General features: G+C 37.8%; 1 protein-coding gene and 1 long non-coding RNA gene across 3 annotated transcripts; one reads left to right on the top strand and one right to left on the bottom strand.

Annotated features, from left to right (window-relative positions):
- Positions 1–88,570: 88,570 nt before the first annotated feature.
- On the bottom strand, positions 88,571–206,892 carry clmpb (CXADR like membrane protein b). Its single transcript, XM_059330818.1, has 7 exons — positions 206,507–206,892; positions 113,880–114,031; positions 104,249–104,450; positions 99,129–99,296; positions 95,778–95,900; positions 93,948–94,089; positions 88,571–88,910 (listed from the first exon to the last, which is right to left on the bottom strand). Exons 1-7 carry the CDS (start codon positions 206,598–206,600, stop codon positions 88,577–88,579), a joined length of 1,215 nt encoding a protein of 404 aa, XP_059186801.1. The 5' UTR covers positions 206,601–206,892; the 3' UTR covers positions 88,571–88,576.
- A 41,948-nt stretch (positions 206,893–248,840) lies between these two features.
- LOC131970497 (uncharacterized) lies at positions 248,841–287,913 on the top strand. 2 transcript variants are annotated; one of them, XR_009394186.1, is made up of 5 exons: positions 248,841–248,937; positions 249,623–249,700; positions 270,640–270,745; positions 271,344–271,741; positions 287,855–287,913. It is a non-coding gene; the product is annotated as an uncharacterized LOC131970497 (long non-coding RNA). The 2 variants fall into 2 exon arrangements; XR_009394185.1 differs by lacking the exon at positions 287,855–287,913 and adding an exon at positions 272,785–273,832.
- Positions 287,914–288,358: the final 445 nt, after the last annotated feature.

Here is a 288,358-nt window from a genome sequence, read left to right as displayed (position 1 = left end):
TTATGGACTGAGAGTTAATTATAATAGATTAACTCTATCCAGAGTATAATTAACTCTACTAGTGTATGTCTAGTTTAACACCGAGAATTCAACTCTTCTCAGTTTGCTGTTTACAAAAATCAAGACCGATGTAAGAATATCATGAAGGAACAGGCTAGCAGAAAGAAAGAGTCACTCACTGCACAATAATAATCTGGACACTCATCTTCTTCCTTTTCTTCTGTAATAACCGTGCAATATTTTATTTAACTGCTAATTTAAGACTTCTTCTTATTTGGTCATTCATCCACTGTACAAAACACAACGCCATACATTCCTCTATATTTATTTATCTATATCCATCCTCCATATAGTTCTCTAGGCTACATTTATTTAGGCCTATCTGATCTTTTTTCACTTATTTACTTTAATAGTGTATCGTTTTTTGTTTGTATGCTACTGGAACTTGAATTTCCTTGAAGGAATTATCCCAAAGGATTAATAAAGAAAATAGCATTTCTATTAAATATATTAATATCAATATTGATTTTGGGGTGAACTGTCCTTTTAAGATACAACAAGTTAGAAGGGATCCCTGGTCCACAGAGCAGATAGGACCCCCTTAAATGGATACTTTATTTATCTTAACACTTACTAAAGTTATGTGATGCGCGCGCGCGCACACACACACACACTCACACACACACACGCGCACACACACCAGTAACAGTGTAAAACACAGCAGGAACTGGACAACAAGTGCACAGAGCGCTTTGCTCACATCGATGCATGATCCTGGTTATTATGAGACATATTTAGAGAACATGATGTCCTCAGCAGCAGATTTAATATCCATGCATTAAATCTGTGTCGACGTATAAACTGTGAACATAAAGTATGACGTACGGTTTTCATGATTTATCCGCTTTTTAAACTGTTTCACCGGAGAAGCTGAGGTCGGTTCAACTTCAGAGCAGAAACAATCAGCAAAGAAACTCGTGTAAACTGGTGTAAAGCTGAGATAAAGTCCGCTAAACTCTGTGTCTGGTCTCAAGTTTGTTTTTTACCTTTTACGCATCGACCTCCACTCCTCCTCCAGCTGGTCCTCCTGCAGGAGCAGCCTGTCTGTCTGTCTATCTGTCAGACGGAGAGAGGAGCAGCGGACTGATCCATGCCGACAGTCTCTACTGGTCCATGTAGTCCGCTTAGTGAGGCGGACTGAATCACAGTGAGCCTGTTGGAGGCGGAGACCAGCAGCGGTCCAGCTGCAGGATAAAGACCCGCAGAGAGCAGACCACCAGGCGGAGACCTATCAGGGTGTGAAGAGGGTCTGACCCAGAACCAGACCTCCTCCTCCTTTTAACCTCTTACTGGCCTCACTGTTGCTCCACATCCACCTGCACTCATTAAAAGGTCTAAAAACCAGATAAAACAGTAAATCTTGGGGAAATGATCTTGCTGCATGGACAGATAATTTACCTTGACAAGATTTCTTAAATTAAGATTATTAAATCTAGAAATAAGCATGTTGAACACTTAGAATAAGGAATTAACTCTTAAAACCAGATAAATTATGTTTTGTTGGGGTTTTTTTTTATCTTGGTAAGAACCAAATAATCATCAGGTCACTCTGCTCGGGCCAGTTCATCACTGCTGGCAGCTTTAATTTATCTCTTTTGTATATTTTTTGTCTTTTTTGGTCATTTTGTGACCAAAAGAAGAAAAAAAGACTCAAAAAAGACAAAAGACAAAAAAAGGCACAAAAAAAGAACCAAAAGACGTAAAAATGACCACAAAAAGACAACAACAACAAAAAAAGGACACAAAATGGGTAAAATTACCCAAAAAAGGCACAAAAAGACAAAACCTTTTTTTTTTTTTTATCTTGGTAAGAACCAAATAATCACTCTGCTCGGGCCAGTTCATCACTGCTGGCAGCTTTAATTTATCTGGTTTTAAGAGTTAATTTCTCATTTTAAGTGTTCAACATGCTTATTTCTAGATTTAGTAATTTTAATTTAAGAAATCTTGTCAAGGTAAATTATCTGTCCATGCAGCAAGATCATTTCCCTCAGATTTACTGTTTGATCTGGTTTTTAGACTAAACACCTTTTCTGCAGTTTGCTTTTTTATTTATACTACCCAGGATTTATATTTTTATTATTTATGAGTTGTACAGTAGCGTCTGTGGATGTGTAACATATTAAATATCTCTTCAGGGATCCTCCTCACTGATTAATTCACCGGATAGAAAAGAAGCTCTGACAGTGTCGATCAATAACTTTTATCAGATGTTTGTTATTCAATCAACAGGTCAGTCAAAGCAGATATGAGGTCTAAAGTCTCTCTGGGATCAGACACTGAAACATTTCTGATTCACAGAAATAAGACTTTAGATTTATTTTTACGTGGTAATGAACAGTATTAATACTTTATTGGTTTGGCCAAATAAGATTGAATTTACGGTGCCTATAAAAAGTATGACAGTATTTTTGTTTTCCCAACACTGAATCAAAGAAAAATCTGGCTTTTAATCATTTAAAAACATAAAGAGTAGGCTAAAGTTCTGACCTGCAAGTGTCAAGATGATTTCTGTTATAATTCAGCACTATAAATAACGTTTAATACATTTAACTGAATTTAAAAAAGGCTCAACAGATCTCAAGAAAGTGATCATCATGAATTACAAATGTTAAAATACAAAATGCATGTTTGCATTAGTATTCCCCGTTTAATAAGACAAACGTAAACCATTACTGCTGCAGCAAACTCATAGAAGACACATAATAATTACAGTATAAATACTGCCGGCCTGTCTGGAAGGTAGAGAAGCATAATTAATTCAGTTTGGGGAAGAAAAACAGTTTTTCTGAATTAATGAGAGAATTATCTCATTAATCCAGAAAAACCAGAGCAGATTGTTTTCCCTCATTAAAACTTTTGTGAGAATTCTGAGATAATTATCTCATTAATTCAGAAAAAAGGGCAAATATTTTTTTTCTCATGTGAATGAATTATACTTCCAAATGAAGGTTCAATTATTTAGGAGTAAGTGTTGTTGCAAAACGTTCACCGAGGAGACAAACAAACAGTCCAAATCGCTCTGCAAAAAAACAATAATGACAGCAATAAAGGATATAGGATAATACGCTGAGAATGCAAGTCCACCTTATTAAAGCCTGAAAATACAGGACAATAATCAGTAAAAAACTAAAGGAAGCACATTGTGTATGTCCATCCAATAAATAAATAAAAATAAACAAACAAATTTGTTTGTAAAGTAAAACAATAACATATGAAAACTTCCTAGAGCGGTAAATACTTTTAAAGGGTTGCTCCTAGAAACAAAATGATCATTACAATAAAAGCTCAATGTTCCTCAGACAAATACTGAATCTGGAAAAACTGCTTTCAGTTTTTCTGCTGCATCGACCTGCAACATCAACAACTGTTTTGATGTTTTTTCATGTGTTTTGCCTGTGCAGTTTTGTGTTTTTCTCTGAACTCTCGACATCATTGTTAATGAGGGGATGCCCTCAATGATTCCTCGAGAAATAAATAAAGGAGAAATGAAGGAGAAATGAAATGAAATAGATGGAAAAGAAAGAAATACATCAATACAATAGTGAAGTATGATGTGCTGTAGTGTCTGCAGAGAGAGGAAACTCAGGGTGAACACTTACTCTGATTTAAACCTGAAAACAACAACAACAGACTTTCTAACAATCCGTCTCAGAGCGTGTAAATGTTGTGCTGACATGTTCTGTAATGTAAATAATATAGGACCTTCTAATGAAGCTGCTCATCACCAGTCAGTGAGATAACCAGCCTGTTCATGAGGAGCTCTGAAAGCAGCAGGATGTTTCCTTTACCTCTCCATGTTGTTCATGTTGTCCATGTTGTTCATGTTGTTCATGTTGTTAGTGTTGTTCATGTTGTTCATGTCCCTTTCTAGTCGTGTGATGACTTCAGAACCAGAAACTGACCCCAGCTCCATTTGATCCTAATTATCACAGCTGGCTGACCTTCTAACACATTTAGATTATCTCCTGCTGCAGCGACTTGTTATGTCACAGATCACACAGGCTGACCTGCTCCCTCTCTGGGAACAAAGGGTCAAAGGTCACAGACAGACAGAGTGGGCCGTCTGTCTGTCTCTGGCTGCTTAAATGTGTGTGTGTTTGTGTGTTTCTCAGTGGGACTTCTGCCTGTTGTTGGCAGAAACAACTCACTTCTTGGATTCTACAGAGAGACAGAACAAAGTGTCTATTGATGAGAAAGTGACAGCAAGAAAGAGAGAGAGAGAGAGAGAGAGAGAGAGAGAGAGAGAGAGAGAGAGAGAGAGACAGAGAGACAGAGAGAGAGAGCCAGTAGAAGAGAAGAGACAGAGACAGATCTGCAGTTATTATCTCATCACAATCACCATCATTCAGCGTCACTAAAAGACTTCTAGTGGAGGAAGAAGTTGGCCGTCTGAAGCCTGAATCTGTCACTGAACCTCTGAGATACATCTCCTTATATTAGAGGTGGATTTAGGGCTGCACCATTATTTTGATCAATATTATAATCACGATTAATAATCACGTTTATTCATCATGTTAGGGAAAACATCTGTATTTTTATTGCACTAGTTTTAAACAAACAATAGGAACAGTTTTTAGTTAGGACTAATGTCAGATACGACAGCTTGGAGTTTTAAAGGGGACCTATCAGGTTCATTTTCAGGTTTAAATGGTTTTGGGTTTCTACTAGAACATGTTTTTTACATTCTTTAACCCTAAATAGGACACTCACAAAATTCCAAATTTCAACCCTAGAGAATATTGGAGGATATTACATACTGCCAGAATGTGTAAAAAAACATACGGACCCGGGGGAGGGGGGTCATATTTAGAGAAAAAAGTTACATATTCATGAGAAAAAAATCTCAAATTAATGGTAAAAAAAAAAAGTTACAAATTTGTGAGAAAAAAATCTCAAATGAATGGTAAAAAAGGTTTACGAGATTAAAATGGCAAATCTACAAGAAAAAAATGTGCAGATTTATGAGATTTAAAGTGGTAAATCTGCGAGAAAAAAAGTTGTTTTTTTCACTTTTTTCTCATAAATCTGCAACTTTTTTCACGCAGATTTGCTACTTTAAATCTCTTAAATCTGTGTCACTGTCTCTTTAAAGGTACATTTGTAAGATATGGTAGATGTTTGTGAGTTTTTGTAAGATATTGGCCCTGGACTGCTCAGTCATGCACAGGTTAAAATAATACCCCCTATTTATTTGGAGCATGTGGCCAGTAATTGGAAATTTCATCCTTATGCTGATCACCCTGCCTATAACACCAAATACCATCTCTATATATTAGAGGTGGATTCACTGAACAGAGATAAATCAAATCATAAACAGCCTGGGATTTTAATTACAATGCTATTTTACGTAGTGTAGTGTTTCTCTTCCCCTCTGGCTTTAATTTAAACTCCCATATCACCAGAAACACACTGTAAAAAACCAACAGTTGTTTTTATGGTAAAAACCAGCAGCTGTGGTTGCCAGAACTTTACCGTAATAAATACGGTGCAACTTTTTTTAATATTACGGTAAAATTATATTAGCACTGTTGATTTCACATTTAAGATTTCCATTTTATTCCATATTTTACTGTATAAATAAAAAGTTTTTCCATCAAAAGAAACGCTCTTCTGCCATATAATTGACAAGAAAATACTTTATAAATGCTGCATGAATTAAAGATTTTACCATTAAATATTACAGTATATTTCTGTTAGAGATATGGTGTTTAGTACATTTAACAGTGAGGAAAAGTATTTTTACAAGAAATAAATGCAAAAATTATGTCTTGTATATATATTACAGTATATTTTTGTAACAAACACGGTGCCAGAGTATTTTACAGTGGAGTTATGTATTTAAAAAAAACTAAAAACTAAAAAATACTGTTTTGTCTGATATAAACATTTACAGTGTTTCATTGTTACTGAAACTGAATTAACTCATTTATCATTTTACGTCTTTTACTGTCATGGTTTAGCAGTTTTTCACTCTAAAATCTACAGACATTTTTTACAGTGTGTGTCTCCTGACAACACTAAACGCTATAACAGCATTTTCCTGAATCATATTTTGTCCTTTTAAATCTTTTATCCCTGAAACTTCAAAGATCAAACCTGCCTCTCCAGACTCTAAAACCCAGGGGAAAACATGCTCAATATTCATGTACAACACATTTATGAATCAGCCAAACTCTATTTTATGCTCTGATGAACTCAGATAAACATGCGTCACAGACACACAAATACTAAAGATAGATATCTTCACTGTACGGTTAATGGGTTTCCACAGTTCTGACCCCAGAGGGAAATGAGATTTATTTGATATTAACACCAAAAGACTTAAATATTTAACTTCACTGTAAATAATTTACTGTGACTTTTTACAGTAACTTATTGGCAGGAATTAATAAGTAGCTTACTGTAATTATTATTTACAGTAGAACTACTGTACTTTTATTCACTTTAATCTTGTAAATATGTGACTTTTTTCTTTCTAGATTTGCTACTTTAATCTTGTATATTTGCTACTTTAATCTCGTAAATTTGCGATTTTTTCCCCCGTAGATTTGCCACTTTAATCTCGTAAATTTTCTACTTTAATCTCGTAAATTTTTGACTTTTTTTATTGCAGATTTGCCACTTTAATCTCGTAAATTTGAGACTTTAATCTCGTAAATTTGAGACTTTAATCTCGTAAAGTTGTGATTTTTTTTTCCCGTAGATTTGCCACTTTAATCTCATAAATCTACAATTTTTTTTATCATAGATTTGCAACTTTAATCTAGTAAATCTGCAACTTTTTTTTATCGTAGATTTGCTACTTTAATCTCGTAAATTTGCAACTTTTTTTTATTGCAGATTTGCCACTTAAATCTCGTAAATTTGCTACTTTTTTTCCCGAAATATTACCCCATATTTTTATTTTTTAATAAACTCACATATTGCATACCAATTTAGTCACATGCAGTTTGTAATGTGGCATTAAGTGATCATTGTTAGTGCTAAGAAGAAAGATGTTTGGGTGCTAACATATTAGACCTTTAACATGGAAATAAATCAAATAGTGTTTCCTGATTCTTCTAAATCATCCAAACATATTCAGTGTTTCAGAGTGTTTGTGTGTGTGACAGAGAAGTGAACACACACCTTCCTGAGTCGGTTCTCAGCCTGAAATAGAAAGTGTTTGATAAGACTCCAGCCATCCTGTGACTCAGTGAGTCTGTTGTTGTAATGTTCAGTCACTGAGAGTAATTAATTCACTGACAACACATTACTGCCAACTGGGCACACAGTAAAATATCAGTTATCCATTAGAAGCACACAGAGGCTGCCCCGCCACAATAAGAGAAACACTAACAGAGTGTAAGACAACAGCTCTGACATCACTCCTTATTTACAGCGCTGCTTCATTTACCCTCCACTGTTTTAACTGAGTGTCTGGTATCTGAATGTGAAATGTCCCGGTGTCGGAATAATCAGAAAAATGAGTGATGGACCAGGAAAATTCATGTCAACGCCTCAGAAATACAACGGTGTGTTAGGGCCAAGTATAAAAAAAAATACTTGACACAGGGGAGGGGGGGATATTTTGTTAAAAAAGTCACAGATTTACAAGATTAAAGTGACAAATCTGCAAGAAAAAAAGTCACAGATTAAGGAGATTTAAAGTGGCAAATTTGATAGAAAAAAGTTGTAGATTTGAGAAAAAAAGTCGGAAAAATTGTGTTTTGTATTCGTCAAGGAATCTCAAATCTCGCAAATTTGCCTCTTTAATCTCGTAAATTTGCAACTTTTTTATCGTAGATTTACTTTAAGTGACAGGACAGGAGGTAAGAGAGAGAAGATCACATGCAGCAAAGGGTCACAAGATTGAATCGATCCAGGAAAAACTGGAATAAAAAGAGAAATAGTGTGTATGGCATGTACTCTACTCCACTTTCTGCAATATCTCACATTTACAGGACACATAAAACCCTTCATGACTTTAAATTATTCAGTGATGACGCAAAATGATGCGATGAGTCAGAGTGTGTGGCTCTTTCTTCTTTACTGCTCAGTTAGTGCATCATGCAGGAAGTGGTAAATTAATGCATGACGTCGTGATTTCTAACAACCACCAGCTCTGTCATAAACTATGGCTTCTAAAACTGTGTTGAAAACACATTTTATTACCTTTCAGGGTGAATTTAAGATCACTTTGCTTATTACCTGTCCTGTAACACTCTGTAAAAAATTTTTTTTTAGAAAGTACAGTAAAACACTGTCAAACTGCATCAGAAATAGGCTGTAAAATTAAAAACTGAATATAGACGCTGTTAATTACCGTAAATCAAGGAATTGTTCAAAACTTTTAAACTATATAAAACACACGCAATTAAAGGAGAAATACCATAATGTCACAAGGACACAATTACCCTAAAATAAAGGACTACTCAGACTAAATTACAGTTTTTGCTGATATTTACATTCAAATTGACAGCAGAAAACCCACTCACTGTCATTTCTACAGCTGTCGGTATTTCACTGTAAATTAAACAGATTATTTTTACAGTGCAGAGGTGTGGGAGTTGAGTTGTCTCCATGAGATTAATGTGAATGGGTTCATATAAAAATAAATGGTTTAATGCCACAGGAGAGATGGAGAGTTTCAGCTGAGTTGAGAAGGTAAACCTCTACAGATGACCTATAAATATTACTAATGGTGCTATGACTCATCATGTTGGTACAAAACGATGCTCATCATGCCATTTTCTCCAATTTAGGACAAATGTCAAATACGACAGCTTGGAGTTTTAAAGGGGACCTATTGGGTTCATCTCTAGGTTAATACGTAGTTTGCGTTTCTACTAGAACTTGTTTTTTACATTCTTTAATATTTAAAAACATTGTATTTTCTCATTCAGTTTGTGCCGGAACACCTGGATTCACTTCCCTTTAAAGGTACAATTGTAAGATATGGACAGTTTTTTGTAAGATATGGTCAGATGTTTGTAAGTTTTTGTAAGATCTTGGCCCTGGACTGCCCAAACCAATGTTTCTGTTATTCCTTTTTGTTTTAGGGCTTATGTGTTGAAGTATCGCTTACGTGGCTCATGTCACCCTCATAACCACTTCACTTCCAGCATTTATTTATACACTGTTTAAACTGTCTTTTAGAACGCCTAACCAGGAAGTTTTGTGCCCTAAACCTAAGTCAGTGGCTTTGTGGCCTAAATTCAACAAAACTGCAGCCTTTTATACAGCTGTGAATGCGTATGTACACTGACATGCGTGCTATTTTTGGAACGCTCCACGGTACCGTGAGCCGTGAAACGCTCATTTTGACAAACGCTCATATGTGTAGTTATGGGTGGTTTTGACAAACGGTCTATTCTAGTGGTGTGAGGACAACCATCTTCAGATCAACGTCAGTAAAACTCAAGAAATTATCATCCCCCCACAACACAACACCCCATTACCATCAACAGCCAACAGATTGCAACTGTCGACAGTTTAAATACCTGGGAGGAACACTGGACAATAAACTTGTCCAGTGTTTAAAAAGGCGGCTGTGGCTCAGTTGGTAGAGCGGGTCGCCCACTGAAGAATGAATTCCCAATGGTGGCAGGTGGCACTGTTTAGCGTAGCCTCTGCCACCAGTATGAATGTGTGGGTGAACGGGTGAATGAGTCAGTCTGTAGTGTAAAGAGCTTTGAGTGGTCGCAAAGACACTAGAAAAGAGATATATAAGTGCAGGTCCATCTACCAACTTCTAGAGGAGCCAACAAAGACTGTCTGCAATTAGTAAACACGAAGGACTGAATGTTTCCCCTCATCTGCTCCTTCTGCTATGCCGAAGCATCATCCTCATCCTCACTACTGCTCCTCCTGCTCCTCCAGCTTCTTCAACATGCTAACTCACCAACCAGACCAAACTCACATGCATCACCAACACTGCTGCCAAAATAATCAGACTCCCAACACCCAGTCTCACAGAACTGAATAATAGGGTCATCTCACACATTGCAACCACAATAGAACAGGACATTACACATCCACTCCACCAGGACTCCACCCCACATTACACATCCACTCCACCAGGACTCCACCCCACATTATACACCCACTCCACCAGGACTCCACCCCACATTACACACCCACTCCACCAGGAGCTCACTGCCTTCTGGTCGGGGGTTCAGAACATTAAGGTGTAAAAGGGCTCGCCCTGGTAAAACCCTGATCCCTGCAGCCATCACTGCTCTAAACAAAAGAGCGTGATGAATGTTTATTTGCCATGTAATGTTTCTATGTCATGTGTTGTTTGATGTTAATGTTGAGCGTCTGTCGTATTTGATGAATGTACAGTGATGTGAAAATGAATTTCCCCTTGTGGACAACAAATCTAATCTAATCTATTCTGTCGTTTCAGTTGGAGATCCTGTTGGAGTAGAAGAAAAACTGTTGTAAATGGAGCGTTCAGAATGGCTGGAAACAGGAGCTTTATGCTCAGAGAAATTATTTTTTATAGCACATCTACAGCTTATTTGAAACTTTGGCCATTCTTATTATGAACATCAGTTATTGCAACATTATAAACATGACATAAACTAAGGAAAAGAACACATAAATGACCATAAAGTATCTGGTAGCTGTAGAACTGTCTCTGATTGACAGCACTGATAACAACAGTGATTGACGAGGTAAAGAAGCAAGGTTACAGACTTCACTGTACCATTAAACACTTTTAGGGCTCTGTGAGTGGGAGAAAAGGGAGAAAAGTGAAGAAATGGAGGGAAAAACAACAAGAGAAAGATGGAGGAGGAGAGTGAAAGAGACAACAGAGGCAGATGGAGGAGGATCTGCAGGCGTTGCACCAGTCTTGGTGAAGTAATTGCAGCATGCGCTGATATTACATTCATCTCCAGCCGCCTATCTGGCAGCTCCAGAAGAATGGAGGGAGAGGAATGTGTAGTTATTATTATCTACTCCCCCTCATCCTGCTACGATTCATGAAAAGCCTCTTTCACATACAGTTTGTGTACAAGATATGAGGGAATAAATATACAGAACAGGCATGAGGTTCAGCACTAACTTTGCTTGGTTTCCACGGAAACAGCAGCAAGATGGAAAGTTGAATGATTACAGAAGAGGATTATAGAAGTTTTGTTTATAGATTCCTCTTGTTTGTGTTGTCTATTGTCTGCCATAAAGAATACTCGTTTATTGGTTTTACTTTAAACACCATATTGGAGGAAAAAGGTTGTCGACTTTTACTTCATGAATCAGGTTGATTTCATCCTCCAAGATGTCAAAGCAGCTTTTCACCAAACACACATATCTATATTAACCTGCACAAACACACACACACACACACACACACACACACACACACACACACACACACACACACACACACACACAAAAACATGAGGAGTAAATGTGCATAATTATCACTAATGTGCTGCTGCAGGGAGGAAATCACAGCCTGTCAGGATAAAATTGCAAACTGTCTTTATTTGCAGAACCTGAGGAGTCTCTAATGTGGCGGTCTGTGAATGTGAGTTGGCCGAGAGGAAGTTTATCATTAACGGGTGTCAAGTTAAAAATGACTCGAATTTATTCTTATTTGTCATAAGAAGTAAAGTGGAATCTTTCCTGCCGACTGAACGTCTCTTTTTGTGGGAAAGTTTCTGTCTTATAATGCACGAATGTGTAAAAAAGCCTGAAGGTTTCACATGACTTAAAGAGCTTGTATTCAAATTCAAGCAAAATATGCATAAAGAAATGACAGTATATTTAGCTAAAAGATAATAAATATAATCTTGAAACATTGCCAGTAAAGTTAATTGATGCGTCTCAGTCGCTAAAGTTATTAAAGTTAATTCATATATATGCATCAGATGATGTACTATGTGCAAAGTTAATACGTGGCTAAGCCATTCAGAAAGTTATACATTTCTTTATTGTGTTAACAGGGACAGACAATCCGCTATTATCTGTTATTGTTATTTAACTGTTATTGTTCTGTGCTGTAAAATAACATAAAATAAATCACAGAACACATCTCCATGGTGAGTTATGTGTCACTGCTTTTATGAAACTAAGTAGCGGCCAAATTCATCCAGAATCAGTGAAATATTCGGGTTTAATCACTTTGTGACTTTTTTTTTGCTAAATCTAAGCGATTCAACCTTAAAGCATGTTCTTCCATTTTCACTAATATAATAATAATTATATAATATGTGTCAGAGTGCTGATGCCAAAGACACATTTTATGTATTTTTTTTATTCCTGTCCCTGCTTTTTATTTTTATTTATGTTTTTTACTTATGTAGAGTATATGCATGTTTAGGTACATATATATAGGTTTAATCTTTTTTTTAAATGTATTTATTTTATCTCCTACAACTCTCTTTTCATTTTGAGATACATCAGTTAATACCACTTCAATGAGCTTTTTGTGTAAACGTGTACTTGTAAATGTGTCTGTAGTGACTGATATGTTTTATGTTCAAAATGAGGAAAATCAATAAAAAGAGTTGAAAAAACAACAACTATTTCTTGGCAACATATGTCTGCTAAACAGTGTTGCCACAGTTACCTTGAAAAAGTAATCCGATTACTGATTACTCCTTTAAAAAGTAACTTAGTTACTTTACTGATTACTTGATTTTAAAAGTAACTAAGTTAGATTACAAGTTACTTTATTAGTTACATTCAGCAGCTGCCGACAACAACCCCTCGCCGCCTCAACATATAAATGACAACCAGTTTTAAATTGCCAATACTCATTTTATTGGAAGTGTATTTTTAACAGTAACGTACAAACTTAAAAACAATTTCCTGAAAAAAATACATGTTTTTATAAAAAATAAAATAAAGACAGTCTTTCTTGACTTCACTTAAAAACAAATACTCTTTTTTAAATAAAAAATAAAATAAAGACAGTCTTTCTTGACTTTACTTAAAAATAAATACTCTCTTTTTTTTAAAAATAAAAAATAAAATAAAGACAGTCTTTCTTGACTTTACTTAAAAATAAATACTCTCTTTTTTTTTTTAAATAAAAAATAAAATAAAGACAGTCTTTCTTGACTTCACTTAAAAATAAATACTCTTTTTTAAATAAAAAATAAAACTAGGACTGCGCGCAGTACTGAACGGGCCCTCGCAGAGTGGAGCCGTCGGGGAAGGCACCATCAGGGGAGGGCACATCGGACGCGGCGCTGTTGGCTCAGTCCCTATGCGTACCAAATTGCGTGTCTCCTACCACTGTGCTTGTGGTAGGTGTAAAACAAGTTACAAGTTAGCCAGCAGGGGGCGCTATGACTGTGTGGCACATGTGTACCAAATTTCGTATCTCTACGTGAAACCTCCTGCTGGGGCTAGGCGTTAAAGTTGTTACTTCCTGTTGCCAGCAGGGGGCGCTATTACTATGTGTCAATATTTACATGTGGGTGTGTTCAGGGCTGGACCCTCATCACCTGTGAGAAAATTGGGACAGATTGGACAATGTACGGGCAAGCTATACTGTCTGGTGTGTTATGGCGAGACGCCATATTTTGCCGCCATGCCACGCCCACATTGTGTGACAGGCGGTAAAGATTTATACAACTTTTGATTCCAAAGCCCTTGTGATGGTACTGACCAAGTTTGGAGTAAATCGGATGAAATCTGTCAGAGGAGTTTGTTAAAGTATGCAACGTGGTCATTTTATGAAAGGGGGCGTGGATAAAGCATAAGGGGCGGGGCTTTATGAAATATTGTTATGTAGAAGTGTTGAGGGCTGGACTCTGATGAAGCATGAGAAGTTTGGACCAGATGGGACAAAGAATGGAGAAGTTATGACAATCTCGTGTTTTATGGCGAGACGCCATATTTTGGTGCCATGCCACGCCCACATAGTGTGACCGTCGGTAAAGATTTATCCAACTTTTGATCCCAAAGGCCTTGTGATGCTACTGACCAAGTTTGAAGTAAATCGGGTGAAATCTGTAGGAGGAGTTCGTTAAAGTATGCGGCCTGGAAATGGCCAAAAACAGCAGGAAATGCCATTTTCGATCCAAGATGGCCGACTTCCTGTACGTTTTAGGGTATGGATTCTTGAGACTTTTTGGTGCGTCTGGTCATGATATATGTATGTGCCAAATTGCGTGTCTCTACGACATTCCTGTGCGAGGGGCTGAATTTTCTTGACTTTCAAGGGGGCGCTGTTGAGTCATTTTGCCACGCCCATTCCCGGGACCACTAGAATACGTAAATTTCAGCGAAGATTTAGGTATATTCCAAAAATGGTGAGTTTTTGAATATGATAAAGCCCCCAAAAAGGCAATTCATTTTTCTGAACGCAAATAATAATAATAAACGGACCAATTTCAATAGGGTCCTCGCACCGTTAGTGCTCGGTCCCTAATAAAGACAGTCTTTCTTGACTTCACTTAAAAATAAATACTCTTTTTTAAAATAAAACATAAAATAAAGACAGTCTTTCCTTGTTTCTCATGTACACAGTGAACTAGAACGGCCAAGACAGTCTCACAGACCGTTTGGGTTTTTCTTTTATAAATAACTTCGTTTACATTAAAACTACATGTCTCTCAGTCGGCGACTTTTCCTAAATATATGTGTTTGATGGTTTCTGAAGCTTACAACTTATATATAATAATATATTAAAATGAAACAAACTCTGAGCATTTATACCCCGGACTGCCAATAGCGATCATATTGACTGCTGCATATAAACGGCAGTTATAGACCACTTTGTCCAGCTGTGCTGTGTGAATCGCAAGAGAGAAAGAGATGAGATACCGGGCGCGTACGGGCAAAAACTGAAGGAGGAGGATCGGATGGTGGCTCAGGTAGCGATGAGGAAACTGTCACTGTAAGCTGCACACCTGTCAGCTGCACACCTGTAAGCAGCTGTGCTCCATGCAGACATTTCTCAAACTTTATTTTGTAGGCTAAGGACAGACTAGATCATGATTGTGTTGGATATAAAGCGCCATATAGTCATCCTTACTGATTGACTTAACGTAGCCTGAAGGTAGTGGGAGTGTCTGTTGTGAGTTTAGGGGGCACGTCAGCCAGAGCTGTAGTGTGTGTGTGAGTGAATGAGTGAGTGAGACTGCTGCCTGCTGAACAGAGGGTCACAGAAAAAGGATCTGAAGTGCCCGTGTTTCGGCTTCAAAAACCCGCAGAACTGATCCGAAAACAGCCCAATTTTATCCACCCACCCAAACCCATTTTTACCCGCAAAATAGATTGCAAAACCGCCGATCGACGTCGCTCCCCGAGTCGCAAGAAGAAAGCAAATATATCGTTTTACTAAGGAAAATGACAAAAAATAGTAACGCACACAGTGACTTGGATAAGTAACTTTAATCTGATTACTGGTTTGGAAATAGTAACGCGTTAGATTACTCGTTACTGAAAAAAGTGGTCATATTAGAGTAACGCGTTACTAATTAACGCGTTACCGGCATCACTGCTGCTAAATAGAATAATTTTGGAATATGATGCTTAAAGACAGACTGTAAGTGTGAGGGAGGAACAGAGGAAAGAGAGTTGGTAAAACATGGTGGAATGTCGACTCAGCAGGACGCGGCGTAGTGATGATTAACTATTTATGGTTTACATAATATGACCATGTACAACACTCTAAATATAGCCAGTGTATTAGTTGACAAATGTTCCAAATACACCAGGGGTCTCAAACTCAAATTACATGGGGGCCGCTGGAGGCAGTATCAAAATTACCAAAGAAGACACGAAATTACAAAAAAAAAAAGACACAAAATGACCAAAGAAGACACAAAATTACTTAAAAAAGACACAAAATGACAAAAAGACACAGAATTAACAAAAAGACACAAAATGACACAAAATGACACAAAATTACCCAAAAAAGACACAAAATTACCAAAAAAAGACACAAACTTATTTAAAGAAGACACAAAATTACCAAAAAAAGACACAAAATTATAATTTAAAAAAAGGCACAAAATTACCCAAAAAAGTAATTAAAGGGACCTTCCACACACAACACGGTAAAGTGCCATTCATATAAAACTCACATTAAACTTTCATATCAAGGTAGGGGCCACAAAATATCGTCACGAGGGCAACAATTGGCCCACGGGCCGCCAGTTTGAGACCAATGAAATACAGCATGTTCAGAGTCATAATTTGGTTCTTAAACATGCATTCATAAATCAGGTTGTCATGGTAATTAACCACATGAGCAGTAATAAAACACAGAGTAGCTGATAAACAATGAGGGGGCCTGACTCAAGCTTTTAAATAAATGATTCATTGTTATTCTGCTGCATTAGTTGTGCTTGTTATAATGAAGATTGTTCCACAGCAGACTGAAGGAAATCATTCTGTAGAAGAGTTCAACTGATTTATTACACAGAATAACATTCTTCCTGCTTGCCTGCAGGGGGGCAACCATTAATTATTAATAAAAATTCAAAGCAAAATTGAAATTTCCGACATATCCAGAGCACTGACATGAAGATTTGTCTCCACGCTGTATTAGTCCTGGTTTTAATTGAGGGAATTATCCGTAGCAGTGGTGAGTGGAGAGGTAATAAGAGGATTAATTAGAGGAGAATAAGAGCAGGAGAGTGTTTTTTATTGTGGAATAAGGGCAAATACATTAATAAAGTACCAGTGATGTGATGCCAAAGGGTTGAAATACTTTGAGAAGTAAAAGTGAAGTTACTGCTAATGATTCTGCTCCAAACATTTCACATCTGTAGAACAGAATAAAGGTTCTACTGATGTTTAAATCAACATCTCATCTATTTTACATGGCTGCCAGAGTAAATACACAAACACTAATGAGGCTCCAACAAAGTCAACGGAGCATCTAAACAAAACAAGAAGAGCTGGATCCATCACTTCCTCTTCTGGTGACACTAAGAACACTAAGTAGAACCCACAGCCTGATAAGTATTATCCTCAACTCTCTCCATAGTTTTATTCAGCCTGATCCTCATCTCTCTCCCTAGTTTTATTCAGCCCGATCCTCATCTCTCTCCATAGTTTTATTCAGCCTGATCCTCATCTCTCTCCATAGTTTTATTCAGCCTGATCCTCATCTCTCTCCCTAGTTTTATTCAGCCCGATCCTCATCTCTCTCCATAGTTTTATTCAGCCTGATCCTCATCTCTCTCCATAGTTTTATTCAGCCTGATCCTCATCTCTCTCCCTAGTTTTATTCAGCCTGATCCTCATCTCTCTCCCTAGTTTTATTCAGCCTGATCCTCATCTCTCTCCCTAGTTTTATTCAGCCTGATCCTCATCTCTCTCCATAGTTTTATTCAGCCTGATCCTCATCTCTCTCTCCCTAGTTTTATTCAGCCTGATCCTCATCTCTCTCCATAGTTTTATTCAGCCTGATCCTCATCTCTCTCCATAGTTTTATTCAGCCTGATCCTCATCTCTCTCCCTAGTTTTATTCAGCCTGATCCTCATCTCTCTCCATAGTTTTATTCCCCGACACAGTTCCATGCAGATCATAAATCTCAGATTATGACAAACTGATGTTTGTCCTGCTGTGGTTATAGATGAACCAGCTGAGAGTCACTGCAACAAAGTGAATTATAGGTTCTCATTTTCTTTCTGTTCTACGACTAATCATTGTGTCCTTATTCAGTTTAACAGAGTCTAATTCACCACAGCACAGAGACACGTTCTGCTCTAGAACCACACTGGTCTCACCTCAAAAACCTCAATATAAGGCAGCAATATACGATGCATTTTTACCATCTTGCTGATGTAGTACTAGTACTTGACATCGATTCTTTAATTCTATAATGTCATTTTTCAGACGGTTTTATCCAAAGCGATGTACCAATAACAGTTAATACAACACAAGCAAGGATGAGGTCTAGAAACATAGCAGAGTCCTCTCCGAGGTTCAGTGTGGAACGTAGCGCTCAGTGAGAACCTGATGGCTTCATCTGGAGATCCAGAGAGAAGGTGGTCAATAAAGAGTTAAAGGTCTTCTTAAACATTGATCAGGACTCATTGATCAGATGGAGTTTACACTGCAAAAAACATGAAGCTACCAAGTATTTTCTTATGCAGAACTTGAGAAGCTTCTACATGTCTTCATCTCATCTGTATCCACTACTGTAACTGTTCTCCTCTCTCAGTTTGTCCTTTAAACCGTCTGGTCCAGAGGTCTGCAGCCTGAGGCTCCAGAGCCACATGAGGCTCTTCAGACCGTTTATAGTGGCTCCCTGTTGCTGTAACAACAAAAATGATATGGAATTTGTCTAAAATTTAATCCACATTGTTGTAGTGATTCTTACATTCTCCAACTGTAATAATATGTACCCTATAGACAGGAAAAAATATATGTTTAGTGGACTTAAATGTGCATCACAGCCTATATGACCATCTGGCTCTTTGCCCTTTCCTCTAAATTTTTGCCCAAAATAGCTCCAACAGAAAAGACAGATTGGTTTACATGAATTACCAGAGCTTCACGATGAGTGATTTGCTTGATTTGCTGCGATAAATTAGCAAATTACTTTCATTATAAGGCTCAAAGATGTGGCTCCAGAGGGATTTTTCTCTGTTTTTTGGTCCAAAATGTCTCTTTTCATGGAGAAGGTTGCTGACCGCTGGTCTAGTCAGGCAGCGAGGCTCCTCACAGGACAAACAGACCATTTCACATCATACTCAGATCTCTGCTCTGGATCCATGTTGATACTGGATCCATGTTAAGATTCTCTCTCTGACCCACAGAGGATCAGGATCTATAACTGAACTACTTCACCCTTCATCTCCCTCTGCTCTCCTACATCAAACACCTTCAGTCTACTGTCTGTCTCTACTGTCTGTCTCTACTATCTGTCTCTACTGTCTGTCCCTCCTGAAGCCTTCAGACTCAGTGATGGAGCCTTTGGATCAACAGCTCCTGAACTCTGAACTCTCTGCCTGCAGCCTTACAGTCTGTGGATTCTTTTAAATGTCAGATTGAGACATTTCTGTTTAGACAGACATTTAGTGACTATCTGTACCTGGTCAACTAGACCAGCGGTTCTCAAACTGGGGTCCCAGGACCCCCGGGGGTCCGCGAGCCATAGCTTGTGGGTTCGCGAAATAATTTGCAATACATGATTAAAGTTATGCCATATCATTAAAAATTGATAGATGGACAGAAGCTACCACATACACTGTTGATTTTTCAGGTTGATGTCATAGACTGTATATAAATAATGGACGTAGTCACCGTGACTTCACCCATTGGTTTGTGGACTGCCCGTTGGAAGCCTCGAGTTCAGCGTTATATTCGTCGCCATCTTGCGTCGCCATCTTGTTTCCGATACGCGGAGCAGACCATAATTGGACTGTGGCGGAGCGCGAGGGATCTGATCACTGACTACAGCCTCTCTACACCGGCAACCTGACTGAGAGAAGCCGCTGCTAATTCATGTTAGCATTGACTGGAGCATTAACTGGGATGTTAGTTTTGGCTAGCAAAAAAACAAAAACAAAATGTATCTTTCTTACCTCAGAAAACTGAGCAGCGACTCCTTGGAATGTCTGTTAGTCCAACCAAACACTGAACAAGACATTTTTACTGAACAAAACGTTCAAATAAACTGTCATTAAATGAAAATACAGTGTGAAAGGGTCAAAATTATGAGACCAAATCGGTAAACGTCCTCTTTTCTATCTATATAACGTTATATATAACTTTATTGACACGTTTCCATGGATACGCATTGCTCTGTTTCTCTCCTGGTGACGGCTCGCCTGGTCAGTGACCTGTCAATCAAAGCTAGAAACGCCCCAAATCATACGATTCTTTATCTTCTATTTTCTTCTAAATGGGGCCATTATTAGAACTTCCTGGTGGCCTCCATTCTCAGGCACGGAGATTGCCGACTGGTTGATGTCAATAGAGACAACCAGTAGTAAAGTAGTAAAGGTTTATAATGTCGATATTTTTATTCATTTGAAATAATAATAAATCCTTATAAGGCTCGAATGGCCCTGCCATGTAAATATTTGTTCCTTTCCTCGAGAATGTGATGATTTTTCAATTGTTTGTTTTATATAATCCCTCAAAGTGCTTAAGCCATGAAACTTGAAAAATGAATTGTGTTCATTAGGACTTTGCCAGTCTTGTTACTGTTGATTTTCTAAAAGCTTTAAGATCTGTAACTTGAAAATTAGAAATGCTGTGAGGTCAAAATATAATCTGAATAGAAATGACCCTGTGTTTAAAAGTATAGAAATGGTATTAACATTTATTTATTCAAATTGAATTTGCTTAAGTTCATTTCTATGAAACTCGCCTTAAGTATTTAGGTTGAAAAGTTTAGAATATCAATAATTCCTACGGCATCTAGCAGTACAAATGTCAGTAGACATGTTTAATCGGCAGGAGAATTATAAGGAGGTCCTTGGAAAATGTTCTCCCTGTTAGAACCCTGAGAACCCCTGAACTAGACGTCCAGGCTCGAATTATGTTTTCTTGATTGTGTTTTTCTGTGTTTGCCTGTATGTTGTTTTATGCCCTTTAATGCACTTTGTGTTTTTTTTTTTCCTGTGAAAAGCGCTTCATAAATAAAATGTACTTACTCATATGTGTGGTTATGGGTGGTATTGGTAACTATCTATTCTGTGGTTTAGGTTGGAGATCTTGTTGTTTAACAGCTGCATGTGGAGCTGTAACCCTCCAGTCTGGACCTCAGTTTGTTGGTTTGTTGGTTTGTTGGTTTGTTGTCTGACAGAGTGAAAGAGCTCGGGGAGAATGGCTGCTCATCGTCCCATGAAGCTGACAGACAACACACTCAATAGTTTGGTCTTTTTGGGGGATTTCAGCTCTTTAGTCTCTCTTGAAAAGCTTTTGGCACCAATCCTTTGATCCTTTCACTGACTGAATATGTTAAATGTTTCTTTGTGTAACAGAATGACAAACAGTGTGCAGCCAGGGACAATCTGTTATCTTCACAACATTCACAATATTCTCTGATAAACTGATGGAGAAATAGGAGTGAAAGTCACAGTCACAGACTGACGTGTGAAACTGCTCAATATGTTTCCACTTTATGCAAACAGTTACTTTAAAGAGCTGTACACCACATTCAGAATATTAGTAGAGAAGCTGGAAACTATTAGCTGTATAAAGAAATAGAGCGAATGCGGATAAGCGGTTAATGGTAATGAATGAATGAATGAATGAATGTTCCTATTCAGCACTGATGTGACAATCAGCTGGCTGTTTTTATAAACAAATAACGTTATTTAAGAATATTTTATATTATTATACACTATTGTTTTTTCCTTGTTTTTAACTCTATGGAGTCTGGGGCTATTTTGTCCATTTTTTAATCCTTTTCATCCTGCCTGTATACACCACTTGTGTGTTTTTTTTAGTCATTTTGTGTCTTTTTGTGTCTTTTTTTAGTCAGTTTGTGTCTTTTTTGGTCATTTTTTGTCTGTTTTTAGTCCTTTACTCCAACATAAAATGTGATTTTGAATCTTTTTTTACTTTCAAATCACTATGTGAACAAAGAAAAAGTCACTTGTTATTAGTTAGAATACACTAATTCTAAGGTATTTGTGGGTTCATTGAGATTAGATATTTTTACGTGTTTCGGAAAGTTTTGACAAGACACATTTTCTTGTTCCATTGGCAGATAATTTTGCCATTTTTTAAGCAAAATACACCTAATTTTTGGACTTTTTTTCTTCTTTTTGAGAGGTGGCTTTCTGCAGTGTAGTAAGAGTTACCATAGATTTGAACGGTGAGACACATTCACTGTGAGATATCTATCAGCCTAAACTATTACAGGATAAATTGAAAAGAAGCCCAGTGAGAGCACTAACTGAGAGGAACCTGACAGTGTGAGAAGAGGGACTATAAAGAGTCAGAGGGAAATTAAAGTCAGCTGGCGGACAGACAGACGTTGGGGCTATTTCTGTTATCAGAGAGAAGAGTTTCTTCTAAGTGTTTGGTGTTCTGGAGGCTGAGTCAGAGGAGCTCCGTCAGCAGATAATGAGCCTGGAGATCTAAAGTATCTCTTCCTCCAGAGAGTTCTCCTCTGGTGATGATGGAGGACTGTTAACACTTTACAGTAAACACTAAAACACCTCTAACATGTCACCGTGTGCTCCTTACAATGACTGTAAATGGCGGATGACACATTAGGGACATCTCACTAATGGCTGTTTTCATCCCTGTGGCTTCATCCGCACGGCTGATTTATATCTGATGGGGGAAATTAATATTAGCTCATCAGAATCATTCAGGAAAACAAAGTTTTTAATAGTTTGTGTAACAGCAGGGTCATTAACTCCATCTGTCCAGGGGCCAGACTTGTTCTAGACCAGGAGTCTGCAACCTTTAAGAGCAAAACAGCCATCATAAAAATGGAATGGAATGGAGCTACAAAACCTTATTTCAAGTCAAGCTACAATGAAGATAAAATGGCATACTAAGTTTAAATTAACCTACCAACATTACTAATAGGTCATAATGAGCATTTATTGATATGATTTTGTAATGCAACCAGGACCCAATTGCAAATTTGTAATTTATAAAGCTAGCCTAGCTAGGGAAAACTCAAAACTTGAAGCAATGATAGATTTTTTGGTTGATTAACCCTTTATCGGACGAAGAACCGTATTTGGTAACTTAATATTTCGAGAAAACAGTGGCAAATCTAGGAGAAAAAAAGTCACAGATTTAAGAGATTTAAAGTGGCAAATCTGTGCGGAAAGTCACAGATTTACGAGAAAAAATTGGGGGGAAAAGCAACTTTTTTCTCGCAGATTCACCATTTTAAATCTCATTGATCTGCACTTTTTTTCTCGTAGATTTGCCACTTTAATCTCGTGAACTTTTTCTGAAAATTTGCAAGTATTTCAAGGAGTGCCCTATTAAGGGTAAATAATGACTTTTATAAGCTACACATTTTTATAATTGAAGAATACAAATTGCTTTGGGCCTAAACCAATGTGATAAATGAAAATTAAAATGTAAAGAAATAACCATTTCAGTGTGTATAATTGTTTTGTTACAGTCACATGGAGACGCTGCAGACGGCCTGAAGAGTCTCATGTGGCTCCAGAAATGCAGGTTGCCTAACTCTGTTCTAGACAGACACTGTGGGGGCAGAACTTCAACTAAAGATATTAATATAATGTACTTATGCATTTACATTTAGTCATTCAGCAGACGCTTTATCCAAAGAGACTTACAGGAAAAAAAAAGGCAAACAATCAAGGTGTAGTGTGATAATAGTTTCTTTTCCAGTCTAGTTTTCATTGGATCATTATTTTCTTGCTCGAACACTCAAATACAATTATTCTACATTTATACACACCATGTCTTTATTGTTAGTGTGTGTTAGTGCTATAAAATGGCAGTTGTTAATTGGTTCATTTGCAGCTGCAGACTGTTGGCTGATTGACAGAAACACCACAGCCCTCATGTGTTCATCAGTCTGAGCTGTCACTCAAACTAACACACACACTCCCTACAGACAGACTGAACCATGACAGTTATTGTAAATATGCTAAATACCACAACGCATGTTTTTCCTCCTCACAGTTTATGAGTTCATCAGACTATTATTCTTCCGGCCCTGCTGGAAGCTTTGGCGGGCCGTATATGGGCCGTGGGCCACCAGTTGATGACCGATGGTTTGGTCTGTGGAAGTAGCATCACCATGGGGTCTTTGGGGACTCGTCTATGGGATCCTGGATCATGGCAGAAAATAAGCTCTGTGCAAACACACGTTTCTGATGCTTACTTGTTTTGTTCAGCAGGATAATCTTCACAAATCAACACCACTTTTTCTGAATTCATCAGACTATTATTCCTCCGGCCCTGCTGGAAGCTTTGGCGGCCGGTTGATGATCGATGGTCTACAGTGTCAGTTAGCACTGGTTCCTCCAGGAGCCACCATTAATGTTAGCAGGCAGTGTGTTATGCTATGTTTGATTGCACTCAGAACTCAGAAAGATCCAAACGGCCCTTGAACTCGGGACTCCGACTCGGGAATTGGGGAAGGATCCAAGCAGCTCGAGTAGGTCGGAAATACGTGAAAAACATCAAAGCAAAATGTCACCACACACATCAAAAATGAAAAAATAGCTTTGTTAGAGCGATCTAAAAAAACTGTTACATCTCCCTTCTTTAGAAATGTTCCTGCATTTTTAATATGGGAGCCAATGAGGCAGTTGGTGCGTGTTGGTGGATCATCTGTGTGTCCTACATCCAAACTATAACTCTGACAGCTTTACCAGAGGATTATGAGTGAGAAGACTAATTTTCCTGCGTTTCTATGTATAAATTATTTCTGTAGAGTGGAATTTGCGGCCTGGAGCGCAGTTTTCAAATTTATTTTTTGACAGTTTTTTCTCTCCCTCTACACTCTGGCGATGATGTCACACACTGTGACACGAACATTCCGTGCAATACACACCCATTATAATCTCAGAATTTCTCCAAAAATGATCATAGTCATTGAACAGGGATTGATAAAAAACTATATGACCGATCGAAACATGGATTAATACACCGATACACAAGACTTGTGTCTACTGTTTAAAGTTTAAATGGAGTCTCTAGGTGAAATTATGCTGGAGAAGTAGACGTTTAAAAATCTCCAATTATTGTTCTTTATCGCTCATTTTTTTCCGGCCGTCCCATTCACTTCAATGCAAAATTTTGGGCAGTTTGTTTTCCGTAGAGAAAAGTAATAGCACATCGATCCCGGTCCGGAAGAGGAAGAAGAATAAATCCACAGTATAACAGTAGTGCTCGGGGCTGGATTGCATGAATGAACGTTGAACCTGATGTAGAATTACCTTCTTTGACTCACTTTTAAAGCTTCAGTCAGTCCATTAACATCTCAGCATGAACTTCTTCAAATAGAAAAGGTATGAAAAGCAGAAAGGAAATTGCCAGTTGGACGATGAATCAGGAAAATGTTCTTGCTTCACATCAAAGTCTGTAATTATCCATTTCCTCACATAACCTCCAGCCTCAGTCTGGACCTTCATTGGGTTGCTACAGAGAACATTTTGCATTAAGCTAATTATGTGCCATGTAATTACAGCAGAGTTCAGTGTTAACTAAGTTAGGCTAATTTACTTTAAATGAAATCTCCTGCAATAGCACAATATGAAGAAGTAAGTCGATAAGTTTTTGTTTCTTTAGAACAGCACATGATCAAATTACCAACGCATAAAAAATAAATATCAACAAAAAAATATATGCTGAGAGTTTTCTCCTGGAGCGCAAGAACAGTTTCTGTGTTTTGTATTGTTAATGTGTTTAAAAACAATAAAGTGTGTCTAAAAAAAATCAGCTAAAACTAAAACAGGTTGTTCTATTTATCATTCTGAAACATTTCTACATTAGAAGTTGGAGCTTTAATGGAATCATTGTGCGATTGCAAATGTCACTTTCAGAAAAGGAAATTATCTTATATTTTGAGTTTCTTCTTCAGACTTCTTCAGGTTTAACATTCGTCATGAGGCTGATATTAATAAGCGAGCAGGAACTTTGATGTTTCAGTGACATGATGATCAGGAGTGTTTCTCCATCTGGAAACAGCTACAAGTTGTTAATTAGTGCTGAAAGGACAGCTCCTGACAGAGGAAGATGAAGAAAACGTCTCTGACGACCACAGCATCAACTGCTCAATATACACTGTAAAAAATAAACAGTTGTTTTTGTGGTAAAAACCAGCAGCTGTGGTTGCCAGAACTTTACCGTAATAAATACGGCGCAACTTTTTCTAATATTACGGTAAAATGATATTAACACTGTTGATTTCATGTTTAAGATTGACATTTTATTCCATATTTTACCGTATAAATAAAAAGTTTTTCCATCAAAAGAAACACTGTTCTGCCATATAATTGACAAGAAAATACTTTATAAATGCTGCATGAATTAAAGATTTTACCATTAAATATTACAGTATATTTCTGTTAGAGATATGGTGTTTAGTACATTTAACAGTGAGGAAAAGTATTTTTACAAGAAATAAATGCAAAAATTATGTCTTGTATATATATTACAGTATATTTTTGCTACAAACACAGTGCCAGAGTATTTTACAGTGGAGTAATGTGAATAATTTTTTGGTAATTTTGTGTCTTTTTTTATTCATTTTACATCCTTTTTCAGTAGTTTTGTGTCTTTTTTTCCAAACACGGTGCCAGAGTATTTTACAGTGGAGTTATGTATTTTAAAAAAAATACAAATGTAAAAAATCCTGTTTTGGCTGATATAAACATTTACAGTGTTTCATTGTTACTGAAACAGAATTATATTAATTATTTATCATTTTAGGTCTTTTACTATCATGGTTTAGCAGTTTTTCACCCTAAAATCTACAGACATTTTTTACAGTGTAGTTAATTGGAAAAGGTTTCACTTTCTGACAGTAATGGATAACTTCAACTTTGTTCAATTTTGCCTGAATCAATAAGCAGCTCTGCTGTTAAACAACACAACCTACTGTGTTAAATTAAACAACCTCTGACTGAACAATTACATATTGATTTATGAGACGAAAACACACAGCAAGTCAATACTGAGCAGACTTTACATTAGTGTTCCTGAACACCACTGTACAGGTGAACCAGCTGGGATTCAGCATAAATATATATCTGAATATCAATCAAGTGTCAGTCAAACTGGGAAATCAGGCAATTTCCTTCTCAAGAGACACTGAAGTGGTTCATATCTTATTCATAATCTCATTCATCTACCAGCCAGAAGCCATTCAGAATATTACATTCATTCTGTCAGCGTTACCTTCAGAGAGTCTTCTGAGACTAACTGTAATCTTTTGAGTATTTAATGTAGTAATGGACATTAAAGGGCCTGCGTGTGATTCTGGAGATTCAGGTAGTTGATTATTGAGTCTCATTCCAGGCTTTAGGTTAGTTCACTGATAAAAAAAGGTGTTTAAAAACCAGATCAAACAGTAAATCTGAGGGAAATGATCTTGCTGCATGGACAGATAATTTACCTTGACAAGATTTATTAAATTAAGATTATTAAATCTAGAAATAAGCATGTTGAACACTTAAAATAATAAATTAACTCTTAAAACAAGATAAATGATCTAACACTTCTAAATCTAAAGTTTTTTTTATCTTGGTAAGAACCAAATAATCATCAGGTCACTCTGCTCGGGCCAGTTCATCACTGCTGGCAGCTTTAATTGATCTGGTTTTAATGATATTCAGCCAGAGATAATGTCAAATATATTTAGTAGAAAATATAGAACTAGATATTATCCTCATTTTACCTGTTATATGTTATATATGAAACCTGTGTTCATATTTGCAATATTTAAAATTCTGAGTTTTGAAACATAAATTTCAAGATCAGATTTTATGTTTTCCTTTGTTTCTTTTGGGTTCAACATTTTGATCAAGTAAGTCAAAGTTAAAAAATAATTATCAAGAAATATAGATGAGCTTGCGCTGAAAAACCTGATACCAACATGACATGGTGAAGATGTTTTTACAGACATCATAGCCATAATGTGTCTGAGTTTTCTCTCAGTCTTTTGTTTATTTTGTTTCTGGTTTCTGTTGCACTTTGAGATTTCTTGATGAAAAGTGCTTTACAAATAAAATGTATTATTATTATTAGCCGAAAATTTCATAAGATTAACTGCACGAACTTTGGGTTATGAAAGCGCCCCTAAACTATATTTTGACTGCAATAACACTCTGAAATCTATCTACGTCTCTGATGTTGACATGTTTCTGAAGAGGACACCTGAAGTCACCTTGTAAAAAAAGAAGAAGAAGTCAGACTCAGACTGAGACGCTCAGTGACAGACGGAGACAGATGTAGACAGACGGAGACAGATGTAGAGGGAGCTGGAGTCAGGACATGGTCCAGATGATAAATTAATGGAGGATAGAGTCATTGTTCCTGCTCCTCTCAGGATCAACACGTTTAGCGTCTCCATGTCCTCATAAAGCTGCCAGCAGCTCTGTGTTCTCTATTGTTCTGTCGTTAAACACGTGGAACAAAGAAACTACTGCAGCTTTGACAGACTGTTCAACAAGAAGAGACGTTTAAAAAGAGCTGCCTGGACTTCAGTTAACACATTATAATTATTACCCTGTCAAACAAAGACACATGTAGGATAGCAAGTAAATGTGTCAGTTCCTGCTTATAAAAGCCTATAAAAGGGATTTATATGAAATATAATGAAATATGATGGCAGGTACAATAGATCCAAGTAGTGAAAACCTTCACACCAGGAGAAATATTATTATTAATTATTTATTATTAATTACTTTGATGCATATAAACACCTTCTAATACACAACATGGTCTAAAATGACCCTCATTAATTTCCCATGTTAGTAATGCTGCTGTGTGTTTGAATATTGTAATAGTAATTTTCATCTCAGCCCATTTGAAATGCCAGACTCCTCTTCCCCCTTTCCTGCCAACACTTTGACTTCCCCTTTGTGTCTCAAATTTGATATGCAGATGAGATTTTACACCTGAAAAGGTCCCCTTTGTATTTCAAATGGAATGTCCAGACGAAGTTCTCACACCTAGCAAGGTCCTTTTTATGTTGTATATTGCGTGTCCCACACCTTGGGAGAGGGGGCAGGATAGAAAACCAGACCCCTGGTTATAAAATGGGTTGTCTCTCCTTCATTCGGGGTCTTTCTCCATTTTGACCGCTCGTGTGTTGATTGACCTTTCTTTGCAAAGAAATAAAACATTTGTCGGCCGGCAGAAGTCTCTATTTCATTCTTCACCAGCAGCAAGGGAAAATTTCCACAACAATATCTTTTTTATTATTACAACAGATCATTATATCCATTTTTCCTTTCATACTTTATGAAGAAAAATAGTTTTGTATTATTACATCAAGTTTACACACATGGGTCTAAAATGACCTTGTGCATTAGAAGCGTAGTGATACAAAAAGTGATTCACTAAATTAACAATGTGAGCATATGTGTAACTATGTTTGTCTTATTTTGAAGGTTTAACTTTAAAAGAGTTGTTAGAACCACCAGATTACATTGGAAAATCACATATTTTAACATTTGAGACTTATTAGAGCCACCAAATAATAACTTCCATTGGAAAAACACCAATTTAAGAAACTAGGATAGTTAATATTTGTGTCTTCTTTGTCAGGTTTTAAACTGGTGACAACATATAAACACCTTCTAATGCACAACATGGGTCAGAAATCACCTTGTGCATTTGAAGAGTACTGATAAAAAAAGGGTTTTATTCAAAAAGTAAGAAATGAAAACAAGAAATTAGGATGTATGATGATCAAAAACAAGTTATTGGAGGAAAACCTGCAATACTGAATGATGAAATTAATTTATTGCAAAGATATAGAAAATAAAAACTTAGTGGGGTCACTTTAGACCATGTTGCAATTGAAAACTGAAAATATCAGAAACTCTTCCCTTTAAATATGACTGAGATGATAAAAATCACTCATGCAGCCAACTCCCATTTCAGTTGGTTTCATTTCTTTGATTGGTCATGCAGAAAGAAAATATGAAATGTCTGAATATGGTTTTTAATCAACAGCTGCATGAGGCTCAGTCTCTGTGATAAACATGATTGTGTGGAGAATCAGTTTTTATTTAAGACGACATGGTTCTCTCTAATTACTAGCAGAGGATTCTCCTCCAATCAGAGGACAGAATCATCTCCTCTCTTCACACACAGAAATTCATCCACTCTATTAATCTGACACTTTCCACATGAAAGGAGGCTTCTTCTCCTCTGGATGGATATTAACAGCAGCCATACATGTCTTCATCATAAACGCCCCTCCAGACAGAATCAAAATGAAATGGACGCTTCTCTTTGATCTCAAAGAGGAACATATTAGTATAGAAATCAGTTTGAGCACATATGAAGCTAACCAGAGAACATAGAACCACAACAGAACAAGTCACTGCCAACAATATTTATATTATCACATAATAACAGAAAAGACAAGCTAGACAAGCTATTTTTGCATATTTCTTGATTCTTTGATTGTGTCACTTCATGGTAAATTATAAATTGTCACTTGATTGTAAAAAAAAAAAAAAACCCTGACATACACAGTATGTCCGATTGGCCTCAGACACACTGTATCACCATAAAACTACTGATCTTTGACTAAAATGTCAGGTGCTGAAGACACATTCACACACACATATAAAACAAACTTATCACTGATCACAGAATGAGAAAACTATAGCATAAAAAAATAGAAAATCTCCTCTGGGTAAATAGTGAAAGGGCCACAGGGGCTACTGCCGGTGTGTGTACACTATGATGAGATTCTTCAGAGATTTATAACAATTAATACTAGTAATGTTATAATACTATATAATATACAAGGAGCACACCTACAACAAGCATTCCTTTTCAAGTATTTATTTATACAGCAACCTATGACTTTTAACCTCAAAATGTGTGTGTGTGTGTGTGTGTGTGTGTGTGTGTGTGCGCATGTGTATCTGGAGGAGTGTGCGTGCTTACGCGCATGTGTGTGTGTGTATCTCTCATCTGTAACTGTAATCATATCATAGGATCAAAATCTTTGCGGTCGACCAATCAGAGCAAAGATCAAAGGCAATTAGAGCAGAGCAATCAACAGAATTAACTGCAGCTGTAGAATGTCCCTGAACAGTGACAGCAGCCAGAGGTGGACAGACTGGAATTTCTGGCCTCGAACAGAAAGCATTTTTGGCAAAACCATAATACCTATCATTGATCCGACTTCACTTTGAAAGTCCTGAGTTCTTCCTGAACGTCTACATATGTTGTTTTTTTTAAGAAAAATGAAAAAATAGCTTTGTTAGAGCGATCTAGAAAAAACTGTTACATCTCCCTTTTTCAGAAATCTTCCTGCGTTTTTAATATGGGAGCCAATGAGGCTGTTGGTGCGTGTTGGTGGATCATCAGTGCGTCCTACATCCAGGATCCTAATCAGAACCTCCAGAACCTCCTGACTCCCATCACCAGGACCAAACACAGAGCCTCTTCCCCTCTGGACCTCCCTCCAAACATTCATCATTCAGACTCGCTCCACTCCTCCATCAATCAACTCAAAACCTTTTCAAGACAGCCTACACTCTGTAAAACGGTGTCTAAAAAACAGATAAAACAGTAAATCTGACATTACAGTAAATTTTTGCTACAAACACCGGTGCCAGAGTATTTTACAGTGGAGTAATTTATTTTTCAAAAACCAAAATAAAACTATAAAAAATCCAGTTTTGTCTGATATAAACATTTACAGTGTTTCTTTGGTACTGAAACTGAATTAACTCATTTATCATTTTACGTCTTTTACTGTCATGGTTTAGCAGTTTTTCACCCTAAAATCTACAGACATTTTTTACAGTGTATTCATCACATATGAAGGATCCAGAAACCACATGGAGGGAGAAACTGCTGTCTCTCATTATAAACTGTTCAACGAATGGAGGAAATCTATGAATTCATTTCTGTTATGTAGCAGAGATGTCAGTTCCGACACATTGATTAGGTTTATCCAGCAGCCAAGAGCATCAGAGAAGGATGTTTTAATGAAGAGTGTCATCGCTCCGTGTAGCTAACAACGAGATTCTGGACTTTCATTAAATGGTGAAATGTGTGACAGCGTCAGCTCGTCTGAGGCTGCTGAGTCTGACTGTGATGCAGGTAACTGAGGAAAAGGATCTGAAACAAGCTGCTGTTAGTCCTCTCTGACTGTCTCTGTCTTCACATCCTCCAGCTCTGACTTCACCTTCTACCACCCAGAGCTCTCTGCATCCAGGCTGATTATTTTATGTCTCCTATTATCTCCCTGCCTGGAATCAGTCTAATCTGTGAGCTCATGTTTTATTTGCTCTGGTCCCACTCCACTGTGGAACAGATCAACAGCAGCCTCACAAACATTAATCTAACACTGGGTATGTTTAAATCAAACCGTATGGAAGAAATATCCTCTTTAGTCAAGAGCGTAGATTTTCAAAATAATAAATAACAGCAAATTAGAACAAATAAATACAATCAGCTAGCACAAAATGTGATCATGAGGAGAATAAATGTGAGCAGGAGAAGGAGCAGTTTCAGTGGAAAGGAATAAAATCAGGCTCTCAAACTGAACATATACGCTGAATAAAGAATAAAGAGGATATTTCTAATAGAAGTGTGAAGAAAAGTGCTATGAAAGAATGATTAAAAACATCGGAGATGGCTGCAGTGAATGAGGAACCTTTAGAGTCAGAACTGAACTGGACAGAATATATTCACAGAAAGAAGAACAATCAATGTGCTTTGGTCTTTGAACGGGATGATTAAGTAGAACGAGGAAAGAACGGAGCTATTCACATAAATTGACTAATATTTGCCCATACACAAAGCCCACTGCAACAGCTCATTTAAAAAAATGAAGGCTGAATACAGTTATTGATGTAGTAAACTCATTAGACTGAATACAACACACAGCACAGTCCAACATAGAGCAGCAAGAGATAACAAACACAGAAACGTCCTGAGGATCATTAAAAGTTCCAAGAAGGAAATGAAAGACTCTTCTGGCCAAATGAATGAAACAGAAGAAGAAGCAGCAGGAGACAGTCGGTCAGACTGACAGAGAGAAGGAAAGAAAAAACACAGGAAGTTCTGCTGTCAGAGGGATTCCTCAGGGATCTGATCCAGGAGCTCTAGAGTCCAGACAGCTGCACCTGATTTGTTCTATTTAGTCCATGTCTGACTCCTTTCCATCCTGCCTGTATTCACCACTTAAAACATGTTTAAATACCATGTTGGTATATTTTTTCCACTTATATGACCTGATAATAATTGATTTTTTATTCTGACTTACTGGATCAACATTTAGAACCAAAAAGAAACAAAGAAAAAACCAACATAAATGTGATCTTGTGATTGTGTGTGATCCTGTCATCAACTCTGGTTTTTATTCTAGTGGGACTCCATTTGATTTGGCTCTTGTGTGTTTAGAGTAACAATTTTAGTCATTTTGTGTCTTTTTTTGGTCATTTTGCATCTTTTTTTGGTCATTTTGTGTCTTTTTTTCTGTCATTTTGTGTCTTTTTTTAGTCATGTTGTATTATTCCAACTGTATGTGCGTCCTGTCAGACAGAGTGTGACCTGTGTTGTTTAAATGTTGAACAGAAGAAGGTCTGACTCTCTGAGAGGAAAAGGCTAAAAATAGAAAGAGCTGTGTTGGTTAAAGACACACAGCCTGTAAACGCCTCGACATGCTTCCTTTACCTTTACACTGGTTTCATTTATTATTATTATGTTTCCTATACTTTACACTGGTTTCATTTATTATTATTATGCTTCCTATACTTTACACTGGTTTCACATCTATTCCTTTAGTCATATTTTATGTTGCAACTAACGTCACTTTTGTCACCATGATTCATTCCTTGTTATGTATAATGGTAATGCTGTCATGGGGTAAATGTTAATGTAATCAATCTTTAAAGCATGAAGGAGAAATAATGACAGTAAATAAACCAGCAGGGCTCTGGGAGAAGACATGCAATATGTCAGAATGTAAACACAGTTATTTTGTGTTTCATCTTGTTTGTCCTCCGGCTCTGATCCTTAAAACCTCCCACTGAGTTAAGGTCAGATACAAATAAAAGAGATATCATGTAATAATGTGATGTTTCTCAGAATAGCAGCTGCATAACAACAGCAGTGTAAGAAAATACTTATTTTACTTATTTAGGTCCCTTTACCACGTCTTCCCCTCTAAAACAGATAAAAACCCCTGAATAAAAGAGAACTAAAAGAGAGCAAAGGTTGATGTTGAGTTAAAAGCCAGTGATGTTTATTGTCTTAGTTTAGCATGTTAGCGTGCTGTTATTAGCACTAAACACTCAGTACAACTGATGATGATGATGATGATGATGATGATGATGATGATGATGATGATGGGAATGTCATTAAGTTTTTGTAGATATTTGAGCAGAAAACATCTTTTAGTTTTGACCTGATGGTGTCAAAGATAAAGTTATCATCAGGGAGACAGAATTCATGTTAATCCCTCCACGAGTTATTTGACTTTAAATCAGGTTGAAGTTGACTGAGGCACTAATGGGGAAGCCACGAGGGTTCATCCTCTGAGGACCATGAATGTTCTACATTTAGTCTACAACATCTATACCTATATATATATCTATAGCATCTACTAATTAACTGCAGTTGAACAATGTGTCCATCCTCTCCTCTTCCTCCTCCTCCTCTTCCTCCTCCTCTTCCTCCTCCTCTCTGAATCATCATTTTACAGATCTGTCAGTGAAGTGTGCAGCTGCTAACAGATGTTGTGTAACAGCAGCCAGACATTCATCACATTGCTTCTATTTCCAGAGAAGAAATCCTCCAGATCTAGCCAGATCTGTCCTGTGTGGGCTGAACCACCATGTCTCCAAAGGTCATATGGAAAGTGTTCGAGGGTTTTATTTAGGATTTAGAGGAAGAGGAGGAACCAGTGAAGGGTGAAGAATGACTCTATACCAGGTGCATCTGAATGGACGCAGTTCTTCCAAATGACTGTTAGACCAGGGGTCTCAAACTCAAATTACCTGCAGGGGGCCGCTGGAGGCAGGATCAACATGACCAAAAAAAGACACAAAATTACAAAAAAAAAAACATAAAATTACTAAAAAAAGACACAAAATGACCAAAAAAGACACAAAATTACAACAAAAAGACACAAAATGACCAAAAAGACAAAAAATGACAAAAAAGACAAAATGACAAAAAAAACTCTAAATTACTTAAAAAAGACACAAAATGACATTCCATAACATTTCCACTTCTTGCGATAACAACAACATGGCAGATAATAATAATAATAATAATAATAATAATAATAATGATGACAATAATAATAATAATAATAATAATAAACGGTCCGGTAGCAGCTGCCTTTCTTTTTGTTAACGTCGTCCTAGAAACAAGTGAAACAAAGCTCCAGCTGGAACAATAAAGGGACCTTCTACACACAACATTCATATAAAACTCACATTAAACTTACATATCAAGGTGGGGGCCACAAAATATCGTCACGAGGGCCACAATTGGCCCGCGGGCCGCCAGTTGGAGACCCCTGTGATAGATGTTCTCCAGGACAGATCTCAGAGACAACAAGCTGCTCTCAGGAAGCAGAATGATAAAAGTTCCTCCTTCATACAGCAACGTGATGGTGGTGATGATGATGATGATGATGATGATGGTGACAGCTGCTAATTATAGCAGAGCTGCTAACACTCTGCTGTCTGTTTTCTCTGGTGTCACATGGAGGAAGCTGGTTTGCTTGTTGAGTTGCTGGTTAATTTCCCAGCGGTAAACTAAGAGGTTTCCTTGCATTCACTTAATGATCATTGGATGTTTTAATTTCTGTTCAACAACTTCAAAAACTCAAAGCACACAGCAGCACAACTGAACTAATATGTTATATAATATCACAATAACACAAATCTAATCACTGGAACAGACGATCAACAGGAAGAACAAAGGAAGTTTTCTGTCCCTGACCTTTGACACAGGCTTGTTTTTCTGATTAGGCAGGTCACATTAAAGTCCTCTTCTACAGAAGTCATTCAGGATCTATTTCCACCTGGTAATGACTTTCTGTCAGAAGATGTTGTAGCGTATACATCAACTGGAAGCAACATTTCTCATCTTCTTCATTTTCTAGTTCAGGGATTAACTACAAATGGAGTACAGTTACAGTACAACTACATGCATTTCAGCATGAAATATTAAAAGTTCAGTGTAAAAATGCACGAAATGACTTCTTGTAATTAATGTTGGTCTGCTGTTCTTATACTGAAAAAAAAAAGAAATCACAGTAAGTGGTTATTTTTATTGTCTTCAAACCTTTTGTATTCCTATTTATACAGTTAAACATGCATTTGAGCATGAAATATGTTAAGTTACTGCACTGTAAACATATTTAACCCTGTGGAGTGTCCAAAAGCTCCAAATAATCCAGACTTGTTGACTCCATCCAGACTAGAAAACAAAGCAGCGTGGAGCCCTACTGTAAATTTACCTCTAAAGTTCTGGCTGTAAACTCCATGAGGCCAGTTTCAATTTGATGATGATATACCAAGTAAAACTGGAGACAAGCTCAAATATATTTAGTATAAAATGATAGAACTGGATGGAACCCTCTTATATGTTAGATTTGACACCTTTGGTCACATTTGCAACATTTAAAATTCTTTATTAAAAGACACAAAATGACCAAAATAAGAGACACAAAATGACCAAAAAAAAAAGACACAAAGACAAAAAAAGACAAAATGACTAAAAAAAGACACAAAACGACCAAAAAAAGACAGAAAATGATAAAAAAAAAAACCCACAAAATGACTAAAAAATAAAGACACAAAAGGACCATAAAAGACACAAAATGAGAAGACAGAATGACCAAAAAACCCCACAAATGACTTACAAAGATACAAAAAGACATGAAAAGGATTCAAAAAATTGATAAAATAGCCCTTTAAGACTACATATAGAGTTAAAATTGCAGTTTCATCATATCTGATTAAGTGCATGCTCCTCTATGTGGCCCTGTGGTGGTAGTGTCCATGGAAAATTGCCAAAGTTGCCCATCCCTGGTCTAGTTTATGGAAATGTGTTTTAAATGAAATGTGTTTTTAAATCTGATGTGAAATGTGGGGAAACATGTTTCCTTCAAGGCTGAGATCTTCTTCTATCTGTGGAGATGAAAGCTCCAACATCCTCAGGCTGCAGTCATAACTCACTCTACTTCTGTAGGACGCTGCTGGAGAAGCTGCTGCTACTAGAAAGTCTGTTTCAGATGCTTCAAAACAGAAAATAAAGACAACTGACAGCTCAGTTTTTATTATTTCAGACACAGATGTGATGTGATATGTGACTTTACTACTAATAGAAAGTTTTATTCATCAAATAGTCACGTAAAGTATCTGCAGGGAGGACAGACTCATAATATTCAGCTGCATCTTAATCAATGGTGGGAAGTAGCTAAGTACATTTACTAACTAAGTACTGGACAACAATTTTGAGGTACTTGTACATTACTCGAGTATTTCCATTTTATGTAACTTTATACTTCTACTCCACTACATTTATCTGACAGCTTTAGTTACTTTACAGGTTGAGATTTAACATAAAAACATGAAACATTTAGACATAAAATGACTACACAGAAACAAAAAAACAAAAAAGACATGAAAAGAAGAAAAAAAAAATCTACAAAACTACCAAAAATATGCAAAAAGTATTTTCAGGGACATACAACTATTAGAAAGAGATATAGATTATAAAAAAAGATGCTGAAAACAGCCAAAAAATACATAAAAAAAATGTCAAAGGGGCACAAAACAGCTACAAATAGATACAAATTACACAAAAATATGCAAAAAATAAATGTCTATAAAAAGACAAGGGTTAAAAAGAGACGTTTAATAACTAGAGGTGGAATGTAACTAAGTACATTTACTCAAGTTCTGTACAACTTTGAGGTATTTTACTTGAGTATTTCTGTTTTATGTAACTTTATACTTGTTACTCTTGTTTTAAGAGTTAATTTCTTATTTTAATTGTTCAACATGCTTATTTCTAGATTTAATAATCTTAATTTAATAAATCTTGTCAAGGTAAATTATCTGTCCATGCAGCCAGATAATTTCCCTCAGATTTACTGTTTTATCTGGTTTATTTATACCTTCCTTTATTGCAGTGGCTTTCTAGGGTTAAGTCAGGGATGTGAATCCTTTTTCCACCACTGATCTTAATGAACACCATATGAAACACACAGCATAACATTATTACTAACACGCCTTATTTAGTGGAAAGAGCTGCTAGTGATTAAATAGTGGACTAAATAAAACTCACCACTAATGTCACTCTGGCTTATGCTAACACCTGTTAATACCGCTCAGCTATGCCAACTATGCCACCACTCCCACTGTTTGATTTTTATTAGAGAGCGAGCAGGTGATTAGTGAGGGAACACTAATAAAGAGAGAGCAGGGTAAAAAAGGGAGACGCTTCACCACAGACATTTATATACAATTTACATTATGGCACTTTATGCACTGCAAAAACTGAAATCGAAGTCAGAGTAAATATCTCAGATCAAGGGGATATCTGCTTATTTTCTGTCTGATAAGATAGTTCTTCTTAGTCAGCAGTTTTTATTTTAGACTGTTTCACTTGTTTGATATAAAGATTTCACGCCTTTTGTCTTATTTCAAGAATTTTAAGAAAAATATTCTACATACAGATAAAAATCTTTGTAGCTGAATGAAGAAAAGTTGACTAGTTTTTAGTGTGACTTTGCTGGTTTCTATAAATATAATGCCTATCATATCATTATGTCAAGATGATGGCTCTAGCATTTACTGATTATTAATTAGGGCTGATATATATATATATGGACCTCGCGGAAGGGGGTAATATTCAGATAAGAAAGTCGCAAATTAACGAGATTAAAAGTGGAAAATCTACAAGAAAAAAGTTGCATATTTACAAGGCAAAGAACCATATTTGGTAACTTCAGCGGACATCCAAAATGTTTCCCCCCGTTCTCAGAACAGCATGGATTTATCTCAGATAATCAGCCAAGATCAGGCTGACACCATGGCATCTGACCGATCAGTATGATTATAATTTAACAATATAACAACATAATAATTCTTCCACATCACTGAAACAGATAATAATAGATCCATGTGAGTCATCCAGCTGTGAGCCTCAGCATGCACACGGACTAGAAATACTAGACTTTAGTATCGCTCATTAAATATTCAGCAGACACGGCAGCCACGATGTCAGGCTCCATTCAGTCACACCAGACGTTAGACTGCCCCGAGCTCCCCGAGATATACAGGAACATATACAGGAACATACTGTAGACAGCAGAGTGTTTTAGTGTTTTATCATGGTTTAATGCAGGGGTCTCAAACTGGCGGCCCGCGGGCTAATTGTGGCCCTCATGACGATATTTTGTGGCCCCCATGGTCATTTTGTGTCTTTTTTGTAATTTTGTGTCTTTTTTTGGTCATTTTGTGTCTTTTTTTTTTGTCATTTTGTGTCTTTTTTAATAATTGTGTGTCTTTTTTGGTAATTCTGTCTTTTTTGGGTCATTTTCTGTTTTTTTTATTCATTTTGATACTGCCTCCAGTGGCCCCCAGGTAATTTGAGTTTGAGGCCCCTGGTTTAGCGTATTCTTTTCTGGCAGCATTGTGTTTTTTATTTTTAAGCTTGTAACCCTGTCTCTATTAAACACACAATATGGTTCCTTAGTGTTAATAGCAGCTTCCTCTGTGTGGAGACGTTTCTGTCTATAGAGACTTGTCTTTCTATAGAGATGTTTCTTTCTATAGGTGCTCAGTTGGAGCTGTGGTGTTTCCTCTCTGTCAGTTTAATGTGTTTATTTCCAGCCTTCATTGACCCTGCTCACAATGAAGACTGATGCAGGTTCCCATGGTCACCCTGTACTGAAACTCACACCATTAGCTGTAGATTAAGGATGCTGTGGCTTCCTGTCTGTGATTGGTAGTCCCTGCAGTGCTGTTTTTACAGCCTCAACTGAGAGATGTGTCAGAGAAACAGATGGACTGTATACGGTGAGATGGAAACAGAGGATGGACGCTGTTCTTTAGAGTCAGAGTTTTTTCTGTCACACTAAGTGGAAACCTGCTGAACCCAATCAGAGATATTACTGTGTACAGTTTGTTCACAGAGATCAGGTTTACCTTGGTGTTTTATTTCCTGTTAGCTCAGGATGCAGATGTGGTCAAATTATAGGACACTGATACAGATGTTTAACATGATGATGCCAATACTCATGTTTTTATGTTGTTGTTGTTGTTGTTGTTTATCATTCTTTCTATACCAGGTAAACCAAGACATCTTCATTATAAATTAAGAATTTGATTGTGTAAAATTCAACCTATTTCACTACATTAGTGCACATTCAATGATACAAATGTATGAAACAACATGTAATATAACCCTTTTCATATTAAAATGTTCGTTTTTTTAACGTACCTACTTTTTCTTTAAAAAAAAAAAGGGCTAAAGGAAATAAAGAGCAGAAAAAGTAGGTACACTCAGTTTGCTACTTGATGGAAATATGTATTAAACTGAAAATAAGTGTAAGTAAGTAATATAATGCTAATACAGTTATTTTCTTCATTGACAGCCAGCAGATTATCAGCAAAAAAGCTCATATAATTATTGATGCCAGTGGCCGATCTGTTGTGTTGTTTCAGTTTTGTGCATTTTAAATGTTGTGTTGGTTATCTTGGAAATCTTGTTCCAAGAAGAGTGGAAGCTGTTTTAGGTGCAAATGTTTAAGTATTTGAATACAACGTCTGTCCCTGTTGGTGTAATGGTCAGGCGTCCGGATACTGTTTTCCATATAGTGGATGTGAATTCTTGTTCAAACCATAATTGATTACAACTCTTTCTGGTAGCTCCATGAATTATGATCTTGACATTTCAGATCAGCTGACGGATGAACCTGCTCCATGTTTTGTTCCTGTTTGGCCAAAATCATCAGGCTTTACAGATGCACTTGTCTAAATGATGGTTTGATGTTTTAATAGCTGGTTTCATGTTGTCTTATGGTATTCAGGCTGACAGGATTCTCCTCTGCAGTGTTTGTACCTCTCATTTAGCTCTTTCTACGTGATCAATCCCTGAAGACCAAGTCCTTTACATTTATAGCTCCCTCTTGGAGTTTTTCATTGCCACTTTAATATGAATTAGCTGACTGTACATGTTGTAGAGTGTTGTCCTGTGGAGAATCATTCTCCTCAGTGAAAAGGTTGTTACAGCTGCTGACATCTACATACAGCATCTAGATGATATTAAACCTGTTACCTGAAGTCTCACTGGGCCGTCCTGACAATATCTAATAATAGAGATTCCACCATAAAGGAATAAAATAAAAATACATAAATAAATAAAACAATTTCAGCCACAAAAGAAGTCCTTTTCAAGTATTTATTTATACAGCAACCTATGACCTTTAACCTCAAAATGTGTGTGTGTGTGTGTGTGAAACATGTGTATGTGGAGGAGTGTGCAAGCTTACACACGCATGTGTGCGTGCGTGTATCTGTAACTGTAATCACATCAAAGCATCAAAGGCTTTGCGGTCGACCAATCAGAGCAGAGCAATCAACAGAATTAACTGCCACCAACGGCCAATATTCTGGAACAGTGACAGCAGCCAGAGGTGGACAGACTGGAATTTCTGGCCTCGAACAGAAAGCATTTTTGGCAAAACCATAATACCTATCATTGATCCGACTTCACTTTGAGCGTCCTGAGTTCTTTCTGAATGTCTACATATGTTTGTTTTTAAGAAAAATGAAAAAATAGCTTTGTTAGAGCGATCTAAAAAACATTACATCTCCCTTTTCCAGAAATCTTCCTGCGTTTCTAATATGCGAGCCAATGAGGCTGTTGGTGCGTGTTGGTGGATCATCTGTGCGTCCTACACCCAAACTATAACTCTGACAGCTTTACCAGAGGATTGTGAGGGAGAAGACTAATTTTCCTACGTTTCTATGTATAAATTATTTCTGTAGAGTGGAATTTACGGCCTGGAGCGCAGTTTTCAAATTTATTTTTTGACAATTTTTTCTCTCCCTCTACACTCTGGTGATGATGTAACACACTGTGACACGAACATTCCGTGCAATACACACCCATTATAATCTCAGAATTTCTCCAAAAATTATCATGGTCATTGAACAGGGATTGATAAAAAACTATATGACCTATCGAAACGTGGATTAATACACCGATACACAAGACTTGTGTCTACTGTTTAAAGTTTAAATGGAGTCTCTAGGTGAAATTATGCCGGAGAAGTAGACGTTTAAAAATCTACAATTATTGTTCTTTTTTGCTCATTTTTTTTTCCGGCCGTCCCATTCACTTCAATGCAAAATTGTGGGCAGTTTTTCGCGAAAAATTCCGTAGAGAAAAGTAATAGCACACTGATCCTGATCAAACTGCTCGGTGAGATTGCCCCGTGGCCCTAACAAAATACAGCAATACCAGAGCAAACAGAAAAGCTCAATTAAAACTTTACCAGAAACCACAAGACAAGTTAAGTCCTCAAAGTTAAAAGTGCACTGTCATAATCAAGTCATCAAACTTGACCTCTGTCTGCAGCCGGAGCAGTCGCCCCCTGCTGGCCAGTAAAGAGAATGCAGGATTAAGGCTTTTCTGCCTTGGCTTCATGTTTCAGAAGAAGAAGAAGTTGTTGCTTGGTGAGAGTAAAATAAATGTCTTTAATCAACTAATTCACCATGTTGTATGGAGGCTTGCCTCCAACGTGGGCGGCCATATTTCAATAGTAGATTTGTGCTATTAAAAGCCCAGACTATTAATTTTATAGTGTCACATTGTCTCATTTGACTCCCAGAGATCAATGTTGTCGTCTCAGATTGGTCTGAACATGAAGCTCCTGCTGGGAACAAACAGGAGACACAGACCAGCTGATTTATTACACAACCAGCCAGTCAGCTATTGTTTCTGATGTTTCTGAACTTCCCCACATTGAAAAACGTGAGGTTTTCACTAGATATCACACAGAGACTGTAATGTATTTGTCTTAGGAAATCAAACAATACCTTTCCAACAGTGTGGGCTGCTGGAGAGAAGCTGCATTGTGTTGAGAGCTTTTAAAAGAAAAGGTCTGGCCGACGGCCAAGCAGTCATCTGATGTTAATCAGATTAGAACCAGTTCAGAAGTATAACTACATCTAAATGTCTCTGATTTTACCGAGGTTATGGATTCAAGGCATCCCCAGATTATACAATAACATCTGCTCTTATATAAGAGTTTATTTGTTTCATATTCTAGATACGTATTAATTATCCCTAAAATAAACATGTTATATCAGTTACTTCTGGCCTCTCATATATTCTGATATCATTCCTTTTCTATTGTATGTGCCATTAAATAACTGGAGATAAGAGAAAGAAAAAATCATCTCATACATTTCAACATTTATTAAAGTTTTCGCAGCTCAGACTTGCTTTCAAACACAATTATTAGAGCAGTAATTCTATACAGTCATGAAAAAAATTATTAGACCTTTGTTTTCTTCAATGTCTTGTTCATTTTAATGTCTGGTACAACTAAAGGTTCATTTGTTTGGACAAATATAATGATAACAACAAAAACAGTTTAATTGAAGAGCTGATATCTAGACATTAAACATGGTTTTATTGACTTTTATTGATGATGAGTTTGGTTATAGTCAATAAAACCATGTTTAATGTCTAGATATCAGCTCTTCAATTAAACTGTTTTTGTTGTTATCATTATATTTGTCCAAACAAATGAACCTTTAGTTGTACCAGACATTAAAATGAACAAGAAAGCAGGAGAAAACAAGATGGTCTAATCATTTTTTTCATAATTGTATGTGCCATTAAATAACTGGAGATAAAAGAAAGAAAAATATCTCAATAATTTCAACATTTATTAATGTTTCCACAGCTCAGACTTCTTTTATTTTTACTACTTTCTGTATCTTGAAAGCTTTAAAAAAAAGTGCTGTACAACACAATTATTGGAGCAGAAATTCTTGCAGACTAAATTGAGTCTACATTTTTTTTTACCATAACCACCATAACCACACAAATCCCAAAATCTCGAAGCTTCACACCACAAACACCTGACCTGCAACACTTCACGTCACAAACAGCTCCACCTCAGAGACCAGCCCAATTATTTCACACACAGAACCTGCTGCTGCTGAAACTCCTGCCTCCAGGATTTACAAATCAGCTCCAGTCAGTAAACGCACAGAGAACAGCAACATGGGTTTAAATCACAGATATATACACTGTAAAAAATGTCTGTAGATTTTAGGGTGAAAAACTGCTAAACCATGACAGTAAAAGACGTAAAATGATAAATGAGTTAATTAAATTTCAGTAACAATGAAACACTGTAAATGTATAAATCAGACAAAACTGTTTTTTTTTTTTTTTACATTTTTGTTTTTTAAATACATTACTCCACTGTAAAATACTCTGGCACCGTGTTTGTAGCAACAATATACTGTTATATATACATACAAGCATCACTGTAATTTTGCATTTATTATTTTGTAAAAAATACTAAATGTACTAAACACCACACTGCAAAGAATGTGTTTAGTCTAAAAACCAGATAAAACAGTAAATCTGAGGGAAATGATCTTGCTGCATGGACAGATAATTTACCTTGACAAGATTTCTTAAATTAAGATTGTTAAATCTGTAAAAAAAAAAAAATTTTTTAAAAACCCTGTTGTTTTTATGGTAAAAATCAGTAGCTGTGGCTGCCAGAACTTTACGGTAATAAATACGGTGCAACTTTTTATAATATTACGGTAAAATGATATTAACACTGTTGATTTCATGTCTAAGATTGACATTTTATTCCATATTTTACTGTATAAATAAAAGTTTTTCCATCAAAAGAAACGCTGTTCTGCCATATAATTGACAAAAAATACTTTATAAATGCTGCATAAATTAAAGATTTTACCATTAAATATTAAAGTATATTTGGTATTTAGTACATTTAACAGTTAGAAAAAGTGTTTTTACAAAAAAAATAAATGCAAAATTACCGTGATGCTTGTATATATATTACAGTATATTTTTGCTACAAACACGGTGCCAGAGTATTTTACAGTGGAGTAATGTATTTTAAAAATAAAACTGTATAAAATCCTGTTTTGTCTGATATATACATTTACAGTGTTTCATTGTGACAGAAACTGAATTAACTCATTTATCATTTTACGTCTTTTACTGTCATGGTTTAACAGTTTTTCACCCTAAAATCTACAGACATTTTTTACAGTGTGGACCTCAGGTTACTCTGGCATACAGACATATGAAGGTCAGTAATAGTAAACCTCAGACAGGTGTACTATTACTATAAACACACCAGAGATAAACACTTCACCAACTCTAAGCCCTGTGAAATAACTCCACTCTGACTTCCTGTCCTGTTCTCATCCCACCGGCACTGCCTCACAACTCAACATCCACTACACATTCCTGCACGCTGAACCTCCACATTCATTCTGCACATCCACTCAGCACACTGAAGCAAACAGTGCAGCAGCAGAATGAATGAATGCATGTATGCATGTAAGGGCATGCAGCTAAATCAGGAGGAGAGGAGGAGGAAAGGAGGAGGAGTACGTTACCTCAGTGAGCGGTCGCTGCCTCAGAGTCAAAGATCATTGAGCCATCTGTCAGCAGGATAAAGGAAGTAGAGCTGCTGCTCCTCTCTCTCTCCTTCCTGTCCTCCTCTCTCTCTCTATGTCTCTCTATCGCTTCACAACAAAGTCCCGTGCTCCATCAGAGCTCAGCGCTCTACTCCACCAGCAGGAATCCTCCTCTGAAGCCAGTTAAACAGCTCCACCTCCTCCTGAGGAGATGAAGAATGCACCTCCCTTTTCCTTCGGAGCGCCACTTGCTCCTGCTGCTGCACAATCCTCTCTCTCTCTCTCTCTCTCTCTCTCTCTCTCTCTCTCTCTCTCTCTCTCTCTCTCTCTCTCTCTGTTTCTCCTGCTCTCCTTCTCGCTTTGGCTGATCTGCTCCACTTGTACTCTCTCTCTCTGGCAGCTTTCTCTCACTCACATTATACTGTACACACAAACATATGCAAATAACACACATAACTGTCAGCTCCTTCTCACATTATTGCTGCAGAATCTATGTGGTTACTTCCTGTTTTCTGCTTCCTACTGTTCATATATTCTCACACATATTCATGACAATGTGAGGGTCAGATACACACTGATAAAAAGGTGTTTAAAACCAGATTAAACAGTAAATCTGAGGGAAATGATCTTGCTGCATGGACAGATAATTTACCTTGACAAGATTTATTAAATTAAGATTATTAAATCTAGAAATAAGCATGTTGAACACTTAAAATAATAAATTAACTCTTAAAACCAGATAAATTAAAGCTGCCAGCAGTGATGAACTGGCCCAAGCAGAGTGACCTGATGATTATTTGGCTCTTACCAAGATAAAAAAAAACTTGTGTCTTTTGGTATTTTTTTGTCTTTTTACGTCTTTTGTTTCTTTTTTGGTCATTTTACGTCTTTGTGTCTTTTTTTGGTTATTTTTGTATCTTTTTTGGTATTTATGTGTCTTTTTTTGTCTTTTTTGCATCTTTTTTGTATCTTTTGTGTCTTTTTTGTATCTTTTTTGTATCTTTTTTGTTTTTTTTTGTCTTTTTTGGGGGGGGGGGGGGGGGTTGTGTCTTTTTTGTATTTTTTGGTCTTTTTTGTATATTTTTTGTGTCTTTTTTGTATCTTTTTTGGTCTTTTTGTATCTTTTTTTGGTCTTTTTTGCGTCTTTTTTGTATCATTTGTGTCTTTTGGTGTCTTTTTTGGATCTTTTTTGGTCTTTTTTGTGTCTTTTTTTGTGTCTTTTTACATCTTCTTTTGGTCACAAAATGACCAAAAAAGAAACGTATGTACTTAAATTAAAATGTACAAACCAGATAGATGAAAGCTGCCAGCAGTGATGAACTGGCCCGAGCAGAGTGACCTGATGATTATTTGGTTCTTACCAAGATAAAAAAAAATTTTGATTTAGAAGTGTCAGATCATTTATCTTGTTTTAAGAGTTAATGTCTTATTTTAAGCATTCAACATGCTTATTTCTAGATTTAATAATCTTAATTTAAGAAATCTTGTCAAGGTAAATTATCTGTCCATGCAGCAAGATCATTTCCCTCAGATTTACTGTTTTATCTGGTTTTTAAACACCTTTTTTTTTGCAGTGTAAACTCTTTCTGCTATGTAAAAATATTTGCTTCCTATTCTGGCTGTAATTAAACTGGATTATATTCATCCCTGGGCTTTGTAGAAGACAAAAAATGAGTCACAGAGCAGTGTGTGTGGAGGGATTTGGCCAGAATGGAGGAAGCCTCTGCTGCTGTGATGTAAAAACGGATATAATGAATAAAATAAGTCTTTCAGGATGAGTCAGATACCAGTTAGATACAGTAAGATCCCCCCAGCTAATCCCACCCCCACCACCACACAGAGGACGGCTCTCCTGTCTGTGTGTGTGTGTGTGTGTGTGTGTGTGCATACAGCTGCCATACTCCCGATTGGATGCTCTCTAGAGATGTTTCTATTTTGAGCCTTCGGTTGTAAAGCACAACAGTAGAAAGAGGAGAAAGAGGAGGAAGAGGAGGAAGAGGAGAAAGAGGCTCAGCTCTGTTATGAGAATCTCCCCTAAACTACCTCCTCCCCCCTCAGACCACCTCCCCATCTCTCTCTCTCTCTCCATACTGAGGATGTGTGTGTGCTGTAAGGGTATAACAGCAGGAGGGAGGAGGTGCTGTGTGTTGTGGTTATAAATAGTTCTGAGTGACCTGAACCATTAGGAGGAGCTGTAGAGGTCCACCAGATGACATAATGGCAGCTAGTTATTATAACAGCAGGCTGGAGACCACAACAATCACTGGACATTGGTTTTTCTTCACAACATGCTGGAAGGACACATGTTCACTTCATCCATCCTTTATTTATATCTGGAGCTAGCCTTGGTTTACCCATGCTGCCTTCTGCGCTCGTTTTTATTTCAAACTGTGAAACGGTCTGGTGTCTAGACTAAAAAAGACACAAAATTACAACAAAAGACACAAAATGACTGAAGAAACACTAAATTACTTTAAAAAAAAGACAAAAAAGACAGAATTAGCAAAAAAGACCAATCAGAGGTTAAATAGTATGACTGATGTCGAACATAACTCAGATCAAACTGTCAAACTAGGCAGCGCTGATCAAATATGAATCAATATTGTGGTACGGCATTACGTAATTCTCGCTCCAAATGTTTTCAGAAACGCCTTTCAGCGAACCGTTTAGCTATACACTGTAAAAAAAAAACCTAAAAAAAAACAACTGTTGTTTTTATGGTAAAAACCAGCAGCTGTGGTTGCCAGAACTTTACAGTGCAACTTTTTATAATATTACGGTAAAATTATATCAACACTGTTGATTTCACGTTTAAGACTGACATTTTATTCCATATTTTACTGTAAAAATTAAAAGTTTTTCCATCAAAAGAAACGCTGTTCTGCCATATAATTGACCAGAAAATACTTTATAAATGCTGCATAAATTAAAGATTCTACCATTAAATATTACAGTATATAAAAACTTCTCAAGTCACTTTAGACCATGTTGGGCATCAAAGGGTTAACTAACCGTTTGTTTTTAGCCTAAAACTGCAACATTAAAACAGCAATCATTACTTTTAAACAGCAGTCATGTAATTTCATGAGAATACATAATATCTGCCAACAATAAAGTAAATAAGCAATGTTTCAATTTAATCTCATAAGGTTGTAATTAAAATAAAATCTTCATGTAATTAAAAAAGGCACAAACAATTCATTGTGATTTAAGAGTAAAGCATGCAGCTCTAATCTGTAGATTAGCTCAGGGTTTAAAACCTCGACAGAGATGAAAGTCAGCTGCTTCAGTCTTATTGGCTGCAGCAGCAGCGAGAGGCCGAGGAAGATTAAAAAAAATGCACATTTCATTCTCTTGCTTTGGGAAACACTTGAGACTATTTCACTCTTATCAGGAAACCTTTAAAAAGCAGGTGGAACAAGAAGTACAAGCTTTGTTCTACTAAAAAACAAAATCAATCCACGTCTCACTGGTTGAAATTGACTGTTTAATTATTTAATGAACCTTAAACTGCAAAAAACAACGGACAAACATGAAATAAATAACTAGAATTTAGCAAATACATGCTGGAAACAAGTAAAAGGATCTGCCAGGGCAGTAAACTCTATGGAGTCTTAGGCTATTTTGTCCATTTTTGAATCCTTTTCGCGTCTTTGTAAGTAATTTTATGTCTTTTTTTGGTCATTTTGTGTCTGTTGTGTTGTTTTTGGTCATTCTCGACACTGGAAAAACCAATGATGTCTTGAAAAAAATCCAAATATTCTTATTTTGAGCCATTGTGTCTTGAAAAGCCAGACTGTAGTAACATTAAAATAAGCCAGAAATACTTGAAACGAGCATGTTTTAGTGATAGAAAATACTTTTGAAATATAATTTAAACTCCCTGAAACTAAAACTCTCAACTGGAGCCAATATTTTAGGTAAAAACTCACCATATTCAACAGTTGAAATACTGATGGATAATTAAATTATACTCAGAACAAGATAATGAAGATACTATTGATAGAAATAAGAAGAAAATACTTGGTAATCTCAATGTTTTTTGCAGTGTACTTTGTTAACCTCCTTCAGCTGGTAAAACGACAATATTCTGCAGCATACTATACTGAATATTCACCTTCCTCACTTTATATGGTCATGTAGGGAATCAGAAATTTAGCTGCTAAAGAGATTGTCTTCGTTGTCAACAACAGTTCAAGTTGTTAAAGTGAGCTTAGGGCAGATTTGTCCACACAGCTAATGAGAGACGAGGTGTAAATAGTGAACCTGTGTGTTGTAGCTGCTGCATATCGTAGCTTAATTAAAAGTGATTGGAGTGATTTAATCCAGTTATTCATGTGACCTTTAACATGAGAACCACTGCAGAGTGGAGGATAATCCCAGAGCTCATTATAAACTGATGGTAAAACATGAGTTACTCTATCTATCTATCTATCTATCTATCTATCTATCTATCTATCTATCTATCTATCTATCTATCTATCTATTAGTGGTGTCAACAATAATCGATTCGGCGATGCATGGCAATGCGGGGCATGCACGATTCAGCATCGATGCTGCAAAGTGCCATAATCGATTATGTTTATTTCCTGGCCTCCAGTGGAAAGTTGTGGGGGCCAGGGTGGGAATTTCACAACGGCCACGATGGCCATGGCGCCACTGTCAAAGTTCCAGTAAACACAACACTAACCCGACCCACTCCCTCTCCTTCCAGACATGTGCGCATCAACACATGGTTAATTTGAATATTCAAATGAGCCATGTGTTGATGCGCAGCACAGGTAAGCTAGCGGACAAGCTGTTTTGATATGTTGTGACTGAACTATGTGGTAGTATTTGACAGAACTTAACATTTACGTTTTTATAGAAAGTACTATTGATAGGTAATTACCATTGTATTTGCCTATTTAAAGTCGACTCCTTAACGTTACATTTTTGCATCATGAAAACTAGCAATAGCTAGCTAGGTGGGATAGCGCTAACTCTTCCCTACCTCAGGAACAAGGGCTCTACATTTAGCTGATGTAAACTTTACCTCAGCAGGTTCCTTTTTTATGGCAGGGAGGAGGCATTTCTCTTTCCTTACTCTTAGATGAACTCAGGCAGGAGATTCATTTTGCCATCTTTTCAAAATATATGCATTTGCTGCCTTTTCAAAACAGCTTCATTCGTCATTTTCCAAAAAGGTCCTTTCTAATATATTTAAAATATTTCGCATTAATGTTTCTTGGTGAATGAGAATGTTAAGGTATTAATCTGAACGGTAAAACCAGCGTAATTTAACCAAACGGCCTTTATGCCCTGTCATGTGGCCTTTGTGCCCTTAAAATAAGTGTGAACAGGAAGGCCAAATGGCCTTGCCCCTAAAATGACGAAATTCCAAGCCTGGTGGGGGCAATTGCTCTGTCGCTAGTTTGGAGTTTAACACGGTTTTAAACTCCAACTCCCAACTACAACTCCAGTTTAAAACTGTATTAAACTCCAAACTAGTGACAGAGTCGAGTGGATGATACACACATAGCAGCCAATAAAATCTATTGTTATTAGGCCTATCTGACTGCTTGTATTGCCTCATGACTGACGAAAAATGTCCCTTGTTGTGTGCAGTATAATTGTGATGCATCGCAATGCATCGTAGAATCGAATTGAATCGAATCGTTACCTGGTGAATCGTAATCGAATCGAATTGTGAGGGCAGTGCCAATGCACACCCCTATCTATCTATCTATCTATCTATCTATCTATCTATCTATCTATCTATCTATCTATCTATCTATCTATCTATCTATCTATCTATACACACACACACACACACACACACACACACCCACATATAATTATTTCTCTGAAATAAAGCAAAATTGAAACCTTAAACTTTGTCACAAGATAAAAAAAACATCAATGAGTTCATTTTTTAGTTATAACTCAATTCCAACCGAACATGTATTTACTGCAGTTAGACTCTGTAGGACAGAATGTTTTCCAGTATCACCAGTATCATTAGATGTCAGGATACTTCACCTGGTCCTCGTTCCGGTTTATTTGGTTCTTTGTCAGTTGAATCAATTTGCAAATTGTTTCATGATGTTGATGGATTATGCAAATTTTTCCCCCCACAGTCAAACAACTTAATTTGCTTCTCCATTGTCTCCTAAACGGACATTTAAAAGCACCAACACATGATCAGTGTGGCCTGGTTCTCCCTCTGACTGGAACAACAATATTTAAATACCACAAATAAAAAATTCTGGGCTGTATGAAGCTGAAGCTGCTGTGTGTTCCTCACAGCTCCATGCATCTCTTTCCTTCATGCAAATGAACACAGCAGCATCCACTCTGTCGCTATACACTCAGAAAAATAACTTGTTCCCAGAACATCGTAATCATCGTAACAATGTTATGAAATTATGGAAATAATTTCCACCTAAATAAAATGCTTTAATTTAGCGAGAAATTATTTTGTTGAGTGAACAAAATGTAAATATGTTGGGTCAACATGATGTATTTGTGTTGCTGTTAATTAATTACCAGGGTCAGTCCAACAAGATTTGTAAGTGTAATTGTAACATACTAACGTTATTTTCTTAGGCCATTTAAACTTGTATGATATTATAAATGTCAACCTTTATAACCAGCCGGTGTCAAATTTGGAAAAGAAAAACATAAAGCAGATTGGATTTGTAAGAATCACTTTAGCAGAAAAGGTCAAACTGAGTTTCTGTTGCTGTGAAAATACAACAAAATGACAAACAAACAAACAACAAAAAAATCTCAAAAAGACGATTCCTCTTTGCCAGCCAGGGCCAGGGACTGACCTTTGACCTCTGACCCTGGCCTTTAACTGAGGGGCACTATTAATTAGGAATGTGCTCATTACTGCCACCTGCTGCTCTGGAGCTGTAAGCAGAATCTTAACTGATTAGAATTAGGTTGTTTTAACATTAATTATTCTAGTGAGTTTTAAATTACATGAAACTACATATTTTAAAACTGTTGAACCACAAAACATAATTTTATATAGTAGAAGCTACATGTTAGACTAAGGATAAGGAAACAGACACCCAGTTTGCTTTTTTTGAGTGCATAACAATCTTCTTCTCTTTAATATTATTTTCCAGCATGACTTCAAGCATTAAAATATCTATCTTCTAGCAGGCTAATAAACCAAAATGTCAGTTTAAAGTAGAAATGACTGAAAGTAGAACTCAGCAAAGATAATAAGTATTAATGAGGTTCAGCTGAGGTCTGTTAAAATATTTAAATGGTAAACTAGAGAAGTTCTGAGCCTTGTAATGAGGCAGGTAAAGACTTACTTGAAAGAAACTGACGGGCTGAAATCCTATAAACTCTTTTTGTCCACCTCTATCTGAAAGAGTTGCATCACTCACCTCGCAGCACCTTTTCACTGGAAACTCTGTCAATCTGAAAAAGGATTTGATTGCACAGGCTATTGTATATATATATATATATATATATATATATATATATATATATATTCTGACACTTGGATGGCAAAGTTCAAGGTCTTTTTTTTTTTTTTTAATGACATATTGCTTCTTTTTTGTCGAGTGTTACACCAGCTTTTTTTTTCCATTACAAAGTGGCAGAACAGCGACACAATCTGCAGCTAACTACCACAGGACTCGTTTCAAAACCTGCCGACCTCATTAGTCACTTTGACACAAAAACACGGGGAACGGGCTAAAATATACAGAAGTTTTCCTCAACACCAAAAACATGTGAACACAAGTTTCTTGGGGTAACAACTGATGATAAAATAAACTGGAAGTCTCATATAAAACATGTACAAAGTAAACTGTCAAGAAGCATTTCAGTTCTGATCAAAACAAAACACATTCTGGAGCACAGATCACTCCACATTCTCTACTTTTCACTGATTTTACCTTATTTACAATACTGTGGAGAAGTTTGGGGTAATACTTATAAATGTACAATACAATCTCTATCAATACTGCAGAAACGAGCCATAAGAATAATTCATAATACGGGTTATAGAGACCACACAAATACACTATTCTTAAAATCAAAAACTTTAAAATTCACTGACCTGGTTCATTTCCAAACAGCACAAATCATGTACAAAGCAATAAACAATCTACTTCCTGGAAATATTAAAAAATGTGTGGGTGTTTTCATAAATGATAAATTATTTATGCATTTGTTTATTTAATCCATTTATTTTCTATTTTTTTGTAAATATGTATTATGTAAAAATGCATGTTTACGAAAAAACATAATTAATTGATTAGTGGAGAAGGTTTAAATAAGCATATTATGCTTCATCCTCCTTTTCAGACATGTTGCCTTCACATTATAGCTTTTGTTTTGACTATTGCTATTGTTGTTTTGATTATTCTCATTGGATTTGTTTGTTTTTCACTTTACTTTTTTTGTGTTACTCGCATATGTTCAAAATAAAAAAGCTGAACTGAACTGAACAAGTTGGTAGAAGTGATTAATAAGTTACAGGCATATTGTGAGGCAAACATCTGGTAGTAATTGGTTCCTAATGGGAGTGAAACCCACCCAGATGGAACCCTTCAGCTCAATGAGAGGAAGGTTCCTGTCTTTACATTTCCACTAAAAAAGTTCCTTAAATGGAATAATAAGAACTACAATCATTCTAGTTCTTGCGGTGCAGACTTAATAAAAGGAGGAGTTCTTAACTACTTAGTTTAAAACCCTAAAGCAGTCTGCTCCCCTTTAATGAGAAGTGGTGGTGTGGTAAATATTTGGTCATATTGGCCCTCATTTATCAAGCGAGCGTAGAAACGAGCGCAGATCTGAGTGTATATTTTGTCTTACGACAGGGTCCACGTGTGATTTATCAAACGATCGTATCTCTCCAATCACAGCGTAAGAATGATCGGCTGTTGATAAATGTGGCGGCTCGAAACATGCGTAATTTAAATACCACGCCCTAATATATAGCCGATTCAGAAGACTCACCTCCAGAGTTTACGACACCGAAGGGCGCAATACGGCCAAAAAGAGGATTTTTTCACCCTCTAAAGTCAGCTTTATTAGCAAAGTTCACCGTTACAATTAACAATAGGGGCATATTAAAGAAATACGCAGCGACGGAGGTTTATGAAATAAAAGTACTTATAGTTATAAACTCAAACAAGTTCACTGAATATTTTACATTTGGAGCACGGACTTAGAAGTTTTCAGCTTTTTGGTTGAAGGAGGTAAACAATGTTTTAAAGTAAGTTTTAATTCAAAAAGAAGAGGAATTTCTCAGAGGCAGAAAGTGAAACGCTGACGTCCAACAGCAGCAACACAACAAACTAGTTTTGTTTGGCAGCATAAAAAGTGAAAAAGAAGGAAATCAGTGGTGCTGTCAGCAGAGTAGCGGACAATTAAACTCCCGGCGAGGTTTGAGTAATTACATCGTGATATATAAAGCCTAATAATCTATATAATATCCGAATATTGCTATTATTATGATGGAGAGATATTATTCACCTCTTTACATTTACTAGTAATGATGTCCTAGTCAGAGGAGCGTGTGGCAGCGCTGATTGGAAATGTTTCTATTCGGGCAGAACCGCTGGTGGAGGAGACGCTGACGCTCCGGTGTCGGAGCTGGATAATAATAATAATAATAATAACAGTAAACAGCAGAAGACAACAACATTTCATATCCTCGACTGGTATTCTGTTTGAAGAATTTCACGATCGCAGGGTGTATTTATTTTTGGATTATGTTTTAATGATAAACTATGTAGTCTAAACATGTTTTGCTTTGTCACCATTAAAAATCAAAACACCACAGAGTTTTATCAGCTCCAGGCATCGATACAATAGTCTAAGATCAATTCTCCAATTCAGACGTGTGGACTTCATGCTGACTCAAATTTGCGTACACGAGCTGAGAGCAGACGTGAGATCTGATCGTACCCTCCGCTCACGTCCAAATTGATAAATGCCGAGGCTTGCGTAGAAATCATCTTACGCCCACTTTACGCTCACTTTCTGACGTACGCTTGTTTGATAAATGAGGGCCATTGTGTCTTTTTTTGGTCCTTGTTTGTCTTTTTATGTCTTTTTTTGGCCATTTTGTGTCTTTTTTGTTCCTTGTGTGTCTTTTTAGCTGCTTTGGAAGGTCAATGTTTCTGATTCTCAAAAGTAATTGAAGACATTTTTCTGCTTTATGAGGTAGTGACAGAGATAGAGAGTGGAAGGGGGATTCATGCAGGTAATTTTCCCACAATGTTCCTAATTAGTGGGATTGGAAGCTCCGGCGGCTGCAAAGCATCATGGGTACTACTAATACTACCTTTTTTTTTTGCATAATACATCTTTGCTGGAAGGAGATATCATAGAGTTGTTGTATATCAGAGTGAATCCATCCTTTCAGATATGATTCACCACTACCAGTTTGAAATAAAAAGTAAAACCTCCAACACCATGACTGAAGGGTGTTTTTCTGGGAGTCGCTACCTGTGCCTGTGCCTTTCTGCCTGTTCCATCTCTGTGACTGCACCATCATTGTTTAAAGTTGCACTGACTCCTTCATTCCTGGTTTAACTAAATGGGTAAGTTTAAATCTTTTACTTCAATATATGAAACTTGAAGCTCCTCTAGTGCTCTTATGTGTTGAATTGAAGAGGAAGGTTGTTTGTGCTGGTAAGGATCCTCCAGCATGCCATGAGGCCTGGAAGATTAGCATTAGCAGCTAACACCGCTGACAGTCATTATCCCTCCATTTTAGCCTTTGTATTGCTAGCAGTTAGCAGCTAATGTTACTGATGTTTTGTTCTTTTTCTGGTGGTGGTGGACAACTTGGCAGCAAATTATAATGTTGTACAACTGGTTAATATAGACTTGTTTGGGCCAAATTAGCAGCTAATGTTGATATTGAACAACTGGTTAACCCATTGACGCCTAAAACGCCTGTAAAACCTCTGTGCATTTAAAATAAGCCCCTAACACCTGAAGTTTTTCTGGAAATTCAACAGCTTCTACTAAATAATTGATTTTTCAGCCTCTGTAGCACATAGAAATGAAATTCAAAAAGTATTTGAGAGCTTATACAAATACTACAAAACGACATATCCGCTTTCCAGGCTTCAATGGGTTAACATAGACTTGCTCTGGCCAAATTAGCAGCTAATATTGATATTATACAACTGGTTAACATAGACTTGTTCTGGCCAAATTGGCAGCTTATATTAACATTGTACAACTGGTTAACTTTGTTATATATATGAATCAAACTAAAGTGTAATCAGGGCCAGAACAACAAGGTGTTTCCTCTCAGGGTGGATGAATGCTGTTTGATTACAGAGCAGCATTACTGGGCTTCAGTACATGAGATGTAAATAATTTGAGTCCTGAGGAGATGTGGACAGATCAGAGTGTTGATATGTTCTACTGATGGATCGGCTGCTGAATAATTCAGATTGGCAGCTCCAATGTGGTAAATGAACATTCTGTACACATCATGTTCTGATGGAGGAAGTGGTGGTTTGTAGATGTCATCATGGTTTTTGGATCTTTAATTGGACTGTAGAAAAACAAGATCTTAAGCCATGGGTCTCAAACTGGCGGCCCGCGATCCAATTGCGGCCCTCGTGACGATATTTTGTGGCCCCCACCTTGATATGAAAGTTTAATGTGAGTTTTATTTGAATGGCACTTTACTGTGTTGTGTGTTGAAGGTCCCTTTAATTACTTTTTTTTGGTAATTTTGTGTCTTTTTTGGTAATTCTGTCTTTTTTTGGGGGGTAATTTTGTTTATTTTTTTAAATAATTTTGTTTCTTTCTTAGTCATTTTGTGTATTACTTTGATCATTTTGTGTCTTTTTTGGGTACTTGTGTCTTTTTTAAAATAATTTTGTCTTTTTTAGTAATTTTGTGTATTTTTTTGGTCTTTTTGTGTCTTTTTTGGGTCATTTTGTGTCTTTTTAAAAAAAATAATTTTGTCTTTTTTAGTAATTGTGTCTTTTTAGGGTCATTTTGTGTCTTTTTTTTAGTAATTTTGTCTTTTTAAAATTGTGTGTCTTTTTTTAGTAATTTGGTTTTAGTCATTTTGTCTTTTTTTAGTAATTTTGTGTCTTTTTTTAGTAATTTGAGTTTGAGACCCCTGTCTTAAAGGAATAGTTCAGCACTTTGGGGAAACAAAGTTAATTTGGTTGAACAGTGACTCAAATAACCAACTGAGGTCTGCAGAAGAGCATCTCTGAACTCACAACACGTCTAACCAAGCAGCAGAGAACACACCACCACTTTATTAGGTACATCTCTTCTTTATAGCTGCTGGTCGCAAAATAATCCTCTAAAGCGAATTAAAATAATTAACATAATATTTCATTTTAATGTGCACAGCAGCCACAGTGTGGCTTAAGTTTCTCTGCAGTTCAGTGGGGATGTGAGGACTGTTTCTTAACTTTGATGGGAAGCTCCGCTGGTTGCCTGGTAACTGGTCCCAGTAAAGACATTCTGCGACACAACCAACAGGAAAAGTGTCAAAACAAACGATATATATATATATATGGTATGTGGGTTATTAGTGCGCTGGAGAGGTTCATCAAGATCTGGAGAGGTGGGAAAAAAAGGCTCTAGTCTGCTGCTTAAGGTGTGATACATCCACGAAAGTTTCCCTGTCCAATTTAATGCATAATGCAATAACTCTTTTTCAGCAAAGGTAAAAAAATACCTTGACCAAGTGTAGAAACATGATTTTACTTTTTTTGTAGAGATTTTTCAAATTTTGCTGTTTGTATTTAGCATTTTTAATGCAATCTTTTGTGTTTACTATTTTTTTGTTTTCTTTGTCATTTATGTGTTTTTGTTTTTATCAGTTTTTGTGTGTGTTTTGTATTTTTTTGGTGTTTTTTAAATTATTTTTATGTCTTTGGTGTGTTTATGTGTGTTTTGAGTGAGTTTTGTGTATGGTTTTGAGTGAGTTTTTATGTTTGTTTTTTGTCATTTTGTGTATGTTTTTTTGTGGGTTTTTGTGTTTTTCGTCTTTTTTTGTGGGTTTTTTGTGTTCAAAATGTTGATCCAGTACAAAATGAAAACAATAATAATCAGGTCATATAGGTGAGGTTGAGCTGAAATCAATGATACCAACAGGTCATGGTAAAGATGTTTTAAGTGGTTTATATTCAGGCAGAATGAAAAGAGTCCAAAACCCACAAAATAGCCCCAAACTCCAAAGGGTTAACCTTTGGAGTGTATAAAATGTAGCATGCTAATACAAATGTGTATTTACACACACAGGATGATTAAGGCAATAAACCACAGCGGCTGTGGAAGGAAATTTTAATATTATAATATAATAATATTATGGCTGCAGTGTAATAAACAGAGCTGCCTTTAACATCCTAATGCCAACAGACTCTGAAGTGAAAGATTAGTATTATTAATACTTTGACTTTAACTTCCACACTATAATAACCAGAGAGCTGAGAACAACCAGACCATCATTCATCTATTGTTCATATTCTTTGGCTTGTTTCAGAATAAAGCAGTATGAGTAGCTTTAGAGAGCATTGGAGTGATATTCTCTAGAGCAGGGGTGTCAAACTCAATTGCACAGGGGGCCAAAATTCAAAACACACTTCAAGTCGCGGGCCGAACAGAATAAATATTTATTGAACACACTAAAACTAAATGTTTCTTTTAATATAAATATAAATACAAACAGACAGGAATGTTATTCTGGAATAAATAAACTTAAACTTTAAATAACTTAAAATATCTTGCTCTCCATAAAAATATCTCCTGTCAAAATTATACAAGTTAGAAATATGAACATGCTGCAAAAAAACGCCTGAAAAAATAAATAAAAATTGTGACAGTGCTTGTGCTTTAAATAAACATTAAAATAACAAATCAAAACATTTGAGTTTCTTTGCTTTTGTATAATATAAATAAAATTTGTGCTTTTCAGCAATAACAAATAACGAATCAAAACATTCAGTTTTCTTTGCTCTTATGCCATTTTATCAGAGCTGGATGCTTGGCATCTTTTTTGGCAACAAGTTGGTTTATGTTTGGCGTGAGGTCCCGTGTTGTGGAGACTCTCAGGATGGACTGAAGGTGCTCATCAGTGAGACGACTCCTGTGTGCTGTTTTGTTTGTCTTCATCACTGAGAACAGCTTCTCACACAGATATGTGCTACCAAACATGCACAAGGTTCGAGCCGCATGTAGACGGAGCTGGGACATTGCTGCGGGAATGGAGTGAATAAACTCTGTGGACCCTGCAGTGTCTTGCCTTTACTGTCCATGAACTGACAGATTTCGTTGCTGAGCTCAAAAACTCTGTTGAGAACTTTTCCCCGACTTAGCCAACGCACCTCTGAATGATAAGGAATTTCTACTCAGGCTTACATTTGCCAGCATCTGCTTTTTGTCTGGACATATGATGTCGCACACCTTGACCATGCAGCTCTTCAGAAATTCTCCCTCTGTGAATGGCCGGCCTGCTTTGGCGATCTCCTCCGCCACGGTAAAACTTGCTTTCACAGCAGCTTCACTTTGTGATTTTGCACGGGTAAAAAACGTCTGCTGTAATGTCAGCTTCTTCTTTAACTCTTCTACTTTCTGTATCTTCTGCTCTGCATTCAGGTCTTTCAGGTTACCTGATGTTTTGTCTCATAGTGCCGTCTTAGATTAAACTCTTTAAATACAGCCACATTAGCGCCACAAGTGAGACAAACGGGCTTACCGGTAATGTCAGTAAACATATACTCAGCCTCCCATCGGTTTTGAAAGGCTCTGCTTTCAGAATCAACTTTTCTCTTCGGCATCATGAGGGGCTAGCTTCGCAATAACTTGCAGCAACAGGCACTTGACCTGATTGCCGCGGGAAAGCGCTCGGCAAGACAGCTGAAGCACTGCATTATGGGATCTGTAGTTTATTGTGTTATCAGCGCTTCATATCGTCGGGCCATTTGTAACAATAATATAAAATGATCTCGCGGGCCGGATATAATTGCATGCCGGACCGGATGTGGCCCGCGGGCCTTGAATTTGACACATATGCTCTAGAGGGTTTATAGAAATATTAGGCTCATTAAGTCTTCACAGATCTCCTTCTGCCTGCTTCACACGTTACTGGGCAGCTAAATGTGATTCACTTTCTTTTCATATGTTGTCCTCCTTTCCCTTTAATAATCTAAATCTATGAGTCTGAGACATGTATGTCCCCTGTCAATGCTGTTAAAAAGCAACTTTCATGCACTAAAGAATGTGATCACATCACCCTGGTGCTCCATCCCTCACCACATCCACTATAACCAAGGTTAGAATAGTTTTGGATTTTTAATTAGTTTTAGTTTTAATTTTGTTGTCAATTTTTGTTTTCAAATTCAATTAGTTTTAATGAGTTTTTAGAGTGAGTTTGCTAGTTTTAATTTGTTTTAAAGGAAGTTAAAAGGAAATAAACAATAAAAAAAAAAAAATCATAAACACAGAGCTGAACCAGATACTTTAACCTGCTGCTGCTACATCATGTACATGTCTGGTGACCTAATAATCTGGAGGGTTTCCGTTAAACTTCAGGATTTGAAAGATCTTCCTTGCTGTTTCTGGTTGTAAATGATTGTTCAGTATTTTTAGAGTGATGCTGTTGTGCCACCATGTGGACAGAGATCTGCAGCACACTGAAGGATGTGGATGATAATAGTATAGACTCTTTATGTTTATGGTTGAATCTCTTTAAAAGCTTGACTGTCATTCTTCTTGAGGATTTAAAAAAAATTTAAATTGGTTATTTAGTTTCATGAGGCTGTGATAATACTAGAAGTCATCTTCAAGAAATGGTCTCACTGCAATAAAACGGATATTATGGGGTTGAACATCAACACATATGAATAAAATCAGGCTCATTGACATTATACAGATTTCTACACACACCCAATTTATGTCATTCTACAACTGTTTAGAGCAGACCTGCACTAATAAAAAGGTGTTTAAAAAACAGATAAAACAGTAAATCTGAGGGAAATGATCTTGCTGCATGGACAGATAATTTACCTTGACAAGATTTCTTAAATTAAGATTATTAAATCTAGAAATAAGCATGTTGAACACTTAAAATAAGAAATAAACTCTTAAAACCAGATAAATTAAAGCTGCCAGCAGAGTGACCTGATGATTATTTGGTTCTTACCAAGATTAAAAAAAAACTTTAGATTTGTGTTAGAGTGTTAGATCATTTCTTGTTTTATGCATTAGGCTACTCTGGGGCAACCACCGTGCTTTTATTTTGAAGGGGATTTTCGTATGTGCATGCGCAGAAATGCGTTCCTCAAGTCATCTGTGAAAAGCAAGGAGGGACACACACTTTTACAGTACATTGTAGGCTGTACACTTTCATTTGTATCTGTCAATTTCAGGATGATTTTTTTCCAGAGTACCTATGTTTCAATGCAGAGTAAATGCTGAATCCGCTGAGTTCAAGATCTGACAACATTGTTTGGTTTTGAGAACAGGTTAAACTATTTTGAGGCGATGGGATGGTTTTGCTAAAACAATCAGAGGTTTTGTGAATGTAGTGTGAGAAAAGAGTTTTGTGTTTAGAATTGTGAGAAAAGGACAGGAGGAGTCAAAAAATGTGTTTTAGCAATTGAGAAAAACTGTAATAAAGAGCAGCAGCATGGCTGTAACACATTACCACATTATTTATATATATATATATATATATATATATATATATTTCAGTTCCTCAGGCAAAGAGGCTCTGCATGTTGAATATGTTTTATATGTCATACTATATAAATAAATGACAGTAGCCTGAGGAAAATGCTTAGCCTGACTTTGGATCTTTAGAACCATTAAGGTGGTGCTAACAGTGCAGGATTGCATCTCTTCAATATGTTCCCTAATTAGACCTGATCCTGCTTTTTATTGGTCTATAATTAATCTGCTTCTCCAGTCAGAGCAAAGGAAATTACTTTGGAGGGCTTTAGTGAGCCCTGACCCCCGGGACTCCCCCTGTTTTATCTCTGGCTGCAGAGAGGAAGGTGGAGACTAAATCAATTTCCCTGCATCGGCTCATTATCGGGCCCCCGGGGGCCCCGGGCTCCACCAGGCTCCACCAGGCTCCGTGGTGATGCCCTTGGAGGAACAAAGCCCAGTGACTGTAGCAGACATGCTTATAGAGCTGAAACCAGACACTGGAACACAAACATGTAGGAATGAGAAACACACTAGTGACTGGCTGATATATATACAGAATTAAATCAAGCTAGGGTGGTAATACAGCCACAAGAAGATCTAAAACATAGAGCTGCAACAATTAAAAAATATATATAATCGATTATTAAATTAATCATCAACTACTTTGATAATGGAATAATTGGTTTGAGCAGTTTTTTAAAAAAAGACATTAAGTCCAAATTCTGTGATTTCAGCTTCTTCAATGTGAATATTTCTGGTTTCTTTGTTCCTTTATGACAATAAACTGAATATCTCTTTGGTTTGTGGACAAAACAAGAGATTTGAGGACGTCATCTTGTGGTTTGGGAAACACTCATTGAGATTTTTATACATTTTATTCACCAAACAACTAAGACAAAGAAAAAATAATGGAGAAAATAATGGTTAGTTGCAGCCCTAATGAAAACACATAAAAGGGATATGACCAAAGTAATCCACAGATATAAATCATGTTGTGATGAGTGAACTAACGCTCCAAAGTTGGACTAAATTCTGTTGAGGGACAAACTGACATGATGCTTTACCCATTAACACTATTAACCCTTTGAGTCTTGGGATATTTGGTCGATTATTGAATACTTTTCATTCTGCCACTTAACAAATCTTTACCATGCTGTGGTGTTGGTATCATTTTTTTCAACACATTTCTTTGGTCAATTTGTGTATTTTTGTGTCATTTTGTGTATTTTTGTGTCATTTTGTGTATTTTTTGTCATTTTGAAAGTTGTAATAACAATTATAAAACACAGAAATACAAGAGGATTAATTTGGGCAAAACTATCTGACTGTATCAAACCTTACAAAACTTATTTAAACACAAAACACATTTAAATATGCAGATTACTGTGAAAACTAACCTCATGACTCTTCAGGAGCTAAAACATTGAACTCCTTCATGTTTTCTTTACAGTTTCTTACAGTCTCTCTTCGTCCTTTCAAAATAAAAGCGTCCGTTATTTAAACAGGCTTTTGCATAGTCCTGTGTCCACACACACACACACACACACACACACACACACACACACACACACACACACACACACACAGTGAATCTGTTTATCCGGTTGTCATGGTGACATATGGTGATGTGCTGTAACATTAATGTGGTAGACTTTGTGTCTTGTGATAAATAAACAGCTCGTTTATAATCTGTCTGGCTGCAGTCTGTTAACAGGTTTGCTGCCAGTTAAACACCAACAGAATGCAGAGAATCTGAGCAGATTATGGCTTTTGTTGTTTGGATTATCTGAATCTAATTACCTTGCAGAGCAGATTAACGGACTATCGGTCTGATTACTCAGCTGCTGAATGAAGCCGAAATGGATCATTTATGGACCAAACGGAGCAGATAAACATTTATTTATCTACAGAAATTAACTTCTGTTGGAGTAAAAGCTGAAGTCACAGACAAATGAGGGTTCACTGCTGTGGATCTACACTAATAATGCTGCATATTACTTAATTCAATCAGTGCAACATTTTTACACCTAAAAATATTGAGTTGATTTGAAAGTTCTCAAATCGTTTAAACAAAACAGTATTTATTACGGTAAAGTTCTGGCAACTACAGCTGCTGGTTTTTACCATAAAAATAACATTTTTTTTTACAGTGTAGTAATAGAGCCTGAGTTAAAGCAACCAATTCCTCACTGACATTATGAACATTTTTTAGCATTTTATTTTCAGTCTGCAGTTCTCACAGCGAGTGGAGTCTGGAATTTAAAAAAAGTTTCCCCCAAAGCTTCACAGCAGGTTTCACAGAGTCCCAACAGCTCTGAAACATGCAGATGAGCAGCAGGAAGATAAATAGCTCAGAACTCTGGTACAATACATGTGTAAAACCCAAATGTGCTGTCAAAGAAAACACTGCACCAACTTTGGGGAAAAATCCCAAAGAAAACCAGCTCTGCCTCGTCGTTTCATTCAAGTAAAACATTTTAATGAGAATGTAGAGAATCCAGCAGCTCCCAGCCTCTTTCTATTGTCACCAGCCACCATGTAATAGTTTTCCTGGTCGAATAGACGACGTGGTGGTTCCTTAGAGCAGATTTAAAACGCTCCGCGTCACGCCTCTCATCGTCTGTTTGTGGATTATCAGACGGAGCTGCTGCTGCTGCAGGAGAATCACATGATGAAAGAGAAGATCAGTTCCTGGACCAAGGCTGGATCTGCCCCATTTACCAGCCGAGTCCTCATTAGTACACACACACACACACACACACACACACACACACACACACACACACACACACACACACACACACACACACACACACCACCACCACCACCATGTAGGGCGCCGTGACAGAGAAGAAAACGGGCTGAAATCTGCTGCAGAGCTCAAAATGACACAATTCAATAATTCACACCATTCAGACGCCGTGTCACACACTCTAATTATAAATGTACACGCTTCATAAGTACAGACATGGAAGAAATTATTAGACCACCTTGTTTTCTTCAGTTTCTTGTTCATTTTAATGTCTGGTTCAACTAAAGGTGCATTTGTTTGGACAAATATAATGATAACAATATCTGATAACAGTTTAATTTAAGAGCTGATATCTAGACATTTATCATGGTTTTATTGATCATGATTTTGGTTATTATCAAGAATATTTCCATAACTGTAGATGTAAAAAAGACACAAAATGATCAAAAATAGATGCAAAAATTACAAAAAAAAAGACACAAAATGACAAAAAAATATAAAATAACAAAAAATGATGTAAAAATGACTAAAAAAGACGAAAAAAAATTATGTAAAAATGACTAAAAAAGACAGTCATGAAAATAAGTATTAGACCTCCTTGTTTTCTCTATTTTCTTGTTCATTTTAATGTCTGGTTCAACTAAAGGTTCATTTGTTTGGACAAATATAATGATAACAACAACAATATCTGATAAGAATTTAATGTAAGAGCTTATATCTAGACATTTAAAATGGTTTTATTGATCATGACTTTGGTTATAATCAAGAAAACCATGTAAAATGTCTAGATATCAGCTCTTTAATTAAACAATATTTATTGTTATCAGGGCGCTAGCATGCTAACTGACTCCCTGGTCTAAGATCTCGTTCCTGTAGTTCCCTTTAGAGAAACCTGCTGAAGACCACTGTAGGTTCTCCGACACGCTTGGATAGAGACGAGTGTTCAGTTGGTCTGAAACCTCACTGCTGGATGACACTAGATCCTACACACTGCAGCTTTAAAATGAATATATTGCTAAACCTGAATCATAATATCCCTTTGGTGGTTGAACTGGTCCTCTCTCCATTCTCCGTGTCCTCAGAATAACAGGTACATGATGACATCACGGCTGGCAGCAGCAGCTGTTAATTCTGCTGATTGAAATGACCGGTGGAGTAAAGAAAACATCCATCCTCATCCATTTGGGCTGAAGCCAGCTGAGGAGAAACGTTACGGCCGGACCAGATGAATTCTTTATTAGTGTTCCCTAAGAGCAATTTAATCAACTGGCAGTAAAATATACAGCTGACCAGAAGAGCAGAGCAACAACTGATGGTTTAATAAAACCACAGAAGAAGAAGAAGCATCGACACAAACTGACAGAAGATGATTCTTGTAGGTTGTCTCATATCTCTGGATGTGTGAGTCATCTTACTGGTATAAAAACATGCATTATGTAATGTCAGAACTTCATTTTGAAGATAATTAGTGATATCTGATATTTTCACTGGATTCCACCAAATTCCACCATGATCCCATTATAGGAAGCATGAAATTATTCTATTTTTGTCAGTTAAATAATGCAGGTTAGTGACTACCAGGGTATGTGTGTGTGTGTGTGTGTGTGTGTGATGTAATGTGATCCATAATATTTATTATATGGGGAAAAAATACATATTTTGTGTTTTTTTGGAAGAAATTTTGGAAAAATTTAAAAATATAAACTGACATATAAACGGTTAAAAATTCTGAAAATGATTTAATGTTTGGTAGTTTTGAACAAGTCTGAAGTTGTTTAAGAGATTTCTGGAAAAAAAATGTAAAAAAATATTGATGTATGTTGCTTTAATATCAATTTTAGTGTGCGTACGAGGGTCACCAGAGGGAGTAAATGCACCAATGGAGGATAAAGACATGTAAGGGTTAATGATCATACAGCAAACATATTTGCAGGCAATGCAAAAAAATAAGTAATTCAGTTCTGAATAATGTGTGAGACCTATAAATATCTCACAGCAAGAGATCGAGGCAATGAGCCCCAAAAACTCTCATGACAGCAGTGACAGTTTACACTTACACAGTTTTCTACTGCAGCAGAAAGCCAGATGGGCTAAAAGACTCATTTTACACTCACCTGAGACAAGAGACAACCAGACAACCAGACAACTAGACAACTAGACAACTAGACAACCAGACAGCATCCAGAGGAGCTGACAGTCTGTCACATTATCATTTTACGCACTATTCATATAAACTCTGAAGGGGAGGTTAAACATTATGTTGACAATTTAGATATATCACCCAGAAATATACAAAATGACATCACATCACTGACTTATCTGCACTCTCTGTTTACATCCAACCACATTAGGCCTTCTGTATTTTAGATAGATGGATAGATGGATGGATGGATGGATAGATGGATAGATGGATGGATGGATGGATAGATAGATAGATAGATAGATAGATAGATAGATAGATAGATAGATAGATAGATAGATAATGATGACAACAAAAATAGTTTAATTTAAGAGCTGATATCTAGACATTTAACATGGTTTTATTGCTAATGATTTTGGTTATTATCAATAAAACCATGTTAAATGTCTAGATATCAGCTCTTAAATTAAACTCGTATCAGATATTTTTGTTGTTATCATTATATTTGTCCAAACAAATGTTCCTTTAGTTGAACCAGACATTAAAATGAACAAGAAATTAGAGAAAACAAGGAGGTCTAATAATTGTTTCCATGACTGTATGTGCCTTTAATTAACTGGAGATAAAAGAAAGAAAAATATCTAAAAAATGTCAACATTTATTATTGTTTCCACAGCTCAGACTTGTTTTTTTTACTACTTTTTGTATAACATTTTTGAAAGCTTAAAAAACTGCTTTAAAAGACAATTATTAGAGCCGTAATTCTTCCATGACTTTATATCTACAGTATGTGTTTCTGTGCTTTGAGCTGCTGTCACAACTAAACTTCCCCTCTGCAGGATAAATAAATTCATTTCTTATCTTATCTAATAAAATGCACCATAATGCTCCAGAATGGTGTGAATAAAGACCTTTGTGTACCATGTTCTTCAGTCCAACAGTTTAGAATTAAAGGGACTCAGAGCTGCTGCAGCTACAGTCCAACACTCTGCAGACTTTCCATTTCTTCCCTGTTAACATGATTCCTTTGTGATTAAAGCAGCAACAGAAGCAGCTCCTCAGGCCAAAATACCAAAATGGGCCCAGATTCAGCCCAGAGCGAGGGAGCGTTAGAAAAGACTCGGCGTGTTTCAACTCTTCTGGTTTAATGTGATCACCATGCAGAACAAACTTTCTCAGCCCGGCAGCAGCATCATTAGAGGGACGGTCCTCACAGCTCCAACACGTCACTGAGCTGTGTAATCTGCTCCGACGCATCACTCCTACCAGAGAATCACTGGATAGACTCATAACTGTTGAACAGAGGAAGATGGAGGCCTCTTCATCGTACCGCTGTGGCTGCTAACAGCATGCTTTCATATCAGACAAAGCCCCAATTAGATGCTAACTGTCCCCGGTGACGGTTCCCGTAGCAACAGGCTACAGGGACGTCTGCAGCTTCACAGCAACATCTCAAACAGCAGCCGCATGAAGCATCTAGAAACAGTCTTTGAACCTTAAATAAAGCTAAAACTCACAGTTCAAACTAAACTAAAGCTCACAGTTCATTACAGCAGCTTCTTCACACTGAAGGAAACTAAAAAACACACCTGACTGGTAGAAAATACTGTTAATGGGGCTTTGTGTTGATGTTTGAGATACAAGAAGTAACACATTCAGAAGACAAACTCTAATGCAGGGGTCTCAAACTCACGGCCCGCGGGTTTTGTGTATTTTTTTAAATAATTTTGTGTCTTTTAGTAATTTTGTGTATTTTGTGTCTTTTTTAAGTAATTTGTTTTTTTCAGTCATTTTGTGTCTTTTTCTGGTCATTTTGATACTGCCTCCAGCAGCCCCCAGGTAATTTGAGATATTGGCTTTCAGACAGTAATATGCTCCATTTACAAAAAATGACTGCATTGTAAACTGCAACAATATTGCAACTAGTTTCAGCACTAAACTGTGTTTTAGTCTACTGTAAAAATCAATGAAATGCAGGATTTTACTGTAATTCAGTATGCGGTTTTATCACAGTAACATACTGTAAAGTAGATAACAGTAGAGGAACTGTACAATTAACAGTAGAATACTGGCAACCCTGCTGCCAGTATTTTACTGTTAATTTATATTTGACTTCACGTTTATGTCATGCTTCCATTATTAACACTGTACACTCGTAACACAGAATAAGTCGGCCTACAGTTTATAGAAAGTCAAATTAGGGCGTGAAACTACACAAATGACAGCTTTTCTCAATAATAATGCACAGCCTGACTATGTCTATATTTATATCTATGTGGCTTTCTCTTTATTGTAGCAATATGATATGGATATTTCATGCTGCATAGGTGTAACAGGCTTTAATCTGAGAAGAAAGAGAAATCCTGTGTGGTGAAACCTTTAGGTTCTGCTCTGCTGCTGATTAAAGAACTCACAGGAGAGCCTTTTTTCTTCAGCAGACATTTTGACTTGTTATAGGAGGAAAAGCAGGGAACTAACAGGTTTATTCAGCTCAGTTTGACAGTAATCACGTGGAATACCAGGAGCCTGTTCACCTGAAAGAACAGTCAACAATAATGTTATCAATCACACTCTGCTTCTACTGCCACTGGATGCTGAATGTCTTTAACAGACACATTATAATCAGTAAACTGGTATGATGACGATGGAACCAACTGGTAAATTAACCTGTTTCATCTCATCCACATTGCAAGGTGATGCATTCATCAGTTTTAGGTCATTGACACACATCACTGCACTGATATACTGCAGACAAATTAAACTTTCAGTTACATTTTCTTTTTCTTTACAGAACCATTTACTATTTTCACAAGGTTTTTAATGTGTTTGTCATAATTAAACTAATGCACTCTAACTCTTGGACTGTTTCATGCTAAATTGGTTTTAATATTAGTCTACAGTAAATGGAAAAACATAAACATGCGTCTTTAAATAGAAAAGTGTGGCCTGGAAAGTCACATAGTAAGTTTGAAATGCTGCATGAAGTTACTAAACTAACCGACTCTTACTGTAAATACACTTAATATTAGAGGTCGACAGTAACTGTTAATATGTTTGGTTTGTTTTGTTAATAAATGTTTCTTTTTTTTTTTAATTGAGACTTGTGTAACGTTTGTTATCATTGTGTCATTTTTATCATGTAAATAGAGGGACAAAAGACAATATCAGCTTCACGAATCGGCCAAAAACAATCAGCAGAACATATCAGGATCGGTTCAGACTGATGTCAGAATAATCTGTATCTGCCTTAAAAAACCCGTATCAGTCAACTACTAATTAATATGTTAACAAACTATTGCACACAGAACACAAAAGACACAAAAAGCAACTTTGACATGCATTAAAGTGAAATATTAACTCTTCTTTTAGTTCTGTTTCAGTCTCTAGTAACTCCAGAAAAAGTAGAGATTAACTTGTATTTTCAACAGCTAGCTGCTAACCTGATGCTAACTAAAGTTAGCATCCCCCCGATGGACTGACCTCAATATATTCAGTTTTAGGAAGTGCTCCTTTTACAAGCCTTGTTGTCACCTAAACACTGCAGCTGTGCTGGTTTAGTTTTTTCTTTGCTAGTCCTTGTTCTTTTTTTGTTTGTTTTTTACTAGTACTTAATTGAAATAAATGTATTTATGCCTTTTGTACAAATTTGATCTTGCTTCATATCTTCTAACTAAAGTTAGCATCTGTTTTACTACTTTATTCCTCCCTTTCTCCGAGGTGTCACTGTAATGTCTCTGACATTAAAAAACAGCAAGAACAGGGCTGAATGTGCTCTCTTTAAGTGGATTATCCTGGTTTATTTGTCATTACGTTACAGTTTAAGGTAGAGGAGACTGACATCCTTCAAGATCACCACTAATCTCTGGTGTTTCATATCTTCCTCTGCTCTCTGGGAGCCTAAACATTCACCTCTCCCTCCACCTCTCCCTTCACCTCTCCCTCCACCTCTCCCTTCACCTCTCCGCTCTAAAGAACTCTTACTTGTGTCGTTTTCTTTCGCTGCAGGGAGAAGTTATCTTCCCTCGCTGGTTCAGTCCGTGCTGGAAGGAGACGCTCCTGCTGGGTCCGTCCTCAGGAGGAGCCTGCAGCCGCAGCTGAGGGATCAGATGCCCAAAGGCCATGGAGCAGGTGGAGTAGGTACCAGGTGGTGCAGGTGGTGCAGGTGGAGCAGGTGGTGCAGGCGGTGCAGGTGGTTCAGGTGGAGCAGGTGGTGCAGGTGATGCAGGTGGAGCAGGTGCTAGCAGCTCTCTCTCCTCCAGCTCTCTGAGCTCTGACTGTTTTTCTGACTGTTACTCTGACTGTTATTCTGACTGTTACTCTGACTGTTATTCTGACTGTTACTCTGACTGTTATTCTGACTGTTACTCTGACTGTTACTCTGACAGTTCTTCTGACTGTTCTTCTCCTGCAGCGGAGCGTCTCTGGTTCTGTTCTGCAGGCTGAGACGATGTGGATCTGCTGCCTGGTGTTAAAGTGGAGTCTGGGGACCTGCAGGGGCCCCTGGGAGCCTCCTAGTTCAACTCATCCCACTCACTTTGTGCCTCACAAGTCATAAGCACAATATTTATGACTTTAAGAGTCTTTATTGTATCAGACGTCAGTGTCCTCGTTCTGCCTCTGCCTTGGGATTAAACAGGATGTGCAAAAAAAAAAGGGAAACAAATTTCACCTACTTTTAGACTTTAATTGCATGCAAGAACTTTCATAGACTCCAGTTCCATATAAAGAAAATCTATGAAGCAGCATGCACCTTTTGGGACTTTTCAAGCTGGAAAAGAACAAATTATGATTGTCTGAGAGGATAATTGATGCTTGCCTGGTTACACTGCAAAAAACATTCAGCTTACCAAGTATTCTCTTCTTCTATCTAGCAATAATATCTTTATTATCTTGTTTTGAGTATAATTTACCAACTGACCATAGCTTTATGTGCTTATTTAAATATAAGTATTATTATTGTATGCTTATTTAACTATCTTATAGTTTAAAGACTTGTTTTTAGGATTGACATTGTGAGCTTTTTCATGCTTTTCAATCTATTCAACTGTTGAATATGATGAGTTTTTACCTAAAATATTTTACCTAATATATCCAGTTGAGAGTTTTAGTTTCATGTAGATTAAATGATATTTCAAGCACATTTTCTATCACCAAAACGTGCTCGTTTCAATTATTTCTGATTTATTTTAATGTTACTACAGTCGGGCTTTTCAAGCTACAATTGCTCAAAATAAGAATATTTGGATTTATTTCAAGACATCATTGTTTTTCCAGTGCCGAGATATTTTTACTTATTTAAGTAATTCTTACAAAGAAAATTTAACTTACTGCACTAGCAGATAATTTTACTATATATATATGTATATATAAATAAATAGTCTCATCTAATGCAAACTGTGATAATATGGTTAATGTGCAGCACGTCTGTCTGCAGATATCAGATATTGTATCTGTCCGTCAGCTCTGTTACAGTAAATCATGTAACAGATCTTAGAGTGTGAAGGTGAAATCTTCTCCTCTTCAGAGAACAGAATTATGGATCTCCTTTGTCTAATTTAGCCCACAGTTAATTTGACTTGCTTGCTCCATTAAAAGATACTGTATCATTAATTGCCTCATTTTTCAATTAGATGGACTAATAGCTTTCAGAATTAAGATTCTAGTTTACTAAATTGATATTCATGCATCCTGCTTCCCCTGTTTAACAAAGAAAACCAGATACTTTAATTATCGAACATTATGAAGCCAGGTTGTATCTTGTGAAGGTAGCTTGCAGGCATTTTTTTTTTTTTAAACAAGGCATTAAAAAACCATTCACCCTGCACCGATTTAATCAGAAGCTCCACATGAAACACATCATAGTTGTTCTAGTTTAGAAACAGTTTTCTGAGCCATTAAAGGTCAGAGAAGCACAATGTAAGTTAATAATTCCATTTATCATCCATGTCATAGGTGCATTAATCATAATCGGGGCGTCACATACAACAGTAGCAGGTAGTTAGTTTACAACCAGTTATTTCTTTATATTCTCTCTATATGCGAAGACAAATCAAGCTTTTAAAGTGAAATAGCAGCGGACGAGTGTCAGAAATAGCACGCTATTAACCTCTCTATCTGAATTTATGGCAGCTCTATAATTAGTGTAGTTGAAGTGAAATATGCCGTAGATGTGGGTCACAGTGGGCTTTTCATTAGCCACAGATAATCAGTGCAGAGACACACACAGTCTGGTAGAAGTCCACACAACTATTCACACAGATTCACAATAGAATATAAAACAGTAAATCTGAGGGAAATGATCTTGCTGCATGGACAGACAATTTACCTTGACAAGATTTATTAAATTAAGATTATTAAATCTAGAAATAAGCATGTTGAACACTTAAGATAATAAATTAACTCTTAAAACAAGATAAATGATCTAACATTTATAAATCTAAAGTTTTTTTTTTTTTATCTTGTTAAGAAACTAATAATCATCAGGTCACTCTGCTCGGGCCAGTTCATCACTGCTGGCAGCTTTAATTCATCTACAAATACAAAATATAATTTTTTTTGTCTTTTTTGGTCATTTTGTGACCAAAACGAGATGTAAAAAAGACAAAAAAAAGACACAAAAAAGACACAAAAAAGACACAAAAAAGACACAAAAAAGGCTTAAAATGACCAAAAAGAAAGAAAAAAAACACACACACAAAACACACACACAAATAAAGACACAAAAGATGTAAAATCACCAAAAAAAGACACAAGAAGTTTTTTTTATCTTGGTAAGAACCAAATAATCATCAGGTCACTCTGCTCGGGCCAGTTCATCACTGCTGGCAGCTTTAATTTATCTGGTTTTAAGAGTTAATTTATTATTTTAAGTGTTCAACATGCTTTTTTCTAAATATAATAATCTTAATTTAACCCTTTGATGTTCAACATATAAACACCTTCTAATACACAACATGGTCTACAATGACCCTCATTCATTCCCCATGTTATTAATGCTGCTGTGTGTTTGAATATCTTTTTTTTTATTATTACAACAGATCATTATATCCATGTTTCCTTTCATACTTTATGAAGAAAAATTGTTTTTGTATTATTACATCAAGTTTACACACATGGGTCTAAAATCACCTTGTGTATTAGAAGAGTAATGATAAAAAAAGTTTTTTTATTCAAAAAGTAAGAAATTAAAAGAAACAATTAGGATGTATGATAATCAAAAACAAGGTATTTGAGGAAAACCTGCAAAACTGAATGATGAAATTAATTCATTGCAAAGATATAGAATATAAAAACTAAGTTGGGCTACTTTAGACCATGTTGTGCATCAAAGGGTTAAAAAAATCTTGTCAAGGTAAATTATCTGTCCATGCAGCAAGATCATCGCCCTCAGATTCACTATTTTTTATCCTGTTTAAACACCTTTTTTTGCAGTGTAGAGCCATCAGTGGTGTGAGGAAATACTTTTACAGCTCTGTTTGAAGCTGATTGTCAGAGATAATGTCTGATTAGCTTTTAGAGGAATGAAACATGTGGATAAAAGGTTTTTAATTAATGTAATATCAACAGAAACAGCAGCAGTGGACTCTCCTCTTCATCATGTGTGGAGTTCCTCTTGTTTCCAGCAGAGGGAGCTTGGAGCTTTAGAGCTTCTCTGTTCAGAACCTGGAGCCACTAACAACATTACTGCTGAGTTCTTCCTTTGAGCCATATGGGACAACTGTGCACAGTGGATGGCTCCATAACTGGATGACTTTTCTTTTTATAATTCTTTAACAAACAATTTTCATGGTTAAATTAGATTGGAGTTGTCTGTTGGGACCCAGGAAATGAGATCTGGAGATTGGTGATAAGGTCAATGTCCAAGAAAGAAGGAAGTATTATCCAGGCCTCAAGAACGTGGATTTAACCCTCCAGAGTCTCTAAAGTCTCCAAATAATCCAGAGAACAAAGCAGCGTGGAGCCCTACTGTAAATTTACCTCTAAAGTTCTGGCTGTAAACTCCATGAGGCCAGTTTCAGTTTGATGATGATATACCAAGTAAAACTGGAGACAAGCTCAAATATATTTAGTATAAAATGATAGAACTGGATGGAACCCTCTTATATGTTAGATTTGACACCTTTGGTCACATTTGACACTTACAATTCTTTATTGAGCATGATAGTGTGCATGCTTTTCAATCTATTCAACTGTTGAATATGATGAGTTTTTACCTAAAATATTGGCTCCAGTTGAGAGTTTTAGTTTCATGTAGTTTAAATGATATTTCAAGCGCATTTTCTATCACCAAAACGTGCTCGTTTCAATTATTTCTGATTTATTTTAATGTTACTACAGTCGGGCTTTTCAAGCCACAATTGCTCAAAATAAGAATATTTGGATTTATTTCAAGACATCATTGTTTTTCCAGTGCCGAGATATTTTTACTTATTTAAGTAATAATTTTTGATTTATTGAGCATGATAGTGACATTTATTGAGATTTATTGACATTTATTTATTAATTTATTGAGCATGATAGTGTTTTGAAAGTAAAAAAAATGATTCAAAATCACATTTTATGTTGGACTAAAGGACTAAAAAAGATACAAGACTAAAAAAAGACGCAAAATGACCAAAAAAAGACACAAAAAGACACAAATGATTAAAAAAAGACACGAAATGACTGAAAAAAGACACAAAATGACCAAAAAAGATACAAAATGACCAAAAAAAGACACAAAATGACCAAAAAAGACACAAAATGCCCCAAAAAGAGACAAAGTGACCAAAAAAGACACAAAATGCCCCAAAAAGACACAAAACTACAAAAAAAAAGACAAAATGACCCCCCAAAAACACAAAAAGACACAAAACGACTAAAAAAAGATACAAAATGACCAAAAAAGACACAAAATGACCAAAAAAGACACAAAATGACTTACAAAGACACAAAAAGACATGGAAAGGGATTCAAAATGGACATAATATCCCTTTAAGACCCCGTAGAGTTAAAAGGGGTGATAGAAACTGAAACTGGTCCAGAATCTCCTGGTCACACATGTAGTTCCTGACTCACTCATCTCTGGATGTGTGACTTGTGATTGTCTCATCTCATTACCAGGATATCTGCATCACAGATAACAGAGAATTATCCCCATCAGCACCAGGAGCTGCAATTATAGAAGAGACTCTAATTATGAAGGCCTTGTGTGGCAATCTCCAACTATTTACTCTGCAGATTACAGAAGGAGACCAAGAGCAAAATACAGTCTGCTATTAATTAAGCTACAAAGCTGCTAGGAGCAGAAACCTCTTATCTGTGAGCTGACATATTTTATCACTTTGTGTTTGGGCTAATTAGAGTGTAAGTGTCCATGATAATCCATAATTGTGACACATCATGCTTTTAGAGGATTTAACAGCAACGTTGTGTCCTAAAAATGCACCAAAATAGCAGAATTTAAACCAGAACAACAACAAAACAGAGTTTGGGGTATTTTGTGGGTTTTTGACTCCTTTTCATTCTGCCTGAATATAAACCACTTAAAAATCTTTACCATCACGTTTTGGTTTCATTGTTTTCAGCACAACCTCACCTATATGACCTGATTATTATTTTTTTCATTTTGAATTACTGGATCAACATTTTGAACACAAAACAAACACCCAAAAAAATTACAAAAAACACCCAAAAAGCAAAAAAAATTACAAAAAACCCCCACAGAAACACATAAAAGACATCAAAAAATTCAAAAGACACACATAATAACACCTAAAAACACACAAAATACACACAAAATTACAAAAAACACACTAAAAACTTTTTTTTTTAAAAACACCAAAAAACACATGAAAACACACATGAAAACACACACAACACACATAAAACACACACAAAAAACGCATAAAAAAACATATAGAAACACACAAAAACACGTAAAAGACACAACAAAAATTCAAAAGACACATAATAACACCTAAAAATAAACATAACTGACAAAAACACACTAAAAACAAATTACAAAAAAACAGTAAACACAAAAGATTGCATTAAAATGCTGAATGCACACTGTAAAATCTGAAAAATCTCTGCAAAAACACTTGGTTGAGGTGTTTTTTTTAACTTTTCCTGTAAAATATTTGGTGCATTAAATGTGACATGTAAACTTGCTGCTGAACGTTTCTACCTCATGAAGAAGTCAAAGAGCTCTGGAGCTTTCTGGACTCCAGAGAGTTAACCAAGTAATGTTATGCAGAATATGCACACACTGATAGGTGTGTGTGTGTGTGTGTGTGTGTGTGTGATGGGCTGATGACAGGGTGGTTCCACATGGTTAATCATGTGGAACAAAGGCCACAGAGGCATGAGACTCAGTGGAGGAAAGTGATCTGGAGATCTAACTTATTATGGATGCTGCGTCTCTCTAAGATGTAAATGCAGCAGCAGCCTCAGCAGACAGAACAAACAGAACTAACTGGAGGTTGTTTCCTCCTCATGGCTCCTTCATGTGCTTTAACTCCAGTTAACCCTCTGGAGTCTCCAAAAGCGCCAAAGACTTGAAAACAAACTGTAAATTTACCTCTAAAGTTCTGGCTGTAAACTCCATGAGGCCAGTTTCAGTTTGATGATGATATACCAAGTAAAACTGGAGACAAGCTCAAATATATTTAGTATAAAATGATAGAACTGGATGGAACCCTCTTATATGTTAGATTTGACACCTTTGTTCACATTTGACACATTTAAAATTCTTTATTGAGCATGATAGTGTTTTGAAAGTAAAAAAAAAGGATTGAAAATCACATTTTATGTTGGACTAATGGACTAAAAAAGACACAAAATGACAAAAAAAGACACAAAACAACTAGAAATGACTCAACAAAAGACACAAAATGAGTAAAAAAAGACACAAAATGACCAAAAAAAGACACAAAAAGATGCAAAATTACAAAAAATGACACAAAATGACCAAAAAAGACACAAAATGAGAAGACACAATGACCAAAAAAACCCCACAGAACACACAAAATGACCAAAAAAGACACAAAAAAAGACACAAATGACCAAAAAAGATTCAAAAATTGACAAAATAGCCCACGACTCCATTGAGTTAAAGTCTCTTCCAGCAGCTTCTCTATTCTCTATTCTATTGTTGTACCTTTTGTGTTCTTCATCCTTGAAGTGGAGAGATAAAGTCACAGCCTGTCTCTTAAACCACAGCTGACACACACACACACACACACACACACACACACACACACACACACACACACACACACACTCCATCCTGGCAGGTCAATAAATTGTCAACAACAGAAGAAGTTTTCAGAGGGAGGAGATGAATGTCAGTCAATAGGAGGCTGACAGGTCAGTAGATATGGCTGACCTTGTTGCCACGGCGCCGCCGTCACGTTGACGGCTGCAGATGGAGAGAACACCAACACTACAGGACCAGATCATCATGCTTTAGTTTACAGATGTGCAGATGTGCTGTTGGTCTAAAATGAGTTGTCTTCAGGTATGTTGTTGCTGTCGTGATGCAGCAGAAACACTTTGCACCATAGATCAACACAATCCCGGTCTAAAGTCAATGGTGCAGTATGTTCCTGCTATTTAAAGAGCACTTTATTCACGTAGTAAGATGTTTTTATACAGAGAGCTTCACTATGTGAGACACTCTGATTATTACACACACAGGGACAAGTTCAATAGATTATTGGTACATTTTATCTTATAGAGTAATTGTTGGAGGGACATTGGATTGGATTGGAGACGAAGAAGGCGGGGTCTGCTCTCTTCTGCAATTTACAGAGTGGTGACACCATGTGGTTTATTTATGTTACGCCCCAAAACACATCCGTTATTAATGAATAGACATAATACAACCCCTTTGCCCATTGCACCGACATTATGTGCTGTTTAACCAGCAAAAACATAGTTTCTTGATTCATTTATTCATAATCCTTAAACACTGAAGCCAATCACAGCTCAGACACGTCGTCTGACTATTGCACCAAGACGTAGTTTAATACACATTAAACGGTGTGCTATGGACTCAAACTGGCGGCCCGCGGGCCAATTGTGGCCCTCGTGACGATATTTTGTGGCCCCCACCTTGATATGAAAGTTTAATGTGAGTTTTATATGAATGGCACTTTACCGTGTTGTGTGTGGAAGGTCCCTTTAAGTACTGTTTTTGGTAATTTTGTGTCTTTTTAAAAAAATAATTTGTTTCTTTTTTAAATGATTTTGTGTCTTTTTTGGTAACGTTGTGAATTTTTTGGTAATTTTGTGTCTTTTTTTGGTCATTTCGTGTCTTTTTTTGGTCATATTGATACTGCCTCCAGCGGCCCCCAGGTAGTTAGAGTTTGAAACCCCTGCTCTAAATAGCGCTGTATGAGTCTTGCTGATGTTTTGCAGCTATAATGTTTCCTGTCTGTGTGTTCCAGTACACAAACTACCACACTATTTAGTATGCCAGAAAAAAAATCAGTAAGTCCCAACACAGTTTGTCAAATGCAGTAAACCAAAACTACCTTCATATCCTGCTACATTTGAGTCAAAAATAGCTCATAAGAGCCATTTTCTATCGATATAACCAAAATTATTATCAATAAAATCATGATAAATGTCTAGATATCAGCTCTTAAATTAAACTCTTATCAGATATTGTCGTTTTAATTATATTTGTCCAAACAAATGAACCTTTAGTTGTAAAATGAAAGAAAAAGAAAATGAAGAAAACAAGGTGGTTTAATTATTTTTTCCATGACTGTAAATATGTTTTGTTATATTTGAAAATGATGCTTCACAATAATAATAAAAAAAACATTTAAACAAGAACTTCTGTATCCAAATCAAGATGCCACAAGACCAGTTAAGTTGTCATTGAATATTTTATTTGCAAATGAAAGAGTAATAACTCAGAAGTCGTAAAAATATACATTTTTTTACTTGTGATATTTACATGGATTGTTTTCATCAAACGAACAAACAAAAAAGATTCTGTACTGTTTTATAAAACCAAAGAGAAGCCACGGCAGAAAGAACAGATGAGAGAAAACAAGACATGTCTTACAGTTCTGTAATCTGAGTGACACCGCTGAGCGAGTCTCCATCGAGTCATCGAGTCATCGAGTCATCGAGTCGTCGAGTCGTCGAGTCATCGAGTCCGGAGACGCTCAGACCCACCAGGCCGGTGATGAGCAGAGCACACAAAAAAAGTGCAAAGTACATGGATGATAAACTCCAAATGAAGAAGACAAAAATAAAGCTTCATAAAATCATCTGTGAATATATTTACAATTGTAGATTTTCTTTTTTTTTCGTCTTTTTTTTCTATTTTTAGCCGAATACAGTTATGTTACATCAAAGCAAAGCATTCCCGTTCATCTGCTCCATCTCCTTTGACATGCAGGTTCTTAGCTCTCCTGGTGGAGGTCTGGAGGTCTACAGTTATCTCCTCCTCACATTCCTCTTTCTACCGACACACACAGGCTGAGCATCACTTCTGCTTTAATCCCAAATAAAACTACTTCATAGAACATAAAACATAGTGGCTACATGAGGTTCAGACTCCTATCATATAACGCAGGATAACACTTAATGATTCATGTTTACTGCACCGCTGAGTGTTGATAATAAGACAATATATAGTGCGCTTTTTTAAAGAATGATATTGAATGTGCCTCTGACACTCTGAGGAGAGTTACACTGCAAAAAAAAAAAAGGTGTTTAAAACCAGATCAAACAATAAATGTGAGGGAAATGATCTTGCTGCATGGACAGATAATTTACCTTGACAAGATTTATTAAATTAAGATTATTAAATCTAGAAATAAGCATGTTGAACACTTAGAATAATAAATTAACTTTTAAAACAAGATAAATGATCTAACACTTCACAAGTTTTTTTTTTTTTTATCTTAGTAAGAAACAAATAATTGTCAGTCAATTGTCTTTTTTTGGTCATTTTGTGACCACAAGAAGATGTTAAAAGATACAAAATGACCAAAAAAAGACACAAAAAGACAAAAAAACACCCCCAAAAAAACACACCAAAAAAGACACAAAAAGTTTTTTTTTATCTTGGTAAGAACCAAATAATCATCAGGTCACTCTGCTCGGGCCAGTTCATCACTGCTGGCAGCTTAAGAGTTAATTTCTTATTTTAAGTGTTCAACATGCTTATTTCTAGATTTAATAATCTTAATTTAATAAATCTTGTCAAGGTAAATTATCTGTCCATGCAGCAAGATCATTTCCCTCAGATTTACTGTTTTATCTGGTTTTTAGACTCACCTTTTTTTTTTTACAGTGGACTTTCCTCCTCCACTCTCTACTGAACTGACAAAAGCTCCTTAAAATTCATTTGTTGGAAGTTTGTCAGGCCACAAAGCTGCAGACACACACACACACACACACACACACATGAGAGGAGATGCAAGGCGAGGCTCATAAACTGGGAATCTGCCACCTGAGACTTGCAGTTTGCTGGAAAGCAAATCAAAAAGCTTGGAGGAATTTAACAGCTGGAAGACTTGCATCCCCATCCTCCACCTCACTGCTACTTTCATCTGTGGTGGAGGGAGTTTCAATGGCAGCAGCCTGCAGCCCTGCATGGCTCACAACCAATCCTGTTATTCCTCCTCATTCCCACTTCCACTCTCACACATTCCCATGGACAAAAAGTCTCCAAGCGGATTCTATGCACATTGTTAAGATGCATTGCAGGCTTTGTGTTTCTGTGTGCATGCATGTCTGTTACAGTAGCTGTTATGTATCTGTGTGTGTGTGTGTGTGTGTGTGTGCACGTCCCCTGTGTGTTGCAGAGTAAAGTGTCCCTGTTTCTGTTTCTGTGCTGCATTTAGTTTCCTGCTTCCATCAGTCAGTGGTAATACCTGCAGACATTCGATCCATCCAATTGATTCTGAAGGAGCAGAAATAACAAGGACTGCTGTTTGTGCAAACTGTGTGTGTGTATCTGTGTGTGTGTGTGTGTGTGAGCGCATGCGTGCATGTGCTACTGTGAATGTGCATTAAGCACAAACCTGTGTTTCCGTGCAGACTTGAATGTGCCACGTGTACCTGTTTTGTGTTGTGTTTTGTATATACAACTCTGACCTGTTTTTGTATCATGTGTGTGTTCCTGTGTGTTTGTGTGTGTGTGTGTACACTGGAAAAAAGGTCTAAAAACCAGATAAAACAGTAAATCTGAGGGAAATGATCTTGCTGCATGGACAGATAATTTACCTTGACAAGATTTCTTAAATTAAGATCATTAAATCTAGAAATAAGCATGTTGAACACTTAAAATAAGAACTTAACTCTTATAACAAGATCAATTATCCAACACTTCTGAGTGTTCAACATGCTTATTTCGAGATTTAATTTAAAAAAAGAAAAGAAAAAAATAGTCAGAAAAACAGAAAAAAAGTCAGAAAAACAAAAAAAAATGTCAGAAAAAGAGAAAGAAAAAGAGTCAGAAAAATAGGAAAAAAACTACTTCGAAAAACAGAAAAAATAGTCAGAAAAAACAGGGAAAACATTGTCCTTAAAATAATAAATTAACTCTTAAAACCAGATAAATTAAAGCTGCCAGCAGTGATGAACTGGCCCGAGCAGAGTGACCTGATGATTATGTGGTTCTTACCAAGATAAAAAAAAACCTTTAGATTTAGAAGTGTTAGATCATTTATCTTGTTCATTTCCCTCAGATTTACTGTTTGATCTGGTTTTAGACCTTTAGATTTACTGTTTTATCTGGTTTTAGACTAGTTTTTTACAGTGTGTGCGTGCACCTTGAGATGGCGTCAGTCCACTCAGGGCCGAGTGCGTTCTGTGTTCAGAAACAGTGAAAACAAGGAGAGAGAGCGTACAAGTGGCCTCCAGAGCTGACAATAATATGAATTATGGACGTGCTTTGTCTGCAGACGACGCCCACACAAGCAGAAACACGACGAAGACGAGTCCAATCTTCCTCCGAGTCAGAGGAACTAAAATAAACCAGGCTGGATGCTTCACTCACTCTGCTAACAGGAGAGTGTGTGTGTGGGTGTGGCCCGAGGGCTTATACTGGATTTACATGCACACACCCACACACCCACACACACTCGCACACATTCACAATCATGCATGCATGCATGCACGCAGACACACACACACACACACACACGCACACACACAGTAGCGTCCTTGCTCCAGTATGAACCGCTGCTGTCTCTAGTCGAATATAAAAGGCATTTTATTTTATTTTATATCATCATCGTTCCCTCACGGTTAACAAGTCACATGTGAAATCTGCATGTGAACTAAAACCACATGTGCTTTTCAGACAGATGTTGGGCTGCAGAAACTTCTGAGGTTGATTTTATTCTAATAGAGTGAAAGAAGATTAACCCTTTACCAGGCAAAGAAATATATTTGGTAACTTCAGGTAATATTTAGAGAAAAAAGTTGCAAATTTACTAGATTAAAGTGGCAAATCTACAAGAAAAAAGTCGCAGATTTAAGAGATTTAAAGTGGCAAATCTGTGCAAAAAAAGTTGCAGATTTACGAGAAAAAAGTGGGAAAACAAAGCACAAACTTTTTTCTCCCAGATTCATCACTTTAAATCTCACAAATCTGCAAAATTTTTTCTCGTAGATTTGCTACTTTAATCAGGTAAACTTTTTTCACAGAATATTATTTTCGTATGTTTTTTTTTAAAACATTCTGGCAGTATGTAATATCCTCCAATATTCTCTAGGGTTGAAATTTGGAATTTGCAAGTATTTAAATGAGTGTCCTATTAAGGGTTAAAGTGGTGAATCTGGGAGAAAAAAAGTTGTTTTTTTCCACTTTTTTCTCGTAAATCTGCCACTTTTTTCGTGCAGATTTGCCACTTTAAATCTCTTAAATCTGCAACTTTTGTTCTTGCAAATTTGCAACTTTTTTCTCTAAATATTACCTGAAGTTACAAAATGTAGTTCTTTGCCTGATAAAGGGTTGAAGCCCTGCTCCAGTCCCAGAGAGAATATTAATATTCATTACAAGCTATAATATTAGACATACTGATAATTTGCTTTTCTTAGATCAGGTAGTGGAGCGTAAATAGTTTAGTTTGTCCTGAGAGTCATTAAAGAGTCTGTGACAGTATGAAGAGCCTCATAAAATCATAATCTAGATATAGACGCTGAACCAGATTTAAGGTCGAAACGTTCACTATAAATACAAATTTTACAAAAAAATCCAGCAGCTACTTTTCCAGACCGGAAATTATTTGTTTCTTACCAAGGTAAAAGAACTTTAGATTCAAAAGTGTTAGATCATATATCTGGTTTTAAGAGTTAATTTCTTATTTGAAGTGTTCAACATGCTTATTTCTAGATTTAATAATCTTAATTTAATAAATCTTGTCAAGGTAAATTATCTGTCCATGCAGCAAGATCATTTCCCTCAGATTTACCGTTTTATCTGGTTTTTAGACACCTATTTTACAGTGTATAATATTGGACATAATGATAATTTGCTTTTCTTAGATCAGGTAGTGGAGCTTAAATATTTAGTTTGTCCTGAGAGTCATTAAAGAGTCAGTGACAGTATGAAGAGCCTCACTAAATCATAATCTTGATATAGATCAGGGGTCAGCAACCTTTACTAACTAAAGAGCCATTGTTGGCAAAAAAAAAAAAGAGATAAAATTATCAGAATGGAGCCACAAATCTTATTTTGAGCCTCACAATGAAGACGAAACAGCCTCCTGAGTCTAAATGACCCTACCAACAATACTAATAAGTCATTATGAGCATTTATTTGAATGATTTTGTCAGAATGTAGCCAGGACTCGAGTGCAAATGAGAGACTGAACACTGCACTGCAAATAATTTGTTTCTTTTCAAGATAAAAACAACTTTAGATTTAGAAGTGTTAGATCGTTTATCTTGTTTTAAGAGTTAATTTCTTATTTTTAAGTGTTCAGCATGCTTATTTCTAGATTTAATAATCTTAATTTAATCAATCTTGTCAAGGTAAATTATCTGTCCATGCAGCAAGATAATTTCCCTCAGATTTACTGTTTTATCTGGTTTTAGACTAAACACCTTTTTTATCAGTGTGAAAAAATGTCACAGGAGATTTAGTATTAAAGGAAAACTCTAAACTGGACTTGATGTTGGCAAAAATTTAGAGGTTTAGATGGCGAGCCACAGACTTTATTACTCTATGGTGCACATTATGGTTGACTAAAATGTAAAAATAACATAAAATGTAATGCCGTTTATTAGAAACACATTTTTATAATTGTAGAATACAGATTGCTTTGTGCCTACACCAACAATCAATGAAAATGTAAAGAAATAGAAAATATCTTGATATACTGATATAGACGGTGCACCAGATTAAAGGTCCAAATGTTGACTATAAATACTTGTAGCAATTTTTACGAAAACATCTAGCAGTTACTTTTCCAGATAAATGACCGATTTCTGTTCAAGGGGATTTTAACCTCATGGTGATGTCACTAAAGGTCACTAAAGATTCTCCTGAAGAGGATCAATAAACCAATAGAACGTCTCAGGAGGATGTGGTCAGTCATTGGAGGATTTCTTGGACTACCTTTTTTCTACACTTGCACCTTCCATTAAATAAAGTACAAGTATGTGTACAGTCATGGAAAAAGTATTAGAGCACCTTGTTTTCTTCAGTTTCTTGTTCATTTAATGTCTGGTTCAACTAAAGGTTCATTTGTTTGGACAAATATAATGATAACAACAAAAATATCTGATGAGAGTTTAATTTAATAGCTGCTATCTAGACATTTAACATGGTTTTATTCATAATAACCAAAGTCATGATCAATAAAACCATGTTAAATTTCTAGATATCAGCTCTGACATTAAATTCTTATCAGATATTTTTGTTGTTATCATTATATTTGTCCAAACAAATGAACCTTTAGTTGTACCAGACATTAAAATGAACAAGAGTTAATGAAGCTTCATTGTCACTTCACTAATAACTACAAGGGGATATCTGCTTATTTTCTGTCTGATCAGATAGTTCTGTCTTAGTCAGTAGTTTTTATTTTAGACTGTTTCACTTGTTTGATATAAAGATTTCATGGCTTTTGTCTTATTTCAAGAATTTTAAGAAAAATATTCTACATACAGATAAAAATCTTTGTAGCTGAATGAAGAAAAGTTGACTAGTTTTTAGTGTGACTTTGCTGGTTTCTATAAATATAATGCCCATCATATCATTATGTCAAGATGATGGCTCTAGCATTTACTGATTATTAATTCAAGAATATTTTTCAACATATTGAGAAAATAGGTCATGTGTATTTCATTAGAATCAAGAAAAAGTCACTTGTTATTAGTTAGAATACACTAATTCTAAGGTATTTGTGGTTCATTGAGATTAGATATTTTTACTGGTTTTGGAAAGTCTTGACAAGACAAATTTTATTGTTCCATTGGCAGATAATTTTGATATTTTTAAGCAAATAAACCTAATTTTTATACTTTTTTCCTTGTTTTTAAGAGGTGACTTTTTGCAGTGCAGTAGTTCTGTTGCCTGAAGCTAACCAACATTAGCAAGATGTCTGAAACAACAACAATCTTTAGGTAAATGAGGACGTGTTGATGTCCAGAGGGTCGTACTGTATTTGAGGCTAGGAACAAATATCAATGGTCATATGGTTTTTGTCAACATTTGAATGGGAGGCTTCATGTTCACACAACATGTGCATAAGAAACACACGGTTTAAATCCACTTGTAGGTTTCCCATCTGACTCTTGAGTAAGGGGCACGTCTCCCCTCACAGACCCTTAGTTATTAAATTAAATGACATCATGTGCGTATATCTATCTGTATGTACAATATAAAACAAGACTGATTACAGAATGTACAGTACATTGTCCCGTGGCAGGGGATTGCTTTCTCACCACAGATGAACCTCTCTGCTTGGAGCTTTCTGTTCTGCTGCTGTGTCCGTTATTATTATTACTACTCTGGGTTTTTTTTCAGTTTTCTTGTGAAGTTGTCTGTGTCAGTATTTGCTGCCGTCGAGCCTCAGAGCTGCATGTGAACAGAGACTTAACCAGTGGTGTGTTGGAGATAAGGACAGAGAAAGAAAGCAGAAGAGAAGAGGGATTGCAAAGGCACACTAGATACGCTACTGGGCCCCCTTTGATTCTGGTACTTTCAATCAGAGTGCTCCGGCTCCGTCTGAGGGTTCGACTAACGGGGAATTGATGTGATCAGCAGCAGCTGTGGTGCAGCAGACAGCAATCCAGTGCCACTGTGTTGTTGTGGATCAGGAGAGGAGTGACAATGAAACCATGCACACCCTGTACAGCTGGATTCACACTTCACTCCTTCATTCAGACAGAGGAACGGTGGATTAAAGGTCAGTTCTTTGTGCCTTTAGCTGAATATTAGTTCTACAGGGAGCTGAGAGAACGCCATCCACCATCTTTGTACATCACACATTCATGGTGACACATTTTGGTTTCAGTTCAGAAATGTAGCAGGTAAACAACAAAGTAAAAAGCATTATTATTATTAATAATAATAATAATAATAATAATAATAATAATAATAATAACCCATCCTAGGGATTGGTGGCACTTTATAACATGGATGAATGGACATATATCTGTCTGTCACCCTTCATAACCTGCTCAGAGAGGAAACAGAAAGGAAAAGAAACAAGTCCTGCTGCTCTAATAGATGCTTATCCCCTATATGTAACGTATTGACTCACTATAGGCCTAATACATATATTTAATAATTCAGGAAAGATATTCAGAACCAGAAACAGGACGTCCATAGACAGGATGTGTGTGGGGGGGGGGGGGGGGGGAGGGGGCTACATCCTGGTACCTGAAGTTTCCCCTGAAGCAGGTGAGCTGTTAGAGTCCGTCTGAGGAACGCCGCCGCCGTTTCTCACGGTTCGTTATGAGAGGATGAAGAGCGCCGAGGAAGATGATGCTCACTGGTCTGTCCACATGGACGGACACCACCGGCCCCGCCCACGGGACAAAAACAGGGTTTTATGGTCTGAGAGAAGGTGGTGGAGGCAGCCAGTCGGAGGTGGAGGGACAGGAATCACAGAAGCTCCTCTTCCTCGTCCTCCTCCTCCTCCTCTTCCTCCCCCTCTTCCTCCTCTGAGAGAGAGAACCAGTAGCTGTCTCAAACGTTCCTCCTCTTGTTTCCATCTTGTCCAAAGCTCTCCAGCTGCATGACTCCATCCCTATCTGTCTCAGAGTCTGTCTCTACTGTAGATCTCTCCCTCCTTTCTTTCTTCTCTCCTTTCTCCCTAAAACTCTTTGATTGGATAAATAAATAAAAGCTGCAGACTGTCGGGGGGGGCTCCTTCCTTCCACCTCGCTGCTTCTTTTCGCCTCCCAAAGCCAAAAGACGGAATTCAGAAAAGAAGTTCTGCCTCCAGGAATGAGACACAAACATCTCTGCTGCATCTTGGGTCTTGTTTTTTTTCTTTTCTTTTGTTGTTTTATGTAATTCAGAAGGGGGCAAGCATGTCTTATTTTATTCCCTTTTTAATATGCATTCATTAAAAGTACGTTTGGACTTATAATATTGATTCTTTTAATTACATCCTTTTAATTAGTTGCATTTCTTTGTCTATGGAAGAGTCTTAGTCTTTGGGGGGGGGGGGGGGGGGTTTATGGGTTATGGGGGCTGGGGGGGGGGTCTCATGTTGGAGGAATAGCTGCTTTCAGTCCTACACAGTCTGAAAGGCCTTGGTCTGGGCGGGGACCATGAGGGTTGGCGGTGTGGGCCCAGACGTGTTCCTGGAGGTGTATTTGGGCGTGGCGGGGGGCTCCGGGGTCTTGGGCACCACCGAGGTGTAGGAGGGGGGGGATTGGGGGAAACCTGGAGGCTGCCCATTCTCCTTCAGGGCCGCCACGGCCGGAGGGCGAGGGCGGTGGCCGCGCTGGGCGCTGTTATGCACCATGGACTGGGTGGAGGAGGCGCCGGAGCGGGAGCTGCCGGAGCGGGACGAGGACAACGAGTTGGGCTTCACCAGCTTCGCCTTGGGGGCCTCCGCATCCTCCCTGAGGACACACACACACACACACACACACACACACACACACACACACACACACACACACAGACACGCAGAGAGAGAGAAAACAATGACAAAGGGCCATTTATTTTACATCAACTTCTAAAAATAGAGATGAAGAACACGCACAGACACACAGAATGACGTAGTTACAAGGGTCTCTTGTAGCAATTTATGTAAAAATGATATAAAAGTGTAAAAAAAGTAACTAGAAAATGTCCTCTGGGTAAATAGTGAAAGGGCCACGGGGGCTACTGCCAGTGTATGTACACTATGATGATATTCTTCAGAGATTTATAACAATTAATACTAGTAATGTTATAATAGTATATGAAATACAAGGAGCACACCTACAACAAGCATTCCTTTTCAAGTATTTATTTATACAGCAACCTATAACCTTTAACCTCAAAATGCGTGTGTGTGTGTGTGTGTGTGTGTGTGTGTGTGTGTGTGTGAAACACGTGTATCTGGAGGAGTGTGTGTGCGTGTATCTGTAACTGTAATCACATCAAAGCATCAAAGGCTTTGCGGTCGCCCAATCAGAGCAGAGCAATTAACAGAATTAACAGCTGTGGAATCTTCTGGCACAGTGACAGCAGCCAGAGGTGGACAGACTGGAATTTCTGGCCTCGAACAGAAAGCATTTTTGGCAAAACCACAATACCTATCATTGATCCGACTTCATTTTGAGTGTCCTGAGTTCTTCCTGAACGTCTACATATGTTTTTTTTTTTAAGAAAAATGAAAAAATAGCTTTGTTAGAGCGATCTAAAAAAACTGTTACATCTCCCTTTTTCAGAAATCTTCCTGCGTTTTTAATATGGGATGGGTTTTTAATGAGGCTGTTGGTGCAGCAAGATAATTTCCCTCAGATTTATTGTTTTATCTGGTTTTTAGACCTTTTGTCAGTGCACAGACACAATAAACTACCAAACACAGCAGCGCTCCCTAAAACTATTCCCGGACCCCTGGAATAGTTTCCACAGGGACTCTGTGTATTATTTGGGGACCTCGTATATCCATGAGCTCCCCCAGCTCCTCAGTTTGTGAAACACATTTGCATGGAATAATAAAATCTGCTGAAATCACCAGTTCCCCAGATACAACTGGTGAAGTAAAAAAAAAACTTTTTGCTGAGAACACAATGGAAAGTTTCCCTTTATATTCCTTCTTTCATGACGGAGGGAGAATAAAACACTTACGTAACAGCACAAAGAAGAGAAACAAGCCGACGCTGACAGAAGCATTAATCAACAAAACGCAGGTCATTAGAGTTGAGATTGTTACTGGGATGGTGTTGAAACTGCAGTTATTATAAATCATGTGTGTAGGTCACCAGGATGTAACATTATCTCATTGATATCAGGTTTATATTCTCTACAGAGAGTCAGAAATAGAAAGCTGTCGTCTGCTTCTGAGGTTCCTCCTCAGACACAACAGAGATGTTTTATAACTCTGGTTGGAAAGCACAAATACACACTGGGTTAGCAACACAATAAGTAAATCTATTGGTATAATTAGGAGGATTAGTATTCTGTTAACTACAAACTGTCTTCGTACACTTTATTATAGTTTAATTTATCCATATCTTTCATATTGTAATATTGTTTGGGCACCTTTCCTACTAAACTCCACAGAGATTTGGTTCTTCAGAAAGGTTTTGTTAGGATGAACCAGATCTGAGTCCCAGAACTCATCTGGACCTTCAGATACTCTTCATCACATCAATATCTCTCTAATATCTGTTTTTATTTATATTCACATCATGAAAACTTTCCAGAGCACTTTAAGACTTATTTTAAATGTAATTCTCAGGTTGACTCTTATCCAACGTGTCAATCTTTAGATCTTCATCCTCCAGATTTCTGACATGCAGACGTCAATTCATTGTTTAATTTAGGGACTAAATGATCAATAAAAACATTTTCATATCTGGCAAAGAACTCCATCTGGATAACATGTTTCAGAAGATGTCTAAAAGCCCATTCAACTGATGTTTTAACATTTAACATAATTCGGACACAAATACACTTTTATATCAGGTTCATATTTGTGTTTTTATATTGTTATTTTTATTATTGTCATTATAACTTTTTGTTGATGTTGTGTATTTTTTCTATAATCAGTTTATTACTTTCTTATAACTATGACATTTTAGGTGGAGGCTTTAAATAAATAAGCCCATCTGGGTTGTGTCTTTTTTGATCATTTTGTGTGTTTTTTGGTAATTCTCTCTCTCTCTCTCTCTCTCTCTCTCTCTCTCTCTCTCTCTCTCTCTCCCTCTCTCTCTCTCTCTCTCTCTCTCTTTGTGTCTTTTTATGTCTGTTTGGTAATTTTGTGTCTTTTTTGATCATTTTGTGTGTTTTTTGGTAATTTTCTCTCTCTCTCTCTCTCTCTCTCTCTCTCTCTCTCTCTCTCTCTCTCTCTCTCTCTTTTAGCATTTTGTGTCTTTTTTTGGACATATTGTGTCTTAATTTTGTCATCATTTTATGTCTTGTTGGTCCTTTTTCCTGTCTTTGTTTTCTAAATGCTGATAGTGAAGTTTTACGAGGACGACGTGAGCCACAGAAGTTACATAAAAAGTAGTTTTACTTTAAGAAATATTGAGATTATGACATGCTATGATATAGACATTTTAGGTGGAGGCTTTAAATCCCATCTGGGTTTTCTGCCTCTCCCTGAACTTTACACTATTTGTTATCTTTGTTATTTTATGTAATTCTAACTGTGCAAATAAAAAAACAAAACTAAAACTTTTAAACAGCAGTGAGGTTTGTTCTAAGTCCAGCCCCAGGAGATGAATGTTGTCTGGTTGAACACATTGGTGGAAACACTGAGATCTGAACATGGTATAAAAGAGAAAACATCTCCGCTCCATTATTTACTGAGCGTCCCTCAGACGAGCTGCATTATTCACGTTACATCAGGAAATATGCACCTACACCGACTCAGTCTGTCACAAAAAGAGGCTGTCGCTTTTACAAGTGTCATTAGTGGCCCTCAGGGTCCAACACACACACACACACACACACACACACACACACACCAACACACACACACACGGAGGTGTGAAGAGGAGGCTCTTAAAAGATAATCGATGAACACTTGACCTTGTAGTTGTTTTTATTTTTAGACCAAGAGCATTCACCGAGATCTGTAGTCCAGACGCGTAGCCAGTAATGGCCCGCCCATTTTACTCACTGGCCCACCCAGCCAAGTTTCATAAAAACATATGTTGTTACAAAAAATCTAAACATGTATGTAAGAAAGGAAATAAATGTATAGTTGTATTTGTAACCCTGGAGCTCTGCGTTGTGTTGTTATGATGGTGTAGGGTGGAGGAGGGACCAGTCGGACACGGTGGTCCTAATATTACGGCTCGGATCGCGTCATGCTTTATTTCTCACAACGGCTGGCAGCTCAACCTTAAACAGTACCAGTAAACACTGGGAGACAACAGGAAGATTAATTGTTGTGTCCTTACTGGTTTCCACACTAACTGGTTGATCTGCACAGTTTCTGTTATGCGTGAGCTGTCCGTGGTGCTGAAACAACAATCGCCGTTAATGTGAGGATTCTGTCTGATGCAGGCCTATGTTATGCTGTGTGTTAACACCTTATCTACTGTTTGGGTTCACCTGTAATTTTTTTACATTTAAAATTCTTTATTGAGAATGATAATAAGTAAAGTAGAAGTAAGTAAAAAAGAGATTCAAAATCACATTTTATGTTTGACTTAAGGACTAAAAAAGACACAAAATTACCAAAAAAAAGACACAAAATTACCAAAAATGACACAACATGACTAAAAAATGACACAAAATGTCAAGAAAAAACACACAGAAGACACAAAATGACTAAAAAAGACACAGAATGACCAAAAAAGACACAAAATGACTGAAAAAGACACAAAATAACTTAAAAAACACACAAATGGACTAAAAAAAGACACAAAAAGACACAAAATTACTAAAAAACCACACAGAATGACCAAAAAAGACACAAAATGACAAAAAAAGACACAAAATGACTAAAAAAAGACACAAAAAGATACAAAATGACTTAAAAAGACACAAAAGATGATAATGTGAGGATTCTGTCTGATGCAGGCCTATGTTCTGCTGTGTGCTAACACCTTATCTACTGATTGGGTTCATCTGTAACTAATGTTGTGATGTGAATAATCCACATGGATCGACTGTGTTTGATTATTACCACAGAAGCCAAATGTCAACCAGACTTCATTGTATATGGTCGATTTGGTGTGTTGTTCTGTCATAATTCATACATCTGCTGGTTGTTTTCATTCTTCGATTTGACTTCCTGCAAATGTGTATGATCTGCGCAGTTTCTGTTAGGCGTGAGCTGTCCGTGGTGCTGAAACAACAATCAAACAACAAGAAGTGAGAATTCTGTTGAATTCTCACTTCGATTTTTTCTTTCTTTCAATGTCCCTTAAGGGGCTCCATATATTTTTGACAAAAAAAAGGAGAATTATATTTAATCATAACTTCATAACTTTAACTCTCTTGGTTTTTCATGTCTTGCAGATCCTCCTCATGGAGGTCCAGAGATCTCCAGGTGTTCCTCCCCCGGACCAGCTGCTCAGGTAACCTGTAATTTATTGTTTCCAGGAATCTTTCATCCGTCTGATTATACCACACATCTCTCCGTCTCCTTGTTTGTTCCTGAGATCATCAGCTGTTCCTGCTCAGAGACGATTATAAAACCTAACTGGCTTTTGGGCTATTTTCTCCGTTTTTTAAATACAAATTTAAATAATTTTCCCACTTAAAAACCTTTACCATGCTGTCTTAGTGTCAGTTTTTTCAGCACACCCTCTAACACCTACATGACCTGATAATTATTTATTTATTTTGACTTACTGTCATTTTGTTGATGCTTCCAACAGGTTTAAAGTAACTGCACTCATCCATGCAATGGTAGCATTTTAGCATTTTAACATGCTCTTTATCTGGTCTAACAGTGAAGCAGCGATAGAAGAAGAAGATGATTAAACCTGATCTCGTTCGGAGTCTCCTCCTCCTCGTACTTCTTCTTCTCCTTTGTCCTGAAGACGAGCCAGATGATGACGATGACGATGATGACGCCGAGGGAGATTCCCACCATTGCTCCTGCTATCTTACCGAAATCCTTCACTTCTGTTCAGAGAAAGAGATCAGAGATAGAGTCAGCTGCTGCATATTATTATTCATCTTTCACACACACGATAATAAAGGTAAAGATGAAATAACATCTCCTAAATGGATATATATGGCAATTATTACTATTAATGTACTATTAAAATAGATAGATAGATAGATAGATAGATAGATAGATAGATAGATAGATAGATTGATAGATAGATAGATAGATCTATAGCAGCAGCATTACACACAGAGACAATAACAACACAATTAAATAAAAAGAACAACCTAGGCATACTTACTATATTATAAATATAGAATAACATGTTAGTAAGGTATATTTACTACTACGTTATGAATAAAGCTATAGTGCATTAAACGTATAAAATGTAAAGAATGTATAAAAGATCCTGATTTTGAAAATTTGCAATCTTTTAAATTCTTGGTTTTCTTTTGTTTTTCTTTTCTTTTGTTTGTTTCTTTCTTTCTTCTTTCTTCACTATTCCCATTGTTAACTCTTTAAGTTTGTTTTAATTTAAGTTGTATGTGCTGTATATTATGTGTTGGACCCCAGGAAGAATAACTTCAGTTGTTCTGCAGATAATGGGGATCACAATAAAACAATAAAACAATAAAAAATAGACACACGCTCAGGGTAGTTCTCATTTACTGCAAAAAACCTCCAACACTCTGTGTTTGTGCCACAGCGGACAAATTCAATTTAACTCTGCTGAGCTGCTACATGTGTCATTTCTCCACCATGATCCGATCCTCGGAGGAGGAAATGCTTCATGGTGACAGCGAAACAAACAGCTGGAGCAGAGGTGGTGACCACTGGGTTAACCCTTTGATGTTCAACATATAAACACCGTCTAATACACAACATGGTCTAAAATGACCCTCATTCATTCTCCATGTTATTAATGCTGCTGTGTGTTTGAATGTCTTTTTTTTTATTACAACAGATCATTATATCCATTTTTCCTTTCATACTTTATGAAGAAAAATAGTTTTTGTATTATTACATCAAGTTTACACACATGGGTCTAAAATGACCTTGTGCATTAGAAGCGTAGTGATACAAAAAGTGATTCACTAAATGAACAATGTGAGTATATGTGTAACTATGTTTGTCTTATTTTGAAGGTTTAACTTTAAAAGAGTTGTTAGAACCACCAGATTACATTGGAAAATCACATATTTTAACATTTGAGACTTATTAGAGCCACCAAATAATAACTTCCATTGGAAAAACACCAATTTAAGAAACTAGGATAGTTAATATTTGTGTCTTCTTTGTCAGGTTTTAAATTGGTGACAACATATAAACACCTTCTAATGCACAACATAGGTCAGAAATCACCTTGTGCATTAGAAGAGTAGTGATAAAAAAAGGGTTTTAATCAAAAAGTAAGATATGAAAACAATAAATTATGACGTAAGTTATTTGAGGATAACCTGCAACACTGAATGATGAAATACATTTTTTGCAAAGATATAGAACATAAAAACTTAGTGGGGTGACTTTAGATATTCCATGTTGTGCATCAAAGGGTTAAGTTTCGAGTGGTCCCTGTAGTGCTGCAGCTCCAGGAGGGTCGGAGGGGAATAAATGTATTTCCAGCTGCAGTTTGAAACAATAACCATCAATCATTGTGTCAGTTCAGGTTGAGGTCGACTCTCCTTCCCTCCCAGAAACTCACGCTGCATGGTGACCTCGATGGTGCAGTTCTCTTCCCCCACGTCGTTGCTGGCTGTGCACCTGTAGACTCCTGTACTGTCCATGGTCAGATTCCTCAGGGTCACCAGCTCTGGATTCTTCAGATCTATAGAAATTAAATAAAAGACATGATGTCTGTATCAATCAGATGGTTTATATTTCACCAAAAGTCCATTTTTTACTTTTCTCTTCATGTTTCGGTGTTAGTTGTCATGTAAAATTCCTGTTTCTGTATTTCCTTTGGGGAGCTTTTATTTTATTAGTATTATTTTTTGATTGTGTGACCTTTGACATTTCGGCGATGTCACTTCTTGTTGTTTTTTGGGTATTTTACCTCTCTGCTTTCAGCCCTGCAGAGGAGAGGTGAGGCCCTACGAGTGCTCCTGTTAATACTGTGTTAAAATATAAAAAATGCTAAATATAGATGCAGATTGTTCTTTGTATGGGTCACATATGTTGACTAAAATGTGCAGCATAGTTTATGAAAGACTTCAGCCAGGAGCCTTAAACTTAAATAAGCATGTTGAGCACTTGAAATAATAAATTAACTCTTAAAACCAGATAAATTAAAGCTGCCAGCAGTGATGAACTGGCCCGAGCAGAGTGACCTGATGATTATTTGGTTCTTACCAAGATAAAAACAAACCTTTAGATTTAGAAGTGTTAGATCATTTATCTTGTTTTAACAGTGAATTTCTTATTTTAAGTGTTCAACATGCTTATTTCTAAATTTAATAATCTTAATTTAAGAAATCTTGTCAAGGTAAATGATCTTTCCATGCAGCAAGATCATTTCCCTCAGATTTACTGTTTTATCTGGTTTTAGACTAGTTTTTTGTGGTGCATCCTGCTGGTGTCTCCCTCAGCTTCATTAACAGTTATAATGTTTTACTAAAGGGTTCTTAGTCGGCTCACATTGTCCCAATTAGGACTCTGATTCTGGAGCCTTTCTTCTCTTTCTACCAAAGCCAGAACTACCATTAACAGCTAAAGAGCACATTATGCAGACCACTTGTTCCTCTGCAGGAGATCAAACAGCTCTGTGATTCCTAATGTAACTCTGTTGGGATGTTTTATATAAACAGGAGGATCCAGACTGAAGCTGTCGGCTCATCAACACGTCTGTGACGCTGAAATGTCAGCGTGGCTCAAGTGAATTATACCTGCATGCATGAAGTCACTGTAACTGCCTGGTGTCTTGGATTGTGTGTAAAGTGGAGAAAATGAGCTGGTCTGTCAGCTGGCGCTTCATTCTGCACCAAACAGGAAGTAAACACTGTCTGGTTGCAGCCCTGAGGCTCTCTTCACTCACATGGTGGATTCTGGCATTCCTCTTGAATCAGAACCAGCATCAACAGTAACAGACACAGTTTATAGCAGAAAGCTAATAGTAGAGCTCTTCTCCTGCTGGGAATCCTCTAAACACCAACCTTCTCCTGCAGGATGGGCAACTTAAATGCTGCAGGGGGCCACAGTTTATCATGTTCACTACCACAGGGCCACATATAGGAGCGTCACTGAACCAGATATGATAAACTGACATTTTAAATATGTTTACAGTGCAGTAACTTAACATAATTCATGCTCAAATGCATGTTTAACAGTATAAATATATTTTAAGGTTTGAAGCAAATAAAAAATAACCACTTACTGTGATTTCTTTTTTTTCAGTGTAAGAACAGCATACCAACATTAATTACAAGAAGTCATTTTGTGCATTTTTACACAGAACTTTTAAGATTTCATGCTCAAATGCATGTAGTTGTACTGAGGGCCACTTCAAGTGAGGGTGAGGGCCGTATGTGGCCCCCGGGCCTCTTGTTGCCCACCCCTGTTCTACTGGCACATGCCCAGACACAAAGCTTCAGACTAATGACCTCCACCAAACAACACCTGTTCCTCTAATTAGTTTTCATTGGACGGTAACACGCGGCGTCAGCAGCCATTATTTACTCTGCTGAGAGGTGATATCACATGGTTGTCATGGGCTGGATGAGTGAATGTCCCATGAGGCCGTGGGGCTCCATCGCTCCTCCTCAGCTCCTCCTCAGCTCCTCCTCAGCTCCTCCTCAGTGTGACGCGCCTCCTTCTTAAACAAACACTCCATCACTGTCTCTGTCTCGCCCCTCATGCTCTCTCTGTCTTTCTTCAACCATAAAATGTGTTTCAGTGTCTCTCCTGTAAAACGTCACTGACATTGAGGATAAACATGCAGGAAGCAGTGAAACACTTGAACATGTAGCCGGTCTGGTCTAATTCCTGGGTCTGCCTTTTATTGTGTTTGATGAGGAATGAGATGCTGCTCTGCTTGTCTGGGGCGTAAAAACACAAAAAAATCAGTAGAGCAACATCTCATGACCAGTCTCCAAAAGCACACCTCTCACTGATAAAAGGTCTAAAAACCAGATAAAACAGTAAATCTGAGGGAAATTATCTTGCTGCATGGACAGATAATTCACCTTGACAAGATTTATTAAATTAAGATTATTTAATCTAGAAATAAGCATGTTGAACACTTAGTCCTCTGGAGTCCATAAAAGCGCCAGCGGATTACTTCTTCATGATGTTACGACGTAAAAACGAAGCAACGTTTAACCCTGTCGTCAACTTCCCTCTAAAGTTCTGCCTGTAACTCTGAGCTAGTTTAGTTTAATAATGATAGAACAAGTACAACCAGAAATAAGGTGAAATATATTTAGTCTAAAGATATAGAACTAGCAGGAATCCTCATTTTACCTCTTTTATGTAATATTTTCAACCTTTGTTCACATTTGCAACATTTAAAATTCTTCACAGAGCATGATTGTGTTTTGAAAGTAAAAATAAACATAATTTTCTAAATCAGACTTTAGTTTTTGGGGGCTAAAATGTTAATCCAGTAAGTCAAAATGAATAAATAATTATCAGGTCATATAGGTGTTAGAGGGTGTGCTGAAAAAACTGATACCAAGACTAATGGAAAAAATATTTAAATTTGTATTAAAAAAATGGAGAAAATAGCCCAAAACCCAAAGGGTTAATATGAGGAATTAACTCTTAAAACAAGGTAAATGATCTAACACTTGTAAATCTAAAGTTTTTTTTATCTTGGTAAGAACCAAATAACTTGCTGTTCATCGCTGCAGGCAGCTTTAATTGCTTGTTTTAAGAACAGAGAGATTTTGTGTTTTTATCTTGTTTTCAGACCTTTTGTGCAGATGTGTGGATGTGAAGACAAAGAAAAAGGAAAAGCCAGTGTGCTCAGCAGAACACTTCCCTGGATAAATGCGGCCTATAAAAGCACTAATATGAGAATGAATGTTCCTCTCTGCTGACTCAGCGTGTTATTCCTCACCTATCAGAGCCAGGTTGGGCAGCTTGGCCAGGCTCTTCCCTTTGTCCAGCAGACGCTCCCACTTGTAGCTGATGGGGTCGGAGCCGTCGCTGGACTTACAGCTGAGCTTGACGTCGCTGCCCTCCAGCAGCTTCCCGTCCATCCAGCACCTCGGCTTGGACGGCTTCACTGGAGGAACACAGGGAGTAGAGGAAACATTAATACAGAGAAACTGAACACAGGGAGGAGAGGAAACATTAATACAGAGAAACTGAACACAGGGAGGAGAGGAAACATTAATACAGAGAAACTGAACACAGGGAGGAGAGGAAACATTAATACAGAGAAACTGAACACAGGGAGGAGAGGAAACATAAATACAGAGAAACTGAACACAGGGAGGAGAGGAAACATTAATACAGACAAACTGAACACAGGGAGGAGAGGAATCATTAATACAGACAAACTGAACACAGGGAGGAGAGGAAACATAAATACAGACAAAGAAGAAAACTACAGATGGAGTGATTCATTTGAGTTCTGCACGACATTTCAACTATTTAGAACCTTTTCCACATAGGTGGGTTATGAAACAATGAGCCGCTGGGCTCAGACAGACTAAAGGTCCCACCGTCTCTCTACACACACACACACACACACACACACACACACACACACATAAAGACACACACACCCAGATAAAGACACCGCTGCAATTTTGTGTGTTTTTGGTCACTGGGCGCCATTTTTTAGTCATTTGTGGTCGTTTTGTGTCTCTTTGTAGTAATTTAATGTCTATTTCTGGTTGTTTTGTGTGTCTCTGTATACTTCTGTGTCTTATTGGTAGTCTGGTGCTCATTTGGTGTCTCTTATGGTCAGTTTTGTGTCTCTTTGTAGTCATTTTATTCTTTTTTTGGTTCATTTGTGTCTGTTTGTGTCTTATATACTATATGGTGGTCAGTTTTGTCTCTTTGTCGTCATTTCATGTCTTTGTCACCACAGAGACACACAGACTGCTGTTGTGTTGCATCTTGTTTCTACAGGTTTTAATCACCTGCACTGTTTGTTTTGACAGGAGGAGAAATCTGCAGATATTTCTGTTTCATGAGACAGAAATCCTAACTGGGAGAATCTGGCTGCAGTGAGGTTGAAGACAACAACTACTGAGATCTGACACTAAGTCAGGAGGTTTAAAACTCATATGATAATAGGCTGCTGATAATGTGTTGATTGAGGGACAGAAAATGACATATCAACATTTAAAAGTGTGAAGCATGCACGCAGAAGGCACTAGGGACGGATTCATAATGATCCAGATCAGGACTGGAACATAAGTTATTGTATAATGTAAAGCCAAGTGAAACAGCAGCGTATTAAACAGCAAATAAATAAAATAAATAAAGAGTGAAGCCACAACTGTCACAACTCTCAACACCCACACAGGATAAATTAATTAAAATGTGCAATAAAACGGACATGTGCAACACAATTGATATGTGCAAAATATTCAATCTACCTCATCTATAAATTATAGCATTTTCAGTAGTCATTTATTTATTTTTATACTTTATATTTATTACATCACATGTCCTTGTTCTTGTTTCTGTCCTTGTTTAGCTCGGTATTTTTGAATGTTTTACTCATGATTGTCATATGCACCTTATGGAGTGGCACTTTCAATTTTGTTGTATAGTTGATATATAATGACAATAAAGGCTATTTCATTTAATAACAAGAAGATTTTTAAGTGGTTTATTCAGGCAGAATGAAAAGGAGTCCAAAACAGACAAAATAGCCTCAAACTCCAAAGAGTTAAACAGCTCATCAGATAAAGAGTGAAGCCATCAGAGTGAGATAACAAGAACATGAAATGTCTTCTTCAGCTGCTCAAAGTTGAACAGTTTAACAGTTATTATAAACTCTCTGTGAATGTTTCCATCCAGATCATTTATAACTTTTAATAAGAGAAACTGTAGCATTACATCATTTCTCTCAGCTGGTGACACACACAAAGAAAACACCACCATCCCCATAGGGAATGGATCAATGTGACCCCAGAGCTGCTGTGGAGGCTGGCGGTGATATGTTGTCCACAGGTCAAAGGTCGTGGTCACAGTCCAGTAGCTGGAGGGTTTACAGTATGGAGGCTCCCTGCTGAGCTGCTGGCTGCAGCTGCTCTCTGTAGATTCTCGCTGAGAGGATATAAAGCTAGAAAAGCATGAAAATAGCTCTCTGTTCCTGCCTCCCTGCTGATGTATTTTTAGATCAGTGGTGGGCTAAATTTAAACTTCCCTTTTGTGTTTTTGTTATGCTGTCATATTAGCAAAGTCGACTTTTGTGGATTTGGCTGTTGCTGTTTGTTGCTGAATAAGTAATTCTGATATGGAGAGAGTTGGCGGAACATAAAGTCCTCTTTTCTGCATCCCGTGTGTCTGTGCATCTCTGCAGCTTTGTCAGGGTCATTTAGCTCCAACTGCAGCACACAAACACAACAAACGCCTATTGATTATATATATATATTATACATTATATATACTGTCCACATACACTAAATCTGCACATGCAAATCCACACACTGTATTAAATCTAGAAATAAGCATGTTGAACGCTTAATATAATGAATTAACTCTTAAAACAAGATAAATGATCTAACACTTCTAAATCTAAAGTTTTTTTTATCTTGGTAAGAAACAAATAATTTGCTGTTCATAACACAAAAATGACCAGAAAAGACACAAAAAAGACACAAAAAGACCAAAAGAGACACAAAAAGACATAAAATGACCAAAAAAAGAAACAAAAAAGACAAAAAAAGACACAAAAAGACATACAATTACCAAAAAAAAAAAGATATATTTTTAGATCAGTGGTGGGCTAAATTTAAACTTCCCTTTTGTGTTTTTGTTATGCTGTCATATTAGTAAAGTCGACTTTTGTGGATTTGTCAGGGTCATTTAGCTCACAAATACAACAAACGCCTATATATTATATATATATTATATATACTGTCCACACTCTGAAACCCAACATACACTAAATCTGCACATGTAAATCCACACACTGTGTAAGAAGACGAATGCAGGCGTGCATGCCTGCACATAACCACAAAGACAAGCAGTGGAGGCCTGCACACACACACACACATACACACATACACACATACACACACACAACACACACACACACACACACACACACACACACACACACACACACTCATCCAGTCACACAGCAGCTCAGGCCAAGCCAGAACATCTCTGCTGCCAAGCTATTATCTTAGCGTGGGGAACGGGAGGAAAAATGCAAATGTTCGTCTCTCTCAAAATCGAAAGTGTCACCGCAAAGCTGAGGGCAATTTGTAAAAATGGAGGCACTAACTCAGTGAAATGTCTTTATGGAAGAGAGAGGAGAGTGAGAGCGGGAGGATTAACAGACTGTTCCATTAGAAAACCAATAACTGCCGCTTCAACTAATCTCCCATGATGTTTTAATAAATCGCTGCTTTTCTGACATTGAGAACGATCTCGCTCCTCCCGCCGGACTTTATGCTCCTCCCACCGCTCCTCTTTTACTGTCTGTCTGTCTGTCTGTCTGTCTGTCTGTCTGTCTGTCTGTCTGTCCTTCACTGTTGTTCTGCTGTTTGAGATTTGCAGGCAGAGACACACATTAGCACTGAGCTGGCTGCTAAACTAAGCCATTTAGAAGCATTTTTATATTGGAAAAACAAAAGAAAAAGGGACGTTCAATGATGACTTAGAGCAAAACAGGCTTCTCTATCGCTGCGAGAGCAAGACGTTTCCTAAACCGCTTATCAGGGTTAGAAGAAGCTTTTCAGGGACATTTTTAGCCCTAAATTTAATAACAGAATGTACCTTAAACTTAGAGCAGGCTCTGTTTTCTCATAGATCTCATAGAGGACACAAATACTGCACTGCAAAACTTAAATCTAAGCAAGAGTAAATATCTCAGATCAAGAGGATATCTGCTTATTTTCTGTCTGATCAGATAGTTCTTCTTAGTCAGCAGTTTTTATTTTAGACTGTTTCACTTGTTTGATATAAAGATTTCACAACTTTTTCCTTATTTCAAGAATTTTAATAAAAATATTCTACATACAGATAAAAATCTTTGTAGCTGTATGAAGAAAAGTTGACTAGTTTTTAGTGTGACTTTGCTGGTTTCTATAAATATAATGCCTATCATATCATTATGTCTAGATGATGGCTCTAGCATTTACTGATTATTAATTAAAGAATATTTTTACACATATTAAGAAAATAGGTCACGTGTATTTCATTAGAATCAAGAAAAAGTCACTTGTTATCAGTTAGAATAGAATTGTCTTTTTTTAGTCATTTTGTGTCTTTTTTAGTCCTTTAGTCCAACATAAAATGTGATTTTGAATCTTTTTTGCTTTCAATACACTATCATGCTCAAAAAAGAATTTAAAATGTGAACAAAGAAAAAGCCACTTGTTATTAGTCAGAATACACTAATTCTAAGGTATTTGTGGCGTCATTGAGATTAGATATTTTTACTGGTTTTGGAAAGTCTTGACAAGTTTTTTGATATTTTTAAGCTAAAATACACCTCATTTTTTTACTTTTTGCAGTGTGTGCCGTGTAACTCTGACTCTCAGATAATCAATCTTCCTCTCCAGAGCCAGTCGCATGTTTCTGGTCTCACCTCATCAACAAACCGATCCCAACGAACCCAAACAGCACGAGAAAATCAAATCACACTGTCTGAATCAAATAGAATCATTAGGACAGTCAGCATGACAAGGAAATGTGCCACGCTAATGACCCTCTGATTAGCTCTGGGTGTGTGTGTGTGTGTGTGTGTGTGTGTGTGTGTGTGTGTGTGTGTGTGTCTCTGTGTGTGTGTTCTGATGTGTGTATGTGTGTGTGTGTGTGTGTGTGTGTGTGTGTCTTCTCTCACCCAGGACTATGAGGTTGACCTGGCTCCAGTGGTGTGTGTGTGTTATAGTGTGTGTGTGTTATAGTGTGTGTGTGTGTGTGTGTGTGTGTGTGTGTGTGTGTGTCTCTTACCCAGTACTATGAGGTTGACCTGGCTCCAGTGGTGTGTGTGTGTGTGTGTGTTATAGTGTGTGTGTGTGTGTGTGTGTGTGTGTGTCTTACCCAGTACTATGAGGTTGACCTGGCTCCAGTGGTACTTCCCTCCAGTCTTCACCTTACAGTAATATTCTCCAGAGTCAGTGAGCAGCAGGTCACTGATGAGCAGCGAGGCGTCCCCCCCCAGGTACTCCCCCGCAAACGACAGGCGGCTGGCCTCGCTGCCCGCCTCGTTGGTGTACACCTGACCCCCGAAGAAGGTGATGATCTGGAGAGGGTGGAGAGGAGAACATCTGATTTACTCTGACTGGTTTCCCTTCAAAAACAACCTTATAGACTAGGGGTTCGCAACCTTTTTCTTGAGGGACCCACATTTTTACCATTGTAAACTTTGGCGACCCCCCCATTGTCCATTGCTTCTATGAAGCTGAACTCAATGTCACTTTCATGGTACCCTCTTTTTCTTTTTGAGATATTCAGCACCTCGTCGCCCTGACGCTTCGCCATTTTCCCATTAGCTCTGTGTTTCTGTTGTTAGGTGAGGTTACCGCTAGGTGAGGTTATTGCTAGGTGAGGTTACCGCCAGGTGAGGTTACCGCCAGGTGAGGTTACCGCCAGGTGAGGTTACCACTAGGTGAGGTTACCGCCAGGTGAGGTTACCGCTATGTTAGGTTACCGCTAGGTGAGGTTACCGCTAGGTGAGGTTACCATTAGGTGAGGTTACCACTAGGCGAGGTTACCGTTAGGCGAGGTAACCGCTTTAGATTTAGAAGTGTTAGATAATTTATCTTGTTTTAAGAGTTACTTTCTTATTTTAAGTGTTCAACATGCTTATTTCTAGATTTACTCATCTTAATTTAAGAAATCTTTTCAATGTAAATTAACTGTCCATGCAGCAAGATCATATGGCTAATATTGGCATTCTACCAGTTCTTTCATCTAGTTTGGACATTTTGATGTTTACTTTGTTTACTCCTAGTGTCTCTTTCTCACTGAGAGCTGCATCGCATCTCTGCTGTCCCACTGAGAATCATCCTCCAGTTTCCTCTTGGAGCTGTTACTGTAAACTAACATTTTAATAATGTTAATGTCACTATTCATCTCATTAATGATCCTTTCATATCACTTAGCAGCACGTTTGGTTACTTTTCGATAATTTTTACATCCCAGCAGTAATATCCATGATATATATCAGACTGGTCGGCTGCCATTAACATTTAATATGACATAACTGTAATAATAGGACATACATAGAAACACAGAGAAGCAGCAGTGATGGGTAACAGTGTTAACAGTCACTTTTTAATTACCTCTTAGATGGAATAATATTTTACTAATGCATGGTCTGGATGCTGCCAGTGTTCATTTAGCTGATTATCTGTAGCGCTGTTATCTCCTCCTCTCTTTCTATGAGCGCAGACGTCAAATTGACCAAATAAAAATCTATTGTGGAGCAGAGAGAGAAGATTAAAAGCCAGCAGAGCTCTGATGAGATGTTAGCGCTGCGGATCAAATAAAAGGCAGAGAGCAAAACAAATGTCCTGCAAATGATTTCAACCACAGAAAGACAGAAGTTATTCTCTAGTTTCATGCTGTGATGCTGTTTTATCTTCTCATTGGCTCACAAAGTTTAGCACAAACTGACAAAACTCTCTCTGAATACTGTCAGAGAGTTCAGGACGCAAGATCTGGAAAAAGTATCTCATTGTGATTATTTAAATCAGGGGTCTCAAACTGGCGGCCCACGGGCCAATTGTGGCCCTCATGACGATATTTTGTGGCCCCCACCTTGATATGAAAGTTTAATGTGAGTTTTATATGAATGGCACTTTACCATGTTGTGTGTGGAAGGTCTCTTTACGTAATTACTATTTTTGGTAATTTTGTCTCTTTTTTTTGGTAATTTTGTGTCTTCTTTGAAATAATTTTGTCCTTTTTTGGTAATTTTGTGTCTTTTTTAAGTAATTTTGTATTTTTTTGGGGTCATTTTGTGTCTATTTTTTAGTAATTTTGTGTCTTTTTTTGGTCATTTTGTGTCTTTTTTTGAGTAATTTTGTGTCTTTTTTTGGTCATTTTGTGTCTTTTTTTAGTAATTTTGTGTCTTTTTTTGGTCATTTTGGTAATTTGAGTTTGAGACCCCTGATTTAAACTGATGGTAATTTTGGTATGATTCATGATATATGAGGGAATGATAAGTTTTGCATTATTCTCCTTTTTATTGAAAAATATATTAAAATACTTTTTCTTAGGTCTGTAGAATACTTTTTAATGCAAATAATAATAATAATAATAATAATAATCAAACTTTACTTATAGAGCACTTTTCAGACCAGCTATGTAGCTCAAAGTGCTTTACATAATTAATAAATAAACAAAAATGTTGAGCCTTTCTGTGACTTGAATATTGCACTAGTGCATATTGTGCAGTGGTGGTAGAAGTATTCAGATCCTTTACTGCAGTAAAAGTACTAATACACACTGAATAATATAAAATAATACAAACGGTGTTCTGATGAAATGTATCTGTATCAGAACTGTGAAACAAACATTAAAATTCGTCCCGGGACAGAAAAAGAAGCCAGTTTTTCGACTGACTCTTCTCCATTTTCCTTCCCCTCTTATATTTTTTATATTTTTAGCTTTTAGCTTCATTTATGTTTTTACAGTTCGGCTCTTCAAACAAATAATCTGATGATTGTGAACCGTCGCTGCAGACATCTAACATCTCTAAACCTGAAGAGGAAAGCTTTCATTCCTTCTCCTCTGACTGTTTATATCTTGATTTGGACTCTATATCCTCTCCTTGTTTCTCATTCTCTCTCTATCTCTTTCTCTCTCTCCATCCTGGTACACAAACAGGAACAGAGCCAGCTGTCATGGTGGCCTGTGGCTGCAGGCAGCAGCGCCTGCAGACGGAGGCTGCTAAATGCTGCTGCCACACTGCATCAGAGGCTCAGAGACAGGGTTACCTGCTGCTGCTGCTGCCACCAGGTGACCACTGGCCCTTTACACACACATGCACACAGCTAAACACACACACACACACACACACACACACACACTGAGCTAACATGCAGAGCAGCAGTCAGAGTGTTTGGATGCTAACAGACATACATTAGAGCAGCTGCAGGCTCAGAGACATTCGGCCTGCCACCTACACAAAGTGGGACATGTTTTAGAAAGCGTCTGCCTCTGGCCTCTTCATCATCTCTCAACATTTACTCACTATAGAACATTAGAACATGTGTGTTTCTGCTGCTGGTTATGTGTGAATGCTGCACATGCTGCTGACAGACACAGAGGAAAAAAAGGAAAAAAATGTAATATGAGCTTTGTCAAAGGGAGGAATTTAAGGAGAATACATAACAAGCATAAGAGTTTCATTTAAGATATCTTATCTGATATCTAGACATTTTCCATGGTTTTACTGATAATAACCATCTATCTATCTATCTATCTATCTATCTATCTATCTATCTATCTATCTATCTATCTATCTTTTTGGTCATTTTGTTTAATTTTTTGGTCATTTTTGCATCTATTTTATATCATTTTGTGTCTTTTTTGGTCATTTTTACATCTACAGTCATGGAAACATTCTTGATAATAACTAAAATCATTATGAAGAAAACCATGTTAAGCTCTTAAATTAAACTCTTATCAGATATTTTTGTTGTTATCATTATATTTGTCTGAACAAATGAACCTTTAGTTGAACCAGACATTAAAATGAACAAGAAAATGAAGAAAACAAGGAGGTCTCATGATTTTTTCCATGACTGTAGGTCATTTTGACAAAGCTCATATGTGTCCTTATGGGTGATATTTTAAACACTTCATGATCTCTGGACATTTATTAACTATATGTGTGTTTGTGCTGCTGGTTATCTGCTGACAGATAGATAGAAAGAGAGATAGTGGAAGGGAGGGATTGAAGGAGAATGTAGTAAAATGGCCTCAGGCTGTTAGCAGAGTTTGCAATTAAAATGAGATGGTTTGTTTATTCAATAAAAAATGAAAATAGTGTCTGCTGTCTCTACCTTCACTGGTTTGTTTGAACGGAGAAGTTCAGGAGATGAAACACCAGACTCACTTATTTTACTGACTTCAGTAAAACTGTTTTGTTGACTTGCGAGGCTATTTCAGGATGAACAACAAAAACATTTAATATGAAGTTAACAGAATCTGCCTCTACTGTATTACTGTGGCAAACATATTCCATTCTCATTCATGTGTCTGATTTTCACATCATATTATGTTAAACATTAATAATACATGATAGATATTTACTGATTCTCTGATCAAAGAGGGATTTATGAAGGATTATTCAGGCAAAAATACACCAAAACCAAAAGTAATGTTTTGAACATTTCAGACTTTTAGCACATTTTATTCATTATGACTATTCTGTGTAGCAACATATAACATATCAATTGAATAATGAACTAACATGATCTGTATCTGTTAAATCAACTAAATTATCTATTTCTGTCAAACCAACTAAATTATCTGTATCTGTTAAACCAACTAAATTATCTGTTTCTGTCAAACCAACTAAAGTATCTGTATCTGTATCTGTTAAACTAACTAAGTGATCTGTATCTGTTAAATCAACTAAATTATCTGTATCTGTTAAATCAACTAAATTATCTGTTTCTGTATCTGTTAAACCAATTCAATAATCTGTATCTGTCAAACCAACTAAATTATCTGTATCTGTTTAATCAACTAAATGATCTGTTTCTGTATCTGTTAAACCAATTAAATAATCTGTATCTGTTTAACTAACTAAATTATCTTTTTCTGTATCTGTTACAGCAACGAAATTATCTGTTTCTGTTTCTGTTAAACCAATTAAATAATCTGTATCTGTTTCTGTTAAACAAACTAAATTATCTGTATCCGTGCCAATATAATATGTTCAAAATTGTGTGCTGGAAGGGCAGCAATTTTGCATTTTTTGTGCATTAAAAATCAACATCATGCAGTAAACTATCACCACACTGCTGCTGGTGTATTTTCCAAGAAAGGATGAGAATTTGTGGAAAGTTGAGAATTTCAGCTAAAAGCGTTTTTTTTTTACATAGTTTGGAACATGACATCCTTCCAGGTCTGTTCCTGTGTTTCTCTATCTGTGAGTTTTCTGACTGTCTGCACTTCTAGCTGCGGGGCTGCTCAGTAAAAACCACTGGGGCCCAGTGTTTCCAGTGTTTCCAGTGTTTTCATCTGGAACGATGTAGATGAACTTTGCAGAGCCGTCTCCAGCCCCTCTGTGTCCTTAACACATGTAGCCTGTACATTTGCTAACAGAGGCTAAATGTTGACAAGATGCTCTTTCCCGCTCAACACGGCCCTCCAGCAGAACAAAAGAATGATTTATTCATTCAGCTGCAGGCGCAGTCTCTTTCCTAATCAAATTTTCAGACGTTTGATTTTAATTAATGGCGCCTTCAATGTTATCTTCCCGTTAAATATTCATCGCAATGTGGCAGCTCCCCTCTGAATCATCAAAGCGTGAGACACTTGTTTTCCCTTTTCTTCAGTCCTGGCCCTCAGTTTCCCTACACACTCCTTCTCCTCTCCGTCTCACACATCAGTGCATGAGCAAACCACTTCCAAACAGATAGGAAAATCGCTCTCTTCCGACAGAAAGCTGGTGAGATTTTACGCCCTGTCTGTCATCAGATACCACATTCAATTTGGGTGAAGGAAGGTAATGATTCAGAGCCGGGGAAACGACACCTGAAACATCCTGAGAGGCTGTGAGACATGAAGCAGGTTAAGGCTATTAAAAGACTTTTAGCCGGTCGAGGCTTCACTGTGGACACAATAGTTGAGCTGTTGTTGTTATGATGGAGTCTAGAAATAGCTGCTATCGTCATGCTTCATGTGGATACAGACAAGGAAACAACAGGTGCAGCTATAAGGATGGAAATGATGTGTCTGTTAAACCAGCTAAATTATCTGTATCTGTAAAACCAACTAAATTATCTGTATCTGTATCTGTTACAGCAACTAAATTATCTGTTTCTGTATATCTTTAACTAAATTATCTGTATCTGTATCGTTAAACCAACTAAATAATCTATATCTGTATCTCTTAAACCAACTGAATTATCTGTATCTGTTGAATCAACTAAATTATCTGTTTCTGTTAAACCAACTAAATTATATGTTTCTGTTAAACCAACTAAATAATCTGTATCTGTATCTTTTAAACCAACTAAATTATCTGTATCTGTCAAACCAACTAAATTATCTGTATCTGTATCTGTTAAACCAACTAAATAATCTGTATCTGTATCTCTATAACAAACTAAATTATCTGTATCTGTTAAACCAACTAAATAATCTGTATCTGTATGTCTTAAACAAACTAAATAATCTGTATCTGTATCTCTTAAACAAACTAAATAATCTGTATCTGTTAAACCAACTAAATAATCTGTATCTGTATCTCTTAAACAAACTAAATTATCTGTATCTGTTAAACCAACCAAATAATCTGTATCTGTATCTCTTAAACAAACTAAATTATCTGTATCTGTTAAATCAACTAAATTATCTGTTTCTGTATCTCTTAAACCAACTAAATTATCTGTATCTGTTAAACTAAATTATCTATATCTGTATCATTTTATCTATTCCTGCATACTTTTATGGTAGTTGGTGTCAAACTTATGCGTCTATAAATATTCTCTCATTTCATCTGCACTGAGCTCAGACTGTGGTTTCACTGATGCTAAAAACCTGTAGCCCTTCCTTTGTTCACACAGAAAACTGACCAGGAATCAATAAGGCAATCAATGATGATTTGATACTGGCATTGTTATTGATAAAGTGCTTCAATTCCAACCCTAAGTGGAGCATTCAGAGCATAGCAGAACAGGGAAAAACAGAAATCAGATACCATATTTGCAATTAAAGTGTTTTTTCTGGCTGATTTAACTAAGTATGTTCAGATATAATTAAATCTCATGACATGAAGCATTCACAATCTTTGGGAGAAAAACAAGTATGATAACTTGCAAAGAAAGCAGGATCACTTCAGAGTGACAGATATGCAGCGTAAACTGTCTTTAGGTCTTTTCTATGAGCTGACGTTTCTGAAACAGAGTGCCTTCCTCAGAGCTTAGGGGAGTGATTGTGTGTGTGTGTGTGTGTGTGTGTGTGTGTGTGTGAAGTCAGATGTGTGTTGGTAAAGAAGTCTACAGCTAAATCCTTAGAGACCCTGGAGTTTGTGCTGGAACTGTTTTAGGGAGAAATATTGCGGTAAGGCTGCTCCGTCTGTTAGCTAGTGTTAGTTGTTCCGACATCTCATTGTTCCAATGGACCAATAGTCCAAAAAAACCTCCCATTGGACCACGGGCCCATTTGTACAACGGGCCATTGTGTCGAAAACAATAAGTCATTTCTCCAACAGGCTGATAATCAGACTGTAGCTTTTGGTTCCAGTGACTGCTGGCTTTACTACTTTAATGCACAACATGGTCTAAAGTGACCCCACTAAGTTTTTATATTCTATATCTTTGCAATAAATCAATTTCATCATTGAGTGTTGCAGGTTTTCCCTCAAATAACTTGTTTTTGATCATCATACATCCTAATTTTTTGTTTTAATTTCTTACTTTTTGAATAAAAACCCTTTTTTAAAATCATTTTTGACCCATGTTGTGCATTCGAAGGTGTTTATATGTTGTCACCAATTTAAAACCTGACAAAGAAGACACAAATATTAACTATCCTATTTTTTGTACAAATTTGATCTTGCTTTCAAACTTTTGGCCTGTAGTGAATGTAAAGTGATAAAAACGGTTTCTGTAAAGTCCCATCAATAAAAATTAAAAAAAGCTAATTGAAAACCAAGTCTAAGTTATTGTTTGTTTCTTCATCTGACACTGAAGGAAAAGTTAAGAGAAAAGGGTCCAAGGTTACAACCACAAAATGAGCAGAGGAACATTCTGGCCATGATCGTTCCTTTGTGAAAAGCACTAAAAGTTGAAGTGCCACCGTAACTTTGGGCACTGAGTTAATGTACAACTATTATGGCTCCTGTTGGAAATCAATCAGCAGGAGCCAAACGCAGGAATGATGGAAGATAGATAAAAAGGTGTGTGAAAGAGAGAGAGAGGAGATGGTTGTCTACTCCTGCTGTATTTTTATCTGATAGAGCTTTATGTTTTAGTGCAAATGTTCCCGTTGTCATTTTGAAAGTTCTATTGCAAAGGTCACAAAACCTGAAAGCCCAGGATCCAAAGCTATCAAAGTGTGTTTAGGTTATTCTCCTGTTTATGTTCTGCCAGCAGCATTGAAAACACTTTCACTTTTTACTCTGGAAGAGGACAAAATATCAGCTACTTCTGTTGGTGAAGACCAGTTTTTAAAAGCATTGCATTTCTTTTTTAAGCTTTCCTTTGCAGTAGCTTAAGTTTGCAATAAAAAAAAAGCTACAATAAGTCATTAACATAGTCAATTTCCAAGGGACTAATGTCAATTAATAGCCGTGTTTCCTTTAGGGGGAAGAGTGGCCGCCGGAAAAGTCTCAGGCCATGCCCCCTCTAAAGTATCAGGCCACGCCCCCTCTAAAGTATCAGGCCACGCCCTCTCTAAAGTCTCAGGCCATACCCTCTCTATGTCTCAGGCCATGCCCTCTCTAAAGTATCAGGCCACGCCCTCTCTAAAGTCTCAGTCCACGCCCTCTCTAATGTCTCAGGCCACGCCCCCTCTAAAGTATCAGGCCACGCCCCCTCTAAAGTATCAGGCCACGCCCTCTCTAAAGTATCAGGCCACGCCCCCTCTAAAGTCTCAGGCCACACCCTCTCTAATGTCTCAGGCCACGCCTTCTCTAAAGTCTCAGGCCACGCCCTCTCTAATGTCTCAGACCACGCCCTCTCTAAAGTCTCAGGCCACACCCTCTCTAAAGTCTCAGGCCACGCCCTCTCTAATGTCTCAGGCCACGCCCCCTCTAAAGTCTCAGGCCACGCCCTCTCTAAAGTCTCAGGCCACGCCCTCTCTAATGTCTCAGGCCACGGCCTCTCAACTGTCCACTCACTCTGTGTGTCTCCATTACAAAAAGGCTCCAGAGGGATTTAGAGACTCTGGAGGTGACGTTTGGTTTTAGATCGTCGCGTTATCGCTTAGCAACAGTTTTGACCGTGACGTCACATACCCAATGGATTAAACACGGAGACTCAACTGTGGCCGCCATCACTAACTGTGCACAACATCAGCAGCTGATCATAAACAAAGCAGCATGGTTAATTATGCACAGAGTCTCCGCTGATCATAAATATAGTGATTGTGAATTAACCGGCATCACTAACTGTACACAGAGTGTCTGGTGCTTGTAGTAAACAAACAGAGATCACTAAGTGAACACCATTTATAAATGATTTAGTTAGTTAAACGTTAATAAAAATATGTATTTACCATTCTAAATGGCCTATATACGGTTTATTAATGATGATTAAACATTAATAAACTGTTTGCCATTTATAAATTATGGTTATTGTAAAGTGTACACCAGGGGACTAAAAAAGTCCAGTCAAAAGACCGCTAGGACGGCTCGTATTCAGATTAGGGGTGTTTCGGCGAGTGAGACCGCCTCATTCTGGGTATCTGGGACTGTCGTGGAAACACCTTTAATGTGTTAAAATCCCAAAGAAAGCAGAAAGATAAAGGGAGTCTCATATCTCACCACTTTCTGTTTGGAGTTTGGTTTCTGTAGGAGCCACTCGATGTCGAGGGAGCCGGACGACGGGAACTGGTGGTGGCATGGTAAGGTGGCGTTGTCCCCGACAACCTTCTTCATCTCAGTCTGGGCTCCCACTGACAGCAGGCTGAATAGAACTGGAGGAGGAAGAGGAGGAGAGAAAAAGAAAGGGGGGAGACAGAGAGATGTCAGATGGGGACACTAACTGGATCCAAACTTGAGACAAGAGGCAGATGCAGCAGATAGGAAGCAAAACCAGCCGATGGAGGAAACTGAGACGGAAGACACAGAGAGAGATATGACCCAGAATCCAAATCACTATCTGACAGATCACACCCCCACCCTGAAGAGAGAGAAAGCTCTTTGTTGTTGTGTTTTTTCTACAGGAAATAGAGTTTGCCATGGGAGGTCAGAGAGAAGTATTATGATGATCTTTTTTGTTAACCCCTTTTGACAAGGGCAGAGAGAGGACGCATTGTTATTCATAGCAGCAGCTGCAGGGAATGGGCCTGGGATGGAAAGGTACATAGCTTCTGACAACTGAGGAGCTACACTACCTGCACATGGACAATCCTGCTGTAAAACTCAGGATATTCACCTATCGAGTCACTAGAATTACTCAGTTTTTCCAAACTAGTCCGAGTCACTCCTCTATTACCACAACGTAGACAAAATAGGAGACATGTTTTTAAGTGTAAAAATCCCCTGCTATGATGCTATGATTCATGTTTTGTTTCACATGGTTTTCCCACCTAACCAGTAAAAAAAAAGAGTAAAAATCTGTCGAAGAACATCTATCACAACTGGAAGCTGTGAAACATACATTTAATATCTGCTCTGCTCGGGCCAGCAGCTTTAATTTATCTGGTTTTAAGAGTTAATTTCTTATTTTAAGTGTTCAACATGCTTATTTCTAGATTTAATAATCTTAATTTAAGAAATCTTGTCAAGGTAAATTATCTGTCCAAGCAGCAAGATCATTTCCCTCAGATTTACTGTTTTAATCTGGTTTTTGCAGTGTAGCAGATGTATCAGAAGTGTAGTTAGCATCTTTTAGCATGTTAGCTTGTAACTGGCAGTGGTTGACACAGTGTTGGTGGTTGTGAAACATACACTTAATATCTGCTGTGATGTTTTAGTGTGTTTTTGCTCTCTGAAGTGAACAGACATCTCTCCCTTCATTTGAGGACTGTGAAAACACCTCCCTAGTGACAAACTTTGCACATATACAAGCAGTCAAGGTCAGATATTTCAGGGACGTAAACATAAGAACAACACATTTTTGAGTGGAGAACTTGACACCATCCACAAACAGAGCATGCAATCATGGTAACACACACACACACACACACACACACACACTGAGAAGTCTTCTCAGGGAAGAACTATGCAGGGTTGCAGTAAAAAGTATCACTAATGATGATTGTGTGCAGAAGCGAGTGACTTTGGGCAGCAGCCAGACTGTCAGAGCGTCTCAGTGGGGAGCAGCGAGGCTAATTTATTGAAGGATGCTGGACAGCCCGGCGGGCTGGAGTGGAATTAGCCAGAGGCGTCAGGGGGGTTAGCTGGAAGCTGGAGCTGTAGATGGTGTGTGTGTGTGTGTGTGTGCTTGTACTTACTACATAGTGAGGACCAGAACATGTTTTAAACCAACAGAGTGAGGACATTTTTGCAAAGTGAGGGCATTTCAGCCGGTCCTCACTTCTTTAAAGGCTTTTTTGAGATTCAAGACTTTGTTTTAAAGGTTAAAGGTTACATGATAATGATAATTAACTGAAACTGTATTGTGAGGTTACAAAACTAACTAAAATTATAGTGAAAATGTCCTTTGTTTTCCTCTTTGTCAACTTTTTTCATACATAATGAAGATGGATCAGACAAAGGAAATAAAGACAAAATTTACTGTGACCTCTTTTAATCTCCCACCCAACAAATACCCCATTACAAAAAACTAACACTAATAAAAACTAAACTAAAACTAAAGCATTTCATAAATATAAATACTAAACTAAAATTAGCAAACTCACTCTAAAAACTCATTAAAACTAACTGAATTTGAAAACAAAAATTCACAACAAAATTAAAAAATACAAAACTATTATAACATTGCAATGGAATTCACTGTTCCAATGAGGGTCCTCACAAAGATAGAAGTACAAGAATGTGTGTGTGTGTGTGTGTGTGTGTGTGTGTGTGTTGCTCCCTCCTGCTACAGAGACTCTATGATGCTGCAGAGCTCCACTGAGCTTACACACTCAGATGTGACAGATATTTTTGGCTCGACAACATTTAACTTAATTACCTTCCGTTAATTTAATTGCTGAAGGAGCCAATAGTACGGAGTCAGATAGCTGTCATTAAGATGTGTTCATGATTCCAACCATTCATGTTTGTAATGTTAAACATTTGTATGTCAATAAAATAGTTGTACACCAAATTCTGCTTACATATACGTTCATATAAATAGCTTCAGGGGATTCTGAGCGCTTTAAATAAAGTTCTCCAGCCAACAGATGCTCATGTGGAATCCTGCAGGAACGTTGTGTAAATATTGTTACATCTCCTTTTTATTATCATGCTGCTCAATAGCTCTGAGCTTCTATATTTATTTTATCTATCTATCTATCTATCTATCTATCTATCTATCTATCTATCTATCTATCTATCTATCTATCTATCTATCTATCTATCTATCTATATGTATATATATATATATATTCTATATTCTGGTGTTGGACATGTTAAAGTAGATGGTGAATGATAGGAAATTAATGAGACCGAGTCAGATGTTAGAAGGAAAAAATCACTGATTGCTCAAATGACGGCGATAAAGTGAATTTCTGAGCCAGAAAAAAACAGAAAAGTAGCTAAAAAGTACTGTCATGTACCACTAGGTGAGGTTACCGCTAGGTGAGGTTACCACCAGGTGAGGTTACCTCTAGGTGAGGTTACCGCTAGGTGAGGCTACCGCTAGGTGAGGTTACCTCTAGGTGAGGTTACCGCTAGGTGAGGTTACCGCTAGGTGAGGTTACCGCTAGGTGAGGTTACCTCTAGGTGAGGTTACCTGTGTATACTGGAGGAGGGATGTTACACATGTCCTTATTCTTGTGATACAGCCTTTATTTTTAAACTTTTCTATAGTGATTTTCTATTTAAATAAATGAATAAACGTTTAATGTAGCTCTTATTTAGTTGTTTTTGTCCCACTAATGAATTAAATGCTAACTCATCTATATTTAACACATTAGATTTATTACATCCCATAAAATCAAGAAGGCTTCACGACCCCCGTCTATACTACCTTTTTGCAGTGTAATCCTTATTGTCGGCACATTTTTGAACCCAGCGATGCCAAAGTTAATGAGCTGACCCTAGTCATTGTTTGACGGTCATTCTAAAGTCAGCTCGGGGAAAGTCTGGTACTTTGTGTGAGGAAAAGATTGCTTCCAGCGGTCACCCGGCCCTATCTATCTCCCAGGTAAACTCTTCATTTCCAGTGGAGCGGGGCAGTTAAGTCAGGGTGGAAGGTGAGAAAGAAGCTGGAGCTGTTATCAGTGGAGCTGCAGGGTGGTTCAGCCCGGGGCTGCTGCTGATTACAAGGGAGCTGAGAGCTGAGGGGGGGCGGTGGGCTCAGGTCTCCCAGCAGACCCCCCCCATCACCATCACACATTAACCAGCACCATTAACTTCCACCAATTGTACCCATGCGGTCAGACCAATCTCCCTGTTGAATATTCTTTCAGTCTCTCTCTTTTCTGACATACAAACTACACTGTAAAAAACCCCAGCTGTTTTTATGGTAAAAACCAGCAGCTGTGGTTGCCAGAACTTTACCGTGATAAATATGGTGCAACTTTTTCTAATATGATATCAGCACTGTTGATTTCACGATTAAGATTGCCATTTAATTCCCTTTTTTACAGTATAAATAAAACGTTTTTTCCATCAAAAGAAACGCTGTTCTGCCATATAATTGACCAGAAAATACTTTATAAATGCTGCATAAATTAAAGATTTTACCATTAAATATTACAGTATACTTCTGTTAGAGATATGTTGTTTAGTACATTTAACAGTGAGAAAAAAATAAATGCAAAAATTACAGTGATGCTTGCATATATAATACAGTATATTGCCAGAGTATTTTACAGTGGAGTAATGTTGTTGTTTTTTTAAACTGTATAAAATCCTGTTTTGTCTGATATATACATTTACAGTGTTTCATTGTTACTGAAACTGAATTAACCCATTTATCATTTTATGTCTTTTACTGTCATGGTTTAGCAGTTTTTCACTGTAAAATCAGAAATTTTTTACAGTGTATCCCAGCGGGGAGCCCACAAGATGAATGACCCTGCAAATGCTGCATTAAAAAGTCATAAACGGGGAAAGCTTCGGGCTCCAGGAGCTGCTCTGTTAGGAGAGGGTGGCCCTTATTTTTGTGCTGACTAATGACTAGCAGTGAGTAGGTGGTCCCGGCAGCAGAAGGGCCCCAGCGAGGCGTCGGGCCCCTCCCGGCTGCCAAACGGACACAAACACTCGACTGTGAAGTGGCCTCTCTCTGTCCAGCTGCTCAGTGCCAATTGGAAACCTCAAATGTGATTGACAGCAAGCAGCCCGGAGCTTCTAGACCAGGGATGGGCAACTGGAGGCCCGGGGGCCACATACGGCCCTCACCCTCACTTGAAGTGGCTCTGAGTACAACTACATTCATTTGAGCATGAAATCTTAAAAATGCAGTGTAAAAAATGCACAAAATTACTTCTTGTAATTAATGTTGGTCTGCTGTTCTTGCACTGAAAAAAAAAAGAAATCACAGTAAGTGGTTATTTTTTATTTGCTTCAAACCTTTTGTATTCCTATTTATACTGTTAAACATGCATTAGAGCATGAAATATGTTAAGTTACTGCACTGTTAACTCTATGGAGTTTGGGGCTGTTTTGTTGGTTTTTGACTCTTTTTTTTTTCATTCTGTCTGTATATGCAACTTAAATAATGATCACCATGCCATGCTGGTATCATCTTTTTCTGCATAAAAATATTGCACAATATTCGTTTTATTTTTTTATTTTTTTTACAAAAAAACGCTTTTTTAATTTTAATTTTATTTATCTTTTTTTTATTTTATTTTATTTTTTTTTACAAAAAACACACAAGAAACACGCAAAAAACTAAAAAAAAAATACAAAAAACACACAAAAAATACCCCAAAATCACACAAAACCACACAAAAACAACAACCAGTAAACACAAAAGATTGCATTCAAAATGTTGAAACGCACACTGCAAAATTTGAAAAATCTAAGTAAAAGTGAAAGTAAAATCATGTAACTACACTTGGTCGTGGTGATTTTTACTTTTGCTGAAAAAGAGTATTAGAGCATTAAATTACTCCAGAGAGTTAACATATTTAAAATGTCAGTTTCATATATCTGGTTCAGTGCAGGGTCCTATATGTGGCCCTGTGGTAGTGAACATGATAAATTGTTGCCCCCTGCAGCATTTAAGTTGCCCATCGCTGCTCTAGAGGAAGACTCACAAAGTAGAAGACGGAGCTGATAGAAACTAGAAGAAGTGCATGATGTCATGTGTGTGAGAGGCGACTCCTCTGAGTCCTGCGTCAGCGCTGACGCATGGTTTCACAGCTCAGTCATGACATTTCCACTGGCCCAGAGATCACCAGTGGGACCAGTTGGCTCCTGTGAGGACCAGAGAACGATGGACAGGAGCCCAGTGAGTGCTGATGCATTCACAGACACATTTGGCCTCTTGTGGAACGTTTGACAGCATGAGATTGTTTCTGTTGAGCACAAAGGTTTTATTCTGTCAAAGAGGCTCTGGTTGGATCACTGCAGACACACAACACCTGAGAACAGCCACTTATATCACAGACACACAACACCTGAGAACAGCCACTTATATCACAGACACACAACACCTGAGAACGGCCACTTCTATCACAGACACACAACACCTGAGAACGGCCACTTAGATCACAGATACACTGGTAAAAAGGTGTTTAAAAACCAGATGAAAACACTACATCTGAGGGAAATCATCTTTACAAAAGAGATAAATTAAATTAAAGCTGCCAGCAGTGATGAACTGGCCCGAGCAGAGTGACCTGATGATTATTTGGTTCTTACCAAGATAAAAAAAAAGACTTGTGTCTTTTTTGGTGTTTTTTGGTGTTTTTGTGTCTTTTTTGGGTGATTTTAAGTCTTTTTTTCGGTGTGTGTTTTTTTTGTGTGTGGTTATTTTACATCTTTTGTTTCTTTTTTGGTCATTTTATATCTTTTTATTTATTTTTTGTGGCTTTTTGTGTCTTTTTTTGTGTCTCATTTGTGTCTTATTTGGTCTTTTTTGACTTTTTTTTTGTGTGCATTTAGTGTCTTTTTTTTCTGTGTTTTTTGTGTCTTTCTTTGGTCATTTTGTGTCTTTTTACATCTTCTTTTGGTCACAAAATGACCAAAAAAGACCAGAAATGTTCAAAAGAGATAAATTAAAACTGCCAGCAGTGATGAACTGGCCCGAGCAAAGTGACCTGATAATTATTTGTTTCTTACCAAGATAAAAAAACTTTAGATTTAGAAGTGTTAGATCATTTATCTTGTTTTAAGAGTTAATTTCTTATTTGAAGCGTTCAACATGCTTGATTCAATAATCTTAATTTAAGAAATCTTGTCAAGGTAAATTATCTGTTCATGCAGCAAGATCATTTCCTTCAGATTTACTGTTTTATCTGGTTTTTAAACACCTTTTTTGCAGTGTTGAGTGCCACAAACTGTATGTGTTTCATATCAAAAGACAGGCAGCAAATGCTGTGTATCTGTCACGGAGAGAAAACTGTCTCAGTCTTTGCCAGACGGAGTTGGCAGACAGATGAAAACGGTTGGTATACAGTGGCTGCTCCCCACTTTGCCACTTATTTCTGGTGGTGCAGAGGCTTTGTGATGGAATGGATGACACAGTGCTCCAAAATAAGCTCGCCTTGATGCGCGTTTGCATTTGGATTGGCCTCATTTAGCGTGTGCTCAGCTGGGACGGTTGGACGGAGACCCTCGTTTGAGTCAACATCAACTAGGAGACATTCACAGCTGTGGCAGCTCTGCACACACACATACAGGACAAAGTGTTTGGTCAGTCATGTTTGGGCTACAACCTTTCAGTTTGCAGTAAGGTGACCCAGAAAGAATGAAAAAAACTGTGAAAAATATTAGCTTAGTTATAGGGTTTTTCTACCATTTAGAGTGACCATATCTCAATGAAAGCTGCAGCACTTAAAGCGAGTTGCCTACCAGTCTGGGTGAAAATGAACATATCTATTTGCTCAAATCATCATCTAGTGATATTCCCAACAGCTTTCAATTATTCTTTGACCTAGAAAATGTAGATTTTGACACCAAGATTGACCTTCTAAGTGGCTTAGAAGATATATTGGTTCTCATAGACTTTATATGGCTGCCATATAAGCCGCCTAACTAATATGGCAGAGCACATTTAGAGTAACCATACTAAATGAAAGGAGTGTTGAACTGAAATCCACCTGATTGAGCCTCTCAACCACTTGGTTGAGGTTTGTTTTTCTAAAAATAAATCTTCTAGATGTCACTGTGTCTTTAAATAGTTAAATGCCTCTTAGTCCCGCCTCCAACCAGGAAATCAGAAACAAGAAAATCTCTCCAGACATTTCTGTTTTTGGTGAAATTTTGAAAGGTAGGTACATTTTTTTGACATATCATCCTGTCAGACACCTTACTGGACCAATTAATATTAAATGATTCCACAACAAAACTGTAATGAATGTATAACATTTTTTAACAACCAAATGGTTGATTTTGCGCTTTATAGTACAATCAAGCTAATGTCATTATAATGAATTTTGTGCTATGAAATCATAACTTCTGATCATTCATTGCTGTAAATATGAAACATTTAATGTTATTACATCATACATATGCTGAAATAATTAAATAATTATGTAGTTTTTGTCACTTTCTGAGATGATTTCCAAGTTCATTCATTCATTACCATTAACCGCTTATCCGCAATCGGGTCGCGGGGGGCTGGAGCCGATCCCAGCTGTCATTGGGCGAGAGGCGGGGTACACCCTGGACAGGTCGCCAGACTATCGCAGGGCTAACACATAGAGACAGACAATCACACTCTCATTCACACCTACGGGCAATTTAGAGTCACCAATTAAACCTAAGTGCATGTTTTTGGACTGTGGGAGGAAGCCAGAGTACCCGGTGAGAACCCACGCTGACACGGGGAGAACATGCAAACTCCACACAGAAGAGCCGCAGGCGGGAGGCGAACCGGCGACCAATTAAATATGGTAATTATATAGAATACTGGCCGCTGGAGGCAGTATCAAAATGACCAAAAAAAGAGACAAAATTACTAAAAAAGACACAAAATTATTTTGAAAAGACACAAAATGACCCAAAAAAGACACAGAATTACCCCAAAATACACAAAATTATTTAAAAAAGACACAAAATTATTTAAAAAAGACACAAAATTATTTAAAAAAGACACAAAATTACCCCAAAAAAAATAATTAAAGGGACCTTCCACACACAACATGGTAAAGTGCCATTCATATAAAACTCACATTAAACTTTCATATCAAGGTGGAGGCCACAAAACATCGTCACAAGGGCCACAATTGGCCCGCGGGCCGCCAGTTTGAGACCCCTGGGTTAAAGCGAGATAACGCTGCAGGTCACAGTGCTGCATGTATTTACATGTCTTTATGAGATTCCATAAGAACATGTGAAAGGCCGTCTTAATAAACATCCTGGACATCTAGAGGGAGAGATAAATGTGGAGAGGACTTGTGATATAGTAGCTGCTCTCAGCTCAGCACTGCAAAAACATGAAGCTCACCAAGTATTTTCTTCTTCTATCTATCAATAGTATCTTAATGATCTTGTTCTGAGTATAATTTACCTACTGACCATAGCTTTATGTGCTTATTTTAACAACATGTGTCTTTTTGTAACTAAAATGAGTGAATAACCTCTTCACAGGGATTTCAGTCTTGTGTAAAGACTTGTTTTTAGGATTGACATTGCAAGCTTTTTTCATGATTTTCAATCTATTCAACTGTTGAATATGGTGAGTTTTTACCTAAAATATTGGTTCAAGTTGAGAGTTTTAGTTGCATGTAGTTTGAATGATATTTCAAAAGCATTTTCCACACCAGTATCTACCCACAGATACTGAAATGAGGAAAAATATGCTAGTTTCAAGTATTACTGGTTTATTTTAATGATACTACAGTCTGGCTTTTCAAGCCATAATTGCTCAAAATAAGTATTTTTGGATTTATTTTAAGACATGATTGTTTTTTCCAGTGTCTAGATATTTTTTTACGTATTTAAAGATTTCTTACAAAGAAACATTTACTTACTGCACTGGCAGATAATTTAACTTGTTTCTAGCATGTATTTGCTGAATTCTAGCTATTTTTTTCTGCTGGTTTTTGCAGTATATTTGGCTCAGCTTCATGCTTTCTTTCATTTGCGGCGAGGTTCAATGTTTACCCACAGAAAGAAAAGAAGCATATCATAATGAACAAAAGAGAGCAGCAGCTACCACCAGAGGTTTGGAGAGAGAGAGAGAGAGAGAGAGAGAGAGATGGATATATGTGACAGAGAGAGAGAGAGTAAGAGGCTACGGTGAAATCTGGAGGACCCATTTCTATGAAGCAGCCCTAGGGGGAGTTGTGCTCCAGTAAATCCGCCTTACAGAGCGCTGCAATCTTGTTAAAGTGTGGCCAGAGAGACGGACAGACACACAAACAAGGCAGCAGCAGCAGGCAGCAGGCCTGGGTCTCTCACTGCCCAAAGTCAGACCATATCCCTCAGTCAGCACATCACATCAGGGGCCGGACGGGCCCTTTATGTGTCCACAGCTAGTGACCTCTGGTACTCCAACACAGCAGATCAGAGGAGGAGAGGATGGAGGGGTGGAGGAGGAGAGGATGGAGGGGTGGAGGGATGGAGGATAAACTGGGCTGGGGGAGGTGGAGGGATGGTGCACTGCCTTATACTGAGCTCTTACTGTAAGTCAGCGGTGTGGAGGATGGATTAGAGCATCACAAAGGTGGAGTTAGACACAGGTTAGCAGATGCACAATAGAGGGAAAAGACTGCAGCTATCACTGTTTTATTCCTGCAGACAACTTCCTATTGTGTGAACTCATGCTGCTTTTTCCTCTACAGCTACATTTTCTCTACATGCATGACTGCTGCTGTGCATGATGGATGCTTTATAAAAGGAACACATGCAGCCTGACACTGATAAAAAGGTCTAAAAACCAGATAAAACAGTAAATCTGAGGGAAATGATCTTGCTGCATAGACAGATAATTTACCTTGACAAGATTTCTTAAATCAAGATTATTATTAAGGTGTCTCTCAACATTGATGGGCTCCTCGTTACGTCTTTTTTGGTAATTTTGTGTCTATTTTTTGGTAAATTTGTGTCTTTTTTGGTCAGTTTGTTGTTTGTTGTTTTTAATCTAAAGTTTTTTTTTATCTTGGTCAGAACCAAATAATCATCAGGTCACTCTGCTCGGGCCAGTTCATCACTGCTGGCAGCTTTAATTTATCTGGTTTTAAGAGTTAATTTACTATTTTAAGTGTTCAACATGCTTATTTCTAGATTAAATAATCTTAATTCAATAAATCTTGTCAAGGTAAATTATCTGTCCATGCAGCAAGATCATTTCCCTCAGATTTACTGTTTTATCTGGTTTTAAACACCTTTTTTGCAGCCTATCTGCAGACAGAGAAGCTAGGGATATCTTATATCTTTTGCAGACAGTAAATTGCTCCTCGGCACACAAACCTTTGATTCAGAATCCACAGCTGCCACAAAGCTCAAGTTCAGCCTCACTGTTGCAGGCAAAAGTAACAATCATCTCTGAAGCTGCTGCCAATCTGCAAGAACTGTTTATCTTCTGCAGTTACAGGCTTATCAGAGAACAGGATGATGAGCTCCGTCCTTCATATAAACTCTAAAATAAAGGACATGTAGCTGGTGAAACCTGACATGGCACACACAGTTCCTCCTGCAGGATTCCTGCTGACATGAAGCTAGTTTTAGCTGAGCTGGGACTAGTGAGAGGAGAAGAGGACAGTGAAATAGTCACAGATCAGCTGCTCTTCTAAAGGCTGTCTGCCCACCAACACTAGCAGGCTGCTGTGACCTGGATCGGCTATTCAGATGCCAGACATATACTCTATAAATACCACTGATGTGGCTCACACACCCACACATAGTAGCTTACATCTTGCCCTTTCCTCCTTCCTCATATCTTTGAGGATTTTCAACACAGACTTGCTCCAAACACTTAAAAAACCTTCAGATGTCTGAGCAGACAAGAGGCCGCCTCCAGTTGTTAGAAAAACAGAACCCCCATACACACTGATATATATAGAGAGAGTCCTTTATTCATGCAGCCACAGCTCCTTTTTAATTACAGCTTCTTCCAGGCTCAGTCTCTCTAAATGCACCAAGTTATCGGCCCTATTAGAACACATGTTTTGCATATGGCACACTACACTCGTCTCCTTGTAGTTTCAAGGTCCAACCAGTGAATATGTTGCTCCTGAGGAAATCAAAGGGGCTGTTTCCTCCCTGACTGGAGGCTGGCTCTTTGAAGGGATCAAATCCCGTAATCCTCCTCTCCTCCTCACACCCAGCGACCAGCTCCTTCTGCTGACACGGAGCTCCTGTTGGGAACTCTTTACAATCAGGAACACAGCGTCATTATGCACCAAACAACAGCTAAATGCTAACTACCATTAGCTTTCCATGAGCGTTGTCGTGCATCACTCACATGAGAGTTGATCTAAACTGCTTCACTGTAGACGTCGTGGATGGAGCCACTGTGATGTCACCCATTGGTTTATATACTTCTGCTCTGAAGCCTTCAGTTTGGCATTTTGGCAGTCGCCATCTTTGTTTTTTTGGAATGTTATAAATAATCTGTTATTCTGTCTCTGTTAACGAACGTTTCTATGCTGCGTAGTTCACTATATGTGTGTGTGTGTGTGTGTGTGTGTCCTCTCTGTGCATGGAAGATGCTTTGCTACAATGATCATGTGCTAATATTGTTTTTAAGCTATGATTGAACTAAATCTTTTTTTTAAGTGACCAAAATGCTCCAGTTAACGTTCTGAATTAAAAATAACACTATAAGAAATCAATTCAAAAGTAGGATCATTTTCCTATTGACTTTAATTCAATCTGCTGGAGTCACCCCCTGCTGGCCATCAGAGAGAATGCAGGGTTAAGACACTTTGTGACTTGTTCATAACTATCTTACCCCAACTTGCCATGTTTTTTTTCTCCTCAGGGGGAAATTAGCAAACAAACAGCACCATTTAACTAATTATAAGGCTCCATTTAACTTTAATACCACAATAACTTTACAATGTACAGAAGGTCAGAAAGAAAGTAATGATAACTAAACGGTTCCACTTTTATTTCCACTGTTTAAAGCACCATGAGGACTACTGAAGGAGTGAGTCATCTGGAGCTTGGAACATGTGAGTGAGGTCATCCTGACCATGTTGATCTTTAATAAGAGGTTTCTGGGTTTGATGACCAGGAGAAGGAATGGAATCATTTCCCAGGAACCTGAAGGAGGACGGCGGACGGAGAAGAGGACCGATGGTGGAGAGGAAGAAGAAACAGCAGCGAGGTGTGAATAATGTGAGGCCCTGCAGTGAACGTTCACCTCTTACTGCCTTCATTAGCATCTCTTTCATGGCCTCGCCGTCTCTGTCACGGCGAGCGACGGGGACGCCGTCCCGCTGACAGATCCCCAAAATAGATCCCAAATTAGTTTCACGACAAGCACTTTTAATTCCCCCAAAGTATTCCGCATCTTCTCTCAGCAAAATAAGGAAGAAGGGAGGAGATGGGAAGAAAAAAAAGCTAATTACAGCGTTCCCCAAGAGAGGAGAGTCAGAGGAACCTGCTAACAGTCGGATCAACGTTCATCTGGTGGCGCCACCACCTCCACCCATGGGTGGAGCTGTCCAACATGCTATGGCTGATCCATTAATCTGGACCTGGAGGAGCTTTTAGGTGAAGTTATTTGAAATTGAGCATGTTTAGCAGGCAAGAAAGGAGGAGAATCCCCCAAAAGATGAACTCCAAAAAGCTACAAATCTCTCTGTAAAAGTCTGATTCTTGGACTAATCAGAAGACTTAAGTCTTATTTTAATACATTCCTTTAATGACAGATATTAGATTTGTCTGCAGTCAGAGGCATTAGTTTAAATCCAGTGCCAGAGGAGACAACAGTCTCTCTGTTTGAACAAACATCACTCTGAAGTGTCGTGGTAACAAATCATCTGATGTCAGAATCATGTCAGAGAAGAGGCGAGAAGTTTGGTTTTGAAACTAAATGTTGAACTGAGCCATGTTGGTTTAGAAAAGCTGACTCTTCAGAATGAAAGAGCTGCTCATGAAGAGGACATTACTGCTCACAGTCTCTCCCTCACATGCAACACTCACACCAACCTGCATGACAAACAATCTGCTGCATGGTTTGGTACAAGAAGTCCAAAAATAAACACAAACACATATATTCAAAATGAAAGAGAGCTCTAAGACACTAAACATTACTGCTCAAAGTCTCTCCCTCACATGCAACACTTCAACCAACCTGTACACTACCAAACAATAAGAAATAAATAACTAGAATTAAGCAAATACATGCTTGAAACAAGTCAAATTATCTGCCAGTGCAGTAAGTTTCTTTGTAAGAATTCTTATCTTATGATTCTTATGATCGGAAAACCAATGTCTTTAAATAAATCCAAAAGTACTCTTAAAACAACATTATACGTCTTTTGGTAGTTTTGTGTCTATTTTTTGGTCAATTTGTCTTTTTTGGTAGTTGTGTGTCAGTTTGTTGTTTGTTGTTCTAAATCTCCAGTTCATCCCTGCTGGCAGCTTTAATTTATCTGGTTTTAAGAGTTAATTTCATATTTTAAGTGTTCAACATGCTTATTTCTAGATTAAATAATTTTAATTCAAGAAATCTTGTCAAGGTAAATTATCTGTCCATGCAGCAAGATAATTTCCCTCAGATTTACTGTTTTATCTGGTTTTTAGGCCTTTTTGCAGTGTTTGCTGGATGAAGAAGTCCAAAAATAACCACGTAGACATATATTGAATTGAAAGAGAGCACTGAGACACTAGACGTTACTGTGAGCAGCCTGACTTTTAATTCTTTCCACTGAGATGTTTAGTGGACACGTGACCAAGTGGAAAGAGTGACGAGAAGAAGAAAAACTGTCTCCAGAACCAAGAAAACAGTGATTGTCATTGGCTGGAAGTTTTTTTCTTCTTCTGCTTTTTAATTAAAAACCAATTTATCATGTTAGAAAAGGATGGTCCCCATTTAAAATGTTAATTAGAGCAATGCATCTTAGAGACTTCAGGCTGACTTGGTGAATAATCTGCAGAAGCTGCTGGTGTTAAAGTGTTTACAGGTTACATTCAGCTTCTAAAACTCCTTTAATGTGTTCAGACTGAACAAGGTCCAAATGTCAAACGGTCTGTTTTGCACCAGATAACACGCTTCAGTTAAATGGAGCTTGGACAGTGACCTCTGTGGGGTTTTTTTTTTTGCTGCTGAAATGGATCCTCCAACATCTGGCCAAGCCTGAACACACAGCAGCATGAGAGCACTTTGTTCTGCATGAACGTCTCCAAACCTGAGACTTTAGAGAAGCAACGAGGGGAGAGAGTTCACGTCTTTACTGCACAAAGTCAGCTCTTATAAAAAATATATTCTTGAATTAATAATCAGTAAATGCTAGAGCCATCATCTTGACATAATGATATGATAGGCATTATATTTATAGAAACCAGCAAAGTCACACTAAAAACTAGTCAACTTTTCTTCAGACAGCTACAAAGATTTTTATCTGTATGTAGAATATTTTTCTTAAAATTCTTGAAATAAGACAAAAGCTGTGAAATCTTTATATCAAACAAGTGAAACAGTCTAAAATAAAAACTGCTGACTAAGAAGAACTATTGTATCAGACAGAAAATAAGCAGATATCCCCTTGATCTGAGATATTTCATCGTATTTAGATTCAGTTTTTGCAGTGTTAAACTCATCACCAAGGTTACTGAGCAGAGTGTGTGTGTGTGTGTGTGTGTGTGTGTGTGTGTGTGTGTGTGTGCGTCCTGTAAAGGCCACCTCGTCCCTGCAGCTCGTGAACACAGCAGCCTTGAATAAACCTGAATCTCCCCGCTGAGGAAACTCTCTAATGGAGGACAGAGAGAATCCTTTGACATATGAAGACATGCACACAAAGAACGACTGCTTCTTTCTTTCTTTCTTGTTTTTTTTTTTGCTGTTGCCAAGAACATTTTGCTGAAAGTCATTTCCCGAGCATACTGTATGTCGCAGAGTGAAGAGAAAACGCTGCTTGCTTTCAAAGTGGGAAGTCAGCAATTTGGGCTAACAAAAGAAAACAAGCCCCAAATCCGGTTAGAGAAATTATATTTGCTTTGACAGAAATCAAATTTGCTTTCCCTCACAAAGAAAACTTTCTTTCCATTCCTGCACACAACATTTTCTCCTCTTCCTCCTGATTCAACCAGCTTTTGTCCTGCAGGGCTCAGCTTATTTCTTGCTCTGTGTGGCATTAAGGTATTTCTGTTGGCAGGGCTTTGTGAATAAGAGGAAAATATTCAGCAGAGAGATGTGCAGTAAAGAGTGTTTGACCCTGATGGCTGACAGATGGAGCAGAGAGGATTCATTAAAACAGTGTAGAAGGCAGGTTGGCCCGCTGCTGATTAACTTACAGCTCTCCTGTTGGGCATTGCTCTGCTATCATATCATCTCTGAGCTCTGCAGGAGTTTGACAGATGCTAGCTTTGATAAAAACACCCAGAATGCCCAGAGTTCTCCTCTAAACAGCCTCCTCTCTCTGGCTCCGTCCTGCTCCTCCATTTCCCCGTTATTTATGTGGACTAATCTCAATTTGTGGCTGGCAGCGTGAGAAGGAACTCCTCTGCCATTGTTGGAGCGGCTGACATGGGCACTGACCTCAGCCGATCAATACTTAATAAGCTTTTGTGCTGCCAAGTCCATTTTGCTGCAATCTGCAATTTTTTATGTCCATTAGGTTGAAAATAGAGCTGACGAGGTGCATGACCACAGGAAGTGGCTCTCTCATGATGGATGCTTCACAATAGTGCGAGACCGATGAAAACTTAACAAATACTCTCCAGCTCATGCTCTATAAAGTACTACAGCGCTGACTTTTATTAAATGTAATCCAATACCCCGCGGTGTTTCAAAGAAGCTTTAACAAGTTGTGGGGAGACAATAAAAGCCACAGTGGCTCGACGCTTTAAGCTTGGCTGCACGTGACCAACAAGAGGAAAACAAGCCCAGAGCTGCAGCTAAATATAGAGCAGCACTAAAGATTCAGCTTCAGCAGCATCGTAGGATCCAGAGAGCCAATCTGGATAGAAACACGACGGTTCAGGAGCTCAGAGTCACCAGAGTTTACACTGCAGAAACTAACTCAAAGGCTACGTTTACACGAGGACGGTCTGAACAGAAGACGCAAAAGTGGCGTCGCGTCTTCACTTTTTATACCTCGTTTAGACGAGTATTTTCGGGAGGAAATCTGCGTGCATACGGTGACGCGAAAGTGTGTGAAATTCGATTGTATGCATGCCAGACGGCATCACTTAAAGCGATAAGAGCATCTTTGGGCATGCAGAAGTTTTCACGCCACACATTTTCATCAGCTACTCCTTCCACAAAGTTATCCACCATCACTTGATCTCCCAGGTCTCGTTCACAGCCGTCTGGCTCGCCTCCGACGAATTGGTGCATCCAAAATGTGAGAGAGGTAATTACAGATCCTTCTCTGTTCAGTTATACTATCTCTACATATCCTGTACATTTGGTGGAAAGACTCCTGTAAGTTCATTAGAGCTGCCAGAGCAGCTTGAAGGTCCGACGCATGGAAATAATCCCACGTTTGTTTATTTTCCTGTACTGGAGCATGTATGTGACGTGACGTGAGCAGATCTGAGTAGAGTTTTGCGTCTTGGCAGTGTAGACGGACACGCTACGGCGGAGCGTATTCAACTTTTCCACTTTGGAAGGTGGTTTCAGATTTTTGCGTCTTTAAGCCCCCAAAACGCCGTCACCGTCTAAACGAAAGGCACTTCCGATAAAATATTTTGTCGTTTTTACCCGCGAGCGTCCTCGTGTAAACGGGGCCTAAGTCAGAGTAAATATCTCAGATCAAGGGGATATATGCTTATTTTTTGTCTGATCAGATAGTTCTTCCTAGTCAACAGTTTTTATTTTAGACTGTTTCACTTGTTTGATATAAAGATTTCACGGCTTTTGTCTTATTTCAAGAATTTTAAGAAAAATATTCTACATCCAGATAAAAATCTTTGTAGCTGTCTGAAGAAAAGTTGACTAGCTTTTAGTGTGACTTTGCTGGTTTCTATAAGACTAATTTTCTTCAAAATACACCTCATTTTTGTTTTTAACTAAATGGAGTCTGGGGCTATTTTGTCAATTTTTGAATCCTTTTCATCCTGTGTACACTACTTGTGTGTTTTTGTGTCATTTTGTGTCTTTTTTTGTCATTTTCTGTCTTTTTGTGTCTTTTTTTTGTCATTTTGTGTGTTTTAGTCCCTTAGTCCAACATAAAATGTGATTTTGAATCTCTAATCTCTATTCTAAGGTATTTGTGGTTCATTGGGATTAGATATTTTTACTGGTTTTGGAAAGTCTTGACAAGACAAATTTTCTTGTTCCATTGGCAGATAATTTAGATATTTTTAAGCAAAATACACCTAATTTTTGTCCTTTTTTCCCTCTTGCTTTTAAGAGCTGACTTTTTGCAGTGGAGATGTATTCTTCTCCTCCTCTTCCTCTTCCTCTCTGCACACACAGATTAAATGCCATTATTTAGGTCACTGAGATTATTTGTCAGAGTCTAAAGTCCAGGTTCACCTGGGGTTAGACACCGAAGCCTCTCTCGGGGAAAAAAGACGCTAATTCACCTCTCCGGCTCCACGGGAAAATAGAAAGCGAAGACAACAGAGCAGCTCCCATGTTGTACATTTCAGCTGCTAATTGAAAACAGACGGGACGCTAACTCCCTCTCTCCATCCGCCCAGCTCCAGCTCAGCGCTGCCTCACTGACATATTAGTGCTGTCGCCACTCCTCTGGTATGCATCTGACATATCACTTTACGGGATCAGTTAAGCAGAAAATAACAAAGCCGGGGACGCCTGGTACAGACGCTGGGATGATGTTGTTCCTGCTGCAGCTGCAGAGGACAGAGAGCTAACCTGTCCTCTACGAGTCCCAGCCCCGTGACTAGAAGGACACGTCCATGCTGCCGAGTCCCCAGAGGAGAGCAGAGGCCTCGTCTGTTTGGCAGCTGGACACTGAGAGGTGTTGAGTGGTGGAGGCTGATGGAGGCTGCAGCAGCTCCACGGCCAGCAGGTCAACAGGGCTGCAAGGCTTCCAGGAAAGGCCTCACTTAGGCTCATTTACAGAGTTAATGGACCAACATACCATCTGTCCTTATGATGAGCTGAGCCAATTCATGCAGGACACTAACCTTAGTCACCTGCTGCATATACAGTAGAGACTAGAGAGCTAGTTATGTTATGTTCCTCTGGGCTCTGCTTTTATTAAAAGTAGTATATTACATACATTATGGAGGTGGAATTCATTTATCTGGACACAGAAACATAAAGCAAAAGATGCACACTGCAAAAAAGGTGTTTTATCTAAAAACCAGATAAAACAGTAAATCTGAGGGAAATGAACTTGCTGCATGGACAGATAATTTACATTGACAAGATTTATTAAATTAAGATTATTAAATCTAGAAATAAGCATCATGAACACTTAAAATAATAAATTAATTCTTAAAACCAGATACATTTTTAAAAAATTAAAAAAAACTTTAGATTTAGAAGTGTTAGATCATTTATCTTGTCCATGCAGCAAGATCATTTCCCTCAGATTTACTGTTTTATCTGGTTTTTAGACACACTTTTTTTGCAGTGTGTATGTTATGTTCCTCTGGGCTCTGCTATCATTAAAAGTACTATATGCCATACATTATGGAGGTGGAATTCATTTATCCGGACACAGAAACATAAAGCAAAAGATGCACACTGCAAAAAAGGTGTGTCTAAAAACCAGATAAAACACTAAATCTACAAGACAATAGTGGAACAAACACAAAGAACAAGTGTCCACTGTCCACTGTAAAACCAAACTTAAATATGTGAGTGTCCATGCTGCAAAATAATTTTATGTCAAGACAACAAAGACAATGGAGTTCACTTTTAACTAATATTTTAAGTTAAAATGACTGTTTGCAACAAGTTTTGTTGGATTGAAAATGAAAAATTAGTTATGATAAACAACCAACATTGGGTTTTACAGTGTATGTTATGTTCCTCTGGGCTCTGCTTTTATTAAAAGTACTATATATTCCATACATTATGGAGGTGGAATTCATTTATACGGACACAGAAACATAAAGCAAAAGATGCACACTGCAAAAAAGGTGTGTCTAAAAACCAGATAAATAATAATAGCAGATGCAAAATAGGAGGAAAAGACTGCAGCTATCACTGTTTTATTCCTGCAGAAAACTTCCTATTGTGTGAACCCATGCTGCTTTTTCCTCTACAGCTACATTTTCTCTACATGCGTGACTACTGCTGTGCATGATGGATGCTTTATAAAAGGAATACATGCAGCCTGACACTGATAAAAAGGTGTTTAAAAACCAGATAAAACAGTAAATCTGAGGGAAATGATCTTGCTGCATGGACAGATAATTTACCTTGACAAGATTTCTTAAAAACAGTAGAGACAATAGTGGAACAAACACACAGAACAAGTGTCCACTGTCCACTGTAAAACCAAACTGGTTGTTTCAACTTATATATTTGAGTGTCGATGCTGCAAAAGAATTTTATGTCAAGACAACAAAGACAATGGAGTTAACTCAAAGGGATCTTGCTATTTGACTTAATATTTTAAGTTAAAATGACTGCAACAATCTTTGTTGGATTGAAAATGAAAAATGAGTTATGCACTGCAAATAATTTGTTTCTAACCAAGTTAAAATAACTTGGATTTGCTTATGCTTATTTCTAGATTTAATAATCTCAATTTAATAAATCTTGTAAAGGTAAATTATCTGTCCATGCAGCAAGATCATTTCCCTCAGATTTACTGTTTTATCTGGTTTTTAGACCTTTTTTTGCAGTGTGTATGTTATGTTCCTCTGGGCTCTGCTTTTATTAAAAGTAGTATATTCCATACATTATGTAGGTGGAATTCATTTATCCGGACACAGAAACATGAAGCAAAAGATGCATTAACTTGTAAAAGGTCAACTGAGAAAAATGTGAATCCCAACATGGTTCTAGATAGTGTTAGAGTATCTTATCTTTCATCCATACAACAGCATTAGAACTCTGCAGCTTTTAGTAACCAGAGTTAGTAAGTCCTTGTCACACACACACACACACACACACACACACACACACACACACACGCTCGCTCCTCCAAACAAATGTGCTGCCCTTTGTGCTGCGCCCCCCCCCCCCCCCCCCGGTGTCTGGAGAAGGAATGCCCACGCGGCCACATCCGAGGGCGGAGAGAAGATTGAAACCAGATGAATGGAGCTGGCTGCAGCCTGCTCAACAGGCCCATATTTCACTCCCCGAAGCCTGATTAAAACGAGGCGCGGCACTAGCCGGGCCCAGGCAGCTTATTCCGCCTCGCAGGAGGACATTTGCTTGCAGTGACACTCTGGGCGAGGAGGAAACAGGGCGAAGGTCACAACTTAAGTCTCTGCAATCGGCACAAACTGGCCCTGCAGCAGCTTCCTCCACAAAGAAGAAAGTCCTACATTTAAACAGATAAAATAAATCCACAGCTCCCATTTAAAGGGGCCCTATTAGGCTCATTTTAAGGTTCATACTTAGACTTAGACTTCAGTTTATTGATCCCTTTGGGATGACTCCCTCAAGGAAATTGAAGTATTTGTAAGTACTTGTATTTTAAGTCTCTATTAGAACATGTTTACATGCTTTAATGTCCAAAAAAACATATATTCTGAACATGAAACGCTCCATTTTATCGCCTGTCACTTTAAACCCTCTGCTTGAGAAGCCTAAAAGACCAAAAACTATAAAATCAAACAAGTACCAGTAGGAATGTCACTCAAAATCAGGAGGAAATGGTTAACCAAGATTAGGCTGCAGGTTTCCGAGACATTAGCATGTAGCTACATTCCCCAAGCGGGGAACATAGGACCCGTAGCAAAACTTTGTGCTGTGAGAAATCCCCACAATTTAACTTACAAACCAAAAACTACTCATTCAAACAGCAGGATGCGATCTGAAAATGGGTAGAAATTAACAAAATCTCCATCTAATAATACAGGTTTCTCTGATGTTAGCATGTAGCTACATGTAGCAGTGGATTGACTATAACACTGTAGCAAAACTTTGTGTTGGGAGAAATCCCCAATTTAACTTCCAAACCAAAAACTACTCACTCAAATATGTTCGAGCAGGATGCAATCTGAAACTTGGTAGAAATGAACAACATCTCCATCTAATAATGCAGGTTTCTCTGGTGTTAGCATGCAGCTACATGTAGCAGTCCATGCAATGTAAACAGTGCAGTAGCAGGTCTGGAGTCAGTTAAAGCTGAGAGTTCATGAAACGGTTGGAAACAAACAGGGTGTTCAGGACAGTCAGAAGGTTTTACTTTTCCATAAGTTTACCACATTATATAATACTTTGGTTTAATATCAACACTGTAACATCTTATGCAGGACAGAAAACAAGGAAAACATAGAAGATTCCCTTTAAATATGAACTGAATTAAACTTGATTCTGCCCCAAAACAAGGAAGAATGTGTCACTTTGCATTGTGTTTTTAGAGGGGTGCAGCAGCCGAGGAGGTATAAAGTAGGCCGTTGGCGTGGAAACTGTTAACTGATGTGCCAAAAGAAATGAGGGCAAACTGCAAGAATTGTGGAGCAAGAATTATTAGCATCATAGTGGTTAGATATAAAATGTGATATGGACCGCTGTGAAAACAAAACCATGATCCAGTAGAGACAAAATCCAACTTATTATTCAACTTTTGGCATAACAGATACATCACTACTGGTGCAATATAACCTGTGAGAATAATGCTTCATTAAATAATGTTTCTAAGAGTATTAAGGGTCAAATAAAGCCTATAAAGGGTATAATGTCTTAGGGTGGAGTGTACATGTCAAGAATAAATCCTGAATACTTCACTGCAGAAACTAAATCTAAGTCAGAGTAAATATCTCAGATCAAGGGGATATCTGCTTGTTTTCTGTCTGATAAGATAGTTCTTCTTAGTCAGCAGTTTTTATTTTAGACTGTTTCACTTGTTTGATATAAAGATTCTACAGCTTTTACCTTATTTCAAGAATTTTAATAAAAATATTCTACATCCAGATAAAAATCTTTGTAGCTGTCTGAAGAAAAGTTGACTAGTTTTTAGTGTGACTTTGCTGGTTTCTATAAATATAATGCCTATCATATCATTATGTCAAGATGATGGCTCTAGCATTTACTGATTATTAATTCAAGAATATTTTACAACATATTGAGAAAATAGGTCACGTGTATTTCATTAGAATCAAGAAAAAGTCACTTGTTATTAGTTAGAATACACATATTTTCTTGTTCCATTGACAGATAATTTTGCTCTTTCTTTGCAAAATACACCACATTTTTCTACTTTTTTTCCTTGTTTTTAACTCTATGGAGTTTTGGGCTATTTTGTCCATTTTTAAATCCTTTTCATCCTGCCTGTATACAACACTTGTGTCTTTTGTTGGCCATTTTGTGTCTTTTTTAAGTAATTTTGTCTCTTTTTGTGTCTTTTTTTAAGTAAATTTGTGTAATTTTTAGTAATTGTGTGTCTTTTGGGTCATTTTGGGTCTTTTTTTTTTTTTTTAGTAATTTTGTGTCTTTATTTTGGTCACTTTGTGTAGAATAAACTAAGGTATTTGTGGTTTCATTGAGATTAGATATTTTTGTCCTTGTTCCCTTGTTTTTAAGAGCTGACTTTGTGCAGTGTTGGAGGCTTGAAGGTCTCTGATGTTGATACTCGTGTCTGCAGACGTTACAGTCAGTGTTGAGCAATGTTGCTACTTCTGGACAAGAATTTACTGGGACTGAGAGGAAAGAAAAAAACAGATAAACATGCCATGTGTTGTTTCCTGCTGCCTCGACCAGTTAGCGTGCTCAGCCATGTGTTTGTCTTCAGCTGGAGGTCATGTTACTGTATGTGTGTTGGGAGAGGGAGCGAGAGACTCATTTGCATTCTTTCTGGGTAAATGTGTACAGAGAGAGTGTGTGTGTGTGTGTGTGTGTGTGTGTGCTGTAGGTGTATGAGGGGCATTTTATGCCAGCACACTATACTAAAACGCGTGTACAGCGCCTATGCGATGACATCAAACGTCTAACGTGCGCGTGTAAATTCCATTCACTTTCAATGGACAGACAGGCGTCACGTAGGCGTCACGCAGACGCTGTACACGCGTTGTTGCACATACGCCTACGTGACGGCTGCGTGACGGGTGAACTACGCCTCAAATACGTGACATGAAGACCCGCGTGACTGTTAAGTACAATTCTACATAGGCGTACAGACACGCGTATTGCGAGTACACCAGATAACATGGGTGACGGGTGAAAAGTGCCACTAGCGAACGTAGTGGACGCCTGTGTGTGTGTGTAACGCGTGTAAGCCTATAACAGTTCAGCTGTTACACAGAGTCTCAGCTTCATATGGTATTGTTTATAAGAAAGCACAACTTATAGATGAAGAGAAAGACCATCTCGTACTTACCAGATAAACTTAACGTTTTCCGGCCAAAACCGGAGGCTTAATTAGCCTGTTTTAGGAGTGAAAGTCAGCAAAATGCAGCTTAAACAAAATGTTTTACCTCATTAGTTAACTACGAATGTCTGTAAAACATAATGGGACTGTGCATAAGTGCCGAATTGGGTTAAACAGTGTAGATATAAGGTCCGATGGAATCATATTGTGAACGGACTGCTGTCCACATGGCTACTGAATATTCATTAGATAGGTCCGCATGGCTACTTAATATTCAGGGGTGACAGCGATTACGGCTTCTGCAGGCAGGTAAACCTACCTAATTACAGCTGGTGCGTAATGAACTGTGTGTCCGCGCGCGAAGCTGGGAACTGGCTGTGAGCGTTGCACTTTACTATTAGCCTACTATTTTTAAGTAGCTGAAATTATTTTAATTATCCCTTTCACCCTTGCTATCATTAAATATCAATTCGATATCATTCAAACCTAGAGAGAGAGAGAGAGAGAGAGAGAGAGAGAGAGAGAGAGAGAGAGAGAGATTTCGTTAACAAGAAAATAAAAACTGGCCTGAAAATAATAGAAATATCCTGACAGCTCTGTGGGGGCTTGGAGTTCATCTGTAAGTTGTGCTTTCTTATAAACAATACCATATGAAGCTGAGACTCTGTGTAACAGCTGAACTGTTACACAGAGTAACACACTGTTAACGTACACGCGTTACACACACACACAGGCGTCCACTACGTTCGCTCGTGGCACTTTTCACCCGTCACCCATGTCATCTGGTGTACTCGCAATACGCGTGTCTGTAAGCACGCCTATTAATCAGACTTTATGCTGGCACAGGCGACGCATTCTAGGCGTTTAAGTATAGTGTGCTGGCATAAAATACCCCTCATATAGGTGTGTGTCTGTGTATGCAGCTTAACACATGTGTGAGTGTGACTGACTGATTAGCGGTTTCCATCGACTGTCTGCAGTCGTCTCTCTCCAGATATCGAGGAGGCAGACCGGGAGAGTTTCCTACTATTTTCCAGCCGCTGGCTGCTCTCTGTCCCTCCTCCTGCAGCTGGTCGGACACACTGCTGGCTGTTTGTCTCTTTTTTGAAGCTGCTATGTATCTTTTCCTCTTTTTGTGTCTCTTTGTGGTCATTTTGTGTATTTTGGGGGGTCATTTTCTGTCTCTTTGTAGTTGTTTTTTGCATCTTTGACGTCATTTTGTGTCATTTTTTGATCATTTTGTACCTTATTGTAGTTATTTGTGGGTCTTTGTGTTCATTTTGCATGTCTGAGTGGTTGGCATATGTATCTTCAAGTAAAGGACTCAGTGTCTGCTCAAAGGAATATTAGAGATCCAGAAATCAGAAGAAATAAAAAAGATGGTTACAATTTTGTTGTTGATGGGTTTTTTTCTCCATAATTTAGTATGATTTACATTATCTTTACTTTTTTCCTCAGATTTATACTTCATAAAGTGATTGGAACAGATTAAATGTGCCACAGCAATGTGTCCAGAGGAAGTTTGAAGCTGTAAAAGTGTGTTTGGGAGCCTCTGAGGATAAAAAGCTCAACGTTCAACAGATAGCAGGCAGACTGGGAGAGTTTGGTACTATTTTCCGAGCGCTGGCTGCTCTCTTTCCTAACCCGTGCAGCTGGTCGGACACACTCTCCACTCCATGCCAAACACACTCCCCTCTATCCCCCTGACATTTGAGCTATGTTAGCTCTGAGAGAGCTGTGGCTGAGAGACTTGTGGCTCTATGTTAGCGCTGAGAGAGTTGTGGCTCTATGTTAGCTCTGAGAGAGTTGAGGCTCTATGTTAGAACTGAGAGAGTTGTGGCTCTATGTTAGCTCTGAGAGAGTTGAGGCTCTATGTTCGCGCTGAGAGGGTTGTGGCTCTATGTTAGCACTGAGAGAGTTGTGGCTCTATGTTAGCTCTGAGAGAGTTGAGGCTCTATGTAAGCTCTGAGAGAGTTGTGACTCTATGTTTGCTCTGAGAGAGTTGAGGCTCTATGTTAGCTCTGAGAGAGCTGTGGCTCTATGTTAGCTCTGAGAGAGTTGAGGCTCTATGTTAGCACTGAGAAAGTTGTGGCTCTATGTTAGCTCTGAGAGAGTTGTGGCTCTATGTTAGCTCTGAGAGAGCTGTGGCTCTATGTTAGCTCTGAGAGAGTTGTGGCTCTATGTTAGCTCTGAGAGAGCTGTGGCTCTATGTTAGCTCTGAGAGAGCTGTGGCTCTATGTTAGCTCTGAGAGAGTTGAGGCTCTATGTTCGCGCTGAGAGGGTTGTGGCTCTATGTTAGCACTGAGAGAGTTGTGGCTCTATGTTAGCTCTGAGAGAGTTGAGGCTCTATGTTAGCTCTGAGAGAGTTGTGGCTCTATGTTAGCTCTGAGAGAGCTGTGGCTCTATGTTAGCTCTGAGAGAGCTGTGGCTCTATGTTAGCTCTGAGAGAGTTGAGGCTCTATGTTCGCGCTGAGAGGGTTGTGGCTCTATGTTAGCACTGAGAGGGTTGTGGCTCTATGTTAGCTCTGAGAGAGTTGAGGCTCTATGTTAGCTCTGAGAGAGTTGTGACTCTATGTTAGCTCTGAGAGAGTTGTGGCTCTATGTTAGCTCTGAGAGAGTTGTGGCTCTATGTTAGCGCTGAGAGAGCTGTGGCTCTATGTTAGCTCTGAGAGAGTTGTGGCTCTATGTTAGCTCTGAGAGAGCTGTGGCTCTATGTTAGCTCTGAGAGAGTTGTGGCTCTATGTTAGCTCTGAGAGAGTTGTGGCTCTATGTTAGCTCTGAGAGAGTTGTGGCCCTATATTAGCGCTGAGAGAGCTGTGGCTCTATGTTAGCTCTGAGAGAGTTGAAGCTCTATGTTAGCTCTGAGAGAGTTGTGGCTCTATGTTAGCTCTAAGAGAGTTGTGGCTCTATGTTAGCTCTGAGAGAGTTGAGGCTCTATATTAGCGCTGAGAGAGCTCTGTCTGGCCTGCTGCCTGCCGCTACACATGAGTAAATAAGGCCCAGCTCATTTCATTTGGCCCTAATGTTTAATCTACATTTGCTTGGTCAACGAGAGGTTAATCTCATTACCTATTGCTAAATGGCAAGCTCGGGCATCCTCTGACAAGACCAAGGCTAGACACAAGTTAATTAAAAGAGCAATTAAAAGAAGACAGTAAGTCCCAGTGAACAGTGGTAATATGTTCCCCTGACAGCAGCGGCCATGTTGGAGCTCCGTCTCTCCGTGTTTCTCACTAAGAACAAACCGCTTTTCATTACAAACGAATAAAGAGTAACGGAGGAACAATAGAGAAAGAATCCTGGCACGCGATTGGCTCGTTCTGTGGTTGAACATGTGCTTCTAGCTAACCTTTAACAGTGTTTGTGGTTTACCTGCTGAGAGACGCCTTGTTAAAAACAAGCCTCGCCACAACGCACACTATTACACACTATTACACACTATTACTGCACTTAATCAACTCCAACAGGTTGTTAAAACGATGATGTGCAACTAGTTTAGCGGGGAAAATACTTCAATGGTGAAATGAGGGAAACACATTTACATGGACAGATTAGGAGACACTAGACATGCAACAGGCTCCACTACCTCCTTATTTTAACTTTTATTTAACCTTTATTTAACCAGTAAATATCCCTATATTGAGATTAAGAACCTCTTTTTCTTTAAGGGAGCCCTGGCCAAGAGGCAGCAAACACTAAATACATTTACATATTTACATCAGACACAGACATTAAACCCGTTATGAGAAACAATTGGCCTCTATAAGAAGAAATAAAAAGTTGCTATGTATCTTTTCTTCTTTTTGTGTCTCTTTGTGGTCATTTTGTGTATTTTGGGGGGTAATTTTCTGTCTCTTTGTAGTTGTTTTGTGCATCTTTGAGGTCATTTTGTGTCCTTTTTTGATCATTCTGTGCCTCATGTTTGAGGCTGTAAAAGTATAAAACCGTCCTCATCACAGGCTGGTAAAAAGATTTTAACGTCGTGACTTCAAATGAATTATTACCCAGACCCTATCTTTATAAAAATTTCAATATTACACAACAAGATTTACGTCATAAAGATTCACGTCATAAAGATTCCCGTCATGCCGAAAGGGGTAATGTGACTTTAGAAGAAGTCCCTGCATGTCGTCTCTCTCTCTGCACCATTAGTGTCCTGTTAGCGTCCAGGAGCCTGCTAGCTAGCTGCCCCGTGGCTAAAACTACAACTCCTCCCTGCAGATGAATCATAAACACGTCCCTGGGCCTCCGTGACTTAATCCCCTGTGACATCGCCACGGGGACGAGGAGGAAGAGGCAGCGAAGATAAAGGAAAACAAGCCCTGTGCTCAACTTTCAAGTGAATTAAACATTAGGATGAATGCTGAATATGAGGTGTATCTGAGGATATGAAGCAGTCATTTAATAGATGATAGCATCTGCACTGCAATGCTATGTTTTGGTCATGCTACAGAGAAATAAGCATGACCAAAATGACCAAAAAAAAGACACAAAAAGACCAAAAAAAGACACTATAAAAGACACAAAACACAAGAGACGTAAAAAAGACAAAAAATTATGAAAAAAATACATAAAAAGACAAAACAATATTTAAAAAAAAGACACAAAAGACGTAAAATCACCAAAAACAGACAAAAAAAGATATATAAAAAAAACACACCAAAGAAGATTTTATCCTGGTAAGAAACAAATAATTGTAATAATAACAATAATTGGCTTTAATTTATCTGGTTTTAACAGTTAATTTCTTATTTTAAGTGTTCAACATGCTTATTTCTAGATTTAATAATCTTAATTTAAGAAATCTCTTGGTTTTATTCTTGTTTTAAGAGTTAATTTCTTATTTTAAACATGCTTATTTCTAGATTTAATAATTTTAATTTAATAAATCTTGTCAAGGTAAATTATCTGTCCATGCAGCAAGATAATTTCCCTCAGATTTACTGTTTTATCTGGTTTTTAGATCTTTTTTACAGTGTGATGTGGGGGTGAGGATGGTTTTTGGGGTGTGTTGGGGGTAAAGGACTTTAATATTTCTCTTCATAGCAGCAGCAGTCACTTCCTCTCAGCCTCTACCTCTTTTCCTCATGTGTGTATTATGCTAATTCATGTCCCACAGTCCTTTCATTTAAATGTGGCCACACAGCTTAAGCTGGTGGTCTACAGAGTGTGGCAGCTAAAGCTATAATCAACATGGTGCTGCTTTTAGCCATGAGGAAGCATACCCAGGAGGGAGCAATAAATGGATTTATTTTAGGAAGCAGAATGTAGAATCTTAGTTAGGGCCAGACATGCTAAGTGCTTTGTCCCTTATGCATCAGCCCTGGGGCCGTGTTTCCTTCCTAATTAAAAAAAGAACAAGGTAGAGCTCCGTGTGCTGCTGGGAGCAGCTCTGAGCTTTTCTCTAAAAGTTTGGGATATGATTCTCACTCTGCCGGCTCTCTGCAGGTTGTGCTGAGGCAAGGAGCTTTTGTGTTGAGATTAATGAAAGACGTTTGGCTCTTTGGCATTTTGGATCCCACACAAAGGTTAAAAACAGCCCCTGACCACTGAAAGCTTTATGGGAGAACGCTCAGCTCGCCTCGGGAAGCAATTCTTTCATCCTACACTTTCTCTACCGCTTTCACCCACATTACAAATAGATGGAAAAGTGGAGCTGTATTTCAAACTATTCCCCCCAAAGTATCTCTGCTGACAAATTCCATTTCAGTCTGCAAAGTAAAAAAAAAATACCCCTAACATGTCGATAGGGCTGAAATGTTCTCTAATGTGTGTAAAACAGTCATGGAAAATATTATTAGACCCTTGTTTTCTTCATTTTCTTGTTCATTTTAAGTCTGGTTCAACTAAAGGTTCATTAACAAATATAATGATAACAACAAAAATATCTGATAAGAGTTTAATTAAAGAGCTGATATCTAGACATTTAACATGGTTTTATTGATAATAACCAAAATCATTATCAATAAAACCATATTAAATGTCTAGATATCAGCTGTAGTTGTACCAGGTGTTAAAATGAACAAGAAATTGAAGAAAACAAGGCTGGTCTAATACTTTTTTTCCATGACTGTAGGTCATTTTTATATCTCGATAATGATGTATATCACAATATGTTTTCTGGTAATTCAAAAAATATTCCTTATTTATATAAATATAGCCACATGGTAAAGCCTATATTTGGCACAAAATGAAGATAACAGATTGAATTAATTGAGAAAAAGAATATTTCCAGCTATACACAGACTACAACCCCAGTTCATCAGAAGTTGAGACACTAAATAAAAACAGAATGCATTAAATTAAGATTCTGTATTTATCAAACAAAAAGGTTTTAACATGATATATGCCATCTTTGTCCAGTTTTCAATTAAATATATACTATATGTCAAAAAGGTTTAACAAATCATCACATAAAAACATCCTGTTTTATTTAGACAACGTCCCAACTTTTTGGGAAATGTGTTGTATTACAAGAATGCAAACAAATAGAGAGTAAAATAAAGCAGAACAAATAAACGAGTCATTGAATGAATGAAATCTTGCACACTGTGCTGTTAGAAAACACTGTTCACAAGTTCTATTATCCAGATCTTTTAGAACCAACATGTGTGTGTCAGTCAGCAGTGTAACAACAGTGTTCATGGAGCTGGAGACGCTTTTATTATTATCTGGAGGAGAGATTCAGGAGGCAGGTGGAGATTAAAGGTCCGTCTGTCTGTCTGGATCACCTCAGATCATTTACTGACTCTCTCATGTCTTCTTACAGAAACTAAAGGCAACTAAAGGTTTTAACGTCTGGCCAGGCTAAGGGGTTCTGGGTTCTAAAAGCTTCCTGAAATAAACACTAAGTCTTCTCTATTCTGGGTAAAACTGAGAAAAACTGCTTTAACCCTTTATATCCTCCTCACATTTACTCCCTCTGGTGACCCTCGTGGCCAAAAAAAGGCCACACCCACTAAAACTGCTATCAAATCACCATACAGTACATCAATATTTTTTTCTGATTTTTTTTTCCATAAATCTCTTAAACAACTTCAAACTTGTTGAAAACTACCAAATATTAAATATATTTTTTAGAATTTATTATTATAATTTATTTATAGAATTTATTTCGTTAGTTTTCGTTAACTATAATAACCTTGCTTTGGACACCAAATCTGACTTGACGATATTCAAGATTAATATAGAGCCTTCATTCATGATTAAATAACATGAAAAGTGAAAATCCCTTCAGCTAATCTGGGAGGAAGAGTGTTAAAAAAGACAAGTTGTGTGAAGTCCTGTTGAGAGGAAACACATCGTCCCCTCGGACCCTCAAGTCTTCTAAACCAGGAGTTTATAATATTCTCCATCCCCGGGGGCCACATGGAGGGGGGGGGGGGGGTTTACCAGCACCACCATCATCTATCCTCCATCCCTCAGCCTGGCTCTCCATCAGCCTCCTATAGACACGCAGCACCAACCCTGTTCCAGCCCTATAAACCCTAGAAGCTGACTCTCTGCCCTGCTGCTCAGTGGAGGGAGGGTAACGCTGCCATGCATGGCTGGATGACAACGTTCTCCCTCAGTCCACAAGAAGAAACTGTTCACACATCTCAGCTCTCCTCCTCCGAGCCACATGTAGCCCGATACACCGCTAACTCCCTCTGAAGATATCAGGGTTTGAGTCTGACGCCACACTGAGATCAGAGACAACATAGAACAGCCAGGTCTGTGATTTGATCATTTTACATAACTGTTATTATACTACTTTGATGCACAACATATGGACCCCCCTTCTAATGCACAACATGGGTTAAAAATGACCCTCATTCATTCCCCATACGTATTTTATTCTATGCTGTGAACATGAACAATGAAATTACAAATGACAGTCGGTTAGAGCAGAAGTTCCCAAACTTTTTTAGCCGCGCCCTCCTTCTATGTCCCAACCAGGTTGACGCAACCCCAATCCTCCACTCCTTCAAAAAAAACTAGATGCAATGAGCTTTTTTATAGCCATATTAAAGGCGGCATGCTCAAATGACCAGAACACACATATACAACCCAGTCTCATATAAAAACGTACCCTGGTTACATTAGTCCAAGGTGCAAAAACGTAGAGGGGTTACAATAATGGCCCTTGAAATGTGTCACTGTTACATTTTTTCTGCCTATTCTTCACATTTTTCTGGCGAGATCGTCGCGACAACGAGCAAGTGAGTGATTATGTACATTCACTGAGTGAATATTATGAAAATAAAAAACATATATTTCTCACTAGAAATGTAATCACAATCAATTTTTATGCAGAAACTAAGTCAAAATATAGATTTTTTTTTCACTAAAAATGAGAGAACTGTCCGACATGTTTTTTGTTCTTACGGCCAGAATCTTGAAAGTCACGTGACAATAGGAAAAGAATAGGCAGAAAAAATTTAACAGTGACACATTTCATTTTTGCACGTTGCAACAGTGTAGCCAGGGTACAATTTTATATGAGACTGGGTTGACATATGATAAAATAATCACCATCTCAACAATGAGTCTCACATCTGAATTAATCTGAGACACAGTTTCAATATAATGCAACAAAGTTTTGTTCAAGCTTCCACTTTTAAGATCAAAGAGGATGATGACAGGCTCAGGATCAGAGGCAGAAAGCAGATCAGTTGGAAAAATGTTATAATATTTTGAGCAGCGTTGAACAAAAGTTGCAGCAAGTTTAAATGAGCGTGGAGCTAAAACAACCCGTCATCATAACACAGGCTTGAAAAATGGAAGAAGATAACTTCTTCTACGCTTCAATTTAGAATGAAGTGCAATTTGAATAACCTGCATTTATTATTATTATTATTTATATTTATTAATTTATTAATGAGTTTTTGATTTGACATTTTACAAAGGAAATGTTTATTTACACTTCTTTACTGTGTTGGGAGAAAAAAATGTAACTGTGTAATTATCAGACCGCTGTTACATTTTTCATCTCGCGGACCCCCTAGAGGCAGCTCGTGCACCCCCGGGGGTCCACGCACCACACGTTGGGACCCCCTGTGTTAGAGCATTACAGCACTAGTAGAATCCTAACGGTCCTGGTGTTAACACGAAGGCCAGAAAGAAACATAAGAGACGTATACAAGAACCAAACACTGCTCAAACAAAGAGTTAACAATCAATGTTAAAATAAAATTAATGTTTTACAGGATTGGGGAAATTTAATTTGCATCCTAAAAACAAATTTGTGTTTCCTAAAGCTTGAGATTGATCTTTCTTTTTGTAGTTTAGTCTGAAGAAGTATTGAGGAAAGCCCTGAACCAAAAAGCTGCATTAAAAAACAAGTGAAGTTATCCCACTGGCAGAATTCAATTATCTCTGAAAGTACCATTCTAAAGCTACACAGAGACCAAATGACTTGATAAAAAGTGCCTTCTGCACATCCATTTGCAACAGACATGTGTTTATTTATCCCGATGTAGCCAATCAGGAACAATTTATCCCCTCATCCCTGGTGGATTAGCTACTAATCTGTGTGCTGAGGGGAAAAGGAGAGAAAGGCAGCGAAAAAAGCTTTTCTCTCTCATCCTCCACATATTAATATTTCTATTAGTGGAGCCTCCCGATGATGCGATGTGACACTTGTGGCTCCGCTTGAGAAGCTAATAGGGGAGAGAAGAGGAGGAGGTCAGGCTGGGAGACGGGAGGATCTCCTTCCACCTGAGATCTGGCAACGCTGCAAGTCTGTGCATGTGAGCTCATGCACCAGTGTGTCTGCATAATCACACAGTTATATGTGCAGAGAAACACATCAGAGGCAGATCTGCTGCACTTGGAAATGCACATGTTCAATGGGTGTGTAAGCAGAGAATCAGGGCTGCACACTGCAAAAAAAAAATGTCTGAAACCAGATAAAACAGTAAATCTGAGGGAAATGATCTTGCTGCATGGACAGATAATTTACCTTGACAAGATTTATTAAATTGAGATTATTAAATCTAGAAATAAGCATGTTGAACACTTAAAATACGAAATTAACTCTTAAAACAAGATAAATGATAACAACTTCTAAATCTCAAGTTTTTTTTATCTTGGTAAGAACCAAATAATCATAGATACTCTGCTCGGGCCAGTTCATCACTGCTGGAAGCTTTAAGAGTTAATTTATTATTTTAAGTGTTGAACATGCTTATTTCTAGATTTAATAATCTTAATTTAAGAAATCTTGTCAAGGTAAACTATCTGTCCATGCAACAAGATCATTTCCCTCAGATTTACTGTTTTATCTGGTTTTTAAACACCTTTTTGCAGTGCACATATTTCTTTGGATCTCTTTGAATGCAAAATAAAACATTATTGTTAATTTGGACATGAGAAACACAATTATGTAATCTTTTCTGACCACTACAAAGCAAAACCTGAGTGAAAAACTCTGCACAACAAATAAAACCTGAGCAAGTTGCTCCAGGAAAGATGACAGGACAATATGCACATTTATTTTCTGCAAATATTACTTATGGAAGCTATGTGATAAAAACTGTCACACTTTTCTGACTTGTCTCCAAGACTGAACTTTGCAGCAAGATCATTTCCCTCATATTTACTGTTTTTAACTTGCTTTTAGACACCTTTTTGCAGTGCATAATGGCACAGTGTGTGAAGCAGATCAGAGTCAGATCTGCTGGACTTGTAAATGCAGATGTTCATTGTGTGTGTAAGCAGTGAATCAGGCTGCATGGCATGCTGATTAAGGTCTCTCTCTCTCTCTCTCTCTCTCTCTGTGTGTGTGTGTGTGTGTGTGTGTGTGTGTGAGGAGAGTGATGAAAAAGAAGAAACTCCTCCTGTACGCTTTAATGAGCAGCAGAGTTTAGCCTGCAGCGAGGTCTTTGGGAGCAAACACACATCAACGTAAAGCCACGATGTCCTCTTCTCTTCTCAGAGACTCGCTACATGGAGCATCCATATCTAATTAATTTGTGCACTCACACACACACACACACACACACACACCGCTTTGATTATGCATACCTAGCAGATCGGTAAACACACGCATGCACACACACTAGAGTGGGAGTTAATGCTGCCCTCAGCAACGCTACTGACTCCACGCTAAGACCTTCAAACCCCAACGTGATTCGTCCCTGAGATGTCCTTTATTACAGCCTCGCTCCATCTAATGCTCCGGGAGGAGGAGGGAGTAACATCTGCATGAGCAGGAGAATGGGTGGAGGTCTGTGTGTGTGTGTGTGGGGACTCCCCTTCTCCAGTTAATGTATTCTCGTCACTACAGTAACAATTCCCTTTATGCACACGCAGCATGCATATCTTTAAGCAACACCACCATGCAGGAGTGCATCATGCATGCATAACGTGTTAAACACATCACAATGCCTCCAACATGTTAATGTCCTCAGAATAAAGGTGATTTAAATTCTGATCACAGCCTTAAGGGCTCCCCCCGCCCCTCCCCCCACATCCCCCATGTACAGTAACAGGATATACGTAGATCATCTCAGCTGCTAGAAGCTCACAGAATAAAAGGCTAATGACATTTGAAGGGCTGATTGTTGTCCCACTGGCACTTTCCCTCCACAGCGCTGCATTGTCCTACAGATTAAAGATGGTCAGTGAACGCCTCGTCTCTCTAGTCGCTGGAATGTCAATGAGTTTTAGCAGAATTAGTTTTAATGTCACTCTGTCTCACACACCTGAAGGTTACTGGAGCTTAATTAGCCTGCTGTGAAATGTTACTGTGGCTGGATGAATGGATGGATGGATGGATGGAGGGATGATGTATGGATTGATGGATGGATGGATGGATGGATGGATTGTTGATTGGTTGGTTGGATGGATGGATGGATGGATGGATGGATGGATGGATGGATGGATGGATGGAGAGAAGGGGGCTTAAATATTCTGCATATTGTATCCTAACCAGTTCCAGGTCCTGGGACCAGGTTCTGGTTCAGGTCCTGGGACCAGGTTCTGGTCCAGTGCAGCAGACTCTGCTCTAACAGTGAAAACATTTGAACATGTGCCACAGTAAATGGAGTGCTCCGCTCCGTAAATGGAGCGCTCCGCTGCTGCTGCATTGTTTCATTCCTGCCAGGAATCCTCCACCACGGAGTGTGAAAGAAAGAAAGAAAGAAAGTGCACAGGAGGTAAAAGTTTAGTTCCTGATGCCAACAAAATGTTGTTTCCATTATTATCGCCAGACATAAAAGCCTTTCTGCAGGGCCACTGGTGCACTGCAACGTTTTACACCAACAGTCCCACAGCACTTTAGTAGTGCAGCACCAATAATAAGAACAACGTATAGGGTAGAATAGATCAGACTGCACACTGTGCACTTCATCTGTAATGCAGTCAAGAAAAAAGTCTGCAGAAGCAAATGCAGCAGCCTGGGACGAGCCCTGGGAGTAAAACATTCAGAGGTTACGGGTCAAACCAGTCACAGCTGCTCTAAAGTCCATAGCTGAGGGGCTTCAGGGACACATGGACACTAATCACACACACACACACACACACACACACACACACACACACACACACACACACACACACACACACTCTCTCTCTCTAGCTGTCTCTCTCTCTTAAACACAAACACACACATATAATATATATATATATATATATAGCACAACAAAGACGGAGAGGGCATCAGGGACATTACAGACTTTCAGTATTACGGGTCTCATTGTCTCCAAATATGTGATTTGACTCAACTTTCAATTTTATGGTCACATTGAGAATCACTTTTTTGATTCAACATATTTCACCATTATGTTCACAAATATTATTTCTAAAACAAAAACTGGATCAGAAAGAGGAATCCATTCTGTCCCTAAACTCTCCTTCCAGTCTTTTGGCTCCAAACCCTCATCGTGTGCATACACACCAGCACACACACACACACACACACACATAACTGTGTTGCATCACATGCCAAACTCCTCGCCAACCTTTCCTCCCTTCTGACTGCAGTGACACTAATGTCGGTGATGGTAGTTTCCACTAGAGACTATGGAGGCCTCACGCTGCTGCAGGCTGCTGCAGTAGAGAGCTCTGCTGTTGTTTGCTCTCATACATGAAGCTCCTCCAGAGCCAAGAGGTGATGTTACCACATCACCATTCAATCTCATCTGTCAACACTCTGCAGCAGGACAAGACATTAATGTCTTCTCACAGAACGGGTCAGATTTCTTCTAAATTAATAGTTAATTTGTGTGGAGCATTAAAATCCCTCTTTTGTTGATGAGGTTCAGGAGCAGAGCACTGCAAAAACTACTGAGAAGAAATAAGAAATAAATAACTAAAATTAAGCAAAACCATGCTCGAAACAAGTCAAATTATCTGCCAGCGCAGTAAGTAAATGTTTCTTTGTAAGAATTATTTAAGTAAGTAAAAATATCTAGAAACTGGAAAAATCAATGATAGCTTGAAATAAATAGAAATATACTTATTTAGAGCAATTGTGGTTTGAAAAGCCCAACTGTTGTAACATTAAAAAAAAGCCAGAAATACTTGAAACGAGCATTTTTTTTCCTCATTTCAGTATCTGTGGGTAGATACTGGTGGTAGAAAATGCTTTTGAAAAAACATTTAAACTACATGCAACTAAAACTCTCAACTAGAGCCAATATTTTAGGTAAAAACTCACCATATTCAACAGTTGAATAGATTGAAAAGCATGAAAAAGCTCACAATGTCAATCCTAAAAACTACTCTTTACACAAGACAGAAATCCCTGTGAAGAGGTTATTCACTCATTTTAGTTACAAAATGACTTTTTTTTTTTTTAGGTTTTATCAACTATACAAGACAAAAAAAGACACATGTTGTTAAAATAAGCACATAAAGCTATGGTCAGTAGGTCAATTATACTCAAAACAAGATAATTAAGATACTATTGCTGGATAGAAGAAGAAAATACTTGGTAAGCTTCATGTTTTGCAGTGCTTGTGTGCTCATCGGCCCCATTAGCTCAGTGGAAAAGCCGAGGCATGCAATAGTCTGTTGATGACGAGCAGCTAATGATCCTCTGGCTCAGAAAAACAGTCAAGTTTCCAAACCTCCAACTGTATTTCACCAGGAAACTGAAACTGATCCACCGTCAGCGGTTAGAGTTTAGAAATGCAACAGGAATCTGAGCAAAGAGCCAAATGAGAATGTGTTGCGCAAATGTTACTGGAATGGAAAAAAAAACAGTATATGAGGTTTCTACTTTCAGGAAATGGAATGAGTTGTTTTTGTATACAGAAGTTAATGTGTTGGAGCGAGCGCTGAGACTCGGATAAACACATGAAAAAGACGGATAAACACATAAAGAATATGTCACGTAGATATTCAAGAAATATAAAATGCTGGAATAGAGTGTGTGTGTGCCCTGGTGTGTGTGTGTGTGTGTGTGTGTGTGTGGATGTAGATGAGGTTTTCTTCTTTTCTTCTTTAACTCCCCTGTGTGTGACTCCGGCGGAGCCTGAATATGTTCCAGCAGGAGAGAATTTATCATCTCTCTGTGACTATACATGGCAATCAGGTAAGTGTGGGATAAGAATAGCTGCAAGTTAACACAAGAACACGGGGAGAATACTGAGCTGCACACACACATACAGCAGAAGGAAAGGCAGAACCAGGCGGCAACCTCCAGGTCTGAGCAGGAGGCAAACCAGGAAGTGCCTTAAGCTGCATTCTACCGGAAATTCCAGCAGGGGGCGCTAAATGTGGCTGCAGAAAATTCCATTCATTTCAATGCAAAATGAGAAACTGGTCACTTGATTTATTACCTCAGAAAATATTTTCAGGACAACACTATGGTCTCAGTCACTAGTAAAACATCTTCTTCAAGACAATCTGATGTTAATAGTGTAAATAATGGCCCCATTTAGAAGAAAATAGAAGATGAAGAACCATATGATTTGGGGCAGGGCTACCTTTGATTGACAGGTCACTAACAAGGCAAGGACAAAGGATTGTAGAACCACCTAAAGGACCACAAGAACCACCTTAAAGACCGTATAACCACCAAAAGGACCATAGAACCACCTAAAGGACCATAGAACCACCTAAAGGACCTGTAGAACCACCTAAAGGACCGTAGAACCACCTAAAGGACCCGTAGAACCACCTAAAGGACCAAAGAACCACCTAAAGGACCCGTACAACCACCTAAAGGACCATAGAACCACCTAAAAGACCATAGAACCACCTAAAGGACCAAAGAACCACCTAAAGGACCTGTAGAACCACCTAAAGGACCATAGAACCACCCAAAAGACCATAGAACCACCTAAAGGACCAAAGAACCACCTAAAGGACCCGTAGAACCACCTAAAAGACCATAGAACCACCTAAAGAACCCTTACAACCACCTAAAGGACCAATAGAACCACCTAAAGGACCATAGAACCGCCTAAAAGACCGTAGAACCACCCAAAGGACCAGTAGAACCACCTAAAGGTCCGTAGAACCACATAAAGGACCATAGAACCACCTAAAGAACCCTTAACACCATCTAAAGGACCATAGAACCACTTAAAGAAGCCTTAGAACCACCTAAAGGACCATAGAACCACTTAAAGAAGCCTTAGAACCACCTAAAGAACCCCTACAACCACCTAAAGAACCATAGAACCACCTAAACAACCTGTAGAACCACCTAAACGACCCGTAGAACCACCTACAGTCAGTCAGGTTGAGGTGTAGAGAGGCTGTAGTCATTGATCAGATCCCTCTCCTCCTCCACAGTCCAGATATGATCTGATCCCCGTATAAGAAACAAGATGGAGACTAAGAGTGGAACGCTGAACTGATGCTTCCAACGGGACACAAACCAACCAGACATCACTACAAACCGTATTTAGATACAGACTATGTTCAGAACACAAAGCTGTACAGCAAAATCAGTGGTGTTGTTCTTTCAGTGTTAATAATTTTGAGTTGGTGGGTGTTGATTTTGGAGTTGTTTTAATACTACTTTAATACTTGTGACTTGTATGTTCGGCTAAAGACAGAATGCACTTTTAACGTATCGTAAAACAAAACAATGAATGTTAATTATCACATTGGTGAAAGGAAATAACATGATTTCAGGGTTAAAAATTCACTTTAATGTGTCAAAGTAACACAATGTATGTTAAAAATAAACAATCAAAAGGAATAACACGATTTTAGCATTGAAAATACACTTTAATGTGTCATAAAATAACACCAAGGGTGCCAAATATTTAACACTATTAAAGAGTTAAAATATTAACACTTAGGGTTAGGGTTAGGGTTAACCTAACCCTAACCCTAAGCCCTAAAGTGTAATTTTAACTCAGAATCCGTGAGAACTATATAAACTCAGAAAAAGTGTTACATTTAACACTCTGTGGGCTGAATTAACACTCCAGATTTTGCTGTGTAGTTTCTCTCTCTCTCTCTCTCTCTCTCTCTCTCTGTCTCTCTCAGACAAACAAACAGACTCCACCTCCTCCTGGTTGACCCTCTGCTCTCTGACCACCAGAGTCCACATTCCTCTTTGTGGCTCAGCTGAGCTTTGTTTGGATTATCAGAGAGAGAGCAGAAGCCTTCGGTCTGTGAGGCTGCACGGCACACGCCAGCCTGCTGCTGGGCTGCACACACACACACACACACACACACACACACACTAACACACACATGCTGACATGACATATACTGAAGTGCACACATAGACACAAGGCCAAAACTGAGCGTTTGTGTTGCACAGGAACACAGTGGGTGAGTACATGTAGATAAAGAGAACCAGGAGTGGGTCCAGTCATGTGGCCTTATACAGGCATGCTGGCGACCCATTGCCTTTCATGGGAGCTGACTTCCTGACATCCTGTCTGTCCTCAGGCTCTGTTTCTCTGCAGCCCAACTAGTTCACAGCAGGAGAGGAGGGGGATGGAGGCAGAGGAAGATGGAGGAAGGCAGATATAAAAGCAAGCAGGGGGTCAGGCTTGAAACTGGGAGGAAGAGGAGAGAAAACAGGGATGAAAGGACACACTGTAAAAAAAAGGTGTTTAAAAACCAGATAAAACAGTAAATCTGAGGGAAATGATCTTGCTGCATGGGCAGATAATTTACCTTGACAAGATTTATTAAATTAAGATTATTAAATCTAGAAATAAGCATGTTGAACACTTAAAATAAGAAATTAACTCTTAAAACCAGATAAATTAAAGCTGCCAGCAGTGATGAACTGGCCCGAGCAGAGTGACCTGATGATTATTTGGTTCTTACAAGATAAAAAAAAAAACTTTAGATTTAGAAGTTATCATTTATCTAGTATCTAGTATCTTTATCTAGTATCTTAAGAAATCTCTTGTTTTCATTCTGGTTTTATTTTGTTTGAACTGGTTTTATTCTGGTTTTATGTGGTTTTATGTGGGTTTTATTCTGGTTTTATTCTTGCTTTAAGAGTTAATTTCTTATTTTAAGTGTTCAACATGCTTATTTCTAGATTTAATCATCTTAATTTAAGAAATCTTCTCAAGGTAAATTATCTGTCCATGCAGCAAGATCACTCAGATTTAGTGTTTTTATCACCTTTTGTTGCAGGTCAAAGCAGGAGACAGGAGGGATGAAGTGTGCTCTCTCAGTGTTTAGGTTGAAGTGGTTTGGCAGCAGCTTCTTTCCGTCACAGAGCTTCTTTCTGTCCCTAAACACCTGAGAGACTCCACAACATGGAGAGCAGCGAGGAGAGAGAGGAAGGACTGACGCCTTCACTTCCTCACCAGCTTCACTAACTCACACTAAGTCCTGGCTTCATTATAATAAGGAGTCTTCCTTCTGCACACAAGTCTCCTGACATGTAACATGAAATGTGTTGGCACTAGTTTTGGGTGCAGAGCTGATGGGATGAGGCAGTATAACGCTGTGTTATAAAATATATTTAACAGGAACTGGTTCTGGTGCTGAGATGAACAGTAGTGACACTCTGACACAGGAAATACTGAACGCAGAATTAAACAACTTGCAGAATGCCAGAAAAGATTAGTGGGGATCAATGTTATCAGAGGAAGAGAACGTGACAGAGCATACCTGGAATATGGCAAAGAGATGCAATAATGAACTCATTCACTGTAATTCATCAAGGATTCACTCTGGTTAAGATTCTCCGCTCACAGAGGAGGCACGAGGGAAAAACTGAATGAATTCAGTGTAGCACTAACCCAGAAAGACCATGCAGTTTTGAGCAGTGTTGCCTAAAATTAGTAATTAATTACAATTACTATTTTTTTCTGTCAAAAACAGATTTCATTACTTTCCAATTACTGCATTATAAAAGTGATTATTACTAGGGAAAGTATTTCTTGCATTTCTTTTTGTTATTTTGGTTGTTGCACACACATTACTTCAGTGTTCCTTTGGCACAGTCTGGGATAAGACAAATATATCTACATTGATCACTCTGATGAAACTAAGTATTGGGACAACAAAACACAATATTTTATAACATAACTTTTCAACGGTTGCACAACATACTGTGGAGCAGACAGGAGAGGGTTAAAGGTTTCCCTGTTTGGACGGAGAAGCAGCAGCTGCTCCTTCGTGGTTAGCTTTAGCATGTTTAGCGGTTAGCTTCCTGGTAGCGTGTTGTTTTGGTTCTGGAGATTAGAATCTCTAACCTTTGATGTGGATAAAGTTATTCCACCTTCGTATAGACGACAGCTCACCACTATATTCTTATTCTGTATCTCAAAGAGGGAAAAATAATGTTGGTATTTCCATTTCAGAAAGCAGATCAGGTCACTGTCAGACACTGTGAAGAGTAACGTTACAGTTTGTTTGGTTTATTTGAGCCACGCCCACTATGTTGTCTGCTCTTCTCACATAGCTAAAGGCTAATACATACTCCACAAGAACAAAATCTGTTCTTGTAGCCCTGGGAGAGAGAACACATGTCTCTGTTCTTGACACATCGTCTGGGTAGAACTTCGTTCTTGTGTGGTGTCAGAGAACTACTGTGTGATTGGTCAGAAATGTGAATTTGAATGAGTCGTGTGCTGCAGTGGGAGGGGCCTGTGACTGAGTTTCTCCTGAAGTATGAAATGTCCTGCATGAAATAACATGGGGAATGAATGAGGGTCATTTTTGACCCATGCTGTGCATTAAAAGGTGTTTATATGTTGAGCATCAAAGGGTTAATGTGCATGAAGGAAAGACCGTTTAGTATATGATGCATGTGAGGAAGCACATTAATATAAACTCATTTATAACTGACTGCTTTGCATGTAAGTTACATATTTCAAGCAGTTTAAATCTCACAGTTAAATTCCAGACATGTACTAAAAATAATCATCGTAAAGAAATTCTGCAAGTGTAGGCCGAGAGAGAGAGCTGTGGGTTTCCTTAAGTGCCTAAAATTCATTATGAATTTATACCTTAATGACCTGAACATAAAGATAAGAAGCTATGAAACAGCATGCAACGATAGGAATGTAAAAGCTCTTGGTTGGAGAAGAACTAATCAATCATATATAAGGATTTTGGGAAACACAAAGAAAGCAAACCTCTTCACCTCATCTGCAATCAGCGCCTTATTTCTGTGGGTTTTCACATTAAAGCTTTATGAAATTCACTCAAATGGGTCATATTAGACATCACTTCAAATAAACACCACAGCTGGAGTTTTGTTCTTTCTGCTTCTCTGCTCTGTGATGATAAATTCACAATTATAACCAAACGCTTTGTGCTAAATAGAAGTGTAATTTTCAGCCCCTTTATGCACTAGAAGCTGATATTACAGGAGGGTTGTCTTCCTGCTCCAACAGGAGGTTCTGGTTGACTGAGCAGTGAGACTGGAGTCTCCAGCATGACTCAGGGGAGTCATAACCCTCTCATTATGAATGAATGAGTCGGGCCCAGGCTACAGTACATATGCACCACAGCCACGGTGTAATGGAAGGGGCATTTACAGACATTTTTTAACCAAGTCGCAGGAAATTCGCAGCCTGGAATATTGATTTTAAGTTAAACCATAATGACCTGACTTAAAAGCAGCTGGGTGGATGTTTACGGCCTGTAAATGGTAAATGACTCCTCCACCTCGTGTGTTCAACGCTGGAGGAGGAAAAAACAAAACAGGGAGATTCTAGAGGAGGAGGTACACTGCAAAAAAACAGATAAAACAGTAAATCTGAGGGAAATGATCTTGCTGCAGGACAGATAATTTCATTTACAAGATTTCTTGAATTAAGATTATTAAATCTAGAAATAAGCATGTTGAACACTTAAAATAAGAAATTAACTCTGAAAACCAGATAAATTAAAGCTGCCAGCAGCGATGAACTGGCCCGAGCAGAGTTTTTGTGTCTTTTTTGGTCTTTTTGTGTCTGTTTTTGTGTCTATTTATGGTCTTTTTTTGTCTTCAACATGCTTATTTCTAGATTTAACTAAAAAAAAACCTGAAAAAAGTCAGAAAAACAGGGGGAAAAATTAGTCAGAAAAACAAAACAAAAATGTCAGAAAAGCAGAAAAAAATTGTCAGAAAAAAAAACAAAAAATGTCAGAAAAACAGGGAAAAAATTACTTCAAAAAACAGAAAAAATAGTCAGAAAAACAGGAAAAACATTGTCCTTAAAATAAGAAATGAACTCTTGCTTTAGAGTTAATTTATTATTTTAAGCGTTCAACGTGCAGCAAGATCATTTCCCTCAGATTTAGTGTTTTATCTGGTTTTAGACACAGTTTTTTGCAGTGTTCCCACCCTGGAGAAGGAAAAACAAACCATGGAGGTTCTGGAGGAGGTGGTGGTCAGAGATGTGTATGTCTGGTGTGTGACAGGGAGTGAGTGGGTGTGGGTGACGTCCCGTGGTGGAGGTGAGTCACCGGGACTCTCCGAGCCAAACAGCCTTTTAGGGACACGCTAACTGCTCCGGAGTCTGAGGAGGAGAACAAGACTTGTTGGGCAAACCATCAAGGAGCCGCTTGAACATCTGCCAACCATCCATGAGCTAATGCACCCTGATACACTGCAGGAACCAGCTGAGAAAACATGAGAAATAAATAACTAGAATTAAGCAAATACATGCTTAAAACAAGTCAAATTATCTGTCGGTGCAGTAAGTAAATGTTTCTTTGTAAGAATTCTGTAAATGAATAAAAATATCTAGAAACTGGAAAACAATGATGTCTGGAAATAAATCCAAATATACTTATTTTGAGCAATTGTGGCTTGAAAAGCCCGACTGTAGTAACATTAAAACTAGAAAATGTCCTCTGGGTAAATAGTGAAAGGGCCACGGGGGCTACTGCCGGTGTGTGTACACTATGATGAGATTCTTCAGAGATTTATAACAATTAATACTAGTAATGTTATGATACTATATAAAATACAAGGAGCACACCTACAACAAGCATTCCTTTACAAGTATTTATTTATACTGCAACCTATGACCTTTAACCTCAAAATGTGTTTGAAGCATGTGTATCTGGAGGAGTGTGCGTGCTTACGCGCGCATGTGTGTGTGTGTGTGTATATCTGTAACTGTAATCACATCAAAGATCAAAGGCAATCAGAGCAGATCAATCAACAGAATTAACTGACACCTGAATGTCCCGGAACAGTAACAGCAGCCAGAGGTGGACAGACCGGAATTTCTGGCCTCGAACAGAAAGCATTTTTGGCAAAACCATAATACCTATCATTGATCCGACTTCACTTTGAGCGTCCTGAGTTCTTCCTGAACGTCTAAATATGTTTGTTTTTTTAAATAGTATTTAAACTCCATGCAACTAAAACTCTCAACTGGAGCCAATATTTTAGGTAAAAACTCATCATATTCAACAGTTGAATAGATTGAAAAGCATGAAAAAGCTCACAATGTCAATCCTAAAGACAAGTCTTTACACAAGACTGAAATCCCTGTGAAGAGGTTATTCACTCATTTTAGTTACAAAAAGACACATGTTGTTAAAATAAGTACATGAAGCTATGGTCAGTAGGTAAATTATACTCAGAACAAGATAATTAAGATACTATTGCTGGATATAAGAAGAAATCACTTGTTCAGCTTCATGTTTTTTGCAGTGTGGTGATATCAGTTCATGATTCAGGTTTACAGAATGACCATTAAAACAGAACCCTGTGTTGTGTGTGCTGCAGGGCCTTTTATCAGGCCATATATAAAGTCCAGCCTGGCCTCCGCTGGCCCAGCCCTGCAGGAGAATAATGCATGTTCCCATCAGTCATGCTACACCGCAGTGCTCCACAACCCTCCGCCTCCTCCACCCTACACCAGCCTCCACCACATCCATCATCCCTGAGTATGGAGGCCTCCAGGCTCTCTGAAGGAATGGAGGAGAGTCAGAAACAGAGAGGAGCTCCACACAGTGAGACAAGGAGACAGGAGAGGAGACAAGGAGACAGGAGACAGGAGATGGAGGTGGAGGTGGAGGAGCAGGTTGAAGGAGGTGTGGTGCAGGAGGCTGCAGCAGGAGGCCCCTCTCTGCTCCCTCTGCTGCTACATGTTATAGCTTGAAAATGGAGTTTGTTTCTAGTTTTCTTGCAGCCTTTCATTGCTTTCTTCCCTCTCGTCATCTGCTGTTTCCCCTGAGCTCCGCTCTGCCTCTCTCACCTCCTCCACCCTTTTTTTTGCTGCTGTAGTTCATTTTTTCCTCTCTTTGCTCGTTTCTTGCACATTTTGTTTCGTCCACCTCCTGACTCCATGTTTCTGTCCCTCTTGTTTTCTCCTCTCTTCTTACTTTTGTTCTTCTTCCCTCTCTCCTCTCTCATTAGCTCCCCATCTCCCTCTCTTCCTCTCCCTCTCTTCCTCTCCCTCAGCCCTTTTATCTCTCCTCCCTTCCTCCCTCTGTCTCATTAGCTGACAGCTACAACGCTATATACTCCTATGAGAGCCAGATGAAACCCAGAGAGTCCTGTGACCTTCGTTTCACGGTGAGGCCGCTATCAGTGACAAGCCATCAGACACACACACACACACACACACACACACACACACACACACACACACACACACACACACACACAAACACACACACACACACAGTTTGTTCTAATAGGCCACACACACTAAACCATCAGCAGCACAAACACTCATGTTGGTGTATGATGGTGTGAGTGTATGTCAGCAGCCTTCAACCTTCAACCAGACGTTCTCCAAGGCTAAAGAGGTGACGGGAAGAAATGACAGACATCTTGGCCTCCTCCTCCTCCTCCTCCTCCTCCTCCTCATATGATCCATTGCACGGCTGGAGAATGGGGGATGCACACTGCAAAAAGGTGTGTCTAAAAATAAGAAATTAACTCTTAAAACCAGATACATTAAAGCTGCCAGCAGTGATGAACTGGCCCGAGCAGAGTGACCTGATGATTATTTGGTTCTTACCAAGATATAATTTTTTTAATGTCTTTTAGTGGGTTTTTTTTTGTCTTTTTGTGTCTTTTTTGGTCATTTTACATCTGTTGTTTCTTTTTTGGTCATTTTACATCTATTTGCGTCTTTTTTTTGTCATTTATTTAATAATTTTAATTTAATAAATCTTGTCAAGCTAAACTATCTGTCTATGCAGCAAGATCATTTCCCTCAGATTTAGTTTTTTTTTTAATCTTGTTTTAGACACACCTTTTTGCAGTGTAGGGAGGAGGTTATGAGGCCAACAGCTTTCTGAGTCCTTGAGATGCATGCACACATAAACAGAACACACGGCACACACACACACACACACACACACACACTAGAGGTTCTGTGCAGTAAATAACGCCCATCAAGCGGCGCTTTAATCAGCTTCAGGGCCGGTTGGCTGCTCCTGTGGAGCTAACAGGCCATCCTTCTTGGATCGGGGGGCGGGGTGGTGGTCCGGGCCTGGACCTGGAGGTCAGTGATCGAGCCCCCTGGTTGACCCCTTCACCATCACAGTGACACGTTAGCAAAAGGCTGAGCCATAAAGGCAGGATAGAGGAGAGGAATCTAACAACCTTGAGAGCAGACATGTTGGAAAGATGGATGGAGTCAGTCTCTCCTCACTCTCAGGGCCACATTAACACTGGGCTCTATTCAAGGGCCCCACAATCACCATCATCTGGCTAAATACACAATAAACTACAGTAATATACAGTAAATATACTCAATACATCAATAACTAACTGGCATCAAGTGCATTTTCATGTTCAAACACTCATAGAACTACAAATAAAACTACAAATGCACCACAATGTCCAAACAAAACACATCAGCAGCAGTAGAATCTGGCTAAATTCACCCACAATCTTTTCATGGCCACTACCACAGGGCCACATATAGGAGCGTGCACTTAACCAGATATGATGAAACTGTTGTCAACATACAATTTTAAATATGTTTACAGTGCAGTAACTTAACATATTTCACGCTCAAATGCATGTTTAACAGTATAAATAGGAATACAAAAGGTTTGAAGCTAATAAAAAATAACCACTTACTGTGATTTCTTTTTTTTTATCAGTGTAAGAACAGCAGACCAACATTCATTACAAGAAGTCATTTTGTGCATTTTTACACTGCACTTTCTTGGCACTCAAGGACACTGTACAAAAAGATAGAAAGAGATCGGGAAGGAAGTGTCCTCAAGTTTTACAAAGTAGTAAGTAAGTAAGTAAACAACCACTTTCAAAGCATCCAATATTTATTGACCGACACCTATTCTTATTGATAGAAGCATCACAGACGAAGAAAGACACAAACAAGAATCTAGAATGAAGAAGCATTTTGGTCCTCAGCTCATTTTAAACAGAAATCACCTCAACATTCATATTTGAGCGACGGCTCCGATGGACAGTTGAACATATAAACTAGAGATAAGCAGATATTTGGCTTGTGTCCACCCTGCCCCGGGCCCTTCAGAGCTCAGGGGCCTCTAAAGGCTAATTGCCCAGTTGCCCATATGGTTAAACCGGCCTTGCTCTCACTGCTGTTGGTTCAACCTCCCACTACCTGCACCAGAGCTGATTGTGCCCTCTGAGGCAGCAGACAATCAGGATGGTGCAGAGTCTCTGCTGAGATGATTGCAGAGATCCTCCGGATGCCGATAGAGAAAGAAGAGCTGCACTCCACACAGTGATTGGTAATTTCCTTGATTAGCTTCCCTGAATCCAGACAAGGTTGTTTATTTCATAAGAGCATGTTAGAGCAATATCATAGTAATAAAACAACATCATAGCTATAAGCTGCTCTGACGTTCTCTATTAAAGGAAATTAAAGGGGAAGAAACAGGATGAGACACATGGTTGATGGGGGAACGGTTAAACAGTTAAAGGAACACTATGCAACTTTTACTGACCGTAAACATCAGATCCTGTTAGAGTCTGGCACTTAAAGACTCCTGCATGTTTTACCAAAGACTCAAAACAACTGGATACAGTTAGTTCCCTTTTTGAGACCTGTTACGGCCGCCTGCCGTTCTTTATTTATTGTATTGTTTCTCTGCATTACTCTGTATTTATGTAACAGGCCTCTGTGTATGTTTCTGATCCAGTTCTAACTGGTTATCACGAAAGAAGTAGTGAGCCTTGCTCACTATGAGGAACCTGCAGTTCAATAGAAGAAGTGAGACTTAAATGTTCCTTAAACACTCTTCTGCATCTATCTATCTATCTATCTATCTATCTATCTATCTATCTATCTATCTATCTATCTATCTATCTATCAGTGTACTAGAGAGGGGGATTATTTTCGTATAAATCTTTATTGTTTTTTAAGAAAACCTGCATATTCTACCTTTAAATCTAGTGACATCATGTGAATGTGAGGTAGTGTTTGGGGCTGCAGCTGGTTAAATGAAGGCTGGGACCAGGACCAGGTTACACACTAACACACTGGGCCAATCAGAGAGCGTCTGCAGCTTGCCAAGCTTTTCCACATCTTGCAGCCTGCTGCAGGGCCGGACGGCATATTCCTGCATGTCCACAAACATCTGGCACCAACCCACCCGACCCGGCCCATCAGGGACGGAGAAACCAGATCCTCCTCCGCCTCTCCTTCACTGAAACCAACCGAGCTGCACAGCGTCTCTGAGGTTCTTCTTCATCAACATACCAGCTCAGTGACGTCCTCCACTTCTCCTCCTCCAACAAAATTAATTCAGTATGAAAGACCTTCATTCTTAAACCAACTGCATACAGATTTATGACATATTTTATGGTTTTTAATTAGCAACTTAATACACTGAGCTGATTTCTAATGTTCTGTGTTGGAGTTGCAGTTCATCCGAAATGCTAATTTGACAAATAGCTGAATGGAAAACCTCAAGAAAGCAGAATAAAGTGGAGTTGAGCCAAGAGGAGATGATTCACTCTGATGGGGAACAAACAACAAATAAAAACATGCCAGAGGATTTACACTCGCTATCATCAAGACGTTCTCATTTCCTCTTGCTTTGCTCGGTTGTTAGCAGCTTTATTGTGATTAGCACATTAGCAGAAGTGGCGCCGACGTGTCAGAATCAGAAAAACTTAACGGAAACTAACTGTGTCAAATATAGAAAGCTGGATGTGGAGCACCTCAGGGGCCTTATTTGGCTTCTTCTTCTTCTCTCTTTCTGTTCCCAGATATTTCATGAATTACATTTGTGGTAAGAGAACAATAGAGAGAGGCAGAGAGGGAGCAGAGGAAGGAGTTATTATAAGGAACGGTGTTTTATTGACCAGAGCCTCTCTGATCTCAATAACTAACAGACACACCTTCAGACTCTCGTCTCCACACTTCTCCTCAGAGAGAGAAGGCATGAAACATCATAAAAACCTCTCTGTTACCCTCCGAGGCTCGTCTTCAACGGCTCTCTGGGCGAGTCAAAACTGCTTCTCACTCACTAAATCATGCCTATAATCAGTCAAGCCTCAGTCTCAGCGTCTGTTTCTCTGCTCTGCTAATTTTAAAGACGTGTCGGTGATGCAACAGGGTTTTTTGTAAATGCAGCTTTTGTAAACATGTCTTGGCTGCACTGTAACAGGTTGCTGTAAATAAACAGCCAAACTGTGACAGTAACATACTGTTTTCCATTAAAAAGATATTATACTTTAGAAAACAATGCATTCTGGGCAATATTTGTAGGTAGCTTCCCATTTCCCATAAAATATATGATATATATATATCTATATATCTATATATATAGATATATATATATGATATTTTTTAAGTATCTTCTAGTCCACATTTTTAATGGCTGTATTTTAGTTAACTAACTCAGTCAGTATATGGTTTATTAAAATTACTGAGGTTACAGTGAAGATAGAGCTTAATTCATATTAATTGGCTTTCAGACAGTAATATGCTCTATTTACAAAAAAATGACTGCATTGTATACAGCAACAATATTGCAACTAGCTTCAGCACTATACTGTGTTTTAGTCCACCGTAGAAATCAATGAAATGCTGGATTTTACTGTAATTCAGTATGTGGTTTTATCACAGTAGATAACAGTAGAGGAGCTGTAAAATTAACAGTAGAATGCTGTAAACCCTGCTGCCAGTATTTTACTGTTAATTTACAAGACAATTGTTAACAGTGTGATTAGGATGCAGGTGCAGATTTATCCATTTATGGCGAATTAAAGCGCTTAAAGAGAACTCCTTCCACACAGAAGACTTCCTCTCATCCTGTCTGAGACCAGCTAGCGGTGAGATGCTGCCAGGCTCCATGTAGAGTAATGGAGGAGGTGTCTCGCTACTCTAATGGATCATTGGCTCCGGCTCCCAGGGCGGGGCCAGGAGATAATATGTGGGGACAGGCAGCGTCTCAAAGTAGACACTGATGTAGCTGAATAGTCAGCATCACAGACAGATGCTCTCTAACTTACACAAAGGGTTAATAAATACCATCACAGGCTGAACCAGGAAGGAAAAAATCCTCAGAACACCACAACCTGCCACTGGGTTTCATAAAAAGGAGCCAATATTTACAGCATTATCATAGCCAGAAACTGTAAAAACTGAAATTATTGTAAGACTTTCAAATTTCCGTTGATCTTTGAACGAATCATATGTAAGAAACGCTTCTTTCAGGGAAAAAAAACATCGAAATCTAAGATTTAAACAGTGAAATTTCACATTTAAAATTGCACAAAAAAACACAGTTTGCATTTTAAAATTTCTGTTGATCCTCGAAAGAATCATGTGTAACAAACGCTTCTTTTGGATAAAAAAAACCAGCCAAATCTAAGCTTAAAACAGCAAAATTTCATGTCTAATTTAAAATCGCACTTAAAAAACTGTTTGCATCAAAACGATCCTGTAAAAAACATTAAATTCCGCGCTCCTGACCCTTGGAACCCCACAACCTGCCAGTAAGTAAGTAAATGTCACTCCTATTTTTTCAGTGAATGGAGAAAAAATATAGAAACACAAACTCCATATATTGAGTTTTCTCTACTTCCAGCCTTTCTTTTTCCTGAGAGGAGCAGCATGATATGTGACAGGAGCATAAAAAGCCTGAAGCAGCTGGACTTCACAGGGCTGAAACCCCAAACTGATACTTTCCTCTGATTAAAGTCTCTGTGATCGTTTATCTGCTGCAGGATTCATGAAGCAGATATTAACCAGAGTAAAGGAGGTCAGCCTCGCTGTTAAAGCAGCTCATTAACATAAAGTCTAACAGCCCATCAGGATGTGTGGGGAGACGAGTTTAACACTGTAAACCATTAAAGCTCTTCCATCATCACCAGGAGCTCCATCAGGAACAAACCAGGAACAAACCAGGATCAAACCAGGAGTCCATCAGGAACAAACCAGGAACAAACCAGGAACAAACAGGAACAAACCAGGATCAAACCAGGAACAAACCAGGAACAAACAGGAACAAACCAGGAACAAACCAGGAACAAACCACGATCAAACCACGATCAAACCACGATCAAACCAGGAACAAACCAGGAACAAACAGGAACAAACCAGGAATAAACCAGGATCAAACCAGGAACAAACCAGGAACAAACCAGGAACAAACCAGGAACAAACCATGATCAAACCAGGATCAAACCAGGAACACACCAGGAACAAACCAGGAATAAACCAGGATCAAACCAGGAACAAACCAGGAACGAACCAGGAACAAACCAGGAACAAACAGGAACAAACCAGGAACAAACCACGATCAAATCAGGAACAAACCAGGAACAAACAGGATCAAACCAGGAACAAACCAGGAACAAACCACGATCAAACCACGATCAAACCACGATCAAACCAGGAACAAACCAGGAACAAACAGGAACAAACCAGGAATAAACCAGGATCAAACCAGGAACAAACCAGGAACAAACCAGGAACAAACCAGGAACAAACCATGATCAAACCAGGATCAAACCAGGAACACACCAGGAACAAACCAGGAATAAACCAGGATCAAACCAGGAACAAACCAGGAACGAACCAGGAACAAACCAGGAACAAACAGGAACAAACCAGGAACAAACCACGATCAAATCAGGAACAAACCAGGAACAAACAGGATCAAACCAGGAACAAACCAGGAACAAACCAGGATCAAACCAGGAACAAACCAGGATCAAACCAGGAACAAACCAGGAACAAACCAGGAATAAACCAGGATCAAACCAGGATCAAACCAGGAACAAACCAGGAACAAACCAGGAACAAACCAGGAACAAACCAGGAGAACCAGAACGATGAGGAACGTTCTCCATCATCACAAACAGACACACAGAAAACACTTCAGCAGGTAAATGGGCCTCCATTAACCCGAGCATACACTTCTTTTTTTTCCTCTAATGAAATTTCTCTGTAATGATTAATTTCAGCCTGGATCACGGTAATCTAGCAGAGGCAAAAAAGTTGCAGAAATCTAATATTTTCTCTTATCGGTCTAGGAAATATTTGATTTCTGCAACTTTTTTGCCTCTACTAGATTACTGTGATCTGCTTTTCATGAATGCAACTAATCAGAGCCTTAACCTTTAATAGGGCACTCACTGAAATACTTGTAAATTCCACATTTCAACCCTAGAGAATATTGGGGGATATATGTATATTTATATATGTATTATTATTAAAAAAGTTTACGAGATTAAAGTGGTGAATCTGTGAGAAAAAAATGCAACTTTTTTCGCGCAGATTTGCCACTTTAATCTAGTAAATTTGCAACTTTTTTCTCGAAATATTACCCCCATTCATATAAAACGCACATTGAACTTTCATATCAAGGTGGGGGCCACAAAATATCGTCACGAGGGCCACAATTGGCCCAGGGGCCGCGAGTTTGAGACCCATGGTTTAAATGTTGTAACTTGCCTCTTTTTATGCTGCTTTCTTGGCACCAGGTCTGTCTTGGAAAAGAGATTTTTTTTAATCTCAACGAGACTTTAACCTGATTAAATAAAGGATATATATATATATATAGTGATTGTGTAGAAGAAAGTGTAGTTGAGCTGACATTCCTCTCTCAGACAGAGCCGTTGTGCAGAATTGGAGGTGATAAAATATTTAGATTGGTTCGACTCCACGTCTTGATTATTCCCTCTGCTGTCTCATTGGAATGAACCTGAAGTCAGCCGGAGTTCAGGAGGTTTGTTAGCAGACTGGTTGTGCCAAATGAAGCTGACACACAGAGAGTGTGGGTGGCCGACTGCAGAGCAGAGAGAGAAGCAGCAACAAGGAGAAAGTTGTGCTGATTGCAGTTTGCTGTTTTCCTCCAGAGGTTTGATACATAAACAACAAGAAACTGTGCAGCAAGCAGTAACGTGCTACGAGCTGCACAACAACACAGCAGATAAAAGAGACTTTTAGTTTGGGAGCTTCTGCAGCTTTCATACTAAGCTGCTGGCCTTCAAGTTAAACACACCTCATACAACCTGCTGCAGAAAACTCTCAGTCCAAATGCCAAAAACATGATTTATTCCACCTCATGAGTAACTCAGATAGATCTAAATACAAACATAAATTATCAAAGAAAACAAACTTCCATTTCTTTCTGTTTTTAAAAACACAGTCGCACATAAAGACGGAATAATTTAGTTTTCAGGCACAATAAACTTTTAATTGCGGTTTAATTTCCATTGTGATATGTTTGGAAGAGATTGATTAATAAAGTTGTGAGAAGATAAACATTTAATCTGTCAAGAATAAATCTCACTGTCACAATCGACAGGAGATATCTTAATGTTCTATACAAAAAGCTACATGTTAGCTCAGACAATCAACACAATGAGACAAAGTTCTCACTACCGATAATAAACATAAACAATAAAATAAACAATAAAAGACAAACTTCAGTAAAACAACAACTAATGAATATAGCTAAAACTATGTAGGAAATCTATCTTTAAGTAATGAAAATTAAACATAAAGATGTAAAATGAAATTCTAAAATAGAACGATGTAGAATAAAAGATCCAGATTTTGAAGCTTTGTTATCTTTTATATTCTTGGTTTTTCTTTTGTTTTTGGTTCTGTTTTTTGCTTCACTATTCCCATTGTTAACTCTTTAAGTTTGTTTTAATTTAAGTAGTATGGACTGTATATTATATGTCGGACCCCAGGAAGAATATAATAATAATAATGATAAACAATAAACAATAAACCCCCGAACTATCTGCACCCAGTCAGAAGCAGCAGTCTCTAAAAACACAACTCAGATGTTATTTTTTAAATTCTGACTTCTTCAGATCTAAAGACACAAAGATTGTCTCTTATTGCTTTATAGTTTTGAAACAGACTAATATTATTGCCAGTGGATTACACAATCTCTGCCTCATGTTGAATTTTTGCACTTCCCTCTCTGTCAGAAGTGAAACTCAGCTCTTCTCAGGCGATCTGCTCCATTTCTTTTTTTTAAACAAATGTGTCATTTATGCATTTCCTCACCTAAAAGCAATCAAGTTTTCTGTTATATAAGCAATATTTTCCAGTGTAGGAGGAAGACGTATGTGAAGGGACACAAACTTTGTGATTCAAATCTGTTGAATGTGGGTGTTTAAGGAACAAAAGCGGATAAAAACACACACACACACACACACATATATATAATGCACCGCCTGCACAGAAAAATAATAGGCTGTGTGTTTGAAATGCCTATTATGGTGTTTGGAGAGATCTAGCTCTGGCTCCGTCACACCTTCATCTGAAAAGCTGTGGGAGTGACAGACAGGAAACACACACACACACACACACACACACAGACACACACACACACGTAGCTATTAGGTTGCATTGAAGTTAACCCCGATGATTATAAGCTTGACTTCATCAGTGATGGAGGCTCCTGTTGGTGCTTTTAATTGTGCATCAGGCTGCTTATTATGAGTGAGTGAGAGCTTCACTCCAGGATCCACCAAACACCCAAAAAACAGCTGCACTTTTTCACTTCAGCCTCATTTTTTCCTTTCAACTCGCTGTCTGTTTATTTGTCTGCCCCACATTCATTCGCTCTCCCTTTCCTCCCTCCTTCCTTTCTTTCTTTCTTTCTTCCTTTTTTTTTCTTTCTTTCTTTCTTTCTTTCTTTCTTTCTTTCTTTCTTTCTTTCTTTCTTTCTTTCTCCCTCTCTGCCTCTTTATTCTCTCTGTTTTTCCAGCCTCATACTTGTGATTCACTGCACAATAGAAAGCTGAAACTGGCCCCAGCTCCCAGCTGACTTCAGTTTGGTTCCATTTTTTATAATGTGCATGCTGCACTTACTTGGATAACAAATGTTAAAATTCAATTTATTTTTAATTATGACCTTAAATCACACCATCACACACGTCTGTAGGTTATTAAATATTTGAGTGTCGATGCTGCGAAAGAATTTTATGTCAAGACAACAAAGACCATGGAGTTAACTCAAATAAATCTTGCTATTTGACTGTTGATTTTAAGTTAAAATGACTATTTGCACAAGTCTTTGTTGTATTGAAAAGGAAAAATTAATTATGATAACAATCCAGCAACATTGGGTTTTACAGTTTGTTGGCTGTGTGTTATATTAACCATAAAACATGTCATGTGGAACTTTTGCCAGTTTTTTAAACATTTTGTCTAACTTCTGGGATGAACTTAAAGGCACAGTATGTAAGTTTATATCACTAGGGGTCTCTCAATCAAAACAATAACAAAAGACATCGAGGGTTTGGTGATGTCGTGGTGTTGCATCATGGGAGTTGTTGTCTGTTTGATGGACACACAATGTTTCTCTTTTTCTCCAATAACTTAAAATCCAGACGTCCATTGGCTGAAATCTACGGCAGCGTATTAGGGCCGCGTATGAAAAAATTAAAATACAGACTTGAGGAAGGGGGGTAATATTTTGAGAACAAAAGTCGCAAATTTATGAGATTAAAGTGGCAAAGCTACTTTTTTCTCGTATATTTGCCACTTTTGTTGTCATAAATCTTCAACTTTTTTTCTCACAAATTTGCTTCTTTAAATCCCATAAATCTAAAACTTTTTTATCGTAGATTTGCCACTATAATCTCATAAATTTGAGACTTATTTATTATAGTTTTGCCACCTTAATCTGGTAAATTTGCGACTTTTTTAATTGTAGATTTGCCACTTTAATCCCGTAAATTTGCAATTTACCCCCCTTCCTCGGGTCTGTATTATTATTTTTTTTTTCATACTTGGTCCCTAATACAATGTTGTAAAAAACCTCCATCGGGTTAAAGTACGAGTTAAAAAAGTCAGTTTATGACAGCTTCTGATGCCTGAGCAAAGTAGCTTTCAAAGGGGATATAACTATTAAAATTGTTTGAAACATTTAGAATAATATAAGTAAGCAGTTTAAATTACATATATTATTGGTCTAGTTGTATTTAGACATGTTAATGCTGAAAAGGTACACCTTAAAAACTAAAACTAAATCTGCAGTTTCTGCCATTTTATGTGCAGAATACTTTATATTTAACATAACTTATGTTACCACCTTTTTTGTAATATCCACAGTTGTATCTAACAGCAGACTAAAGACTGTGAATGGGGCTACAGTATGAAAACAACAAATGCTAGTTGGTTAATACGTGGCTTTAGTATTTTCTGGCCGCAGTGACTGCGGATGAAAAGTCTAAAAGGGTAAAATATGACATTCTGTGCAACCATCATCCAGTGATTTCCTTTCATGTCTAATTGCAGAGTGGAAGCGTTCAGGATGAGGTAAGGGCTGAAATCATAGCTGCTGTAATGTGCTGTAATGCCACTCAATCCCATGATCTCATCAAACTATGAGCTCTCACACTACTGGGAGGAAAAAACACTGAAAAACAGATTTTATTCTCATCACATTCAGATTGGAGCTTCTGATCAGATCACACTATGGGAATAACACACACCATACACTGTAAAAAGGTGTTTAAAAACCAGATAAAACAGTAAATCTGAGGGAAATGATCTTGCTGCATGGACAGATAATTTACCTTGACAAGATTTATTAAATTCAGACTATTAAATCTAGAAATAAGCATGTTGAACACTTAAAATAAGAAATTAACTCTTAAAACAAGATACATTAAAGCTGCCATCAGTGATGAACTGGCCCGAGCAGAGTGACCTGATGATTATTTGGTTCTTACCAAGATAAAAAAAACTTTAGATTTAGAAGTGTCAATTTGTGTCTTTTTTGTCATTTTATGTCTTCTAAATCTAGATTTAAGCATGTTGAACACTTAAAATAAGACATTAACTCTTAAAACAAGATAAATGATCTAACACTTCTAAATCTAAAGTTTTTTTTATCTTGGTAAGAACCAAATAATCATCAGGTCACTCTGCTCGGGCCAGTTCATCACTGCTGGCAGCTTTAATGTATCTGGTTTTAAGAGTTAATTTATTATTTTAAGTGTTCAACATGCTTATTTCTAGATTTAATAATCTTAATTTAATAAATCTTGTCAAGGTAAATTATCTGTCCATGCAGCAAGATCATTTCCCTCAGATTTACTGTTTTATCTGGTTTTTAAACACCTTTTTGCAGTGTACTTGCCCATCTGTGCTGAACCTGCCTGTTGTAAACATAATGTAGGTGATATTTTGAAAAGAGTGCCACATTATGTCCATTACTGGTCCCAGTGCCGTGTCTCCCAGTCTTCTCTGAGCTGATGGCTGCAGCAGAGTGATCTGATGGGACACCAGGAGGCTAATGGCTACGCTAATGCACCGTGAGGCACATGGGCACTAATAAATCTATAAACAAATATTCATATATGCAGACTTTCATGTCGTACGGATGAACACACACATTCATAACACATTAGCATGGATGAGCATAGCCATCAGAGCTAACACGCAGAGTTACAGTTAAAAACACTCACATTCACTCATCACTATATTAACTCAGGAGTTATTACAGCTTCAGCCTGATTCTGATGATCACAAGGAATACAAATAGATTCAAAACACACACTGCAAAAAAAGGTGTCTCACACACACACAGTCTACAGTTAGCAGAAGGCTAAACTATTAGCAACATTTTCTCTCCACCTTAAAAACACTTCCAACACCTGTTTTATTGCATGTATTGCCAGACTTCTATCTTTTAGACTGTTATGTTTTTGGGCTTTCTTTGCAGTGTAGACAGTTGTTGCCAATGCTGGAATAGTGAGTTCTTCTAATGTGCAACTAAATAACAAATAATGTGCAGTGCACCTGCAGAGTTACAGTTAAAAACACGCATATTCACTCATCACTATATTAACTCATGATTTATTACAGCTCCAGCCTGATTTTGCTGACCAGAAGGAATACAAATAGATTCAAGCACACACAAACACACACTTGCACACAGCTATTAGCAGCAGCAGAGCCTCTGAGGTCTGATAGTGTGTATGAGCATCTGTTGCAGTAGTAAATAAAGGAGGCGTCCCTGGAAGGGAGGGACCCGCTAATGAAGTCGATGCTATGCCACTGCACTGCGTAACTCAGCGAGCTGTCCGGCCGCAGCGCGGGGGCTCCAGCTCACCGGGGCACGCTGCCGTGATCTGATACTGCGGCGACGTAGATCGATTCATGAATAAGAGAGAGAGATGATTTTAACTTGTGTGCTCTGAATGCAGTCATTAGATGATAGAAGCAGAGATGATGGAGACAGATAAGAGGAGCTCTCCAGTGGAGGGCCCTCCTTCTTAATGCCTGCACCACTATCATCTTGATGTCTTTGTGCCGGAACATTGTTCCCCAGTTTGGAAAATGAGGTAAATCGGATTGAGAAAACAAGTGGATTAACTTAATCAGCCCTCGGCTTTGACAATGACCTTCGCTTCTGAGGCATAATAAGGATTAGTTAGAAGTGGAAGGACATATGCCATGCAGAAGAAAGAGATTATAGTTCTCCCGTGACAGAATGATTGAAATGTGCTATTCACCATTCCTTCATGGTGAGAGGCTGCGATAAGAGTCATGCATCATCACGCTCCGCCCTCATGTTCCAAAGGAAAGTGATATTTTTATCTCTGCACAGTGAAATGTATGAAGTGTAGCTTCCCCTGATACAAATCTGACATTAGTGGATAGAAATGTTCATAAACAAACCACAACAGCATGATGGTGTTTTGAAAGAAAAAAAAGATTTCAAAATCACATTTCATGTTGGACTAAAGGACGAAAAAAGACACAAAATGACCCAAAAAAAGACACAAAAAGACACAAAATGACTAAAAAAAGATACAAAATAACTAAAAAAAGACACAAAATGACCAAAAAGACAGTAGTGGTGTATACAGGATGAAAAGGATTAAAAAATGGACAAAATAGCCCAAAACTCCATAGAGTTAAAAACAAGGCATAAAGTACAAAAATGAGGTGTATTTTGCATAAAAATATCAAAATTATCTTTCAATGGAACAAGAAAATGTGTCTTGTCAAGACTTTCCAAAACCAGTAAAAATATCTAATCTCAATGAACCACAAATACCTTAGAATTAGTGTATTCTAATAACAAGTGACTTTTTCTTGATTCTAATGAAATACACGTGACCTATTTTCTCAATATGTGTAAAAATATTCTTGAATTAATAATCAGTAAATGCTAGAGCCATCATCTTGACATAATGATATGATAGGCATTATATTTATAGAAACCAGCAAAGTCGCACTAAAAACTAAAAACTATAACTAATGTGTGTCCTTTTTTGGTCAATTTGTGTTTTTTTTTTGGTAAATTTGTGTCTTTTTTGTTCATTTTGCGTCTTCATTTGATCATTTTGTGTCTTTTTTAGATCGATTTTGGTCATGAAATCTTTATATCAAACAAGTGAAACAGTCTAAATCCTAGTCTAAAATCTCAGATCCCCTTGATCTGAGATATTTAATCTGAATTAGATTTCACTTTTTGCAGTAAAATGTATGAAGTGTAGCTTCCCCTGATGTAAATCTACCATCAGTGTATAGAAATGTACATAAACAAACCACAGCAGCATCACTGGAACAGGAAGAAAGAGTTCACATTTACATTAGAAATATTGATTCCCGGCTGGTTGCATATATTCCTCCACGATTCCTGTCATTATTGTGAGGGGAGATGGCCTAATATTTCTTATGGCCCATGCTACATTATTGATCCGTGCACAGGAAGGAAGTTATTCTCAGGCTGCATGAAAGACAATATGTGGCAGCGAGCTGCAGCTCAATAGGACGTCACAGCAACAAGGGCACCAAATTAATAAGAGCTTCAACCTTCCTACTGACTTCTGGGAAGGTGAGGTCAGGTGGGAATAAGGGGTCGCCGGGAACGCCGCTCAGGGCAAATAAAGAAAACGAGATCTCCAATAGGAGAGGACTGATGGTGATTGATCTCCAGGCTGATCAATGGGCCACCAACAGGATGCTCACAGCTCTGGATCCCTTTCAAAATAAAAGAAAAACACACCCATTCACTGCAAAAAAGGTGTTTAATCTAAAAACCAGATAAAACAGTAAATCTGAGGGAAATGATCTTGCTGCATGGACAGATAATTTACCTTCACAAGATTTCTTAAATTCAGATTATTAAATCTTTTTGTCTTTTTTGTCTTTTTTTGTTGTCTTTTTATGTCTTTTTTGGGATTTTATGTCTTTTGTGTCTTTCTTGTGTCCTTTTTTTGTAATTTTGTGTCTTTTTACACCTTCTTTTAGTCACAAAATGACCAAAAAAGACAAATGAACTGGCCCGAGCAGAGTGACCTGATGATTATTTGGTTTTTACCAAGATAAAAAACAACAACTTAGATTTAGAAGTGTTAGATCATTTATCTTGTTTTAAGATATGTCCATGCAGCAAGATCATTTCCCTCAGATTTACTGTTTTATCTGGTTTTTAGACACATTTTTTTTTTTTTTACAGTGTGGGCCACTGAGCCGGCAACAGGATGCTCACAGCTCTGTATCCTTTTCAAAATAAAATAAAAACACACAGAAGGGCAGAATGTGGTGACGTGGTTTCAGTAATGGACGTGTCTATCTGTCTGTCTGTCTGTCTGTCTGCCTGTCTGTCTGTCTGTCTGTCGCTGCTGTTGTTGGGATCAGGATTTATGCTATTGTTGCTATTGTCAGCTGGAGAGGTTATCTATGAAAGGAGGCTTACTGAGGGAGCTGAGCCTGATGGACCACCAGATCTGTGTGTGTGTGTGTGTGTGTGTGTGTGAAGTGGCAGGACTGATTAGCAACTGCTTTATCTGCAACATGCTGCAATCCCTTAACTCCTCTTCTTTCCTCCTCATATTCCTCTTTCTGTCTCTCCTCTTTTATTCTGTCTGTCTGCTTCTGTTTCCTCCAACAACAAGGTGCCGTTTTGGGAGGAATGACATTAAAATGTGTTGACTGCGGTTATATAACAGAGCTGGTGGTTGAGCTACGTCTGCATGCTCTATGTGCTGATCAGAGTCGGCTCTAACACTCTCTGTCAACGTGGTCTGATGGAACCACGTTGTGTGTTTTCTGTCTCATCATACATGTGTTTCTGTGTGTCGATATCTAGACATTTAACACAGTTTTATTGATAATAACCAAAATCATTATCAACTGTGTCTTTTTATTGGTCATTATACGTCTTTTTTGGTGATTTTGTGTCTTTTTAAATCAATTTGTTTCTTTTTTGGTTCATTTTGTGTCTTTTTATTGGTTATTTGGTGTCTTTTTTTTTTTTTTTTTTACCTATTTGAGTCTTTTTTGGTAATTTTACATCTTTTTTGTTCATTTTACGTCTTTTTTGGTCGTTTTGTTTCTTTTTATTGGGTAATTTTACGTCTTTTTTGGTCATTTTGTTTCTTTTTTGGTCAATTTGGAGAAGAGAGGCGGAGTGACGAGCTTTTGTTTTTTGTAAATATTCCCTCTGAATTCTGACCTTGATGCATTTTGTTTTTATTTACACTTCACAGAGTCTCAACAGCTCTGGAGTTGGGGTTGTAATATTTTGGCCTAAAAACGTCTTCATTCAGTTGAACTAAAACAGGAGTCGGCTCTTCATTTTAAATATCAGATACAAATGGCTAACAAAGCTAGCTACTAACTGATGCTTGCATTGACTAAATATGGTCATGACTGGTAAAAAAAAATATGCTGGCGACGGCCAAAATGCCAAACCCAAACTGCAAACCGTATTCCACAAATCAGTGGATGATGCCAGTGTAGCTACATCCACCTCTTTTACATAATCTTTGATGTTTAACTGCTATGTTTTCGCTTTTGTCATACATCCCCAAACTTCCACATATACAGATACGCATATACGCTGTCTTCCTGTCCTGTTCACCTCTGTCATATTGTTTGTGTGTTTTTATATGTTTGGACGGGTTGATGGCATATTTCGTTGTACTACCCTGTCAATGACAATAAAAGCTTCTGATTGTGATATTTAAACATGCATTCACCCCCCACTCTAACCCTTAATGAGAGACACAGTGGAGCTGTGTGCAGCATTGGGCTGCTGTACTGCAGCATCACACACTGATCTGGACCTGAGAAAATGCAAACACTTTCCTCACCATCTGCCACTCTTCCTCTTCTCTCCCTCATCTCTGATGAGATTGTACAGCGAGCCCTGTTGACCACGACTCCTCTCACTCTCAGCAGAGACAGAAACACAGTGTGATGTGTGACGGTGCTGTCCTGCACGGGGGAATCCATGTAGTGAGTTAGAGGACACGTGCACACATCCACCAGCCTGAGTCACCAAGCAGCAGTAGCAGCATTAGCGTTAGCGGCACGGCGTTGGCATCGTCTCTTCAGAAGCGAGTGTAAACAGATCGACGAGGCCGCTTTACTGCAGCTGCTCATGCTGACTCACTCTGAACATTAGCAGCATGGGGGAGAGACGCAGGACAGACAGAGAGGACAGAAAGTGTCTCATCACTCACATTTTAAGGCTGTTTCCACTACAGCCCAATGCCCAGAATGAGGCAGGTCTCAGTCCCTGTAGAAGAGCAGGGTCTTTTTTCTCCCCTGATAAAGCCTGGTTGCTGATTGGATAGAACACTAAGCAGGATGTGACCTAGTACTGGACGCCACAACAACATGCAACATTTGTAAAAGCTGACGAAGCAGTGTTGACAACTTAGCCAGTTTGTTGCTATATTTAGCGACTTTTCAGACCCCCTTGGAGACTATTTTTCAAGAAAGCGACCGACGACCAATAACACCAGAAAAAGTTGCTGGATTTGAGACTTTTGGAGACTCATTCTTACTCTTCTTAACAAGCCGCGAGGGCCGGAGGCTCGTTAAGTAGAGTAAGAACAAGTTGAAGCAGCACAGTCCTCCTGCAGCAGTCTCTCCCAGCTGCAGAGCCGGAGGGGATATTAACCCCTTAGCGTCCAGTCTGCAAATTGCTAACAGGCTAACAGTTAGCTCTGTAGCAGTACAGTGTGAATGTGCTAACAGGCTAACAGCTAGCTCTGTAGCAATACAGTGTGTATGTGCTAACAGGCTAACAGTTAGCTCTGTAGCAGTACAGTGTGTATGTGCTAACAGGCTAACAGTTAGCTCTGTAGCAGTACAGTGTGTATGTGCTAACAGGCTAACAGTTTGCACTGTAGCAATACAGTGTGTATGTGCTAACAGGCTAACAGTTAGCTCTGTAGCAGTACAGTGTGTATGTGCTAACAGGCTAACAGTTAGCTCTGTAGCAGTACAGTGTGTATGTGCTAACAGGCTAACAGTTAGCTCTGTAGCAGTACAGTGTGTATGTGCTAACAGGCTAACAGTTAGCTCTGTAGCAGTACAGTGTGTATGTGCTAACAGTCTAACAGTTTGCTCTGTAGCAATACAGTGTGTATGTGCTAACAGGCTAACAGTTAGCTCTGTAGCAGTACAGTGTGTATGTGCCGCTGCTGCAGGAGGTGTTCACTTAGCGATCTCTGTTTGTTTACAACAAGCACCGGACACAGTTAGTGATGCCGTTAATTCACAATCACGATGTTTATGATCAGCGGAGACGCTGTGCATAATTACCCATGCAACGATAGAAAACCATACGTCACCTTCGGAGTCTCTAAATCCCTCTTTAACTTTTATAAATTTTAGTTTTAGTTTCATATTATGGAATAAGAAGTTTATTAAAAGCTCATGCTTTCATCATGCATGTAAAGAGTTATAATAAAACATTTCAAAATGCAACTCGGTTAAATAAAAGTCTGTGGGTCCAGTCAGATATTATATATGTTTATGTCATTGTAGTTTTCTTAAAATCTCGTCTCGTCTTGTGGGCTGAGAGTATCGTCACACTCCTAATACATCACCACAGAGTCTCTAAATCCCTCTGGAGCCTTTTTTTGTAATGTAGACACACAGAGTGTGCAGACATTTCAGAGGGCGTGGCCTGAGACTTTCTCCTCTTCCCCTTTAAAGGAAACACGACTATTGTCCCTCACCTGCTTCCCTTCCTCCACCCTCTCCAAGGTTATCCAGTAGGAGTATGGTGGGGGTTTAGGGTAGCAGTGATGGGGGTGGGGAGGGTTTAGGTGTAGCAATGATGGGGGTGGGGGGGTCACAGAAGGTGACACGTTGCACCTGAAGCAGCTTCACTAACCGACTGAGGACAGACGAGGGAACCTTCAGTAGAATCAGCTCTGATTAGCAGTCTGTCCCCGTGGATACGGCGTGAGAGGCTGGCGGCGGGAAGGAGTTTGAGGCTGGTGGAGGGATTGTTACTGCGGCGTCTGAGCCGGCTGGTTGGCTGGAGGGTGGGGTGGGGGTGGGGGGTTGGGGGGAGGGAGGGGGGGTTGGGTGGTGACGCTGGGGGCGGATGCACCATTTTTCTAGTCCAAAATGAGCCCAATGTCACCGTGACAGCGCAGCGCTCCTCTGAGGGCACCGCGGGCCAGGGGGGAAAATGATGGATGAGTCGCCAAGCAGTCTCTCCTGCTTCATCACTGTGTACGCACACACACACACACACACACACACACACACACACGCACACACTGAAACACACAAACATGCACTCAAAGTCAGGGAAATACATACACATAGTATACTCACACGATGACAATGCAAACCTTGCAATATGTTCACACAAAGGTATCTGGGGATACTTACACACCTGCACAAACAAAACACATTCACACACACTACAAATATGCTCACACAAGGCCATCTGGGGATACACACATACACAAACGTATGCATGTGCGCACACGCTCTGAGTGATTTATTTGTGTCCACATGAGTTATAATTAATCACCGGGAAATAAACACTCCAGATGCAGATATTTACAGGAGTTGTCAGTTATATATATACACACACACACACACACACACACTCATACACACTCATAACTAGAGCACACAGCACTGGTTCATTATGACTGCAGCCAGGCTAATACCACAGGATCAATGACAGATCCTCTCTCTCTCTCGTTTCTCTGACCCAGAAGCAGCAGCGTGCTGCCACGCAGGGCGCCCTGCAGCGCTGATTCCTTCTATGAGCGAGCTGCAGCCTCCAATAAGGCCCCGGGGTCACCCTGATGCTAATACTCCACCTCCACATATCCATCCACCACCACCCCTCCTCCACACATATCACAAGCCCGCCATTCAAAATGACCAAAAAAAGACATAAAATGATAAAAAATGACACAAAAGGACAACAAAAAGACACAAAATGACTAAAAAAGACACAAAGTAACTAAAAAGACATAAACTGATCAAAAATGACACCAAATGACCAAACAAGGACACAAAATGACCAAAAAAAGACACAAAAGGACCAAAAAAGACACAAAATGACTAAAAAAAGGCACAAAAGGACAAAAAAAATTACAAAAGCACCAAAAAAAACCCAAAATGACTAAAAAAACCCACAGAATTATCAAAACAGTTTTTCTCACATATTGTACATATTGTAGTATTGTGTTTTTTCCAGCCTCTCCTGTCCTCTCCTCTCTGCTCTGTGTAAACAGCCTATCAATGTGTGTGTGCTGGATGGTGTGGGTCACCCTGATGCTAATACTCCACCTCAACATATCCATATATCCATATCCACCCCTCCTCCACACATCACAAGCCCGCCATTCAGCTGCACCACCAGTTATGAGGGTTACGGGGATTACATGCAGAGGCAATTACTTAAAGTGCTGATTACCTGCAGAAAATGTAAGCAGTGATGCTGCTGGAATGGTTAATTTATGTTACACTCCTATAAAAGCATTCAGTTAAATAGGGGCTCCTTTTAATCTGAGATTCTGCAAGACGTGAAGAAGTTCCACCATTTAGATTCCACTGTTGTACTGAGCAATGCAATAACTCTGAAGCATCCTAAGCATCTGTGATCTGATTACTGCATATTTACAGTAACTGCAACAGATTACAGATGTCATCTTTCTGGAATCAGATTACTGTAATTCCATTACAACTAATCAAATACTCCTACTCAGCCCTGCGGAGCTCCCAGAGAGCTGCATCCCTGGCTGTCTTCATGCAGATGCAGGTCTACACGGCCGGAGGAGGGAGAAATATGGCCGCCCTCTGGTGAGCTAAGGAAGGGGGGAAGTAGCCGAGTGGCCATCCATCACCAGCCTGTAGCAGAAAGCTCTACGTGCCCCTCCTCCCAGACCGCCTCATAGAGGAAGAGGATTGGGAAGGGACAGGACAGTAAGAGGAAGGCCTCATAAACATATTCCCTCAGGACGGGGGGATGTAAAACCCTCCAACACGGGGCGGAGGAGAGGAAAGGTCTGGATGGGAGATTGATGGACTCAGCTCTGGTGCTTGTAGTGTTTTTCCTGCAGCCCAATCCACAGCGGTGTGAGCCTATGATTACTTGTAGTGGAGCTCGGCTGGGAGTGGATGGCGGCTGCAGTCTAAATATTAGGATTAATGACCTCGCTGGTCACTCTAGTGAAACATCATTCATACTTCTATTGCGTTCCAATGCTATGTAGGAAAACAACAGCAACACAGGGAACAGTTAGGGTCGGGAAGGAGAGAGGAAAAACCTTTCTTTAGGTCCTACGATCAAATATGATGCTGCTGATTGTGACAGATGCGATAAATGAACAAAAGGTGAGAATATTTGAGCTGAACTACAGGTGAAGTAGGATCAAATCAATACTAGACCCTCAGACATGCTGCTTTTATAGCCAATGTGGATATTTAGTGAGTTGATGGCCCGATATATAATGATATATCATCTTTTTTTACTCAAATCCCTCCCTAACTTTAGTGTTTTTACAATAGAATTGAAATTTTATATCGAGACTTTAGAGTTGATGTCAAATAAGAAATGTGAACGCACTCTGCTACACTTTAAAAGCTGATTTTCAGAAACCACAGAATAGTAGAAAAGTAAGCACCTTATACTCTTATTATGTTATTATTTTATATATATATACATATATATATATGTATACCTATATTTTTTTCTTTTTATTCTACAGACACTGTAACTGACATTTGTCTTTATATGTCTTGTTTATATCCTGAATGTCTGTATTTCTCTTATTGTTAGTAAAGATCTAAAAATATACATCAGAATGTTGAATGTCTGTTCATCTATAACCACAGCTCTCTTCCTTCCATGAGATCCATTCCAGAAGGTAATTATGTCTGCAGTTGTTCTGGACAATAGAGGAGTGAAGTGAAGGAAGGAGCTCTAACTAGGTCACAAGGAGAGATCAGCGCTTCCACACAATAACTTTCATTAATAATCAAAACCGTGCTGGCGCCGTAGTGTTATGATTTCCCTGAAGAACCGATCGCTGTACCAGACGACAAAACGCTACTAACTGGCCCGTCAATTAAAAGGTCTCCTGAAGCCGTCGGGGGGGCCGAGTGACAACGCTATCGACACCGCTTCAGAAAAACTGCAGCCAGGTCTATTTATCTTCACATGAAGGCTGTTAGCTGCAGCTAAAGGACAGCTGGGTATAAACCAAAGGTTAGTCATATCAGCTGTCCAGGCTGCAGCAACACAATGGATTAAACCGTGACTCCAACACATTAGCTCAAATACAACAAGAGCACAAAGGAGTCTCCACTGTCTCCTGCTGCTGCTGCAGGAGATGAATATATATCTATTAAAGCAACAAGCGTCTGTGTGTGTGTGTGTGTCTAGGTGTGTGTTAGTCAGACTGACCGCAGATTTCGTAAGTGTTTTATGGAGTTGCAGACGAATACATACGTCCTACGTACACTACACTAGTCTGATAAACATGAATGTTGTCAAAGGGACCAAAAAAGACACAAAATGACCATTAAAAGATACAAAATAACAAAAAATGACACAAAATGACCAAAAAAATAAACAAAATGATCAAAATTAGATACAAAATGACAAGAAATGACCAAAAAAAGACACAAAATGACCAAAAAAAGACCAAAAAGAAACAAATAATGACACAAAATGACCAAAAAATGACAATAAAGACATAAAATGTCCAACAGAGACAGAAAAAGAACCCAAAAAAGACACAGAATGACTAAAAAAGTTGAAGACACTGTTGTAGCGCATTAGCATTACCTCCAAATAACAATCTGGCACTATATGAATACAGACTTCCTACAGGCTCTGCACTAGTTAGCTGAAATACAACAAGAGCACAAAGGAGTCCTCCACTGTGTCATGCTGCTGCTGCAGGAGCTGAATATTGAATGAAAAAGTCATTCCTCAGTGAAATGGCATCAGAAAAGCTCTTTCTCAAATATACATGGAGCCAAAGGATGATGTCTGGATAGAGATAATAGACAGTAGAGAGTGTGATGGTGGTGTTTTCTGTTGTTCAGGATGATTGTCAGTAGAGGAATGTAGCCTGTGGTGTCCAGTGTCAGTAACTCTAGCCAGAGGCTACAAACACATATTGGTCAGTTGCTGCTGCAGCAGGTTGCTAACGGTGCACTTTTCCTGGCGTCCTTGCCACGATGCATCTTTAGTATCCTGTAACTGAAAACCGTCAGCTCTATCATTCTCCAATCTGCCTCTTCAGAGGCACCGTGTCTCACAGCCAGCAGAGCTAATCCCTCACTATTGATCCGGTCACATGACAAATATGTTAAAGTGGACACTGAAACCTGCTCACCAGGGCTGAGATCTGACTAGGGCTGGGCCATATGGCTCTAAAAGATTATCACGATAGTTCAGTATTTTTGCAATAACGATATTCTGGACGACTGAAAAATGCATAGAAAATTATTTTTTAGTCTGTATAAATAAATAAAAATCATACAACAAAAATACAAATCAATCATAAATCTAAATGTAGTGTAAATTGCAAATCTCAACAGTTGCCAAATACAAAACATTTACTCTTGACTCTTGACTATCCATAACCATCTAGGGGGTCCGGGGGGAGAAAATTTTGTACATTTTATAGTACAATGTCATCAATCTCCTCCACTTTGAGAGCTAAATGTTAGCAAACACCTCACATCACATTTTAAACAGCCAACAGGGCTTTCCACTAGGACATGGAGCAGTCAACAGGGCTTTCCACTAGGACATGGAGCAGCCAACAGGGTTGAAAATAGCTTCTTCTTTTTTTCATAAAAGCCCAAATTTGGTGCTTCTCACACATTCTAATGCCACTATTCCATCATATACACTGATCTTATCATTGCATATTTTAATCAATTATTGTAAAGGAGAATAAAGGTCCTTGTATGTTATTTTAAGGCATCTTATTTTCACAGTCTTCTTGTAAATTCTGTGGTGGATTCTGTGCTCTTATTTTGAAAGCTGCATGTGTTTAGCGATTGGAAGTAATAGTAGCTTTTTGTGATTAAAACAACTTTAATTGTTAGCTAATTTTAGCTTGCAGCTAACGAACGGCATAATGCAACAGTGTGTATGGAGCGTGTGGACCTCTGATGGCCCAGACAGGTTGATGGTATTTATTTTATGGCTCGAAACAACACCACTAAATAACTTTATATCATGAATAGTGTGAATATACTTTCAGTTGGTTGAAATGTGACATTAGTGCAGCACATTTTTTTCCACATGCAATGGCAAGAAGTAGGAATGTTGCCAATTTATGCATTTTTTTACCCTTAAAAAACATATACCAGTATAATCGTGAACTGTATGATATGGCCCACCCCTTGATCTGATACCATCACTCTTTAACACCATGTACTTTTATACATATGCCTGTGTGCCACCTCAGCTGGCTTACATAAGCTCCTGTGAATCTCTTGTGATAAGTCGTGGCAGCCACATACTGTAGCGGAAGCTTCAGAAGACAGGCATTGATTTCAAGCAAATCTGTGCGGACATCTCCTGTTTCTGGTTGGGTACACCTTTCCTCAGCTAATGAGCGAGCCGTCTTCATTCCCTGCCGAGTGAGACATTCTGTTTCATGCCTTGTGTGAGGAAACACTGGCAATTCATTACCAGGCAGGAGAGATGGAGGAGGGAAAGAAAAAGAAGAATAAAGAAGAGAGTATGATGGTTAAGCCTGAGCATTAGCTTTTTTGACTCATCTCATCTGGAAGTCTATTTAGCCTACCTATCTTTAGGAGTTTTAAAGTGGCTACAAGGTTCGATTTTCCAGTAAGATTCCAATAGTTTCCAGTGAATATCAATGTTTAATGTGTATGTGCTGGATGGTGTGATACCTTATGAAAAGTAAGTGTTTTATGGAGTTGCAGACGAATACATACTTCCTCCGGGCACTGCACTAGTCTGATAAACACAAATGTTGTAAAAGGGACCAAAAAAAGACACAAAATGACCATAAAAAGATACAAAATGACAAAAAATGACACAAAATGACCAAAACAGGACACAAAAGGACCAAAAAATGACCAAAAAGACACAAAAGGACCAAAAAAAGACATAAAATGACCAAAAAGACAAAAAAGGACCAAAACATGACACAAAATGACTAAACAATGACAAAAGAAGACACAAAATGACCAAAAGAAGACACAAAATGACCAAAAAATGACACAAAATGACAAAAAAGACACAATAGACACAAAATGGCTAAAAAAAAGACACCATTAGATTCATTACAGACATTCATTACCAGGCAGGAGAGATGGAGGAGGGAAAGAAGAAGAAAAAAGAGAGTATGATGGTTAAGCCTGAGCTTTAAGACAGACAACGATGTCCCCTAATCCGTTCTGAGCAGCCGTAAGCCTTTCCCTTATCGCTCGTTAGAATAGTGCATCCCTTAAACACATTAACTGAGGCCCTAATGCTGGGCCCTTTGTAGGACGCCGCGCTGCTCAGAGCAGCCAGTCACCAGGCTCAGAGGAAGAAACATGCTAATTGCTGTCATTTAATTGGATAATGAGTGTGTGTGTGTGCTTTTAAACGGATGCAGAGTATCAGCACATTTTACAGCAATCAATGTTATCCAGGAAAGCTCTTGAGGCATTTCACGCTGTCCCTCAGACATCATGTGTCAGAGAGAGAATCTGGTGATGAAACCAGTCATGAACACACACACTGACACACACTTCATCATGTATTGTACACATGATTATATATTCATATGTTGGTCTTCTAGTTATCAGCAGACAGGTGAAAAAGAGACGCAGAGCCTCAGAGCCCTTTCCCTCTGTCTCCCCCTTCACTCTGTCTCTCACTATCATTAAAGCCTTGAAAATGGCCAAAAAATATCTTAAAAAAATAAACAAAACTGCAGTTTCTTGAAAGGCCAGCTCCAAATTGAATCTATCCCCATAGACTCCCATGTTAAAATTACCAACTTTGAAGGAAGAATAAACATGTTTCCAGCCTGATACAAATTATTTCTATAGCTTATTTCACCATTCCAAATCTGAGGGGGGAACTTTTTTTTAAATATAAGTTAACCATGTACAGGTGAAAAAGGGTCCTATGTTCCCCCAATCTATGAATCTTTCCGGTAGACTCTCAGCATGGCCAGCAGGCCTACCGTCCAGTGGTGGAATGTAACTAAGTACATTTACTCAAGTACTGTACTTAAGTACAATTTTGAGATATTTGTACTTTACTTGAGTATTTCCATTTTATGTGTCTTTATACTTCTACTTCACTACATTTTGAGGCAAATATTGTACTTTTTACTCCACTATATTTAGCTGCCAGTTTTAGTTACTTTTCAGTTCAAGATTTAACATAAAAACATAATTAATATGAAATGCTTGCTAACATGTTAACATGTTTTAAATTGAACATCATAAGAGTATATTAAGTAGTAAAAATGAGCCCTACCTTGGGAAAATTAAAGAGGTCCGTACATAAATGCATCAAAAATAATAATCCAACAATATATTTTTAGAATATATGAAACAATCTGAGTGGGTCCATTCTGCATGAGTACTTTTACTTTTGATACTTGAAGTACATTTTGATGCTGATACTTTTGTACTTTTACTTCAGTGAGTTTTGAATGCAGGACTTTTACTTGTAGTGGAGTAATTTCACAGTGTTGTATCAGTACTTTTACTTAAGTAAGGGATCTGAATACTTTTTCCACCACTGCTACCGTCACATGGCCCACCTTAGCTCAAGCAGCACTAAACTTAAATTTGCACAGCAGCTACTATCTGGTTACTTTGCAGTTCATTTTTTGGCTTTTTAAATAGGGTTAGGGTTAGGTTTAGGACTAGGGCTAGGGTTAGGGGTAGGGTTAGGGTTAGGGCTGGGCTAGGGTTAGGGTAAGGGTTAGGGTTAGGGCTAAGGTTAGGGTTAGGGTTAGGTTTAGGGCTAGGGCTAGGGTTAGGGTTAGGGCTAGGGCTAAGGCTAGGGTTAGGTTTAGGTTTAAAGGGGAGAAAGGGTGGCAAAATAGGAAGCCCGTTTTGCCACATGTTCTGGCTCAGGCTATTTCTTAAAATCTTGTAAACTCCCTCATATGATAAAAACACTCCTTTTATAATTAAAAATATGTTTAAAATAAACCAATAAAATAGTAATAAGAAACAATAAACAGATAAGGATTGGGTTTAGGGTTAGGGTTAGGCCTATCTGCCATGGAATTTGGCAGTAACGGTAGAAAAAGTAATAGACCAGGGAACATAGGACCCCTTTTGGGAAAAGTGGGGAAAAAGGGTCCTATGTTCCCCAGTCTCATACAAAGAGGGAACATAGACACGCTCCCCTACATGCAAAAGAATTCCCCCGAAAAGCAAAGCCTTTTTAAAGTGGTTATGTGGTTTCCACTAGAAGTTCAGCATACTGAACTCAGAGCAGAATCCTTGCACATTCATGTAGGCGGACACCGCTTCATATCTGAGCCTTCTGCTGTAAACCAAACTGCTTCTCCTCCACCACCTTCCCTTCATTGAAACGCCTCCAGACAGCCGTGTGAAAGCCCCTTTGCCCTTTTTTCAATTAGTCAGGATTTCACGAGAGTCAAGCAGCACCAAGATGGCAATGATCAGAGCTGCACAGAGAGCTTCTCAATGGCTCTTCAGAAACCAGCGGGTGACGTCACGGAGCCTCCGTCCATGTTTTATGCAGTCTCTGGGCTTAACCTCGCTCTTCTCATGGGTCTTGTGGTTGAGGATCAAAGCTACATCCTCACTCCACTCCACTGTACTCAACAGCCACAGTATCCACCACTAGACCCTGGCCTTCAGCTGCACAACATCCTCTCACTCCTCTCCACCAGCAAGAGCTCCTTTAGCTGCATGAATAACTCATAACATAAAAGAAACATGATAAATACTCAAGTCAACAGGATACACAGAGGCTAATACGTGAAACACTGCAAAAAGGTGTTTAAAAACCAGATAAAACAGTAAATCTGAGGGAAATGATCTTGCTGCATGGACAGATAATTTACCTTGACAAAATTTCTTAAATTAAGATTATTAAATCTGTTGTATCTTGTTTAAAGATAAAGAATTTCTCATTTTAAGTATTCAACATGCTTATTTCTAGATCTGGTTTTTAGACTAAACACCTTTTTTGCAGTGCAAGTATCAGGCAGCATTGACGCACAGCCACAGTTGGAATATGATTCAGAATATAATATCTTGCTTTCTGTAAAATGTAAATGTCTGAGGTGTTCTGTGAGGCATTAGGCGTTATTTATTCTGGACGGTGTAATGCAGGGAGTAAAAGCATTAGTCTGCTCCTTTATCGCTGCTTTAACAGTAGCAGCGTTCCGTGTGTTGTTGTGTTATCCCAGAATGATGTGCAAGCAGTTGTGGCTGTGTTACACAGTTACCGCCCACCACGGCTTCACACAAGCTTACAAGTAGAGCACAAACATCATTTTAATTCAATGTTTTTCTTCCATTTCCATTCGCTGCGACTCAGTGCACATGGATAAATAGGGCCTGATGCTGCCTGTGATCCAGGCCGAGCAGAGGCTCCACACAGACAGACAGACAGACAGACAGAAGGAGGTGGAGACGTTGACGCAGGCTGGTTGTGTATTCTGGCTGCAGCGCGGCTCATATCTTGGTGTTTGCTGAGACAGCAGATGATGGCCTTGCTCTCTCTGCCCCTTGCTCAACCAAGGCAGGAGAGACTTAATTGCCTCATTAGCAAAAGGGCCAGCGAGGAGTCGGCTTCTTCCACATTGTTCAATGTCAAGAGTGCAACCGAGAGGAAAGGTTAATAGAGTAAACAGCATCTCCCTCTCCTAAATGGAAAAAATGTTTGTTTTCTCGTATGATGGGTCAGCGGCCAAAAGCTTCGTTTCACTCCACAGTGACAGAATTATTCACGTCATTTCATCTCATCTGCATATTCTAACCTTCATTATTCCTTCATTTTGGAGTATAACACACTGCAAAAAAGGTGTTTAGTCTAAAAACAGATAAAACAGTAAATCTGAGGGAAATGATCTTGCTGCATGGAGTGTTCAACATGCTTATTTCTAGATTTAATAATCTTAATTCAAGAAATCTTGTCAAGGTAAATTATCTGTCCATGCAGCAAGATCATTTCCCTCAGATTTACTGTTTTATCTGTTTTTTAGACACACCTTTTTTGCAGTGCAGAGCCTTTCTGTTGCTGTGTGGTAACTCCCAAAGCTGTCTTCTTTTAAGCTTGGACTCTTCCAGAAAGCAGAGTCATCATGCCAACTTTAATTATTTTAAGAGCTTGAATTTGCAAACTCTGCTATTTCCTCCTCTACAGCGTCTTTGGACCCCAGACAGCAAATCAAGCCAAATGCTAACACTCTTGATTTCCCTCTTGAAGAAAGACACACAAAATAAAAATTATGTCTTCTGCTGAGAAGATGTGAGGTCCAAAAAAGCCTCATGTTTAATAATTTTGAGAGAGACATTAAATCCAGCCTGGCTGTCTCTCTCTGCTGCAGCGTTCACACACTGAGAATCATCACATCCACATCCAGAGAACATAATAAGACCGTTTCATTCAAAGTGTGGCAGTTTGGACAACAATGCCAAACCATGACAGACATGTTGAGCCCAGTCCTAAGCCTGTGTCTGTCTCTGCTAGAGAGATGTGGTGATGTGGAAGTCAGGTCTGACATACTACATGACGGGCTAAGCTAAACAAGTGTGCACTAAACAGAGAAGCAGAAGATGACAACAACAAATGGAGGAAACATGGCGCTATCGTCTCTAAATGAGCTGCGAGTTATGATTGGAAAGTTGTTTTCATCATTTGGCTCTGAGGTTCATTACTGCAGAGAGTTGACACAAGCATAGCAGCACCGCTAACCTACAGCTGCAGAGAGAGCTGTGTATGTGTATAGTGAGTGTTTAGTTGCAGTAACGAGCAAAAACACACTCAACGTTCACTTTATGAACATGCAGAGGTAGAGCTGTCCTCCTGCTCCTGGAGAAAATGAGTCTACTTTTAGAAAAAACACAACTTGGGCTTCATTAGACTGCAGGTAAATCCTGTTTCTTCTCAAATCAGATCTTCTAGACAGACTTCTGTTTGCAAGTGATCAAACTGGATTTGTTCGTCCAGACGTGGCACAGCTGGCTGCTAAATGAGTCAAATTTTACAATTTAATGCTTTACCACTCACTCATCACACTGCAAGAAAGATGTGTCTAAAAACCAGATAAAACAGTAAATCTGAGGGAAATGATCTTGCTGCATGGACAGATAATTTACCTTGACAAGATTTATTAAATTGAGATTGTTAAATCTAGAAATAAGCATGTTGAACACTTAAAATAAGAAATTCTTAAAACCAGATAAATTATATATTTTTTTATCTTGGTAAGAAACAAATCATTTGCAGTGCACAGCATATGAAACTACATTGCAATCGGGAGATGCATGACAACTTTGTTCACCTTATTTTCTGTAACCAGTGTAAAATAAATGAGCACACTAGCTAGCTAACTAGCCAGCTGGCTAACTAGCCAGCTAGCTAGTTAACTTAAAACTCCTATCAAGCGCCATGCTAATGCTGCATCGCTGCTGTTCCTGGAGGAGTGGACAGTGGTTAGGGTTAGGGTTTACGTATGCACGTCAAACAGCCCGTAGGCCTACATAGGGTTAGGGTTAGGCCTATTTGTCATGGAATTTGGCAGTAATGGTGGAAAAAGTAACAGACTGGGGAACATAGGACCCTTTTTGGGAAAAACGGGGGAAAAGGGTCCTATGTTCCCCGGTCTCATACAAAGAAGAACATAGACACGCTCCCCTGGGAACATTTGATCATGATAGATCGGTTGCCAAATTAGCAATGCATCATGGGGAAAGTTTGGCAGGCTCTGTGGTGAATTGTTGAATCCAATTTGGGCGTCCAGACTGAGACGCATCTGCAGAAATCTGATTGAAATCACATTTCAAACCAACTCCAAAAGTGGTTAGAATCAAATTTGCATTCCATGTGTTTATTTTCTTTCTATTTGCTGACTTGAATCAATCTGGCAGTCTGAACAGAACATAGAGCCTGGTAAGAAATAAACCAACATGTAGCTGCAGAGACTCCAGGCTGTGGATTATTCTTCCCTTAGTGCTGGGAACATTCTGACTGAGGCTACATTAAAAAATATAAAGCTACACATCTGCATGGGCAGTACAGCGTAAAGGCTCCATTTCATCAACAAGTCAAGTCTAACGAGTCGGAAAAAACAAAGGTGGTGGTGCCATCTGTTCTCCACCACTTTGCCGGGAAAGAGAGGAAAGAGAGGAGGGGGAGGACGAGGGAGGGAAAAAGCCTCTTCAGCACAGCAAATATAAACTGTCCTCTGACCACAGAGCCACATTATCTACTGCAGAAACAAACTTCTTAACCTTTGGGCCTGATGGAGGCTCTTTAATATGAAACACTGAGGCAGAGCTGTGGTGCAATCAGCCACTTTACACACTTAATCTGAGGACAACCTGGTAATTGATCAATGATATTCAGCTTACAGTGTTTTTGCTGCGCTATGAAAGACCAAATGGCCGGCATTGTGGTTGGATAATTAAACCATCCATCACACAACATCCACTGGCAACTCAGAACTGGGACTAAATTATTGCATTTTACAGTAAATGGCATTTACATGAGGTGAGGATTTGATGACCAGCGATTTCCTCCTTGTAAAGAATTAATCAGCAGATTGCATATCTTACAGATTTAAAGGTCATTTCCAAAGTTTTGTTACAGTCAATAAATAGATTAAGCCTACTAGTTACTGCACAATCGATTTTTTAGTCTCCATCCTAAAAAAAAACAAATCCTTTTCTCTCTGGCTCTCAGTTTAGATCTAAGGCTCCGTTTCCATGGTGACGGTCTGAACAGAAGACCTAAAGTGGCGTCTCAACGTCACTTTTTTTGGTCATTTTGTGTCTTTTTTTGGTTATTTTGCGTCTTTTTGTGGTCTTCTTTTGGTCTTCTTTCGAACATTTTGTGGTCAAATTTTGTCTTTGGCCATTTTGTGTAATTTTTTGTAATTTTTGGTTGTCTTGTGTCTTTTTTGTGGTTATTTTGCATCTTTTTTCGTCAATTTGTCTGTTTTGTCAGTTTGTGTCTTTTTGTGGTCAATTTGTGTCTTTTTTGTCATTTTGTGTCTTTTTTTGTCCATTACTACTCCTTCCACAAAGTTCTCCACCATCCACTAGATCTCCCAGGTCTCCTCCAAAGCCGTCTGGCTCCTCCCACCAATTGCTGCATCCAAAATGTGATGGAGGTAATTCCAGATCCTTCTCTGTTCACTAATACTATCTGTACATATCCTGTACATTTGGTGGAAAGACTCCTGTAAGTTTATTAGAGCTGCCAGAGCAGCTTGAAGGTCCCACCATGGAAATAATCCCCATGTTTCTTTATTTCCTGTACTGGAACATGGATGTGAAGTAAAGGCGTACGTGACGTGAGCAGATCAGATCAGAGTTTTGTGTCTTGTCAGTGTAGACGGACATGCTACGGAGGAGAGGATCTAAGTTTTACACTCTGGAGGCTGGAGGCACATTTTACCCTTTTTAAGCCCCAAAAACACGTCACCGTCTAAACGAAAGACACTTCTGATAAGATATTTTGACATTTTTACCCACTAGCTGCCTGATGTAAACGGGGCCTTAGTCTCCATCCTAAAAAACAAAAGCTTTTCTCTCACAGTATAGATCTAGATCAGACAGACTGAGTCCTATCAGCTCTAAGAGTGGAGAGGCTCCTCCAGATGGTTTCCAGGTCCTGTTCAGGTGATCACTTTGTCTTCCACCAGTCTAATCAATGACCAGTGAATTCCCTCCCTTCCAAACACCATCCATCTTTAAGTCTTTCCAGGCTGCTCGCTGACGAGCAAAAGCGGCTGAAGATAAATGTTTAAAGGGCAGAAGGGCCTCTGCTGATTAAAGCCACTAACGCTTTAGGGAAGGCTGGCAAGCAAAAGAGGAAATGGAGTGAGACAATGGAGCCATGCGGGTTCAAAACACCTAATGGAGTGTCCTGCTTCTGGGCTAATAAACTGCTTCAAATTGAAAGGAACAGCAGGCGTCTAAATAGAGCGACGTGGAACATTTGCTCCTGTTCATTCACTCTGCTCCCAATTGGAAAAGCAGGAAAAGATCGAGGGAAGAAAAAAAAAGAGAGAAACATGCCTGGGTTGCTGTTGTTTGGTGCTTTTATTCATTATGCAATCAATTGGAGGGAATTACAGCTGAGTGCCATGTGGAGTGGAAGGAACGTCGATGTTTTTGTGCATCTGCACCACACTGGAATAAATAAAATAAATGCACATTTCAGAACTCTTTCTGTCTGCATGAGGAATCCTTTGCTTCATGATTAATGTGGAAGATGCCCTGCAGTCTGAGTCTGGCTGTGAGCTGCATTCTCCTGCTTGGTTCTCATCGCAGCAGCATGACGCTGTTTGAATGTCCAAGTTGATATTTGGACATGATAATCAATAAACACAGTGTGAGATGAGACTCTGCCCTGGTTGGGGTCTGACAGGTGCACCCCATGACCAATTTAAACGCTAAGCAACCAGTAAGAAATGATCAATTATTGGCGGACAGTTTACTGGGCTGTGACACTCAGGAAATGTCAAGTAAATGCTAGTCCAGCAGTTAAAACACCAAAGGTTTCAATGATTTCATATCATCTTGACTTAACCCTGTGGAGTCCAAAAGCTCCAAATAATCCAGACTTGTTGACTCCATCCAGACTAGAAAACAAAGCAGCGTGGAGCCCTACTGTAAATTTACCTCTAAAGTTCTGGCTGTAAACTCCATGAGGCCAGTTTCAGTTTGATGATGATATACCAAGTAAAACTGGAGACAAACTCAAATGGATTTAGTATAAAATGATAGAACTGGATGGAACCCTCTTAGATGTTAGATTTGACACCTTTGGTCACATTTGAAACATTTAAAATCTCTATTGAGCATTCATTGATGGTGTTTTGAAAGTACAAAAAAGATTCAAAATCACATTTTATGTTGGACTAAAGGACTTAAAAAGACACAAAATGACTAAAAAAGGCACAAAATGACAAAAAAAGACACAAAATGACCCAAAAAGACACGAAATTACTAAAAAAGACACAAAATGACCAAAAAAAGACCCAAAATGACCAAAAAATATACAAAATTACTAAAAAAAAAGACACAAAATGACCAAAAGAGACACAAAATGACAAAAATTGTTGGGCTAAACTCACAAGAGCCAAATCAAATGGAGTCCCAATAAAAACCAGAGTTGATGACAGGATCACACACAATCACAAGATCACATTTATGTTGGTTTTTCTTTGTTTCTTTTTGGTTCTAAATGTTGATCCAGTAAGTCACAATAAAAAATCAATTATCAGGTCATATAGGTGAAAAAATATACCAACATGGTATTTAAACATGTTTTAAGTGGTGAATACAGGCAGGATGGAAAGAGTCAGACTCGGTAGAGTTAAATCTGATGATCTTTGAGACTCTCTACTGTAACATGTCACCTCTCTGTTGCTCATTGGCTGTAAATGTTTTATCAAGACTTTGCTTCTTCCCTTTTGTGTCATTGATGTAAGCGCTATGCTAAGCTGCTTGAAAGTGAAAGACATCTCAGCAATAGGGATTTTGGTTTTTGAGCTGTTTATTTTCCTGCACAGTTGGAGCGCGCAGCTGCAGCAAAAACAGAGATATATACCTGGTTCAGAGACACAGAACACAGATCAAAAGCATGTTCTGCTTAGAGAAGACAAGCATGCCAGCTTTATTCTGCACTGCCAGTTCCCACTAAAGCAGAAAGCACTTGAAAGCACCACAGCACGGCTGGGAGCCGATAGAATCTCTCCTCTCACTGATAAACAAATCATTTTAAATGGTATTTTTTGTAAGATGTTTGCATTTTGATCACCTTTGCTCTCACAGCTAAAGAGCTCTAGGCCGCTCAGAGATGGAATCTGATTTCCAGCTTTGTCGATATCTGCAGAGAATGAATGTGAGGCTGGAGCGTTAGCGAGGCGGATCAATGGGAGGCGATCCCGTGCTCCACCTCGCCGACAGCATCAGCGTTTATCTCAACGTTTTGTTCACGCTTTGATCTGCTCGCTGCTGCTGCTTACATTAAACAATCATAGACCTGGATTCAAATATTTATGCACACAAGCAGCAAAAATCACTTCACGTTCTCTAAGAAAATACAAAGCTGTAATAGCACTTGCTCCATTGACTCTCAAACTGCTAATAAGGCAGAAAGCGTCCTCCGTTTGGAGGAAATAACCACGAATGTAGAGATTAGAGAGAACAAGAGGCCAAAGCAACATCTCACTGACTAACTGAGCTCTAACAGGATACTGACTTTATTTACCAGCTTCATGCATGTTTCTGCCTCTTGCATCACTTGATATTAGTTATAACTGATGTGCACTCTATGCATGTTGGAGCCATATTGAATTAGAAAATATGTAAACTTGTTCAGCGTTAATTATGGTATTTTTATTTGTAAAAGAAATTGTTTTTAAGGAAAGGAACACAATATGGAGCCAAGCTAGTTTAAAACTGCTAAAGGAATTTAAAGACACTTTTGTATTTGCATTTCACTAAATATACTAAACATACATTCCTGATGCTTTAAGGCATGAATGATGAACAGTTAACCACGTTAAAGACACGTTAACTGGATCTGTTCCTGCTGAGGTCAGCTGTTAGAGATCCAGGAGGTGAAGGTTGTTCCAGGGATCATTATTATTGACATTGTTGTCTTGTGTTGACCTGATAAGACGGACGGGATCAGAATTAGCCCTTATGTCTCATTATGGCTACATGCTATTTTTTTGCTGATCAGATCAAAATTTTTCCCCTGACCGACCGCTGACCCTCGTTAACAGATCTAAACCGCGAACAGTCTCAGTTCACACTGGTAGAGGTAGCTCTTTATAGGGACTCGTGGAAATACTTGGAAATTGAAAATTTTAACCCAAATAAGTGTTAATGGAGGATATTACAAGACTTTTACTTTTTTCAAAATGTTTAATTTTTATATGGCAAATCAAGGCCGAACTATTAGCAGAGGTCTCCTTAACCCTTAACAGGACACTCATTGAAATACGTGCAAATTCCATATTTCAACCCTAGAGAATATTGGAAGATTTTACATACAGCCAGAATGTGTAAAAAAAAAAAAACATACGGACCCGGAGGAGGGGGGTAATATTTTGAGAAATAAATTTACTAGATTAAAGTGGTGAATCTATAAGAAAAAAAGTTGCTTTTTCCCCCACTTTTTTCTCTTAAATCTGCAACTTTTTTTCTAACCCTAACAATTGAGATAATGTAAGAATACACACCAACTAAATATATGACCCGATAAGACAGACAGATAATCACGTCTTGATTGTTGCAAAACCAGAACTTTGCTCCCTCCGTTTCTTTCTAGGCTGAATATGAAGCTACAACCAGCAGCTACAACCTTAACTGAGCATAAAGACTGAAAACAGGGGAAAAAAAACGAGCCTTGCAGGGTTCAAATCTACCACGGTCCTTGAATGAGCCTCTAAACTCACTAATGAATAAAAACACGTTACATGTTGTTTGTTTAGTCAGAAACAGCGACATTGTTCCAACTCCCAGCAAGAGTCAGATAAGAGCTCATATCTGCCAAAATTACAAACTATAACCTTTATGTTTTTATTCCTCCAGCTATAATCCAATGCTCCTCACCAAACATCTTGATCACTAGAATGATGTCATGTTGTCCTGTTGTTGTCTGTGTTCTGTCTTTGAGGTCTGCTGTAGAGCAGAACACCAGTCTAACGTCCTGCTAGTGTTCATGTGGCTCCAGTTAAAGTGAATGTGAGCCTCTCCTCCCAACATCTGTCAAAGATTAGCACTAAAGTCAAATAGGCAGTTCCTGTTCATACGTTCCACAATAATCTGGCACTCATTTTCCCAGTGAAGGATGAAAAAGGGGGGAGGGTTTATAGGTCAGAACCATGACACAGACCAGCTCTGAGTCTTGTGTTTTACCAGGAGATATTCTGGGCGTGGCAGAAAAACACGCCAGGGAAAATATAAAGAAACTGTCAAACAGAGAAATACTGTAGAGACAGCGTATGAATTCCATAAAGCCTGCGTTGTTTCCAACAGCGTGACCTTTATTTCTTCTTTGTCTGCTATAAAAATCAACCTGCCGAGACCTTCAAGTAGCAGGAAGAAAAGCACTTACAGTACAAAGCAGCTACACTCACCTACCAACACTCATCCAGGCAGGCAGACAGACAGACAGACAGACAGACAGCAGAGAAAAGGTCTGACTAAAAGCAGTAAAATCAATGAGAGATGAAGGATCCTCAGAGAGAGGAGCTTTGTTATTCAAGAAGCATTCAGAGGCCCAGACCAGCGGTACAGAGGGAATCACTGTTTGTTAATGATACGCCTCAACGTAAAAACGACAAAACACTTGATCTGAAGGGAAAACTCTGCTCACATCTGCTCACGTCGCGTGCGCCTTTACCTCATCATTTGTGTCTTTTGTCCGAATTTGTGTCTTTTTTGTCATAATTTGTGTCCTTTTTGTCATAATTTGTCTTTTGTCAAAATGTTGTCTTTTTTGTCATAATCTTGTATTTTTTGTCATAATTAGTGTCCTTTTTGTTTAATTTGTGTCCTTCTTGTCATAATTTTGTCTATTTTGTCATAATTTGTGTCTTTTTTGTCATAATTTTATGTCTTTTTTGTCATAATTTGTGTCCTTTTTGTCAACATTTGTGTCTTTTTTGTCATAATTTGTGTCCTTTTTGTTTAATTTGTGTCTATTTTGTCATAATTTGTGTCTTTTTTGTCATAATTTTGTGTCTTTTTTGTCATAATTTGTGTCCTTTATGTCATAATCTGTGTCTTTTTTGTCATAATTTGTGTCTTTTGTCATAATTTTGTGTCTTTTTTGTCACATCCATGCTCCAGTACAGGGAAATAAGCTACTCTCTCACCTACCAACACTGGTGGCATCCAGCAGCTGCAACAGCAGAGAAAAGGTCTGACTAAAAGCAGTAAAATCAATGAGAGATGAAGGATCCTCAGGTAGAGAGAGGAGCTTTGTTATTCAGGCAGCATGGTGTCAGACCACCGGGAGGGAAAGTGCTTGGGAGGCAAATCAGTGTTTGTTAATGATCCGGGTCAACTGTTGAGAGGACGGCTGGACCTCTGAGATGCTCTGGAGGCATCTTCAGTCACCTGCTGCTGCTGCAGGTTTCTATTCCACAGCTCTGTCTGTCTGTCCTTGCTGAGACGTTCACATTTAACACTTCTGCCTCGTGTAATGAAATCCTCTCCACGGAAATCTGTTTACACTTTGTTCTGCATGTTGAATCATTGACATTGTAGGTGGAAGAGAAGTCATTTAACTATGTGGAGCAATGCACCGATACATATTCTCGTTTCTTCCTTTAACAGCTGCATGTTTGGTTCTGTACCTCTTATAGGTCGGCTTGAATGTTAAAACTGCAAAAAAAAGGTGTTTAAAAACCAGATAAAACAGTAAATCTGAGGGAAATGATCCTGCTGCATGGACAGATAATTTACCGTGACAAGATTTATTAAATTAAGATTATGAAATCTAGAAATAAGCATGTTGAACACTTAGAATAAGAAATTAACTCTTAAAACCAGATAAATGATCTAACACTTCTAAATCTAAAGTTTTTTTTTATCTTGTTAAGCCTCATGTTTTTGCAGTGTATGTACACTGCAAAAACATGAAGCTTAACAAGTATTTTTTTTCTATCCATCAATAATATCTTGATTATCTTGTTTTTGTTGAGTATAATTTACCTACTGACCATAGCTTTATGTGCTTATTTAATTATTAGGATTATTATTTTGTGCTTATGTAATTATCTTATTGTTTAAAGACTTGTTTTTAGGATTGACATTGTGAGCTTTTTATGCTTTTCAAGCTATTCAACTGTTGAATATGGTGAGTTTTTACCTAAAATATTGGTTCAAAACGTGCTCGTTGCAAGTATTTCTGGCTTATTTTAATGTCTCTACAGTTCAGCGATTCAAGCCACAATTGCTCAAAATAAATATATTTGGTCTTATTTCAAGACATCATTGGTTTTCCAGTGTCTAGATATGTTTTACTTGTATAAAGAATTCTTACAAAGAAAAATGTATTTAATTTGACTTGTTTCCAGCATGTATTTGCTTAATTCTAGTGATCTATTTCTTATTTTTTGTCAGTTGGTTGTTACAGTGTATTGTAATTGTCTGTGTGTGTTCATATGCTGAACGTGTTGATACGTCTGCATGACTTCCGTCACGTAAATGAACTGTGGCAGCCAGTTAAAGGCATTTAAAGGCTTCTACTCTGAGGTTTAGTGGCTGTGAGAGGCTCCACACCTGACTGACACATGCTTTAAACATCCAGCATGTTTGAATCCCACAAAGCGGAGCTGTTAAATTCATCACATGCTCTCAGAAAACAAACACCATCCAGCCTGAGAATGTAGAAACTATAACTATAACTGTAGAGGAATCTGCACGATAACGCTGCAGAATCATAATAAAGATCAGAAGGAACCTTAATGTATGGGAACTACACGCTAAATATCCAAACGTCTCCGGGTCGCTAGGAATGTCACAAGTCTGGCTGTGTGTGTGTGTGTGTGTGTGTGTGTGTGTGGGAGTGTGATTCAGGCTCAAACACATCAAGATGTCACTTGATAACCTCTGGCTCAGGAGGCTCCTGTCATCTTCACATCCAGAGATCCTCTGCTCTCGGCACACTGCTAAATATAGAACAGGACAGAGTTTCTGCTCTCTTTATCTACATCAACACCAGCAGCATGCTGCTCTTATCGGCTCATTCTTATACACATGTATGTTTGTAGACACACAAACATCAACACACACTCATGTTAAACACTATGTAATAATCTGCAGCCGCTAGGGTCCAAACAATAAGGAGACAGAGCCATGCTGCAGACATCAAGAATCCTTTAGTTTCAATCACTCAGGAGGTTTTTACCACAGATCTACTCCCAAAAACAAGTGGATGAGATGGTTAAAACCAGGAGAAACTCAGAATAAAGCAGTTTCACCTTAAACTCAGACTCCGTTTGCACGAGGCAATGCGGGTAAAAATGACAAAATATTTTATCTGAAGTGAAAACTCTGCTCAGATCTGCTCACGTCACGTACACCTTTACCTCATCATTTGTTTCTTTTTTGTCATAATTTGTGTCTTTTGTCATAATTTTGTGCCCTTTTTGTCATAATTTGTGTCCTTTTTGTCATTTTGTCTTTTTTGTCATAATTTGTGTCTTTTGTCATAATTTTGTGTCTTTTTCATCACATCCATGCTCCAGTACAGGAAATAAAGAAACATGTGGATTATTACCATGGTGGGACCTTCAAGCTGCTCTGGCAGCTCTAATAAACTTACAGGAGTCTTTCCACCAAATGTACAGGATATGTACAGATAGTATTAGTGAACAGAGAAGGATCTGGAATTACCTCCATCACATTTTGGATGCACCAATTGGTGGGAGGAGCCAGACGGCTTTGGACGAGACCTGGGAGATCTAGTGATGGTGGAGAACTTTGTGGAAGGAGTAGCTGATGAAAACTTCCACATGCCCAAAGATGCTCTTATGGCTTTAAGTGATGCCGCCTGGCTGCATACCCAATCACATTCACACACTTTAGATCACCGTATGCAGCAGATTTCCTTCTGGAAACACTCGTCTAAAGGAGGAATAAAAAGTGAAGACGAGACGCCACTTTGTCATCATGGAAACGGAGCCTTAGCTCGTCACACCCTACTTCTCTGGCAACACTCACTTTGTTCAACTCAAGTCGCTTAAATCCATCCCTTCCTCTGTCACCTCAGGTGTGCCCCAGGGCTCTGTCCTGGGTTCCCTCCTCTTCATCATCTACCTCCTTCCCCTCAGCAAAATCTTCTGCAAATTTAACATTCACTTCCACCACTATGCTGATGACACCCAGCTCGACCTCACCACTAAACCCTCGCCCTCCCTCACCGATTGCATCTCTGAAATAAGAACCTGGTTCACATTAAACTTCCTTAAATTAAAGAGTAATAAAACAGAATTTCCTCCTGAAAACACTCGTCTAAACGCGGAATAAAAAGTGAAGACGAGACGTCACTTTAGTCTTCTGTTCAGACCTTCATCATGTAAACGGAGCCTGAATTACAGTTTTTGATGATATTTACATTTAAACTTACAGCAGAAAACCCACTCACTGTCATTTTTACGTTAAAGTGAACCCATATTTTACCGTAAATCAAACAGATTTCTTGTCACGTTGCAGGTTTAACACCAGGAGAAGGTGCTCAGGTTTGGATCTGACATAAAAGCTGCTCATTCTTTCCAATTACATTCTGTCAGGTGACTTACACTGTGTTATTACTGCTCGGACAGTCATTTTCACATTCCCTCATTGAGAATCATTTAATCGTGGCTCAGAGACAGAGAGCCGATCCATCAGCGTCTCCTTCACCCCCTTCCTCCGTCTGACCTTCTTCCTCTTCTTACTCCGAGTCACAGGAAGCCACCAAACTCTCTGTGGCAATTAATTGTGCTACTTATCTGTAATGTGAACAGTGGATATTACATCTGCAGCAGATATTAAATTAAGGATGTCTCAGGACTTGTGAGGCCACAGCCAAATAAAAAGGAGATGAGCCCCTATTAATGACTATTGATTCTTTTATAATAAAACAGCCACTTCCTCTTTACTTGGCCTCCGTGTTGATCTGGAATTAATACAGGCTATAACTTTAGGAACATGTCCTCCAGTGTGGCCAAGCAGAGCCTGAACAGGGAGAAATAAATGCTCTTTGGGCTGATGGAAGATATTTTGTTCTTGCACGAGAGACACATGAACCAGGATCCTCTACACTGTAAAAAGGTGTTTAAAAACCAGATGAAACAGTAAATCTGAGGGAAATGATCTTACTGCATGGACAGATAATTTAATTAACCTTATTAAATCTAGAAATAAGCATGTTGAACACTTAAAATAATAAATTAACTCTTAAAACAAGATAAATGATCTAACTTCTAAATCTAAAGGTTTTTTTTTTTTATCTTGGTAAGAACCAAATAATCATCAGGTCACTCTGCTCGGGCCAGTCCATCACTGCTGGCAGCTTTAATTTATCTGGTTTTAAGAGTTAATTTATTATTGTGCCTTTATACTTAATTTTTACATCTACTTTTGGTCATTTTGTGTCTTTTTTTGTCATTTTCACATCTACAGTCATGGAAACATTCTTGATAATAACCAAAATCATTCTCAATAAAACCATGTTAAATGTCTAGTTATTTTCTTATTTTAAGTTTTCAACATGCTTATTTCTAGATTTAATAATCTTAATTTAATAAATCTCGTCAAGGTAAATTATCTGTCCATGCAGCAAGATCATTTCCCTCAGATTTACTGTTTGATCTGGTTTTTAAACACCTTTTTACAGTGTGTATATAATGATTGTAGCTACAGATGTAGATGATCTGAACTGCAGCTCCGACTGAAGATGATAAAAACATAACTAATTCTTCGCTGGCAAACATTAAACCAGCCATTTATTCCCTAATGAAAATAATAATGGTGCACTTTTCTTAAAATAACCATCAGCCTGTGCCAAGAGTATTAAATGTCTTGTTGTTGCCATGGTGAGGCATTTCTCCTTCCTCTGTCATGTCACCAGATATGACTATATGAAACAATTTGTGCAGCTGAAAATGATATTGTCATGATGAAAGTCCAGAACAATACACTGTAAAAAAAACAGATAAAACAGTAAATCTGAGGGAAATGATCTTGCTGCATGGACAGATAATTTATATCCATATATATTTATATATTGACAATATTTTTTAAATTAAGATGATTAAATCTAGAAATAAGCATGTTGAACACTTAAAATAAGAAATTAACTCTTAAAACAAGGTTTCTTGTTCATTTTAATGTCATTTGTTTGGACAAATATAATGATAACAACAAAAATAGCTGATAAGAGTTTAATTTAAGAGCTGATATCTAGACTTTTAACATGGTTTTATTGATAATCATTTTTGGTTATTATCAAGAATGTTTCCATGACTATAGATATAAAAATGACTAAAAAAGACACAAATTGACCAAAAAAGACACATATCAAAAGTATATGTAAAAATGAACCACTATGAAGACACAATGATGAAATTAACTCTTAAAACAAGATCATCTTTTGTTTCTTTTTTGGTCATTTTACGTCTTTTTACATCTTCTTTTGGTCACAAAATGACCAAAAAAGACAAAAAATGTACAAAAGAGACACAAATTAAAGCTGCCAGCAGTGATGAACTGGCCCGAGTAGAGTGACCTGATGATTATTTGGTTCTTACCAAGACAAAAAAAAACACTTTAGATTTAGAAGTTTTAGATCATTTATCTGGTTTTAAGAGTTAATTTCTTATTTTAAGTGTTCAACATGCTTATTTCTAGATTCAATAATCTTAATTTAATAAATCTTGTCAAGGTAAATTATCTGATCAAAGATCATTTCCCTCAGATTTACTGTTTTATCTGGTTTTTAAACACCTTTTTTACAGTGTACCACCGCCAGCTGCTGAGTGAAACCAGTAAACGTGCTGGTTTGCTGCGTCCACTGCTGACTCAGCTCTTTAGATAAACCGTCACCACTAAACACTCCGTGGAGTCACTGGTGGAGCAGTGAGAGCCTCAACAACCAGCCTGTAATATCTTCTTTATCTCCTTCAGGGTCACAGGGGGACTGGAGCCTTTCCCAGAATGCCCTGGGCCAGGGCCAGGGAACTCTCTGCAATATGTTAACTAACTGAATAATAATAATAATAATAGTAATAATAATGGGAGATAACAAAATCTGCTCAGGCCTTCACAGTTTCTACAACAGCTCTGTTAAACAGAAACAGTTGACACACTTGTGTTGTTTTAACCACATCATTTAACATTCATGTACATTCATGTGTGACATGTGCAAAAGGCTTTATTTTTACTGTAGAACATGTGCAATAAGCTTTTTCTCTATTTTTCCTTTACAATGTGTCTGTTTACAGTCCCTTACTTCTGTGATTTGTGTGATGTCCTTTTTTTTTTTTTTTTTTTGTTTGATAGGTGCATGCCTTGGTTGGTTATTTATTTAATATTCATCCTTTTTTTTTTGACAGGAGAGCTGTGCCTCATTTTAGTTGTGCTAAGGTATTTTTTTATGCTATTGTGCAATGACAATAAAGACTCTCTTCTATCTGCAGGAACACATAAGACAGCAGCTGTAACAGCAAAAGTAAAATGCAAAAAGAGAAGTGATTGTTTGTGGTTTGCGTCCAGACTGCAACAACACGAGCAGCGAGCTCCTCCAGACTGGAGCACGACTTCTGGAAGAGAACCAGAGAAGAAGAGCTGCCAGCTCCCGCTGCATTATGACCACGTCCCAAAGCTCTCACTCCAACTCAGAACTTTCTCTAATTCATCTTCTCTACACACTGACAGCTCCCCTTCTGGAGGAACTGGTTTCCCCCCAGTTTACACCCAGCTGGGGGAGATTCCTGCAGGTGATGACACAGCTGTGAGACAGCAGTGTGAAACTCTTACTGGAAGTATTTTTTTATTTTTACACCCTGGATCTCAGTGCTACGCTAACTTCCAGTCAGTGGAATTAAACAACCGTCTGTTAGCTCTGATCCTCACAGACCCTCAGCTCATTACTGTAATATAGTAGTAATACTGTAGTATAGGAGTAATACTATAGTATAGGAGCAATACTGTAGTATAGTAGTAATACTGTAGTATAGTAGTAAAACCAGCTGTATTAGTGTTCAGATAACACAAAGGAAGCTTCACTTATGATCATAAAAAACATTTTCAATCAACGCTTTCAACATCTAAACATCTTTTCATACTCAAAAACACATTCCAGATATTTAAAATAGGGCCAAACAGAAACAAAGCAGCATATGGAAAATATCCACCCTTAGTGGCTTCTATATGTGCATTCAGAAATATAGATTTTGTGGAAAAAATGGTGCAAAAAATGCCTTTTATCCATGTGCAGAAGCCTTTTTATGAAGAATGGGAGCCAGCAGATGATCAGTAGATGTGGACGGAGGATTTAAAGGGAGGGGTCAGGTGAACTTTTATCCCCTTTCTTTTTTTTCCCTCTCCAAGTAGAGCAGCCAAAGGTTTTAGAAAACCGAGGTTGACTTTCCATTATTCTTCAAATGTGCGTAAATATGAATTTAAACATATGCGGATTGTAAAATAAAGAATAAATCCATTCTGACATCATTCCCAAACCGAGGCTGAGAGCATCGCTATGTGTCCAGGACGTGTTAAAGAATCAACATATATTTAATAAACCAGCATAAATATAATAAGCAGGACAGACGCAGAGCACGCAGCGTCACACAAACACGCTCCGCTGCTTTTTATCATTGGATATAAATGAATGAATGATGTTTCAAAGCAAAGCGAAGTGACTTACCCAGAAACAAAGAGCGGAATATTGCAGACATCACGGCTGGAAATCCCATAAAGCAAACGGAGCTGGAAACAATGCGCTCACAGTCCGTCACCATCAGACACACGGAGCAAATCAGAGAATAAATCTTCACGGAGCACAGAAGAGTCCAAGGACATCATATGGTGCACACGCCCGACATGTCTAAGCCTCCCTAGCAGGAGCAGGAGGAGCAGGAGGAGCAGCAGGAGCAGCGTGTTTCTCCGTCATGGTCTCCTCCGCGACACTTGGCGTCAAATCAAAGTTCCGCGGCTGTCTGCTGCTGTGGCGTGGGACGTGTTGTCTCAGGTCCCTCTGTCTCCTCCTCAACACTCTGCTCCTTCCCTCCTCCGCTGCACAAAATGCCAGAGAGGAGGAGGAGGAGGAGGAGGAGGAGGAGGGATGGTGAAGGATGGAGACCTCTAGAGTCTGAAGTTCTTTTACACAGCTGAACATCCTGAACATTTAGAGAGCAGGAAGTCCTGTTTGGTCCTCCTGCCACCTCATTTACTACATATTAATAGTAATTAATGTTGCCTTTAATAGAAATATTATTATGAGTCTCATGATATAGAACTACAGGGTTTATAGAGAGTCTTTGGGACTATTTTATCTTATATTTTACCATCATATTATTATATGGAGAGTTTTCGTTTGAGTCATGGAAAAAAAATATTAGACCACCTTGTTTCCTCCATTTTGGTTCATTAGTTTAGACAAATATAATGATAACAACAAAAATATCTGGTAAGAGTTTAATTTAAAATTACCCAATAAAAAGACACAAAATGAACAAAAAAGACATAAAATGACCAATAAAAAGACACAATTGATAATGATTTTGGTTATCATGAATAAAACCATGTTAAATGTTAAATTTAAGAGCTGATATCTAGACATTTAACATGGTTTTATTGATAATAACCAAAATCATTATGAATAAAACGATGTTAAATGTCTAGATATCAGCTCTTAAATTAAACTCTGAGCATCCTGAACATTTAGAGAGCAGGAAGTCCTCCTGTTTGGTCCTCCTGCCATCTCATTTATTTCATATTAATAGAAATGAATGTTGCCTTTAATAGAAATATTATTATGAGTCTCATAATATAGAACTACAGGGTTTATAGAGTGTCTTTGGGACCATTTTATCTTATATTTTACCATCATATTATTATATGGAGAGTGTTAGTTTGAAATCTAATATACAGTCATAGAAAAAAATATTAGACCACCTTGTTTCTTTCATTTTGGTTTATTAGTTTGGATAAATATAATGATAACAACAGAAATATCTGATAAGAGTTAAAATAAAATAAAAGTCAGAAGGCACTGAGTGTTAAAACTTATATTTTAGGATTCATTGGGGTAATCTTGTCACGAGATGTTTCCTAATAGCTAGTTAGCAACATTAGCATTAGCCACCTGTCTGTTTAGAGGTGTAATTAGGCTAACTGATTAGCAGGTGAGGGTCAAAGGTCATTCACTTCAAATCAAAGCTAACATACTGTAGCTGACTACAGCATGTTAACATTAGCCAGAGTAAGAATACAGTCATGGAAAATATTATTAGACTTCCTTGTTTTCTTCAGTTTATTATTCATTTTAATGTCTGGAACAACTAAAGGTTCATTTGTTTGGACAAATATAATGACAACAACAAAAATAGCTGAGTTTTTGTGTGTATAAATGATTAAAAAGAAAAAAAGAAAGGTGCATTTCCATAGAAACCTGTGTCTTTTGTTTGTATTTTGGGTTCCTGGCAGCTTTATACTTTGTTAATTAAAATAAAATGAAAAATATGACTGATAGCCAAGTTTGTGTGGAGAAAAAGGAGCCATGCATGTGATGTAAGGACAGACTGGAAGATGATTAACAGACAGAAATTAATGCAGAGGAAGTTGACTAATCTGAACCAAAACCTGCTGGACTTCAGAGGGTTAAGGTGTCGTAGACTTTGTAAGCTATGATGCAAATTTAAGTTGACCAAAAAGTTAAAAAATATATATGTTTTAATATAAGTGACACATTTTTACAATCGAAGAATGCAAATTGCTTTGGCTCTACACTAATGTTGCATGGAAAATAAATCATAAACAAACGGCTGTAATAGACCAAACAATGAATAGACTCAGAAAATAATCTGCAGATGAATCAATAATCAACATAACTGATATTTGCATAACATGCTGTGTTTTTGTATGAATTAATTACTAACCTGAAGATTACAGTCATATATTTATTTATTTGCTTGTTTACTTTAAAGGTTTTAATTGCCATGGTAACCTGGTTTATGATTTTACACCAAGAAACAGCATGTTTTTAAATTCCAAAGTATAATATCTGTTTATATTTTGCTCTCTGTGGTGACACATTCTTGTGATCAAAGGCACGTTAAACATCTGTTTATCAACCAGAAGGCATATTTTTGCTTGCTTACCATTTTAAAAAAATAAATAAATATATATATGTCCAGCAGCTTCTCAATCTCAGGATTATTCTATCAATCTTTTCTGCCACACAAGATTCATCCCACCACTGGCTTTGAGTCAAATATTTTACACACCAACTGACAAAAAACAAGAAATAAATAAATAACTAGAATTTAGCAAAAACATGCTGGAAACAAGTCAAATTATCTGCCAGTGCAGTAAGTAAATGTTTCTTTGTAAGAATTCTTTAAATCAGTAAAAATATCTAGAAACTGGAAAAACAATGATGTCGTAAAATAAATCAAAATATTCTTATTTTGAGCAATTATGGTAATTGTAGTAACATTAAAATAAGCCAGAAATACTTGAAACAAGCATGTTTTTTTCCCCCTCATTTCAGTATCTGTGGGTAGATACTGGTGGTAGAAAATGTTAAAATAACATTTAAACTACATGCAACTAAAACTCTCAACTGGAGCCAATATTTTAGGTAAAAACTCACCATATTCAACAGTTGAATAGATTGAAAAGCATGAAAAAGCTCACAATGTCAATCCTAAAAACAAGTCTTTACACGATAAGATAATTAAATAAGCACATAAAGCTATGGTCAGTATGAAAAATAAAAGGTATGTGTAAGTTAACAACAAGTTATGTATGTTAATAATGTTAATAATAAGTTTATACACTACATTGTGTTATACATACATATATATAAATATTATTGTTGTTATATAACTGAATATAGTAAATGAACAGGGAGAAGGGATTTAATAAGCTTTGACTCCTTTTGAACACAAATAAGAGTTGAGTCTTGTTGTTGTTTCTTTTTGTGTTGTTGTCTTGTATTTATTGTTGTTTTTAATTGTTCATCATTTATTTTGTGTTGAAATAAATTCTCAATCAAATTATACTCAAAACAAGATAATTAAGATACTATAGCTAGAAATAAGAATAAAATAGTTGTTCAGCTTGATGTTTTTTGCAGTGCATCGTGGTCTAAGTTAGGTAAACAAACAGCGGGGGGGGGGGGGGGGGGGGTCTGCTCTTAGACCTTGAGACAGATGAATGAACCCCCTCCTCTCCTCTCAACAATCTACAGGAATAACTAAAGGACCCTCTGGACCCTCAGCTCTCTCTCTCTGTTTCCCCTAGAGTAGCTTCTCTTCTCTCCTCCACCAGCCTTCCTCCTTTTCTTTCCGTTCCAATAACCAGATAGCTGGAAACAATGTCTCTCTCTCTCACACACACACACACACTCAGCCTCTCTTCTACAAATTGACCAAAAAAGAAACAAAATTACCAAAAAGGACATAAAATGACCAAAAGAGACACAAATTGGTAAAAATAAAAAGACACCAAACAACCAATAAAAAGACACAAAATGAACAAAAAAGACATAAAATGACACAAAACGAAAAAAAGACGTAAAATTACCAAAAAGACGTAAAATTAACAAAAAAAACACACATTGGTGAAAAAAAGACACCAAATGACCAATAAAAAGAGACAAAATGAACAAAAGAGACATAAAATGAACAAAAAAAGACACAAAATGAACAAAAAAAACCTAAATTGATCAAAAAAGATACAAAATCACCAAAACAGACGTATAATGGCCAATAAAAAGACACAATTGATAATGATTTTGTTTATTATCAATAAAACCGTGTTAAATGTCTAGATATCAGCTCTTCTTCACTGCAGACGACACAGAAACTCATGTGTGAGACACACAACATGGTTCCAGATGTTGCAGATCAGATCAGATCAGATCAGACGTCTTCACTTGTTCTGTCGGGTTTTTTTTCTTATAATAAAACTCGTCTGCATCTTTTTGTGGTTTGTTTACCTTTGTATTTCCAGCTGAATATAAAAGGTCACGGTCTCATTGCGACTCATCCTGCAGGAGTCAGTCTTCACAGAGAACAGATCAGTGTAGTATAAAGTGCAAAAGAAAAAAAATCTGCTGCTAAATCAGCTGTCAGCCTGATGGATGTCTGCTGGTTGGAGAGTCCTGCTCTAATCTGAGTTCAGATAAAAACACTTGATTGAAAACCTAACATATATTACATCTATGTTCCATTTCCTCTCCACAGAGCAGCTTCCTGCAGAAAGCAGAGCTGTGGAGTCAGCATGCAGCTGCTCCATGCATCACACAGGTCATCATGGTTCTCCTTTAAAACATCACCTCACTGATGAATAAAGGAATGAAAACTCACTACATAATCCACAGGGCAGATCTATTGTTGATAGTCCTGATTCTGAGATAGGTGGAGAGGAGAGTACACTGTAAAAAATGTCTGTAGCTTTTAGGGTGAAAAACTGTTAAACCATGACAGTAAAAGACATAAAATGATAAATGAGTTAATTCAGTTTCAGTAAAACACTGTAAATATATCAGTGAAAACTGTATTTTTTACATTTAAAAAAAAAATACTCCACTGTAAAATACTCTGGCACCGTGTTTGGAACAAAAGACACAAAATTACTGAAAAAGGATAGCCTGGGTATACCCAGACTGCCTTGCGCGCTCGAATTTGATTTCGAACCTCCAGGCAGTCTGGCAACTAGGCGATTTCGCTAGCCCTGTTTTAGGGATCCAATCACAGAGCGGGGAGGGACGGTGAGACGATGACGCGTACTACTCGGCACTTGGAAGCTTTCCGGATCCAACATGGCTGCTGCAGACGCGAAACTCTCTTTAGCTGTAAATGGTGTTTTAAATAGTTTAGAGTGAAAGTTGAAAGGCGAAAGGTCTCTCGGCAGCTCCGCTGTCCCCCGGCTCGGAGCCAGATCACCGGTAGTGGGGCTATTAGCGCCGCACGGGCGGTTTCTGCGGCTCATTGCGCCGAGCCGGTGAGACCGCCGGTCACCGCCGGTGATCTCGCTCCGAATCGGGGGACAGCGGAGCCCCCAGAGACCCGCAGCAGCTTGTTTGTTGCCCATAAAATCAGTGGATGTGTGTGGCTGAATGACATGAGGGGGAATAAAGCGTGAAAATAAATAATCTTGCAGAAAGCGAGAACTGGAGAAGCAAAGCAGCAGCAACACTCTCTCACAGACACACACACAACAAACATCCATCTCTGTTGCTCTACTACGTCATCTGGTATAACTGATCTGATTGGCTAAGAGCTACCTACAGACGCTTTGATAGACATTCTAAGTTCCCAATAAACGGCTCCGGAGGATCGTAAACCACACCTCCTCTACGGAGAAATGCATTGAAGGTGTCCAGACCTAATCTCCAATGAGATTTGGTCTGGTGTTAGCCAGGCTAGAAAAAGGATGTAAAATGAATAAAAAAGATAAAAAATTATAAAAAAAAGAATGTAAAATGTTTTTTAAAAAGACAAAATGTTACTTAAAAAGGTTGTAAAATTATTATTTTTAAAAAGACTCAAAATTACTGAAAAAGGATGTAAAATGAATTTTAAAAAAAATACAAAAAATTATTAAAAAAGGATATAAAATGATTTTTTTAAAAAGGACACAAAATTACAAAAAAAAAAAAAACAAGATAAATGATCTAACACTTCTAAATCTAAAGTTTTTTTTTTATCTTGGTAAGAAACAAATAATCATCAGGTCACTCTGCTCGGGCAGCTTTTATTTATCTGGTTTTAAGAGTTAATTTCTTATTTTAAGTGTTCAACATGCTTATTTTTAGATTTAATAATCTTAATTTAATAAATCTTGTCAAGGTGAATTGTCTGTCCATGCAGCAAGATCATTTCCCTCAGATTTACTGTTTTATCTGGTTTTAAACACCTTTTTTTTGCAGTGTGCCTTTATTTTAACCATAACAACAACCGTATTTTCTCTTTCTACAGTGTGTATATTGCCATGGGAGGAACCTGTCTGCGCTGGTGTCTCGGCCTTGCTGCGTGATGTAGCACCCCGATGCAGATGGCCTCACAGATGGTTGATATTTATACCACGGGGCCTTGAGAAGTCACTAGTGTGGAAACTGCTCTTTCTCCCTGATTAGTTTCACATCACCAACAATCCCCAAACACCCGTTTCTCTCAGCGCTGAAACATGTTGTGAAGTGTATTAGGAGACATTATAATAGCACCAAATTTATCATATATATATATCATATAAATATATCACTATAGGTTTAAATTTTTGATGAGAGCCACTTCATCAAGATTGTGGATCGGAGAGAGCAGCCATATAGAATCTATTAGAACGAATATATCTTCCAAACCACTCAGAAGGTCAATTTTAGTGTCAAAATATAATGTTTTTGGGTCAAGGAATCATTTAAAGCTATTGAGAATATCACCAGATGATTATTTGGTCAAATAGATATGATCATTTTAGCCATGTATTAACTTAATTTCGAACTCAGTTCCTAAGCACACATCAGAAAAAGAAAAGTTGGGTGAACTCAAAATTTCAAGGCAACAAACTTCGATAAAATTTTAAGTTGGACAATTACACAAAATATTTTAAGTTTTGTTTTTGAGTTTGCTCAACTCTGAATTCAGATTTTTGCCAACTCAACTGTAAGTTGTACTAACTTAATTTTACATTGTATTAACTTTTAATCCTTACTTCTGCTAACTTCTGCAATGTGCTGAATTGGCACGATTGTAATGTCAGCTAATGTTGCGACCACAATTTGGAGATAGCATTGATACGCAAATGGCTACTCTTGTAACTGTAACAAGCAGGGCTGCTAGCATCAGTTAGCTGCCAGCATCAGTTAGCCGCTAGCATCAGTTAGCCGTTAGCTTTCGCTAATGACCGAATTTCACCGCTTTCCCGCATTTCACAACAAAGAAATAAGAGTTAGCAGAACTATTGTCCCTTGTTGTGAACCCCAACTTAAAGATATAAGTAACAACAACTCACCAACTTGTTTTTGAGCAGACAACTGGCTTCCTTTGTTGTGCTAACTTACATTATTGCCCTAAATGTCAATAATTTATATTTCCAAGTTTTACCAACTTAAATCACTGTTTTAGGCCAAAAAATACAAGTTGGCGTTTTTGCAGTGCAGTTGGACATATATTGATATAGGTCATATACAGTACATGTATTTAAAAAAATAAATAACATGAATACATTTAATTGAACTTTATTAGCTTCACTTTTATCATTTATTACATTTACAACCACAACGATCTTTGCAATTCCAGTGTGCCTTCATGCATGAGCACCTTGCACCTTTATTGAATGTTATCAATTTTTCAGAATACATGCACTGTATATTACCTATTATAATAATCATCTAGTGATATTCTCAATAGCTTTAAATGATCCTTTGACCCAGAAAATGTAGATTGTGACACCAAGATTGACCTTCCAAGTGGCTTGGAAGATATATTGGTTCTCATAGACTTTATATGGGAGCCATCTCCGATCCACAATCTTGATGAAGTGGCTCCAACCAAAAATTGAAACCTATAGTGATAGAGAGCATGTGGAAAAATGTGGTGCTTTTGTCCGGCGTGTCCCCTTTATTTATCTGAGCCACCTGACTATTAGTAAAAACAAAGTTAGAGAAGAAGAAGTGTTGCATTGTGGGAGGATGGCCCCTGTTTGAGGTGACAGTGATGATGATGCTGGGACTCCCTCCTCCTCCTCCTCCTCCTCCTCCACCTCCTTTTTATTTTTTCTTCCTCCTCTTGAGCACATGAAAATATAATCCTCCTAAGTGCTAGCTCCATGATTTTTTAAAAATCTTCCGCCCCAACACGGCTTGCATTTTAGCTGGGAGCACTCCTGACTTATGTACTTTAAGTGGATTTGCAATTTAAATAGAAGCAACAAGACGCAGCTCGGACCTGCTGAGCGGCTCGCCGAGCGTGTTCCCGCCCGCCAGAACAGCTGTAACTTCCTCCTGGTGACATCACAGCGAGCTGCTCCTGTTCTGTTGACGCGTCCACCTCCTCCTCCTCCTCAGGGAGTAACAGGAGCGGAGACTTAAAAGGGTTCTTGAGTAACAATGTGGAAGAAAAAGCCCTTCTTTTGTTTGGTTCTCTCTCTATTTTTAGCCTCCAGTGTGATGCTTCTGCGTTAGTGTTTCACGGCTCGCAGCTTCTTTATAATTTAATGAGGGAGAGGGCGGCCTCCCAGATTTATGGAGAGCGTCTCAGGCGGCATCGGCCACTCGGGTTATTGATCCAGATCTGAGTTTGTTTATGGGTCACTACAGCTCTCTGCTGCTGCAGCAGGCTGCACCCTGCTGCTGCTGCTACACAATAAAATACAATCAAATACAATAAAATACAGCCACTTCAGTTCAACGTTCATTATTTTAGTCTCTCCTCAAACATGCACACGTAAGTGTGGCCAATTGTGGCCCTTGTGACGATATTTTGTGGCCCCCACCTTGATATGAAAGTTTAATGTGAGTTTTATATGAATGGCACTTTACCGTGTTGTGTGTGGAAGGTCCCTTTAATTAGTTTTTGGGTAATTTTGTGTCTTTTTTGGTAATTTTGTGTCTTTTTTTTGGTAATTTTGTGTTTTTTTTAATAATTTTGTGTCTTTTTTAAATAATTTTGCATCGTTTTTGGTAATTTTGTGTCTTTTTTTGTAATTTTGTGTCTTTTTTAATAATTTTGTGTCTTTTTAAAATAATTTTGTGTCTTTTTTGGTAATTCTGTGTCTTTTTTGGTAATTTTGTGTCTTTTTTAGTAATTTTGTGTATTTTTTTGTCATTTTGTGTCTTTTTAAAATAATTTTGTGTCATTTTTGGTAATTCTGTGTCTTTTTTTGGTAATTTTGTGTCTTTTTTAAAGTAATTTAGTGTTTTTTCCGTCATTTTGTGTCTTTTTTTTTAGTAATTTTGTGTCTTTTTTTGGTCATTTTGTGTATTTTTTAAGTAATTTAGTTTTTCAAAAACGCTGTCACCGTCTAAATGAAAGGCACTTCCCATAAAATATTTTGTGGTTTTTACCGTCCTCCTGTAAACGGCCATAAAGAGACGAGTGAGGCTGCTGCTAACTGTTTCTTTGTCTCTCGTCATTTTGCACATTTACCGTTCAGACAGGCAGGTTATTGATCTACAGGATCAATTTGCCAATGTGTTGTTTTATTGGTTAATTTTGAGATTCTGGGCTATTTTTACAAACAACATTTTATTACAAAGAAACTCATTCTACATAAAAAAATACTTGTTTTTAAAATTTTACAAAACATCTTTAAAGGCCATTTTCTCTAACTGAGACAGAAATATTAGACTCTTGTTTTCTTCATTTTCGTGTTCATTTTAATGTCTGGTTAAACAAAAGGTTCATTTTTTTGGACGAATATAATGATAACAACAAAAATATCTGATAAGAGTTTAATATAAGAGCTGATATCTAGACATTTAACATGGTTTTATTCATAATAACCGGAATCGTTTATCGTTTATAATCGAAAACCATGTTAAATGTCTAGATATTTTTGTCGTAGGCATTAAAATGAACAAGGATTTGGAGAAAAACAAGGTCGTCTAATAATTTTTTCCATGACTGTATATTCTAAAGGTTCACCAGAGGGACATAGTTTTGGTCATATTTCATTCATTGTCTGATTTATGTGTCATTTTAATTTCTAAAAACATGTTGAAAATAGATTTTTATGACTGTTGACAGTATTTTCTGATTTATGGAGATGATAAAAAGAGATATCGAAACCAGGTCATAAATCCCTCTATTTTATTGGCTGGGACATGGAACAAACTCAAAACGTTAAATGACAAAAACATTTATTTTCAAAGATGGCTTCTCTTATTTTAGCAGTTCAACTAAAGGTTCATTTGTTTGGACAAATATAATGATAACAACAAAAATATCTGATAAGAGTTTAATTTAAGAGCTGATATTTAGACATTTAACATGGTTTTAATCATAATAACAAAAATCATTATGAATAAAACCATGTTAAATGTCTAGATATCAGCTCTTAAATTAAACTCTTAGGATCTATTTTTGTTGTTGTTATTATATTTATCCAAACAAATGAACCTTTAGTTGAACCAGACATTAAAATGAACAAGAGAATGAATAAAACAAGGTGATCTATTAATTATTTCCTTGACTGTATAAATGTCTTGTTCAGCGTCTGGTTGGACTAACAGACATTCCATGGAGTCGCTGTTCATTTTTTCAGGTCAGTAATGTACATTTTTGCTTTACGTCCATTATTCATATCCAGTCTGTGGTCTCTCCTCAGGTTTACTTCATTATATATTACAACAACGTTTCAACATTTGTATCTGTGTTGGATTAAAGAGATCTTTAGTCCATGAATGCTGCTGAATGATTGATCCTGTTTATCAGCTTCCTCACTAACTGTCAGATAGTGAATGATCCTCTGGGGTAGGATGGCCTGCTCTGGCCACTCCAAGGGTCAAAGGTCATTGCTATACTTTTATTTATAAGGCAATATTGGGACTGCTGCCTTCGTACATTTGCACCTTAATTACTTTGAGAAATGCTGGATGTTCTTCTCTTCGTTCCGACAGATCACTTGTTGCTTTCTGTCCCAAAAATACAAAAAAATACACAAAACACACATAAAAACACAAAAAACACAAAAAAGACACATACAAAACAACCAAAAACACATTAAAAAAACACAGAAAAAACATAAAACACACAAATCACACAAAAAGCATTAATCACAAAAGATTGCATTAAAAATGCTGAATGCACACTGCAAAAATCAATAAAATATCTGCAAAAACTTCAGTAATATCATATTACATTTGGTCAAGGTGGTTTTTACCTTTGCTGAAAAAGAGTTGACGTGTTAAATTGGACATGGAAACTTATGTTGCAATGTTATGAGGTGTCATGCTCCGGAGCTTTCCTGGACTCCAGAGGGTTAAAACAAACAGAGTATTGAGGCCAATTACACAATATGCACTTGTTTCTGTCTGATGTAAATATGTAACTGTATTTAGTGTTTGCTGCCTCTTGGCCAGGGCTCCCTTAAACAAAAAGAGCTTCTTAATCTCAATATAGGGAGATTTCCTAGTTAGATAAAGGTTAAATAAGAAACAAAAAATGTACATGTTTGCATATAATAACCTGTGATAAAGGAGCGAAGCCCCGTGTTAGACCACTTCCTGACGTCTCCTGGTGAATCCAGTCAGTTCAGCAGTAGATGTTCCGTCTCTATTTATTTATGAGCCTTTCACAGGGAACATGAGGCAGAGAAGGATAGAGTTTAAAAACATGTTATCATGCTCTAATTAAAGACGAGGCAGAGCAGGAGCCTGTTTCTATCCTACATCTGTTAGTCTGCTGGATCGCTGGATGAATCCTCTCAATGATTGAGTGAATAAATTCATCAACCATCAACCCAGTAAGAGTAAAAGGCTCCTCAACCCAAACACACATGATGGAGTCATCTGAGAGATGAAACCAGACTGATTGTTGTTTGTTTTAACTGGCATGACTCTGTCTTTGGGAGAAGTAATGATGTTAAATTGTTGCTGCACCCGTTCACCATAAACAGATCAATCACGTCTGAAATATCATTTCCAGCACATTAGAATTTGTTTTCCTCAACACGGGCATTTTCCACACCAGCAGTTCTGGAAAACGCTGCATCCTGCCCGTCTGCAGCACACAGAAAGAGAAAAATCAAATAAATGTTTAATTAGAGGAGGCTGTTTGGGCTGTTTAGATATGGATTTTCATTAGTGGGAGGGTAAGAATGAACACTATGTGTATATGTTACTTCAGAGCTGCACTAATATAATAAGAAATAGAATAATAGGAGTCTTAATTTCACTTGACATAACAAAGCAGCTTAACCCACCATGCATTCAGCCTGTTGAAATATAAATGGATCATTTTTAAAGCTGCTGCTGACAAATAAACTGAATTCCAGTAAAGCAAACTACTTGTAAGCTAATTTGAGCATTAAAACAATCATCTACTGATGACAAAAACACAACCAGAGCAGAAAATTTAATCTTCTTTGTCTCTATTTGCTGCCGAAACCAACGTTCTCTGTTCACAATCCAATACTTCTCAGTCACATAACGTCATATGAATGAAGAACTGAGGCGGTTGTATAACGAGACCAACTAATGACTGATTTTAAAATGAGAAAAAACATCTTTATGCTCATTACCAGGACACTGCACTGCAAAAAGGTGTGTCTAAAAACTAGATAAAAAAGTAAATCTGAGGGAAATGATCTTGCAGCATGGACAGATAATTTACCTTGACAAGATTTCCGAAATTAAGATTATTAAATCTAGAAATAAGCATGTTGAACACTTAAAATAAGAAATTAACTCTTAAAACAAGAATAAAACCAGAATAAAACCAGTTCAAACCAGAATAAAACCACTTAAAACCAGAAAAAAACACATAAAACCAGAATAAAACCATTTAAAACCAGTTAAAACCAGAATAAAACCATTTAAAACCAGTTAAAACAAAAATAAAACCAGTTCAAACCAGAAAAAAACACATAAAACCAGAATAAAACCAGGAGATTTCTTAAAATAAGATTATTAAATCTAGAAATAAGCATGTTGAACACTTAAAATAATAAATGAACTCTTAAAACAAGATAAACGATCTAACACTTCTAAATCTAAAGTTTTTTTATCTTGGTAAGAACCAAATAATCATCAGGTCACTCTGCTCGGCCAGTTCATCACTGCAGGCAGCTTTAATTTATCTGGTTTTAAGAGTTAATTTATTATTTTAAGTGTTCAACATGCTTATTTCTAGGTTTAATAATCTTAATTTAATAAATCTTGTCAAGGTAAATTATCTGTCCATGCAGCAAGATCATTTCCCTCAGATTTACTGTTTGATCTGGTTTTTAGACACCTTTTTATCAGTGTAACCAGGACTCTGGAGCAGCTTAGAGTCCCACATTGAACCGAGCTAATTAGCTGATTAGCCTTCGGATTCAAACGCAAATTGAATGTCTTCTTTGTCATTGATCGCTGCTCCTCCTCAGGTTTATTGACGAGGGACGGAGAGCTCGTCAGCCCTTTTAGTTTGGCAAACAAACAATTGGTGAGGCTGATTGAGGGATAAGCCGCTGGAGGTGGAGGTGGAGGTGGAGGGTGTTTGTTTGATTTAGCTGGTTTTAAGACCCCCTCCCTCTCCTCTCTGGTCTGTCCACATCCAACCACAACCATTCCTGCTGCTGATGAAGAGCTCCCCCTGATGAAGAGCTCTCCATGCTACTGGTTGGGGATGAGTGATGTGAGCCGTATGGAGGTAAATCAGACGGAGCTTTGCATCAAACTGTCTGTCAGCTGAAGGTGGAGCTGCAGGACATCCATCTTCCTCACGTCTCTTCATCACTGGAGGAAATGACCGAGCTGCTGATAAACACTCTGACCACAGACCAGATTTAAGGTTTACCCTCTGAGTCTGAATCCACCCAGAGGAAAATGTTTAGGAAGTCGAATCCAAACCAGGTGGCAACCTCCAGGTCTGAGCAGGGAGGCAACCAGGAAGTGGCTTCAGCTGCATTCTAACGGAAACTCCAGCAGGAGGCGCTAAGTTTGGCCGCAAAAACATTTTGGTCCATTCGTTTCAATGCAAAATGAGAAAACTTCTCACTTGATTTATTACCTACAGTCATGGCCAAAAATATTGGCACCCCTGCACTTCTGTCAGATAATGCATCTCTTCTCCCAGAAAATTGTTGCAATTACAAATGCTTTGGTATTCACATGTTTCTTTATTTTGTTTGCATTGGAACAACACAAAAAAAGAGCTGAGAAAAAAAGCCAAATCTGATCATTCCACACCGAACTCCAAAAATGGACCGGACAAAATGATTGGCACCTTTTCAAAATTATAAGAAATAATTGTTTTTCAAGCATGTGATGCTCCTTTAATTTGTATTTAAACTCACCTGTGGCAAGTAACAGGTGCTGGCAAAATAGAAATCACACTGGCAGCCAGTTAAAATTATCTGACAGAAGTGCAGGGGTGCCGATATTTTTGGCCATGACTGTATGATGGCATTTTTCTTGAAAGGCGTATAGAGATAACTAATAAAATGGAACATTGTAGCTGATGTGTAGTTTTCTCCCAAATGGCTTCTCACTTGATTTATGATCTCAGAAATTTTTTTCAGGACAACATTATGGTCTCAATCACTAGTAAAATCTCTTCTACAAGACAATCTGATGTCAATAGTTCTAATAATGGCCCCACTTAGAAGAAAATAGAAGATAAAGAATCTTATGATTTGGGGCGGGGCTACCTTTGATTGACAGGTCACTAACAAGGTGAGCCGTCATCAGGAGAGAAGCAGAACAATGCGTATCCACGGCAACGTGTCAATAAAGTTATATATAACGTTATATAGATAGAAAAAAGGAGGTTAAGCGGTTTGTAATTTTTGGTAATTTTATGTCTTTTTTTGACAATTTAGTGTCTCTTTTTGTAATTTCACATCTTTTTTACTTTTTTTTGGTCATTTTGTGTCTTTTTCTTGGTCATTTAATGTCCTTTTTGGTCATTCTACATTTTTTTGTTGGCCTCTTTTATGTCATTTTACACCTCCTATTTTAAATGTCTTCCTGGGTGTTCTGCTGGGAAACATTTAAGGTTTATTGTTGGTCACTTTATGTCTTTTTTGTCATTTCACATGTTTTTTTTATTTTTTTGCATCTTTCTTTTTGGTACTTTTGTGTCTTTTTGGCAATTTTACGTTGTTTTTTTGTTTTTTTACATCTCCTGGGTGAAAGTCCTGGGTTTCCAAGGCAACGTGTCAATAAAGTTATATATATAACGTTAAATAGATATAAAAAAGGAGGTATAGCGGTTTGGTCTCATAACTTTGAACCTTTCACTGTATTTATTTTTTATTGGCTGTTGGCAGCATGTGTTTGCAGTTGGTGCAGACTTTGTCCAGCTGTGAATTGTGGGTAAATTCTGTAGTGTGTCTTCAGCTTCAGGAGAATAACTGAGGCTCAACTTTGTCAGTTTGCTCCTCTCTGAAAAATGTCTGCTGCAGCCAAAATCCAAACTGGTCACGACTAATGATTTATAGTTAACATAAAAATTTTGAAGATGGCCACTTTAAGTAATTTTTTAATGCATGATAGTAAATGGATACTTTTTATGATACATACATTTCTGCTTTTACTGCATAAATGATTTAAAAACCTTCAGCAGGACATAATTATTCCTGTCTCTCTCTACTATTAGTTTCTCTCAGAGCATCACGCCTCTCTCCCTATCAGATCACTTCATGTCTATAAATTGAAATAAAGTCCTTTTGGCCCTCGCTAAGTGGAAAATCTTTTGGTACAAATAATCCTTTCAAGAATGCAATCACACATTTGACCTTGCTGGCTGGGGAGCGTAAGAGACGAGCATCCTTCAGTCCTTTAACGGACTAATGGAAGAGGTTTGTTAAAGCCTCTTGACATAGAAGCCTTCAGCCTCTAACACACAGGATCTCTTCTGGAGTAGGACAACAGGGTTTATCTGTGTGCTTTAGTTTCCGTTGGATCCTTCGTTCAGGCCCGGAGGCCTCTACCTCTCAATTTATAAAAAGAGGCTGAAGACCTATAGCTCCTTACTGATCATCTGGATTCATAATACACACACATAATACAAAGAAAAAATAAAAATTGCACCATCTCAACTAAAAAAGCACTTATGTCTTAAAAGCACTTATGTCTTAAAAGCATTTATGTCTTAAAAGCACTTATGTACTTATGTTTTAAAAACACTTATGTCTTAAAAGCATTTATAAATATAAAAATGTCTGATGAATTACATTGTAGATTGTAGACAATATGCCTTTATACTGTCAGATTCATCAGTAAAGGTGACACTGCAAAAAACAATAACAAAAAATTGAGTAATAAATAACTAGAATTAAGCAAAAACAATGATGTCTTAAAATAAATCAAAAATACTTATTTTGAGCAACTGTATCTTGAAAAGCCCGACTGTAGTAACATTAAAATAAGCCAAAAATACTTGAAACGAGCATGTTTTTTTCTCATTCCAGTATCTGTGGGTAGATACTGGTGATAGAAAATGCTTTTGAAATATCATTTAAACTTCATGCAACTAAAACTCTCAACTGGAGCCAATATTTTAGGTAAAAACTCACCATATTCAACAGTTGAATAGATTGAAAAGCATGAAAAAGCTCACAATGTAAATCCTAAAAACAAGTCTTTACACAAGACAGAAATCCCTGTGAAGAGGCTATTCACTCATTTTAGTTACACAAAGACACATGTTGTTAAAATAAGCACATAAAGCTATGGTCAGTAGGTAAATTATACTCAAAACAAGATAATTAAGATACTATTGATAGATAGATAGAAGAAGAAAATACTTGGTCAGCTTCATGTTTTTTGCAGTGTAGGCTCCATTGTAGGGACTATTGTACCATATTCATGTTATTGTTCCATGTTTACATTTTGAAGTTTAAAAGTGGAGACATGACTTTTTTTTCACTTTTTTTATTTTTTTCTGCTGCAGCAGCTCCATCACTACCAGGCCTCTGCTGGGCTACTTATTATTTTTTTAGGACATGAAGATCCTCTTGTCTGATAAGGAAACGGCAAAAGAGAATGTTAAAAAATGAAATAAAGTGGGGACACATAGAGCCAAAGGACACAATGAGCTGTGTGATTTTTCTTTATTTTTTTAAACTAGACACAGAACAAATGATGTGGGATTATGTTGTGGATGCTTCGGGGGCTGCCTGAACGTCTTCAGAATTGGGGATAAAAAATGATTTTCTAAAGGAGAAAGGCTGGTATTGGTGCCAGACGATCCCTCGCCCCGAGCTGGGACCATTCTACAGCTCAGGCAATTTATAGAGCAGCGATGGGCTGAGGCGTGACTGATGCAGTGACCACTGGAGCAAGATCATTTCTTTGACAAGCCGACCAAAGAAAGAATGACAAGAAATGGAAAGTTCAGCACAAAGCAGTGATGGCGTTATTGGCCAGCGAGGAGCATGTGACACACACACACACACACACACACACACACACACACACACACACACACACACACACACACACACATGTGATTGTTGAGGGATTTCTGATCCAGATGATGAAATATCACTGATGCTCCATAAATATCTCTCCTTCTCAGGGGCTAAAGAGACTCACTGTCTCAGAGCAGTGATCAAACAATCAGAAGAATTGGCTTTTAGAGAAATACCAGAGGTAGCCAGCAGACACACACACACACACACACACACACACACACACACACACTATGAGGGGCATTTTATGCTATTAAACTACACTAAAACGTGTGTACAGCGTCTATGCGTCGATATCAAACCTCTAACTCAGCTATTCTCAACCTTGGGGAGATGATTTCTGGGGGTCACCAAATCATTTGGGAAGTCAGCTCCGTCTCCACTGTGTTAAAGTGTTAATGTGTTTTAGTGTTTTTGGTCATTTAATGTCTTTTTTTGCCCATTTCGTGTGTTTTTTTTTAGTAATTTTGTGTGTGTTTTGGTCTTTTTTTGGTCATTTTGTGTCTTTTTTGTGTCAAAAATGAATTTGGAAACTGCGCTTGAGGTCGCAGATACCACTCTACAGAAATAATTTATACATATAAACGTAGTAAAATGTGTCTTCTCCCTCTCATTGGTGTGGTAAAGCTGTCAGAGTTATAGTTTGGGCGTAGGACCACAGATGATCCACCAAAAACCACCCACAGCCCCATAGACCGCCATGGGAAAAAGGAGGGAACATTTCTGGAGGGAAGCAGAGCCACCAGTTTCTTCTGATCGCTCTAAAATAACAATTTCTTCATTTTTTTCCACAAAACATTTGTAGGCGTTCAGGAAGAACTGAGGATGCTCAAAGTGAAGAACTGAGGATGCTCAAAGTGAAGTCGGATCAATGATAGGTATAATGGTTGGTTATGGCTTTTCCATTTTGAAAACAGTTCAAATTGTAATCCAATAATGTATTGGAGAGAGTCACGGGCCAGAGTCAAGCACACTCAAAATGTATTTAGAAATTTTCTAGTTTGTTAGTTTCTTATTAACCATCTTTATGCAGGCGCAGATGACGCGGTTAAGGTTCGCTGGCATAAAATGCCCCTCATAACACACACACACACACACACACACACACACATTATTGTACTTCTATCTTTGTGAGGACCCTCATTGGAACAGTGAATTCCCTTGCAAGGTTATAATAGTTTTGGATTTTTCATTAGTTTTAGTTTTAATTTGGTTGTTAATTTTTGTTTTCAAATTCAGTTAGATTTAGTTAGTTTTTAGAGTGAGTTTGCTAGTTTTAGTTTAGTATTTATTCTTTTGAAATCCTTTAGTTTTAGTTTAGTTTTTATTAGTTTTAGTGTTTTGTAATGGGGTATTTGTTGGGTGGCAGATTAAAAGAGGTCACAGTAAATTTTGCCTTTATTTTCTTTGTCTGATCCATCTTCATTATCTATGAAACAAAGTCTGAAATCTCAAAAAAGCTTTTAAAGAAGTGAGGACCGGCCGAAATGTCCTCACTTTGCAAAAATGTCCTCACTCTGTTGGTTAAAAACGTGTTCAGGTCCTCACTATGTAGGAAGTACAAGAACACACACACACACACACACACACACACACACACACTCATGCTGAGCTCTGATTTGTGTGCTTTTTTGGCTACTTAGCATTCTCAGTAGGGAGCTGCTAATCATGCTGAGGGGGTTTAGGACCATCTACAGGCAACCGAGATTTACACACTAACACCAATCAATCAATTGATTTGTCCATTCATAAGCATCCAGACTGGTGATTGGTTCCGCTTGATTAGCACACACAAGAGCAGGAACATGAGGATGAGATGTTAAATCAGAGTTCTCTCTCTGATGCTGTCAGCCAACAGTCTGAATGATCAGCGATGCTCACCAACTCAGAGCTAATGATGTTTGTTGATGGATGGAAGGCAACAAATTATCAAAAACAGAGCAACTTTACGGATAAAAGTTCATTTCTGGTTATCACCTTTTCCATTTATCAGCTTTCTGTCTGTGAAAACAAGTCTCCATCTCTGTCCTCGGCTTCAGGCTGTGTACAGGTTTCATTTATCACCAACGTTGGAAGAAAAACACAGATATCTGTAGATCGCTGCTTCTTCTGGTGAAATCACAACTACACTGTAAAAAAGGTGTTTAAACCAGATAAATAGTAAATCTGAGGGAAATGATCTTGCTGCATGGACAGATAATTTACCTTGACAAGATTTATTAAATTAAAGAAATGAACTCTTAAAACCAAATAAATTAAAGCTGCCAGCAGTGATGAACTGGCCCGAGCAGAGTGACCTGATGATTATTTGGTTCTTACCAAGATAAAAAAAAACTTTTTATGTCTTTTTTTGGTGTTTTTACGTCTTTTGTTTCTTTTTTGGTCATTTTACATCTTTTTATGTCTTTTTTGTGTCTTTTTTTGTCTTTTTGTGTCTTTTTAGTGTCTTTTTTGGTCATTTTCTGTCTTTTTAACTTTAGATTTAGAAGTGTTAGATCATTTTTCTTGTTTTAAGAGTTAATTTCTTATTTTAAGTCTTCAACATGCTTATTTCTAGATTTAATAATCTTAATTTAAGAAATCTTGTCAAGTGAAATGATCAGATTTAGTGTTTTACAGTGTAGTAGCGTTTGGTTGGTAAATCTCATGAGTTCAGTTTAAAGGCGTGGAGGTTCTACTCGGATGTCTGTCTCCATTCTCTGCCTCTTTCCTCACTGAAAGTTTATTCATGGTCTTCCTAATTTGTCCTGATGGGATGTGGCTCCGATAGACGAGTGATGATGAGAGCATGTAACACTAACATTATGTGAAGAAAAGAGCAGCAGTAACCTGTCGTCTCCTCCTGGGAGCTCCTGCTGTAGAGGAGGTGAAGCTCAGCCTGCTGTGCGCTTTCCAATAACTCAGGTAATGAATATGATAATGAAGCTTCTGGTCAGCCTCGTGTGTCAATCATGTTGGAATCAGGTAAAGTGGCGCCTACGATGGAAAGCATCACGCTCCAGTTGATTCAAACGCTCCAGAGACACGCACAGAAGAAACACAATCAAGTGCAGCTACAAGTCCTGAGTCCTGTGGGACCTGCAGCTAACTCCACACAGAGATTGCTTCAGCCTCCAGCTACAGAAATAGTCTGCTATTTCCATTTATGCAAAGGCTCAAACCACAACAGAGATGCTTTGATTTTACATGCACATGCTCTTCTAGGGAATTATCCAGAAACAATTTATTCTGAAATGAGAAATTTAACATATAGAGAAAAAAACAGGAGGTGGAAAACTGTTTTGAAAAATATAACAAATGTGGAAAAAAAATTATTCCCACTGACAAAACATCTATCTATCTATCTATCTATCTATCTATCTATCTATCTATCTATCTATCTATCTATCTATTGTATTTAAGTGTTTAATTATCTACTTATCTTTTTTTATTGTGCTTTTATTGTGTTATCTTTTTATTGTGTTTTTGTGCAGCACTTTATAAAATGATAAAACTTCTCACTTGATTTATTACCTCAGAAATGTTTTTTAGGACAACACTATGGTCTCAATCACTTGTAAACAATCTTCTTCAAGACAATCTGATGTTAATAGTGTAAATAATGGCCCCATTTAGAAGAAAATGGAAGATAAAGGATCGTATGATTTGGGGCGGGGCTACCTTTGATGAGTGACAGGTCACTGACAAGACGAGGCGTCATCAGGAGAGAAGCAGAACGATGCGTATCCACGGCAACGTGTCAATAAAGTTATGTATTACATTATATAGACATAAAAAAGGAGGTTTAGCGGTTTGTCATTTTGGGTAACTTTTTTGGTATTTTTTAACATGTTTTTTAAACACTTAAAGCACTTTTGTGCCTTTTTTGACAATTTAGTGTCTCTTTTTGTAATTTCACATCTTTTATTTTTACTTTTTTTTGGGTCATTTTGTGTCTTTTTTTTGGTCATTTATTGTCCTTTTTGGTCATTTTACATTTTTTGTTGGTCACATGTCTTTTTTTGCTAATTCTGTGTCTGTTTTATGTCATTTTACACCTCCTTTTTTAAATGTCTTCCTGGGTGTTCTGCTGGGAAACATTTAAGGTTTATTGTTGGTCATTTTATTTAGAGACATAATTTCATGGTTTGACGTGCAGTTGCATTCTTAATCATAAACCAAATCAGCAGATCTTCATATGGCTGCTATCTTCTATCACAACAATAAAAATCAAGTTGTCTTTACAGCATTGAGCCATCTTCAGGTGGTACAGAACATTTTTCCATACAGAACAACTTGTACTATCTGGCTTTTGGATGTTTTAGTGTTTACTTGTTGTGCATTCATATTCAGTTACTTTGATAAATATCCTGTGTAATATTATGTGCATGTGAATGCCGACAGCCAGTAAAAGGTCAAAGTCTGATTTTAAATTCAAGCATGATAGCAAACTTAAAATATGCTGATTTTATCTGAGATGTTTAACCTATTCCACCAGGTTTTTTTTCTCTCTGTAATATTTTTTATAACAGTCTTTGATATTTAAAGATGTACCCTGCCTCCTAAAAAATACACTCCCATACAGAAAATCAGTCTTGATTAAATTTTTAGGGAAATGTATTTAATCCCGGATTAGGACTTACTCTTTCAGGATAAACAAACTCAGGACTTGCACCCGGAAGACGTAAAAAAAAAAACAACGTAAAATTGCCAAAAAAGACAAAAGTACAAAAAGAAAAATGTAAAAATATCAAAAAACATGTGAAATGACAAAAAATTACATAAAATGACCAACAATAAACCTTAAATGTTTCCCAGCAGAACACCCAGGAAGACATTTTAAAAAAGGTGTAAAATGACATAAAACAGACACAGAATTAACAAAAAAAGACGTGACCAACAAAAAATCAGGCTAACAGTTAGCTCTGTAGCAGTACAGTGTGTATGTGCTGACAGGCTAACAGTTAGCTGTCTGTAAGTGTAGCCAGACCAAAATAAACCTAATATATCTATAGCTATATATCTATATCTATATATACCAATGTGGCAACACTGTCTGTAAGCGTCACGTTAAACTGAAACACAGGCCGCCTTATATTTATCAGGAGTGATTCTTTTATTATTATGTTCCTCAACCATGGAAAACAAACTTGTTATTTGGCAGTCAATATTGTTGACACTTCCCTTCATATTGCCAGTGTGTCATTTATAAGCTGAGAAAATCTGCTGTCAATCATGCAGATATGACTTATCTGGATGGTTGAACACAGAGCGGCCTGATAAATCTATATGTTCTTTTCTATTCTGTCATCCATTAATACTTATCAAATTAATATTTTTTAGAAATGTAATAATAATAATTTAAATAGCCACTTTATTTCCTATGTTGTCATGTTGTGACGGCTCCTCTGTCGTCTTTTATTCACCAGTTGTTTACCTTTTCTTCCTCTCAGAGCGTTTGTACTCTGTGTAGCGTGGCGTGCTGACAGCTTCCCTGTTGGCACGTGACCCGGATACTGAATCTCTGACTTGGCTCAGTGTGGCGTTGGTTGTTCTGCACGCTGCAGATATTCTCATCTCAGCGAGCGCTGCTTTTCACCAATTGGTTCAGGAAGCAGGAACCAGAGAGCTGAATGCTCGTCTGGTGACAGGCTGCAGGGTTTGGAGAGGCGCCTTGTGTAGCTTTGTTGTTAGTTTTGTTGTTTTGAGCATCGGTGTATTAGCGTATGAAAGGAGCTGAAGTGGCAGCTACTATACCTGCACAGAAAACACAGTGGATGCTCCCAGGAAACTGTTTATACAGCTTTTTATTTGTCACCTTAGATATCAGAACATTGAGCTTATAACAGAGGGAATAAATCGCATCCTGGCTTTTGAAATGTTTGAGCTTTGTCAGAGTTAGAATGCAAAAAAACATGTTTCACATTCAGCAGCGTTTAACCCTGTGGAGTGTCCAAAAGCTCCAAATGATCCAGACTTGTTGACTCCATCCAGACTAGAAAACAAAGCAGCGTGGAGCCCTACTGTAAATTTACCTCTAAAGTTCTGGCTGTAAACTCCATGAGGCCAGTTTCAGTTTGATGATGATATACCAAGTAAAACTGGAGACAAGCTCAAATAGATTTAGTATAAAATGATAGAACTGGATGGAACCCTCTTATATGTTAGATTTGACACCTTTGGTCACATTTGGAACATTTACAATTCTTTATTGAGCATGATAGTGTTTTGAAAGTAAAAAAAAAAGATTCAAAATCACATTTTATGTTGGACTAAAGGACTAAAAAAGACACAAAATGACAAAAAAAAAGACACAAAATGACAAAAAAAGCCAAAAAAGACACAAAATTATAAAAAAAGACACAAAATGACTAAAAAGAGGGAGAAAACAAGCATCATTTTAGCCTACGTTTCCTTTGAACCACCTGTATCCTGCACAAACCTCACACACACACACACACACACACACACACACACACACACACACGAACACACAAACCTCACACACACACACACACACACACACACGCACACACACACACACACACACACTCCTTGAAGTACTGCCAATACTTTAAATGCAAATAACATAACAGGCCAAACTGTACAGCAGCCTATTTAGGAAAGCTTTTTTTTTTCATCTGTAGATGGAGATTAGTGAATCATTTAATGGCAAATCCAATCTGCAAGTCACAGGGTGGCATGCATGTGTTAACGTGTCTCAGGAAGCAGTCGGTGCTGCAGGGAGCTCCTTCTTCTTCTTCTTCTTCTTCTTCTTCATTACGGAGGGCAGATTGTGAAATGGATCAGACTGTTTCATTCATTAGCGTGCACACAGACCTCCAATCCCTCAGCTGTCAGCCTTTCTCTCTAGCAGGGAAGTATTTATCAAGGGGGAATGAACGTTCTCCTTCATAAACACCTCTGAGTTCAGCTTTCTGCAGGTATGACAACCATTAGCAGTTAAATGGCATTAGGTGCAATTAAAGAAGCGATGGGGAGGTAATGAGTGGCGCCCTGAGCTATCGCCTCACTGATGTCTCTGAAATATGCATCAGGAGGAGAAGGCTCTGGACCTGCTTCACTCTAATTAAGAGACAATGGCCTCCAGTCTGTGTGAAGGCACAGAAACAGCTTGATGGTTAAAACCTGAAGGGACGGAAACTCAAACTGGAAAGTCAACAAATCAAGATATCTAGTGCACACATGTTGTCAGACTATAAGAAGAGCTCCTCAAGCAAACCTTTACACTCATAGTTATACTATAAAATGGTCTTTGATACTGTTTTCAGTCATTAAGATCACATATGGAGATCACTTTGAAAAATGAGCTGATTAACAAACAATATTCCACTATTCGAACCCTAAAAAGTCAAGCTTGAAACTCACCGAATCAACAGAATAGAATGCCTTTATTTGTCAATATACGCATGTACAATGAGGTTAAAAGATGACTCCAAAAGCAATGCGACAATAAATAATATATATATATATAAAATATACAAATATACAATATAAACATAGGCAAGTAAATGTAAAGGAAAATAAATATGATATAATGTAAACAAAGGCAAGAAAGGGAGGTGAGGTGCTTATGTGTTTTTGTGTGAGTTTTTCCAAATTTTTTTGTAAAAAAAATATATATATGTTTGCGTTTCTTGTATTTTTTGTGTGTATATTTTTGTGTGTTTTATGTGTTATTATGTGTGATTTTAGTTTTTTGTCTGTTTTTTGTATTTTTTTTTTTTTGTGTTAAAAATGATCCAGTAAGTCAAAATAAAAATAATAAAAATACGGTCATTCAATTTTCATTGAATAGGTGACAACATATAAACACCTTCTAATGCACAACATGGGTCAAAAATCACCTTGTGCATTAGAAGAGTAGTGATAAAAAAAAGTATTCAAAAAGTAAGAAATGAAAACAAGAGAGGATGTATGATGATCAAAAACAAGTTATTTGAGGAAAACCTGCAACACTGAATGATGAAATCAATTTATTGCAAAGATATAGAATATAAAAACTCAGTGGGGTCACTTTAGACCATGTTGTGCATCAAAGGGTTAAGTAACACTTTTCCATAGTTTTTCCCCTCTTGTGTCTGTTTCTCGTCTCTAAATGTGATCAATGCTGGAGGGATCAGAGAGTGAGACTGAAACTCAAAGAGCTTTGGTTCCTGATGTTCCTCTGATAGATTCTGGTCTCCTACGAGTTATTTCTGAGCCAGATTTGGGTCACGACTCACAAGGTCCTTTACAAACATCAGCGTCTTTAGCCACAATAAAAACAGCCAGGCTTGATTTACATGTTTAAAAGGACAGCTTGGACATTCAGGGGACTTTATTGGTCCTTTTCCTCTTTTGTTGCTCTTTACTTCCAGTTTATTTCAGACGGGACAGAAGAGAGCTGCAGCGTGGGATCCATTGTGAAGTGGAAGGAGACGATATCTCCTTGAAGCCGTTGTGTGTTTCTGTGTCTGAACAGTTCCTCTCTCAGAATATTCTAGTGAACGTGGTTGACTGGATGCTTGCTGTGCGTCACACAGACGCTTTAATTAGTTTCTAGGTTCTGCGTTACAATCCTCAGTGTCTATATTTGGATGTTGAAAGGCTTACTTCTCATATTTGTTCCGCAGTTTAACTTCACCATTAGTGTTTGGCTCTGGTGACTGGCCACGTTTTGGCTAAATGATATGCGAGAAATGACTTTGTAGGCGTTTGTGTCGTCGATGGCTTTTCCACTCGACCCCCTTTCCATTACAGAGTCTGACAGAGCTCCTATTTAATATTCTGCTACTATTCTGGGCCTTTTCAGAAATCCAATTAGGCTCCTGAATTTACTGGATTATGACACGACCATTTGGGATTTAAAAAGCCTCGGTTCAGTCTTTGTAGAGGAATTATCACAGAGATTTCAGGGGGAAGAAACTTTGATTGGAGCTCTATAAAATTACAAACGTGGAGTCAACAATCTGCCCTCCGATGTGATCACACGTTTCACAAATATGGGCAATTATTGCACAGGAACACCATATTACAACTATAATGAGGTGTCAGTAAAAAGTCTTTATGTTTTTACTTTTTCTTTGCATTTTATGACAGAAATCAGTTGTTGATATTAACCCTCTGGGGTCTCTGATCATACGGTCCTGATCAGATTGTGAGACGTTTAACAAATAAATGAGGTCACATGGGGCGCTGCTATCAACTTCACTCCAAAGTTCAGACTTGAAACTTTCTCCCAGTTTTTGTTTGACATTCCTACTTCATGTAAAACCAAAGATATGATAGAACATAGAACAGAAATATTTGAGTGTTGGTGGAGCTCTTTGTGTCATTTTGCACAAAGTTTGTTTTTGAGTTGCAGCTAAAAAGGAAAAAAAACGCCTATAAATAAAAATGTTTTATTATATTTAAATTTTACCTTTTTATATGTTCATATTTGTAGCAGAAAATACTTCTTGACTAAAAATAACGAAGCAAGACCTTTTCCTTGTGTTGGGGTTAGGGTTTCCATGTTCAGACGTTCTTTAGTGAAAATAAAGAAGAGTAAAAATCATACAGCGTGTTCATGCTGAGGTTCCACATTTTCCGACTAACAACAAACTCTGACGTAATCACATACGTGACTTCTGCTCCTAGAGCATCTTGGGAAATGAAGTCTTTATAATGTAACTCCAAATCAATGAAATGAAATGTCTCTTTCTAATCACATATTACACACATGAAGTGTTTTTAATAATATTACTGTTAACTTATATTTTAACCTGTATTGATTTATTTATTCTTTTATTCAGACAAATAAATTATCAACAATATATGCATCCTATGTTTACATTTTCAAGTTCCGAGCATATGAGCATATTTGTGGTTTTTCATTGTAATAGTATAATTTTTCAACTCGGATTTCATGATTTTTGTGTATTTTTGGGATCAATATGTTGATCAAGTAGGTTAAAGTGAGAAAATAATTATCAGATCATAAAGGTGGAGAATAAATGGAAACCAAATATGGGTAAAGTAAACATTTTTTATGTGGTACATGAAGGGCGAAATCAAAAGTATTCAAAAACCAAAATAGAAAACAGTTTGGCTCCGTCTGGATCAAATAGTGATTTTTTTGTTGTTGTCATTTCACAGCTAATGAAGCCCAGAACTACCTGAAACAATTCTCTAGTACTAGTAAAATTTCTTTATTTATTTATAGTAGCATTACTGTGAAACCTCAGAATGATCCCACAGTAACACATTTATCAAATTAATATCTAGTGCACTTAATTATGCAGTTTGTTTCACAGCCGCTCATGGAAACATACACACACTAATTCATTCTGTTGTCTAAATTTATTCTGTTTGGCTTCAAGTGATGCCCACAGTGATTTCTGTACAGACACAAAGTTACTAAAAAAAGACACAAAATGACAGAAAAAAGACAAAAAATTACCAAAAAAAAATCACAGAATTACCAAAAAAGACACAAAATGATTTTAAAAGACACAAAATGACCCAAAAAAGACACAAAATGACAAAAAAAGACACAGAATGACAAAAAAGTACACAGAACTACCAAAAAAGACACAAAATTATTTTAAAAAAGACAAAATGACCCAAAAAAGACAAAAAAATGACCAAAAAAGACACAAAATTATTTTAAAAAAGACACAAAATGACCCAAAAAAGACACAAAATTATTTTAAAAAAGACACAAAATGACCCAAAAAAGACAAAAAATGACCAAAGAAGACACAAAATGACCAAAAAAAGACACAAAATTATTTTAAATAAGACACAAAATGACCCAAAAAAGACAAAAAAAATGACCAAAAAAAGACACAGAATTACAAAAAAGACACAAAATTATTTTAAAAAAGACACAAAATTACCAAAAAAGACAAAAAATGACCAAAGAAGACACAAAATTACCAAAAAAGACACACAATTATTTTAAAAAAGACACAAAATTACCCAAAAAAGATAGCCTGGCTAACACCAGACTAATCTCAAATGAGATTTGGTCTGGAAACCTGCCGTTCATTTCTCCGTAGAGGAGGTGTGGTTTACGATCCTCCAGAGCCGTTTATTGGGCGCTTAGAATGTCTATCAAAAGCGTCTGTAGGTCCGCTGTCCCCCGGCTCGTAGCCAGATCACCGGCGTTCCGCTAGCGGCGCTAATAGCCCCGCTACCGGTGATCTCGCTACGACCCGGGGGACAGCGGAGCAGGCGTGAGACCTTTCGTCTTTCAACTTTCGCTCTAAACTATTACTATTACTACTATTTTTAGTATGGGTATACCCAGGCTACAAAAAAGACACAAAATTACCAAAAAATTACCAAAAATGACACAGAACGTCAAAAAAATATACACAGAATTACCAAAAAAGACACAAAATTATTGAGAATGTTGAGAATGTATGAGTTCAACCAATAACATGACTCTATATTAATAAGGTGTCAGCGACTCATCTGAAATAAAATTTGGTGACCTGAACCACAAAGATTTTTTGTGCACAACCACAAAAAACAAAAAACAAAAAAAAACAAACACAGCACAACTTGTAAACAAATGTTTCTGTGGTTTGCAACCATAGACTGAATATAAATAATGGACGTAGTCACCGTGACGTCACCCATTGGTGTGTAGCCCGTTGGAAGCCTCGAGTTCAGCGTTACACTCGTCGCCATCTTGCATCTCCATCTTGTTTCTGATACGGGGAGCAGACCACATCTGGACTGTGGAGGAGGAGAGGGATCTGATCACTGACTACAGCCTCTCTACACCTCAACCTGACTGAGAGAAGCTGCTGCTAATTCATGTTAGCATTAACTGGAGCATTAACTGGGATGTTAGTTTTGGGAAAAAACAAAAACAAAATGTATCTTTCTTACCTCAGAAAACTGAGCAGTGACTCCTTGGAGTGTCTGTTAGTCCAACCAAACACTGAACAAGACATTTTTAATAAACAAAACGTTCATATAATACGTCATTAAGTCAAAATACAGTGAAAGGGTCAAAGTTATGAGACCAAACCGCTAAGCCTCCTTTTTTATATCTATATCACGTTATATAACTTTATTGTCATGTTGCTGTGGATACGCATTGTTCTGCTTCTCTCCTGATGACGGCTCGCCTTGTTAGTGACCTGTCAATCAAAGGTAGCCCCGCCCCAAATCATACGATTCTTTATCTTCTATTTTCTTCTAAATGGAGCCATTATTAGAACTATTGACATCAGATTTTTTACTACTGATTGAGAACATGGTGTTGTCCTGAAAAAAATATTCTGAGGTAATAAATCAAGTGAGAAGTTTTATCATTTTGCATTGAAATGAATGGGCAGATTTTTTTTGCAGCCAAACTTAGCGCCCCCTGCTGGAATTTTCGGTAGAATGAAGCTTAAGGGACTTCCTGGTTGGCCTCCTGCTCAGACCTGGAGGTTGCCGCCTGTTTGCAACATGTTTCATCGTCCAGAGGAGCACACAGCTGAGTGAATCTCACCACATTCTGGTGGAGATGGATCTTGATGACCACTGCTAACAATGTAAACACATTCTGCTGTTTGTTTTCTTTTGCTGCCGTGTCTGAATGAATGATTTTACCCCCCACCACCATTTGTCTGAGCTCCTCCATTCTTTATGTGCACAGGACGTCTCGCCACTTTGACTGTCACATTTTGAGTCATTTGTTTGCTGAATCACACTAAAGGAGCTCTCAGTTCAACGAGCATCCCCCAGGTTAAAAAACAACAAAGTGTGTTCCTTCCAGCACAGCTCTCATGTCCATGCAATGTTCTGATCTCCTTCCTGCTGGTTGGTTTGGCGTGCCAGACGAAGAAACACACATTGTGTATTCACCAATCACAAACAGGAAGAGACAGTGGATATTCCGCCGCAGTGGCCAGATATGTAAAGTCTGTAGAATGAGTTTCAGCGTGCCGTGCCTGACTGATCTGCAAGTATAATGGTTGATGCCTGCATGGGCTAATCCAGTAAGGAAGTATTTAATGAATTTAAAAGAGCTATTTAGTATTACACCGCTGTGGAGGGAAGCATCCATCATGTGTTGGACTATTCCCTCCAGGCCTCCTGACTACTGACCATGACTTAGGCGCTGGAGTGGGACTTTGGATTTGATATAATTAGAATAGTCGGGTTGACTATTATTTTTTTCATTTTGACTTACTGGATCAACATTTTGAACACAAAAAACACACACAAAAATTACAAAAAACACACAAGAAACAAAAAAATCCCACAAAAACACATAAAAGACACAAACAAATACAAAAGACATATAATAACACCTATAAAACATACAAAACACACACAAAATTACAAAAAACAGTGAAACAGTGAAACTGTGAACAGTGAACAGTGAAACTATACATGTAATGTAATGTAATGTCCTGATCATTTCTTGCACATGTCGAAAAATGTCAAGTGCCGCTGGGCAACACAACTTCTGTGTCTCCTGGTGTCTTTGTGTTGTCTTTGTGTTGATTGTCCCTCATATAAAACGTTCTTTGCCTTCTGATCTCTGGCTCTGATATCCAACCAGTCCTGAGGAGGAAGCTTGTCTTCTAAAAGCATCATATACTAGAACCAGCATCATATACTAGAACCAGCATCATATACTAGAACCAGCATTATATAACAGAACCAGCATTATATACTAGAACCAGCATCATATACTAGAACCAGCATTATGTAACAGAACCAGCATTATATACTAGAACCAGCATCATATACTAGAACCAGCATCTTATACTAGAACCAGCATCATATAGAACCAGCATTATATACTAGAACCAGCATCATATACTAGAACCAGCATCTTATACTAGAACCAGCATCATATAGAACCAGCATCATATACTAGAACCAGCATCATATACTAGAACCAGCATCATATACTAGAACCAGCTTCATATACTAGAATCAGCATCATATACTAGAACCAGCATCATATACTAGAACCAGCATCATATACTAGAACCAGCATCATATACTCGAACCAGCTTCATATACAAGAACCAGCATTATAGAACCAGCATCATATACTAAAACCAGCTTCAGATACTAGAACCAGCATCATATACTAGAACCAGCATCATATACTAGAACCAGCATTATAAACTAGAACCAGCATTATATACTAGAACCAGCATCATATACTAGAACCAGCTGATGAGTCCTCTGTTCGCTGAGGCCCTCAGCCATGTGGATATCTGCTATTATTAGAGGAGAACTGCTGCAAGCTATAGAAAAAGCCAGGCAGGGCAGCTATTTTTAACAGCTGCATGGTGCTTGGCCTTGATCCTTCTTTTCCCTCCTTCTTCTTTCTCTTTTTTCTAATATTTCAGCTCACCGTATATATGCTCCGTAGTGAACTGAACCGAGTGCTGGCTGGACATCCATGTTTGCCCCCAAGTTCAACTCTGCAGCCTGTCCACCTCTTTTATCTCCAACATGGAGAAAAAAAGGTGTTTAAAAACCAAATAAAACAGTAAATCTGAGGGAAATGATCTTGCTGCATGGACAGATAATTTACCTTGACAAGATTTATTAAATTAAGATTATTAAATCTAGAAATAAGCATGTTGAACACTTAAAATAATAAATTAACTCCTAAAACAAGATAAATGATCTAACACTTCTAAATCTAAAGGTTTTTTTTTATCTTGGTAAGAACCAAATAATCATCAGGTCACTCTGCTCGGGCCAGTTCATCACTGCTGGCAGCTTTAATTTATCTGGTTTTAAGAGTTAATTTCTTATTTTAAGTGTTCAACATGCTTATTTCTAGATTTAATAATCTTAATTTAAGAAATCTTGTCAAGGTAAATTATCTGTCCATGCAGCAAGATCATTTCCCTCAGATTTACTGTTTTATCTGGTTTTAGACACCTTTTTTTTATATCAGTGGAGACAAACAGACTCACCAGTTGGCTGCAGAACAAATAAAACATGTACAGTAAAGGAACCGTTTGTATAGTTTCTATTTTTAGAAAACATATCTGACGTCCCTTATTCGACTCAGCCAGCAGCAAATTAATGAACTGCAAAGCCTTTTAAATAGTTTCTTGCTGCAGAAATCCATTGATAGAGTCAGTCAGTGATAGCTAGTCCTCAGTGACATTGCAGTGATAATGCAGGCAGAAACTCCTCCTCTCCTCCATGAAGCACCTCCTGCTGAGAGCTGCTCCTCTTCCTCTCTCTCCTCTCCTCTCACATGTTCTGTCTCTCTCTCTACTCAAACATTTGTCTTCTCTATTCTGTTTGACTATCATTTCCTTCTCTGCCTCCTAAAACTACACAACACTTCTCTCTTTCCATTCACTTGTTCTTCTCTTTGACCCCGATCCCTGAACCCGAAAGAGACAAAACAGACCTGGTGGAGTGGAGAAGAAGGAAAAAACCTCCACACTGATATAAAAAAAGGTGTCTAAAACCAGATAAAACAGTAATTCTGAGGGAAATGATCTTGCTGCATGGACAGATAATTTACCATGACAAGATTTATTAAATTAAGATTATTAAATCTAGAAATAAATATGTTGAACACTTAGAATAAGAAATTAACTCTTAAAACCAGATAAATTAAAGCTGCCAGCAGTGATGAACTGGCCAAAGCAGAGTGACCTGATGATTATTTGGTTCTTACCAAGATAAAGAAACTTTAGATTTAGAAGTGTTAGATCATTTATCTTGTTGATATCTAGACATTTTCCATGGTTTTTTTCATAATGATTTTGGTTATTATCAAGAATGTTTCCATGACTGTAGACGTAAAAAATACTGAAAAAATACACTAATTGACCAAAAAAGACACAAAATGACCAAAATAGATGTAAAAATGACCACTAAAAAGACACAATGATGAAATTAAGTCTTAAAACAAGATAAATTAAAGCTTTGTTATTTGTTTCAAGATTAAAAAAAACTTCAGATTTAGAAGTGTTAGATCATTGTTTTAGGAATTAATTTCTTATTTTAAGTGTTCAACATGCTTATTTCTAGATTTAATAATCTTAATTTAATAAATCTTGTCAAGGTAAATTATCTGTCCATGCAGCAAGATCATTTCCCTCAGATTTACTGTTTTATCTGGTTTTTAAACACCTTTTTTTTTTTACAGTGTACCTTTCCCTCATTTCATCTTGCCTCAGACACGCAGCAGTTATCAACCACTTTAAAAAATCATCAGATAAGATAATCTCCTGATTGCCTTGATCATATTGTTTCTGGGGCACGTTTGAAGAGAGACAAAGACACGAGAGTGACTCTTTGATTATATCATCCCCTAAAAATATCCAGTTAGTGAGCTGTCATCGTGGACCAAGAGAGTCCAGCAGGAGCCGCTCCTCTAGTCCAAAAACCATAGAGAATCATAATTTAACTGTTCTGCTTCCTGGATCTATTTCTGTTGTGAGTGTGAAGGTATAATTATAGCAGCCATATGGCATTTTCTTATCTGTGTTTTGACGGCAGCAGAGGTCATCCACCAGCGTGTTCAACGTGAAGTTAACAGCGTTGTCAAGGCGACCGCATGCATGATGTGAGCCGGCTGCACAACACATCATTTTATCTATTTTATTTTTAAAGCTATGACCATATGCTTCATGCACGATCCAATATATTCACCATCTTCCTTTTATTATTAGCGTTAAAGAAGCAGCAGCTTTTGTCTCATTTTCACAACGTTCGGAGACTCAAAGTGGTCAGAAATGTCTTTCTGTGGCACGAAGCAGACATTTATCACAGCTGAAGGCCTGTAGGTCGACTCAGCTTATAACAGTGAGAGAGAGAGAGCAGTGAAAGGGTTAAAGAAGGTTATGTAGCTTTAAAGCAGGGGTCTCAAAATCAAATTACCTGGAGGCCGCTGGAGGCAGTATCAAAATGACCCAAAAAAGACACAAAATGACCCCAAAAATACACAAAATTACCAAAAAAGACACAAAAAGACAGAAAAAAGCTAAATTACTTTAAAAAAGACACAAAATGACAAAAAAAATACACAAAATTACAAAAAAAAGGACACAAAATTACAAAAAAATTACACGAAATGACCAAAAAAGACACAGAATTATCAAAAAGACAAAATTATTTTTAAAAGTAATTAAAGGGACCTTCCACATACAACACAGTAAAGTGCCATTCATATAAAACTCACATTAAACTTTCATATCAAGGTGGGGACCACAAAACATCGTCACGAGGGCCACAATTGGCCCGCGGGCCACCAGTTTGAGTCCCCTGGCAAAAAAAAAGTGTTGCACAATAACACCTACAAACTACAAAACAAAACCTGATCGGAAAATTAAAAGATTCTACTCAAATACTATGAAAAACTGGATCAGGACTAAAGGGGGGAAAATAATAAATAACACAAAATCACTCTAAAAGGATGAAAAACAAAACGGCTGACTCAAAATGCTATGAAACTAAGAACTGCACTTAACTAATAAATTACAAAGAAAAATCACTCTTATGAGGAATCCAAAAAGGCGAAAATAAGACAAACTGTGGCAAGAAGGAGACGGGGGTCAAACACACTGGACCAAGACAAGGAAACACAGACTATTGGAACACATGGAGGGAAGGGAGCACCAACATTTTTTGCTGGTTTTTTACCGCATTCTTGTGGAAAGATCTTGATGACCACTACCCAAAGTAAACAGATCTTACTGTGATTTAACTGCAATAAACATGTCATAAGTAAAATAACGACATTATAATGCTGATGTGTAAGTTGTATGTTCGGAGATTCAAAGTGGTGAAAAAATGCCTTTCCGTGGCACTAAGCAGACATTTTATGGAGGCTGAAGGCCTTTATGGTGAACTCAGCTTACAGCATATCAGGGATTGTCCTCAGCCACAGAGAGAGAGAGAGAGAGAGAGAGAGAGAGAGAGAGAGAGAGAGAGAGAGAGAGAGAGAGAGAGCAGTGAAAGGGAGGATGAAGGTTATGAAAGACTGTGGATGGAGAACGAGAGAGGAAGTGACAGAATGAGAAGACGGAGAGGCTGCGCAGCTGGACGCCGCCCAACAAATTCATTTTGTTGGAGCCACAAATCAGTCAGTGTTATATGAGTCAGAATCCAGAATCCACAACTAGAGTTGAGCAGAGAGAGAGAGAACAGAGAGAGACAGAGAGAGAGAGAGAGAGAGAGAGACCTGGGAAGCTTTTAATTCACTTAAGTCCCCTTGTTTAGCTTATTTAATGAACGTTTGTGTTGAAGCATTAACTACAGCAGCTCTGTTCTCCAGCTACAGCGACGCTCCACCCTACGAGCTACAGACCAGTTCAGTCATGCATAAATGGCAACTATCCCCACGGGGCACGTCGTGCACAAAAACTACCTTGTTTAACCTTATCTGGTGAGTGTACATTCACTAAAACTGACTCTCCACATTTTATAGAAGAGAGGAGCATTAAGCCTGGCACCTCCCACACCACTGGGATATATTATTACTGAATATTTTACCTGCTGCACATTAGTTCATGGATCAGGATTTTTTCTGGTGTCTTCATTAGAAATACCTCTAGAATGGATTTCTCGCTGCAGTAATGAGGGAGGTGATATTTAGTGGGTGGCCCTCCTCACTAAAGCTGCATGCTAGGTTGTTTAATTTGTTTCTTATAAAACCCCTGACAACTTTTATAAAACTTCCATCCTTAGTTGATTAAGATAGACGGTTATAATTAAGATAAATTGATGTAACTTTTAAATGGCCGGTAATTGTTTTTGGTATGTTGATTTGCTGGTCAAACTCTCCAGGCACATAATATGCAAATTATTAAAGCTCATTTTTGTTTGTTTTTTCCAAGCATTCTGGATCCCTCCTCTAAATATCCCTTTTTATTATTTATTTATTTATTTATTTGCATTATTATTATTATTATTATCATTACTATTATTATTATTATTTATTATTATTATTATTATTATTATTACTATTATTAATTTATTATTATTATTATTATTATCATTATTATAATTATTATTATTATTATCATTACTATTATTATTAATTTTTTTTGGGTTATTGTTTATTTGGCTACTGTTCACCCCTTCTGTTTTTCTTTGAGGGGGAGAGAGTTGTATTTTTATTGTTTTTTGCTTATTTTATGTGAATGTGACTCTAGTTGGGGGTGGGGGGGTTCTAAAAGGGGGAAAATGTGTGAAATGTATCCTCACCGATTTAATATGTATTATGTCTTGACAACCCATAAAGATATAGAAGGAAAAAAAAAGAAATACCTCTAGAATGATTTATTTCCTCATGTGCATCAGTGTGACGCTCTCTGCAGTAATGAGCGAGGTGATATTTAGTGGGTGGCCCTCCTCACTAAAGCAAATTGACAGCTGCATGCTAGGTTGTAATTTGTTTCTTATAAAAGCCGGTTCGGTGTCCAAGCTCATTACATGTGAGAATGTGTCACAGGCTGTATTTCACTGGGAAGTAAACAACACTTCCAAGCAAACAAACCCTCCAGTCTCTGATGCAATCATCTCTCTGCTCAGCTTCAGCAAACACAACCACAGTTTTATGCTTCTGACACAAGACGAGCACAGTTTTTTTAGTGCAATGTAAAAGAAAAAAAAAAGAAGAAGAAAATATTGGTTTACAAGTTGTTTGTTCACAATGACTTGAAATAGAAAGCATTGTTTTGTCATTCAGATTTATGTTTGCTGGGTAATGTTTCCAAGCTGCTTTCTTAGAAAAGATATGCAGACAAATAGCAATACTCAATAACACGGATATGATAAGTCAGCTCCAGGATTATTTATTTATTTATTCTGTGTGTTTCAACCTGCATCAGTCTTTCAGGAAGCTGGTGGAAAATAATTTATTTCCTACAGAGCAGCGTCACAACCAGAAGTAAGACATGTACAGCCATGGAACAAATTATTAGACCATTGTTTTCTTCAGTTTTGTGTTCATTTTAATGTCTGGTACAACTAAAGGTTCATTTGTTTGGACAAATATAATGAGAACAACAAAAATACCTCAAAAGAGTTTAATTTAAGAGCTGATATCTAGACATTTAACATGGTTTTATTGGTAATGATTTTGGTTATTATGAAGAAAACCATGTTAAAAACTCTTATCACCCATTTTTGTTGTTATTATATTTGTCCAAACAAATGAACCTTCTGGTGTACCAGACATTAAAATGAACAAGAAATAGAAGAAAACAATAGTCTAAAAAAATTTTCAGAATATTTTATTTCATTATTACATTTTATTTTTTTGTCATTTTTGCATATATTTTATGTCATTTTGTGTCTTTTTTAGTCAATTTTACATCTGTTTTATGTCATTTTTTGTCTTTTTTAGTCATTTTTATATCTACAGTAATGGAAACATTCTTGATAATGACCGGAATTATTCATTTCCCTCAGATTTACTGTTTTATCTGGTTTTTAAACACATTTTTTATCAGTGTACCAAGACTTTGACTGGTTGTTAGAACTTGGATGGATGAAATGTAACTGAGTTTTCTAAACACTTCCTCGTTGGTTCTTGGATCCTCCTGGTGATCCTCTGGGTCACTGTGGTGGATCATCAGGGTCTATTTTCTCCCTTTTCTCCCCCTCTCTCTCTCCTCTCTCCCCCCCCACCAGGTTTCGACCTATCAGCCTGCACCAACCTCTCGTGCTCACTTTCCACTCCACTGAGTCCATGTCATCATTCCTACATATCTTGCCAGGTAGAATTGGCCTCCTTTTCTCCTTCCCGTTGTTCAACTGCTAAAAATAAAGCTCCCTTTTGCGGAGCTGCCATGAGGCTCCAGTCTGCTCCTCCGTGGGGCTTAAAACTTCACTTCCTGACAAACACACTCCACTTTCAGGAGTCAGGAGGAAACCTAGTGTGATGGTTGGAGAGCGGATGAACAAACAGTCCTGTGTTGATCTCAATAGTGTACATCAGAAGTCCTATTTATATCATTTACCAGTTCATCTGAAATGGATGGGGCTTATTGATCAACAGAAAAAAAGAGAACAACCTGAACCCTTAATGTGCTATTTCCATCTGTTATCACTGATCAAATGTTAAAAGGAAGAACTAAATATAGAACAGTATGACATAACATAACTAGAACCGGGGGCTACTGCCGGTGTGTGTACACTATGATGAGATTCTTCAGAGATTTTTTTTTTTGTTTAAAGATTATTTTTTTGGGCATTTTTAGCTTTTTTTTTTGATTGATAGTGACAGATAGAAAGGGGGTGATAGAGGGGAAGACATGCGGCAAAGGGAGCTCAGGCCGGATTCGAACCCGGCTCCGCCGCAGCAAGGACTCAGCCTACATGGTAAGCACTCTACCAGTGTGAGCCACCGGGACGCCCCAGATTCTTCAGAGATTTATAACAATTAATACTAGTAATGTTATGATACTATATAATATACAAGGAGCACACCTACAACAAGCATTCCTTTACAAGTATTTATTTATACAGCAACCTATGACCTTTAACCTCAAAATGTGTGTGTGTGTGTGTGTGTGTGTGTGTGTGTGAAACATGTGTATCTGGAGGAGTGTGCGCGCTTACGTGTGAATGTGTGTGTGTGTGTGTGTGTGTGTGTGTGTGCGTGCTTGCGTGCGTGTATCTGTAACTGTAATCACATTAAAGCATCAAAGGCTTTGTGGTCGACCAATCAGAGCAGAGCAATCAACGGAAATGAACAGCTGTGGAATCTTCTAGAACAGTGACAGCAGCCAGAGGTGGACAGACTGGAATTTCTGGCCTCGAACAGAAAGCATTTTTGGCAAAACCATAATACCTATCATTGATCCGACGTCACTTTGAGCATCCTGAGTTCTTCCTGAACTTTTTAAGAAAAATGAAAAATACCTTCATTAGAGCGATCTAAAAAAACTGTTACTTCTCCCTTTTTTAGAAATCTCCCTGCGTTTTTAATATGGGAGCCAATGAGACTGTTGGTGCGTGTTGGTGGATCATCTGTGCGTCCTACGCCCAAACTATAACTCTGACAGCTTTACTAGAGGATTGTGAGGGAGAAGACTCATTTTCCTACGTTTCTATGTATAAATTATTTCTGTAAAGTGGAATTTGCGGCCTGGAGCGCAGTTTTCAAAGTTATTTTTTGACAGTTTTTTCTCTCCCTCTACACTCTGGCGATGACGTCACACACTGTGACACGAACATTCCGTGCAATACACACCCATTATAATCTCAGAATTTCTCCAAAAATTATCTTGCGTCTTGCGTCTTGTGTCTTGCGTCTTGCATCGCGAAAAAATTCGGATTCTGTAGAGAAAAGTAATGGCACACCGATCCCGATCAAACCCTCGTTTTGATATATAATTTGTCCTGCAACTCTTCAAGTTGTAGGACTAGTCACCTGTGGTGACATTGTTTGACTGTAGATTTGTTGTGAGCACACTGAGACTATTTCCTAACAACTGCATTATATGTTAATGTATTGAATCTTTAATCCTCCTCATAAAAACCTAAAATTGCAATATCAGTAGCAAACAAGTGCATAAAAGTGAAATCCTTTGATCCAGAGACAATTAGAGCCTTGATTCAAATCTACATCTCCCACTTTTAAAAGTCTACCCAACACTTTAGCCCAATGTAAAACTGTAGGATAAAGCGTTTGGAGTGGTTCTTCCTCAGGCAACGTCTTTGTTTGCTCTTGTGAAAGTAGTTCATGAGATCTGTGAGTGAAAACCCTTCAGGCCATGTCCCAGTCTCCTCTTTAATCCATACTACATGGACTGTGAATTAGTTCATTTTTACACTATCACAGCAACTTTGTTGAACTTCTTAAGACTTCTTGTGTTTTACAGGCAGCGTTACAGCTCAGAGTGGAACACAAGTGTCAACAAAGGAACAAGGATCCATCCACACTGAAAGGCTAAAAACAGAAACGAGAGCAAACAGGGAGATTTATTTTTCCTCAGAATTTAACAAGTATTCCCTCGTGGACATACACTGCAAAAAACATCAAGCTTACCAAGTATTTTCTTCTTATATCTAGAAATAGTATCATAATTACATAGTTTTGAGTATAATTTACCTACTCACCATAGCTTTATATGCTGATTTAATTATCTTATTGTTTAAAGACTTGTTTTTAGGATTGACATTGTGAGCTTTTTCATGCTTTTCAATCTATTCAACTGTTGAATATGGTGAGGTTTTTACCTAAAATATTGGCTCCAGTTGAGAGTTTTAGTTGCATGTAGTTTAAATGATATTTCAAAAGCATTTTCTACCAACAAAACATGCTGGTTTCAAGTATTTCTGGCTTATTTTAATGTTACTACAGTTGGGTTTTTCAAGCCATAATTGCTCAAAATAAGTTTATTTGGATTTATTTTAAGACATCATTGGTTTTTCACTGCACTGGCAGATCATTTTTAGAATTTTTTTGTGTCTTTTTTGTTCATTTCACATCTTTTTTGTTCATTTTGTGTCTTTTTAATGGTCATTATATGTCTTTTTTGGTCATTTTGTGTCTTTTTTGGTCATTTCACATCTATTTTGTTCATTTTGTGTCTTTTTAATGGTCATTATATGTCTTTTTTGTTCATTTTGTGTCTTTTTAATGGTCATTATGTCTTTTTTGGTCATTTTGTGTCTTTTAAAATAAGTATATTTGGATTTATTTTAAGACATCATTGGTTTTTCACTGCACTGGCAGATAATTTGACTCGTTTGGAGCATGTATTTGCTTGATTCTAGTTATTTATTTCTTGTTTTATGTCAGTTGTTTTTTGCAGTGTAAATGCATCTTCCTCTCTGATCCTGAGCACTTTGAGATAAGCTCAGATACGTAGATTTCCTCTACAATCCAAGTCCGTAAAGCCCTTCTGCTGATGGCCATGGAACATGAATGAACACGACATGTTTGAGTGGATCTGACTGCTTAGCGGCTCTGCGTGATTGTTTAATGGGACTTCAGGCAGGAATTCAGGAGTTGAACAATTGGGACGTTTTCAATAATGTATCGATGCACTAAGTTGTAGCCAGATGGTTTCTTCTTCCTGCACAGTCTCGTCTGGTTTCAGCTGCTTACTGAAAAGAAAAAAGTGCTGAATGATCCAGCAGCACGGCTGGATTAGTCAGTGGAATTAAAAAGGTCATAATGCTTAGTCAGTGGAACTTTGACTTTGGGAGGAATATTTGATGAACTGTCCTCATGTTGGCACGTTGCTGACATTAGAAAAAAGAAAAGAAAAAAGCCCCGTAGCACTTTGTCTTCTCAGCACATTCACAATACACATTAGTAAAGGAAAGACCTTTGTGTGTGAAATAGAGAACTTGTAAATTAAAATATACTTCCATAGGGGAGGATAATATTACCAATTGTTTGATTGTACATTTAAAAAACTCTGCAGCTGCAGCTGCACAATTCAGAGGACCTTTAGTCATTACTTAAATATATATATATATATATATATATATATATATATATATATATATATATATATATATAAAACTAATGTAAAACTGCAAAATCTTATATTGATATTGCCTGGGTGGGCAATTAATGTCCCCAAGGGGCCATATGACCAATACCACGAAGGTTTCAGGGGCCGGACCAAAACTCTGAATTAAATTCTGCTCAATATTAATTTAATCACTTTATAAAATACAGTAAATGATCTGGTTTGGAGCTGCTACTGATAAGGATACATGTTATGATAAGACTGTTAATGTGGAGTAAATCAAATATAGTAGTAAAAAGTAGTAAATACTCCAATCACTATATCACTTTAACGTTTATTTTGAACACAACTGCAAGGTTCCTATAGGATTTTTCTTTCATGTTTGTAAATTCTCTAGGTGTTTTACAATGTTGTGATGCTTTTATTTTGAAAAGTTGCCGTCCAGTGTAAAACGGGTGCTTTAATTTTGAAAGGTAGTGACAGGAAACAACAGGTGGAACGGTTAAATGAAAAACTAACGGTAAATAATAAGGAGTGCATCGTAATTCATATAAAGTTGATATAAAGTATCTAAAGGCTTCTATAGTAGCTGACAGGAAACAAGGTTTGTTAAAGTTTATTTTCTTTTCTCATATATATTAGTGGCTATATTGGTTGTCTTAACTATAGTAAAAGTGCTTGTTAGCTCAAGTGCTAATGCTAATGTTTGTTAGCTCTTACGGTGGATTCACAAGGAGACCAAGAAATGTCTGATTTTTATTTTCATGGATTTTAAATAAATCTAGTGAACTATCAGTTAAAGAGTCGACCGTCATTCAGCTGCTAAACATACATTCAAACCACAAAAACAATATAGAGCATGTAGTAAACCAGTCATTTATTAACTTTATGCAAAAAGCATTACGTGTTTTGACAAGGTACTGAGGTAACTCGGGTAACTCAAATATACGTAAATTGCCTTCAAAATAAAAGCACTGCGGTTGTATTGTTTTCTAATTTCTGGGTAACCTCACCTGGCCGGACAAGGACAGCCAACGGGCCGGATGTGGTCCGCGGGCCGCCCAATGCCCAGGTCTGATCTACTGTCTGCAGGATTAGCAGCCAGTGTTACAGCTCATCATAAAGCCTTTGAAACATTATGTTTTTTCAGGGCATCTGTAATTTAATTCTCACTTTGGAGAAACACTTTGATTTCCTGTTTTACAGTCTATTCAGCCCACTGTGACTGGTAGCAGTGCAGGTGGTTGCTCACCTTGATCACTGGTGAAGTTCACCTGGTGTCTCCACAGATGGACAGGTGGAGGTGTGGACGGAGCAGCTGATGTCCTCCGGCGCTGGAGAGTAAAAGTCTTGTGGAGGGAAAGTAGGTAAGTGGCCAACGTTGTACATTAGGAGAGTGAGTAATCTGATTACTTCAAGCCACGAGGCTGCAGGACGAGACACAAGCTGCTCACAACTACCTTTGATATCACCCAAGGTTATATGCATTAAGATAAGAAATGCAGCAATAAATAACTTATTATATAGATTTTGGTCTGTTTTAATATCGTTCCTATAAATCTGTAATCAGAAGAAAATCAGTAGCGTTGTTGTAAACCAGGGGTCTCAAACTCAAATTACCTGCAGGGGGCCGCTGGAGGCAGTATCAAAATGACCAAAAAAAGACACAAAATGACCCCATAAAAAAGACACAATTATTAAAAAAGACAAAAAAATATATAAAAAAGACACAAAATGACCAAAAAAGTATTTAAAGGGACCTTCCAGACACAACACGGTAAAGTGCCATTCATATAAAACTCACATTAAACTTTCATATCAAGGGTGGGGCCACAAAATATCGTCACGAGGGCCACGATTGGTCCGCAGGCCGCAAGTTTGAGACCCATTTTGTAAAATTTCAATTTAGCCTACAGTACATGACAAAAGACGTTATGTTGCAAAAAAGGTGAAAATGTATAGAAGTCTATGAGAAAATGACCCCACTTTGCAATTAAGACATTATGGTTTCAGTGTATGTAAATACAGCGTGATGTTCAATAGTAAATTGTTTTCCCATTTTGAGTAAAATAGATGATAAGGCACATCATAATGACATTTTTGACCCATGTTGTGCATTAGAAGCGTAGTGATACAAAAAGGGTTTTTATTCAAAAAGTAAGAAATGAAAACAAAAATTAGGATGTATGATGATCAAAAACAAGTTATTTGAGGAAAACCTGGAATAATGAATGATGAAATTAATTTATTGGAAAGATATAGAATATAAAAACTCAGTCAGGTCACTTTAGAGCATGGGTCTCAAACTCTAATTACCTGGGGGCCGCTGGAGGCAATAGTCTAGTCGTAATTTCTTGAACCCAGAAATGTTGAGTACCCTAAAGTTTTATTGCAGAAATGTCATCTATAGGCCTCATAATAAGACAATAAAGTAGAGACACCACAGGTGAATAGGGTAAAAAATAATAATAGATATCACCATGAAACTTTCTCAGTTGATTACTTATGTTTAGAGGAGAAAAAAATGTATTGCATGTTTTTTGTATTTTAATGTTGACATATGCAAATGAGGCCATAACTCATCAAATATGCACTCATTTGCATACAGATAAAATCAGATCGTTTGATAAAGTCATGCTCAAAATATTTTTTCCAAGAGTAAACATGTATACTTGGGGGTCTCAGTTGAGTCTGAGTTGGTGAAAACCTTTGGAACCTGGTCAGGAGGCAGTGTTGACCTATGGACGGACGGATTAAGAAATGAAGTGCCCCATGCAAAATAACTATATACAGCATGCACACACACACAAACCCACAAGAACTATATACAATATGCAAAATAACTATATCCAGCATGCACACACACATAAGAACTATATACAAGAACTATATACTATATGCAAAATGACTATATACAGCATGCGCACACACACAGGCACACAAGAACTATATACAAGAATTATATACAACATGCAAAATGACTATGTACAGCATGCACATACACACAAACCCACAAGAACTGTATACAAAAACAAGATACTACATGCAAAATAACTATATAACAGCATGCACACATACACAAATGCACAATAACTATATTCAATAATTATATACAACATGCAAAATAACTATATATAGCATGCACACACACACACACACACACACACACACACACACACACAAGAACTATATACAAGAACTATATACAATATGCAAAATAACTATATCCAGCATGCACACGTACACAAATGCACAATAACTATATACAAGAATTATATGCTACATGCAAAATAACTATATACAGCATGCACATACACATAAACCCACAAGAACTATATACAGCAAAAGACAGAACTTTATACAGCATGCACACAGAGACATACAATAACTATACACAATAACTGCAAACAGCATGCGCACACGCATACTGTAAAATAACTATATATAGTATGCAAATGCACACACACATATATTTAACAACAACCACACAATCCCAGTCAATAGCCTTCACCATCTTCTTCATTTCTTTCCTCATTCCCTTCAGTCTCATCATCTTCTTGGTCTTTATTTGTATGTATTGTGAATGGGTTGCAGCAGCGGACCTCACCCCCTTCACACTTGCAGTAGTCAGTGCAACTGAGACTTGCAGCATGGCAGCTGTAGTTTCCTTTGCTGCAGGCCTTCAATGTGCTGCAGCTACAGCTGGTGACCTCAAGTAGATATACTGGAGCCACTGCCTGGATGGCAAGAACGGGCATGACAGCCCCTTCATTAGCAACCTCCCACCCAAACGTTGTGATGTCTCTGGCCTCTGCAGGAGGCTCTCTCTGACCTGCAGCCTTCCACAACATGACCTGAAGATGAGCATGCAGTATGTGCAGCAGGTTGGCATCAGTTGGAGGAAGCTTTTTCAGTTTAGGAGGCTTTACTCCTAGGAAATACCATTCCTGGTCTCTTTCTTTGTCGCACTGTATGGGCAGAAGAAGGCCAAGTCGATGAATATCACTCGCTACCTGATCTACAGTCGCAGCAAAAAGCCTCCTAAACTGAAAAAGTTTCCTCCAACTGATGCCAACCTGATGCTGCACGTACTGCATGCTCATCTTCAGGTCATTTTGTGGAAGGCTGTAGGTCAGAGAGAGCCTCCTGCAGAGGCCAGAGACATCACAACGTTTGGGTGGGAGGTTGCTAATGAAGGGGCTGTCATGGCCGTTCTTGCCATCCAGGCAGTGGCTCCAGTAAATCTACCTGATGTCACCAGCTGTAGCTGCAGCACATTGAAGACCTGCAGCAAAGGAAACAGCTGCCATGCTGCAAGTCTCAGTTGCACTGACTACTGCAAGTGTGAAGGGGGTGAGGTCCGCTGCTGCAACCCATTCACAATACATACAAATAAAGACCAAGAAGATGATGAGACTGAAGGGAATGAGGAAAGAAATGAAGAAGATGGTGAAGGCTATTGACTGGGATTGTGTGGTTGTTGTTAAATATGTGTGTGTGCATTTGCATACTATATATAGTTATTTTACAGTATGTGTGTGTGCGCATGCTGTTTGCAGTTCTTGTATATAGTTGTGTGTGTCTGTGTGCATGCTGTATAAAGGTCTGTTTTTTTGCTGTATATAGTTATTGTGCATTTGTGTATGTGTGCATGCTGTATATAGTTATTTTGCATGTAGTATATAATTCTTGGATATAGTTATCGTGCATTTGTGTACTTGTGCATGCTGGATATAGTTATTTTGCATATTGTATATAGTTCTTGTGGGTTTGTGTGTGTGTGCATGCTGTATATAGTTATTTTGCATGGGGCACTTCATTTCTTAATCCGTCCGTCCATAGGTCAACACTGCCTCCTGACCAGGTTCCACAAAGGTTTTCACCAACTCAGACTCAACTCAGACCCCCAAGTATACATGTTTACTCTTGGAAAAAATATTTTGAGCATGACTTTATCAAACGATTTGATTTTGTCTGTATGCAAATTAACGCATATTTGATGAGTTATGGCCTCATTTGCATATGTCAACATTAAAATACAAAAAACATGCAATACATTTTTTTCTCCTCTAAACATAAGTAATCAACTGAGAAAGTTTCATGGTGATATCTATTATTATTATTTTTACCTATAGATGATATTTCTGCAATAAAACTTTAGGGTGCTCAACATTTCTGGGTTCAAGAAATTACGACTAGACTATTGCCTCCAGCGGCCCCCAGGTAATTAGAGTTTGAGACCCATGCTCTAAAGTGAGTTATGGCCTCATTTGCATATGTCAACATTAAAATACAAAAAACATGCAATACATTTTTTTCTCCTCTTAACATAAGTAATAAACTGAGAAAGTTTCATGGTGATATCTATTATCAAAATAACCCAAAAAAAGACACAAAATTACACAAAAAAAAGACACAAAATGACCAAAAAGACACAAAATTACCAAAAAAGACACAAAATTACTAAAAAGACACACAATTATTCAAAAAGACACAAAATGAGAGAAAAAAAACAAAATCACTTAAAAAAGACACAGAATGACCAAAAAAAGGCACAAAATTGTTTAAAAAGACACAATTATTTAAAAATGACACAGAATTACCAAAAAAACACACATAATTACCAAAAAGACACAAAATTATTAAAAAAGACACAAAATTATTGAAAAAAAGACACAAAATTTCCCAAAAAAAGTAATCAAAGGGACCTTCCACACACAACACGGTAAAGTGCCATTCATATAAAACTCACATTAAACTTTCATGTCAAGGTGGGGGCCACAAAATATCGTCACGAGGGCCACAATTGGCCCGCGGGCCGCCAGTTTGAGACCCCTGCTTTAGACCCATGTTGTGCATGAAAGGGTTAACCTCTGAATGACCAAAGGGCCGACTAATCAAATCTCTTCGCCGTAACTAAAGCAGTAAAACAAACATTGCAGTTCTCTGTTTTAGCAGCTCAGCATTTTTTTTCATTCTGCAGGTCAATGACACGTAAAGAGGAGTATGAAAGCTTTATGATCAATAAAGCAAAAGGGCAAGCTTTTCAAAAAACACTGCAGTTGGAATTATTCTCTACGTGGAATTTAGTGACATTGTTATTAGTATTATTACTGTCTCTGTATTGATTTCCCTCTAGCCCCGCCCCCTGTAGCATGTGTGGATGCACCATAAAGCAGCATTGATTTCTTTAGTTTTTAAAGGACAACAGAAGGAGAATCTATAGCCTGGAACAATGTTCCTTAATGGGAATGCAGAGAGATTGTTGTCTGCTGGCAGGTGTCACTCACCGGGACGCTTGTCTTTGTGTTTCAGGCTTTTATAGAGAAGTTGTTGTAATGAGTTAGTGAGGAAGAAGAGGAAGAGGAGGAGTTCCTGCTCTCCTCTGGCTCTTTTCTCAGCTGGACGACTCTTTACTTGGAACAAACAATCACAGAACACATTAGTGTTCCTGTTGGCCAAAGTCACTGGGGACAAACTTTATATAACGTTTAAGGTTTTTAAGCTGTCCAATGATGATGTCAAATTATATATTAATAATAAGAATATTTCTAGATTCTTTGATTGTCTTGCTTTGAGTCTTTTGAACTTTAAACTCTTGAGCTCCTCACTGACACTTTTTACTTTACCATTATCTGTTTTTACATGCGGTTTTACATCTCTTTGTGCATATATTCCATATTTATTATGTGCATATATTCCACATTTATTACATCTCTATGTGCATATATTCCATATTTATTACATCTCTTTGTGCATATATTCCGTATTTATTACATCTCTTTGTGCATATATTCCGTATTTATTACATCTCTTTGTGCATATATTCCACATTTATTACATCTCTTTGTGCATATATTCCATATTTATTTCATCTCTTTGTGCATATATTCCACATTTATTACATCTCTTTGTGCATATATTCCACATTTATTACATCTCTTTGTGCATATATTCCATATTTATTACATCTCTTTGTGCATATATTCCACATTTATTACATCTCTTTGTGCATATATTCCATATTTATTTCATCTCTTTGTGCATATATTCTGTATTTATTACATCTCTTTGTGCATATATTCCACATTTATTACATCTCTTTGTGCATATATTCCATATTTATTTCATCTCTTTGTGCATATATTCCGTATTTATTACATCTCTTTGTGCATATATTCCATATTTATTACATCTCTTTGTGCATATATTCCATATTTATTACATCTTTGTGCATATATTCCGTATTTATTACATCTCTTTGTGCATATATTCCATATTTATTACATATCTTTGTGCATATATTCCACATTTATTACATCTTTGTGCATATATTCCGTATTTATTACATCTCTTTGTGCATATATTCCATATTTATTACATATCTTTGTGCATATATTCCACATTTATTACATCTCTTTGTGCATATATTCCATATTTATTACATCTCTTTGAGCATATATTCCATATTTATTACATCTCTTTGAGCATATATTCTATATTTATTACATCTCTTTGTGCATATATTCCATATTTATTACATATCTTTGTGCATATATTCCACATTTATTACATCTCTTTGTGCATATAGTCCATATTTATTACATCTTTGTGCATATATTACGTATTTATTAAATCTCTTTCTGCATATATTTCGTATTTACTACATCTCTTTGTGCATATATTCCATATTTATTACATCTTTTGTGCATATATTCCATATTTATTACATCTCTTTGTGCATATATTCCATATTTATTACATCTCTTTGTGCATATATTCCACATTTATTACATCTCTTTGTGCATATATTCCATATTTATTACATCTTTGTGCATATATTCCGTATTTATTACATCTCTTTCTGCATATATTCCGTATTTATTACATCTCTTTCTGCATATATTTCATATTTACTACATCTCTTTCTGCATATATTTCATATTCACTACATCACTTTGTGCATATATTCCATATTTATTACATCTCTTTGTCCATATTTTCATGCTAACGACTGCTTCTTGTTGTTGTGGATATGATAATAAATAACTTTGAATCATAACTTATTTTTGTTGAGAAGTGGGACAACAAAGCTGCTTTGAAGAAAAATAACATGAAAATTCACGAAAAATTCCTATTACTGTATATTAATTTAGCCCTAGAGTGTAAAAACCAAGCAGAAAAGTAAATGAATGAATCAAATCTGCTAACATTGGCCAAGGAGAACCAACCAGCTCCGTGTCACCAGACTGCAGTGAAGTGAACAATGAATCACAGCAGTTAATCGCTGCTCTCTATTACCCAACGTGTCAAACCAAAAAATGGATCCCGCAGGTGTAGTTATTGTAATTAGTCAGCTCAAAGCAACTGGAGGGAAAAGCCTGTGGTGTTTCCAGTGGGGGGTAAGAGTGAGTGAGAGGGAAAGAGAGAGGAGCTGACTTCTAAGAGTGGAATAAAGCTCCAACAAAGAGAGCCACCATTTAAACCATTTAAAGAAACCCTCTTTCAACAACAACAACCCAAGGACCACCAGGCCAAAGGAACTCACCCAGAGGGGTTCTGGGACCACCAACACCTGAAGGATGAATCCATGAAGGCTGTTTCCACTACAGGCCAATACCCATAATGAGGAGGGTCTCACTCACCGAAACGCCCCTAATCTGAATATGAGCCGTCCTAGCGGTCTTTTGTCTGGACTTTTTTAGTCCCTGTAGAAGAGCAGGGTGTTTTTTCTCCCCTGAAAAGAGCCTGGTTACTGATTGGATAGAACGCTAAGCAGGATGTGATGTAGTACTGGACGCCACAACAACACGCGCCATTTGTAAAAGCTGGTGAAGCAGTGTTGGCAACTTAGTGACTTTGTTGCTATATTTAGTGACTTTTCAGACCCCCTTAGAGACTATTTTTCAAGAAAGCGTCTGGAGACAAATCCAGAGACTTTTTCTGGTGATATTGGAGACTTTTGGAGACTCATTCTTACTCTTCTTAATGAGCCACGGGGGCCAGATGCTCTTCTTAACGAGCCGCGGGGGCCGGAGGCTCTTCTTCTGTTTGTTTACAACAAGCACCAGACACTCTGTGTACAGTTAGTGATGCCGGTTAATTCACCATCACTACGTTCATGATCAGCGGAGATTCTGTGCATAATTAGCCATGCTGCTTTGTTTATGATCAGCGGCCATAGTTGTTCTCCCGTGTTAATCTGTCACGTATGTGATCACAGATCACAGTCGAAACTGTCGCTGACGGATTACGCTACGATCTAAAAGCAAATGTCACCTCCAGAGTCTCTAAATCCCTCTGGAGCCTTTTTGTAATGGAGACACGCAGATTTAGCGGACATTAGAGAGGGCGTGGCCTGAGACTTTCATGGTGGATACTCTTCCCTCTAACGGAATCGTAATGCTGAGTGGGAGTCGGTGCTAACTAGAAAGCTACGCTAACTAGCTTAAACTCCTGGTGAAATGCAAATCTGAATAGCACGATGGGCCCTCCTTAATGTTAAATATTGCAAAAAATGAGAATACATTAAACACTTTCATCAGATTTGCCCCCTCTGATGAATGAAATAACACTGTTTCCATAAATATGAAAAAAGTAATTTTTTAATCTTCTTTTGATAATTAAAAAAATATCCATTGTAGCTTCCGTGTCATTTCAAATTAATTTCCTGACACAAAAACTGCAGAGTGATTGAATTGCAGAGTGATTTTAAACATAATAATAATCATATACATCCATGAGCTTGCAGTGAATTTGTATGTTTCTTAGTGATATCATTGTACTTTTCCTCACGTACTGTATAAGGATTTTTTGTTTTCCTTGTTTTTGTGTAGGTCATGAGGTGTTTAATTATTTACGGAGCAGCATTTCATTGTGTTTCCTCTGCTCTATCTGTCTTAAAAGCTCTTCTGCCTGTCACTTATTCTATTCCACAATGACTCGCTGCCATCTGGCTTTCTGATGTATTGATACAGATTAGTGCCACGGAGACACGCATTAAGTCGTAAGAGAAAATTTAGTTAACCCTCTCTCACATGAGAATCCATTTCCACCAAGTTGCTTTGCAAACTATTTATGTTCTCTGCCTCCCACACACCTATTAACCTTTTGTTTCACTCAATTGAATTTGCAAATGATTCTCTGGTGAAGGCAAACACAGAGATAAATTCTGCTCCGGAGTCGGTAATTGTCTATCGATGGAGATGTAGCAGTTAGAAGTGGTAGCGGTTAGCGTGTGAGCCTTTCAACTGGCTTCTATATGAGCATGTGTGATAATAAAGGCTACACACACACACACACATACACACATTCTTGTACTTCTATCTTTGTGAGGGCCCTCATTGGAACAGTGAATTCCCTACCAAGGTTATAATAGTTTTGGATTTTTCATTAGTTTTAGTTTTAATTTCGTTGTGATTTTTTATTTTCAAACTCAGTTAGTTTTAATGAGTTTTTAGAGTGGGTTTGCTAGTGTTGGTAGCATTTAGTATTTTTTTTTTAATGCTTTTGTTTTAGTTTAGTTTTTATTAGTTTTAGTGTTTTGTAATGGGGTATTTGTTGGGTGGGAGATTAAAAGAGGTCACAGTAAATTTTGCCTTTATTTCCTTTGTCTGATCAATCTTCTTTATGTATGAAAAAAGTTGACAAAGATGAAAACGAAGGACATTTTCACTATAATTTTAGTTAGTTTTGCAACCACACAATACAGTTTCAGTTTATTATCATTATCATGTAACCTTTAACCCTTAAAACAAAGTCTGAAATCTAAAAAAAAAAAAACCTTTAAAGAAGTGAGGACCGGCCGAAATGTCCTCACTTTGCAAAAATGTCCTTACTCTGTTGGTTAAAAACGTGTTGTGGTCCTCACTATGTAGGAAGTACAAGAACACACACACACACACACACACACACACACACACACACACACAGTCAGATAATCAGCTGTCTCTGAGGACCTGCTCTCTGTAGGATGACAGACAGCAGGTCAGCAGAGAGGTGACAGCATCAGGCCAAGGTGACCTTCTTTAATCTATCGGTGCACATAGTGGGGACACACAACAGACACACAACAGAAACACAACAGAAACACAACAGAAACACTGGGGGATACTCCACAGGGAACAGGAGGCCCACTCTATGAGGTTTCAACCCAGTATGAAGAAAACACGCCCAGCTCCAAATGACACGTTGCTGTTGTTTTCTTTGTTCCAATGCTACCAAATTAAAGTTCCTTGAGTTACAGTGAAATGAAAAGTTTGGCGCTACGCTAAACAGCTAGCGGTTGTAGTTTACCAGTTTATCAGTGTAGCCTGCTAACGCTAGCCTGAATCATCACATTGCAGTTAAACAAAGACTCTTCTTCCTCTTTTCATTTCTGCATTTAAGGAAAAACAAAGAGTGGCACTGAAGCTTTTTAATGATGGAAAATGTGTTTCCGCTCTTCCTCCCGCTGGCTTCAGCAGCCCTGACAGACAGATTGTTTATCCTATAACCTGCCAGGTATTTCTCCAATGTTTCCAATGATGCATCAGATGGTTCAGTGTCACAAACCATCTGGTGCATCAGTTTAGAAGAGCAGAGGTCCATCCAACACATTGCATCTTTAATGATGTTACATGTTATGGTATAGACATGAGCTTTAGCCCTATATAATCAGTATTTTATAGTTAAATAGTGTCTTTGAAAGGATATTTCAAAGATCTGAGGCAGGAGAAGTCTGCACAGTTGTCTCCTATTTCCCTTCCTTCTACCTTTTATCATCCTGTGACCCTGCAGATTTATCTGATTGACCCACAGTTTGAGAAGCCCTGGATTATCAAGATAAAACAAGATATTTAGGAGGGAGCTTCTTGCTCCGAACCACCAGAAGCCATTAACTGTGTCTAAATCTCTGTAAGTGAATATGAGGATTAAAAGTGCTCTGATAATAAAGTGCAGCAAGGCTTCCCCGCCAAGCTCCTCACACAGTCCTAAAGACATATATTTACCTTCCTGAGATGTAATTAAAGTGCTCATCCACGGGGACTGTAAGACGAGCTGCTCTCGCTCTGATATGCAGCTGATTGAGACCTTCAGCTTCTTTAAAGGTTGCAGGGTGCTCCCCCACCCACCTCCTGCACCATGGTCCTTCAGTGTGGCCACAGATACATGAGCCCTGTTTCCTTTAGGGATCCAGCGGGAAAGTCTCAGGCCACGCCCTCTCTAAAGTCTCAGGCCACGGCCTCTCTAATGTCTCAGGCCACGGCCTCTCCATTACAAGTTAGCCCCCAGAGGGATTTAGAGACTCTGGAGGTGACGTTTGGTTTTTGCTGTCACTAACTGTGCACAACGTCAGCAGCTGAAAACAACATGGCTAATTATTCACAGAGTCTCCGATCATAAACATCGTGACTGTGAATTAACCGGCATCACTAATTGTGCACAGAGTGTCTGGTGCTTGTTGTAAACAAACAGAGATCTCTAAGTGAACACATCCTGCAGCAGCAGCACATACACACTGTACTGCTACAGAGCTAATTGTTAGCCTGTTAGCACATACACCCTGTACTGCTACAGAGCTAACTGTTAGCCTGTTAGCACATACACACTGTAATGCTACAGAGCTAACTGTTAGCCTTATAGCACATACACACTGTACTGCTATAGAGCTAACTGTTAGCCTGTTAGCACATACACACTGTACTGCTACAGAGCTAACTGTTAGCCTGTTAGCACATATATACTCGTAAAGAAGAGTAAGAACGAGTCTCCAAAAGTCTGCAATAACACCAGAAAAAGTTGCTGGATTTGTCTCCAGTCGCTTTCTTGAAAAATAGTCTCTAAAGTAGATAAGTATAGCAACAAAGTCTCTAAGTTGGCAACACTGCTTCACCAGCTTTTACAAATGTTGCGTGTTGTTGTGGACTACGTCACATCCTGCTTAGAGATCTATCCAATCAGCAACCAGGCTGTTTTCAGGGGAGAATAACATCCCTGCTCTTCTACAGGGACTAAAAAAAGTCCAGACAAAAGTCCACGAGGAAGGCTCATGTTCAGATTAGGGGCGTTTCAGAGAGTGAGACCCTCCTTATTCTGGGTATTGGCCTGTATTTGAAACACCTTTATTTTGAGATCTGTGAGTCACCTGCATGCTAAGTGCTGTGTTTGTTTTGCATCATAGAAATGAAGGTGTTTAGCTAGCATTAGCGGTCCCTCTTTAATGCTATATGTAGTGCTGATGGCAATAATCAGACTGCAGCTCTGTGGATGTTACTCTGTGTTTCTAGTCATAATATGGCTTAATAACATATCCGGGAGAGTGGGAGAGAAACATACGGAGAGCTCAGATCACAGATGGACTGACAGCAACAGACAACACAGACAGCAGAGCAGCAGATAGACGGAGCCACGATGCAGCAGACGCCTGCTGGGATGAAGCTTCACCTGCTGTCTCTGTGGAACACTTCCAGTGTGTTGAAGCATGTTCGCTGCAGTCCACTCAGTCAGCATTTCACCACGTCTTGTCTAAAAATACTTGACATTTTTGAGGGAGTAAAGCAAATAACAGAGCCTGTGTGTTTCCACTGGGATGGGGTAATCCCTGGACATCTGTTGGAGAGGCGTCCTGAGAGATGGATCGGCCTGTGGAGAGGAAAGAGTGGACGTTTATTTTGGTCAGGGCCGAGCAACATCCTGCACTCAACAGCACACTGATAAAAAGATGTTAAAAAAACAGATAAAACAGTAAATCTGAGGGAAATTATCTTTAGATTGGGAAGTGTTACATAATTTATGTTGTTGATATCGAGACATTTTCCATGGTTTTATTCATAATGATTTTGGTTATTATCAAGAATGTTTCCATGGCTGTAGATGTAAAAAATACACAAATTGACCAAAAAAAAAAGACACAAATTGACAAAAAAAGACACAAAATGATCAAAAATGACAAAAAATTGACAAAAAAAGACACAAATTGACAAAAAAAGACACAAAATGACCAAAAAGACATATAATGACCATTAAAAAGACTTGAAATGGCCAAAAAAGACACAAACTGACCAAAAATAGATGTAAAAATGACCACTAAAAAGACACAATGATGAAATTAACTCTTACAAACCAGATAAATTAAAGCTGCCAGCAGTGATGAACTGGCCCGAGCAGAGTGACCTGATGATTATTTGGTTCTTACCAAGATAAAAAAAACTTTAGATTTAGAAGTGTTAGATCATTTATCTTGTTTTAAGAGTTAATTTCTTATTTTAAGCGTTCAACATGCTTATTTCTAGATTTAATAATCTTAATTTAAGAAATCTTGTCAAGGTAAATTATCTGTCCATGCAGCAAGATCATTTCCCTCAGATTTACTGTTTTATCTGGTTTTAAGACCTTTTTTTGCAGTGTGATGTGGTTATTTCAGCCCAGTGCATACAAAACAATATCAAATTTCATCCAAATAAGATCAACTAATGAATTGGCTTATATACATTTTAGTTCTGGTAGTGAATTATAAAGGGCTGTTTTAGTTTTTAGACGCCCTTTTTTGCAGTGTAAGAGCTGGTTGGGCCAATGGTAGCAAAAGCAATTACAGAGAACAAAGACAGCCGGCAGGCACAGCAACTCTCATGATACTCTTTTATAAGAATGAAGTCCTGCCTTGTAGATATATGAATTCAGGAGAGGGACTGTTTAGAGTCATATGAGGGCAACTAAATATGACTTTGTGTAACCGGTCTGTATATTCTCTGCATTGTGTTCTGGTAAATGAAGAATCAGGAGACCCAGGTTATCAAACCACGGCACTTTACTGCAGCGGCACAAGAAACAAAAACAGCATCCAGTGTGATGAGCAGCGTGGTTTTCTCTCTCAGCTCTGACGGGAGAAAGATGGATGCCGTTAGCAACAGAGCTAAACAATGCTAGCACATTTAGCGGCAGATAATTACACACAAAAACCTCGACATAAACTGTACAGACTACGGCGAAACTAACAGGCAACATCCGCGACATCATCATCCATTATATGTATATGTATATATATAATCCGACATTGTTTCAACTGTAAATTATGTTTATATGAGCTTTTAATGCAGGGGTCTCAAACTCAAATTACCTGGGGGTTGCTGGAGGCAGTATCAAAATGACCAAAAAAAGACACAAAATTTTAAAAAAAAAGACACAAAATGACCAAAAAAGAGACAGAATTATTGAAAAAGACACACTTATTAAAAAAGACACAAAATTATATAAAAAAGACACAAAATTACCAAAAACAGTATTTAAAGGGACCTTCCACACACAACACGGTAAAGAGCCATTCATATAAAACTCACATTAAACTTTCATATCAAGGTGGGGGCCACAAAATATCGTCACAAGGGCCACAATTGGCCTGCGGGCCACGAGTTTGAGACCCATGTTTTAATGGAACAGAACGGTAGTTTTGCACTAACCTCGGGTCAAACAGAAGACAGATTTGACGGCTCGCACAGAAACACACAACTGAGGCAAAAGGTGATTAAAACAAAATATAATAGAAGAAAATAAACGTTTTTGTGGAACTGACATGTGAAACTGCTACATTTGTCTCTCTGCAAGCACACAAAAGAAAAATAAAGGCTGAGAAAAGACGGAGAGGTGAGAGAGCTTTATGTGAACACTCAAGTGGGTCTCTGTTAACACGGCAGGTTCTGTGACAGGAACCAAAAGTTAAAGTCCAACCGGAGGGCAGGAACTTTTCTGTTTACACTAACTGTAAGTCATGTTCCCCTCAGTGTAAACTAAAACGCTGTTTAGTCCTGATTATATGTTACAGTCTGTCACACGACAGCTCCGTCTGAGAGAGCCTGGAGTCTTTCAACACTTAGAGAAATAACTGAAGACAAGGCCTTGCTTGATGCGCTTTCTTTTCTGTTATACTTGGTGATGTTACAGAGACAAGCAGTTTTATTATTAATTTAATTATCTTGTTGGGGAAAATATTTATTTTTAAAGCTGTCAATGCAGATTCTTTGAACATTAATCAATTTAGGATGCTTATGAAACGTTATTTTGTTTTGGAAGGTTATATTGCTAATAGGAATGGTGATGTTGGACGGTATTTGGAAAGGTGGGAAAGGTTTATTGAAGTGGAAGCATTTAAGTTAACCCTTTATATTTTCTCTTATACTCTTATTAAGTTTACTGATATACTGTATGTTTTATGTGGTAATTATGTTTGATGTTTGTTTGTGTCTAGTTTAGTTTTAATGTTATTTAATGAGTTAAAATTCTTATTTATTATTGTTGTTTTATTTATTTATTTTGGTTGGTTTTGTGATTTTGTTGTTGTTGTTCTTTTTTTTTTTTTTTTACTGTGTTTGTCCATTGGTCCATTGATTTATGTTGTGTTTTGTTTAAATTGATAAAAAAATAAATAAAATAAAAAAGTCTATCACACGACAGCTCCGTCTGAGAGAGCCTGGAGTGTTTCAACACTGAGAAAATAATTCAAGACAAGGCCTTGCATGATGGGCTTTCGGGGTAATTAGATGGAATGCAATTAGATTTTTTTTTTTTCAATTTTATATTAAGAATAATAACGTTCTGTCAGCTGAATAATCAGTTTTATCAGTCAGATTGAAAGAAACAAAAGGGTTAACACCATTTATCGACCTTTACAGTTGATGATGTTACTAATTATGTCTTTCATCAGATAATCAGTAAACTGAAGCAAATCACATTTTTATATTAATCTTTGCAACCTTGGCATTAACCCTGTCTCCATTCTCCAGCGGTCTATTAATAGGGATTTACCTCCAGCCATTTAGCTGTTGACTCGCTGCAGCCAGCCAAGTTACACATTTACTGTGGAGCCGTGCCAACTGTTTGGGGCTATGTTGTTGTATACACAACACTCATATTGAATTAATGAAGAGAAGCGCTAAGAACAACTATAAATAACAAAAAATCAAGGGGAAAGGTAAAAAAATGTTTCCCTTTCTTGTTGTAAACATCATCGCAGGAACATTTCTCTCTTTCAGACGGTACAGACCAAGTTGGTTGTTGTCATTCTCTGGAAGTCAAATTATATTTAGATTGTTATGGCACATGCATCAGCAATCATTCTGGATAATTTACAGACTTTAAAATTGTAAAATTGGAAAGAATAACATACCACAAATAGTGGTCAAAGAATTACAAAAATGCTCCAAATTAACATCTTAATAGTGTAACAAGTATACGTATATTATACCTTCCTATATAAAGTACTACTCTATAATTAAGAATTCATCAGTTAATTAACTTCAGTGTTGCCTTGTTGAATATTTTTTTACTGTACATTACTTGGTCTAATTGCTTCTCAAAGGTTAGCAATGAAAAAAATAATTCTTTGTTGAAAATAGGTCAAACCATCTCGAGGTAAAATCTCTCCTCGAGTTTGTTCGACAAGTACAAAAGTTAAATGAACAATAAATGTATGTATTAATTGTATATCCTCATAAAATGTTGTCTTCCACAAAACCTATTTCCAATGGTTTATATGATATGTTACAAATGTGACTGTTCTATTGGACATTGTGAAATGTGAAATTTAAAAACATTTTACTTAACTTTTTGAAACAGTTGCAATTTTATACATGTGGATATTGTAGTGAGACAGAGATACTTGGTTTATTTAGAAAAAAGATCATGGTTGGGGTAAAAAAAAACCTACTTTGTACCTTAGTAACTTAAAACAAACAGTCTCCTGTGTTTGGGAATGAAAAAAAATAATTCTTTGTTGAAAATAGGTCAAACCACCTCGAGGTAAAATCTCACTTCTAGTTTGTTCGACAAGTACAAAAGTTGAATGTAAATGTATCCATTAATCTAACATATATCCTCATAAAATGGTTTGTATGTTGTCTTACAAAAAATCTCTTACTAATGGTTTATATGATATCTTACAAAATATGACTGTTCTATTTAACATGAAATGCTGTTTTAAAAACACAAACTTTTTTTGCAATTTTATTCATGTGGTTATTGTAGTGAGACAGAGATACTTAACAACACCTTAATAACTTAAAACAAAGAGTCTCATGTGTTTGACCCATCCATCCATCCATTAACCATCCATCCATCCATTATCCATCCATCCCTCCATCATCCATCCATCCATCCATCCATCCACTCACCCACCCACCCACCCACCCATCCATCCATCCATCCATCCATCCATCCATCCATCCATCCATCCATCCACCCAACAATCGATCCATCCATCCATCCATCCATCCCGGACTGTGTTGCTCTTTGTACTATGCTGCTTGACTTCCTCCTTCGATCCTGTCATTATTCCTACGGCCACTAGAGGTCACCATGTAACAACAAACATCAATATTGGTCTAAATAATTTGGGGTGAACGTGTACACCATTATCTGTATCTGAAGCTGGTTGGACCCTCAGTTTGTATTTTCAGCCTAAAACTGATATGGGATACTCAGAAGTTGCAGTATTAATTATTTATTGGAAACAATATACTTAAAAGATGTTACACTCTAATCATACTTTCACATATTACACAGATGTATTTATTTGGCACATTTTTAAAGAAAGAAAAGAACAAAGTGATAACAACAATAATACAAATTATAAATACCAAAAAGACAAATATTTGAATAAAAAAATACCCTAAAACCCTCCTGGGGCTTGACTAGTGGGATTCCCTAATATAACATTTTAAAAAAAGAACAAGGAACAAAGAATCATACAGAACAAGAAACTAGAAAAACAAAACAATGGCACAACATAACAATGAAACAAGTATTATAATAGGTTATTGAATAGTAATAGGTTTTTTAAAGACTTTAAAAGTATATTAACTGTACCGGATACTCGAGTTCTCAGCTCAATCTTAGTAATAAGCTGCACCTCCTGCAGCATGATTATATGGGTTATATATATGAATTATAGCACATTATTTTGTGTAGGTAGAACTATAAACAATGAGCGAGAACGGCCTAATGTTAGTCCTTCAAACAATAAGGTGAGAGGGGATGTACAGAGCATCTCATTCCCATTATGTTCCCTTACATCGTATAGGAATGACATTCACAACTACTATAGTGTTGAGGATGATGATGGTGATGCACAAAATGTTCCTCTCCATGAGTTACTATTCATTGAAAGCCATTTCAGTTCAACACAGGTGCTATAACTACACTGATTCTATTATGGGGATTTTTTTTAAATGTAGTCATCGGCAACATGATTTCATTCACACACACACACACACACACACACACACACACACACACACACACACACACATCACTGTCCTGTTACAGTATAACATCATTTGAATGGACTGTGTTTGTATGTGTGTAAAGTGGGGACATCATGCATAATTCAGCTCATGTCTGAGTAAAGGGGGCTTGAGGTGAGAATAGAAGCAGCAAGTCGTGAGGCAGCAGATGAGATTGCTGATAGTGGCAGGATATCACAGGCCTGATGGGTGAGCGAGCACCGCATAAATAAATGCAAATGTTGGTTAAGTGCCCACAGAAGGAGCTAGCATCATACAGAGGGGCCAGCTTATACCTGCTCAGGTACAGAGACTGGTCTTTCTTTTTATGAAATATGCGCCAGGAAATCATCTTCAAGAATCATGCACCCGTGGATCTGCAAAGGGTACACAAAAACCACCACTTTTCAACCTCTTTTCCCTTAATTTTTAGTCTTTTCTACCTTTTTCCCTTATCTTAAGTCTTTTCTACCTTTTTTCCTTATCTTTTAGTCTTTTCTACCTCTTTTTCCTTATCGTTTAGTCTTTTCTACCTTTTTCCTTATCTTTTAGTCTTTTCAACCTTTTTTTCCCTCATCTTTTAGTCTTTTCTACCCATCTGTCCTTATATTTTAGGCTTTTCAACCTTTTTTCCCTTATCTTTTAGTCTTTTCTACCTTTGTTTATTGAGGCAACAGTGTTTACATCTGTTTCAATAAGGGCTGTAATAGAGCCAGTTAGCTTATGGCGCCAAACAAGCGAAACCTCCAGCAGGGGAGCACACCCAGGACTGAAGTGAACATCATAATTGGAGTTGAAACCCATGTTATGCTGGTGGGCACATAGATCGCACACTGTTACGCTACATGCCTCTCTCTGATAGGATTCCTGCCCCTTTATATTTAGTGTGAGGCATCAGCAGGGAGAAGTAGAAGATCAGTGATTTCCCCCTACAGACTTTATTTTCTCCATTTAGCTCAGCCCAAGCAGCCACAGACCACAACCACACTACTGTGCAAGACTTTTTCACTACTCATTTAGTGCAAATGGGGACTCTTGCCTTTTAGCACCCACACAAGTGAGAACATTACTGCCAGGTTAAATGTATGTGTGAACTGCTGCCATTATAGGTCATCATTTATTAAATAGCACTGTAGCCTGACACCTGGAATCAAACGGCCTTAGTGATCAACAGAAAAACGTTTAGGTGTTCAAGAGGACAGAGCAGAAAAAAGGTTGGCAATCTGGTATGTGTTTCACATGACTGACCATCAGTTCAATACCTGACAGAGGCCAAATATACCAATCAGAAAAAAAAGATGTAATGTTGCACCCAGTTTGAACGTTTTCATGCAGTTGTAATGGGGGTTATCAGTGTTTATCAGTGTTAGAGTTCGTTTTTTTACAGAACAGATGAGAGGAGAGTAAAATCCTTTAGGCTATATATTTAACACAATAATGAAAGATTGAGCATGTACATGGACCTTCTCTGTTCAGAAATCACAGGCTGCTAAGCAGTTAGCTGTAACCACCTCCCAGAAAAGGATGCCGAACTTACTTTTACACAGAGTTTTATAATGTGAATGTACGACTATCTGATTGGTCAAAAACTGTTGGGGCAGCACCTGGTTTAGACTCTAGAGCAGGGGTCTCAAACTTGCGGCCCGCGGGCCAATTGTGGCCCTCATGACGATATTTTGTGGCCCTCACCTTGATATGAAAGTTTCATGTGAGTTTTATATGAATGGCACTTTACCGTGTTGTGTGTGGAAGGTCCCTTTGTTTCTCCAGCTGGAGCTTTGTTTCACTTGTTTCTATAACGACATTAACAAAAAGAAAGGCAGCTGCTTCCGGACCATTTACTATCTGCCATGTTGTTACCGCAAGAAGTGGAAATGTTATAGAATGTAATTTTGTGTCTTTTTTTTTGTCATTTTGTGTCTTTTTTTGGTCATTTTGATACTGCCTCCATTGGCCCCCAGGTAATTTGAGTTTGAGACCCCTGCACTAGAGGCTAGTCCTAGCCCCTTGGTTCTTCAGCTTCTGGTTACTGGAAAAAAGCTAACAGCACTCTTCTGTATCTTGTCTAGTGTTGGTCAGTGCCTGTCTCCACCTGGGCCCGTTACCTTGTCTAGTGTTGGTCAGTGCCTGTCTCCAACTGGGCCTGCACAAAGAATGCTTCAGTTTTTCATCTGCTTACCCTCAAATATGTGGTGATGTGCAAAGCATTATCAGTATGTCCTTTCTGTCAATACTCCATATAAGATGTGTGTTTTATGCTTTGATAAAACATTTCTAAGCAGCATTTTACTAAAGTCATAATGCAGATTATTGCTAATTTTTTATTAATCTCTAACATCAGCCTCATAGATTTGGGTTGGATGGTGCCTGAAGGGGCCCTATCAGCACATTTAATAGCCTGCTATATTAATGGTTGTTGTTAGGCAATTACCTTTAGTGGAAGTAGTAATAACAGGATAAAGTGCCAGAACGTCCATGTGAGGAGGGAGGTTGTGATGATGGATGCTCCTAGAACACACAACTTTTATCTGGGGGACTGGAGTTTGCACCTTGGGCGACTCTAAAAGTGTGAAATTAAAAGCCAGTGTAGAACATGTTAAGTAATGTAAGGTTTTTAATCCAAATTCTGATCTTTTTTCCAAAACTTAACCATATAGCTCTTCCTAGTTTTGGCACTTAAACCCAACAAATTCCAATGGAAACCTAATGAAACTCAATGATTTTAATGGGCTAATACCAGCCCTTTGTACCTTAAAGCAGGTTAACCCATATAATATGAATGAGGCTGATAACAACTGGTGACCACAGTTAATGTGCTAATAGCATTGGGAACATGTGGATGTGGCCCTAAAAGTAACAACAAGGAGAAGGAACTTTTAAAGCCAGTATTGTTATAAGGTCAGATTTTTTCCGACTGATCTATTCTCACAGAGCTCCATGTTTTTCACTTTCTGCCGTTCCCACGTGTCTCAAAGTGCTCAGACAATAATCTGCTAAGAGTCGAATGCCAGTAAAGTCCTTTACTGGGTCCCTGTCTGTCTCCGTCCGTCCAGCAGCCGTCCTCTGAGGGACGACTGAAGGCTGTTGGAGACAAGGTGTCCAGGACTTTCAGGATCTTGTCAGGACTGGGGATTCTGGAGTCTCTACCTGTCAACAGAGGTGCCAGCCATCATCAGCCTGCTGGAAATAATACATTTTGTGGGGGGAAGGTTGTCATTTTTTGGGCATTTTGTGTCTTTTTTTTTATCATTTTGTGTCATTTTTTGTCATTTTTTTATCTTTTTATGGTCATTTTATGTCTTTTTTGTCATTTGTGTCTCTGGCAATTTTGTATCATTTTTTTTTGTCATTTTGTATCTTTTTATGGTCATTTTGTGTCTTCATTTGTCATTGTGTGGTCATTTTGTGTCTTTTTTTGGTAATTTTGTGTCTTTTTGGTCATTTTGTATCTTTTTATGGTTATTTTGTGTCTTTTTTGGTCATTTTGTATCTTTTTGGTCATTTTTGTCTTTTAATAGTCATTTGTGTCTTATTTGGTCATCTTGTATCTTTTTATGGTCATTTTGTGTCTTTTTGGTCATTTTGTATCTTTTTATGGTCATTTTGTGTCTTTTTTGGTCATTTGTGTCTTTTTTGGTAATTTTGTGTCTTTTTTGGTCATTTGTGTCTCTTTTTGGCCATTTGTGTCTTTTTTGGTCATTTGTGTCTTTTATTGTCATTTGTGTCTTTTTTAGTCATTTGTGTCTTTTTTGGACAGCCTCTGAGGGACGACTGAAGGGCTGTTGGAGACAAGGTGTCCAGGAGCTTCAGGATCTTGTCAGGACTGGGGATTTGGGGACATAGAGTCTCCACCTGTCAACAGAGGTGCCAGCCATCATCAGCCTGCAGGAAATAGGATATGATAGGCGCATGGCCTAATATTGGGTGGTTTTCCCACAGTGGGAGCTGTTTGGGGAGAATGTCCAGACGGTTCCTAATGACCCGTGTCTGCCACCAGCTCTGCCTCGGGGAGCTGAAGAATGGTTTGGTCACATGGTCCATCAGGGAGAAAACAGAGGAAGTTGGGGAAAGAATAGAAGTGAAAAGAAGTGTGGAGTTGCCCTCCCCTGCAGCAACGTGTATCCTGCATTTTCACACCATGACGAAAAAAATGTGGTAAGTGACAACCTGTCCTTCTCTGATTGTCTGAACATGAATTATTAATGAGGCACAGTAGTTCCCTTGAGCCTCGGCATCGGCACATTCTGCTATTCTAAAGGTCCATTTTATTTTTCTGACTCAGAAATCTAATTTCGCAACATGCACTGCAAAAAACAAGAAGCTTACCAAGTATTTTCTTCTTATATCTAGCAATTTTTGAGTATAATTTACCTACTGACCATAGCTTTATATGCTTATTTAATTATTAGTATTATTATTATGTGCTTATTTAATTATCTCATTGTTTAAATACTTGTTTTTAGGATTGACATTGTGAGCTTTTTCATGCTTTTCAATCTATTCAACTGTTGAATATGGTGAGTTTTAACCTAAAATATTGGCTCCAGTTGAGAGTTTTAGTTGCATGTAGTTTAAATGATATTTCAAAAGCATTTTCTACCACCAGTATCTACCCACAGATACTGAAATGAGAAAAAATGGGCTAGTTTCAAGTATTTCTGGCTTATTTTAATGTTACTACAGTCTGGCTTTTCAAGCCACAATTGCTCAAAATAAGTATTTTTGGATTTATTTTAAGACATCATTGTTTTTCCAGTTTCTAGATATTTTTTACTTACTTCAAGAAACATTTACTTACTGTACTGGCAGATAATTTGACTTGTTTCAAGCATGTATTTGCTTCATTCTCGTTATTTATTTCTCATTTTTGTCAGTTGGTTTTTGCAGTGTAGTTCCTTTGAGCCTCGACACATTCTGCTATTCTAAAGGTCCATTTTCTTTTTCTCCGAGTCTTACGTAGTGGTGACAGAAATCTAATTTCCCAACATGAGAGATATTTTTAGCTGGAGCAGGACAATATCCTTGGATTTAATCCCCTCTGACTTACTGAGTTGTGTGCTGGTGTGTGTGTGTTTGTGTGTATTTGTGTGTGCGGCCCATTAGACGGCTGCTTCCAGGACCAGTGGTCCCATCAGCTCTCTCTGTTTTCACTCTTGATTTGCTGGGACTGACTAGCATGCAGTTGTCACTCATTACAGCCAAGTCCGTCCACTAGAGCGTGTCTGTCTGACTGCACAACATCGGCTCGTCATTTCCCTCCGACTGGAGAAGGAGAAGGGAGAAGACAAGAGGAAAGAGAGAGAGAGAGGGAGAGAGAGAGAGGAGGAGAACGTCTCGTATTGTGAACTCGACTGCTGATGTGACCAAATCCCTCCAAACAGGGTGACAATGTGCTTAATGTTGAGCTGAAGCTGAAGGAACAAAACCAGATCTACATGAGAGAAGCTGCAGCTCTGGAGTGAATTAAACGACAAAGATGAGTGGATGTGACATGCACTGTAAAAAATGTCTCTAGATTTTAGGGTGAAAAGCTGCTAAAACATGACAGTAAAAGACGTAAAATGATAAATGGTCTTTATGTTATTTTGCGTCTTCTTTGGCCAATTTGTGTCTATTTCAATAGTTTTGTGTCATTTTTACATCTATTTTTTGTCATTTTGACGTCTATTCTTGGTCATTTTATGTCTGTTGTAGTCATTTTTACATCTATTTTTTTCATTTTGTGTTTTCTTTGGTCATTTTTTGTCTTTTTGGTCATTTTTACATCTATTTTTTGTCATTTTGTGTCTTTTTTAGTCATTTTTACATCTTTTTTTTTTCATTTTGCGTCTTTGGTCAATTCGTGTCTATTTTGAAAAATTTTTAGCTTTTTTGTCACTTTGTGTCTTTTTTTAGTCATTTTTACATCTATTTTTGTCATTTTGTGTTTTGTTTTTTGTCATTTTTACATCTACAGTCATGGAAACATTCTTTTAGGTTTTAGGGTGAAAAACTGCTAAACCATGACAGTAAAAGACGTATAATGATAAATGAGTTAATTTAGTTTCAGTAACAATGAAACTGTAAGTGTATATATCAGCCAAAACTGGATTTTTTACAGTTTTGTTTTTTTAAAAATACATTGATACATCATTACATCGTTTTTTCCTGTAATTTTTTGGTCATTTTTACATCTATTTCTTGTCATGTTGCATCTTTTTTGGTCAATTTGTGTCTATTTTGATAATTTTGTGTCATTTTTACATCTATTTTTTGTCATTTTGTGACAGTTTTTCTGCCAAAAGAAACGCTGTTCTGCCATATAATTGACAAGAAAATACTTTATAAATGGTGCATGAATTAAAGATTCTACCATTAAATATCACAGTATATTTCTGTTAGATATGGTGTTTAGTACATTTAACAGTTAGAAAAAGTATTTTTACAAAAAATAAATGCTAAAATGATGGCTTGTAAATACATTTCAGTCTATTTTTGCTACAAACACGGTGCCAGTGTATTATACAGTGTCGTAAAAATGTAAAAAAAAAAATCCTGTTTTGGCTGATATATACATTTACAGTGTTTCATTGTTACTGAAACTGAATTAACTCATTTATCATTTTACGTCTTTTACTGTCATGGTTTAGCAGTTTTTCACCCTAAAATCTACAGACATTTTTTTTACAGTGCAGCTGCTGTTTTTTTTTTTTTTTTTACCATAAAAACAACAGTTGTGTTTTTTTTTTCCAGTGTGGCTATCATGAGAAAGGAAGAAGAACGGAGCATCAGGCAGATATGTGATTTAATCAGAAGTGATATGGGAGTAATCCTGATGTTAGGTCCAAGAAACAGGAATGCACAAGGCAAGAAGAGCAGCACCAAGTCATCAGTCATGTCTCCGTTAGAGACTCGCCTGAGGACCAGAACAATGTCGAGTCCTCTCTGACTCAGCAGCCAGGCCTGATGCAAAGGGCAAACGCTGTATTATTCAAGTAAATTACTCCTTAGTCAGTTGATCAGGCTATGAATTAATGATTTTACAAGAGGATTATTAGGAGGCGGATTATTTCTCATAGTGCAACGATATCCTGAGGCTCCATGTACAAAGAAAGAGAAGACAGCCTCAAAATAAACCAATACAACTGTTCTTTTATCTTTTGGAAAAGATACGACACAGAAGTTTTATTTACCTGTGTAGACTTTCATGAATTAGCCAACTCAGTCAAATAGGCTCAGATATTCTTATGTAATAAAAAGAATGGTTTGGCTGCATTTACAGTTTACACACACAAGCAGTACAATAATGATTTTGGTTATTATCAATAAAACCATGTTAAATGTCTACATATCAGCTCTTAAATTAAACTCTTATCAGATATTTTTGTTATCATTATATTTGTCCAAACAAATGGACCTTTAGTTGTACCAGACATTAAAATGAACAAGAAATTGAAGAAAACAATGGTCTAATATTTTTTCCATGTCTGTATAACTAGAAAATTTCCTCTGGGTAAATAGTGAAAGGGCCACGGGGGCTACTGCCGGTGTGTGTACACTATGATGAGGTTCTTCAGAGATTTCAAACCATTAATACTAGTAATGTTATAATACTATATAATATCATAGACTGTATTTAAATAATGGACGTAGTCACCGTGACGTCACCCATTGGTTTGTGGACTGCCAGTTCAGCGTTATACTCGCCATCTTGCGTCTCCATCTTGTTTCCGATACGCGGAGCAGACCATAATTGGACTGGGGCGGAGTGCGAGGGATCTGACGACACTGACTACAGCCTCTCTACACCTCAACCTGACTGAGAGAAGCCGCTGCTAATTCATGTTAGCATTAACTGGAGCATTAACTGGGATGTTAGTTTTGGCTAGCAAAAAAACAAAGACAAAATGTATCTTTCTTACCTCAGAAAACTGAGCAGCGACCCCTTAGAGCGTCTGTTAGTCCAACCAAACACTGAACAAGACATTTTTACTGAACAAAACGTTCAAATAAACTGTCATTAAGTGGAAATACAGTGAAAGGGTCAAAGTTATGAGACCAAATCGGTAAACGTCCTCTCTTCTATCTATATAACGTTATATATAACTTTATTGACACGTTTCCATGGATACGCATTGCTCTGCTTCTCTCCTGGTGACGGCTCGCCTTGTTAGTGACCTGTCAATCAAAGGTAGCCACGCCCCAAATCATACGAGTCTTTATCTTCTATTTTCTTCTAAATGGGGCCATTATTAGAACTATTGACATCAAATTGTCTTGAAGATTTTTTACTAGCGATTGAGACCATAATGTTGTCCCTGAAAATTTTTTCTGAGGTAATAAATCAAGCGAGAAGTTTTCAAATTTAGCACTGAAATGAATGGGCAGATTTCTTTTGCAGCCAAACTTAGCAACCCCTACTGGAATTTTCGGTGAATTGCAGGCTTTATGCACTTCCTGGTGGCCTCCATGCTCAGGCACGGAGATTGCCGCCAGTATAATATACAAGGATATGTATAATATACACAACTACAACAAGCATTCCTTTACAAGTATTTATTTATACAGCAACCTATGACCTTTAACCTCAAAATGTGTGTGTGTGTGTGTGAGAAACGTGTATCGGGAGGAGTGTGTGCGCTTACACGCGCATGTGCGTGTATCTGTAACTGTAATCACATCAAAGCATCAAAGGCTTTGTGGTCGACCAATCAGAGTAGAGCAATCAACAGACTTAACAGCTGTGGAATCTTCGGGAACAGTGACAGCAGCCAGAGGTGGACAGACTTTCTGGCCTCCACCAGAAAGCATTTTTGGCAAAACCATAATACCTATCATTGATCCGACTTCACTTTGAGCGTCCTGAGTTCTTCCTGAACGTCTACATATGTTTTTTTTTTTAAGAAAAATGAAAAAATAGCTTTGTTAGAGCGATCTCAAAAAACTGTTACTTCTTTTTTCAGAAATCTTCCTGATAAATATGGGAGCCAGTGAGGCTGTTGGTGGTGTTGGTGGATCATCTGTGCGTCCTACGCCCAAACTATAACTCTGACAGCTTTACCAGAGGATTGTGAGGGAGAAGACGAATTTTCCTACGTTTCTATGTATAAATTATTTCTGTAGAGTGGAATTTGCGGCCTGAAGCGCAGTTTTCAAATTTATTTTGTGACAATTTTTTCTCTCCCTCTACACTCTGGCGATGATGTCACACACTGTGACACAAAATTCCGTGCAATACACACCCATTATAATCTCAGAATATCAATCAGGGATTGATAAAAAACTATATGACCTATCGAAACGTGGATTAATACACCGATACACAAGACTTGTGTCTACTGTTTAAAGTTTAAATGGAGTCTCTAGGTGAAATTATGCCGGAGAAGTAGACGTTTAAAAATCTCCAATTATTGTTCTTTTTCGCTCATTTTTTTTCGGCTGTCCCATTCATTTCAATGCAAAATTTTGGGCAGTTTTTTGCGATTTACGTCATGAAAAATTCATATTCCGTAGAGAAAAGTAATAGCACACAGATCACGATCAAACCGCACGTTTTGATATATAATTTGTGTAGCGGGATGAAATTGCGCCCAGAAGAGGAAGAAGAAAAAATCCAAAGTATAACAGTAGTGCTCAGTGCGATTGCCCCATGACCCTAATAAACATTTTAGGCATTGATTGATGAAATGAATGGCACATGATATACCTACTATCTAAATATATATATATATATATATATATATGTAGTTTGGAGCCGAATCTATAGGGTGTTTTTGTATATAATCTAAGTCTTAATCCAATGAGTGTAATAATGGCGCTGCAGATGGAAGAGTGTGTGTGTGTGTGTGTGTGTGTGTGTGTGTGTGTGTGTGTGTGTGTGTGTGTCCTCCTCTGCAGCGTCACCATGTTCCTCTGCATCAATCATGCTTATGTCCCATAATGCAATCAAAAGCTTAATGGCAAACACGACCCAGCGGCACAATGCTGATGCAGGACATTTTTCTTGCTGGCATAAGTGGACACGTAAATAAGTGAGTTAGGGTAATCAGGGAGGGGAGATAGTAGGCTGTGTGTGTGTGTGTGTGTGTGTGTGTGTGTGTGTGTGTGTGTGTGTGTGTGTGTGTGTGTGTGTGTGTGTGTGTGTGTGTGTGTGTGTGTGTGTGTGTGTGTGTGTGTGTGTGTTTCTGTCTACAGTATCGATCACATTCCCAGTTGCTAGAACATGTTGGGCAACCTGCCTGGTAGTTTGACAGCTGTCCTTGTCAGCCTAATTCCTCTTCCAGCGCTTTGTTTCTTCTTCTTCTGTGTTTCCGGGACCCCCGGGAGGGGGGTAGGGGGGGGGCCGTCATGTGACAGGTGTCCCCGTCGATAGGGACGACGCAGACTAAACACAAAGGTGAAACATAACGACACCTGCTGCTGTCTCCGTCCTCTAGTCTGTCACCAGAGACCTGGACGCAAAACGCTTTAGAGCGCTCAGACTCTAATTACCTGCAGGGGGCCGCTGGAGGCAGGATCAAAATGACCAAAAAAAGACACAAAATTATTTAAAAAAGACACAAAATTACAGAATAAAACAGAATTACCAAAAAGACACAAAACTATTTTAAAACTACACAAAATTATTAAAAAAGACACACAATTATTAAAAAGACACAAAATTATTAAAAAAGACACAAAATTATAAAAAAGACACAAAATGATTAAAAAAAGACACAAAATTATTTAAAAAAGACACAAAATTACCAAAAAAAAGACATAGAATTATTTCAAAAAAGACACATAATGATTTAAAAAAGACACAAAATTATTTTAAAAAGACACAAAATTATTTCAAAAAGACACAAAGCTACCAAAAAAAGTAATTAAAGGGACCTTCCACACACAACACGGTAAAGTGCCATTCATATAAAACTCACAGTAAACTTTCATATCAAGGTGGGGGCCACAAAATATCGTCACAAGGGCCGCAATTGGCCCGCGGGCCGCCAGTTTGAGCCCCATGGTTTAGCACATAACTAAAGATGAGGAGGTGTCCTCAGGTGACTTGTTGGATGGAGGTCAGGTAGGAGGTAGGAGGAGGTGATCAGGAGGAGAAATAATCACTATTCACAACACAAAGCCTCTTTATTATTAGAGGGAAACTCTGCAGTGATGCAATGATGCAGGGCAGCCTGGCGTGAAATTGAAGAAGTGACATAGTGTGTTTTCATCTCCTTTTTATTTGTCAGCTCTGCACAGTTCAATAACAAGTCGAGTCAGTCAGTCATGCTGAGTGACGATGTCTTATTGTTTCCTTCTTCCCTCTCATGCTCAACTTTCCTTATCGCCTCAGCGCTGAACGGGACGCCGCCGACTGTAGCGCCGTCCCCGTGACACCTGGGTGTGTGTGTGTGTGTGTGTGTGTGTCTGAGTCGTGTGATGGAGGCAGAGAGACTTCCCTCTGACATGCTACAGGAACGTGTCCAGCAGAATGGGTGATAAAGGGGTTTTGGGAAGAGGCTGTCAGCAGGAATGAAGCTCAGCAGCAGAGGACAGAACACAGGAACGGTTCACTGGTTCTCCACGTTCTGCCACTTATTCACAGAGACAACTCCTAGAACACGCCATGCGTGACTTTTATCTCTGGAAGAATGCATCGGTCCAACCAACAGAACCGACCTGCTCTGTTCAGGCTTCTGGCACACTTATTGTTCTGGTTGTTGCGGAAATGTAGTCGTTTTTCATCATAACAGTTCAATTTAGAGATAAAGAAATTATACTACATCAGTTCTAAATTACTTCAATTCAATACAAATTTATTTATTAATGGATAGCCCCTTGAGATGAATTACAAGATCCTGCCTGTATTCACCACTTAAAACATGTTTAGATACCATGTTGGTATATTTTTTCACCTATATGACCTGATAATAATTGATTTTTTATTCTGACTTACTGGATCAACATTTAGAACCAAAAAGAAACTAAGAAAAACCAACATAAATGTGATCTTGTGATTGTGTGTGATCATGTCATCAACTCTGGTTTTTATTCTAGTGGGACTCAATTTGATTTGGCTCTTGTGTGTTTAACGTGAACATTTTGATCAGTTTGTGTCTTTGTAAGTCATTTTGTCTCTTTTGCGGTCATTGTGTATCTTTTTTTGTCTTTTTTGGTTATTTTGTGTCTTCTGTGTTATTTGTGTCTTTTTTTTGTAATTTTGTGTCTTTTTTAGTTCTTTAGTCCAACATAAAATGTGATTTTGAATCTTTTTTTTTAACTTTCAAAACACTATCATCCTCAATAAAGAATTAAAAATTTATTTGAGCTTGTTCCCAGTTTTACTTGGTATGAAAAAAACCCCTCAGAAGACACAAAATAACTAAAAAAGACAGAAAATACCTAAAAAAGACAAATGACCAAAAAACACACAAAAAAAGACACAAAATGACCAAAATTATTACGCACAAAAAGACAAAAAAAGACGTAAAATCACCAAAAAAGAAAAAAAAAAAAAAACTTACAAAAGAAGACATAAAAAGACAAGAAAAATCCCCCCAAAAAAGACATAAAATCACCAATAAAGACACAAAAAGACAAAAAAAAAAGACACAAAAAGTTTTTTATATCTCGGTACGAACCAAATAATCATCAGGTCACTCTGCTCGGGCCAGTTCATCACTGCTGGCAGCTTTAATTTATCTGGTTTTAAGAGTTAATTTATTGTTTTAAGTGTTCAACATGCTTATTTCTAGATTTAATAATCTTAATTTAAGAAATCTTAAGGTAAAATTAAAATCTCAGGTAAATTATCTGTCCATGCAGTAAGATCATTTCCCTCAGATTTACTGTTTTGTCTGGTTTTTAGACCTTTTTATCAGTGTGTCCTTTCCTGCGGTTCTGTTAAAGTTTAGTTGGAGACTCTCCTGAATGTGTCACTCTGGTTGTGTTTGAAGTCTCCGTCCCTCTCGGCTCCTGCTGCTCTAACGGAGGATTTACTGACAGAATAAATCCTTCATTTGAAGTTAAAGACCACCTGTCTGTTCTTCTCTTCTGCTGTTCTACTTACAGGATGAACTGTTCTGTTCAAAGTGATTGACGTCCTCACTTTAATATTTACTTTTAATGTCTTGTGTTAATGAGTATTTCTGAGTGAGTTGAGGCTGGGAACTATGCCAAATGTATATATATATATATATATATATATATATCATATGTGACATAATGATATGCATAGGCATTATATTTCTAGAAACCAGCAAAGTCACACTTAAAACTAATCAACTTTTCTTCAGACAGCTACAAAGATTTTTATCTGTATGTAGAATATTTTTCTTAAAATTCTTGAAATCAGGCAAAAGCCGTGGAATCTTTATATCAAACAAGTGAAACAGTCTAAAATAAAAACTGCTGACTAAGAAGAACTATCTGATCAGACAGAAAATAACCATATATCCCCTTGATCTGAGATATTTACTCTGACTTAGAGTTCAGTTTTTGCAGTGTAATAAGCAACTAATTCATGTTGAATATGTGTTCCCTAATATAAAGTGTGACTTATTAAATGTATTGCCAAAATTATAAAAGTACGACCCAAGTTATAAAAGAAAAGCAAAGGCAAATAAAAAGAAACATTCATTCATGCTCACCTTGTCTTTTGTCCTGTTCAGCAGCACACTAAACATTTCTCCTTTAGTTTCATCTTCCTCTCTCTGTTTTCTGTCTCTTTCTTCCACTCTGCTGGTCCCACTAGGCCTTGTGTCCCCACTAGGCCTCGTGTCCCCACAATGCTCTCTCTACATCTGACCATCTCTCACTAGACTCTTTGTGTCCTCTAGCTAAGCCATTCTTCTGTCTCCTGCCCTAAATTCTACCATCCATTAAAACACAGATCCCCAAGGTTTATCATTAGATGTTTTTGATGTTCTCTCGCTTTTTCCTTTTATGACTAACTGGCACAGAAGCTGCAGTGATACAGAGGGGAGAGAGTACTTCAATGTTATATTTCTGTTATATTATTAGCCGTTATGTCCCGATGTTAGTGTTGAAACAGTGGACACACTGGAAAATAAGTTCAGAAGTGCAGATTCATGTGTGTTTTGCAGGTACACTGCAAAAAAGGTGTTTAGTCTAAAAACCAGATAAAACAGTAAATCTGAGGGAAATGATCAGGAAAAGAGACAGAAATGGAAAAAATATTAGTTAGAAAAACAGGAAAAAATAGTCCTTAAAATAAGAAATTAACTCTTAAAACAAGTTAATTTCTTATTTTAAGCGTTCAACATGCTTATTTCTAGATTCAATTTTTTTTTAAACAGAAAAGTAGTCTGAAAAACAGGGAAAAATGACTCTGACAAACAGAAGAAAAATCAGAAAAACAGGAAAAAAATTCAACAGTAAAGCAGAAAAAATTAGACAGAAAAGCAAAAAAAATAGTCAGAAAAACAGAAAATTTGTCAGAAAAACTGAAAAAAAAAATTATCAGAAAAACAGGAAAAAATAGTCCTTAAAATAATAAATGAACTCTCAAAACCAGATAAATTAAAGCTGCCAGCAGTGATGAACTGGCCCGAGCAGAGTGACCTGATGATTATTTGGTTCTTACCAAGATAAAAAAAACTTTAGATTTAGAAGTGTTAGATCATTTATCTTGTTTTTAGACACCATTTTTTGCAGTGTACTAAGCGTCGTTGTTACTGAATTGACAAATATCAGCTGATAAAACCTTTAGCTCCAGTCCTGCAGTGTTGCTTTAGCTGAGACACTCTGCTGATTGGGCAGTGACACAATCAGCTGGTCCTTTTCAGATACCAACCATGTGTGATGATGATGATGATGATGATGATGATGATGGGGACAGTGTGGGGTCTGTCAGCAGGGCGGTGATGAGACCCTCAACGTGGTCTCACTAGTCTGGAAGTTTGAGTTTCAGTGAGGATTGATCCCGTCTGTATCTGTCTCTGGTTTTAAACTACAGATCCAGTGGGACCAGTCTGTCTGTAGACCAGTAACTCCATATGAAACCCAGCTGGGTCATGATTAGACATCAGAGCAATTCATGTGATGTAAAGAGTGTAAAGGTCCATTTACAGGTTCACTGCAAAAACCAACTGACAAATATGATAAATAAATAACTAGAATTAAGCAAATACATGCTTGAAACAATGCAGTAAATGCTTCTTTGTAAGAATTCTTTAATGGCTTGAAAAAGCCATTAAAGCCATTCTTTAATGGCTACAGTCAGGCTTGAAAAGCCTGACTGTAGCAACATTAATATAAGCCAGAAATACTAGAAACTAGCACATGTTTTGTTGGTAGGACACTCTTTTTCAATAACATTTAAACTCCATGCAACTAAAACTCTCAACTGGAGCCAATATTTTAGGTAAAAACTCACCATATTCAACAGTTGAAGAGATTGAAAAGCACGAAAAAGCTCACAATGTCAATCCTAAAAACAAGTCTTTACACCAGACTGAAATCCCTGTGAAGAGGTTATTCACTCATTTTAGTTACAAAAAGACACATGTTGTTAAAATAAGCACATAAAGCTATGGTCAGTAGGTAAATTATACCCAGAACAAGATAATTTAGATACTATTGATAGATAGAAGAAGAGAATACTTGGTAAACTTAATGTTTTTTGCAGTGTGCATCTCAATAAATTAGAATATCATGTGTGGGCAGTGTACCTTTATTTGTACCTGTGGCTCATTTAAAGGCACAGTTTCTGAAAAAGGGCTGTGTGTCATAATCAGAATCTGTGGATTGAGTGTTTTGATACTTTCATGATATTTATATAACACATAGACTAGCATATACACAAAAATCTGTTTAATTTACAGTAAAATACGAGCAGCTGTGGTTGCCAGATGTTCACCGTAAAAAAATACAGTGAGTGGGTTTTCTACTGTAAATTTTCACATAAAAATCAGCAAAAACTCTAATTTAGACTGAGTTTTAGGGTAATTGTTTCCTTGTGACATTATGGTATTTCTACTAACAAATTAATTCATTACAAACATTTTTTACAGTGTTGCTTTATAATCAAAAAGACAACATGGGAGTTTTGAAGTGAGGTTAGTTATGGAATTGTCTTGTATCTAATAGTGTTTGTTTTTCTGTTGTTCATTTGATGTAAAAATTTACTTACCTCAACTTATTTTAAATTAAACTGGTCTAACATTACACTGCACTCAAAATCAGCCTGATGCACTCAAGCATTACAGTGAAGCTGAGTTACACCTTTCAGATTATTATTATATTCACCACTTGTGAATTAATGGAATTAGCTTTTGAACATCCATTTAAAAATGGAAGCAGTGCCCACTTATAATATAGGATTATATTATATCATATTATAGTATATAGTAATTATGATAACACTTTCACATATTATGTAAAAATGAAACTCTGGTCTTGAGATTTCAACCTCTGACTCCGTTTTATCACAAACCTCTTAGATTTCCAATTTTAATATGATTCATTCAATATTTCTGGTAATTATTTTTTAAGAAGCATCAATGAAGGCAGCTTGAATGAAAAACAGCTTCGAATAAAGAGTTTAGGGCCAGACTGGGGTAATAGAAGAGAGACTGGGGTAATAGAAGAGAGACTGGGGTAATAGAATAGAGACTGGGGTAATAGAAGAGAGACCGGGGTAATAGAAGAGAGACTGGGGTAATAGTAGAGACTGGGGTAATAGAATAGAGACCGGGGTAATAGAATAGAGACTGGGGTAATAGAATAGATACTGGGGTAATAGAATAGAGACCGGGGTAATAGAATAGAGACTGGGGTAATAGAATAGAGACTGGGGTAATAGAAGAGAGACTGGGGTAATAGAATAGAGACTGGGGTAATAGAAGAGAGACTGGGGTAATAGAAGAGAGACTGGGGTAATAGTGGAGAGACTGGGGTAATAGAGAGAGTGGGGTAATAGTAGAGAGACTGGGGTAATAGTAGATAGACTGGGGTAATAGTGGAGAGACTGGGGTAATAGTAGAGAGTGGGGTACTATTATGGGGTAGTTGTGTGTCTGAGGTATAAACTGGGTATATATGTGGAATATAAAAGCTAACAGTGTTATCGTTGACTGTGTGTGTGGAGATGCGATGTGACAGCTGAGCAGAGCTGTGAGGACAGAGATGAATTCACAAATAGTAGCCCCAGGGACCAGTGGGGGGGGGGGGGGGTGACGGTGCATGCTGGGTAGTGGGGGGGGGGGGGGGGTATCATGGGCTAGTGAGGGTAAATATCTGCAGTGCAGAGAGGATTCTCCTCCACCTCGCTGCCCTTTACTGTGATGTCCACATCTAACTGTGTGATACAACGTCAACAATTACACATGTATTATTTGTAACGTTACGTTAAGGAAATCACCATGGAGACGTTAGATTCTTTCTCTGAGCTGTCAGAACTCTCAACACCCACACAGGATAAATTAATTAAAATGTGCAATAAAACCGACATGTGCAACACAATTGATATGTGCAAAACATACTATCTACCTCATCTATAAATTATAGCATCTTCACTAGTCATTTATTTATTTTTAATACTTATTTATTACATCACATGTCCTTGTTAGGGCCTCGGGGCAATCTCACCGAGCACTGGTCCCATACAGCAATAGCTGTAGGGACCAGTGCTGCACTACTGTTGTACTGTGGATTTCTTCTTCTTCCTCTTCCGGACGCAATTTCGTCCCGCTACTAGTCCTACAACTTGAAGAGTTGCAGGACAAATTATATATCAAAACGTGCGGTTTGATCGGGATTGGTGTGCTATTACTTTTCTCAATGGAATACGAATTGCAAGCATTTTTTACACTGTTTCTCTATACAAGGCCAATATAGCAAAATATTTTCTTGCACCTGACAAGTTTCGGCTACCTTGTCTCTGTAGCCTTCATCAGAGGTGTCACGTTGGCCTTGTATAGAGAAACAGTGTAAAAAACGATATCAGTAGGCCTAATGAACCTCTTCAATAAACTGCAAGCATGTCTGATTCATCAGGAGACATTTAATGATTGTCCATTAGTGTATTAGGATGTCACTGACATTTCTAAATGTTCTACAGGATAACTAATGTTGTTGCAGTTAATTATGGTAGTTGGTATCAGTGATGCTGGCTTCAGTCTGGATGCACACACAGGAAAATAAGTCTTTAAAGAAAGAGTTGAACAGATAAACTTTCTTATTTGCTGTGTTGATGAGAGCTAGATGAGTAGGATGATACATTTAAAAATACAGAGCTAAACAAGGACAGAAACAAGAACTGGAAAATGTCCTCTGGGTAAATAGTGAAAGGGCCACAGGGGCTACTGCCGGTGTGTGTACACTATGATGAGATTCTTCAGAGATTTATAACAATTAATACTAGTAATGTTATGATACTATATTATATACAAGGAGCACACCTACAACAAGCATTCCTTTTCAAGTATTTATTTATACAGCAACCTATGACCTTTAACCTCAAAGTGTGTGTGTGTGTGTGTGTGTGTGTGTGTGTGTGTGTGTGTGTGTGTGTGTGTGTGTGTGTGTGTGTGTGTGTGTGTGTGTGTGTGTGTGTGTGTGTGTGTGTGTGTGTGTGTGTGTGTGTGTGTGAAACGTGTATCTGGAGGAGTGTACGCGCTTACGCGCGCATTTGTGTGTGTGTAAGTAAAATTACATAAAGTCACGTGTGTGTGTGTTGTGTGTGTGTCTTGCTCATGGCACGAAGGTGTGCATCCTCGATTTTAAAGATTTTTGAATTCATTTTTCTAAATATCATTATTTACGTAGGACATGTTGCTCTGTTTCTGATTGGACGCCTTTTAGGGGAGCTCCGCCCCATTGTGTCATAGGCCTACACCTGGTCAGTAACACAGTAATTCACTCTGGATTTTCACCCTGACTCATCTCATCTGAAGTCTATTTAGCCTACCTATCTTTAGGAGTTTTAAAGTGGCTACAAGGTTCCATTTTACAATAATATTCTAATAGTTTCCAGCAAATATCAATGTTCAATGTGTATGTGCTGGATGGTGTGGTACCTTATGAAAAGTAAGTATTTTATGGAGTTACAGATGATACATACTTCCTACAGGCACCGCACTAGTCTGATAAACAGGAATGTTGTAAAAGGGACCAAAAAAGACAAATGACCAAAAAAAGACCAAAAAGGACCACAAAAAAGACACAAAATGACTAAAAAGACACAAAATGACCAAAAATGACAAAAAAAGAAAAACAGTAAAAATAAAACTTTATAAACTGACAGCTAAACATAATACGGACCGAAAGATAGCGTCTCTGTGTTATTTAAGGTTACACTAGCATTAGCAACACGATCGCTGCATGGATTTGTTTGGCCAAATGTCAATTCACACCGCAATACGAATACATACTACCTACGGACCCTGCACTAGTTACAATAATACACACAGATAATGACTGTTCAATATCTCAGAGTCCCTCGGTTTCCATAGCTGTCAACTCAAAGTGTTTCTCATTGTCTTTAGTTACATTATCCTCCATGTAGCTGTCCTCTCAGCGGTTAATGTCTCCAACCTCCATGTGACGCTGACCCACATAAAAGACCTTCACTCCCTTCCTTCCTCCAGGACTAATTCACCAGATGCCAGGTGAGTGTGGATGCTAATTCCTGTAGCGATTTGGCCTCCAATCCTCCCTGAACAACAAACTCTTGAGTCCCTGGACCTGGTAGGAACACTAGACCTGGTACACTCTAAAAAAATTACACTGGCTCAACTACAAAAATGTTGTAGCAATTTGCATTTATCTTTTAGACATATCTTATCTTTAAGACATTATTGAGTATTTCCCATGAGACTTAGTCTAATAAACCAACATGATTTGTTTTGTCCTCTACAAGCTTCATTATGTTGAACCAACTCAATTTTTATATCAACGTTTTAGTGTTAATAAGTGGTCAAATTACTCTATTTAAGTTGCTATAACTCCTTTATTTTACCTCCTTTCTACTCAGCAAAGTCCATGCAAATTGTTACCTCAGTTTTATTGAGTATAAGTAACTTATTTCACTTAAGTCAGACATATTGTAATACAATATTAAGTTTCATTACCTTAATACTTTTCCTTGTTAAGCGAAGGCAGAAATGCTTATCCAAAATCAATATATTTCTGAGTTCAGACATCTTTCTTCATTTTTAATTTTGATCAACTTCTTGAAATAAGTTATCAACTTAATAAAACAATGGACATGTAACAAATTGCATTTTTTATGCTGAAAAAGCTCATGTTTTTAAGTCATACTAACTAACCTCTTGAATCTGTATAGGACCGTGTAGGACCACGAGACAGATGACATTAGTCTTCAATCAATCAAAGAACGAAGCCCAATCTCAGCAGAATTAATCACAGACGCCACCAACAGAGAGTCTGACAGCACTGAGAGTCCAGTGTGTGTGTGTGTGTGTGTGAGGGGGTCTGTTGAGCGAGAAAAAGAAAATCCGAAAAACCATTTAGCATTTTAAATAGCTGCGCCATCTCCAAGTGAGCCGAGCCCCATTAATTAAAAGGACATGCCCCGTTGAAGCCCAAATGAAATCTCACTCTTATTCACACAGAAGACGTCTGAGAGAATGATCTCCTCCTGCCCCGTGGAAAAACCACGTAATCTGGGCTACAGACTTTATCATAATTGGATGAGGATGATTTATGCCAGGTAGAGAGAAAATGATGAGAGGGAAACCTGCACTGTAAAAAATGTCTGTAGATTTTCGGGTGAAAAACTGTTAAACCATGACCGTAAAAGACGTAAAAATGATAAATGAGTTAATTC

The sequence above is a fragment of the Centropristis striata genome, chromosome 4, assembly GCF_030273125.1.
Source record: "Centropristis striata isolate RG_2023a ecotype Rhode Island chromosome 4, C.striata_1.0, whole genome shotgun sequence".
In the NCBI taxonomy this organism is placed as follows: Eukaryota; Metazoa; Chordata; class Actinopteri; order Perciformes; family Serranidae; genus Centropristis; species Centropristis striata.
Note: the sequence above shows the minus strand (reverse complement) of the source record. Positions and strands in the feature narration are given on the sequence as shown.

Coding starts and splice junctions, on each gene's coding strand:
- clmpb (XM_059330818.1), bottom strand. CDS start 206,600: ATGGTGACGGACTGTGAGCGCATTGTTTCCAGCTCCGTTTGCTTTATG. Junction 114,032..206,506: donor ATTCCGCTCTTTGTTTCTGG/GTAAGTCACTTC, acceptor TTCCTCCTCCAG/TTCTATTCAGCCTGCTGTCA. Junction 104,451..113,879: donor CAAACTCCAAACAGAAAGTG/GTGAGATATGAG, acceptor CACCCTCTCCAG/ATCATCACCTTCTTCGGGGG.